General features: G+C 48.4%; 3 protein-coding genes across 3 annotated transcripts; all 3 read right to left on the reverse strand.

The window, feature by feature from the left end:
• Positions 1–32,775: 32,775 nt before the first annotated feature.
• On the reverse strand, positions 32,776–176,667 carry MKKS (MKKS centrosomal shuttling protein). Its single transcript, XM_069608322.1, has 4 exons — positions 175,577–176,667; positions 116,257–116,432; positions 62,207–62,317; positions 32,776–33,346 (listed from the first exon to the last, which is right to left on the reverse strand). Exons 1-4 carry the CDS (start codon positions 176,565–176,567, stop codon positions 32,906–32,908), a joined length of 1,719 nt encoding a protein of 572 aa, XP_069464423.1. The 5' UTR covers positions 176,568–176,667; the 3' UTR covers positions 32,776–32,905.
• Positions 176,668–176,822: 155 nt separating this feature from the next.
• On the reverse strand, positions 176,823–176,992 carry LOC138467972 (uncharacterized). Its single transcript, XM_069608324.1, has one exon. It carries the CDS (start codon positions 176,990–176,992, stop codon positions 176,837–176,839), a length of 156 nt encoding a protein of 51 aa, XP_069464425.1. The 3' UTR covers positions 176,823–176,836.
• A 15-nt stretch (positions 176,993–177,007) lies between these two features.
• LOC138467971 (uncharacterized) lies at positions 177,008–220,282 on the reverse strand. The gene is made up of 2 exons (XM_069608323.1): positions 220,070–220,282; positions 177,008–177,040 (listed from the first exon to the last, which is right to left on the reverse strand). The coding sequence occupies exon 1, from the start codon at positions 220,280–220,282 to the stop codon at positions 220,085–220,087; it is 198 nt and encodes a 65-aa protein (XP_069464424.1). The 3' UTR covers positions 177,008–177,040; positions 220,070–220,084.
• Between the last annotated feature and the right edge of the window lie 68,076 nt (positions 220,283–288,358).

The raw sequence follows: 288,358 nt of genomic DNA on the forward strand, positions 1-288,358 counted from the left end.
TTTTAAAAATGTTTTAATTCCTAAATTGCAAATTGTAAAACTTGTTATTTTAACTATTTCATTTTTACTTTTGCATTTGAAAGGTTGATTTAATCAACCAACCAAATAAAAAAAAAAAAAAACTATGGCAAGTAATATCTCTTAGAAAATGCTTTATTGCTTAAATGGAAAAAATACATTTTCATTTTGGGAGATCATAAATGGAAAGATCAATTGTAAATAACACACCCAAATTAATATTACTGAAAAGGAACTATGGGTGGCTCAGAAACATACAACCTCACAATTCAACATAACATTTTAAGACTAGAGTTGGCTAGATGGGAGGGAGTATTTTCTAGGAAAGACATCTTGAATGCAATTTGCAAAAAGAAGGGTTCAAGAGCTCCAGGTTCAAAGGCATAGCACCGATCACTATTAAATGTAATGCGTATCAGCCCATGCCTCTATATGTTTTAAGATCAATATGGCAAAGATCTTCCCAGTGCTGTCCCATAATGGGATTGGCTGGCTGGTCCCCTCCCCCCTGATAAATGAGTACAATTTCGGCATGTCACCATGATACAGGAACAGTATTCATAGTAATACATGCAGTAAAAAGCTTCCACAAGACAGGAGCTCAAATAAGCGGCAAATCCTTAAAAACATCAATGGGAAACCTGGTCCCCGACGCCCCTTCCCCATTTTGTGACTTAAAAGCTACAACTATTCCTTCCAGCCAGACCTTTAAAACATTTCCTTCCTTAACCCTTGCAGAGCGTGTGCGGGCACCACAAGCATGAAAATAATCAACATCCAAACCCCCTCCATACAATTCAGTGAAATGATTATGCCACGTATCAGATGTAATGCTGCATTGGAGGTCTATGTCCCCATTAACCTCAGCACCAGAAACTCATTTCCAGAAAGTCAGGCAATCGCCCATGTCATGGGACAGTACAAGAAGCTCCCATTATAATTTAATTCTGCTTCGATTAAAAATACTGCAGCAAAATCTTCCATCCCTTGCTGAATAGGGAAGGCTCACTCTCATATACTCTTCACACCCGGGAAAGGCAGATTGACCAATCACAATCCGCCTTACCTGAGCGCGATTGTGCCTTGACCGCCCGCTGCGGTAAACAAAAAAAAGAAAGTAAAGAAAAATGGCCCACGCCATTAAGGAAGAATAGGGACTAGGTCCCTTTTTTCGGACGACGGTGCCCATTTTGGAACCTGTTTCCCATGCCCGACGTCATCCGAAAAGGAGAATAATCCCTTTTCTATGTTTATGGCTGTGGTTTTTTTTTTCCCCATTCCGACAGGAGATGGGCACCTGCAGAGCTCATCTCCCGTCAGAAGGGAAAACAAATGAAAACTATTCGCACTATGGTAAATCCCAGGGGGCGAATAGCTTTCACGCTCCGCTGCCGGGGCGTGAAAGCTACATTCATACACACATCAGGGCTTCGACAGGGTGCATCTTGGCCGCAAAGCATTTTAATCTCTAGATCACAGATCTTAACTTGTGGGGAAATGTACATTGTCTGCCAGTTAAATTAGGCTCCACATATTTCCCTTTGCTAGCCCTTGCGGACGACTTATTACTTTTCGATCCAGCCCCTCATGGACTCCAGAGAAAATTCAATGCATTGTGATGAATCCAGTGGAGTCATTATGGATTCTCCAGCTGTGTCCTCCTCCCATGTTGCCAGGGGAGGGCAGCCGCAACCTGATCCTGACCCTGGGGGTGGATCTATGAGAGAGGATCACATGGGAGGAGACAACTACTGGGGTAACGCTTTGACATCATTGGATAAAATGCAGTATTTCCCCCATCTCATGAGGAGGATCCTCCAATACCTGTGTTCTTAATGGCTTATTGTTATTCTCGCCAGGCTCGCACGAGTAATCCAAACACCCACAACTCGTACACAACACCTTTTGTTTCTAATGTGTCTTCATGACAAAACTTTGAGAAAAACAATCTAAGAGCTAAAAGACCCATGACATTCATGGACTCCAACTCCCATAACCACCCAGGTACTGAAACGTAGAGGAGGATGAGGGAGTTTGTGCAAGATGACAGGAGCTCAATGTACAACATGCAGATGAGTTGTTATCCCAACCCCTCCGTGCACAGGACATTTAAAATGGCGACAGCACTGTCACAGGAGAGGAAGTCAAACCTCATGCTGATGCACACGAACGCGGAATGCTGGAAAGCCACCAGAACAAGGAGAGAAAAGCCACAAGGGAACAAGGAGAGCCGAAGAGCCACGGGGAGCCTAGTAAGAGCTCTGGTGGGTGAGCCATTCACAGAAGCAGCGTTCTCCAGTCCTGACCGAGCGAGACAGCTGGCGTGTGACAGCAGAGCCCCGTAGGAGGCTGGGGGAGCGCCCGTACACGCTAAGTGGAAGGCGGCTGAGGAAGCCAGACCGCTAAGGCGCAAGCAGAGTCCGAGATGCTGGACATCACCAGTGAGTCTGCCCAAAGCAGCTGGGCACCCCGGGGTATTCCAACAAGCGCACCGCCAAATACTTGAACAATATGAGATTGTTGGTGTAGAAAGTATTCAAAGCCCATTTAAATACAATCAAGACAAAGTGCAAAAACAAACCCCAAAGAAATATAGCTGCCAGCGTGGGGGAACAGTTATTCAATAATAAGAATATTTGAATTCAGACAAGGCAAATAATAATGACAAGTTCCAATAATAATAAGAACGTTTGAATGCATACAAGGCAAAGCATAAAGGCGATCTCTAATCAAATGCAAATAAATGAAATTCCAATGTGGAGAGAAGTTTGAACTGAGCAAAATGATACCAAATCCTCATAGTGGGTGCTATTGTAACATAGCCCAAGAACTGTGAAATGTAATAAGACACCTGGCAGGGGAGTATACCAGGTGATCCAGAACATCATAAAAAGTCCTGGCAGGTGAGTACACGAGCCAACCAAACTCATGAACATTGCTGGCAGGGAAGTTTACTGGGCGATCTATTAAGTTACAAGCAACATTACAGAAAGATTGTTACAGGCCTTATTGTTTCAAGAAAAACTTTGTGAATCGAACAACGGAAATGTTATTTACAAGAGACACTTTTTGCCATCTTATCAAGAATCCAGAGAAAGGGGACCGACCTCTGGGTCAGAAGATCATTACCTTGGAGAACATTTATCGGAACTATTTTGATACTTTTGGTTTTGAACACTTTTTGCTAACATCAAGTCAGGGAAGTTTTTCTGCACCTTTTGTGTTTTGTTTATAGTGCGAGGGTCAGGTTAGGATGTTTTGGACACAATGACAGTTTTAGTTATCGACTTCCTGACACAGACCAATCCTTAGTTTTAGTTCATAGGCAGGGAAACCCCTCCTTCGGATAGGGCGAAAGAGGTATTTTTTACAACCCATTTTCTTTCAATAAATCTGCTTGCTAAAACATGACCTCCTTGTGTTCTGCTCTTATTCCTAATCCTCACAGCATTCTTGATTTATGCTGATGAAAATAATCTTTTAGTTAATAGAAAATATCAAAAATGTTGATTTACTCCAATAAGAGCTTCTACAATTATGGTCAGTTGATTTTAATCTTGAAAAGATCAGTACACATACCCATCTAGGATTTTCTATCTCCAGCTCTTTATCTCACAAATCAGTGAAAGAATCATGGACCGCAAATATGAAACCTGTCTGCCCAATTGAAGCCTTTGCAAATTTTCACTAATACCGATGTTGACATTTTACACTTATAAAATAATACCGGCCTTCGTATATGGCAGTGATATTATACCTTATAATTAGGGCTCCTTTTTCAACTCTTCGGCGGGGACTTTATGGAAAGAAACATTAGGATTCACCCAATCGTGCCAAATTGCATGATAAGACATTAATTGGGCTCAATATCGTTGGAGTACATCGTCTCAATGAGAATTTTCTTTGGATAGAAAATGGCTTGTCCCACACCCAATTCACTTTTCCTTGACCTAAACAAATTTGTCAATGATAAAGTTGTTCCCTCCCTACTAGAATTTGGAATAAAAAAAACAAAATCTTTTGCTGGAAATTGGTTTGGATATTTGGGAATTAAACCATGATCCTTCCAACACTAAATGGAAACTGTGAGAGATTGCAGGCTCTTCATATAACACATATATATTCCCTTTATTCTGAATACTCTAAATACTTTAGGAAACAGGGACATTTCATCAAAATATATACATCTTTTTCCCTATATTATTTCCAGGACAATTAATATGAAATTGACCCAGGATCCAACATTAGAATGGGAAGGGCCAGGTTTGGGCCTCCCTGCATTTATTGCTCACACACTGAAAATGTGAGACTCACTTGTAAAGATTTTCTGATTTCAACTTTGTGCATACAGGCCTATGAATTACATTTATGGAAGGTGAACATATTTCTTTGCTATTAGCATTTATCCGGTTTTTAAAAAGTTGATATAAACTGATAAAGATAGAACCACCAGCAACCACGAGGAAAGGAGAGCAGCTGACAGCCTCCAGCAGATCTTCGCCACTGCTTCCACTGATGCCCTGCAGCACCCACTCCACACAAAATGGCCACCATCTTCCCCAGTGCCCTCCAACCTCCCACCACTGTCTTTTTGATGGGCTTCCTGCCCAGCCTGTCCTGCAGCATGATTGGCTGCACTCCGGAATGATGCTGCAAGCCTGGAGGCGCAGCCGGCCTTCTCCAAGGTTTTCCACACAAGGCCTCTACCTGTCTAGGCATGGAATCTCTCCTGGCCCAAGCCCGGTCTGCTGTCCTCAGCCCCATCCAAAAAGAAGGTAATCATTTGGTTGATGGTATGAGTTGTGCACTCCACCTCAGCTGCGCCACTCACATCCTCCTCCCCCATGCATACTTCTTGCCTCTCGCTCTCTCCTGCTATTCCCCCTGCGTGCTGCACTTTGTCGCTGGCCACGGCTCACTCTCACATACCAAATATTGCCTCCAACCAAACCACTTGACCAGATCCCAGCCACTATCACCATGATCTCCACCTACCACAGCTCACCCATTCACCGACCCCTTGATTGCCACGCAACCATGCAACTGGATTTGACCGTCACACTCAGCTGTCAGCCCCCACATCACAGCCTTGCACCCCTTCCTCCCTGCACACACACACAAACACACAACCACTGCATTAGCTCTCGGACAATCACACCAAGTGCTCCAGTCACCTCTCCCCTTCTACCAACACCCCTATCCTTCCCCCGCCATCTCCACCACCCACACCTTCACCCAGCATCCCATGTGCATTAACTAATGCACGCTCACTCATTGCCCACGCACCTGACATTCTAGACCTCATCTCTGTCAACAACCTTGACATCCTAGCCATCACCGAAACATGGCTCCATGACGCTGCTTGCCCTGCACTCTCCATTGCCATACCACCCAACTACGCGATCCTCCAAAAGGACTTGCAGAAAGGCAGAGGGATTCGCCATCATCTATAAAGACACCCTTGCCATCCGTGACATATCCTCCACACCCCTCCCTAATTGCCAATCACTCTCAGCCAAGCTGTCACTGGCACCCACCTCCACCATCACACTACATATCATCTACCACCCTTCTGGGCCTTCCACCACCTTCGAGGACGACCTTACGCAACTCCATTTGTGTAATCTCAAAACCAACTCCAAAATCATTTCCAAACTGTGAGCTTTGTCGGCTCACAGCAAAGTGTCACAGTTAAGGGATAGGCTCTTCCCCTGTGTGGACCTTATTCCAGTGATGGCCTAACGAGTGCTTGCAACATCACCTTGTTGCTTTTTCTATCTTGCAAGGTAAGCCACGTGCATGATCTGCAGTGGGCAAAATGGAGCACTGCTCCTTTGCAACATGGCTGCCCCGGGTCCTCTCCATTGTTGCCTGACTTTGTCGGACCTGAATCCCGTCTCCTACATGCAGATTGGACGGGATGCCTGATGACACAATCCATTCTAAGTGAGCCGGCATGGCGAAACCGGCTCACAGCAAAGGGTTGCAGCTAAGGGATATGATTTTCCCCCGTCTGGGCCTGTCCAGGGCTTACGGCAATACGCTATGCCCCTTCTTCTTGATCTGTAACCGGCTGCCACTCCTGCTCGCATCGTTGGTAAGGAAAGCTGATCCCTCTTCCCGCAAGCTTTCTTTCCTCTTGACTATTTCCTTAGGCTCAGCTCTGACCGCTCTGTATTACTGAACTTTCCCCTTTCATTTTATGACTCACTTTCTCAGAACATTGCTCATCTCCTTCGTCTCCTTGCCCGTCATCCTGTTACAACAGGCTAATGTTTTTTATTGATAACACATTTCATTGGGTTTTGAAAACAAACAAACAAACAACATAAGCACACTGTCGATACAGGTCATTGACTGTTTCCCACCCTCGTTTCTTACAACATTTTGAATCTGAGTTCACTGCCCCTTTGCAGGAGCTACATTCAATTCCCCCACTTTGAGGGCACCATGGATGTCGGGGGGCACCACATTCTCTCTTCCTGTCCACTTGTGTAAAGTCACCTTTCAATGGGCGTCTTCCCACTTTTGCCATATTTTCTGCACCTTGGCCGGACATCCTCTGGCCGTGTATACCCTGCGCTCCATTGCAACACAGATGTCTACGTCTGTCATCCATTGTCCATAACTCGGAGTCCTCTCCGACCCCCATTTTTGAGCGATGTTTCTTTTGATAAGTGCGGTAGTGGTGAACACAAACAGCTTTTCATATCTTGTCAGGTCAACTTCATCGTCTATTCCCAGCAGTAGTAACTTAGGATCTCTAGGAATCTCTTTGCCTATGACTCTAGATAATTCGTTACAACATGCGCCCCAGAATTGTTGAATGTGTGTGCATGTCCACAGTATGTGGAAGAAGGTACCTTCCTCTGTTTTGCATAGCAGACAAGTTGGGTCGTTTATCCTTCCCCATTTATAAAGGGCTACTCTAGGATAGTATACTCTGTGCAGTATCTTTAACTGAATCAGCCTACGCCTTGACGATATGGCTACCTCCCTAGGGAACATCAATGCCCTGACCCATTCTTCCGGTAGTATTGTACCCACATCAGTCTCCCATTTGGTCTGTAGTGCTAGCAATTCTGTCGTGCCAAAGGAGGTTATGGCACTATATAGGACCGACGTCACTTTTTGGGTGATTCGCTCCGGGAAAAGGTTCCTTTCTACTGGGGTAAATTCCGGCAATGCGGTCATATCAGGGAGGTAGCCCTTTAGTGCGTGTTGCAATTGAGTGTAATGGTATTGTTCGGTTTGGGGAAGTGCAAGGCGGAGAGCCGGCTCCGTGAATGGGATTATGGTGCCTTCTCTCACGACGTCACCCAATGTAAGTGTTCCATGTTGAGACCAATGCGGCCATTTGGGAAGATTGTATACACCTGGGAGGTTTCTGTTATTCCACAATGGCTGGGCTTGTGACAGCTTATTGCCCCATCCCACAAATTTGTGTGTGTCCGTCCAATTCTGGGTTATATGTGTCCGCATATTGGAAGTATTTGGTTGGGACCTTTTCTTATAGAGATATTGCATGACAGGGTTTTCAGGAGTGCCAGCTTCTAATGAACTGTTATGCGGCGCAAATTTGTCCCCGTGGAACTGGTCGTTCACTATTGTCAATTGGCTGGCCCAGTAGTATGTCTGCATTCGGGGAAGCCCTATTCTGCCCTCCCATATGGACCTTTGGAGCGTGGCAAGTGCTATGCGGGGGGAGGCATCGTTCCACAGCAACTTCCGGAGTGATTGATCTATTTTCCTGAATACGTTTGGGGGTACGTGAAGTGGGGCATTCTGTAATATATATAGGAGTCGGGCCAGGGACTTCATTTTAAAGAGCGCTGCTCTGCCTAGCAGCGTCAGGGGGAGGGATGACCAGTGTCGGGAGTCTTCTGCAAGTCTTGTCATCACTGGGTGTACATTTCTGGGGACGTAATAATTAAGGTTATTTGTGACGAGTATGCCCAAGTACTTGAAATGCTCCCTCTCCACCTGGTAGGGGCATTGTGGTGTTATTGTTTGTTCTACCTGCCCCAGCGGAAACAGAATGGACTTAGCCCAGTTAACCTGCAGGCCGCTGAAGGTGCCGTACTTTTGCAGTAATTCAGTCACTATAGCACAGGATCTTACTGGATCATACAGGTATACAAGCAAGTTATCTGCATATAAGGACACTTTGTCTTCCCAGTTTTCTGACCAGCGGAAGCCCTTCCATGTCTCATTACTTCTCAGTATTAACGCAAGTGGCTCGATTGCTATCGCAAATACCGTGGCTGACAGTGGGCATCCTTGTCTGGTCCCTTTTCCTATTTCAAAGGGGTTTGATACGTAACCGTTTACTTTTGTGACTGCTATTGGTGATTTATACAGTAGTTTGACCCAGCTCTTGAATTGGGGCCGAATCCCATTCTTTGCATTATCTCCCAGATCGCTTCCCAGTTAACCGAATCGAACGCTTTTTCAAAGTCTACCACCAACAGGGCTAATGAGCCCTGAATGGTGGGCGCATTTTCTATCGCTGTATGTAATCGATGTATGTTCATGCGCGTGGATCTTTTTGGCATAAATCCACATTGATCCGGGTGAATTAAGAAGGGTATAATTGGTTGGAGTCGGTTAGCTAGTGTTTTCGCTAGGATTTTGGTTTTGGTGTTGATGAGAGAAATAGGCCTATAAACTGCATCTATCCGGAGGCTTGTCTGCTTTGGGTAATACCACTATAGTGGCTTGTCTCAGGTCTCATGGAAGGGATCCCTCACTGTGGGAGGTTTCATACATTTTCAGTGAGTGTGGTGTAACTACTATGTTTGTACCTATTTTTTTCCACACCTCTACCGGGAAGCCATTGGGTCCCGGGGTTTTCCCGGGTTGGAGGTCCGCCATGGCTGCGGACAGCTCGTCCTCTGTGATGTTAGTGCCTAGCAGAGCACTTTGCTCGGGTGTTAAAGAGGGAAGGGTGACTCCCGATAGGATTGCGGTATCAATGGTGAAGGTCGGTGCTTTGTAGAGCTCCCTATAGTAGGAGGCGAACCCCTCCGCGATGTCCCGATCCGCCGTTAACAGTGTGTCCCCCTGTGTCCTAATCGCTCTGACATGTCTGAGCCCTTCATCTCGCTTCTCCAGCCATGCCAGCATTTTGCCCGCTTTATCCGCCGTTTCGTACACTCTGGCACGCATTGCTGTGTGTGCCTGTTTGGCGTTATCTAGGGCAACATTCTGTAGTGGTTTTTGTGCTAGTTGTAATGCCCGGTGAGATTCTGGTTGGCCTTGGGATAAATGAGATGCCTCTGCCCTCTGCACTCGCATTTACGCTTCCCGGATTGATTTAGCCTGTCTTTTCTTAAGGGCTGCGATCCAGGAGATAAGTTCCCCCCTTAATACCGGTTTATATGCTTCCCATACGGTTGTTGGGCTTCCCACAGAGTGTTTATTCACTTCAAAGCACGATTCTGTGGTTTTTTGCACATGCTCTAATAGATCTGGGAAACCCAGGTAGTAACCGTTTAGCCGCCAGATAGGTGGGGGGATCAGTCTATCAGTGTTAATTTCCATCATGAGTGGGGAGTGGTCTGATATGCCTCTGGGTAGGAACTGTGCTGCACTTACTAGGTGTAGTTCGGATGTCGGGAGACAGAAATAGTCAAGCCTTGACAATGAGGCATGTGCCCCAGACAGGAACGAGTATTCCCTCGTGCCAGGGTGTAGATGCCTCAACACATCTTTCAGTCCTACAGCGTCTGTAAACATGGCTAATTTGGTACGCGTGGAGAGGTTTCTCGGGCGAATGTGCGTGAGATCAAGCTCCAGGTTCATAACCTCAAATGATTGCCTCGCCTTTTGCACTTCTCTTGTATAGTCCGGAAAGAGAGCAATTCTGGAGCCATTGTGTGTTATTGTGCCCCTCGTGCGTGCCATTTGCAGCAATGCATCCCAGTTCCTGTAATTTAGGAACCTTGCCACCACCGTGCGCGGCGGGGACCCAGGCGGGGGACGTCCAGTGGACACTCGGTCAGCTTGTTCTATCGAGAAGAATTTGGAGAAACTCTTTATCTAACAGATCGATGAGCCATTGCTCCAGAAACAGTTCCAAGCAGTCACCTTCGGCCTTCTCGGGCAAGCCTAGAATGCGTACATTCTTCCGTCTCGATCTGCCCTCTCCTTCGTCTACTCTCGCTTCCAGTACCTTTAGGCGGGCCGTAGTTCTATGCAGCTGCTGCTCCAGGTTCCTCAGTCCGTCCTCCGTCCCAGATATGCGCTGCTCGGCCTGACCGGTGCGAGCCGTTAACTTTTGAAGGTCGTTACGTAGTAGCGAGACATCCACACTTATTCCATCTATTTTTTGTTCCATGGAGGCACGGGAATCGGCGATCGCCGCCATAATGTCTTTCAGAGAAATTGCTCCTCTTTCTTCTTCCATTGTTTCACTGTGGTCTTGCTCCACCGGCGCATTCGCTGTGGCAGTGGTGAATTGGCCAATTTTGCTCTGAGTTCCCGTTTTTCTGGATTTTTCTTTTCCCATGTCAGAGGTCTTTACACTGGAGATCCTGCGTAACATGTGCCGCCAATGTGTCCAGCGTCCGATGAGTTATAATCACCTTCACCTTTCGATTTTGGGAGACTCTTGCAGTCGGGTGTGCGCTGGGACCAGTTAGGGCTTGGCACGGGGGTAAGCGCTGGTTTGAGGCGCCTCCAGTTCTTCCTTGTGTAGGCTTCCCACTTACTTTCATGCGGCGGCGCAGCCGTGTGCCGCGTGTAGAGCGTTCGTATGAGTCAGCCTGATCGCCACCACCCGTGCCTCCTCCCCCAGCTTAGGCCGGCGCCTGAGGGAATTTCATCCGTGATCGCGGCCCCTTCCACCGGGACTGTCCTCGTGTGCATCCACTTCAGGCGCAACACCTTCTCTCCCCCGGAGTGTCTGGCGGATGAGTGGGGAGCACGCCACTCCTCTCAGCGGGACGGGTGGCGGGTCGGAGGCGAGGCAGCCATCCTTTCCCAGTCAGCCTCCGTGCAGTTCCGCTCCGCCGTATGTTACTGTCCACCTGCACCCATCCCGCGCCGGGGGACGTCCGGGATCCGCTTCCCACACCTCTTGTCCCCTTCGCCGGCGCCGGTTCACAATCTCATATCTTTGCTACCCAGGCAGGCTCACATCCGCATCCCGTAGCATGGCGCCATCTTGGGAGTGCTTCCTCGGGACGCTTCGGGGAGTTCTCTGTTCTTTGGTCACCTCGTTGTTGCACTTTTCGCTATGAGTTCCTCCTGAAAATTCGTAGCAGCGGTCCCCCTCACTGAGGGTCTGTTTAAAAAATGTAGTTCGACACGGATGGCAGGTGTTTTAAGCAGGATATATGTAGCGGGCCCGGGAGCTCGAAGGCTCACGTCCGCATCGTTCCGTAGCTGGCCCGATTTTCACAACAGGCTAATGTTGATCTTGCTATGTTTGCATGCAGTTCAATAGCATGCAGTGTTGTACTACCACCATGCACACTTCTCACTATGCCAGGCACTCTCGCCATGCCCCCTTTTCTCCCTTGTCTCATCTACCCTACTGCATATGTTGCATTGTTTGTGTTCGCTGCTTCCCTTCCTTCATGATCTCATGTATAACTGATTTTGACTTGGCAACCCTGTGCTGTTTTGAAACCTACACCATATAATTATACCTACTTTTCTTATAAGCTTATGCACGTCTGAAGCAGCCCCCTGTGCCATGAGGCGAGGTTTGCCAAAGCAGGCTCCTACCATTGACCATTACGCTGTAACCGACATGATTTCTTGCACTGTATGAGTTGTTCTAAGCACTCTCTGAAACTAGCGCACTGATGCATCTGGGTTTGGAGAACTATAACAGTTTATTCATTTTGCCCCACTGTCACGAAACCGGTATGTCTGATGTAGCCCCTTGTACCATGTGACGCGGCTTCCTAGACTATGTACCAGCCTGATTGACCCTGCATATCTTTTGTAGGCCCCTGTTGTAATTGAATTATGTGTCTAGCATGTACCTGTATGCTTAATGTAGCCGCCCGTACCATGAGGCGTGGCTTTTCTAGACTTTGCATTTACCCTTATGTTGACATCTATGTATCTGTATGCCTAATGTAGCCCCCTGCAACATGAGGTGTGGCTTTCCTAGACTATGCATTTACCCTTACTTTGAAATTGATGCGTCTGTATGCCTAATGTAGCTCTCCGTACCATGAGGCGAGGCTTGCTAAAGCATGCTCCTACCACCAACCATTATGCTGTAACCAACACAATTTCTTGCACTGTATGATTTGTTCTAAGCACTTGCTATAACTAGCGCCCCTATACATGAGGGTTTGATGCACTGCTATAAATGCTAAAATAAAATAAATACATTTCGCAAGGGATTTTCAACCTGAGCTACTCTGACCTCAACAGAGATACCATACCCCTCGCCAGCGCCACCTCTGCCCTCAACTTTTCCCAAACAATTCTCGCTCCCACACACTCCCTAGTACGCACACTTGACTGGCTACTTAACCACAATTGCAACACCACTGTTCTCACCATCACCCCCTGTGCCTGATCATACCATCATATTATTACATTAACCACCCCCTCCCAAAGCAAACCTTCTTCCCAAGCTATACGCCCCTTCTCCATTATCTCACATTGTACCCACAACCTCGCCAGTGACCAACTCCGGCCTCTTCTTGAAAACCTGTATCCCCCCCAATCCAACACTCTTGATGTGGATGTCCTAGTCAATCGTTACAACACATCTCTCACGTCAACCATCGACACACTCGCCCCTCTCAAACAACCTATGCCCAAACAATCCAAACGCACCAGTTCATGGTTCACCCCCGAACTACACACCCTTTGCTCTGAGAAACATGCCATCGAAAGTATCTGGCATAAATGCCCCTCAACAGAGAACAAACCAAGCTTTAAAGCCCTCTCCAAAATGTACAAAATGCACCTGTGCAAGTACCACAAGTACTGTTTGCTGGACGGCCATGCAGAGCGGCTCTTCCCAGCGTTTTGGACTTTGCCTGGAACTCTGTAGCGCGACTGATTGACGGCCTGGAGGATGTCTTAAGAGGCAACACTGCGGTTTGCCTGTCCTTCTAAGAAGGAAAGAAAAAAGGACAACTGTCTGCCGACCTCTCCCCGTGGTGGCCACGCCCCAACCTGCCCCTTCATCTTTCTGGGAGTCTGCGCACCGCGCCGCGCACCTGTGCAAGTACCACAAGCACTGTTTGCTGGACGGCCACACTGAGCAGCTCTTCCCAGCGTTTTGGACTTTGCCTGGAACTCTGTAGCACAACTGATCGACGGCCTGGAGGACGTCTTTAGAGGCAACACAGCAGTTTGCCTGTCCTTCTAAAAAGGAAAGAAAAAAAGGTGACTGTTTTGGCACGTTGTGCCTGAAGTGTGTATATTGTCCTCGCAAGCTCTGTGCCTCCTGCACGTTTTCTTTTTTAGGACAACTGTCTGCCAACCCCTCCCCCGTGGTGGCCACGCCCCAACCTGCCCCTTCATCTTTCTGGGACTCTGCGCACCCGCGCCGCGCATCTGTGCAAGTACCACAATTACTGTTTGCTGTTCGCGGTGCGCTGTGCGGGGTGCGCCGGGTGGGGTCTAGGCGACAGTATCATTCCTTCTGGTTTTCATATTATTGCTTGTTGGGACATCTGGAAGTCGTTTCCATTAATAATTGTATGTTTTTCTTAGGTTTCAATTGAGATGTTTCATTAACGTTCATTATTTGTACGAACACCTAATTAATCATTACTTTTTTCTTTCTGTTGTTTTCTTGTAACACGTGTCCCGTGAACGTAGACGTGACCGTGAAGCATCTGTTGACACAGGTATTAGGATTAATAAACTGCTCATTTTTGCTCTTCTAAACTGCTTCTGTGCTGCTCAACTTGTAACTAATCCAGCCTTGAGACTTTTATCTTGTGTCTGCCGGTAGGCTTGTTATAACTATGGCATATAGACTAACTACAAATATGCCGCCTAACATCCCAAGCCTATCCGAAATACTGATGAATCAATCGAATCAAATCAGTCATGGTGAGTTTGGAGTTCAACCCCAAGATTTCTACACTGCCCACTCACTAATTTCATCAGACACAGCGTTATCCATAAAACCGAAATTTATATTTGAGGATAAGATTGATGAATCTATTGTTTCTATTTCATCAATGTCAATCTCCCATCTAGGCAACAGCAATAAACCAGAAGGCTCTCATGCACAGGATATATCCATCCCACTAAGAACTCCAAGTGCAAGGGTCAACCCGCGTCCTCTATCTGACATCACAATGTTAGCCTCCACCAAAAATTACCCACGCCTCTCTTCCTCCCGCATTGCCATTTCCCCAATCACTTTTCCCTCACTAGTGCATGATCAAATTGGTTTATCCATCCATGCCAGCCAATGTGATTCTCCGATTGTTTGGAGAGCTCATCATCATTCCACTGTTGACCCTTCGCACAGTAAAGTTATCTTGTCTCAACGATACTCTCAGAACTCTAAAAACTCTATGCTTCATTCGTTTGTCTTACCCACACCCAGAATATCCAAAACAGTCCCTTCAGATCTATTTCTACAACACTCAGACATGATACAACCAGCGTTGATTGCTATTAATACTACTATCATGAGCCTGTGTAAACTATTCGAATCGTTGGACACAAAAGTGTCTCACCAATCCAAACAGTTTGATGATTTGATGAAGTGGATGTTGGCCCATTATAATTCCTCATTGTTTAAAAATGTGTCATCAACTACTGGGGAAAGGTTGATAAATGAATCACTAGAGGGGGCGGTTGGGTGTAAATCTGGCCTGACTAATGTACCCACTCCCATTGCTGTAGAAGTGTTACCTACGGAGGCATGTGCTTTGCCCTTGATCACTGGCATTATACGACCAATCAATCATATGAGTCACACTCAGTCCTCTGTTCAAGGGCATGTACCCTCAGTCCAACCACTACAAAATTTTGTGCCAGAGGTGACCCGGGTGCTTCCAGTGCCTATCCCTGAGCGCAAAACAGGACGGGGATTTAGCCACCTAGATGCCCTTAAAGTAAGAAACCCAAAAGTTGCTCCAAAAAAGCCTCTTGCATTAAAAAAAAAAAAAAAGAATATGGCTAATCTCAAGCAAACTAAAAAAACTTTGAACTCATTCTTCAAAGCCTTGGGTAAATCTACTACTCCAAAAGACAATGTGCCAGCTGTTTCTCAACAAGTTCATGTTCCTTTACCATTCTCTTTGGCTCCATCAGTGCCGGTTGGCCTGCCCCCGGTCATTCCCATACCAGCTGCGTCCCATCCAGTCTTACCCATTCCTCTTCCTTTACCATTCTCCTTGGCCCCATCAGTGCTAGTTGGCCTGCCCCCGGTCATTCCCAACAAGCTGCGTCCTTACCAGCCCTACCAATTCCTCCCCACCGTGCATTCCTTGATGCCCCCGAGAATGGTTCAACGAGCTAATATTACACGATCTGGTGCCCCCCTTTCCCCTCTCTCTCAGCTAGTTTTATCTATAGATCGTAATAATGAGGCAGACAAGCAACTTGCCTCCTTAAAAGCACAAAACGCTGCTCATATGAGGTTGTTTTCAAATGCCCACAGTCCTGCTTTGATGGGCCCCTTTCTGACCAACACCTCAAATCACTCATTAGCTGCAGCTATCCAACCTGTCCAACCTCCAATTCCACTTGCTGTGGCGTTTGCTAAAACCTCCAGCTCTCGGGGTCAGCAGAACCTGGCAGATACTTCCAATGCTCCACCTACATTGGATCAGCTGGAGAATTTAAAACAGAAAGTAGATGAATATCTGGCGATTAGCTTAGCCAAAGCGCAAAATTCCTTCTTTTCTGTTGTAACCAAGTCTAGCAAGCAGCCTTCCCATATTCCATTTGCTACACAGCAAGTTGCTCAAGTAGATGGGCACCATGATCAAGCTAGCACAAATATTGCTAACTCATATTTGCAGTGGGCTCCGGAGAAATCGAATACACATTCAGTCTCACGTCATCTAAACCCTTGCCGTGGGCAATTCTCTACTCTCATCCTAAAATGTAGAGAAGGACATTTTCCATGTTACGATCTGAACCGGCAAAGTGTTCTGAATTTATTCAGAGACGTCGCTGAGCTAAGAAACCTGTCCTCTCATGACATAGACCAAATTGAATTTATCTCCGAATTCACATGCTCAGTAGTCAGACTGTGGATCCCCTCTGGGCTGGTCTGAGATTCCATTTGGCAATACAGCATGCAACTATTTAGCATGGGGTTTCTCATAGCAGAGGAGCCTGAACAAGCCCATTCAAATCCCCAAAACATCAGTCGGAAATCACACATCTATCAGGGACTGCAGAGGCAAAACTATGAGCCCGAAAGTGAAGCCAGCTAACAGCAGTAACCATTAACAGTCCGTGCCAAAGATACCATTCAGCTTTTAAGCTGGAACACAGGTGGTCACTCCCATTTGCACTCTTCTATTGCCAAATTATAAAGCATTCATCATCTGATAGCCCAACAAGAAACCTGGCTCACTACGTGCCCCATTTGGGATGGCTTTGAGACTACCCTCCTCCCTGCAATCCCCAGTAGTGGTCGGTCATCGTCAGGTCTCTTAGTGGGTGTGCACGGTGCTAGTGGCTTTAGCATTAAACCCTGGGCCTCGGTAGGGGCTCAAATCCAGTTAGTATTAATTTTGGGCCACTCCCAAGAATTGGCCCTAGTAAATGTCTATCGCAACACTGCCACCATGTCCGATGTATTCTATGAAGGTCTGAAAGGGATCTTGGATTTAATTATTTCCAGACATACCATCACTCATACTATCATTGCAGGAGATCTCAATTTGGATTGTCGAGATAGACCTGGTATATCCTGGACAGCTAAGAAATGGACAAGCATCATGCATGATCGTAATCTCCATATGCTAAATGGCTCTGTTAAGGGAGATGTACCTTCCAATTACATGTGGCAGCGTGGGAATAGTACAAGCACACTTGATTACATCTATGTGAGCCCTAATCTGTTCCAAAATGTCCAACATCTTTCCATTAGTGATCACCCCAATAGCGATCATAGATTACTTGTTGCGCAGATCACATGGAACTTTGGAGAAGTTTCATCCAGATAGGTATTACACGCTGTGGCAACAGTAAACTCAGCCAGAAGTCATCTTCGATGGAACTCAGGCAAGATTGTGTCTCTCACAAACATCCTAGAAGGCAATGCGTTGCAATATAACGGTGCTCAGTACCCTGAGCTTTTAAAACCTTTCATGCAAACTATTACCATCTTGCGGCATAATCATGTCTGCCATCCACATATCTTCGACGCTGAAACCCAGCGTGTCAAAGCCGATTACAGAAAGTTAAGAAAAAAATTACTATCTGTGAATGACCCCTCAAGCTTGCAACTCTTAAAACTGCCAAATGCCGTTATAAAAACTGGCTCAGGAGCAAAAAAGCATCTCAGGATCAGCGTGACAGTATCTCCATGCAAGCTGCCATGTCAAATAAAAACTCGGCGATGATGTGGCAATTACTAAATGTCCAAAGCTACAATCTTCAGGGTGACGCGCAAATCAACAGCGTCCTGGAATCTGACTGGATCACCCATTTTTCCGCCTTATATGCTGATCCAGCCTTTGATGATTTGATGTATATTCCCTCAGCTGATTCACCTTGGCAGCTAGTTGTCTGAACCAGAAATTTGTTCCATCATTATGCAAGCCAGTTCATCTAGAGCGAGAGGACTTGATGGGCTCTCTAACTTTATGCTTAAGGCATATCCTGATGAATGGGCCCATATCCTTTATATCATCTTTAAGAACATCTTACTAACTCGTGCGATTCCTAGTTCCTGGAAGACATCTATCATCATTCCTATATTCAAGAAGGGTGATCGTAGTCTCCCAGCTAACTATCGGCCTATCGCCCTCCTAGATGCACCAGGGAAAGTCTTCGCCAAATTGATTATTGCAGACTTCAATGACTGGACTCTACATTTACACCTGCGTGACCCGCATCAAACGGGTTTTGTCGCAGGAATGGGAACATCAATTAATTTATTTGCTCTAAACTCGATTAAAATGCAATGTCATTTGCAGAAACAACAAGTATTCTTCGCGTTCATTGACCTCAACGCTGCTTTTGACTCAGTGAGCCGTGTACTCCTATTAGCGAAGCTGCGTAAAGACCAATGATCTGCAACTCTACTAGATGTGATACATGCATTGCATTCTGGAACCTCGATTAAAGTTTGCCTATCGTTAGATGGTGTGCTTTGGAAACAGATCATCACCTCACGAGGCCTTAAACAAGGTTGTCTTCTGGCATCAGCAATCTTTAACTATTTCATTCAAGACGTTAGATAGGAATTGTCCACTGTGATTTCGGACTCCCCTAAACTAAACAATCATCCAATTCAAACACTTCTATATGCTGATGATTTAATGCCTATCTCCAGAACACAAGTAGGTTTGCAACGATTGTTGAATGCTTTTTTTACTTACACTCAAAACAACGAATTGAAAATAAACACTTCTAAAACACAAATCATCGCATACTCCCCAAGGCGGCGTGGCCCGCTATCCCATGTGTGGAACTTCAATCATATTCCTATAAATATGGTGCCGCATTACACCTACCTTGGCATTCTTTTCGAGAGTTCAGTCCACCCAATAGGCCATATTACACAGCTAGAGACCAGGCTAACATCATTTATTTCACAAGCCAGTATTCTTATGTATAAATATGGCAAATTTTCCATCCTGCCAGCCTGGCATTTCTGGACCATGAAAACTACCCCAGCTCTATTGTACGGTCTCGAAACTTTTCAGTATAATCCTTCCTTACAATTTGCGAAATGGGAAGCAAAATATTGGCGCCGAATATTACACCTCCCAAATTGCATTCCAGTTGCCTGCATAAGTTACGAACTTGGTTTAGTTTCCTTGCAGGCTGTTTTCAACTGGCGTCAATGCTCCTTTTTCAGAAAATGCTTGCTTTCAACCACTCTGCAAGTTCTGTTAAAACATCTTTCATCGTATATTTTCTTATCAAAACAGTTGTTTATCAAATCCTGGCTGATGAGTGTCTATTGCATGCTAACCTCGGCAGATATTTCACTGGATTTACTACTGCAAAATCCAGACAAAGCTAAATCAAAATGGTATCACACAGATTGGTCTCTCACACGAACAGCATGTCTTTTGTATCAAGATGCTGAGGAGTATCGCTTCCCGCATAAATAAATACGCACCTTACCAGCTTATTTAATTTGCTGCCCTTCACATAAATTTCGCAACAAAATTTTAAGAGTGCGTTTTAATTTATGGGTCACACAAGATCTACAGGCCAAAAGGAAACTCTTGAGCCCCTCAGAGAATTTTTGCTGCTTTTGCATGTCGATGGACACTCGCGAAACCTTGGTGCATCTTATCACAGAATGTAAGGCTCTCCGGCCATTGCGGGAAACTCACTATGCCAGACATTGTAAATATTTATGCCTTGCTCCCCAAGATTTGACCTGGTCTTTAATACTAGGTTCTGGTTATTTACCCCTGCAAATTGCCACTGTTAATTTTCTATCAAATATAAATCTGGAAACTCAGTGAATTCATCAACAGTCTTGAGGTCAACCAAGTTGAAGTCTGCGATTCACACTGTTTTTACGTGTGTACCTTATTTTTTATCATATTGTGATGAATATTTACAGGGTGATATCCATGACTAGGTATAGCTGATGTATTGTTGGTTACACCTTGTACCATTTAAAATCATGTGTTTTTTCTTTACTTGTTTCATTGCATATAGGAAAATGGGGAAAAAAAAAAGTTTTGTTTGCTTTTAAATTTAAAAATATTTTATTTGAGTTATTGTATTTTGCATTTGAAAGGTTGATTCTTTTCAACTAAATCAAATAAACAAAAAAAAATGTACAAAAGAGCTATCCAAGATGCCAAGGCATCCGCTTAGAACACCCGGATCACCAATGCTAACTCCGACTCCTGCAAGCTCCTCACCATCCTGCGCGAACTTGAAACACCAGTGTCACCCCCATCCACGATTATCAAAAACTATGCCTGGTGCAACTACGTCGAGAATGCTCTCCTAGGCAAAATGGCCCTACTACAGAACTAAATCCAATTGAAACTGTCTCCCATCAGTGCTACCCCCCCCACACACCCCAGCTCACTACGCTCAACTTAAATCCAGTTTCTGTAGCCGATGTTGCAAACGTCCTTAAAGGCCTCAAACTATCTAGATGTAGAGCAGACACTTGCCCCACACCATTCATCAAAGAATGTGCAGACCTACTACCACAAACCACCGACATCATCAATGCCTCCTTTGCCTCTTGCTCTGTCCCCGCCTCACTCAAAGAACCCTGGATCTCACCTCTCCTCAAAAAACCTTCACTCGACCCAGCTATCCCCACTAACTACTGGCTCATTACCACGGTCCCCTTCCTGTTAACAATCATTGACCGAGCCGCCTGTTTGCAAATCCAGCAACACCTCAAGCAACACAACAGTCTCAGCCCTCGCCAATCCGGCTTCCACCCTGGTCACAGCAAGGAAACAGCACTTCTCGACCTCAAGAACCAGCTTGAAGACGCCAAAGACTCAGGTAACCTCTCCCTCCTCATGATTCTAGACCGGTGTGCAGCATTTGACATCGTTGACCATTCTATTCTCTGTCACCACCTTACCTCTACTGCCATCTCCTCTCCTGCGGCAACCAAGTGGGTCACGTCCTTCCTTCCTGACCACACCTCCAGAGTCTCCTCCGACAGCTAGTCCTCATCCCCCACTGCAGCTATTTGCGGATTATCCCAAGGATCCTGCATCTCACCTACCCTCTACAACATATACACCAAATCCCTCTTTGACCACCTTGGCTCACTCAACATCAGGTATATGAACTATGCTCCTCATTACACTTACCGGCAACTACCACATGCACTACCAGAAATTCAACTCCATTTATGAAACCATTCAAGCACAGATGGCCACCCACCTCTTGAGCCTCAACGACGAGAATACTAAGTGATCCTCGTTAGCAACCCAACCCACCTTGCTAACCTGAGCCCAGCATACCATTCGTTCACCATTGACAACCACACCTTCCACATCTCTCCTGTTGTCAAGACGTTTGACTGCCACCCCCAGGCTCCTACAATTCAGAAAAGAACTCAAGACCCACCTCTTCAATGAATCTCTCTGCCTCAACACCTAAGCCATCTCATCGCCCCTCGCACCATCTGACTCGCTACCCCGTTACAGCTGTACCTCTCTGTATCCCACCTGCCTGCTGTATAGCTGTTACCTCTGAAAAGTGCTCCATTATGCATCTGTACTGTTGTATACCTTTATAAAGTGCTCCGTTATGCATCTGGATTGTTCTATACCTCTGTAAAGGGCTGTGTTGCTTATTGAAGGTTGGTCCGCACTCAAATACCATAATAATAAAGCAGACCCTTCTAATCCACTGATAATTGCACCAATATCGCTATCATATAAAGTTCAAAATTATCTCCATCACTCACCGTTCCCTCCACAATCCTGCCCCGTGTTACTTGGCCCAAAGACTTTCCAGACCTTCCTCCATAAGGCCAACACACGCCACCTATGTGCACTGCTTATCCATTCCGAGGTACAATTGCGTTGAAGCTGGCGACTCCAGCTTCCCGGTCTCCGCTGCTACGCTCTGGAATTCGCTTGCCCCCTTCCTGAGGGCAGAACCGTTGTATACATTGTTCCAGAAACAACAAAAAACGTTCCTGTTTCGTTAACAGCCCACTGCTTGCTTACGGTTACCAGACATTTGGTCGAAAAAAATTGGTCGACCAGACAAATGGTTGAACCAATTTGGTCGAAAACCAAATGGTCGGATTTTTTATTTTTTTTATTTTCACCCTTTTTTTGGGGGGGGGGTCCCTCCCAATCCCCTTTTTTTGGGGGGGTCCCTCCCAACCCCCTTTTTTTTCTAAAAAACCCGAAAATAAAATATATAATTTAAAAAAAAAATCGACGAAATTGGGTCGACCAAATGTCTTTCGATCAGTTTTCGGTCGACCAAATGTCTGGACACCCTTGCTTACTGTCTGCATCATACCCCCTATACCTCTACTGTCTGTAACAAGCACCTAGACGCCACAGGGCTAGGTGCGCTCCTACAAACGTAATAAAATAACTAAAATATTGGAATTCTAAACAATTTTGATAGATGTTTTATGGATGTTAATTTACATTTTCTTATCTTTTTCTGTGAAAATGTAATTTTTTAATAATATTAATGACATTATATTTGTATAATGGTTTTGATCTAAAACCAATTCACACAAAAAACAAATCTGCTGACAAGTATGCAGAGGCCTGGATAATGCCGGCATCAAAGAAGTCAGCATAGAGCAGCCGTGAGCCTCAACACGCAGACTGAGAGGTCAGCAGCTTGTGCACTAAAACGCCACTCGGTGATCCGGGAGGAAAACTTGCACCAAGTGGGTCCGGAGTGCTACAAGCAATGTAAGTGCTGATGGCAGCAGTGAGGGCGATGTTATGAGGCAACAGCCGGCAGATTGTCGCATCAAACAATGCTTCTCTCAAAAGTTCCAATGGGCATTAGTTGGGTTCTGAATTTCAATACACCCATTACATTTTAGGATTAAAAAAAAAATGTTTCGCAGATGTCAAATGGCTAAACTAAGTTGGGCGTTATGGGTCTATTATCTTGTGCATACGTTGATTCCATGTTTTACTATAAAATGGTTTTACAAACAGTTTAAAATAATATTAAATTGACAAATACTGCGGTTTACTTAACAGGAATAGGTAATAAATGATGGCAGTGCCTTAAGTGACGAGGAAACTCATTACATATGATATTTAGTGGAACATTTAAATAGGTTCCAGATAGAGTTGAAACAAGAAAAATTACCAGAAACGCACATTATGGATTTGCAACTTAAACCAAATGTTACAGAAAGCACAGTAGAACCATTACAACTTGACTTGTAAAGGAAACAGACACTAGTGAGTTCCTCATTAGTGAAGGCAGACAGATAAAAACATCTGCCCATGTGGGTAGTATACAAAGTTGATGATTTAGGCCACGCTTGCACTGGAAGGCCTTAATCACTTTTGGGTTTTGGCTATTGGTCGTACCTAAGCGTCACCTATAAGCTGACTCTAATGCAATGGAGTACACAACTAGAAGGGAGATGACATGTGAGAATGGAGTTGGAGTTTGTGAATTTTATTTAGTTGTTTCCCCACCCATTGACTGCCCATAGCCATGCTAATCCCTCTGGCCATTCTAGCCCAATACACTGCCAAAATCACACCCTCCTTGAATCGCTTTATGCTAGCTCTATCAAGCAGTAACCTCAAACTGTTGCTGGATGTTTATTTCTAAGCAGTCTGCTGAGAGTTGATGGCTTAATTGCAACTGTAAATGCGTGACTGGTGTAATAAGGAACAAGTTACTTACCTGTAACTGTTGTTCTCCAGCATGGGTCTGGCATGGATTCACATGCTCATGAATATTCCCCGTCGTCAGGCTGGGAATCCTCAGTAAAGAAAAAAATCAGTATCAGTTTCGTTTCTGATCTGTCTTTCTTAGTAGTAACCAATCGCTGATCTCTGGGTCATACTGCCCCCAGCCAATGACTGTCCTCTCCCTAAGCCCCGCCTCTGGCAGCCATCCTCAGATTTGGTAGCACGCAAAGTGGCAGTATGACCAAGTGAAGAGCCGCAGAGGGGTAGGCGGGAGGGTTCACATGTGATTCCATGCCAGACCCATGCTGGAGAACAACAGTTACAGGTAAGTAACTTGTTCCTTCTTCAGCATGGGGTCTGGCATGGATTCACATGCTCATGAATAAAAGAATGCATAGCAGTACACACATGCACAACCACGGGAGGTGGCAAAGGCTCAACATTAAGCATTACATCCAAAACTCAACATTAAGCAATTCTTACCTCCTCGCCAGTCTCACCTTAGGCGAACAGGTTGCGCAGCACTGCTTGGCCGACCCTGGACTCCTCCCTGGAGTCCCGATCGACGGAGTAGAATCTTCTGAAGGTGTGCGTCGACCACCACGTAGCAGCCCTGCAGATGTCCAGCAGGGGCACACCAGACAGGAACGCCGTGGTAGCAGCGATCGCTCTGGTCGAATGGGCTATCGGACGGCCGGGCAGCGGTCGGTTTGCCAACCGGTGACAGTGCATGATGCAGCCGGAGAGCCATCTGGAAATGGAAGTCTTCGAGAGAGTCTTCCCTTGATTCACAGACCCAAAGTTCACAAACAGCTGTGACGTCTTCCGAAAACTTTTTGTGCGGTCCACGTAGAACTTTAACGCTCTAGCTACATCCAGCGAGTGCAAAGTCCTCTCGGCCGGCGTCGAAGGCGACGGGAAGAAAACTGGTAACACCAAGGGCTCGTTGAGGTGGAAGTCCGATGGCACCTTGGGCATGAAGGAGGGGTGCGTCCTCAGCACGACCCTCGTGTCATGAAAAGTCAAGTATGGAGGCTTGCAAGATAGGGCCTGGATCTCTCCCACTCGTCATGCGGAGGTGATGGCCACGAGGAACGCTGTCTTCCATGACAGGAACTTCAAAGGCGCCGAATGCATAGGCTCGAGTGGGGCCCCCATGAGCCTGGTCAGCCCCACATTAAGCTCCCACGCCGGGCCAGGAGCCTTCACCGGCGGCAACGATCAGAATAGTCCCTTCATAAATTCCTTCACCAGGAGATGAGACCACAAGGACGCCCGTCCCGTAGTCCTGGTATATCGGGAGATGGCAGCCAGATGTATTTTGATGGAGGCGTGAGCCAGTCCAGCTTTGGCCAGCGACAGTAGGTACGGCAGTACTTGAGGGGCCGTAATCCGCAGAGGATTAATCTTCTGTGCACGGCACCAGGCAGAGAACCTCTTCCACTTATGACCGTAACACTTGAGAGTTGAGGACGCCCTGGCTTTTGCAAGAACCTCTCTGCAGTCAGCCGGGATATCGTACCCTCCAAACTCTAGTGCTGTAGGAGCCAGGCCTGCAAGTTCAGCGACTACGGGTCGTGATGAAGAATGGCGCCTCCTTCTCTGGAGAGAAGATCTGCGTCCGCCGGCAGCTTGACTGGTGGGGACGTTGACAAATCCAGAAGGTCCGGTAACCAGATCTGCCTCGGCCACGCCGGTGCGACAAGGATCATTCTGCACCTGGACTTCTTGAGCTGGTTGATGAGGCGGAGCAGCAACGGCAACGGAGGGAACACATATAGAAACATGCCGTCCCAATGGAACGAGAAAGCATTGCCCATAATCCTCGGCTGCGGGAACCTGCTGGCGAACCGGAGTTCGTCGCCGTCGCGAAAAGGTCGATCCGGGGGTTGCCCCATCGTTGAAAGAGCCGATCCACCTGGTCCTGACGTAATTCCCACTCGTGGCAGGAGTGCAGCTCCCTGCTAAGTGAGTCGGCGATGGTGTTTTTTATTCCTGCCAAGTGGAAGGGAACCAGAAACATCCCCTGGGCGATGGCCCAGTGGCACAGATCCTGGGCCTCCTTGGATAGGGCTGGGGATCTGGTGCCTCCCTGCTTCCGTATGTAGAACATCGTGGTGGTGTTGTCGGTGAAGATCCTCACCACTTTGTCCTTGAGGGACGGGAGGAACGACTTTAGCGCCCAGAACACTGCTCGGAGCTCCAGAATGTTGATGTGGAGAGACCTCTCCTCTGGGAGCCAAAGGCCTCTTGCGTGGAGATCTCCGGTGTGAGCTCCCCAACCCTCCAGAGAGGCGCCCGTCGTCACAGTCTCCTGAAACGCCGGGGTCTGAAAGTCTGTGCCTGTAGTGAGGTGCGCACGGCTACCCGCACCATAGGATCGCCCGACGGAACTCCTCGTCGAGAGGGATCCTGTCTTTGAAGCAGCCCGTCGCCTGAAACCAGTGGGCGTCGAGGAACTCCTGTAGCGGATGCATCCGAAGTTTGCAAAGGGGTACAAGATAGATGCATGAGGACATCATCCCGAGGAGGGACTTGATAGACCTCACCCTGGCCACGTCCGTGGCTAGCAGGCGCCGCACCTTGCCCAGAATGGCCTTCATCCTCTCCTCCGACGGGGAGGCCAATTGCCCCACTGTATCGAGCTTTGCTCCCAGAAACAGTGCTACTTGCGACGGAACCAGGTGGGATTTGGGGTAGTTGATGGCGAATCCCAGTTCCGTGAGCAGCCGGACGGTCCTCGCTGTGTGTTCGACGGCGAGTTCTCTTATCCTTGCCCGGATTAGCCAGTCGTCCAGGTAGGGGTAGACCTGGATCCCCTGCAGACGCAGCCGCACCGCCACTGGTGCCAGGCACTTGGTGAACGGCAGGGCTCTGAATTGGTAGTGGCGTCCCTGAACCACGAACCTGAGAAACTTTCTGTGTCCTTTTAGAATGGGGATGTGGAAGTAAGCATCCTCCAGGTCCAACGACGATAAGAAGTCGCCCTCCCCCAGCTGTCCCAGCACGTGCTGGAGAGTGACCATCCTGAATTTCTGCGCCTTGATGTACCTGTTTAACCGACGCAGATCCAGGATGGGGCACCAACCACCTGTCTTCTTTCTGACGAGGAAGTACCTTGAGTACACTCCGGAGCCCCGGAGCCTCCTGGGGACAAGCTCGATGGCACCTTTCTTGAGCATCGCCCTTAGCTCCAACAGCAATTGAGGGACGTGATTCTCCTTCCTGGCCACGGGAGGAATGCAAGGACACTTCTTTTGGAATACCAGCAAGTGCCCGTTGGCCAGGGTGTCCAGCACCCAACGGTCGGTGGAGATGGACTCCCACACGCTGACGAACTTCGTCAGCCGGCCTCCCACCGGGGTGCTTTGGTGGGGGACCGACGATACAGCCGGTTCAGTCTTGCTTGGAGGAGGCCTTGCCGCCTTGGCCTCCTTGACGACGGCGGGATCCCCCTTGCTTGCCGCAACCTCTATAGGCCTCCTGGAACGAGGAGCGGGCCGCCTGGCGGTATGTAGAAGAGCCACCGCTGGATCCCTTGGAGGCACCCTGTCTGCCTCCGGAGGTCCGAAAGTGCTGTCGTTGTTGAAGTACCCCTAGGGCCCGGGCCATCTCCGAGTCGGTCTTGATGGCCTGGAGCGACTCGTCCACCGTCTTCCCAAAAAGGTTGTTGCCGTCGAACGGCATATCCAACACTCTGGTCTGGACGTCCTGGCAAAAATCTGTCGCCTTGAGCCGTCGGAGGCAAACCCTGTTGCCCAGTTGGTGAAATCCGGTATCGGCAATGTCCGTTGCCACCGTTATGGCGTGATCCAACGCCACCCCTCCATCCTGCAGAATTTGAAGGGCCTCCGCCCTCTTGTCGTCCGGTAGGAAGTCTAGCAGGGGAGCTATCTTGAACCAAAGCTCCCTGTCGTAGCGGGCCACGATCGCTAAGGCATTGGCCGCCTTAATCGTCGTCGCCGCCGACATGACTCGTCGTCCCATGGAGTCCAACTTCTTGCCCTCACTGTCCGGCGGGGAAGTGGAAGTTGAAGCCGCCGCACCCACTGCTTTCTTCTTGGCCGCTGCCGAGATGACAGAGTCTGGTGTGGGTTGGGCCCTGAGGCACAAGGGGGCGGCATCAGGGACTCGGTACTTCTTCTCGTACCTCTCCCTCCTGGTGGGTGTCGTGGAAGGGTTCTTGAGGATAGCCAGCCCCTCGTCCCAGATGTCGTCGAGCAACGGCACCGCGAGGACCGTCTTCCTCTTGGACTCTCGTCGTTGGTAAAGAAACACTTCCTTTTTCTGTTCTTCAGGGCAAAGCTGAAAGAGCTTGGATGCCCTGGTTATTATGGCGTGGAAGGAGCCAATTTCGTCGGGTGGAGAAGCCCGAGGGGGGGGGTGATGACGGGATGTCCGTTGTGTCATCGCCGCCGTCGTCCGTCCCTGTCACTGTATCCGTCGCCGTATCCTCTCTAGGGTCCGGCGAGGGGGATGAGGGGTCCACAGGCCTCGCGGGCTCGGGTAATGGCTGCGACGGACGGGATGGCCGCTACACTGGGCCCTCTTCGTCGCCATCGTCGCTATCTTTGATCACATCAGCGGGAACCGTCCCCTGGGATCGAACCTTCTCGAACTTCTCATTGAGGCCTATGAACCTCTCGTTGAGGCACTTCCCGGTTTCCACCAGATCCTCCTCAGAGGCTGATTCCGAGTCTGTAATGGCCATCCGCCCCCCCCCCTCTTTTTCCGCCGGGAACTTCACGGGGGTCTTAACGATGGGCTGGAAAGAGAATTCCTTCTGCCGTGGCAGGGATACTCTGGGCCCAGAGGCCGTTTCCACTGGTGCAGTCTCAGCCGGCTTCGCCAGGGTCGCAGCGACCACTTCGATAGAGGCCTTTGCCGGCTGGATCAAAGCCCTCGCCACCGTAGGTGCAGCCTGGGGGGGGGGGGTCAGCGCCTCGCTCCCCTTCGGGTCCCTTCGAGATCGACCGGGGCCGCTCCAGCAGCTTACCCGGGTTCTCGGACTTCCTCTTCCCCGAACAAGAGCGCTGGCTCGTGGTTGAACGTGCCAGGGAAGACGCGCCCTTCCTGGCAGCCGAAGAGCCCGACCTTTCAGCGCTCCCGGTGCCCGCGGACTCGCGGTGCTTGGCCTTCTGTTGGGCCCCCGTCACCGGGGCGCCCTCACAGGACTTAGAAGCCCGCTCAGACTTTTTCTTCGCCTTCTTACCTGCTGTGCCCTTCTCCAGCCAGGCAGCGAGGCGAGAACGACAATCTTGTTTGGTCCGTTCCGAAAGGTTCTTGCAGAACGCACAGTCCTTCTCCTCGTGCGTCTTGTCCTCATGAAGGCAGTAGAGACATTGCGAATGCTCGTCCTCCTTGAAAACATTTTGTAATCCGCATCCAGGGCAGCACCTAACAGCATGGATCCGGGCATCGAGCTTCCCTTGTCCTGGGCCATGTCCGTTGAGGTAGGCCGCAGATCTTCCGGAATCCTCCAATAAGTGTAAACTCGACGAAAACTTCAACCTTGAGGGGCGTAGAAGAATTCCGAAACGGGTCCCCGTTATCGGAAGTAGAAACGGTGGAGCTTGAGGCTCGATTAAACTGAAAATTTTAGAAAATCTCCTGAAAAAGTGCAAAGACGCAGCAAAAACTCGAGAGCTAAAGCACGAGGACTCCCAACACTTGAACGTGTGGTAAAAATCTGAAGATGGCTGCCAGAGGCAGGGCTTAGGGAGAGGGCAGTCATTGGCTGGGGGCAGTATGACCCAGAGATCAGTGATTGATTACTACTAAGAAAGACAGATGAGAAACGAAACTGATACTGATTTTTTCTTTACCGAGGATTCCCAGCCTGACGACGGGGAATATTCATGAGCATGTGAATCCATGCCAGACCCCATGCTGGAGAACAATGTCTTAACCAAGTGTGCCTTCAGCCTCTTGATTTAGATTTTGTGTATGACTATCATATGCCTGGGTAAAACACAATTTCCCACCTGTTACCATCTTATGGCCAGGTAGTAGAATTATTATGGCAGTGCCTGGCAAATGCCTATGCCATGACTATGAATCCAAAATAGTTGACTTGGTTGCTTGCTTTCAGAATCATGCACATGCATGTGCTGGCTGAATGTCAGCATACCGGAAACATTCCTTGTCAAATGAGGTCTAGCCATAAAAAAGCATTTTTGTCAATGGGGAAATAAGGCAAGTCAGGATGGTAAAGCATGCACACAGCTAGATCCTATAGGAAAATAATTTTTGGGGCAAAATACCTTTTTAATGTGAACCATGAATACTGTATATTTAGAATTCAGATACTGATTACAGTCCAAGGCAACCAACTAGATAATGATTGAGTTGTAGAATATTAATCATAGATAGACACCCTGGAAATAAGGATCAAGACCTACAAATACGTGTGTGTGTGTGTGTGGGGGTGTGTATGTGTGTGTTTGTGTTTTTGTGTGTTTGGGTGTGTGTGTGTGTATATATATATATATATATATATATATATATATATATATATATATATATATATACACACACACAGGGAGCTCCCAGCGAGGGATGCATGGTACCGGGCTGCGTGGCAGGAGCAGTCCGGCTGTCCACAGGGCAATGATGGCAGTCCACCCGCCCTATGGCCCAGACAAGTAAAGGGCATGGTAGTGTGTGCAACTACCTGGCCCAAAAATTAAACAGCCCAGTCCAAAACACATGAGTGGTTTGCCCGAACCAGGCTGCTAACCAAGTCCTAGTCATCGCACCTCGTGGCCAGCGGCCTGGTAGGTGAAAAGCCTGCTCTGCCCTAGAGGAGGAGGAACAGTGAAAAGGAAGGAGCGGGGTGTGGAAGGTCCTGTGCTGCTACAAGGAGAAAGCCCGGGTAAAGCTCTGGCGGCCCATCCTATGCGTCTTCATGATGCATTGCAGAGGGGGTTGGCCTGGAAGAGGCACGGGTGCAGCTGTGACCACAGCGGCATCCCCATGACAACATGGACGCCGCCTGAAGCAAAGATGGAACTCGGGGAGCAGTGTCGATGTGGGCAGCCCGGACGCCAACAGGGCAGCCCCAAAGACTTTAAAGTTGCTGCGGGGCACAACGGTGATTACAGGTGGGGGCGTGGCAGTAATTGCAGCTGGGCCCACCCCGCAAGCCAATGGGGCCACCTTGAAGATGTGGCAGAGCCGTGGATGAGGTGGTAATGGGCAGCACTCATTTGTGCAGGTGGACCCCAATCGCACAGGGGGTCACCTGAAGACAAAAAAGAGCATGGGCAATGTGGTGATCATGGGTGGCCCTGCGTGGTGGATGGGGCCACCCAGAAGAGCAGGAGCCAAGCCAGGCCCCATCCAACCATCCGAGGACTGCAAAAATACAACACCACAGGTACTGTGAAGGGGGCGACTGACTGCAGCAGTCACCCCCATTGTGACATAATATACTAAATACGTTATATGCCTGTGTGTATATTTATGTACATATTTTAGGTGCATAATGAAGGTTAAGTATGGAACATAAGTGAGTAGGGTTTTTTTCACACTCAGCCTATGTGTCCCTGAGACACCTCCAAGGAAGTGTGGGCTAACGTAGCAGATCCCCATTTAGTTGGTACCCACGTGAGGGAGGCGGGGTAGGAAATGTATTAAAGAGAATATATGTTTTTATTACTAATGTGGGGTCCCCGTTGTGATCCCTATAAAAATGAACTTTGGTGTCTGTGTCCATTAGTAAGGTAAGAACTCAGGGTGTAGCCCATCCTCTGTTAACAGCAATTTTATTTTCAGGGGCAGTGCGCCCCTCTCTATCCAGCAGGCCTGAGGGGTGGGGGTTCCTATCAAGCCTGTTCCTGCACTGGGGAAAGGAAGAGTACACCCTTGCACGGAAGAGGGCTGGAATAAATGGGCTATAGAAGTACAAAACCAATTCTACCCTTGAGGGGGATAAAATATACAGAAATGCATGTGACCTTTCTGCTTGGAACAACTGAGGTGAGTTGCTTTAGGTCTGGGAGCACTAGAATAGCATTTGGGGCTTAGCAGCACTTGCACACCATCCTCTATCTTCATGAATCACCTCCCGCCTGCTTCCTGGCTGAGCTTCCTTTTCCTGCCTCCTGCCCGCCCTCCCCAAGCTCTGTGTTTGGGCCCACAAGCCACATTTTAGAACTACCCCCAGGGCAGCCCTCGGCTAAGGGCCCCCAAGGGAAAGGGCAGCCCCTGAAGAAGCAGCCCCAGTCCGGGTTTGTCCATGTTCGCCTGTGAAGCCTGCTGTCGTCAACCAGCAGGGACTGACAAAGTAAGTGTGGCCTGGGTGGTAAGTACAGCAATTACTGCATTTCAGTAAAGCCCTGCCACTTATTACCTTATATAGCACAGCACACCCATGTTAGCCAGCTAGCAAGTAGTTTTCCAATCACTGCTGTGTGACAATCGCGGGTGGTTCACCATTTACTGATGTGTCTCAATTGTTAGATGGTTCGCCATTTACTGCTGTGTCCCAATTTTAGGTGGTTTTCCATTTGCTGCTGTGTCTCAAACATAGGCATTTTCTATTCATTGCTGTCTCTCAAATTTAGGCGTTTTCATTTCATTGCTGTCTCTCAAATTTAGGTGTTTTCATTTCATTGCTGTGTCTCAAATTTAGGTGTTTCCCCATGGGTGTAGCCCATCCATATTAGTGAGCCATATCTTTCACTTAGCTTATCTGTGTTAGGGAGCAATATCTTGCATGGACAGATTGTGGGGCACAGGGAACACATCAACCCGGAGGAACCCATGGGGGTGGTAATTGCTTCACACCAGAATGTACAACAGAGTAAGGGATCTGGGCCACAGTTAGTCAGAACAGCGGGTGTATGAAAGGGTGCTGCCACTAACCAACCCTACTAAAAACTCACCCTTCTGGATAAACATCACAAACTCTGAACTAAACACAACCATACCTCTACGGCAAAACAAACCACACTCACTTTGCTACACCACAACGAAACAAACCACACATAGCCTCGCCCAACAGCCCATGGCGGCTACCAACTGAAAAACACACCTACGCTCAGTGAATGGTGTCAACCGAACTGAAGCTGCCAACAACACATCACAGCTCTCTTGGTCTTTTCTCCCGACCAGTCCTACTGAATTACCCCCCGCCCCCCTTGCTTTACAAATCTGCCAGAGCACCAAGAAACCACGCAGGTAGCAACAATGCGCGGTAAAAGAACCTTTAACATAAAATAACCCATGTACAAAGGAGATCCACAACTTACCACACTTTAATCTTTAACGCTTTATTCTGATTCCATTAACATTACATAACAGATTATTTTAATTTGCTAATCAGAGAATGGCAAGTTTGTGTGTAATAATTAACAAACATTTTAAATAAAACATGAAGAAATAAACTAATTTTGATCTTCAATGATATAGGAAAGATCCAAAATGAGATTGGCCGTCTCCACCGCTACTTGCAGACTACTGATCTTCGCGGCAAAGCAGTCCAATACAAGATGGTCTCTCGGATTAAAATCAATCTCTTGAGAACAGTTTTGAGGATCAAAAGGGCAGCACCGACTTCCAAGAATACTCCAAGTATGACAGGGTTGTTTCTTGTACAGGCCACAGCCACACTGGAAAACAGTTTCAGAATGTTTTGAATTCAAGGGTGTACCAGGTGGAGAGGACCATAAATGCCCTTTGCACATGTCAATAAGAAGTTCACCCCCATCATGTTCCAGGCAACGAGCTACGGATTCAAGTGACTGACAAAACAGTTCGGCAACCATCTGGTATTGTGTGCGAGAGCAATTTAGTTCTTCAAGAATGGTGTTGGGCACATTTATACACTGAAAAGAAAATGGTAAATGATTAGATACAGATCATTCATTTCCACATAGAAAATCTGCATTTCATGAGGCATTTCTACAGTATTAAAGAATACCAGATTCACATATAACTTCTTCAAATACGTCACAGGTTAGTAGTTAACGCCTTTAGCGAGATAAATGCCAATTGTACACTACATTCTATTTTAATGTTAACTGGGCATTTGAAGGGATGCTTCTATAGACTCACAAACTAGCTACGTTTATCTTTAAAACAATGTGTGCACTGTTTTATAACCCATCACCCAAAGTCCACAACGCCTGGTACATCCCAAGGGCTTGGTCTACCGTCCATCCACTCTTTACAAAAAGACAGAAAAGGAATAGACAAAGTCCGAAAAAGGTTCCAATGTGAACTGTGAAACAGGATGAAAGGGGGATAGTTCAAAGTAGAATTGAGCGCACAGTTTATGAATTGGACCTGTGGATAAATGCGGACTTCAGTGTGGTAGCCGTTTGCCGATTGAAGTGATTGCCAGTGGATCACAGTGCAAGGAAGTGGCATAGAGGGATGTTGCTGCAGTCTTTGGAGATGGACTGCCAGCATTACGTAGAAGAACAGACCATTGCTTAATTTCGGTGTGTTGAGGGCAGCATTCAGCTTAGGCAAGGGCCACCTGCACCCATAGATAACCTTTTTTGGGGGGTGACGACAGGCACCCTACACAAGATGTTCATTGCATAGTGAATACATTGCAACAAAAACACATTTTCAATATCTACAAGCCATAACTGTTGGCTTTGTCAATGCTACACAGTCTAATAAATGAAACTATCACTTCTAGGGACAACCACATTTTAAAGCTAAACCACTGTGAGGTTATATAATTCTCCCATGATGTCACTCACGGGAGTAGCTTCTGATGGAAGATTTATTTTGTGATTTATGGCAGTCATTATTTGGCGAGATTTCTGTCCCAAATCGGCCAAAATGTGAATAGCTATAACTCGAGTCAGCGATTCGTTTAGATGGTGCACCGTTTGGGTTTTTTACTAATAGTCTGCATCATGACGCCAAGGGTGTTTTTACCCTGTGGCCTACAGGTGCACCAGATACGGCTTCTTCAACTGTCAGAGCTTGTCATATGAATATGGCGCTTGATGCATTGCAAAATGAGTGCATGAAATGTGTTCAATTAGTATATGTGCACATGGAATGGGGTACAACTTGTTGTTTTACTGCTCTCAGTGCAGCAAACAGCAGGGTGTGGGAGCTGCATCCGCATCCCACGTGTTTCAGGAATGTGCCATTTACATTCCTTGCATGCACACTGCAGTAGAACTCCAAATAAGCTGATTTCTGCCATTTATGGAAAGGTTAAGGCAGTTGAAAAATGCATTTGCTCTTAGCAATATGAACTGTTGACTATTGGGGGCGGGGGAGGAGGGGCTGAGTGCGATGGTCGCTGGCTCGCTCTAGTTAAAGGGAGGTCTGGCGTGGTGTGAGGGGGTAGAGCCATAATTAAGGAAGAAAAGGAGATGTGAGTTTTAAAAGGGACGATTGCAAATACGCTCAACTTTCCAACTGAAGGCCCGGCAGCCCCTCTGGCACATAAAAAGACATCCACAAAGACTGACAGTGTCCTGTAAAGTGTAAATGTTTTTAACCAGACAAACTACTTAGATTAGCTTTTTAGTGAACAGGCTGTCCTGCTGTGTCGCTCAGTGCCATATCATTCGTCACGGGTAAAGAGAATGAGGCCTGAGGAAGGGCAGAGAGGTAAAGCAAGGGAGGGAGTGAAAACAGAGACCATTTAAGAATAGCGCGTGGGAGAGATGGGAAAGAGACAAGTACTGTAATTCCAGGTTAATTTATTATACAATTTGTTCACTTTTCAAGGTCTCTATAAAGTACACACGTATGTTTGCCCTGGGAAATCAAGCATTAAACTAGATCTTCATTGTATCCGAGTACCTAAATTGCAAATGGGGCTCTAATCGTGGCTTCACCAATTCACCAGTGAGTGAGATCATGGGCGAATTATATAATCTCACAGTGGTTTAGCTTTAAAATGTGGGTGTCCCTAGAAGTGATACAGTTGTTGTATTAGACAACTGTGTAACATTTACAAAGCCAAAAGTTATGGCTTGTAGATATTGAAAATGTGTTTTTGTTACAATGTATTCACTATGCAATGAAAATCATGTGTAGCGTGCCTGCCGTCACCCACCCCCCCAACCCCAAAAGGTTTATCTATGGGTGCAGGTGGCCCTTACCTAAGCTGAATGCTACCTTTTAGGCCAAGCCTAGCAATGTTGGGCCACACCCCTTGTCAGAGCCCCCCATCGATTGTGCATCCACTTAAAGCACTGCTGTCGACCATTATCTGGGTCACCACCCTTTGAGCTGAAGTCAGAAGGTGCGATCTGTATTGAAGATGCCACTTTAAGTCTCTGCAGAGGACTAACAGAGATGCTGGGCTTCCGAGTGGTGCAATCCCTTCCTTTCCACACGGTCTTCTTAATAACCAACAAATATGTGGTCTGCATTCTAGAAGGCTTACCTGTGCATGGGACTGACACTACGGGAATAGGGAGAATTGTTAATGTACACATTTAGGGCAGCACCGATTGAAATAAGGCCGGAAGGTTGATAGTCAGATCCGAAGAATTTCTTACCTCAGTTTAACATTTCCAAAAAAAGTTAATTGAGATTTGTACAGGTAGACCTCCAAAGCTGGGAGGTCATTTGTTCTCAGCCAACCAGTTTATGAAACTGCCTCGCTATTTGTGACCTCAGTGCTAGCTTAACATCTGGCTGGTGGTTTAAATCAATTTCAGAGAGTCTCTAATCGACTTCATGCCCAATGTTATCAGTAGTTAGAGTTAGAGCTAGTACAGACTGCTCATCATTAGTATAACAATCCAACCATTGCTTGAGGTTAAAGTTGACAAGCAGAAAAATAGAAATCTGCATCACCATCGTCTGCTGGGCGTTCTCTTTTGAATGGAAGAAAATGCGGACTAGTATCTTGATGATGTCAGCAGCCCAGGAACGAGAGTAGCCGTGGGTTGCAACAGCCACACTGAGAAGGTGAGCAGCATGTGCACTGAAAAGCCACTCAGTAATCTGGGAGTAAAGATGGCGCCAAGTTGGGTTCAGAGTTCCATGAGCAATGGTGGTGCTGGCGGGAGCAGTGAGGGCAACGTTATGCGGCAAGCAGAACAATCTGCAGTTTATACTATAGCGTCAGCACCTCGTTGCAAGGGCTGGGACGGTGGGTAATGGCCCGGCAGCCCAAGCTAAGCGAGGGCATATAATGATGGCACAGGGACATTATCCCCCACCCCCGTTCCAGCCCTTGGAATGGGCTGCCTTGAAATGGGCATTAGCAGCCCTGATTAGCAAAGCGGTAACCCGGGGTGTTAAAAAAAAAAAATTAAGAATGAAAATCGTTTGCCAAGATGGCCGCCATGGTAATAGAAGGCAGGGCTCCATACGGAGCCCCTCTTCCATTACCATGGCAGCCTGGAAAAGTGAAGTCAGTGAAGCAGCAGGGGAAGGGGTGTGGGGATGGGGGGGGTATACATGGCACTGCAGGGCAGGCGAGGCAGCCTGCAGCTTCCGTGCGTTAGGGAGAATTCTCTTCAAAGGCTAATTACCCTTACCTATAGAGTCCCCCAGCAGCTTTGCTGGATTTGAAGGGTTTCTTTTTTTCACCTGCTAAGAGTGAGACCCTTTTTCCCCCACTCTTAGACAGATTGCTAGTGTGTGTTTTAGGCTATCTTGTGTGCTTATGGGGTTTTTCTCACCCTCATAGGAATCATCTTTTTAACATGTGTGTTGCACGGCACCCTCAGTGCAGTAACACCGGGATGTCATAGTGGCCCCCAAACATAGACTCCATACCCTGGGACTGACTACTGTCTCCCAGGGCATGTAAAGTCCCCATTGACTTTACTAGTCAATAGATATGAACAAAACCAGTACAACCCATCTTACTATGGAAGTACTGGAAAGGGTTAATAGTTTTTCCCTAGTGTTCATTTTCGAGAGGGTACCGTCCAGTCCCTCTCTCCAGAGTTTCTGGCTGGTGGCAGTGGTTACTACCTTTGTTCGTCCTTTTGGCGGGCTTCTGCACAGAAGCCCTCCGCTCGGCGCCACTGAGTCTGGGGTAGACAGGATGTGTGGGAGGGGGGAATAGGCACCCTGGACAGGGTTACCTAGGCAACCCAAGTCGCACTCTGCCCTGATAGGCTGGGGGGTTATCCCGCCAGGATAGCCACCCCACTGTGTGAGTGACAGCTAGGCTGTATGAATGTTTTTTTTTTGCATAAAAGCAGGGCTCTGAGGACTGGAGGACAAGACGTCGCCACTGGAAATAAGAAACCCAAAGAGGAGAGAAGCTGAAGACATCTGCAAAGACTGAACCACCGGTGAAGCCCTGCTGCATATCCTCACCACTTTTCTCCAACGACTGGAGAAGATCTTCACCTGCAAGAGTCTTATTCTCTTGAGCTGGTGGGGCCAACCAGTTCGCCAATCACCTTCCAGGACCTGCCTTGGTCGAACTGCCAGTGCCAAGCACTAGGAGACCGGATAGCCAGGCACCCGTCCACCACGACCGCAATTTAAAGGAACGTACCTTTTATTCACCTTGACATCACCGCGGCTGGTTTCATCCCAGGGCAGTGCAGTAACTCGAACCTTCCTCCACGACGAGAGCCTCTTTTCCTCTGCTTGATCTACCGAACTGCAGGACTAACCCTGTATGACTTGTCCTTTCCCTCACTCTGAAGAAATTGTTAGAGTGCCATTTCTGCTTGGTTTACACTGTGCCGTTTTGCTCAGTTTTCACTCTTTCTCAAACTTGTCTACAATTAAAATAGGGAGTTGTGTATACCTTTCTTGACTGTTTTAACTTACTTTAATAATAGTGATTTGTGTGTGAATGTTAGGGAGAATTCTCACTTATGGCTAATTTCCCTTACCTATAGAGTCCCCCAGCAGCTTTGCTGGATTTGAAGGGTTTATTTCTTCTTACGTGCTAAGAGTGAGACTTTTTTTCCCACTCTTAGGCATCTTTGCTATGTGTGTTCTAGGCTATTTTAGTGTTCAATGCCTATGGGATCTTTTCTCTCACCCATAGGAACCATCTTTATGCACATGTGTTACACAGCACCCTTCGTGCAGTGACACAGGGGTGTCGTAGCGACCCCCAAACATAGACTCCATACCTTGGGGCTGACTACTGTCTCCCAGGGCATGTAAAGTCCCCATTGACTTTACTAGTCAATCTCTATGAACTAAACCAGTACACCCCATCTTAAAATGGAAGTACTTGAAGGGGTTATTCCCCTATGTTCATTTTCGAGAGGGTACCTTAAAGTCCCCCTGTACAAAGTTTCTGTCTGGTGGCAGTGGTTACTACCTTTTATATTCGACCGCAAATATTTTCCTATGGGATTTTCCCATTGTTCGGGGCTAATACTTTTACTGATAGCCTCTAACATACCGCCGGTTTATTTTATTATTAACTTTACTCCGGTAGGTTTTATTTGCCAGAACAAAGTCTTACTCCATATTCCTAACCCAGGTCGGGGATCCTTTGTTCGCTCCTTTGGCGGGCTTCTGCCAAGAAGCCCTCCTTTCGGCGCCTCTGAGTCTGGGGTGGGTCTGTTGTTTGGGAGGGGGAGTAGAACCCCTGGACAGAGTTGCCACAACTCAGGTCGCACTCTAACCTGATAGGCTGGAGGGTCTCCCGCCAAGTAGACCACTCCACTGTGTGAGTGACAGCTAGGCTGTATGAATTGGTCTCTTTCTGCATAAAAGCAGGGTCCTGAGGACTGGAAGAGAAAGACGTCGCCACTGGAGCTACGGAACCGAAGGGGAGAGAAGCCACAGAAATCTTCAGCATCTACACCACCGGTGAAGCCCTGCCGGATCGTCTCACCACTTTTCTTCCACACGACGAGAGGAGATCTTCAGCGGAAGAGCCTCCTTCCCTTGAGCTGGTGGGGCCAACCAGTTCACCTATCGCTTCCTCGGACCTCGCTTGGTCGAATCGACAGTGCCCAGCACTTGGAGACCGGATAACCAGGTAGCTATCGACCCAGACCGTGATTAAAAGGAGCGTACCTTTTAAACTTTGTTTGGCAGCACCGTGGCTGGCTTCATCCCTGGGTAGTGCAGCGACTCGAACCTTCCTCCACGACGAGAGACTCTCTTCCTCTGTTGGATCCCTTGACCTGCAGGAACTACCAGGAAAAATTGCCACCGCAGGAGCCACTTCTTCACGTTTAAGGTACATTGTTCCGCCAGGCCGCCTTTTTTCCGTGTTAGCCCGAAAGGCGTTTTAAATCCTTTAACTACTTGTGGGGTCGGCCGCCCTCTCTCTTAACATTGTCTTTCGCCTCGCATCTACCTCTTCAATATTTTTCTACTAAAGACTTGACTGCAGCTACAAGAACATTTTTTCTCCTAAGCTCTTGGTCCTGTATCACTGACTCTGGCTCAGGCCTATTGACTCTGGCTAATTTGTTAGATCTGCTCTCACTAGATTGGTTTTCAATGAGAAATGTGTTGATGCACCTAAATCTTCTAAACCCCTCTTCCTTCCTACTGTTTTTTTTTTAACTTGTTTATTTATTAACAGTGCACAGGAGCAAGCATGATAAACGTTCATTTGTTACAGACAACATATGACATTTGGAGTGTCCCTCCCTCCCCCCAACCCCTACGCCTGCAGAAGGCATTGTTCCCGGGCCTCATTCCATCCCGCCAGGCGGCAAGCTGTCCCCCATAGAATGGAGAGCGGTCGCAATCAGGCGCGGCTTAAAAGTAAGCGCCGGATATTTCTGGTCATAGTCTAGAACCGGAGTCCAGACGTCCAAGAAACGATAGAGTCTGCCCGCCTTAGCTAACGTGACCTTTTCAGCCATTAGGATGTCCCAGAGTTTGATCCACCATAGGGCCATGAGGGGGCCTTCCGCAGTTTTCCATGTGCGGGCTACTGTGATTTTAGGCAGCCAGCAAGAGTTGAGTGATCAGCGTGGCCCTCCTCCCCGTTCTCGGGTAAGCGTCCGGGGGCGGGATCCCAAGAATGACCTGTTCGGGAGTTAGCGGAATGGTCACTTGAGTGATGTCTTTTATAGTGGCGAGGCATTGGGTCCAAAACTCCTTTACCTTAGGACAGGTCCACCACATGTGGAAGTAGGATCCCAAGTGGCCGCATAGACGCCAGCAGTGGGGGTCCAGGGCTTGTTGGAAGTGGTGAAGACGTAAAGTGGAGTAGTACCATCGCAAAAGCAGTTTGTGGGCGCATTCCCGGTTGGTGATGCAGCGGGATGCCGTGCGCGTCCTGGTCCAGATATCCACCCAGGATTGGTCCTCTATAGCGTGATCCAGGTCCGTCTCCCACAGGGACATGTAGGAGGGTTTAGAGAGGAGGGGGTCGTCTAGCAGTAGCTTGTAGAGAGCGGAAATTTTCCCTCGGGCAGGCAGGTCAGACGCTGTGAGTTCCAAGGGAGTAAGAGGCCGAGTTGCTGCCATCCGGGTCTGGGGGTTGGAGCACCAGTGTCGTAGTTAGGCATAGGAGAATCTGTCCGTCTCCGCTAGCTGAAAAAAGGATTTACATTGTTTGAAGTTAAGGAGGGAGTCTCCTGCGAAGAGCTGTCCCAGCGTTTCAAGGCCTCCTGCGACCCAGTTCCTGAAGTTTGCTGGATGAGCTCCCGGAGAGAAGGCCGGGTTGAGGAAGATTGGGGAGAGCGCGCTCAGGTCGCCTGGGATCCCTCTGTATCTGCAGGCCCACTCCCATGCCTTTAACGAGTTTTTCGTGGCGATCAGCACATCTGGCCAACTCCGACACAAGGCGTTGGGGAGGAACGGGAGGAAGCGAAGAGGCAGGGGTAGGCGGGATTGTTCGATGTCCACCCACTTTGGGAGACCTGAGGCCAGTCCCCATGCCTGGAGATGGGCCAGATGCGCTGCTATATAGTACTCGCGGAGGTCCGGGACCCCCAGCCCTCGCAGTCTAGCGCTGGCCATCATCGTTTTCCGGGGGAATCCTCGCTTTCTTGCCCTTCCATATAAAGTCAATCAATTTCCGTTGAAGCTTCATGAGAGGGGTAAGGGGGATTGAGACGGGAAGGGAAGCACAGGCATATAGGAATCGGGGAAGGAGGTTCATTTTGCAAGTCGTTATACGGCCCAGCAGGGAGATTTCCTGCGCCCGCCAGCGCGTGAGGTCCTTCTCCAATTCCTCGAAGAGCGGGGGGAAGTTGGCCTGGTAGACATTTGTTGGCTGTGCTGGGATCTGGACCACCAGGTATGGGATTGCTTGGGTGCTCCATTGGAACGGGCTTTGCTTCTCCAGGGCGACCCTTTCGTCCGGGCTCGGGCCCACACCGAGGGCTATTGATTTTGAGAAGTTGATGGTGAATCCCGCTACCTCGTCGAAGCTACGGAGCTCCCCCAGAGCTGCCCTCAGGGAGGATTGGATGTTTGTGACAGTTAGCAAGACGTCATCCGCGTAGAGGGCGATCTTGTGCTGGGTGGCGCCTATCTTCGGGCCGCTTATCAGATGGTTTGTCCGCACCCGTTGGGCCAACGGTTCCATGATATGATATGATATGGTATTTGTAACGCGCCTATACACAAGTGTTTCAAGGCCAGGGCGAAAAGCAGGGGGGACAGGGGGCATCCCTGCCTCGTTCCGCAGGTAGGAAGGATAGGGTCCGACAGGCGGCCGTAAAGCTGAGCCTGGTTTTGGGAGCTTGATAATTTGCCAGGACCATTTTCCTGAAGATTGAACCAAAGCTGCAGGCTTCGAGGGTAAGAGTAAGAAATGACCAGTCCACCTTATCGAAGGCATTGGTCGCGTCCAGGGCAAGTAAGGCCAGCTGCTGGGAATTTCTTGTGGTGACCTCTATGAGGTTTAGAGCTCTGCGAATGTTATCTTTCGTGGACCGGTAGTTGATAAAGCCGGTTTGGTCCGGGTCTATGATGTTCGGTAGGACCGGAGCCAGGCGGTTAGCCAAGATCTTTGAATAAATATTGGCGTCCAAATTGAGCAAGGAAATCGGTCTGTACGAGCTGTTCTCAAGGGGGTCCTTTCCGGGCTTTAAAGCGAGAACCGTGATGGATTCCTGCATGGACGGAGTGATCGTTCCGGTAGTCGCAAATGAATTGAAAAGGCGGGCCAAGGGAGCCACCAATTGGGGACGAAAGAGTTTATAAAACCAGGTGGTGAAGCCGTCCGGGCCGGTGGCCCTAGGCTTCAAACTCTTTATAGCCTCTTCCACCTCCTCCTCCGTGATAGGCGTTTCCAGCTCCTGGCTAACCTCCGGGGCGCAGGCATGGAAGGGCCGCCTTATGGAAGTATGCGCGCTGCGCTTCCAAGTCCCTCGGGACCGCTGTCATAATCTCGGATTGATGGGCCGCGGCTAGCCGAATTTTCTCTTGGTCTGCATAGTGAACGACCCGTGGGTCGCGAAGCCCCAGGATGGATTTATGAGTCTTCACCCTAGATTGCTTGCTGACCAGAAGCTTGTTGGCTTTGTTATTGTGGACATAGTACCATTGTTTGGTTCTAGCGAGCAGGTTCGCAGTTGTGTCGGCGTGGAGAGCCTCCAGCCTCTTCCTCGCCATTTGCAAGGCTTTGTAGGATTTCGGGGACCAACCCTTCCGCATGTGGACCGCTTCGGCTGCACAAACCTCGGCCTCCAGGGCATCCTGGGTCGCCTTCTTCTGTTTGTGAAACGCGGCGCCTTGGGCGATCAGTTCCCCCCTGAGCACCGCCTTCATGGAGTCCCAGGTGTTGGCGGGGGATGTGTCTTTTGATTGTCCTGGCGATCGCATCTCTCACCGTCATGTCCCCCAGGATAGGGTCATACAAGGTCCATTGGCGACGTGGAGGGGGATCCGGGTCGAGGACTCAGAGGGAGAGCGAGACCGGGGCATGGTCCGAGAGGATCTGAGGGCCGATCGTGATGTCATCCGTGAAGGCCAGGATCCGGGGTGAGGCCAACAGCAAGTCGATTCTGGAGAAAGTGCGATGTACATATGAGTAAAAGGTGAAGTCCTTCTCCGGGTATAACACTCTCCATGTGTCGACGACATCAAGCGTGCGGAACAAGTGGAGCAGGGCCAGGGCTAGCTTCTGGTCCCTGGAGGTTGGGGGGTGAGACCTGTCTTTAAGGGGGTCCGGGGCCCCATTGAAATCACCCCCGATTACAAGTTGACCCTCAGGGAACGGGAGGAGGATCTCTTCCAGGTCCTGGTAAAATCCTTCTTGGAACTCATTCGGGGCATATGCTGAGACGAGAGTGTAGAGTTGGCCCATAATGATGCATTTGACAGCCACAAAGCGACCCTCTCGGCAGCGCAGGACGTCGAGGACCTGGGGGTTCAAGCCCGCAGCCAGAAGGATAGCGGTGCCACCCTTTTTGGTGCCATTGGACGCTAAGAATTGCACGGGGAAGAGCCTGCTTCGGAGGCGGGAAAAGTCTGCTGGAATTAGGTGTGTTTCGTGAAGGAAAGCGATTGAGGTTCCGTCGGATTGCAGCCTGTGTAGGATGGATTTTCTCTTCGGGGGGGGAGTTCAGGCCCCTAACATTCAAAGTGGTGAGTTTCAATTTCTGGTGCGGGGGCTGTCTGTCCGAGGACCTTTGCCGCGGGGGGGGGATTGGGAGGGGTCTAGGTTAGCCATAGCTGCGATGTGTCAGCAGAGTTAGAGCTCCTGTGGCTGATGGTTTTTAACAATAGTCTCCAACGGGAGTCCGGACTTCCAACTTCGGCCTCCAACGGGAGGATCCAACTGTGGCCGGGGGGCCGATTGGTAACTGTCTGCGGGTCCCCCGGGCGTCCCAGGCCGGCAACGGGTGACCTGGGCAACATGATCGAAGTTTTCTCCAAAGGTAATACGATGACATCCACCTTGGACGAGGGTGTAGGCCGCATTCGCGGTCTGCGGCGGGCTTAAGAGAATATCGCTAGTCTCTGTGCCGTTTGATCCTTAGGGGAAGCGTGGGCCATCATCTGGGTTTGTGGGATCTCTGCACTCGTGACCAGGGGGTCCGTTTCGGCTTGGGGGAGCCAGGCTCCAAGGCCGGGTCTGACCGAGGTGGCAGAGATGGCCCCGAGCCCTCGGGAGAGCCTGGTCGTAGAATGGAGGCCGCGTCCTCGAGGTGACTGATGGTGCAAGGAGTGCTTTTATATGAAAATTGTAGCGCCGTAGGAAACAGCCATCTGTAACGCACCTGCTGGTCTCAGAGAAAATGGGTGAGAGGACGGAGCATCCTGCGTTTTTGAAGGGTTAGGGGCCATAGATCCTGGAAGATTTGAAGTGGGGATCCCTGGAAGGAGAGCTCGTCCTTTGAGCGGCCTATCGCAGCAATGGCCTCCTTAGTGGTGAAGAAGTGGACTCTCGTGATGACATCTGGGGGAGAGTCTGTCAGATCCCCGCCGAGGGCGCATTCGGTGGGTACGGTCAAGTAGGAGTTGCGTTTCATCTAAATCCGGCAGTAGAGATTGAAAGAGGGTGCTGACATATTCGGGAAGTTCCTTGTCCGGGATTGATGAGGGGACCCCTCGGATCCGTAAGTTATTGCGCCGGGAGCAGTTTTCCATATCCTCTTGCTTGAATTCGAGGATTTCGGTTCTGTCCATTAGTGCTTGGATGTTACATTGCATCTCCTTCATCGAGTTAGAATGGTCCACTGCCAGTTCCTCAACCTCCACTATTCGGTGTTCAACGTTGTCAATCCGTTGTTCGGTTTGTTCCAACTTGGCTGTGAGTTCCATCATGCAGTTCCGGAATTTCGCTTTAATGTCTGACATAAAGACCTGGAGGTCTTCCTTGGTGGCCAGAGTGCCCTTCGCATCGGAGGCCCTCTGGGGAGTTAGATTCGGGGAGTCGAATTTCTTCCCCTTCTCCGGGGCCTGCAGCATGGTGGCAATGTCAGTGCCCCTCGATGATTTCACCACCTTGGTCATGGCTTTGGGGGAGAAGCAATGGGTCCCGAGAGTTGGCCCCAGGGGGGGCGGGGGAATATGCTCACTGCCAGGGGCCACAGGAGCCTAAGGTGGCGATAGGAATGGAGTGGGCCGGGGCGCCCCAGGAGATTTCTCAAGGAGGAGGGGCAGGAGTGCCTTCGCAGGATAGTAATAGTGTCGTGATGAGAAGCCACACAAGGTGAGAGGCCCGGATCCAGGGCAATGGGGTGGAGGTGGAGGTGGATCCGCTCCGCCGGTGCATGGTGATGGTGGGCAGGGGCGCCCCAGGAAGCTGCAGGAGCACCAGGACCACCGCTGTGGAAGCAGACCACGATCAATAGGAGGTGGGGGGAGCGCAATCCGGTAGGCCTCAGGGATGGCAGCGGGCCTCCAGGCAAGCCTCTGAGAGAAGCCAATCGTGGGTGCAAGTGGGGAGGCTCAGGGGCCGGAGGGACAAAGCCCACCTCACTCAATGGGGACAGAGGCGCTCACCTGGAGAGTTGCGCGCCGATCACACTGGAGATAGTGGCAGGGGAGCCCTCCTCCAGAAGGGCTCCCTGTGGCTGTAGGCACGTCGGTTCCACCGGCTCAAGGCACCAGCTGCTGGGCGGCGGGTCCGCCGGAGCTTGAAATGCTCGATGGGGCCAGCAGTGCCAGCCTGGAGAGTAGAGCGCTGACCGCGCTGGATATGATGGCTGGGAGGCCCTCCTCCAGAAGGGCCCCCTGCGGCTGCAGGCACCACTGGCTTAGGGGGGCGGATGCTAAGCGGCGGGTCCGCCGGAGCTCGTTTTACAGGGGGAGACCCCTGGATGAAGCGGCAATGGGCCGCTGGGAACCCCTGCGTCAACAGGCCCAGGCGAGGGGGAAGGATGCAGTGCTGTAGCTCTCAGCGTTGGAATGGCGGGAGTCCAAACGGTCACTGGACCCGGCATTCTCAATCGAGGACCCCGTGCAGATGAGGGGGAGGGATGGGGGAGACGGCAGGTACTACAAGGGTAGTGCTGTTGCATGTTGGAGCCAAGCCGCCACCCCCGCATCGGGCAGGAGAGCACCAGCGGGCCGCGGCGGCTAAGAGCCCCGGTCGCGGCTGCCATCTTGAATTGCGGCGGGGAACACCGTGGAGAAGTTCCTACGCCGCGTTTTCAGCCGCTCTGCCGCGTTAAGGGCCAGGGATGTAGCCACGGGCGCAGGAGACGTTCCGCTGCAGATCCCTGTCAGGAGGCCGTTACAGCATAGCGGGAACCGGCAAAAGATCAGTCAGCGCCGCGGACCCCAACGGAGGCTATTAATGGAGCAGCCTCATCCGCAGCGCTCCAGGCCACGCCCCCCTTCCTACTGTTTTAACTTGTGGAGTGCGGTTTTGCTCAGTTTTTGGCTAAAGTGTTACTGTGCATTACTTGTTCACAAAACTTCAGGGAAGTGTTGCTAGGGGGTGTCTGAAGATATTTCGGTTTTACTTGTGCTTTCCCTCCCTTTCGTTGAATTGCTAGAGTGCCATTTGTAGTTGGTTTTCACTGTGCCGTTTTGCTCTGTTTTCACTCTACCGCAAACTTGTCTACAATTGAAAAGTGAGTTGCATTTACTTTTCCTTGACTGAATCTTAACTTACTTTACCGATTGTGATTATGTGTTGACTTAGAAATGTATAAAATAAATATATATTCTCTTTTTATTACAAAGCTTTGGTCAGTGTTTCCTTGCTCCATAGTACTGTACTACCTATTGTGTAAACCCTGAATACTGCTCATCTCCCTCTTGAGATAAGTCTGACTGCTCAGCCACAGCTACCAACTAAATCTTTGTGGTGCGGAATGATACCAAAGGGGATTTATTGCTCTCACCTGTAGTCCTAATCTGGTGTAGTGCTCCCTAAGGGAACTGCACTGGATTCTGCCTAACAGTGAACATCAGAGTGTGTAAAATAAATATATATATTCTTTTTGATACAAAGCTTTGGTCAGTGTTTCCTTGTTCCATAGTATTTTAGTCTTATTGTGTAAACCCCGAATACTGCTCATCTCGCTCTTGAGATAAGTCTGACTGCTCAGCCACAGCTACCAACTAAATCTTTGTGGTACGGACTGATACCAAAGGGGATTTATTGCATATACCTATAGTCTTAATCTTCTGTAGTGCTCCCTAAGGGAACTGCATAGGATTCTGCCTAACACCGTGGAATATGGGCTGAGAACAGAGGTGGCAGCCCGCGATCCGCAGAACCCGATTGGCTGCGCCTCCGCTCCTGGGTGCTAAAGGTTCAAATAGCCCCCAGACGGTTGTGTCGGACAATGTGCCGTCCACAGGAGTTCTAGTGAGCATTAGTTGAGTCCACTATTGCATTTTAGGATGTCATATTTTTTCTTTGCAGATGTGAACTGTGCAAAGCTTAAACCAAGTTCGCCATTATGGGTCCATTATCTTGTGCATACAGCGGTTCCATATTTTACAAAAAAAATGGTTTGAAAAAATAGTTTAAATATTGATATTAAATTATCAAATGCTGCTGTTTGCTTAAAAGGAATAGTCAATAAAATATGACATTAAATATGTGTCTTAAGTGACACGAAACAGATTACATGTGGAACATTTCAATAGGGCTTCAATAGAGTTGCAACAAGAAAAATGACTAGAAACACACATATAGATCTACAACTTAAACCAAATGTTACTCTAAGTAGCACTGTAGTATCATTACATGACGTGTAGCTGGCTGCGCCAAGGGACCCAGCTAGAGGGAACTACATCCTTGTCCCCTAAGGGATCCTAGAAGTAAAGACACAGGACACCAGGGTTGGTAAAAGCATTTTATTTTGTGTTTGTGTGCGAGTGCGGTTAATGCGTTTGTGTTGGATTAAACCATCCAGCCCCCCATGGGGCTGGATGGAATGTTAAGAAAGAAGGAAAAGAAAATAACGATGAAACAGAACACCCCCGCCCAAGAATGGGCTTGGCAGGAGAGAAAGGAATACTAAAGGATTTTGAAAAAAGGGAGACAGTTGAACAAAGGAGAAAGGGGGCGTGGACAACCAGGAAGGGCATGCAGACCAACTCCCTGCAGGCTCCGTGAGACCGAAGCCTACGGGAGCACCATACCCCGACAAGGGAGGAGATAATGGTACACATATAAGGATAAGACCCCAGGACTCCGTAGGATGCTTACTGGAAGATTTGGAATGAGTGGATCGGATGGTCTGGAAGAAGGTTGGCTGCTGCGGGGAGACGCAATGAAATCGAAAATTGCGCCCAGGTCTGTTCTCTGTGTGTGGGAATAACAGAGGTGAACGGAACCGAGGCAGGAGTGATAACCCCGCCGGGGAGGGAGCGTGAAGAAGACTTGGAGCCCGATTGACTCCATCTGTGTGTGGGGAACATTTGAACGCAAACACTGCTAATGAGATGGGAAACACCAGAGCGGCATCAGTGCGTCAAGGGAAGAGGAGGCGGTTCCTGGGAACTCTGAGGCCTAAGCAACCACGTGACAGGTAGCATCAGGAACGGTGATGAAGTTGACCATCATTATGGAAGAATGATCCCAGTTCTGAATGTGCCGGAGTGTTTTTTTATTTTATTCTGCTGGGCATAAAGTAGACCACGCAGGGTGACAAATATGCAGCCCATCGTACTGGCAGGAGCGAAATGATAGAGCGCCACATAAGCTGAAGGATACAGGTTAGAGACAGGAGAATGATCATCCACTTTCGACTGTTAACCGAACAGTGAACCCATTCTGATTTTCCTGAGAATTACCATGAATTAATCTGTCCTTATATACTGGTGGGAATTGAGGAGGGTATTGAGTATCCTGCACAAGGGGTGAGAGGGGTCTACTGAGAGTGCCCGGCACATGGTGAGGGGGAGAGCCTAAATAAGAAGTTAAATGGCGAAATCATCAGCCAAACAAAAAGGGATGCAGTCAAGCAACATTAAAAGTCTAATGCAAGCGCAGGATAGCACAAAGAGACACCTACAAGGTGCGTTGGTGCAGGTACACTCCCCGCACTCTCAGGCACTTATTGAGGATGATCTGCAGACCATGCTAGCAGACATTAAAAGGAAAGTGAAAGATAATGCAACCACATCGGCCAAGTCAATGGCTGGATAAGCATGTGTGAGTGGCTGAGAGCAGGCTGGAAGAAGTGGAATCAACCTTTTGTGAACAGGCACACAAGCATGCATACTTACCGAGAGAGTAAAGGGGCTTGAATGCCAGATGGAATTTGTGCTAACCAGGAAGGAGGGTGCAGAAAATAGGATGAAGAGCAGTAACATACGAATATGGGGTGTTCCGAATCAGATTTCAGATAAGGAGCCAAAGGAGTATGTTACAGCTCTGTTCCGCCATGTCCTAGAGGGGGCTGAAGAAGTGAACATTGTCTTAGATCGGACGCATCAAGTCTTCTCTAGATGGCAGCAAAAGAACTGCCTTCTCCCTGATGTTCTAACACGCGTTCACTCTTGCCAGCTAAAAGAACATATTATGAGAAAAGCCAGGAACAATGAGAAGATTCAATTTCGTGAGACCTCCATTTTCAATTTCCAGGACCTAGCCCAGGCGACACTCCAGAAAAGGAAAAGTCTTTGACTGGTCACAGGCTGGCTATGGGAGAAAGGCGTGAGATATAGATGAGTGAACCCGTGTAGGTTGATATTTGAATTAAGGAAAATCGGATAATGTTGTGAAGGAAGAAAAGATTTTGGACTTAATTGACTTTTCAAGCCCTAACCCGGATGCAGAGGCATTGTCCAGAAGAAAAGAGGTATCGAGGTGGAGACGAGTGCTGGGATGGGGTCGTGTCAAGAGAGGACAAGCGGAACGAGGAGTGCATAATGATGAGCAGCCGCAAGTTGGGACTTGATGTCTGGGAAGGGCATTTTTGATAGAATGGGTGGCTGTGGGGTCTCTATGGAAGAGGGGAGAAGTATGATGGGTTGGTTTGGAGCTCTCTTGCTGGTTTGTGGGTTATGAAGCGCAGGGTTCGAAACTGAGGGGAGCTGGGAGCTATTTAGCTCCTGCTTCAAGCATAGTAGAGCCTAGTTTGCTTGAAACCTACAGCTACCAGGAACTACCTTTGGCTCCGAGGGCCAACTGGTGCCTTCCAAACATGTAAATGTGACATTAACTGAGTATTTGAGAATGTTAATAAAGAAGAATTAGAACACATCTAGTACACATGTAAACACAATGGTTCATAGAAAATGGAAAAAAAAGTTAAAGGAGCATATCTGATGGCTCCTGGTTTCCCTGCGGTAGCTCCTGCCTACACAGTGATGGCCGACACTCATGAGCTGGTTTTAGCTCCTACTCATCGAATCTCAATTTTGCGTTAAAGAAAATGTTCATAGTAAGGACTATTGAGGGGAGAGGATACTGCTTGGTTGTTTAGGTGGGGTCTTGACCAAGAAGTGGGGGGAACGAAGGGCCTAGGGTGCACGGATACTACCCCAAATTGTGTATACAAAGTTTGATGGTGAATAGATTTTTTGTTTGTTTCAGGTCGACATAAGGGTTTGAATATTCATAGCGAGTCGGTTGACTTTAAGCATAAGGCATAGAAAGAATGCAAGTTAACATTTTTAGTCCATCATTTTGTGTCCCTGTAGGTTCGGGATCTTCATTCCCCCGCCAAAAAAGGCAGTTGATTATATGCAGATTGAGGAAAATGAATAGGACTATAGCGTTCCTGCAGGAAACGCACCTGCTGGAACAAGATGAGACTAGACTGAGAAATAAGGAATTCCCAGTACAATATTTTGCTTTTGGGGAGGGGCAGAAATGGGGCGGGGGGGATCTGGATAGGTAAGGGGATATACTTTGCACGTAAAAATGTATATAGGGATCCGGAAGGCAGAGTGTTAATTGTTAAAGGGTGGTTGGAAGGGCAAATGTTTTCACTGGTAGCAGTTTATGCCCCAAACGAACAACAAGATCAATTTGTGTTTACATTGTTGGAGAGGCTGGGTTGGCTCTATGAGGGCCAGGTGGAGATGGAGAAGTTTTAACTGTGTAATGGACCCCAGAGCTGACAAAACGCTGCCCCCTATGGCGGCAGACTAACGGAATAGAAATGCTTTGGTGAGATTGTTTAGGGAATTGCGACTGATCGAGTCCTGGCATTTCTCGAGTCCTGGCATTTCTTCCAGGAGGAAGAAATGGCAAACACTTTTTTTTCTGCAGTCCATAGGGGGTTTCACAAAAGAATGTACAATAGATAAGAAATCAGACTTGACAGGAAGCAGTAAGCTTCTTACAATGAGGTGAGTTTGAGGGACATTCTGACCAGGTTGTGGAGGGGAATAAATGGAACAGTCACCAGGGACAATACATAAGTGGACATACATCGATTAAGGACATCCAACATTGGAAATGTTTAAGTGCAGGTAGGCGGTATGGTCAGCTGTGCTCGGGACTTGACCATGATGGGTCAAGTTCTAGAATGGAGGCAGAGGAAGGGAGCGACAGAGGCAGGTTAGAGGCGAGGGAAAGTGTTAGCTAGCAGGCAGATGAGAGGTAGGTTAAGAGGGTAACTCAGACGCGAGGAGGGAGTCTTTTGGTTTGGTTTTGAACAAATCCGTGTGGACTGTTTCTCTGATGTCCAGGAGAAGAGAATTCCATGCAAGTTGAGCAAGAGGAGAGAAAGAGCGGAAGCGAGAGGAAGACAAGGAGAGCGAGGAGCCACAAGGGTAGTTTAGGAGGTTAAGCAGAGATTATGAGAAGGGTTATAGACTTGGATAAATACAGTTGTGCCTTACCGTGGATAGGTTTGTGAACCAGGAGAAGAAATTGAAATCTGTCTCTGTTTTGCATCATCAGCCATCCAGCCTGGTAAAGGTACGAGGAAGTAGGTGTGAAGTGAGTGAGAGTCCTAGTAGCAAATGTAATGAGCTTGTCGAGAGGACAGTAAGCATAGTTGGGGAGACCAAACAGGATGCTGGCACAGTAGTCCAGTTTAGAGAAGACGAGAGTGGTTAAGAGATGCTTGGCGGTGTTGAAAGGAAGGAAGTGCCTGATTTTCCTAATATTTAGGAGGTTGAGGCGAGCTGCTGTTCCAGTTTTGGAGATGAAAGTAGAGAAGGTGTGAGAAGGGTCATAGATGACTGAGGTTTCCGGCTGAAGAAGAGAAGTGGAGAGTGTCAGGTGGTAACTGGATAGGCAGAGCAAGAGATGAGAGAGCACTTTTGGCAGGAAAGAGGAGTACCTCTATTGTTTTGGTAGAGTTTAACATCAGAGAGGGTGAAGCCATCCAATATTTAAAGGCAGCGAAACAGTTGGACATTTTGATAGAGAGATCAGAAGAGAGTTCAGGAAAAGAGAAGATGATTTAGGTGTCGTCCGTGAAGAGTTGGTACGAGAACCCAAAGGAAGAGATTAGTGCCCCAAGAGCAGAAGTGTAGAGTGTAAAGAGGAGCGGACCCAAGGCAGAGCCTTGTGGAACTCCAAAAGTTAGAGGAGGAGGTGGTATTGGAGACAGAATTGGTGAGGTGCAAGGTAGGATTCAATCCAGGCAAGGGCTTGATCACAAATCCCAAGACAAAAGAGTATTAAAGTGATCAGAGTGATCAACAGTATCAAAGGCAGCAGAAAGGGCAAGGATAATTAGTATAGAGGATAGGTTTGAGTGCTTAGCAGGGGCAATGAAGTTTGACACATTCACAAGAGCAGTTTCAGTGGAGTGACGGGAGCGGAAACCTGCTTGTAGGGCGTCTCAAAGATTGTGGATGTCTAAGAAATTGTTAAGACGGTTGAACACAACATTTTTACACACTTTCGAGTAGTGCGGGAGGAGAGAAACAGGGCAAATGTTAGCCGGTAGGTTTGGGTCACCCCCTTGCTTTTTTAGCAGAGGGATGACCGTGGCTGTTTTGAAAACAGGGGGAAAGCAAGCGTAGTCGAAGGACAGGTTGAAGAGTTCAACGAGATGAGAGGCCACTCTAAGAGCAATAGGCTTGACTAGCTGAGGACAAAGAGGGTCTGATGAGGCACAAGAGGGGTTAGTCTTCATCAAAAGAGATAGCACTTTGTCAGTATTAGTGTGACTAAAGTGCGCGATAGAGGCAGAAGATGATGGTAGAGTAGGCAGAGTGCAAAATATAGGAGGAGGGAGTGTGAGGAAGGTCAGACGAGATTCTCTAATTTTGGAAATGTTTGCAGTGAAGTATTCAGCCAAGACATTAGCTGTGATAGTGGAGTTGATTGCCATAACCTAATGCATCTGAGTGAACAGATTGTGAGTGGAATTACCAACAGGTGACTTATACTAACTGCAGAATTGTAGATATCTATTCAAATGCAAGAGGAGATTCCTGCAAATATTCATCATGCCTAATATGACATTATCATTGTGAAACAACACAATATATCATGGGTACCTTTGATCTCGTTACCATGGGTGAATAGAAATATAGTAATACATGAGATATATAACCTGTAACATACGACCCGGGTGCACTGGCGGAACACAGAGACATCACTCTGTGTTCCACCCTTAATGCACTTGTGGTCGCGTAACCTTTATTTAAACAAGGGCCAACTTCTTGTTGGGAGTGATACAATTCCCCTTAACCATAGTCTGCCCCCTTACGGAGAGAATCCTATCTAGAATCATGGCGCGACCTATGGTTGCCCATTAACAGACAGTGACCCCTTGGAGCCACTGGACAAACTAATTACAGTGCAGCGATCACCATACCCAATAGTAACAGAGATTTGAACTATACAGTTACCATGGTTACGTATGTACAATCTACTTGCTCACACCAAGATGGCGGGTGCCATAAAAAGACACGCGCATCCGCGAGGTCGCCTTAGCAACGAGGATACATTCTCGATGGCGGCTGCTACAGACTCCCCGTGAGACGAGCAAAACTGACTATAAAGGTCAACGAAGCAGCGAAAATATATTTTTGAAAGACAACTTCATGGTACTAGAGTTTCACACAGGTGACCCACAGAAATATAAGACATATAGACGTCACTGTATTGTACGAGCGGCATTTACTTGATAATTCCCACAGTAAACACAGTCACAGAAGTGACGGCGTATAGCGCCCTCGAGACTTTGACTTCACCTTGATTTCCGAAAGAGCATATACTTAAGGCATTTCCACACGTTGGTCTGAATTTCGCGTGCTGCATCCGCAGATCAGCTACATTTTATTTTATATTCACAGAACCTTGAATGCCTACTGTGGGTGATTGACAGGACATCCTCCCAAACAAAACTCTTCTTGGGGAGAAAACTCTCGCCCTGGTGGTGAGTATTTTTTGACCCAATTGTCTTTACTAAGTGAGACTAAAGGATTACACTTAACTGATGATATTTGAGTAGTGATACTGGTGTTGGGTGTAATTTGACATCCATCAGTATAAAAACCATTAACTAAGATTACAGTAGATTTAATAAATCAAATGGCGTTATACTAACATAATAAAGCCCATTTCTGTTTTACCTACAGAATGGACACCATTTTTGGAACAGATAACTTGAAGGCCCTGAAGATGAACTTTTGAAGTTCGAAACGTGTTGGCACTAGCTACAGGACATCGTTCCAAGTGTCTTCTGGATTTTTAAAATTAAATTTAAGGACAACTATGCAGTATATACAAATTAGGCACAATTCTACCAAGAACCTTATGGCGATAGTGGGGAATCTATAGAATGTGAACTGTTAGATACAATCCTGTGATTTGCCTAATGCTAGTCTTCGAATTGACTGCTACACACATATAAGAAAAGTTGTACCTGAATTCTATGCTTATTTTGAATTATTGTCATTATTGTTTTGAATCAATGAGTTTCTGTATCACTTAATGAAAAGATTGTTTGATTGAACTATCAAGGACATGCAATTAATGCCCAAATCTCTTGTTTTAATTAAACTTGTACACTATCCAATTTGTAAAATGTATGTTTGTGACTATTGAGATATACAATGTAGGCATTGATAGACATGCTTTAAGTAAGATGAATATGTTTTTTAAAAAAGTGTTAGTATTTAAATATCTCAAACTTCTCTTCATATAACAACAAATGATTATTGGAACTGGTCAAAATACGACCGTACGACGACATATGAGGGTTTAGACCCTACAGGAGTGCAGGAAAGTTTCCCCTTTTTGCAACAAAGGGTTTATCCTTCTAATATTGTTGGTTTTGACCTTCTTATGGCCTAGAGGCTTTATACTTTCCTGCACCTGAAATATACAGGTTCACATGAACCCTAGGAGGTAATATTGAACAAAAGATCAGTTATTATACACACAGATGAACAAGTAGTGCCCCTCAAACCTCCCCTTTCTTGTTCCATAGTGGAGTTGATAGTCATAGACCTAGGAGTGAGTTTATGGTGCCCTGTAGCCTGCAAGGATGGTTGGCGTGAGAGTCAATGAGGGTTAGGTAGAATTCCCTTTTAGCTCTATCAAGAGTGGACTTGAAAGAGTTCAGGGCAGAGAGGTAGAGTTGCAGGTCTTCATGTAAGTGGGTACGCCTCCATTTGCACAGCAGCCGACGCATTTCTGTGCGGAGAGAACGTATGAATGGAGTGACCTATGGTATGGTTGAGGATGCTGAGACTTCGGGGTGAAAGTAAGCAGTGGCAAGTGAGGAGAATGAGTCATTTAGTAGGGATTGGAAGCTGGAGAAGAAAGTGTTGGTGGAAGAGGTATCGGTGTGAAGGAGGAGAGTGAGAACTGTAGGTCGGAGAGAAAGTGGGGAAATGGCAGAAGGTTTCTATTTCCTTTTAGTAATAGCAAGTGGTGAGAAAAGGTCAGAGAGTGGAAAGGAGATGGTGATGGAAACAATTGAGTGATCAGATATGGATGGAGAGACGATAGTATTAGTGGCTGAGAGAGAGGTGAAGATGAATAAGAGATCCAAAGAGTTACCCCCTGTGTGGGTAGGTAGGTTATGGATAGAGTGGAGAGCATGGTCAGTAAGAAAAGACTGAAGTTCAGATTCCTGAGAAGTGGTTGAAGAGGGAAGGTGAAAATTACTTATGAGAATGAGGTGATGTTTAGGTGACAGAGAATCAAAGAGTTCAGTGGGACCAGGAGGGTGATAGATGGAGATTATGTGAACACAGTGTGGCAGAGCCATAATAGAGCTGGTGAATTCAAAAGAGGTAGACGAGGACGTGGCATTGGAGATTTGCGAGGCATTGAGGTGAGAAGAGAGTGGGTGTTGATGCCTCCACCTTTGACAGTCAGTCGTGAATGAAGGATAGTTTGGAGTTGTGTAGGGCTGCCAGAGTAGCAGTGTCAGATTGAGAAGAACAAGTTACTTATCCTGGTAACGTTCTTTCGAATGGATGGTCTTCAACGTATTCCTCATCTTTGACATGTATGTCCAGCTTCGGATGCTTCGGAAAACGTTTTTGGCAGAGGGTGCCTTGCGTCGAGTCGATGTCCCTCAAAGGCCTCCTTTGAGGGTGACATCATCAAATTTTATAAGTAGCACGCATGGCGCCCGTTGGCCTCAGTTGTTTTTCCCCTCCTCGTGTAGCAGAAGTGCCCATAAACATGAGCAGGACAGTACTCAGCCTTGTTGCAACGAAAGCTGTAATAGCATGGGAAATTCAAAGGAGGGGTAGGTTGGGAGGCCGATCAGGAATACTTTGGAGGAACATCCAGTCGAAAGAACACTACCAGGGCGAATTAACTTGTTCTTCGAATGGATTGTGTCCTCCAACGTATTACTCATCTTTGACAGACTCCCAGAGCAGTATCCATGATAGGAGTAGGGTGAAGAATTTAGACATGCAGAATTTTTAAAGGGCAGAGTAAAGAACTGCCTTTCCAAAAGCAACATCCTGAGCATGGGAAGTATTCAGAGAGTAATGCTTAGTAAACGTGTGTATTGATGACCATGTTGCAGCATCACAGATGTTTTTAATAGGGACACCCCTCTGCAGGGCTGTCGAAGTGGCCATGCCTCTGGTGGAATGAGCATGCAAGCCATCAGGAGGGTACTTGCCTGCCAGTCTGTAGCATTCAGAAATAGTGAGGATTATCCACGTAGACAAGGTCTGTTTAGAAACAGCCTGGCCTAGTCTCTGTCCTGTATACCCTACAAAGAGTTGGTTGTCCACTCTCAATTTGGACATTCTGGAACATAAAAGCTTAGTGCTCTCCTAGGGTCCAATCGATGTAGCCTTTCCTCTTCCTTACTAGGATGTGGAGGAGGATAGAAGGCCGGCAGCACAATTTTCTGATTTAAGGGAAAGTCCGAAACAACCTTAGGTAAGAAGGAGGGCGTCCGCCTCAACACAACCCTGTCCTTGTGGAACATAGTAAAGGGTGGCTTGGAAGAAAGTGCTTGCAACTCGCTCACTCTATGTGCAGATGCAAGAGCAACCAATAGTATAGTCTTAAAGGTTAACAACCTCAATGGAAATTAGTGCAAGGGTTCATTCCTCTGATGAGCGCTTAAAAATTTCAAGCGCTGCCAGGTAACCCTTAATGGTTCCAACCTGAAGACCTCTGTGTGCTAATGTAAGCAGAAAGGATAGAACATCCGGCGTTGTACACTGAAAAGGATCAACATTCTTGTCTCTGCACCAGTCGCCAAACTTATTCCGATGGCAACGGTACAGAGACTTTGTTGCTAGCCTTCTGGCCAAAAGCAACACCTCCATCACGTCATCCGGGAGGTCCCAATCCTTGTACCTCAACCTTTCAGAATCCAAGCATGAAGTTTGAGTGTGTTGACCTCTGGATGGAGAACCCCAACCCTCCTCTCGCGAGAGAAGATCCTCTCTTTGCGGAAGACGTATCGGAGGACAAATAGACATGTCCAGAAGGTCCGGGTACCACGTTCTCCTGGCCTCATATCCAGGCCAATGAGGATCATGGGGCTCCCGAACCTCCAAAACCTCTGGATTACTTGAGGAATGATGGGGAATGGAGGAAACTCATACAGTAGTGGGAACTCCCAATCCACCATGAACGTGTCTCCTAGAGTTCCTCTCTGAGGAAATTCTCTTGAACAGTACAGTTCGTACTTCCGGCTGACCCCGGTCGCAAACAGGTCCACTTGAGGGGTTCCCCAAAGGGAAAAGATCTCTTGAAGGACTTCCTGAGCTAGTTCCCACTCATGGGAGACCCTGCCCTGCCTGCTCAGAGCGTCCGCTGCCGTGTTCTCCTCCCCGGCTAGGTGAACTGCTGATAGGGAGATTCCTTCTTGAATAGCCCAATACCAGAGCTGCAGTGCCACTCTGCACAGTGGCAGTGACCCTATGCCTCCTCTCTCTTTGAGGTAGTGCATGGCCACCGTATTGTCCGTCATTATCAGGACATTCTTACCCCGTACATATGGCAGAAAAGCCTTCAGCGCTAGACTGACTGCTCTCAGCTCCAAAAGATTGATGTGTAGTTTGGACTCAGATGGAGACCAACGACCACTGACAGTCAAATCTTTGGCTTGAGCCCCCCCACCCTGCGAGTGAGCCGTCCTTCACTACAGTTATCTCCGGCCATGGTTGCCAAAAGTGTTCTCCCTTCAGAACATTTCCTCGCAGGCCCACCACAGAAGATCGTGTGAGACTCTGATCGGAATCTGAAGGCGGTCCGACATCTGTCCTGAGAACTGGACCATTGCGATCAGAGAGCCCATTGAAGGGATCTCATTCTCATGCGGGCCTCCGGCACCAGGAAATGCAGGATGCCATGAGGCCGAGCAACCTCAAGAATTCGAAGGCCGGAATACTCGGGGCATTCTGGAATTTTGTTACAATCTGTAGAATGTCTTGAGCCCTCACCTTGGGTGGCGAGCACTTTCCCAAGGATGTGTCTAATACAGCCCTGATGTACTGGAGCTGTTGGGAAGGTGTCATATGTGACTTCCTGAAATTAAGCGAGAAGCCCAGTTTGTGAAGAGAGTGGCAGGTAACATTGAGATGATCCAAGGCTTCTTTGGGAGAACGTGCCCTGATCTGCCAATCATCCATGTAGCGGTAGATGTGAATCCCCCCCCCCCCCGAGATGCACTGCCACCACCACCATCAGTTTGGTGAATTCCCTCAGGCGGAGGTCAACCCGAATGGCAGGACTTTAAACTGATAGTGCGAGCCGCCAACGGCGAACCTCAGGTATTTCCTGTGCTTGAGATGGATTGGCACATGAAAATAAGCATCCTGAAGGTCCAATGACACCAACCAATCCTGAAGTTGGAGGGCCTGAAGGATCTGAGAAGAAGTGACCATCTTCAATTTGTCTTTCCTGAGGAACTTGTTCAAGTATCGCATGTCCAAGATGGGTCTCAGTCCCCTGTCCTTTTTGGGAATCAAACAACATGGGGAATACCTACCCTTGTTCCTCTCTGCTACAGGCACTGGTCCTAAAGCGACTTTCTCTAACAGGGTCAAGATTTCCTGCACAAGGAGAGGATCCGGAATCCTCAAAGAGTGTTTCCCCGGTGGATTGGTCTGAGGCTTCTTTATAAAGGGAAGGCAGTAGCCGTGGGCTATTGTTTCCAGAGCCCAAGCATCTGTAGTCTGCCCCCCACTGGACAACTGTGACTCAAGCCCTCAGAGCGGTTTTGAAGCAACTGTTGCAGAGGCCGATATTAAAGAGGCTGCTGCTTGAGCTGACTTGGCATCTCTACCTTGTACACCACGAGGAAACTTTTGTTGGCCTCTGACTGGCCATTCCTCTCGCCCTTCCAAATGAGGAGTAGTAGCAAAAAGATCTACCCCTCCAAGGTTGTCCGCTAGGACGAAAAAGCTGATGTTGCCCAACAGCAACGCCTAAAGACTTGGCGGCTGCCTTAGAGGTCTGCAACCTCTCAAGGCTCTCATCAGCCTTGCTGCCAAAAAGATGAGACCAGTCAAATGGCATGTTGAGAAGTCTAGCCTGCACATCAGGGGAAAAAAACTACTTTCACAACCACGCAAACCTGCATATCACGGTGCTCGTAGCCATGGATCTGCTGATGCTATCTGCAGAATCCAACCCAGACTGGAGGGACTCCCACATGGCTTCCTTGCCGTCCTTAAAAATAGCCAGGAAGCCGTCCCTCTCATCCGCTTCGGGAATATGCTCTGCCGCCATAGAGATGCACTCCCACAGAGTGTACGAAAATTTTACAATCGCACAAGTGGTGTTGGCTGATTTCAACGCCATACTCCCCGCCGAAAATACCTTCCGGGGTCGCTACTGGAGGGGCAGTATTTTCTTTAAGAGACTTGTCAACCACCGGATTCGTTTCCAGGGTCTCTGTTATGCCTTGGAGTCCACGAAGATTATAGTGCCTCCGTCCCCAAGCACCAATCAGAGATGAGTAATACCACTCGCTGATCGGTTATTGGGGCCGCAGGGTAAGGTAGGAACAGGATGCACCGGGTCCCGGATGGCTGAAAGAAAAGGCAGGGGTTACATATACAGATATGGTGGTATCACAATGAACAAAAGGAAATAGAACGTAAATTACACCTACCCCAGGGATGACCGGTGCTAACGTGGGACCTAAGAGTTCCAACGTCGGGAAGAGAGCAGCGGTGCAGGTAGGCAGTCAGCAGATAGTGCCAAGACAAAATCAAAGTCACAATCCTGGGCAAACAAATCCAAAGGGTAATCCAGGTAGAAGTCCAGCAGAGTTCCAAGGGTCAAAACCAGTTCCAGAAGGTTGTAAGCAAGGGGTGGTCCAATTGCAGTCCAGGTACACAAGGCAAAGTCCAAAAATCTGTGAATTCCAACGAAGTTCCAAGAAATGCCGCTAGCCACCACAAAAACAGCTGAGAAGTGCTGGATGTGCGGACTGACGCTGTTTTTATGCGTGTTTCCGGGTCACGTGACTGCTCACCTGGTCACGCGACCACCTTTTCATTTCATTCCGGGTCACGTGACCGCTAATCGGTTCACGTGACCCATGGTTGCGGTGTGTCGGTGTCCCGGGGTGCCCGCGAAGCCTGACGGTGCCCCTACGTTCCAGCAGGCGCCATGGCAGGCCCCAGGACCCGCAAAGATGGAAGCGCCAGGAACGCCAGCATGGGTAGGGCTTCGTCGCGGGCCGAGCAGAGAGGAGCCGTGAAGGCCCGCACCCGGACCGTAGGACAGGTAAGGAGGCAAGGGCTTGGGAGGAGGTGGGGGCTTGGGCGTGCGAGGTGAAGGTTAAACATGGGGTAATGGTGTTACAGGGAAGAGAGGGATATCGTGTCCCACTCCCAAAAGACCCCTCACCCATGTGATCCTCCCGCACTGGTCCACCTGCTGGATGGCCCTTGTCCTGGCCACCTGGATAACAGATCCCCAGGGACTAGTGGGTGAGACACCTTCTGGTTTCTCACACATATGAAGCACAAGGGAGGCATATTGATCCCTCTGCTATTAGCAGCATGTCCAGCAGCATTCTCCTCCTGGAGTGCCGCTGGTCCCATTGGTCTCATTTGTTACAACGAGACAGGAATAGTCTAGCTCATGAAATAAAGAATAACAGACTTCATGGAAGTAAAACATTTTTAATTTTTTTTTTTTTCTAATGTTATGAAATACATATAGTCGTGTAGTTGTGTGTACACATATCCGAGTAGGCTCCAAACATTCGGTATGTCAAACATCTGAAGATACGAGGGGGAAAAGTAAGAATGGCATAAGCTAGAGTGTTAGAAGGCAGAAAAACCCATCTTTATATAGGTTGTGGGGAAGAAAGATGAGGATTAAAACGTAAAGTGGGTTTTGAAATACAGGATTGTCACAGAGGCCCGTTACATATGATAATTGGTTATTTTAATACAATGTAAATAAAATTACACTAGTCAAGGAAAACAAACTCTGAAAAGAAAACTGCAAAAGATGAATCTGAGGCAATTTAGAAGGCAAACAGTAAAAGCTCCTTGCCTAATGAAATGGAGAAACCTGAATGATTTGTCAGGGATTCAAGAAGCTGTTCACATACCTTAAATCGTAGATAAGAAGCCAAGTGAGTTTCAGTGCAACCACCTCCAAACAGGGCTACAGGATGCCGAATTGTTAGCTGAAGAACATGCTGGGCAGTATAACAAGCACGCTGAAAAGAAGAAAAAAAAAAGAGAGTCTAAGCCATTGTACTTAAATGAAGAGAACATGAGGGCATTAAAATGGCAATTGTTACAGATAATTGTAAAACCAGAAACCTATTTTAGTAGTAAAATTAAAATAATGCCAGGAACCAAATAGACAATGTGATGTTACTTATTAACAAGTATTCTTTTTAAAAATTGACATGGGTAACATTTGTCTTACCTGTTAAAGTAACAACAGTCAAAAAGGAAAAGATGCAGCCCTTTCTTATTTTGGCTTCATACACCAACGGAGGTACATACCAAGTACTGGTTTCGGTAAAATATGATGTTTTGATATGATATTTCTAACGCGCCTGTACACAACTGTTTCTAGGCGACACAAGAGAAGGAGGGGGAAACGACGTCGGACAAAACAATTATCTTACTAGGCCTTGTGTCATTCAGATCGCGCAAGAGCAGGGAAGGGGGTAGGGAAGAATAATGAGGGTAGGGGAGGATGGAGAAGTGCAGGACAAAGGAGAAAAACAAGAGTGCAGCCAACGGGTGGCAAGTGCGGGTACTCATAACGGCAGCGAGTGGGTGGCAAATAAGTGCAAGTGAGGGGACTGTAGAGTTATAGATCCAGACCACAAGAGCAGAGAAGCCAAGAGACAGTGCAGGATTGCAGCTGGACAGGCAGGGACCTGGGCCCGAATTCAGAGGGTGACCAGGTAATCAGTGCATGGAACAGGCAGGTGATCAGTAATGGAGAGGAAGAGAGAAGGCAGAAGCAAAGAGAAATGTTTTGAGTTGCTTCCGGAACCAGGGATGGTTCTGATCAAGTTTCAGAGAGGCTGTTCCAGGGGGAAGCCCCAGCCGAAGAAAGATCTGCCCCCAACTCTTTGCTTGGAAAAGCAACTGACCCTCAGAGAGTTCGAGGTGGAAGAGAGGAGAGCTCGAGAAGGAAGATATTTAGGTAGAAAGAGTTGGAGGTAGTGTGGTCCGAGGCCCCAGAAAGCCTTGTGGACAATGCAAAGGGTCTTGAATTTGATCCTTGCCGCCACTGGTAGCCAGTGAAGGGATTTCAGAGCTGGAGAGATACGATCTGTGGACTTTGGGCCAGGGACAGGTTTCGCAGTCGTGTTCTGGATGAGTTGTAGAGGACGGAGCCTGGATGCAGGACGATTTAGAAAGAGGCTGTTGCAGTAGTCCAGCCTACAGAACCACAGCTATGGAGACAGTGAGCTTCTGGAGGAAAGTGAGGAAGGGAAGAATACCTATGAGGTGCTGACTTCTTCGAGACAGAGATGTGAGGAGAAAAGGAGAGTGTGGAGTCGAAGATGACCCAAGGTTCATAGCCTCACAGGTAAGAGAAGGAAGAATGCCCAGTGTGGGTGGCCAGATTGAGAGGAAAGGAGGGAGCTGGTGTTCCGATGAGGAGGATATCAGTCTTACTGGCATTAAGGCAGAGATCATTGGAGGCAGACCACTCCTGAATTGGATGGATAAGCAGTGTACGACAGAAATAATGACTTCCAAAGAGGATGGAGTGGGGGCGTGGGGTGCAGTCAATATGTGGGCAACAGAAGCAGAAGAGCATTCATGAATTGCCAAGAAGGTAGAGTATAAACAGCTAGGATTTATTTTCTGAGCTTTTGGAATCTTAGGTTGTATCTAATTTGAACGGGAGCATGTTTCAGAGACAGCAAGCAATATTTGAGAAGGCCTGCTTCCTTATTTTCTAGATTCTAGCTTTCAGGGTGTGCCACAGCAGAGTTTTGGGTGATGCAGGGGTGACCAGAGGTGGAAAGTGTGCCTCTGAGAATGAAAGGTTTGATTTGTTTGCTTCAATCAGTCTTACATCTAAAGAAAGGGTAAAATCTCCTGTACTGTAGGAAAGAAAATACTAGTGTAAAATAAAAAACATATAGTTTGCTAGTCACTACTGTACTAGAAGTGCATGCCCTCCTTCCTACAGACTACAAGTATTTCCAAACCCAAGATACAGATAATGGAACATTTCTTGAAAGGCATAAGCAAATGGAAGCACTTGCACAGGTGCATGCCTTTATGCAGACTTGCCGAAGTCATGTATTCCTACATGCTTCCTTACCTCAATCCAACTATTTCCATGTATGTCTCAACAACTAAGAGAATGGCTGGCTGACTGGTATGCTTCATCCCACTTTCTCCAGGCTGTTAGCGTACATTTCCCAGCAACTAGATGCTATTTTGGGAGGGATTGTAGCACTCTATTTAATGAAGCCAACATTTTCTTGAGCAATGTCTGGCCAAAAGGAGTATCAGACCTGGATCTGTACTCTTAGGAGTAATGCTTACATACAGCATGCAGCACAGCCCAAGCAGCAACTCTGCAGAGGTATGTACCGTTGGAATGCCACCGACTATGCCTCTGCCCTTACAGAATGTATATAAAAGTCTGCAATGGATCTTCTGAAACAAGCATGCTTCCAGGTTACATGAGACCATACAGCAACAGTTGTGCTCGGTCACCAGAAAACCGAGTCCTTCAAAACACTTGAATTCCTTAGTTTCATAAATGATCCCATCAGACGTCTAATTTATAATGAGTATCTGCCAACTGAGTGGACAGGTTTGAGGAAACAAACATGGCAAAAAGATTTTTCGATTGATGTGAAAATCAGAATTAGTGTTCAGTATAAAGGAATGGTGGGTGCGGATTACATCATTGGTCTTGGGGTGCTGTAAGGAAAGCATGTTATCAAACAGTGAAGACAGACACAAGTGATCACAGTTCAAGGGTGTTTATTGACCTTTAAATCGGTTGGTTGAACGCTTATCTAAATCTATGGATGAGAGCAAGCTATGACCATCAAACAATAATAACGCAGTCCTAGTGGAGTCTGTCAAAATAAAAGGGCATATACTAATAATTCTATTACCAATCTTTACTTCTAAATACAGAATAGTGTGGGATAACAATGTATGCAAAAGAACAGTGTTCAAGAAATAATATATGTTAGGATAGTTGAGCAGTTGGCTTCGCTTCCCCATGTTTTCAGCACGGGGCAAGGCGGCACGTGCAGGCTTCCCACACACTCGCTTCTTGGCCACGAGTTAACAGTTCAACACATAGGCATCAGGGCCTTACGCCAAAGTCTCTCTCGCAATGAGTCTCTTATTACAGGGGGCCTGATAAAACAAACAAAACACAAAAGTTGCTTTCCTTTGTCAGAGTTTTGATATTCACAAGTTCAAGACTGGTCTCTGACCTTTGGGTTCGGACCACGGGTCACCCTCATCCAGGCTCAGACCGCTGTTCTACAATGTTCACAATTCACAATTTGGTCTCCCTCATCTGGGCTTGGACCATGGATCCTCCTCCTCCGGGCTCAGATCCCTTCTCTACAATGTTCACAACTTGGGCTCCCTCATCCGGGCTCGGACAATGGATCTCCTCGTTCGGGCTAAAATCCTCTCTATATTCTAATTGAAGACTTTCAAATGTGCAATTGTTTTTGCTTAAACCGTCGCAGGACCACTTAGATTCCTTTACACAATTCTACTTCCAATCAATCTTCTACTTTCGTTTCTCTCGTTCTGTACCGTACAGAGACCTTCAATTGAACACATTCACGATGCCGGACCACTCCGTCAACGGTATCGTGTCCATCCTTTTAAGTTCAAACTTTCAACAGCAATTTAGCTTTACTTGCATCTTTCATCACACGCGATTAACAATGTTCGTTCATTTTACAAAGTTGCTGCTTGCAACCTTGAGTTCAACACAGACCGGTCTGGCCTCGATCTCCCGAACTCACCGGCTGTGTTGATCTCTGTTGTTTCAATACCCAGAGTCTGCAGCTCCTCCCCGCCTTGGTCAGTTCTGCAGGAGGGCCCTCGATATCTCTGACACACAATGCAGGATTCTTCCGCCTGGTTTCCTGGTTTTACGCTTTCTGCCTTGAAGGTTTCTTGAAAGTAATGGCTTCCTGCCGCAATGGTCAAGGGGGTTTGCTTTCTCACGAACCTCTCGTGCTTTGCCGTCTTTCTCCTCTTGTTTAGCTGCAGACTCGAAACTGCTGTACCTTCGTGTGCTTTGCCTCGCTCAGAGTGTGCTCTCGTGTGACCTTGCCTGACCGGTATCAGGTAATATTATCCCCACCAATAATATTGCCATATATATGGTCGTGGGGTAAGGCCATAGGCGATATGATTAGTGGGGATAATGTATGAGATAAATGGAACGGGGTAGCAGGGGTGTCCCCCGCTCCCTTTAAAAAAATATGGGGGTTGCAGGGGTGTCCCCTGCAGGTTCCATGGGTTAATATCGCCGCATAAATATGGCAAAATTCCTGTATGGTGATATTTTTGTGGGGATATTATCACATGGAACCAACTGACCATGGTATTGGGACATGGTCAGGTACACGGCTTGGGTGCGAGTCTGTTTTCTCCCAGAGCAGGCTGTCAGTGTAAGAGTGTTTGTGCAGTAAAGGGGGGAATTGGTTTCTAAATATCCCATTGGGTAAGATGGGATAAAGGTGTTACAGGGAAGAGAGGGATTCCGCGTCTCGCCATCCGGTGTCCCACTCCCACAAGACTCTTCACCCAGGTGATCCTCCTGCACTGGTCCACCGCCAGGAGCTGGATACAAAAGCAATGGACGTGTCCTGGCCACCTGGATGACAGATCCTGGGAGCTAGTGGGGGAGACACCTTCTGGTTTCTCACAGTGCCCAGCCAAAAGTGCATGGAACTCGCTTACCCACCTTGCCCATTTGATTCCAACCAAAAACAGCCTTCCAAGTGTGAAGTTGAAATTTTAAGTGCTATAAATTCAAAGGGGTTGTGTGCCTCAGCCACCACAAGAACATTCACATAATAAGAAGGGTAAAGTCTTTTTCCAAGAGGGGGTAGTGTCAGTAATACAATTGTTAATGGCAACAGGATTCTGTTAGGAGACACATTCCTTTTACATTTCTTGCACCTGTATTTGATATGTAGGAAACAAATGATAGGACCTATTTCAAGAAGCCTTGCAGTAAGATACTCTTATGTGATGAGCCAACAGACTGCGTATTTGCTAGTGTAGGTGCAAAATGGTACACAAGACTCAAGCCTTCTTCTCCACTGCAAAGAAGTGGTACAAGAATACGAGGCGACTTTAGGTTTGAGGGATTTCTTGAATGGCTCCCACATTCAGGATCATCTGGATCAACACACTCAGCTCCGACGAGAACGCATGGTGGAGAGGAGGGCAGAAGAGGAAAAAAGGGAAGCAGGGGTTACTGTACAACCTGGGGGTACTACCAAAAAGACCAACATGTCTTGTCTTATAGTCTGTTTGTAGAACATTCTAAAAAGCTGTGTGTTCAGCAATAGTTATGGGTTCAAGATAGTGTAGCAATAGATGCTTGTAGCCAGGGAGGAAATATCCCAAGAGGGTGACCAAAATTGTGTGCATAATTTGGTAAAGGGTCTTGAGTGGTGGGGAGTTTCTGTTACGCTCACCTGGTATCCACGGGGATGCCACTCAGCCCTGTTTGGTTGCCGGAACCTTCTCCCAATTTCCGGATGGTGTCTTCGGAGGAGGTCTAGCCTTGTTGCTGTATTAGGCTTGCTCTCTGTCCTGCCTTCTTAGCAGGGGTGTGTAGTCTTCAGTGGGTGTGGGCGACCGAGTTACTTCACTGGCGCGTGCCCTTTCAAGTGTCTTTAAGGTAGGTCTTATTACAGCAGTTTCTGTATAGCGCTGATTGTTCTTGCCTGCCTTTCTTTTGTGATTAATAATGTCCTTTCTTTCTCCCTAGGCGTGCGGGAGATTCGGTGTGGCGTACTTGATGGTTTGAGCACTGCCGGTAAATGATGGCGCGAGATGTGCGCTGTAATGCGGTAAGTAATGCGCTATGCGCTGCGCTGCTTTGTCTTGCCATTGCTAACCTGTTTTTCCTCTCTTCCTTAGAGGTTGTGGTCCTGCTCCAGTGGGTGTGGAACTCCGGAGCGATGCCGGCCGTTAGGTGAAAAGCCAGGTAAGCTTCCTATAATGTTCGTGGCTTAAGCAATGCCAGAGTATGCCTTTTCTAATGTTGTCTTTCTCCTTTTCAGGTCGCTTCGTTCCGGTAGGTGTGCAGTGCCCAGAAGAAGCTGTTCACTGGAGAGCGGATGACAGGATGGAGATCGCAGGTAAGATTCTATTAAAGATGTTCCTTTTGTCTCCTCTGCAGGTTTGTTGCTCTGAAGCTCGCGGGTATCACAGGACACGTTGAGCATCACATTGCAGTCTAAAAGTAACGCAAAGCTTGCTCTGTTGCTTGGGTGTGGTTTAAATAGCCTCCCAACAAAGTAGTCCAGGTAAAGTAGTCCCAGGCCACCACACCCAAAACACTATACCGCATAGCTTAGTTCTTAGGAACCAAGCTATGCGAATGCCTCCATGTTGACTGTAGGCTTAATGAAAAGTAGTCCCCCTTTAAAAATGTTCTCCATAATGAATATGAGGCTGGCACACTGACTCCAAAAGAGCCTCCAAGGCCTTAATGGAGCCCCGAACCCTGACCTTACCTGGCAAGTGGGCTTGCCAGTGGGGGTCTGTGGTAAGGGTCATGACAGTTAACAGACTACTGAAAGGCAAGCTATCTCAGTTGAAAAGCTAAATCTTCAGGTTTTTAAAATGTTCTTTTATGTACAGATTTGTAGACGTTTTGAGGAGAGGCCAATTTGAAAGGGCATATTGTTCCAGATCCCTGGGACGTAACTTGAGAAGGCTTGTGTTTTGGTCTTTTCTATTTCTGCAGATGTGAATTTGAAGTATAGCTATGGCATTTATTGTGCTGTGATTTCTTCCTGAATTGGATGTCCCAGCTTTATATATGATGAAGCATGTCTTGAATGCTATGTGGGCTTAGAGGTGAAACCAACATAGATCTACTACAGTTAGTGCAATTTGATTATATAGTCTTAGCACTTTGATTGACTATTGAATTTTAAGAAAGACTATCAATGGGTGCCAAGGTTGTGTTCTGGATACCAGTCAGGAGTGCTTTGCTGCAGTCTTCGTCCAAGAGGACTAGCACGTTTGGATTGTTTTTCTCAAGTCTGCATTTTATTTTTTGTATCATGGATAATTGGCACCAGGCTCTGCGTGCATTACAAATTGAAGGATAGCTTTTGAAGGATAGGTCTCCATCAATAATTAACCAAAGTCATTCTGAGGTTGTGACTAATGGGGTCCAAAGTCATCTAGTATAGAAAGAAAGGACACGTAGCACCTCCGGCCCCCCTCCACCTGACATGGAGATAGTGTTTTCACAGATCTGACAAGTTGTGTGGAGAAGGTGAAGTTGGTCCCTTGCTTTTTTAAAGAGAATAAGAACCCAGAGGGAAGGGTGAGACACCCAAAGGTGTCTCACCCGCTAGTCCCTGGAGATCTGTCGTCCAGGCGGCCAGGACACGGCCATCGCCATTGGATCCAGTTCCTGGGGGTGGACAAGTGGGGAAGGATCACCTGGGCGAGGGGTCTTCAAGGAGTGGAAGTGAGACACGGAGGGTTGAGACGCGGTATCCCCTTCCTTGTAACACCTTTCCCCATTCCTACTCTATAGGATATTTAGAAGCCCCCGCCCATTTTCCCACACAAACACTTTCTTACAAGATAGCAGACAACGGACTAACACCAGAGCTGTTTCCCTGACATGCCCCAACACACGGGTCAGGCAATTAACTTAAACCAAGCACACCTAACGGCTCTTTATCCTCCCCACAGGGATAAAAGGCGGAGCACAAAAGCACACTTCGAGCAAGGCCGAACGCACAAGGAGACAGCTCCATCAAACCGACAGTTCAAACGGTGGAGAAAGGTGGTAAGACCTGGAAGCACGATGAATGGGGAATTGCCCTCGCTCTTTTCAACTCAAGACCCGAAAAGCCTCTGAAAGGGAAATCATAAGACCAAGATTTACAGCTGGCATGCGGAGCAGCAGATGTCAATGGTACACAGGGCCTCCCGCATAGATAACGCAGGCGGAAAGGCAAGCTGGCTACCGTGGAACTATCCTTGACCCCGGGGATCAAAGTAGCCAACGGGTTCAGCACAGCCGGTGAGTTGGAGGAAGCGGATAGGAAAACTGAACTGTGTTGAGCCCAAGGTTGCAAGTGGCAACATTTTCAACGCAAGAGAAGGAACTTGTGGGTGTGTGTTTGAACTTTAAAGAAAGCCCAGTTGAGGTCCAGGTGCCAAGGTGTCCGGCGCCCATGGGCTCTCATTCAAAAAACTCTGACCTGGACCTGTTTTGTAACTACATTAACCAGAAGGCCCTAGGAAAGGGTGGCATGAGGCATCACGAGTAAGGGTCAAGTCAAATCCCTTGTACAATCGAAAGTCTCTGGCCCTTTGCCAGGAGGAAAGCTAGGGGAAGAAAACCCTGCTTTCCGGTAAGATTGCGAACTGTGGAATAAGGCAATTGTGAACCCGACAGAGATGCCGAAAGAAAGTTAGGAGAAGGAAAACCCTGCTTTATGACGAAAATGAACAAAACATGAACTGTGTTAAAATTACATTAACTGTGTTAAAGAAGGCCGTAGTGAACCCGGCGGAGGGAATCCCATTTTTAGCAAGGAGGATCCGAGTCCGGCGGAGGGAGATCCTAGGGGTGTAGAGAAATTGCCCATGTTACAAGATCACCGAGAGAACTTCTGTTTGTTTGTCATTTTGAATCAGCAGGCCTTCTAAGGTAAGAGACTTTTGAAGGAAAGAGACTTGACCTCTGAAGGTTTTAGATATTGTTCCATTGGAACTGTAAACCTTGTGCTGACAAGGCCCAGGAGTATGCTGTGCTCAGAAGTCCCGCCTTGGCCGTGCTTCAAACGTGGGGAAGGGAGGCCCAGTCAAACCATCCTGACTTTTCATTTCGTGAACACTTCTTTCTTTTCTGATGAACATTACTCCACACTCTTTTTGTAATTTAGCGGTAAGGATTGGCAAGGAACAAGTTACTTACCTGTAACTGTTGTTCTCCAGCATGGGTCTGGCATGGATTCACATGGTCATGAATATTCCCCGTCGTCAGGCTGGGAATCCTCGGTAAAGAAAAACTCAGTATCAGTTTCGTTTCTGATCTGTCTTTCGTAGTAGTAACCAATCACTGATCTCTGCGTCATACTGACCACAGCCAATGACTGCCCTCTACCTAAGCCCCGCCTCTGGCAGCCATCTTCAGATTTGGTAGCACGTGAAGTGGCAGTATGACCAAGTGAAGAGCCGCAGAGGGGTAGGCGGGAGGGTTTGCATGTGAATCCATGCCAGACCCATGCTGCAGAACAACAGTTACAGGTAAGTAACTTGTTCCTTCTCCAGCATGGGGTCTGGCATGGATTCACATGCTCATGAATAAAGAATACATAGCAGTACACACATGCACAACCACGGGAGGTGGCAAAGGCTCAACATTAAGCATTACATCAAACTCAACATTAAGCAATTCTTACCTCCTCACCAGGCTCACCTTAGGCGAACAGATTGCGCAGCACTGCTTGGCCGACCCTGGACTCCTCCCTGGAATCCCGATCGACGCAGTAGAATTTCGTGAAGGTGTGTGTCGACCTCCACGTAGCAGCCCTGCAGATGTCCAGCAAGGGCACACCAGATAGGAACGCCGTGGTAGCTGCGATCGCTTTGGTGGAATGGGCTCTCGGACGGCCAGGCAGCGGTCGGTTTGCCAACAGATGACAGTACATGATACAGCCGGAGAGCCACCTGGAAATGGAAGTCTTCGAGAGAGCCTTCCCCTGATTGACAGGTCCAAAGTTCACAAAGAGTTGTGACGTCTTCCGAAAGCACTTCGTGCGGTCCACGTAGAACTTCAGCGCTCTAGCCACATCCAGCGAGTGCAAAGTCCTTTCAGCCGGCGACAAAGGCGACGGGAAGAAAACAGGCAACACCAAGGGTTCGTTGAGGTGGAATTCCGACGGCACCTTGGGCATGAAGGAGGGGTGCGTCCTGAGCACTACCCTCGTGTCGTGAAAAGTCAAGTACGGGGCCTTGCAGGAAAGGGCCTGGATCTCTCCCACCCGTCGTGCGGAGGTGATGGCCACAAGAAACGCTGTTTTCCACGACAAGAACTTCAGCGGAGCCGAGTGCAGAGGCTCGAACGGAGGTCCCATGAGCTTGGTCAGCACCACGTTGAGCTCCCACGCCGGGGCCGGAGCCTTCACCGGCGGGAACGATCTGAACAGTCCCTTCATGAACTCTTTCACCGGACGATGAGACCACAAAGACGTCCGCCCCGTGGTTCTGGTGTATCGGGAGATCGCAGCAAGATGAATCTTGATGGACGCGTGCGCCAGTCCAGCTTTGGCCAGCGTCAGTAGGTACGGCAGTACTTGGGGAGCCGTAATCCGTAGAGGGTTAATCTTCTGTGCGTGGCACCAGACAGAGAACCTCTTCCATTTGTGTCCGTAGCATTTAAGAGTAGAGGACGCCCTGGCCTTTGCAAGAACCTCTCTGCAGTCGGCCGGTATGTCGTATCCTCCAAACTCTAACGCTGCAGGAGCCAGGCCTGCAAGCTCAGAGACTTCGGGTCGTGATGGAGGATGGTGCCTCCTTCCCTGGAGAGAAGATCCGCGTCCACTGGCAGCTTGATTGACGGGGACGCTGACAAGTCCAGAAGGTCCGGGAACCATATCTGCCTCGGCCACGCAGGTGCGACGAGTATCATCCTGCCCCGTGACCTCTTGAGCTGGTTGATGAGCCGGATCAGCAATGGCAATGGAGGGAACGTGTATAGAAACAGGCCCTCCCAGGGGAACGAGAAAGCATCGCCCATGCTCCTGGGCTGGGGAAACCTGCTGGCGAACCTCCGGCACTTGGAGTTCGTCGCCGTCGCGAACAGATCGATCTGGGGTGTGCCCCACCGTCGGAAGAGGCGGTCCACTAGATCCTGTCGTAGTTCCCACTCGTGGCACGAGCGCAGCTCCCTGCTGAGTGAGTCGGCGATGGTGTTTTTTATCCCTGTCAGATGAAACGGCACCAGAAACATCCCTTGGGCGACGGCCCAATGCCACAGATCCTGCGCCTCCCTGGACAGGGCTGGGGACCTGGTTCCGCCCTGTTTCCTGATGTAGAACATGGTGGTGGTGTTGTCGGTGAAGATCCTCACCACCTTGCCCTTGAGGGACGGAAGAAAGGACCTGAGGGCCCAAAACACTGCACGGAGCTCCAGGACGGTGATATGGAGGGACTTCTCCGTCGGGAGCCAAAGGCCTCTTGCATGCAGATTTTCGGTGTGCGCTCCCCACCCTTCCAGGGAGGCATCCGTGGTCACTGTCTCCTGGTGGCCGGGGGTCTGGAAGTCCATGCCCGCCGCCAGATGCGCGCGGGTGCCCCACCACCGGATCGCTCGTCGGAAACTCTCTTCGAGTGTGATCCTCTCCTCGAAGCTGCCCGTCGTCTGGATCCAGCGCGCGTCCAGGAACTCCTGCAACGGGCGCATCCGGAGCCTGCACAGGCGGATAAGGTAAATGCAAGAAGACATCATTCCGAGGAGGGACTTGATGGACCTCACTCTGGCCGCGTCCGCAACCAGCATCCGCTGCACCCTGCCCAAGATGGCCCTCGTCCTTTCCTCCGACGGAGAGGCCAGAAGCGACACTGTGTCGAGCTTCGCTCCCAGAAACAGTGCGTCTTGCGCGGGCACCAGGTGGGACTTGGTGTAGTTTATGGAGAATCCCGGGTCCGTGAGAAGTTGGACGGTCCTTGCCGTGTGCTCCACGGCAAGCTCCTTCGTCTTCGCTCGGATGAGCCAGTCGTCCAGGTAGGGGTAGACGTGGATCCCCTCTCGGCGCAGCTGCGCCGCCACCGGTGCGAGGCACTTGGTGAACACCCTGGGTGCCGACCCCAGTCCGAAGGGAAGGGCTCTGAACTGGTAGTGACGCCCTTGTACCACGAACCTGAGAAACTTTCGGTGTCCCTTTAGGATGGGAATATGGAAGTAGGCATCCTCCAAATCCAACGACGACAGGAAATCGCCCTCCTCCACTGACCCCGGACGTGTTGGAGGGTGACCATCCGGAACTTCTGTGCCTTGATGAATTTGTTCAGTCGGCGTAGGTCCAGGATGGGACGCCATCCTCCCGTCTTCTTCTTCACGAGGAAGTATCTTGAGTAAACTCCGGAGCCCCGAAGCCTCTTTGGGACGAGCTCGATGGCGCCCTTCTTGAGCATCGCCTTTACCTCCAAGAGAAGTTGAGGGACGTGATGTTCTTTCCTGGCCACAGGGGGGACGCGCGGGCACCTCTTTAGAAACTCGAGCGCGTGACCCTGAGCTAGGGCGTCCAGCACCCAACGGTCAGTGGAGATGGACTCCCACACGCTGACGGAGCTCGCCAGCCGGCCTCCCACCGGGGTGCTTCGGTGGGGGCCCGACCCCACGGCCGGTTCAGTCCTGCTTCGACGAGGCTTTGCCACCTTGTCCTCCTTGGCGACGACGGCGGGGTCCGGCTGACTTGCCTCGTCCCCCGTGTCTGCCTTGATGGCTTGAAGGGAATCGTCCACTGTTTTCCCAAACAGGTTGTTTCCGTCGAACGGCATGTCCAAGACTCTGGTCTGCACGTCCTGATGGAAGTCCGTAGCCTTGAGCCATCCACGCCGCCTAAGGTACACGCCGTTGCCCAACTGGCGAAATCCAGTGTCAGCGATGTCTGTCGCAATCGTGATGGCGTAGTCCGACGCCACCTCTCCTTCCTGCAAGATCTCTAGGGCTTCAGCCCTCTTGTCGTCCGGTAGGAAGTCCAGCAGGGGGGCCAGTTTGAACCACAGCTCCCTGTCGTAGCAGGCTACGATAGCCAAGGCGTTAGCCGCCTTAATCGTCGTCGCTGCAGACGAGATGACTCTGCGTCCCATCGTATCTAACTTCTTTCCCTCGCCGTCCGGCGGGGAGGTCGACGTAGAGGCCGCGCCCCCCCCGCTTTCTTCCTGGCCGCCGCGGAGACGACTGAGTCCGGGGTCGGCTGTGCCCGAAGGCACAAGGGGGCCGCGTCCGGGACCCGGTACTTCTTCTCGTACCGATCCCTTCTAGCCGGCGTCGTGGATGGGTTCTTGAGGAGGGCGAGGCCCTCATCCCAAATATCGTCCAGTAGAGGTACAGAGAGGACTGTCTTCCTCTTGGCCTCGCGCCGTTGATAAAGGAAACCTTCCTTCTTCTCTTCCGGGCAGAGCTGGAAAAGCTCGGATGCCCTGGCGATCATGGAGTGAAACGATCCAATCTCGTCGGGCGGGGAAGCCCGGGTGGGAGGTGACGACGGCATATCCTCGTCGTAAACCTCGTCGTCCGTACCCGTCGCGGCCGTGTCAGTCCCCGTATCATCCCCACGAGTCGTGGACGGGGAGGAGGGCTGAACAGGGCGCGATGGCTGAAAAGGAGGTGGAGGATGAATCCTTCTTCTCTTAGGGGGAGGGCTCCCAGAAGGGCCTGGCTCCGGGTCCCCCGTCGGGAGCGGTTCCTCCGCTGGTGGTAACGGCAGTCTCGTCCTTATCTCCGAACATAAGGACTGTATAGCCAACAAAATGGCCGCCGAGTTGTCTTGCGGCACTGGTTGAGGGGAGTCCGACGGGCGGTCAGGGGCCCCGTCGGCACCCTCGACGTTATCGTCGTCTTCTACGTCGGGATCCCTCCCGACGGGCTGGTCTTCTTCCACGCCAACGCCGTGGCTTAAGACTTCGATCAGCTCTTCCTCAGAGGTCGAGGCCGAATCCACGACGACCTCCTGCCCCCCCTTTTTCTTCTCCGTCGGAGGTTTCACGGGGGTCCTGTCGACGGGCATAAAAGAAGACTCCCTCCGCGGTGGCAGGGAGACTCTGAGCACCGAGGTCGCCACCACTGGTGTAGCCTCCACAGGCTGAGCCAGGGCCGCCGCGACTGTCTCGATAGAGGCCTTGGCCGGATGGATTAAGGCTTTCACCACCCTAGGTGCGCTCACCGCCTTCTCCTTGGGGGGAGGGTCACTGCCTCGCTCCCCCTCCGATGGGGCCTTCGAGCTCGACCGGGGTCTCTCCAGGAGCTTCGCCGGGTGCTCGGCCTTCCTCTTACCCGAACCAGAGCGTTGGCTCGTGGTTGATGGTGCCGGGGAGGGTGCGCCCTGCCTGGCGCCCGTAGAGCCCGACCGTTCAGCGCTCCCGGTGCCAGCGGACTCGCGGTGCTTGGCCTTATGTTGGACCCCCGTCGCCGGGGCGTCCTCAAAGGTCTTAGAAGACCGCTCGGACTTCTTCTTCTTCTTCTCGCCTGACGGGCTCTTCCCTTCCAGCCAGTTGGCGAGACGTTGATGGTGGTCCTTCATGGTCCGCTCCGACATATTGCCGCAAAACGCACAGTCCTTCTCCACGTGCGTCTTGTCCTCATGTAGGCAGTAAAGACAAAGGGAGTGTTCGTCCTCCTTAAAGACATTCTGAAGCTGGCATCCAGGGCAGACCCTGAACAGCTTTCCGGGCGTCGAGCTTCCCTTCTCCTGGGCCATGTCCAAGATGGGCCTGAGAAACTTCTGGAGTCCTCCAAAAGCGTGGCTCGACGAAATCTTCACCCATGAGGGGCGTAGACGAATCCGACACGGGTCCCCGTTGGTCGGATGAAGAAACGGTGGAGCTTGAGGCTCTTTTGACTGAAAAAATAGAAGCTTTTTGAGAAAAAACGTGACAAAATAGCACTAACGCTCGAGAGCAATAGCACGAGGATCCCAACACTTGAACGTGCGGTAAAAATCTGCAGATGGCTGCCAGAGGCGGGGCTTAGGTAGAGGGCAGTCATTGGCTGTGGTCAGTATGACGCAGAGATCAGTGATTGGTTACTACTACGAAAGACAGATCAGAAACGAAACTGATACTGATTTTTTCTTTACCGAGGATTCCCAGCCTGACGACAGGGAATATTCATGAGCATGTGAATCCATGCCAGACCCCATGCTGGAGAATAGGTTTTTCTTAGTATAGGCCCTTTTTATTTGAAAAGATGCCACTAGGACTGCCTTAGTATTGTTTGATGGTTGCAGCTTGCTCCCATCTCAGGTTTAGGTTAGGCGGTTATCTCACCCATTATAAAAGTTCAATAAACACCCTTGAACTGTGATCACTTGTATTTGTCTTTACTGTTGCCACCATGAGTTCCTTATAGAAGCAATATCTTGCCTAGCTGGTGTTTGTTCCTCTCACTGCTGGAGGACCAATCCTGTGCCTGGCATCGGGGCCGGAAGGAGCAAAAGACTGCTATTTGCCTGGACCTGTTCCTGGACTGACTGAAGGAGTATTTAGTAGGCTGCAGTGGCACCGGTCCAACACTTGCCCAACTGCTCATCCATCTACACTCCAAATAGCTATTTGCCATACAGCAGAGTCAGACCTCCATGAGCCTCAGCAGTAGGGGTTTGCAAGCCTAGCAAAGTACCCAAACATTAAGATGTATGCCTCTGTAAGTGGTTTCCACAGGATTGACAGTACACTCCAAAAGGACAGTGAAAATCCCTTCATTGATCATCCTTGTGAACTGAGGATTCCATTTGCTGCTCCTTGAGGGGACCTGGCTCTTGTCAAGCAGTTGTTGCAACCTGCTACTACTATGTCAGTGTTTGCCTCTAATAAGTGGCGAGAAGTGTTCTGATAAAGCCACTTCTCAGTGTTATATATGTATAAAGATGCAGCAATAGAGGCAATACGACTACAGCCATTACAAAAGCCTTAGCTAGCAAATTAACGAGGAGACTGGGGCATTCCATGGGTGCAACCTTGTTCTAGGACTCCAGCTGCTTATTTGCTATTAGGGCAGACAATATATTTTTCCAAATCTCAGTGACCACAATGAGCACATTCCACTGAGCTGGTATGTAGACTTTCTTTCTGAGATGGCATGATAAGAGCCAATACCCCTGCTTCTGTTATAATCGGGTACTCTGATCTGATGGCATCCAATGATTTATGGAAGAACTTTGCTTCAGATACTCCTCTGTGACATCCTTTCAATCTACACCAGGTTTGCTTTCCGGCTGATGCAGCTGTGAGAGGAACAGCAATGCATGATCATGCAAACACTGCTCTCTCACTGGAACAGATGACAAATTAACTGGGGTCTTAGGGCAAGAGACTAGTACTTTGTTCCATCAGCGACTCAAAAACAACCTCTGAAGGAGTGCCTTAAAATCACAACTATTTTTAATTGATGTCATCTGTATCAATGGATTATCTTCTAGCATGGCACCTGGAGATGTGCTTGATGCAGACATAACTAAGAGAGCCCAGAGCTCAAGGGGCATATCAGCCCTTGCAAATTATTAAAAATCCCACTAGACTTGCAGGGTGAGTTCCTTAGTTTACATACTTGACCTAAGACAAATGCACTCGCCCCAAGGTGACTGGTGACAACATATTTATCAGTGCTTTTTGTAAAATGGTGCATGTCACCATCTGCACACTTCATAATATTTGGTGCAATGCTGGCCAGCATGCGCAGTGAAACGTGCATATGCCAGTTTCGCAAACAAAGTGTGTTTGCAGTAAATGCAAAATAAGTCTCTAAAATCACCATACTCGCCACCAAGGTTGAGTATCCTGAAAATGGTGTTCACCCTTCATAAAAATGACTCACCAATGCAAGTTGGCTAGTAGATTTTGAAAGCCCTGCATCTACACTCATGTGTAAACTTGAAGGCTGGGTAACCACTAGCGTCAGGTTTCACGGCCGCTCCCACCACGCATCGCCTCTGCGGCAGGGACAGTATGGTCGAGAGTAGAGGATGCTGTGGTGTTGTACCGTTTGCCTGGCTGGACTGAAACTTACCTTTGACCACGTCTGCCTTCAGACCTGCATTGACTGCCTAGCACGCTGTTTCCCAGTGTGCATCTCTTAGAAACAGAACCAAACTGTATTGGATTACCTAGTGTCTTCCTCTGTTGTATAGCTGCGTCTTCGTGCGGACTGGGAGGCCCCTGCACTCTTTTTTCTTATCCTTGTACCATTCGGGGTGGTCACCTCTTTCTCCAGTCTGGAAGTAGAGACACCTTGTCATGGTAAGTCCATTCTGACACCCTTGCTATGTTGTTTTCCGCACGGTTCTTCCAGTTGTCTGCTTGTATGGCCCGGTGAATACATTTCCATACTCCATCTGACAACAAGCTGCATATAGGGCGTTGGAAGGACTTCTGGGCTGCTACCAGCATCTAGACAGCCCTCAGCACATGCCAGCATGTGAACACTCCACTCCACTTGTCCGGTGGAGAAAGGCGACTCACTGAAATCATATGAGGTGCACGTTAGATCAGAGTATGTGTGTGGTACTGTAGATGTTGGGTAGCATTCCAACTGTCATGGGACGATTTGTCCCCCTAGGGCAGTTCTGTAGAGCCGGCGAAGAATGCAAATGGCAGTTGGAAGATTGCTGCACCTCTGTCCCTGATTGACTAGACATTTCTAAAATATAAATCATACAAATGAGCAAAAATGATTTACATTATTTTAAAACTATTTCATGGCAGGTTTACAAGTGTACTGCAAATAAACTTTCGTAGCTAAAGAATAAAGGGATGTACAAACAACAGATAATAGTCAAAGTATTAAAGCAATGCAATCGAAGTCTGAGTGGGTTAGGACCAATCCCTATTGTTGCGCGTGCCTCCAAAAACATTATACACTATAGAGGAGCTTGGGCCGCATACCTGGATAAATCCATGATGCCACTGTTCTGCGCAACTAAAGCCATTGTAGGGTTATGGAGACAGACACAGGCAGAATGATATAGTTCCTATGTAAGCCCGTCTCCAGCACATCATGTTTTCTCCAACCATAAACCCCTTGTGACATAACATTCTCATCTCCACTCACTCCCCCTCAACATATGAAGCCCCCCATGGGTGAACCACTAGAACGGCCATACTGCATCCATGTCACACAGGATATCATAGAATGACCTTACATTTGCCTTCATGGAGTTTGAGTATGGTATGACTTCAAAACAATGAAATGGATTGAACTGAAACTTACCTGCCATGATGCAACATTTTCACTCGCCACTAGCCTTTGGCTAGTGATAATTGACTCTTGTCAAGCACAAAACGGTGTGCTGTCTGTATGTATAGAATGGAGGTGGGAGTGACGTTTTTTAGCTGGCTAGTAGCTTGCAACTTGAATTGTTTACCCTGCACCTACAGTCGAAGGCCACAACTGTATTTGGGTGTTCCTGATGATATAAAGCATCTACAAACTACAACATACACCACAATGACTCTTGCAAAGGTTACAATGTCATTCGTGTAATAAAAAGATATAGGGGAGCAGGGCTCACACTGTAAACTATGATTAACATGGATTCTCACTTGCTCAGTAGCGCTCTCTCATGTACCATGCAGGTGACTCAGAATACCCGCTGCAGTCCTGGTGAATCACTACCACCAAGGACCCCCAGTGGCAACAGGAACACCAGCATAACGAAACCCATGCCCGGCCAGGTGAACCCACTAGAGGCGCATTGACCTCCTGAAGGCTACATCCATGAGCCCTCAACAGACAGTTTGGGGGTGAGCGGCACATGTGTGCTGTCCTGCAAAGGTCTGAAAGACATCCCAGTCAACTGTATGTTTAACATCTGTTTTAATCCTGCTGAATTGCTAGCAAAAGAGAACATGCAGGACTGGGACAAGCTCGAGCGCCTCTAGAGACAGAGGCTGAGCGCGTTCGAGCTCGAAGAGTCGGGTGACGGTGGAAAAAGCTCGAGCGCCTCTAGAAAGTAGGACTGAGCGCGCTCAAGCTAAAAAGGACTCTCATGACCCACGCTTGATCTCTTACACACCTACCAAAGAGACACAAACCTTTAACCACTACTTACTGTAGCACACTCATCACCACTGAGTGAGCCACATATTTTTATAAGAGCCTTTCTAGCCCCCCAGCCCCCCGGCTGGCCATTTTTTAGTAACCCACCAGTGGCTACTCCACCAGTACTCCTATATTCCTCAACCACAGTGACCTACGGGTATTATTAAATTTGCACACTCTGGATGGAATACAAGCAGTTGACCTGATTTACAGGTTGGATCCACGTTTAAGATCAAGCAGCCTCAAGACCCAATTCATTGTCTTGTTGTACGCTACTTAACCCTCTGGAGTCTACCACTGTTTTAAATGCCCCCCTTTGCTTTGGACGACCCATGTCTGTTTCCAGACATTGCCATTAGTATAGAAGGTTGAGGGACAGTACTCTCCTCTATATCTTTTTAGTAGGCGATACACCACACGCCACCCAGGGACAGGCACCCTCGCTAGGATCAGGGTGTTCTTCCTTAGAGTCAGGTACGCCGAGTCGGGTGGTCCTCCCCCTTTTTTCATGGATGTTGAGTGTGAGCACTCTAATTGATTCAGTTATTTTGCAATCTTTTGATGCACTTCGAATACCTACCTTCCTAAAAAACCGCTTTTGTTGTGTTACCAGATGTTACCTTGTTAATGGTTTAAGGATGAATACTGTGCACCAAGCACCTTAGCTGAATAAGCTTCCCTGTTGTTTTCTAGACATTCAACATGATAAACCAATATATTTTAACCGAAAGACTAACTAAAGACAGGAATGAACACATACCATAGTTAAAGTATACCAAAGCCAGAGTTCGAAATTGCAGGCAGCAGGGAGCTCTTTAGCTCCTGCCTGAAGCTTAGAGGAGCCTAGATAGCTTGACAACAACAGCTACCAGGAGCTGCTTTTGGCTTCCCAAGCCAATGGATGCCGGTCATACATACCCCTGTCAATTTAACTGTGCGCATTTGGAATATTCGCTAAATAAACATTAGGATGCATCTATACGACATTTAAAACAGGGGCCATATAAAATGGACAAAATTATATGTTTGCAACTTATGTGGAAGTTAGATTTATAGAGCACTATGTACTAGCTCCTCGTTGCCAAATGGTAGCACCTTGTCACTGGTTAATGCTGGATATGTAGGAGCTGATTTTAGCTCCTGCTTATCCAATGTTAATTTCGGGCCCTGCAACCAGTTTATTCCCTTATTCACAATTTAACAGTCAGTGTCCCTCACTAGCCCAACTTCCAATGTCGGACAACCATATTGAATAGCAGATCCTACCCCCTCTAAACCCTTTATAAGTTCCCTCACCGCCTCCCTTCCTCCACTCCCCTGGCTATCAGTGCGGAAGGGTCCCATGTACTGCTGACATCAGTCACACCATTTGCCAGCTGCGATTCCCGGTCTTCTGTTTCTTTCATCTGAAGCTTTGAAGGTCTGGGTTAAAAAGGGCAAGGGCACTGCAACTCCTTCCTTGACGTCCTTTCAAGACTCGCTGCCTTTCTTCTCCGTTTGAACTGCCGTCCTGGAATGGCTGCTTCCTTGTGCGTTCTGCCTTGCTCGTAGTGTGCTCTTTGCTCCACCTTTTATCCCTGTGGGGAAGGGAAAGGTTAGTACGGTGTGTGGAGTTGTCGGCATTTGCTGACTCTGCCTGACCCTTGTGTTGGGACATGTCAGGTAAACGGCTCGTGTATAAGTCTGTTGTCGTTCACACTGTAAAAAAGTGTTTGTGTTGTAAAAGGAGTGCGGGGGTAGTGTTTCCACGTATCCTATGGGGAAGCAAGGGGATACCGCGTCTCACCCTTCGGTGTCCCACTTCCAATCCACAATGACCCCACAATCCAGGTGATCCTCCCGCACTGGTCCACCCCCAGGAACTGGATCCAATAGCGATGGCCGTGTCCTGGCCACCTGAATGACACATCCCTGGGGACTTGCGGGTGAGACACCTTCAAGTTTCTCATATTCCTTAATGAGGCCGAATCGTAGACACTGTTGCAGTGGAGGGGTGTGCCTCCCAGGAGTGTCCGTAGTAGTAGCAGAAGCAGTAAAGTCAGGAAGCCACCGCAGTCCGCAACCTTTATAACATGGTGTCAGAAGATCCTTGCCGGTAACTGTAGCCAGTTTACAATTGTACTTGCTTTGAGTTATGAGCGAGTGAGAATCTACCGTAGAAGTGGGAAGTCTTTTAATAATGGGAAAGTATCGCACGCGTACCTGAAAGGCTTGCGTGTGAAGAAAAACCTTTCTTTCCCGCGAAGCTGAAACCCTTTGTTGCTGAGCGTTCGCGTGTCTCTGCTTAGCACGGAGACGCTGCCGGTAACTGAAGTAAAGTGAAACTGACTGCACTGAAGAGTCGCAGGTATTGTTAAAGGGACTGTACCCATGAGACAATGGGCCTCATTACAAGTGTGGCGGTCTGAAAACAAGGGTGCCGGTAAGCTTACCGGTACCCTTGTTTCCGGACCGCCATACTGCAAGTCGACCACCATAGTACAAGAATAATAGATGAACAAGTTACTTACCAACTGTAACGTTCTTTCGATTGGATGTTTCTCCCACGTATTCCTCATCTTAGATATATCCTTACCTTCCGCTTTGCTGCTTCGGAAAAAAGAAATCTCTCTCCACTAGAGGGCGCTCCACTCGAGGCCGCGGCGTCGATGTCCCTCGGCGGCATCCGTCGAGCACCAACGTCATCCGCTGTATAAATGCCTCGAGCGCGCCCGCTGGCCTCCGTTCTGTTTTTTCATGTATTATAGCCCATGGATTATAGTTAAAGGGCGTGCCTCTTTTGACCCAAGCCTTAAAAGAATTTAGAGTGTAAATCACGTAAACTGCACTGTGGGGTTGGCTGGGAGGGTCGATGAGGAATAAGTGGGAGGAACATCCAATCGAAAGAACGTTACAGTTGGTAAGTAACTTGTTCTTCAAATGGATTGTGTCCTCCCACGTATTCCTCATTTTAGATAGACTCCCAAAGCAGTTTTGTATTGGAGGTGGGAGTACAGAAATGTTCTAGTCATGTACAGAATGAAGTACAGATTTAGCAAAGAGACCTCCTTGAGAAGAGGTTGAATCTAGAGCATAATGTTTTATAAACTTATGCATGGATGACCATGTGGCTGCTGCCCAAATATCTTGTACAGGGACACCACTTTTTAGAGCTGTTGAAGTTGCCATGGCCCTGGTAGAATGAACCCTCAGCCCATCTGGTGGTTCTTTCCCAGCCAATCTATAACATTCTGTTATAGCCAAAACTATCCATCTAGATAATGTTTGTTTAGTTACAGCAAGTCCTAATTTGCGGCCAGTGTATCCCACAAAAAGTTGATCACACCGACGTATTTTTGCCAATCTTGAAATATAGAAGCTAAGAGCTCTTCTGGGATCTAGTCTATGCAGCCGTTCCTCTTCCTTACTTGCGTGAGGAGGGGGGTAGAAAGTAGGCAGTGTTATTTTTTGTGACAGGTGAAAATCTGAAACACTTTTTGGCAAAAAAGATGGTTTTACTCTAAGGACTACTTTGTCTTTATAAAAGATGGTGTGAGGAGGACCGATAGAAAGCGCCTGTAACTCACTTACCCTGCGGGCTGATGTCAATGCTACAAGAAGTATTGTTTTTAAAGTAAGAAGCCTTAGTGGACAAGACTGTAAAGGCTCAAATGGAATGCATGTGAGGAATTTCAGATCTAAGTTTAAATCCCACACAGGAACTTGAAAAGGTATTGGAGGAAACACATTATTTAGACCTTTTAAAAATGGAACTATTAAAGGTATCTTAAAATAAGATTCTTCCTCTGAGGAGCTCTTAAAAATGGAAAGCGCTGCTAAGTATCCTTTTATTGTACCAACCTGGAGCCCCAGATTAGCCAAGTGTAATAGAAAAGACAATATTGTGGGAATATTACATTGAAACGGGTCCAGATTCTTTTCTCTGCACCAGTTACTGAACTTGTTCTAACGTACACCGATACAGAGATTTGGTTGCTGGCCTTCTGGCCGGAAGCAAAATCTCCATCACGTCATCCGAAAGGTCCCAATCCTTATATCTCAACCTCTCAGAAGCCATGCGTGAAGGTTGAGTGTGTTGACCTCTGGATGGAGAACATGACCTTCCTCTTGTGAGAGAAGATCCTCTCTTTTTGGAAGACGTATTGGAGGGCAGATGGACATGTCCAGAAGGTCCAGGTACCACGTTCTCCTGGCTCAATCCGGGGCCATTAGGATCATGGGTTTCCTGAACTTTCTCAACCTCCCGATTACTTGAGGGATCACACGGACTGGAGGGAATGCATACAGAAGTGGAAACTCCCAATCCACCACAAACGCGTCCCCTAGAGCTCCTCTCGGGGGAAATTCCCTTGACCAGTACAGTTTGCACTTCCGGTTGGCACTGGTCGCAAACAGATCCACTTGGGGGGTTCCCCAAAGGGCGAAGATCTCTTGAATTACTTCCTGAGCTAGCTCCTACTCGTGGGAGACTGTGCTCTGCCTGCTCAGAGCGTCCGTCGCTGTGTTTTGCTCTCCGGCTAGATGAACTGCCGATAGAGAGTCCCCTTCTTTTATTGCCCAGAACCAGAGCTGCATTGCCTCTCTACACAGTGGCAGTGACCCTACTCCTCCTCTCTTGTTGAGGTAGTACATGGCCACCGTGTTGTCCGTCATTATCAGGACATTCTTTCCCCGTACAGAGGGCAGGAAGGCATTCAGCGCTAGTCTGATCGCCCTTAGCTCCAAAAGGTTGATGTGTTATTTGGACTGCGATGGAGACCAAGACCGCGGATTGTCAACTCATTGGTATGAGCTCCCCAACCCGTGAGTGAGGCGTCCGTTACTACTGTTATCTCCGGCCATGGTTGCCAAAGAGATTCTCCTCTCAGGATATGTTGTCTGCAAACCCACCATTGTAGATCCGGTTCCACTTTGGCTGGAACTTGCAATAGACCTGACATTTCCCCTGAGAATTGGGACCATTGAGTCCTGAGAGCCCATTGAAGGGATCTCATTCTCAATCTGGCTTCTGGCACCAGAAAAATGCAGGATGCCATAAGGCCGAGCAACCTGAAAAAATCGAAGGCCGGTAGAAGCTGGGCATTCTGGAATTTTATTACCATCTGCAGAATGTGGTGAGCTCTCTCTTCAGGAGGCGGGGCTTTGCCCTAGCAAGTATCCAGGACTGCTCTGATAAACTGGAGTTTCTGTGCTGGTATCATGTTTGACTTTTTTAAATTCAGAGAAAACCCTAGTTTGTGAAGGAAGTGACAAGTCTTGAACAGATGATCCTGGGCTTCTTTCCCTAGAGACTTGTGTTCATTCTGGCATGTGCATATCAGGGACTTGCCTTCATTTGGGGACCCTGGCGACGTGATCCCATCGCCCCGTACCTGCGGAGGTATCCAGGCGGTCTCACCGCAAGGGCCGTGCCCACCTACAGTGACCAGTCCCAAAACGCGTACGCTGAGTGGCCTTGTGGGAGCTGTGTTTGCAGAATACTGCCTGCTCTATGGAGCGGCCCTAAGGAGAGGTGCAGGCCGGTTGTGGAACCCCATGAACTGCGGTCTTCGGGAGAACGCAAGCATGCGAGTATAGCCTGCAGGAGATATCAAAGTAGGGTTGGGTGTATGGAGCAGTGGGAATAGTATTAACACGCAGTGATTGAAAGAGTGTGACATGTTTATGGATTGTGTCGATTTTTTGGCTTTTTTATTAACTTTTTAAGGGTATTAAGAAAACTGAGTAGAACGAAAGGGAACCTCCCGAGAAAGGGGAGAAGGTGGCGCCACTTACACTGTCTCAACCAGTGTGGAGAAATATGAGGATTAATATAGAAGCTCTGCATAATTAGAGAGCTCGGCAAGAGTAGTGGTTGTTGTTTTAGCTTGTTATTTAATTTGTTTTGTTGGTGTATTTTAAAGTGTAGGGAGGAGGCCCAGAAGAGACGTGGGTAGTGTGTGTGGGCATATTAGGAAAAGTGTGAGCTGAGTGTATGAAAAAGCTCTATTGGGGGATAGCAGATGTGGGGAAAGTGAACTGATTTTTCTGTGAGTTTATTGACATGCACTAGAGACAAGGCTGAACTGTACATGATTTGAACGTATTTTGGTTTTAACTGTAGCGCAGTAGCATAGGCCATACTACAAGACACACGCACAACACAACTAGAAACACCCTTGGACCACATATGCAAGGCCATGTCCTTATATTGTGAAAAAATTAAGAAATATCATAATCAATGGGTAACTGAAACTAAAGGGGGTGATGCCCCACTCCTGGCCAGAGCAACGATCTTTTGACCGAGGCGCACAGGATCACATGTCCACTTTCCTGACAGCAGAATATAAGGGAAGACCGCTGCAAAACAGGAGGGGAGTATTGAACCTCTGCAAAATGTTTGAAGAAACAGAGGACTTGAAGGGAGAAGGGCTGACGCAGGACAGCAGCAAGGAGACAATCCAGAGGAGACTGTGGAGAAGAAAAAAGGCATATATCCGCTAGCAACTCGCCCAGCGGAAGGGTACACGAATCCAACGTATGTGACGGGGCGTGATGGCAGCAGCATCAGCCACGGTCCTACTGCCCCCCGTATGTCTCACCTCCGGAGGTAACTGCCCACACTGGATGAGCGTGAGAGACCTAGAGGTGGCCCTGGCATCAACATGGACTGAACTAGCTTGACTGAGGGCTGCATGCAATGTGACCAAAGTAGACATGCCTGTGCCACCCATAGAGACACCGGCACAACCAGCAGGAGATGAGTGGAAATTGAGCGATTTCTTATTCAGAATAGACAGCACATCCATAAAAACCGTTCATGTAGAGCGTGACGGAGAGACGGCCAGCTGGGTTTATGAAAATGTGGGGTCCCGAAGAGGGTGCGAGGACAATTGGAGTGATTTTGATGAAACTGAAGACGATGGAGAAGGGGACGCAGAGCAGGCACCCCAACCCACCCAGAGGTTAGAAAGTATTTTGGATGGAAGATTGAGGGGGAGGTTTGGCAGGAGAGCTTTAGCACAAAAAAAGGGAAGTGCAACGAAGGGTGGAAAATGAAAGATGAAAATGCAAATGTAATTGATACATAAAGGTGCAGGGCAGCCCAACTATGTACCCTGGGCACAAATGGAAAAGAACAACCTTCTTAAAGCGCTCCCCCAACTCACGGCGGGGAGGGGCATATAGATCTATGCATTTGAAAAAAACACAGCAAGGGTGCCCTTAGCAATAGGGGATATTAAAAGCCTGTTGGTAGCCGCTGTTGGGGACCAAGCAGAGACTGTGGATCAAAGCAGGGTACCCAGGAGTAACGTTGAGTAATGATGCCAATGATGGAGCATCCATTAACAAGATTAGAGCATGGGTATGGGATGCGTTGCAGCGGACATTCAGATTTACAATTGATCATGCAGTGCACAATGGAGGATGAGAAAGACACCGCGCAGTACATTCTCAGGGTTCAAGAGATGTGGAAAGCAGAAACGGGCAGCGCCTGGAACCAATCAACATCACTCTTCTATTTTATAGTAAAGAGGGGCCTATCTAAAGAAGTACAGAAGGATAGCTGGGGTAGAAGCTAAAGGGTGGCCCGAAATTCAAAGTATTATAGTTCACCACTGCAGAAGAATCAAAGAACGAGAGAAGGAAACTGTTCAAAAGACAGGCAGAGGAAGCTAAACTGGTTCAAAATAAACTAGTGAAAGTAGCTGCAGTATCGACAGGGCCAACGTAGGGAAGAAGGAGGAGGATACACTTCTAACGCAGCACATTCAAGAATAGCAGCAGTATGGGCTGAAGGAGGACAATGTCAATGGGGAGGAATGGGGAGGAAACCTGCAGTTTTCAGGACCACAGTGGCAAGGAGGACAGCAACTAGGACGAGGTGGGTTCCGAGGGCCTAGGGAGCAGTGGTCCGCCTAGAGGAAGGGGAATATGAAACACTTGTAATGAAAAGGTTGCCCAAACACTATTCGGCCGAGGCAGCTGAACTTGTAGCATTCATTGAAGCTCTTCGCACATCCAAAGGGTGTGTCACCATCTATTCAGATTCTGCTTATGTCACCACCCCAGTACACGCATGTCTGTTGCGCTGGAGGAGGGGCTTTAGGAGAGCAGACGGCTCACCAGTACAACATGCCGCCCTGCTCAACACACTAATTTCCACCCGCGCAGAGCCATCTGTAGTGGTGGTCGCCAAATGCACAGCACATACCAACAACACTGACGACATCTCATTAGGGAACGCAGCAGCCGATGCGGCAGCAAAAGCTGCGGAATACCTCCCCGTGCCCACCTTTGCAGAATATGTTGTCGCAGCAATCACCACCAGGCCAGAAGCAGATGCATACACAGCCCTCCCAATAACACAAATAATTGAACTGCAGCGTAGGGCTCCCCCTGAAGAGCAAGACCTATGGCTCAAACGTGGGTGCACACAATCGCCCACTGATCTCTTATGGAGACAGCAAAGCACAGGAAAAGTAATGATGCCCGTAGAATTGTTACACACAGCTTTTGAACAACTGCATTACCCTTCTCATAGCTCCAAGCAACACATTGCAGCAGACATCCAGGAAGACTGGTTCATCCCCAATCTACAAGAACACCTCTCAAAGATGGTTGTTCGATTCACAACCTGCCAAGTGTTTAGTACAGAGACGACACTCAGAACATTGCGAGGCACCCTACCCCGCCCCATCGGCCCATTCCGTGAGCTGCATATTAACTATGCAGACATGGAGGAGCGATGCAATGGTAGCATGTCCGTTCTCGAGGTAGGTTGAGGCAGGTCCATGTCCCCACCCAGATGCCAAATGTGCTGCAAAATTCCTCGTATGTGAGGTATTCCCCAGATGGGAAGTGTGTGATGTTTTAAGATCAGATAACTGCACCCATTTCTTCAATTACCTCTTCAAAGCAATAACAGCACTTTTAGGTATCAAGCACTGGATGTGTTCAATTTACCACCCACAAGCAAATGGGGTGGTGAAACAGATCAACTGCCTACTCAAGAGCAGAGACTCCAAATTATGCAACACCCTGAAAAAGAACTAGGTTTATTGCCTGCCCCGGCCCTGTTCCATTTGCGCACATAGCCCAGTAAGGATCACCACCTTTCCCCCATGAAATTGTAACCAGCAGACGCATGCAGACACCCCTCTCCCCTGTGAAAAGGGCATCAGATGCCCATAGGGCAGCGACAGTTCTGGGGGAGGAATTCAAGCAGTATCTGGCTCAATTAACACAAGCAATCAGATGCATGGCAAGGCAAATGCACAAACACCAACGGCCCCACACACGAACACTGCACCCGCCCAACCACTGTTGCTAGGGGAGCTGGTCTATGTCAGGAGTTTTGTGAGGAAATGGAACAATCAGAGATTCCATGGGCCCTCATGTTTACCAACCCTCTCGCAGTAAAGGTGAAAGAGCTGTGACATTGGATACACCTCTCAGACATTTGCAGGGCCCCACCCGAGTTGACACCAGCTGCACAAGACTAATGCAACAAATCTACCACAATTTATGTAGCCTCATGCTAACCATATGAGTGCATTTGAAAGAGTTAAATATACATGCATTGCTGCTAGAGCATGAGGTACTCAAATACAAAAAATTAACTTTCTCTCTCTCTCCCCCCCCCACTCCTTAGCTCATTTTTTCCCCTAAACTTCCATACCTTCCAATCCTTTTATTTTCCCTGTTTTTTCCAACTACGGGTACTGCTACAATGGAAAACTCAACGTCCAGCTCTTTGCCTAGAAATAGAAATATTAGTAGCACTAGGATGTATTCATACAACTGTGGCCTCCACTTCGCGGCCATTTTGTTTACAGTGTTAAAGTTTTCATTAGGGATATACTGGGGTGCATCTTATCTGGGCTGGCCATCTAAAATAGAAACAAAAGTACTCTTAATTTAACTGCACTGTCCCCAAGCCCAAACTCAAAGGAAAGAATGAAAGCACACCAGTCAATGCAAGAGTCAGAAAACAAATATAACCATGTATAATGTGACCGCTGCAAATGATAGCAACGCCCACACTACTGTGTGTACGAGCAAAATGTTTGAAATAATACTTCCAAATGTAAAAAAACCTTTTGTGTAATGTAACCAATACTGTAAATATCACAAACCGTAGAACATTAGCAAAAAGACAAATACCACGTCATAATAGAATGAGAAGACAAACGCGCAAACCCAAGTATGGCGCATACCATGGTCTGGGCCTGGATGCAGTAGAATATATCCATCATCGCGAGCACTCCTTGGTATTCCGACATGAGTGCAGTGGAAGGCGAACAACTAATAGCAGTTGCTATGTGTGCTCCTTAATACTGTACGCATCTGTGGCCTCCAAGGTTCTAGTACCACAAGAAGTACTAATTATAGAGGCACAATGCCTAATACATCTTGCACTGTGTAGGCACAGAGGCACTTTCCAGGCACGCAATGTCCATCTGGAACTCGTTAATTCCGATGCCCAAAAATGTAAAACAAGCCAGAGTAATATACACTGTCCGAAACAGCCCTACCAGGTGATTGTAGGACCAAAATATGTGAACAATAAATGGCAAGAGACAACTCTCACTTGTAAGGCCGAAGGACTTTTAGGGTTCCCAGAAGAAAGAGTGGCCCTACTGAGAGACGCATGTGCACAAATCTGGACCGAGCATGTCACAAAACTGACATGGATCACAGCAATCAAGAAGCCGGTAAAAGTGCATCAAGAAAAGACTTATGAACTGTGCTTTTATAGTGAAGGAACTATCTGTCGGCTCCAAAGGACGTTGCAACAGAACCCTGCTGATTCCAGACCTCAAAAAGGGGACCGATGGACTACTACTGGGTGTACGGCCAACAAGCTTACTTGCACCTCCCAACATCATGGAGGGGCTATTGTTCGCTAGCCACGCTGCACTCTGCCCTGTAAGTAGTCCCAGAAAAACACCTGAAAGGGGGGCCCTTTTCCGATGAAGCACCCACAATACCCCCAACAATAGAACTTTCGCATCCTTCCTGAGAAAGAGCCATATGATCAACTATGAAGAAGGAAAAGATCATCCAATTACATATCGACAGACTAATCTGAACAGCTCGCACAAATACCTGATGAGTACAAGCTCTAGAACTCCACTGAACAGCTATCTGCTGGATCTGCTGACAGCCATGGAAGGAGGTGTTTGCAAAAAGATTGGGAGTTCATGTTGCACATTCATACCTTTCGAAGATGCCGAGAATGGGACATTATCACAAGTTATCGCTGCAGTGCATGAACTGGGGGTGAAGATGAAAAAAGAAGCTGGCGTCCAAGGAGAGGACTGGTTCATGGCTTGGAACATTGGTGAAAATGCTGATGCCCATCATAGTGTTCATCTTGGTAGTCTTCTGTACGTGCCATCTGGGTCTCCGGTGTTGTGCGCAAAGCAGTGCCCAACAGCGCAACGATGATGGTCTCTATTGGTGGTCCAAGTGTACCTCGCAATACAAGGGAGATAGAAGTGCAAACTACCCACCCCATTCATCACCTGGTCCCAATCCCTGTCGAAGACATAGTTGACCACTTATGTTACACAACCATTGTTCCTCCCCCTCACCCCAAAAACTACAAAGTATGGGTTGACCTGGCTGAGGGTGCATTTATATGACATGTACACCCGAGGAGTATGTGCAAGCAGGAGAAAGCTTGAGACATGTGTGTAGGACATGGATGCCAATAAAGGGGACACCCGCCTATGAGGCAGCAGTGAGACAAGAAATGAGCAGGAATGGGTAACAATGATTTACTGTAAAAGTAACGAAATGGGGGGATGTTGGAATGGAAATGAGTCTATCCCACTCCCCTAGGCGCTTTAAGGTAAGGCGAATTCCATACAGAGGTTGTGTAGTGTATAAGGGGGGAGAAGGCCCGTGCTAAGAAACTCAACACGACCACCATAGTACAAGAATAATAGATGTATAGAATTAGTGCACATATAACACAAACGTTATTTTGTAGTCATGGCAGTAACAAAGGTTGCATGGCAGCGCGGTACAACTGTTAGCTCAATGGAAAATCTCTTACAGGCCCAAAGCAGTAAGACAGGACGAGCCTGCCTGGCCCGTTCTCACAAAAGCTTGCTCTTGTCCCTCCACTGTTGCAGTCACATAGTATCATAAAGAGGAATGTGTCCGGTGAAGACCGTGGGACAACACCAGGCTCATCGCAGTGCTCATTCAGCACAGCCAAGCTGTCAGCAGGCCTCTAACTCCCACCCAGCCTACCCATGGCCAGAGCCCACACTACTGACCCGATACCCAACCCCTGCATTCAAAGATAGTGAACGTCCCCAGTCCAAACCATAAACCAACTGGCTATTAAAGATCTAAGCATACACAACTGTTTCTCCTCTTCACATAAATGCATCCTTTGTACTGCGAGGTACAGTTAGGGATGAATTATAGATCAAAACTAGGGTTGAAAACATTGGGTGTGAGAGGAACGGCATCAACAAAGCCCAGAATGTGTGGGTCAGTACAACTATTTCTTCCTCCCTTCTTCCTGGCACCAGTCCCCAAGCCTCTCAAGTGCATGCCACAGTGATGTAGTAGAAGGCTTAGAGTAGCATAATAATTTAGACATGTTGCTTATGAGAGACCGGACTGTCACTCCTCGGCGAGATGAGCCCAGCTAACCCACGTGGAGCCTGACAGGCGGTGGAGAAGCCAACCAATTGTAGCCTGGCATCCCCTATGGAGCAGTGTCATGTATACTGTCTTAAAAATGAACTGTGCAGGTTTTGGACCCTATATGTGATGTCACTAGTGACGATGTGGACTCTAAAAAAGCACCAACATTAATTCTTGAGTCAGAACGTTCTCGAGCAGCAGAGTCCTTGGCTGATATTTTGTATTCTGTACAATTAAACCTTGTGATCCTTACAAGCCATCTCTTGGCTTCTTTCCCTAGAAGGTTGTATTAATTCTGGCGTGTGCCCATCAGGGACTTGCCTTCATGGCCCGGTAGCACCGGTAAGTCAGGCGCCTGATTCAGTGTTACAGGTTTGGCAGCAACCCGCCGGTCGCACTGGTGGGATACGGCCAACCTCGTAATGAGGCCCAATGTTTCGCTGTGCCTTGGAGGCTGAGTGCTGACCGAAAGGTGGGAATGAGTCTTAAAGTGGCAGTTCAATATTAAAACACGATCGTGTGCACCTAATTTTGATTTCCCTTGTGAACAATTACCTTGCAACACAACAACGGTTGAAGCAGAAAGACAAAGTGGAAGTTGAAAACAGAACAAGCAATGTCCAAGCCCATGGAGGGATCTCTATCAAAAACAAATCCCATACACATAAGAACATTACACTGGTGGTTTTGAAGTTGCTGAAAGTTTTGATACCCATAAGTCTACATTCAAAGTTGGGAGAGTGGCACAACCACTTTGGGGTAATCACTTAAGACCACGTGTACATAAAGTTGGGGAAGGGAGTTTGGTACTTGTTCACCACAGTGAAGCAGAATCTATGGTAGCTGAAAGACAGGAAAGAAGAGTGCCTTGCCGGCCTGTGGAGGTAGAGGAGGTCTTGTTGTAATGCCTATTTTTAAAAGTTGTCATGAAGCATCATATTGGGAAGAATTATAAGCTGTAGTAGTAATAAGAAGACTGTGGCTGTCAGCATTGGAATTTAAGTGTGGGGTCAAGAGAGCTGTCCTCAGTTATATTATAGAAGGAAATGGTTGGGAGAAGAGTGAATCTAAAGCAAGAATATCCTGACAATTGTATAAAAGTCACTGCAGATTTCAGAAGTGAAGTAGTTGTTGGCAGAGTGGGAGAAGAAACTTTTGCCAAATTCATCTGTACTTTCTTGGAAGGAGCAGTTGATTCTTTGTGGAACTGTAAAGAGGGAGGTCTTTCAGCCAACAAAGAAGATACTTTGACCAGTGGATTTTATTTGTGTTGCGAAACACATGTCTGGGGTTGCTATGGTACTCTTGTTCAGAAGATAATTGCCTGGCATTTTGGTGCTGGACTGCCCCTGGGCAGGACAAAGACTGTTTATGTAGTGGAGATTTCTCTTCTGTGAAAGGGATGGTGAGCTAAAGAATATGGTTGAGACGCAAACCCGGGATATAGGCCGGTAAACAGACACTCCCAGAACTGCCCTTACTTATGCCTCTCTTTAATACCACCAGATCCATAGGTGGGATGCCTGCCTGTTCAGAGTTCATGTGGGAGATTTGTATCCACAAAGTCCTCAGTTTAGTTACTCTAAGATGGAGGAAGGCCCAGTAATCAAGCAAATTAGGTGGCAGCGTCCTGGACTTCCCCACGCCCCCACGTTACCACGCAGTGATGTCATTATGTCCTGTGGAGGGTATATCAGTGGCGACGGCCATTTTGTTATGGTGCTTGCATGTAAAGGAAAAGACGGCAATTGAGGTGCCTGTGCTGGGTGATTACCAAGTAGGAAGATGTGCTAACACCCCCGAACACATTAGGAGTGGGGGACATGGTGATAAGGGATTATGACATCCTGTTTTCTTTTCAACCCCCCTTTTTAGATTATCCTTGAAAGTGTTTAGTACAGGAGGGATTAATCCCTCTATCAGTCCAACAGGCCCAGGTCATAACAATCTAGCTTCAGGACTGTGTTGTTGAGGTAAGCCCTAATGACATTTTGTCACATAGATTGTTTTAGGCGAAAGTAGATACTGTACATGGTGGACAGAGTAGTTAGGATTGTGTTTCTCCGTTTTGCTGAAAAGCAAGAGGGTGTGTTAAATGTACACACCATAATTGAAGTGGGAGTGTGATCAACAATTGAAGTTGAAGGTGGTTTTACAGAGAGGTTCAAGACTCACCGGTAGGATTTGAAGTAATCAATTCCCATACCATGATGCTAGGGGAATCTAAAGGGTGGAAGAATAAAGTAATTTAAAGACTTTGTAATGAAATATATTTTTTTATGTATTGAAGGGACTATGAAAAGAGTAGGATGCACTGAACAGCCCAGTATAACACACGTACTAATAACGTCCCATAATTGCTGCCATGAAAAGGTTAGTGGAACCCTTAGCCAAATACATTGATCTCGTTATTCAACCATTGGTTCAGAAAACCAAATCTCATCTCAAAGATACAAACTATTTTTTGTTGAGAATTAACAAACGTCAATTTGAAGCAGAGAAAGATATTCTATTAACAATTAACGTCATCAGTTTATATACGAACATTACTCACCAAGATGGAATTGACGCAGTAGAATGGTTACTTTTGTTGTCACCAGAATGTCCTGTAGATAAGATCTTTCTCCTTCCGCTATTAACTATTGTTTTGAATAACAACTTTTTCATTAACTATTGTTTTGATTAAAATCTTTTTCAGTTTTGAAGATTGCTATTTTATTCAAATAGCAGGAACACCTACATGGCATATTTAGAGCATTAATACATTTACACTAATGACAATTGGTTGAAATATCTGAAATGCTACTATTGCTATATTGACGATATTTTGGGAATTTGGTCATGGACTGTACAAGAACTGGAGGAATTTTTTGAATATGTTAATCGAATATCTCCCACGACCAAATTTACCAAAAAACAAAGTCTCCCAAGACAAAACATTTCTGGATGTTGAAATCTACGTCCATGACAGTAGCTTAATGACCACCATTTACTTTAAACCAGCTGACAAAACAGCATTCTATTGGCTTCAAGCTTTCACCCAAAAACCACCCTAGAAACTATTCAATTTAGCTAATTCTTAAAATACTGACGGATAATCTCTGACACCAACAATTTGTTCAAAAATCTATAGATTTGTCTAATACTTTCCAGAAGAGGTGTTACTCAGTCAAGACTATTCAGAAAGCAGTTAAGAAAGTCAATGAAATTCCAAGAACTCAGACCAAAAAAGATACCTCTGCAAAACTTGTATATGTGACTACCTACTCACATCAAAGTCTACAAATAAAACGCATCCTCAAATCGAATTGGAACATATTACACCTCGATCTCACACTAGTGGAAGTATTCCCTACTCTACCCACCTTTGCATATAAGAAAAGGAAATCGCTCAGGGATTTAGTGATCAGAGCAAACATCAGTGTTACAAAAACCAAACCACCACCCTATAGAGGTACACCACCATGCATAAACTGCCAACACTGTAATAATTTCATAACAGGCCAGTCTTTGAATCATCCATACACAGGAAAACCAATAGCACTAGAACATACCTCAATGTGTGATTCCACTAATGTGGTATATGAAATCAGATGTCCCTGCAGCATCTACTATGTTGGAATTACTACAAGGAGAGCTAAAACGAGATGGACAGAACATAAGTCCAACATTCGCACTGATTCAGAGAGATCAAGGAATTCCACCATACAATAACGCAAATGCAATGTATTATTCTGGAACAATTAAAACAACCGCAGGAGGCGATTTAGCCAAACTGTTACTTCAAAAAGAATTCAGCTGGATTGACCATCTAGATGCGCTGTCACCTAGAGAAAGAACACAAATTACAACCAATCATGTTTTCTTTAGTGTTTTGACAACTGAAACAACACCACATTGAAATGCTTCTTATGTAGTACGAACAGACCGGACAGCCATCACGTTAGTATCTACATGCAGTATTCTTTTACATTTTACATCAGCCATGCGATGTCGACAAATAAACAATGTTCTGTTACAGTAATTCATTGGTATTTTTGCTACACCCCTATGACAACTAATACTACACTATTATTTAACATTGCCAAAATGAGGTGCAGTTTCAAGTGGGAGTTAATTCTGAACATGTTTAAATATATGTCAGGCATTACTTACCGTAATAGCATTTCTGATGATTGTATCTGCTTAGATACACATGCTGTGCATATAGTCCGACATCCAGTGGTAACCACGAAGTATTGCATCTTGTCTTTCAAGGGACCGAAAGGGGACGTCGGCATAGGCCTGTTTTAACACTATCCCTATCGTGACGTGTAGTGTACCAAACATCCCTCACGCGCCGAGGTCCCTCCGATTATATTTTTTCTGCCATGAGGGAGCCCAAGGCTATAGTGAGTGAGTACACGAAGAGCGAGAAGTAGTAAGACGTCTATGTTCCTTCCACCCAGAGCAGGGAGGCAGGGCAGGCGCATGTGAATCTAAGCAGATACAATCATCAGAAAAGCTATTACGGTAAGTAATACATGTCTTCTGATGCTTGTTAATCTGCTTAGAATCACATGCTGTGCATAGACTAGCAAGCAGTAGCCGGAGTTGGGTTGTGAGAAGGAACAGTAGAGAAAAGATGTCTTAATACTGCTTGTTCCACCTGAGAATCAGATCTAGAATGAGTGTCTAGGCAATAGTGGTTTGTAAAGGTGTGTACAGAACTCGACTCAAGGGGAACATTTGCAATGAATGCTATGGAAGCCCCAGTGCCTCGAGTAGAGTGTGCTCTGGGCTTCAAGGGCAGTTCTCTCTTAGCAAGAGTGTAACATAGTGTGATGCATTTGACAATCCACCTTGAGATAGCTGATTTAGAGACAGAATCCCCTTCTCTACCAGCTGCCACTGAAATGGAAAATTGGTTTGTTTTCGTCAGTGGTTTAGTTCTTTCCTGGTAGAACATGACTGCCTGCGCACATCCAGTGTGTGTAGGCTTTTTTCGACCATGCTAGTGGGATTCTGGAAAAAGGTAGGTAGGTCAATCGATTGGTTCACATGGAACTTCGAGATGAATTTGGGCGCAAATCTGGGATGCGTGCGCAGAACTACCTTATGCCTGTGGACTGTAACAAAGGGGTCTAGAACAGAAAGTGCCTGTAGTTCACTAACCCTTCTGATAGAAGTGATAGCCACTTGGAAGGCCGTTTTATAAGTCAGGTCTTTTAGACTTGCTTTATGCATAGGCTCAAAGGGAGCTCCCATGAGCCTGGTCAAAACCACATTTAGGTCCCACCCAGAAGCTGGGTGAGAAATGGGAGGATAAATCCTCTTAACCCCTTCCATAAAGGCCTTCATCACCGGTATCTTCCACCACAACACCTTTTGTTGTGATGTGGTGTAGGCTGACCGTGCAGCCAGATGAACCTTTAGGGAACTGAAGACCAACCCAGTGTCTAACAGATGGGTTAGGTATAGCACAATGTGTGTGGGTGAGCAATCGATGGGATTGACACCCTTGGAATTACACCAGATGACAAAACGTTTCCATTTGCTGGCATAGCAATAACGTTTGTTCGGTTTCCTAGCTTCCCTGAGTATGTCCATGCACCTCTGAGGGAGCTTTAGGTATCCAAACGCTATGACCTCAGGAGCCAAGCTGCTAAATTCAGAGTTTGTGGGCATGGGTTGGCGGGCCCACATGGGGGCCACCAGTATCATGGTAACTGGTTCCTGGTGCATCTTGTGCACTATCTTGTTAAGAAGGAGAGTTGGGGGGAAAAGCATAGACAAATTTCCCTGACCATGTTATCCAGAGACCGTTCCCCTTGGAGCGGTTCTACGGGTACCTGGAGGCGTAATCTGGGCATTGTGTGTTCTCCAGAGTTGCGAACAGGTCGATCTCTGGGAAGCCCCAGTCTGCGAAGAGGTTGGAAACAATGTCTTCGTGCAGACGCCATTCGTAGTCTGCCAGAAGATTGAGTTCCCCTGGAACATGTTGGGACAACAAGAAACATCTTGTGTTGGAGAGCACATATCCAAATGTTTTGGGACAGCTTGGATAGCCCTGGAGAGTGAGTGCCCCCCGTTTGTTCAGGTAATACATTGCTGTAGTGCCATCCGTTAGAATCAGCACTGCCTTCCCTTGCAGTTGCATCTGAAAGGCCTTCAATGCCTTGAACACCGCGAATAGCTCCAGTAAATTTATATGGTTGGACGCTACTTGAGGGGACTACACTCCATGTGCTGTCTGCTGAAGCAGGTGAGGCCCCCACCCCGTGAGAGATGCGTCTGTCGTGAGAGTGGCTTGCACTGCAGGGGTGGTGAATGTCTTCCCCTTCAAGAGGTTTTCTCTTGACCACCACCGCAGAGAGAGAGAACGAGGGCTGGTGAGACAACTACCAGATCTTCCCATTGTCCGCTGGCCTGACACCACTGGCTGTTGAGCCACTCTTACATGGGTCACATGCGCAGCCGCGCATGGGGATCCAAGTATATGCACGACGGCATCATTCCTAGCAAGCGCATGGCTTTGCGCACCGTCACTTCCCGACTGGCTTGAGGGATCTGGAAAAGCATGTTCTGAACCCTCTCGTTGGAGGGGAAGACAAGGCCGTCTTCTGTCCGAATTAGAGCTCCCAGAGATGGTTTTGTTTGACTGGGGACTAGACTGGATTTCTTCTCGTTGATCGAGAAACCCTGACTGAAGAGAATACCTACTGTCTTTTGGGTGTTCAAAAAACATGTGTTGTACGAATCCCCTGTGATGAGCCAGTCGTCGAGCTAAGGGTAAACTGGGACGGATAGTCTGCGCAGGTGTGCTGCAGCCACCGCCAGGACCTTGGTAAACACCCTTGGCGCCGAAGCGATGTCGAAGGGGAGTACCTGGAAATGGTAATGCCTGTCCTCTATCATGAACCTTAGATATTTCCTGTGTGCTGGCAACATTGAAATATGAAAGTATGCATCTTTCATGTCCAATGTTGCCATGTAGTCCCCTTGTTTCAACGGTGGGATTACCTCCTGTAGTGTACCATGCAAAACCTCTGAGGTTTTATGAACTTGTTCGCTGGGCGCAGGTCTAGAACAGGGCACATGGTGAGGTCCTTTTTGGGTACAAGGAAGAACACTGAATAAATACCCTTGTTTACCTGAAGAATAGGGACGGCTTCTATGGTGTCCTTTCTCAGCAACGCTTCCACTTCTCGATTCACGATTTCCAGATGGTCCTGTGAAAGGCACCTTGAGCGTGGTGGTCTGAACTGTGGAGGTCGGGTGAATTCCACGCAGTACCCATGGGCAACCGTCCTTATGACCCACTGGTCTGAAGTTATCCCCTCCCATGCCATGAGGAAAGATGTTAATCGCCACCCGACCGGGAAAACATGGGAGGGGACCTGGATCTGATGGTCATTTCTGACCGGAGGCTGCGGCTTCTCTCGGACTAGGGCCTCTACCTCTGCCTTTGCCGTGTCGCTGCCCTCTTGAAGGGTAGTATGCAGGGCTTCCTCAAGTTTGTACTGTATTGAAACTCCCCGTGCCATAGTTACTTTGATTTGCACGGGAGTGCCCTTGAAAGGACCGTCGGGAGTTATTACCTCTCTGGGGGGAAGTTCTTTGAGTGATCTGTTGAGGAGACTTAAGAGTGTCATGCTCTTTTTTGGCTGTTTCCAATGCCTCATCAACCGCTTTCCTAAGAGGTTACTTTCTTCAATAGGCTTATTGATGAGTGAGGCCCGAGTTTCGGGTTTAAACCCTGAGGTACGCAATCAAGCGTGTCTTTTGAGTAGGATCCCTTGGGCCAGAGACCTACCTGCTGTCTCGGCCGTGTCCAGAAAAGTTTGGACCTGGCGGATTCTGGGACCTCCTGGAAGTCCTCTTGGAGTAGGTTCCATTGAGCGTCCGCATAACTTGCCAACAGCGTGGTGTTATTTTCTATACGCGTAGTGTATGCGGCAGCCAAGGTGTCTCGTTTGCCCAAGGCATACAGCCTCTTGGATTCCTCGTCCGGGGGTGCCTCCGCAGTGGCAAGGGGTACCCCTGCACTTTTTTGGGTGGTAGTCACTACCAGAGAATTGGGGATGGCATGCCCTTTAATGGATTGAGGGTGGCAAGGAGACAGCCGAAACAATTTTTCCACTCTTGGGTTCACTGCCCGAGTTTGAGCCAGTGATACCAAGGAGTGAGACAACCTTCTCTTGATGGAGTTAAGGTGGGGAATGGCTTGGCTAGATGGAGGCTTATCCTTAAGAATATCCTCTACAAAGTCCTGCTCAGGCACAGCCACTTGAGTAGAGAGCTGAAAAGTTCAGCTGCCTTCTTCAACATAGAGTTGAAGGCCATCTGGTCATCTACAGGCAAAGCCTGATGAGCCGGAGTGGACGGAGGGGAATCCAAACACAATACATCAGTGTCCTGATCTTGATGGGGAAGTGTCCATGGGTCTGTTCCCTCGTGCTGGGTTTCTTCCCAATTGTCTGTGGCATCCGTCTGTTCCTCCTCATAATCCTGTAGAAAGGAAGTTTCTTCCTCTTCATTGTAAATGTCCCTATAGGTGTCCATGTGGACAATGTTTTCCTGCTGGACGGGGACAGAAGGCTGATCTTCCTGATAACGAGTAGATTGAAGGTTAGGCTCTCTGCAAGACATTTTCGGGGGAGGATGGTCAGAAAAACTGATCATTCTCTTCAGACCGTCCATACACCCCTCAAATTTCTCCCTTGTCCATTTGGAGGACCCAGGAGGGCCTACGGTTGGTAAACGTCGACTTCGTCCCTACGGCGCCGAAAAGTGTCTCTTAGGGTGTTGGAAAGAGGCTCCTGACTGTCCCCATAAGTATCATGAGAATAGGCGCCCCATGGAGTATCAAAAGTTTTGTCCGGACTGGACACCAGGGGGCGCACAAATGAGTCCAGCCTTCGTGTGAGCTCCTACGCCTCTGGTCCTCGAGACGTGTTGAGCCCCCGTCTCATGACCCCCCCATGGATGTGAAACGAGGAGCTGATCAATAAAGACCCCCCCCCCCCCCCCCCCGACACCCAGGAGAAATCCCGGATGAAATCGGACACGGGAAAGCGGAGAAAACATCATCCGAAGAAACCCGCCTCCCAGTGCACGGGAACCGAAAGCAAAACTTGGGCCGACCGACGCAGCTGCCCCGCGGTGGTCTCCACGAAAGTCTGAGGGCCGGACAGCCAACCTATGCAGTGTCCCCCCGGCCTCCGACTCTTTGCCCATCTGATAGCGCAGGCTCCGCTGGGAGTGCGCGGAGCCTGCGGAGAGGAACCGCGGAGCGCCTTGCAGCACGCCGTGACAGCAGTGACCAATGGCAACCCGCGGGCGGTCCCAGGTAAGGAGCTTATCCGCGTACCCACGGAGCTGCGAGCGGTGTCAAACTGCGCTCCTCAACGGACGCCTGCAACCCATCTGCTCGCGGCCCCCGCGGCTGGAAATCCCTCGCCGGAGGGCTGCTGCTCCCTTTGGGCCCCGAGCCAAAGTGCCCGGAGACGGGCTGATACCACCCGAGGCCCCCACCCGCTATCATACGCTGGGCCTCTAGGCCCCAAAGCCCACCAGCGGCTTCACTGGCGACGCGCCCTGGGCGCTCCCACATAGGAAGTGAGCCCCCCCTCTTGTGGAGGGCTGCTCACGGCACCATATCGCATTCCGCATCGTCCCCAAGCAGCGGAGGCTAACGACACCCGAACGTGGGGTTCAGGTTCCTCCACCTAACACGCAGCCTGATCCCTCACGCTGATCAACGAGGGGGATAGAGATTCCCCATGCTGAAGATTTTCACAACCTCCATACTGAGTGGTACCAGGCATGATGTTCCCCTGATATGCTGACCATAAGTGCTCTTTACTAGACGTCTACACGCCAGCACACCAAGGGACCTCGTCGGCCCGTCTCCGGACCTCCCTGTCCACCACACTCCACTGTTACTCTGAGGACACGTGCCCCCCCCCCCTTGTGGGAGGTACTTTGAGGTTCCTGACGCTGCTAACTAACGGCGATTTCTCCACGAATTCTGTACTAGAACGGGACACCGTCGATTCCCCCCACCCTCCACAGAGCAAAATTTTGGGCGTACTCTCCAAAGGACTAGCCTCATGGCCTCACAGAATGCTCATCGCAGATCCCAATGACCACACGTCGACTTGCATGTGGTGCTAAATATAGGAGACAGCCCTGATCCTACTGTCCTGCGCAACTCTGAAGAGGGTAGGGCCCCCGATTCAGGGGCATGTGCCTCCTCTGACCCGGGTCTCATCGTATGGACCTACAACACAAACTGGCTAGGTTTGCCTACGACCCATCCCCTTCGCTCATCAGAAACACAGCAACCATGGCCACAGACACCTCAGAAGCGGGTGCTGCCGCTACCAAAGGGGACATCGCCGCCTTATTAAGCGAGATAAAAAACATGGGGGCCAACCTTTGTGGTAAGATTGATAAAATCACCCAGAGAATGAACAGCTTTGAAGAACGGCTGGAAAGCATCGAGAACAACCAGGCCTCGATTGACACCCTCGAGACTCAAATGGACATGAGGATTCGAAATATTGAAAAAAGGGAGGTGGCGGTGCGGCTCAAGATGGATGATTTAGAAAACAGAGAAAGGAGGAATAACCTCTGCTTTTTTGATATTCCAGAGCGCGAAGGCGAAACTGAGAAAGACCTCATAGACACCATTCATGATATCATAAAAATATTAACAGCGGATGAAGAAATTGATGAACCTAAAACTGAACGAATACATAGGGCGGGTGGACTGCCTGGCGGTCCGCGTTCAGTCTTGGCCAAATTCCACCGATACCAAGGCAAGACCAGAATTCTCAAGAAGGCCAGGTCCGGAGGCCCACTCACAATGGGAGGCACCCAAATCACAATTTTTCAGGACTTATCCTCCCTTACATTAGCGCTTAGACGCCTCTGCAGCCCCTTGACGAAAGGGCTCAAAGACCAGGGCACGCGGTATAGATGGGGATATCCTTTCTCGCTCACCTTTGAGCACGGAAGCAGGAAAATCGTCCTCCGGTCAGAGGAAGAAATCAAAGACTGCATTGTTGACCCCCTCGGTACGGGCCCGAGGGACAACGAAGGTGGTGAAAATGAGCGGCCTGGATCACAATGGGAACTCCAGGGCCCCAGGCGAAACAGAGTGAAGGGATCAAGGAAATACAGACGTCCCAACAACATGCCCGACAGTGGAAAATGAAGATATGTCCTGTGGTTCCTGCGAATCGGCATAGTTACAGCTACGGCTGAAACATGGGACACCGACCCCCACAGAGACAGAGTCAGCAAGATACGCGACATGGGTGTCACCGGAGGCGGTGCACCCCTCTGGACCGAGAGGGGATACGAAATATCGCGGGAGGACCCTGAGAATGCACGTAACGTTATACTTCTGTATGTCTGTTGTTGCTATTGTTGAATTACACAATGTTGGGGGGGGGGAGAATGGGATAGGGGCTCACCCTTAAGTTGAGATGGTATGTTTGATTGGGACCGTGAGGCAACGGTCCCCACCGATGGTCCGCCAACAGACTGCACACTGTCATCCAGTCCGTTCCGGACGCCGTCAAAAGCTGCCAATGCAGCACCCTCAGTTCCTGAGCTCACACAAGCACCACCAACTATGGCGGAACAGGAGGATAAAGGGGAAGGGTAATAGACACTTGGGAAACGTACTAGCATTATTTGGTTTATTTCAACACACCACAGTCAATGAGACACTAAGAGATCGCATATCTCTCTGGCCGCTGAAAGTGAGTGATCCCCCAACACAAGCCGCTGATGGCGTCACCCGACAAGTCTAAAGGCAAGGGCATCATCAGAATTGGGACCATTAATGTGAAAGGATGCATAGAGAATTCCGCAGATCTGACAGACATTCTCCTTCTCCAGGAGACGAAATTTGCAAGGGGAGAAGAGCAGAGCGTTCTGGGGAAGCGGGGAGGCATGGAATTCTGGGGCTCTGGTCCACACTAAGGAAAGGAGGGGTCGCAATCTTGATCAAGAAGGGAATTAGATTTGAGCTGGAAAAGACTTGGTCAGATGTGAGTGGACGGGCCCTCCTGATAGTGGGAAAAGTTGTGAAAGTCCAGGTCACAATTGCCACAATATACTCACCCAACAGCGGACAGGCCGCATTCCTTAGGAAAACGATCCCCAAAATAATGGTAGAAGCTGCAGGCCACATCATTCTGGGAGGTGACTTTAACCAATGGGTCGACCCATCCATAGACTGGAGACCAGGCAAACCGGAAACGAGAATTCAACACAGAGGGGACCGTACAGAACTAGCCACCATCATGGGGCTATACGAACTATGGGACGCGTGGAGAACTCTGCACCCCAGAGAGAGTGGATTCACCTTCTATTCGAACCCTCACAGCACATACACACGTACAGATTACATATTTCTATCAACCGACCTCACAGGCTCCACAGGTTACTCTGGAATCATTCCGATAACGTGGTCAGATCATGACATGGTACTAGCAGACATCAACTGGGCCGACCTACCTGTTGCTGGGGGAGCTTGGCGTTGCAACGAGTCCCTCTGGAAGGATGTGGTATTTAAAAATGAAATGGAGACCGAGATTAAAGAATACTTTAAGGCAAACAATAATGGCGAGGTCTCCAAACAAGTGATCTGGGAAGCTGGGAAGGCCACTTGGAGAGGCATACTGATACGCGAGGGCTCCTCTAAAAAGAGGGAACATACAATTGTAGAAAATAGGCTATGTAATGAAATACATCAACTAGAGGAGGAAGTAAGAGGAAACACAGAGGTGGACCCTGACAAAATAGACGCTGCTCAACGCAAAAGAGAGGAACTACGGCTGTTAGAGCATGGCCAAGTAGTGCGCAAATTGCAATTTCTTAGGCAGACACTCTACGAAAAAGGGAACAAAGCTGATGCACTATTAGCAGCCAGACTTGGGGAACAGAGGGCAGAACACAAGGTGAAGGAGATAATAGAGACCACCACTCCCACGGTGCACCCTCCCCGCACGATACCTGAGTGCTTCGCCAGCTTTTATGAAAACCTATACACCTCCGAACTGACATCTGCCCAATCTGACATAACCTCCTACTTGTCCTCAATCACCATGCCCACAATAACACACACAGAGGCCGAGCTCCTTGATACTCCAATAGCGGAACACGAGATCCGGGATGCAATCAAAAGGCTACCACTGGGGAAATCTCCAGGTGAGGACGGTTATACGGCCGGCTTCTATAAGACCTTTAGTGGACAACTGACACCCTTCCTAACAGAGCTCTTTAACGAGATAGTGGACACTGGAGTTGCGCCAGACTCTTTCAAGAGAGAGCTCATAACAGTAATTCCTAAAGAGGGGAGAGACCCCAAAATCTTCGGGTCGTACCGCCCCATCTCCCTCATCAACCTCGACGCCAAGATCTATGCTAGGGTACTGGCAGCGAGACTGGAAACCTTAATGCCCAATTTGATCCACCCTGACCAGGTCGGGTTTATTCTCGGGAGGCAGGGAGCCGACACCATGCGTAAAACATTACACCTCATCCACACAGCCCACAACCTACCAGACGATCCGGTCCACCTGTCAATCGACGCAGAAAAAGCCTTTGATAGGGTGGAATGGGAGTTCCTGGGAGCAGTTCTACAGAAAGTAGGGATAGGCCCAAAAATCCGAGATGGGATACGAGCAATATACACCTCCTCCAAGGCATCGATATTTGTAAATGGGGAATACTACAGGTGGTTCGAACTGCAACGAGGGACCAGACAGGGATGCCCCCTCTCTGCGATCCTGTTCGCACTCTCCCTCGAACCACTGGCACAAAAAATGAGAGATGACCCCAACATAGAGGGAATACGATTAGGAGAGGTGAAATGTAAGGCAGCGTTGTATGCAGATGACATCTTTCTACACATAACAAACCCTACAGACTCCATCCCACATGCGCTCAACCTAATAGATGAATATGGCCGGTTCTCCGGCTTCAAGGTAAACAAATCTAAGTCCATACTCTTCCCCCTGCAGGGATCCCCTGAAGAGAACGATGCCAAGTTCCTCTAATTAGGCCTCAAAGTGGAACACAATATTGCAATACCTGGGTATACAGATCACTAGAACCCTGAGTGATCTTTATGAGGCTAATTTCCCCCCGCTTCTCCAGCGATTTGAGACAGATCTCAAGAAATGGAGCAAATTCACGATTTCCTGGCTGGGCCGTATTAACACCGTCAAGATGGTATGCCTCCCCCGATTCCTCTACCCCTTTCAGATGTTACCAATTGAGATACCCAAAAGATTCTTCATAGATGTCCAAAAGATCATGATGCGGTTCATCTGGCAGGGGAAAAAAACGAGAATTTCATACAACACACTGATACTCCCCCAAAGACAAGGGGGGAGTACGGCTTCCCGATCTGAAAACCTACTATAAAGCCGCCCAGTTACGCGTCCTAATTCCACACCTTAGGGACCATAAGAACCTTCAGTGGGTACAGATGGGCAATCACTACCTGTCCCCCGCTACAGTTTCGGAATGGCTATGGTCACCATACCAACGGGTACAAAGGAAAATCAAATGCCACCCCATATTGAGCACTATATGGAACATATGGCGAACTGGGAAAGAAATGCGCAAAATCACTACCTGGCCATCTCCGCTCAGTCACCTGTGGTCACCCGGCATAAACGACCATATCCCTAATGTGGAGCGGTTCCAATCATGGTACGAGGCGGGTCTGGAAAGGGTTGGGCAACTGCAAAGAAAGGACTCGTTCATTACATTACCAGACCTGACGGCGGCATTGGGGATAGGCAATCTATCAACATTCCAATTTATCCAATTAAAAGGGGTACTAACGAAACCTGAATGGAGAGAAAAGCTTAAAAGAGACCTTACCCCCTTTGAGAAACACTTAAGACTCCAGATCAGAAATAAAAAGCCTCATATCTGTGATGTATCAGGCGCTATTAGCGGCAAGAGATGGAACCACAGATCCCCTCAGGGCCAGATGGGAAAAAGACCTTGGCAAAGAGATACTCCCCGACCACTGGGACTTAATGTGTAGAGCTGCACCTAAATCCTCCATATCTAACAATACAAACTCCATGCAATAAAGCTTCTGCACAGGTGGCAATACGACCCTCTTAGACTTTCTAAAATGTCCCAGTACACGAGCCCGAGATGCTGGAGGAATTGTGGTGAAACTGCTAACTATTGGCATATGTGGTGGAGCTGCCCACATATCAAAGTGTTCTGGACCGAGGTCCTGGGATGGATCAAGGAGGTAGACGAGATCCAAAGGGAGCTTGACCCCTATCTTATACTGTTTGGCCTCGAAAAGGACGCGGAAGATTGGTTCCGGGTGAAAGGCCTGGCCCCCCCAATTATTGTTGGCAGCGAGAGCCCTGATAGCGATCAAATGGAAATCTCCATCAGTCCCACGGAAGAGCGAATGGATCAACCTGGCCTCTAACATCTACTATCTACTTGATGGAAACAATCACTGCCTCCTTACACAATAAAGCGGCCAAATGCGAAGCCTTATGGATGGACTTCAAGAATAAATATATTAGACCTACCTCTGATTCCCAGTCGGAGGAACCCTCAAAGTCTTGACCTGACGATGCAAAAACCTAAAGAGCACCGCAAGGGGAGAAAAACTCATGTTCAGTGGCAATAGTGTTGCAACTTTGTTTACTGTGCCTTTCTAGTACTCACATTAAACGGTCATGCATAAAATGTATACTAACCCAAGTAGGGGTGGGGGGTGGGAGTGGGTTGAAGCGAGCAGTGGAGGTGATACACCCAGAAACATGGAACTATTACCAAATTATGTGATTCTCAATGGCATATTATGTTCCGTCTTAATTGGACTGACATGTGCTACTGGAGATGTATATTCTTTTGTTTTCCGTTTGCTTCTTGGTTTTGTTTTTTCTCTTTTGTTCTTGTAAAACCAATAAAGCTGAATTTAAAAAATAAAAAGATTTGTCCGCGGCTTGCCCCGCGATTTTTGGCAGAACCGGGATAAGTCCCACCGCCACAGTAATTCTCTCGATGCTGCCCTTGATAACTGCCGAATCTGCGTGAGATAAAGGTTCCGATGGTCTATCGGTAGGTGTATTGCCTTCAGCGGCGTTAGGGGGCCTAGCGGTCGGTTTTTCGACTAGAGGCTTAGTCGTGATTTTTGGGCCTACCGCAGCCTTCGGGACCGTTGTAGCGTCGGATTTCTGTGCTTCGACGTGTAAAGCTTTTGGAGTAGCGCCCTTACTTGTTTTTGATTGCCCAGTCGCAAGACGCTGCTGCAGGGAAGGCTTTTGATCTGCACGATCTAAGGAAACCGCCGACATTTTCGACGGCCCTGCTGGCGCTTTCGCCTTTTTCGACGAGGACGCCGAAATAGGCGTAGGGGTTGTGTGATTAGTGAGTTGCGTTTGTATGCCCCTGTCGCCGGGTGTTGTCCCTGAAGCGTGACCAGAGTCAGGCCTTAAAGGGTCGGGGACAGGCATGGCGGACCTAGAAGTGTCCGCTTCAAGGTCTATTACATCCGCAACGGATGTTTGGTCATCCTAAGTGCCCCCCGTCACTCTCAGCGGGTGTGGCGGTGGGGGAAGGGGGTTCCACCGGCAACATACCGTACGCGGCCCACCGCTTTACACGGCGCTCCTTAAGGGTCTTAGGCCGGAGGAGTTTGCAGGCCGCACACCGCCTTTCGTCGTGATCTAAGGAGAGACAGGCGTTACACGTCCTGTGTTCGTCCTTCCAAGGATATCTGACCCTACACTTAGGGCAGAACTTAAAAGGAGTCCTTTCCGTAGCAAAAGGGGAAGATGACTAGACCAAAAGGGTAAAGAGGGGGAAAGAGGAAAGACATACCGAAAATATGACCACCCCGACCCCACTCTCCCTACTGTAAAGGTTGGCCAGAAGGTCCGACCACATGGAAAATCTGGCCGCCAGATCTTAGGTGCCGAAATCCACCGCCGTAGACGAATCCCCCGCAGTTTGCGTCGAAGATGTTCTTGTGACCGAAGTGACTTAACGGGGGAATAACCGACAAGTCGGTATAAGATAAACAATGTCTCTTATGTAAGAGCTCTGCTATAGGGCGACCAGTTATCTGGGCGGAAAAAAACAATCTGAGGGATCTCAGCGCGCGAGGGATTTTGGGTACACTACACATCACGATAGGGATAGTGTTACAGACACGCCTATGGTGACGTCCCCTTTCGGTCCCTGAAAGACAAGATGCAATACTCCGCGGTTACCACTGGATGTCGGACTATATGCACAGCATGTGATTCTAAGCAGATTAACAAGCATCAGAATTTGCATTATCTGAATTCTGATGTACTTGCTAAATTGTCTAGTGGTTAGTCTAAATCACCTCCCAATGTACGCAAAAAGAGGTTTTATTTTGTGAAGTAATCTGCGAAACATGCATCATTTTTGATCATGGGTTGGTCTGGTGTTCAGTATTTATTCCTGCGTTGTATAAACCAAATTGGAATAACATTATTCAATGCTTTCTGGCGAGTAATCAACATGAGTAGCAAATTGTTTAGCCTTCAATGATGCCTCCACGTTGGTTGATGAAAAGTTGAAACTTATTGGTTGATGAATTCTATGTTTACCTTAACAACAACACCTGATCATGTGACTGCAAGGTTTTCCTAAAGCAACACCACATGATCATGTGACCGCTAGGGCCTGCGTGAGGGCGCGTGCTAGAGTCCTGTGACAAACGTAATACAAGGCAATCGCTGGATGGGAGGCTGCTTGTTTGCTGCCTCTTCGGTCCCGCTCCTCTGCTTTTCAGCATTTGGAATTAACACGAACCAGGTTCGTGAACCGACCATACTTTAGGGGAAATTTGGCATGACATTTTAGATACTTTAACTGTACAGAAATAGTGAATTCTTTCAGTCACTTTGCAGAAAACGGGTCAAGGCATTCTAACTACACCAGTGTATGATACTCCATCAATACACAAGTAAGTGCATTTAGTCTAGCTGCTATCTTAATACATAGTATGTACCACCGACCCCATCAATAGGGACAAGTGGAATGACATTTCTACACATTAAGTTTCTGTCCTTTGGCAGGTATACCAGACTCCTATCCAGATCACACATCCTGGATTGAGTTATCTTACAGCCAGCGACATTAGCTAAAAAGAAATGGCATACAACTACCTACAGATAGTTAAGGTTAGTGGTTCCCCTTCACAGCAATTTAGCTGAAATGCACTAGTACACGACACCTATGGTTGTTAAGGTTTCTTTTAAACACATAATTAAATTTGAGAACTGTGTTCTTTCACTTTGAGTTCATAGCACCTGAAAAAAGAGTTAAATAATCAAAACGCGAAGAGCCATTACATCTTTTAACCGCACCATTTACCACACATGGTTCAGGACCAGTTTGGAAAGATATTGTTATATTAGACGGGATTCATTGACAGACAACTGTCTATGCTTGTTTGACAAATTATGTGAATACAACTTACCTTGTACTGATGAAGTATGTGAACTTTGATGATATTGTGTTGCATCATGTGAAATGTGAACAAAGATTTAGATTTACATGAGTTATCACACTTGATGGAATTGTGAATTTTAATATCTTTTGATTAAATTGGGTATTTGACACTTTTCTTACTTTATGAATTGTTCTCTAATTTTGTCCTGAATATTTCATTGAGGGATTCTCTTTCCCCTTTTTTGAGTGCACTGCGATTCGTCTGATTAACTTCAGGAAGACACACCTTTAGTTCTTGTTTGGTTCTCCATCTCTTTAGCCAGGGTTAGCCTTAACAGTTTCACCTTAAACCTGATCGGAAAACCTGTTCTTGAACTGAGTTAAATTTAGAATTTCCTTATCCAGCACGTCCTGCAAATCCATTTGTGCTACATGTACTAAGTTCATCAGCCCCTGATGAATGTCCAGCGCAATAGAGCTTGAAGGACAGAAACCTAGACAAGTTGAGATAGTGAAGGAGCAAGAATTTGACCATTGCATGTATTTCGTTCGAAATACCCGAGAACATGACAGTGCAAAGGGACACTTTTTTCTGGTTTTAATATGGGTACGAAGTTTAGAGATGAAAAATTTTTCCATTGTATGTTTTTACCTGTATATTTATGATCCGTTCTCTATGATTGAGTGCATATATGTTTAATAAAATTCATTTTATGATATTGAATATGTGGTTTTATAATTCTATGATGAAATAATAGCATTGAGCTCCCTTGATATACATTAACTGTGTAGCTTTCCTTTATTTTGATACTTAACTGTGTACCCTACAAGGTAGGAATGCTATATTCCCCTAGGTGGGGTAGCCGGTTTTTACTGTTGTGTTAAAAATGTCACTAAATAACAGAAGAACTGTCTCTTTGTTTTTCCTTTCATGATTTTATATCCAGACCCGCAAAGTAGTGGCTTCTGGTGTTGCGAATGCCGACTGAAAATGCACATTTTACTATTAGGTAAAATGGGTTTCGAGTTGGCACACCTGTGTATGTGAAGATTATTCTAGCTAGTATTGATAAGCAGTGAATCTCTCGCAGAGTGGGGGAAGATGTGCTTGTATTTTTTATGCTGGTGATATATCTGGCTGTGGCATGATGTACTGCTTTTAGCATTGCGTGTGTTGAGTTGGGGACACCAGAAACACGCGAGGTTCCTCTTTTGAAGGTAAAACAGAATCGGGCAGCGTACAGCTGACCAGAAATCAAAAATGACAAAAAGGTTTCATTGTATGCAGTAGTGTTAGCTGGTACCAAGCCTTTTGGCAACCTGTTTAAAGAGAATTTGCAGTCGATAGGGAGACTAATGACTTCGTGCTTGAGGCCCTACTTCCGCATGAGCCCTTCAAGGATCAAATTGGTAAGCAATTGATTGGATGAATGACTGGTTAAATCTCCAGGGAGCATAAACTCTGTTTTGCGGGGAGTTTAAGGTTTGTAATTCGGGACTGACTGAGTCCAAGGTAGCATTTCAGCCTTGTAAGGAATTTGATACAGTGGAGTGTCAAATACAGCTGAGTGTCGTGTTCATATTGGTGCAAGGAGATGTTGCTGTAATTTCATTGAGGTGCAAGAAGCTACATGAAGAGATTTAAAAAGACTAGCAATAGGATGGATCCTTGAGCGGGTCCAAAGATGACTGGACAGCGCGTTGAACTTTGGTTTCCTATCTGGACTACATGTTGCCTGGTCAGCGGGAATGAGGTGAACCAGGCCAATACAGACTCTGAAGTACATCTATGTAGTGAGAATTGTAAGAAGTGCTGTATCATGAACCTTGTCAAATGCTGTTGAGAAATGAAGCAGTACTTGGAGTTCCATTTCTCCATGATATGTTGGGCATCGTTGGAGGCCTGTATGGTTGCCGCCTAAACCGAGGTCTAAACCGAGACTTGCAACCCTGTAGTGGACCCTTTTGAGCTATTTGGTCATGTAGGTGTAGAGCAACAGTTTTTTCGATCAACCTTCCCAGTAAGGGAATTTTCTACAGTTCAGGAAATAGAACAAAACTGTCCTCTTTAAGGAATCAGAAAAACACGCAAAAGAGCTCAATTACGCCACTTTTAGTCCACCTTGCACTTGGGTCAGGGACAAAGGGAGAGAATATCGTGATAGATTATCTAGTTTATCTATCTAGGAATCACATAGAACAAACATTATTTTCCATAGAGTGGGCAAAGTAAAAACACATTTTTTAATCACAGAAATTTAGTAACACAAAGAAATATATGTGATGGGTGCTTTCTGCAAGACACCTCAAAAACTTAGAACAAATTGAAAAACACAAATGTTAAAAAGTCCAGCAAAAACACATTTTCTACTACTGGTGTCTAGAGTTAGTATAGTGACATTTGTAACAGATCACCTTGGCAAACTATTTCAAACAATTTTGGTTATTTTTGCAATTTTTGGGGGGGAAACATACTCTACGTGTACAGCATAAAAGTTCTGATGCTGCAGAGAAAAGACACATTAGTTGTAGTGTCTGTGGGATGTCTACATATGTTTCGGCACACAGATTACATCAACACCATCCCTGGTGTTCTGCTGTTTTAGTTATGGCCCTCTTCAGGACAGTATATTGTTTTTCCAGTTGACAAAAAGTTCAAAAAACAAATCCCCAGGTGTTTCACACTTTTTTTCGGTGCTTTATATGCTCTTGTGGTTGGACTGAAGGTTGGTTTCTATAGCGGGAGAAGTGGAAGATCACTTCCTTTTCATAAATTCCATTGTGCAGCGAAATTATTTCTATTCTGCTTTCGCAGTCAATGCGCGATTTCGTCAGCCATCAGGCATTTGTTAATATTTTCTTTCATAAAATGATTTCTTCTCCGGACCTTGTGTTTCTTTGGTGGTTTATTGTTAACATTGACGCTAGGTCTCAGAAGCCTTCAGACTTGATTCGGACACGGTCTTTCAGTTTAATGCCGTTTTGTTTCTGTCTCGCCCACCGGCCTTATAAGTGATTGCGGTGGGTTCAGAAGTCTCTCGATTCGCAACAGCTCCTCTCAGTCTGTGCGCAATCACTTATAAGGCCGGTGGGCCTTATAAGTATGAGAAAAAACAACTCCAAAAACGTTTGCTTTTAAACTGTATTTACTGATAAAGGATCTTGAGTAAAGGTAAAAGGAAAAGAAAAAAAAAGAAATTGGACCCATTGTGGCTTTTGAAGATAAATAAAGCTGAAAAGCTTGGGTAAGTTCCCAGAGATTCTGACATCACTGGTGAACATGCTGGAGTAGACTGAATATGTGTAAGTGGCAGAGCCCTACTTGTAGTGCAATACTACAGCCTGTCACGCCGTTTTCTCTTTTTTTGTGTCAATGTCGTGGGAAAGGAAGGATGTTCAAAGAGCTGAATGAGGTTATTTTATGTGAAAAGGTACAATGAGGCCAGTTAGGCTTTCGAAATTATAGTTGGTTAAAAATTACAGATTTGCCACTCTTGAATAGTTCAGAGATCCTGCAAAAAAAATTGGGATATTCTCTTCAGTATTTAGATATTAATGAAGATCCTGCTATAGATATAATGAGATCTATACAAATAGTGTCCAGTTGGGAGAAGCTGAAAAAGAAAAAAAGGACTGCATGAAGGAAGCATGGGCAAGCACATGTGGTATAGCATGCACATAGGTGCTCCATTTTCCATTTCTGTGTTTGACGTGCAAAAACCTTTCTGGTACAGCGGGATTGGAAGGTATTGGACATACGAGTAACAACAGTAAATGGAAAAATCATCACATTCCCTTATTCCTTTAACATCGTGATCTTGTTATTTAAGCAAGGTTAGCATTGGTCGATAAATAATACGCAAAGCTGGTCTACATCCATTACTCTGACAAAGTAAAGCAAGTGTCTAACACTCGTAGTCCTACTTGCTTCCTTATTGATAATGGAACTATAATGTTGCAACTGTACTTAGAAACAAACTGGTTTTATTATGCTTAAATCATTTGCCCTACCTTGAGTTCATCCAGTGTTGTCCCATTCCGGTTACAGAGTAAAAGGCTGCAAATTGTTGCGTCTTCAGAAATTAGATGCAGAAATTGTTTTGATGCAAGTCTTTCAACAGAAATCCTCTTTAGACGGCCAAAACATGTCGAGGGAACAGCATACAGAGAACCAATTGGCTGTGCACCTATTAATTATTGGGGAAAGATACACTTCAGGCAACACAAACTGCTGTAATGACTAACTGGGTCCAGAGTGAATACAGTAATATATTTCAGAGAAATTAATGCATTTTCCATAAAGTGTTAATCAGGGTTCGTTTTGCCAACACCCACATCATGCTCTTATGGACAGTGACACCTATGGATTGAAAGGATTACCGATAGGGGCTACAGATACAAGAAAATAATAGTGCATTTCAAACAGCAATTACCACTTCAATTGGAGTAGCTTATATTCCACTGGGTGTGAACATTTAATTTCAGCCTTGAGTCTTTCCCAGAAACTGTTTACTCCAAAATCCTCCAGAAAAACCAGTACATCTAGACAAGTCTGTGTGGGGATTCATTATTACAACCATCTAGCAGAACACTTCAGCTTGGTGGTGGTGACGAGAACCAGATCGCACCATGAAAAAGAAAATCTTGATGCTACAGAACCACGCAGGGACAGATCTGTCACTCTGCATGTACACCTCCTGTGTGCTTTTACATTTATAAACCAAAAACGGGATGGGGAGAGAGTGATAAAGCTATGCGTACGGCCGAATTATTAATAAAGAAAGTGCAGAGCAGTGATGAGGCCTTCAAAAAGGAGTGGACAATTCGCCGTTGTTCGTTTCTGAGAAATAAATCATGGAGGTGCACCCTTTAAATTGCCCATATACGCCCGATTTTCATATTTAATGTATCAATACCCATTTCGGTGGTCAACTATTCGCCATTGTTAACTGGCGAATCCACTTTATTAGGCCCAGCTATCTTTCGCAGCATTTATATCGACACTTTCGTATTCATATTACAATACTAGCAGACACACGTTTCATGCCACAGACTGTTTTCCAAGGTTTATGCATTCTCTGAACTATAATGAATCCGCCGGCTAGTTAGTCATTAACTAATTTTTGATTGACATGTAATAGATATCCTCAAAGGAAAGAATATATAAAAACAGTATAAAAAAGATAGAAGGAAAGAGGAGGGATGCAATCAGTAATGTGCACACATCAAGCTTGCTAACAGTTAACAGCATTTACTCTCACAAATACAGATTATTAATCTGTGCTTTGCAAGCTATCATTTATGATTTTCAGACTGAGTTTACGTGTTAACAACTCCTACAACGTCTAAAAGGTTTTATATTACTCCAACGCCATGAGCGAAACTGCGCAGCAAGGAAGACGCAAACGGCTTGCTACCAACCTTGCCTGTGGAAAATAAAGCCCTTTATCCCAGCAAACAACTTCATATCTGCTGCACAAGCTTTTGTCCTCTCCTACATAGATAGTGGGAATGCCCATCAGAAAAGGACTTCTGGCAACCACCCTAGCACCCTTGATATCTGTCCTAAATACTGCAGGACAATTCATCTAAGGACTCTGCAAATTCGACCTCAACACCTTGACCTACAATAAACTGCACTGGCGCCCACTGCAAACACGAATCACCGTCTAATCCTGCTGCATCATTTGCAAGGCTGTCGTTTGCAAGGCTGTCGCCCTCAAGTCCCTGTTATGGGTGTGGTTGGGAATAGACCACTCAGAGTCTGATCTGTTTTACAACCGGAACTTTATTGATACCAACTAACTTCTTAAACGAAAATAACTAGTTTCCTTGAGCATGAGGGAAAGGACACGGTTTCTCTGGTTATCTCTTCTTGCTGAGTCTTTTCCTTTAACACTTATTTCCCAAACAACTCTTCTAGTTTGAGAAGTTGGGCTAATTTCTCTATTGCACTTTCTGTCTTGTTTTTATCTGGTTCTATTATTATTATTTATTCAGATTTGTAGAGCGCACATCAGCCCGGGGGCATCGTGGCGCTTGTTACAGACAATATCTTAGTTACATAGGATACAGTAATACATACAAGTACAGTATTTACAGTGGACATGAATACATTAGCAATGCAGTATATTTACATGGATTCCTGAGAGTTTCTTATTTATTATACTAGGAAGGAGGTTTTCAGTTTCCTGCGAAAAATAGGGAGTGAGTTTTCCGCTCTGATGTCAGCAGGAAGAGCGTTCCAGGTCTTGGCTGCAATGTAGGGGAAGCTTAGGCCTCCGGCTTTGGCTTTTTTGATGCGTGGGATGCAGATTAGATTGGAGTAATGCGATCTGGTGGGACGGGAGGAGGATGGTTTGAAGATGGTTTCTGATAGATAGGACGGGGCAGAGAGAGACAGGCATTTGTGAGTGAGGGTGAGGATTTTGAGAGTGATCCGCTCTTTGACCGGGAGCCATTGGGCTGAGACCCTGGCCTGGGTGATAGTATCCCAAGAAGAGAGCATAAGAGCGGCCCGGAGAGCATTGTTCTGAGTGACTTGAAGTCTGTTTAGGTTTTTGGCTGATGTGCCTGCTAGGAGTGCGTTGCAATAGTCCAGTTTGGCTCCAATGGTTGCCCTCGCTATAGAGAGGCAATTGGGTTTAGAGAGGTAGGGCTCGATGGCGTTTATGAGTTTGGTGGTGTGTGCAGATGCGGAAGTGATTGCGCTGACTTGTCTGGTCATCGATAGTGACGAGTCAAGGTATACTCCCAGGGTCTTTACAGCTGTGGATACGGGGATGATGGAGTTGTCAATGGAGAAGTTAGCGTACAGTTTGTCAAGTTTGTCTAGGATGTTCTGTTGACCTAATATCATGATTTTCATCTTGTCTCCATTGAGGCAGAGGCCATTAACTGCCATCCATGCCTTGATGCCGGAGTAGATTGTGTGGAGTGCCTTGGCGTCTTCGTTGTATGATCCTGAAAGGGGTAGAAGTACTTGTGTCTCGTCCGCGTAGTTCGTGTATGTGATACCGTATGAGTCAAGCTTGTCAAAGAGGGGCTTGGTGAACAGGTTATAGAGTGTGGGTGCAGTGCATGATCCTTGAGGGACCCCGCAGTGGATTGTCGTGGGAGTGGCGTTGGCGATGTCCGAGAAGACTTTCATGGCTCTTCCCTCTAGGAAGGAGGTGATCCAGAGGGCTGCTTCTTTAGAGAAGTTGGCTGAGTGTGTGAGGTGAGAGTCTTGTGTTCAACCAGATCAAAAGCTGCTGAGAGATCTAAAAGGAGCAAAAGAGCGGGCTTGCCTTTGTCCATGATTTGAGTGATCTGATTCTTGAGATCTACCAGAGCTGTTTCAGTGCCATGTCCTTTCCGGAAGCCTGATTGCCTAGTCCCGAGGATGGAGTATGTTTCCAGAAAGTGTTGGATTTGGCAGTGTGCAGCTTTGTCCAGTAATTTCAGCAGGAATGGCACTGTGGTTATAGGTCTGTAGTTGTTTGGTTGTAAGGGGTCGAGAGTAGGTTTTTTTAGGAGAGGCCGGACCCAGGCCTCTTTGAGGTTAGCTGGGATGATGCCCGTTTTAAAGGACGCATTGATGAAAGCTGTGAAGAGCGGCGCAAAGCAGTCTGCGCAGTCTTTGACTAGTTTTGGTGGGCAAATATCGCCTTTACAGGGGGAGGGTTTGAGATTTTTTAGTAGGTTGATAACTTCTGATTCAGTGACGTTTCTGAAAGAGAAGTCAGGTATGGTGGGCTTGGACGAGGTGGGTGGGGTGTTGGTAGGTTTAGTTCCTGTCTGATGAGGAAGGGTTTTGCAGTGGTCTTTGATTTTCTTTTGGAGAAGGTCAATTTTGTGTAGCGTGGCAGCTTGAATGCTGGTACACCAAGCTTCATCTTTGATAATTTCATCCGGTGTATTGGGGGGGTGGGGGGGATGAGCTCATTAAAAATGGCAAAGATCTCTTTGGAGTGTGATTTGGCATTGGAGATTCGAGTGTTGAAAGCGTTGGCTTAGGCATCGTTGATAGCTGTCTTGTATTGGTGGGAGATTAAACTGAATTTGTTTTTGGTACTGGTGCAGGGGTCAGATTGCCAGTTTTTTAGTGCTGCTCTTTTGTGGGATCGCATGGAGTGCAGTTCCTCAGTAAACCATGAGTTGGTGTGTAGGGATTTCTTCTCTTTTTTCCATTTGAGTGGTGCTATTTCATTGATAGCTTTGGTGATGACGTCTTTGTAGATGTCTGCTAGGATATTTGGGTCATTAGCGAATGGGGGAGCTAACTCGGGGTATTGAGGTATGGGCGCAGGTTCTCCTCTTTGAGTTTTTTAGAGCTTCTGACTTGTGCAGTGCTAGCAGGGGTCAGAGTTTTGTGGTGTTTGGTTGTAGGAATGAAGAACTCGATGCAGTTGTGGTTAGTCCAGGGCAGTGAGAAGTTGGAGGTGATAGTGGAGAGGCAATTATGGTCTGCAATCCAGTAAAGAATGCGGCCTTTGGTGTGAGTAGGGCTTACAACTTTTTGGGTGAAGCCCAAGTCATTGAGTTCCTTGGTGAGGGTGGCTGCATGTTTGTCCTTAGTCCTATTCACACACGGGGCTAAGCCCCAGTGGAAAGCTGTCTCTCTAGCACTTTCAGTTTTTCCGTTCTATGCAGACTTATTTTGTGGGTAGGTGGCGTTCAATGAGCAAACAAATCAAAGTTCCCAAAAAGTACTTGTACACCCTGTCTGCTAGCACAGGATATCGTGGCTCACCCTTCTGTGACACCTCCTCCTCTTAATTCACGGCGATTACCTTCTTTCCTAGTCCCTTTAGCATATTTTCTTTACTTTCGGGGCCTAGACTCCGCCCCGACTCTCTTCGGTAGTGCACAGCCGTCTTGCGGACTCTTTATACGTTCCCCTCCTCCTCCAATCCTTTTTGAAACAGCTGATGACTTCTATAGCTGGCTTGTTGGGGATTGGTTATCCCGTGCGGGCCCCTTTTCCTCGTACCGTTGTGTACGAAGCAGGCTTACGCCGCGGCTCCTCCTCCACAAGGGTGGGGGCTAGGAGTGGAGTCGCGGACCCGATGACAGCCTCCTCGTACGGGCCCTCTCTCCTTACACTGGCTCGCATAAGGAAGGCTTATGCCGCAGCTCCTCCTACGCAAGGGTGGGGGTAGGAGTGGAGCCGCGGACCCGTTGGAGGTCTCCTTATTCGCAGCCGGGGCCTCCTGACCTCTAGGTCTGGAACAAAAGTCTTTTCCTGCAAATCTCTCTCTCGGTCACAGCTCCGCTATCAAAACTAACAGGGTTTAACTTTTAACCCACTGCACAACGGGTGCTTTTATAAAAACGTTTTCCTTTGTGGGCAAAGTCAATATGCCCATTCACACACGGCCTCCTCTTCGGGGCTCCAACCTTCTTGTTGCTTCTTTTCAAAAGTCCCAAAAACACCAACCGAACAAAACAAAACAGAGAGAGACCAGTATTAGAGTAAAGTACTTCTCATGAAGGGAGTACCATCGTTTCTCATTGGTTCATGTAGGTGTCATTCACAGTACAGCTGGCCACCCTTTATGACATCACATTCTAACTTTGATGTAGGAGTACAGATAAGGGGAAGGGGCTTTAAGTGGCTATGATCTTCATTTACTTCTTCTGCCTTAGCACAGTCCCCAAGCTCCCTCGTCGACAAGCTCTGCATCTCCGGAAACCTACAAACCGACAGAAGGACATGTGCGGACTTGAACTCCACTGGTGCAGGAAAGGAACAGAAGACAGGCCTTCTTGGTCTATGCCCCCAGAATCTGGAACCTCATCCCAGTCAATACAAGACTTGCCTCTTCGCTTCTATATTTCAGGAATGAGCCCAAGACCCTCCACTTCAATGAATGGCTCTTCCCCAACAACTTGGTCCACACACATTTTTCCCCTAGTTGCTTGTTGATTTCCTGCTGCCAAATTGCCCGTACGCCCTTCCCCCTGTCTTCTTAGCTCCCTCAACCGTGTATCTCTGCTTCGCACACTGTGTACCCCTTACCCCCATGACTTGTAAAACGAGCTGTTGCATCCCAAAGTTAGAGCTGCACTCAATAAATACCCTAATAAAAATAACACAGTAGTCACTTTGTGTTAATAAACCGTGAGTAACTTGCTGTCACAGAATGGTGTGTTAGCAGTTATTTGGCTTTCAGTACATATATCCAAACAAATGGATCAATCTACATTGCATTATAATTTTTTTTAAACAACTTTTTTTTTTTAATCGAAGGCATATAGGTTCAACAAGATGTTGCACTCATTGCATTATTGTAACGTGACTTCAGACTCTGTGCAAGAAGATCCAGCTCAAATGCCCATGGGGCTTCTGGTCTGTATACCAGCTTAGATGCTGGGAATGATAGAAATTACAAGGATCCAGGGGATGGAGAAACACAATGTTTCTGGGTTTACTTTTAAGTTTGTATTTAAGATAGTATTTGAATGGTCTCATAGCTGTTATGCCCTGGTTAAAAAAAATTCAAGACATACAGAAATGGCCCATGGGCATGACAGAAATAGAATCGACTATTCAGTGTCTTAAATGGTTCTATCTTTATCCAGTGAGAGGAATTGGCAAGGGTGTGGAAGCCCTTGCTGCTTTGATTTTCATTAATTAATAAAAGGATGCAGGTAGTTCGATCTCAAAGTGTTGCCTGCTAACCAGCCCTCCTTTCACATGCTCCATGCCAAAAGCATAACATACACCTGTACCTTGCTGAATAAGTCTGACACACAGCTCCTGCTCTCCAGTGGCATAGAGCAGATTCAGGGGCCATATCTGATTTATATCATAGATGTGTCAGCACTATGAGACTATCTCAGCTGTGGAAGGGCTATGTATATTCTGGTCATACAGCTGGTCCCTGCCAGTCCTGCCGGACCAGAGACTGGGTATGCCTCTCTGATCCTTTGTGGGGTCAGTTAACATGTTAGTCCAACCCAGGAAGCCCTCCACAGAGGTTGTCCTGGGAAAGAAGAATCAAATGGCACAACCACCCCCAAACGGACTAGCCTCACACAAGTGTATTGCATACAAAAGGGCCTGTGATGCTATGGTTCCAAGAAGGAGGCAGGGTTAGTATAGGCATAGGAAGTTCAGCACAAGTGGGGGAAAGGTTCCACCATCTTGTTTCTCTGTCTCGCTTTCCTTCCTGACCCCTCCACTTCCTTTAGCACAAAGCACTTTGGGTATGATGTCAGAAGGCAAAGACCAATTGTCTCAAGGAGAGAAATTGGGGTCTTTCTTCTGCCTAGAAAAGAGGGGGTATGCCACTCCTTATTTGATTCATCTCTGGATGTCATCACTTCCCAGAATAATTCATTTTGACCCTGTTGGAGAGCAGTCCTTTCCAAAGTCCTCCAGTTGTGAGGTGAAGACAGGTAGTCCAAAGCAGGGGGCACGGTCTGCACGTGTAGGTGTATACATGGATCCCTCTGACCCAAAGAAAGCTGGTCACATCGCTCATCAGCTTGATGCATACTCTCGGGCCGCATTGAATCCTAATGGCAAAGCCAGATATTGGTATTGGTGCTTGCCAACCGAAAACCAGAGGAATGTCTGGTGTGGTTCCCATAACGGTACGTGCAGGTAGGTGTCCTTTAGGTCCACTGTACTACACCAATCTTTCATCTGAACTGAGCCAAGAATCTGAACTGGTGTTATCATCTTAAACCTCCAGTTGGGGAGATGGAGGTTGAAGCTGGAGGGGTCCATGATCGCACCCAGGCCAGCTTGGTTCTTCTTGGGGGATCAACAAGATTCTAGAATTGAACCCTAGACCTCTATTGCTGGAGGGGGTGGGTAGAAGAGGTTCTATGGCCTGCACGTCACGCAGATCTCCTGCAATAGGAGAGCTGAACCCATTTGAATCATAAGTGTAGATGCAGGGGGGACAGATTAGGCAAGTAAGGACTTCGAGGATACAGGTGTGGTGTGCAACTTGAGAGTGCATGTTGATTGATTTATTTTATTAATAGACAGGAGGAACAATTCTCTTTTGATCACAAAAGAACGCCCAATAGATAAGAAATTAGATTTGACGGGAAGCAGCAAGCTTCTTACAATGGTGCGAGTTTGAGGGCTATTCTGACCAGGTTGTGGAGGGGAGTAAATGGAACAGTCACCGGGGACAATACACAAGTGGACATGCATATATTAAGGACAACCAACATTTTTAAGTGCAGGTGGGTGCATTTTTAAGTGCAGCTGTGCTCAGGACATGGCCATGATGGGTGAAGTGCTAGAGTGAAGGCAGAGGAAGTGAGAGACAGAGGCAGATTAAAGGCGAGGGAAAAATGTTAGCTAGCAGGCAGATGTTAAGTGGGTAACTCGGAGACAAGGAGTTAGGCTTTTAATTTGGTTTTGAACAAATCAGTGTGGACTGTTTCTCGGATGTCCATGGGAAGAGAATTTCATGCAAGTGGAGCAAGAAGAGAGAAAGAGTGCAAGCAAGAGGAAGTACGGGGGGGGCAAGGAGTCACAAGGGTAGTTGAGGAGGCAAAGCGGAGATCACGAGAAGTCTTATAGAGTTGTATAGAGGAGTATAGATACAGTGGTGCCTTACCGTGGATAGATTTATGAACCAGGAGAAGAAATTTAAATCTGGCCCTGTTTTGCATCATCAGCCATCCAGCCTGTTGACGGTACAAGGAAGTAGGTGTGAAGTGAGAGAGTTCAAAGAGAGTCCTGGTAGCAAACGTAATGATCTAGTCAAGAGGACAGAAAGCATAGTTGGGGAGACCAAAGAGGATACTGGCACAGCAGTCCAGTTTAGAGAAGACAAGAGTGGTCAAGAGATGGTTGGCAGTTTTGAAAGGGAGGAGGTGCCTGATTCTCCCAATATTTAAGAAGGTTGAGGTGAGCTACTGTTCCACTTTTGGCGATGAAAGTAGTGAAGGTGTGAGAAGGGTTATAGAGAACGCTGATGTTTCTAGCTGAAGAGGAGTAGGAAGAGATGAGAGAGAGCTTTTGGCAAGGAAGAAGAGTACTTCTGTTTTGGTAGAGTTTAACATCAGAGAGTGCAAAGCCATCCGATATTTAATGGCAGAGAGACAGTTCAGGAAAATAAAAGATTTGGGTGTTGTCTGTGAAGAGTTGGTACGAGAACCAAAAGGAGGAGATTAGTGCCCCAAGGGCAGAAGTGTAGAGTATAAAAAGGAGTGGGCCCAAGACAGAGCCTTTTGGAACACCAACAGTTAGAGGAATGAGTTGAGAGGTGTTGTTGTACCAGGAGACGGAATTGGTGAGGTGTAAGGTAAGATTTAATCCAGGCAAGGGCGTGATTGTGAATCCCAAGAAGAAAGAGTATTAAGGAGAGGAGAGTAATCGACAGTCTCAAATGCAGCAGACAAGTCATGGAGAATTAGGATAGAGGATAGGTTTGAGTGCTTAGCAGAGGCGATGAAGCAGAGGAGGAAGACTACAGGGGTCCTGATAAATGGCCAACCAGCTACTCAAATGTAACGACAGCATGCAGCCAAGCAGCATGTGGTGGGTCATATCCTGCAAGTCATTGTTTTTTTTAATCGGTGGTGGCAGCCGCAGAACGGCCAGAAAAGAATCCCTTGGAGGAGGGTCTTGTCCGTTTCCTCCTATGGCTACTTGGGGAGCGATACAGATTTCTTGCCTTCCTGTCTTGGTAGCCACAAAATCCTCCAAAGGACTTTTGTCTTGAGTCCCTAGCGAAGGAGGACTAAGGAAATGGATACTGGCTTGCCTTGGAAAGGACCGACAGCGATTTAGGCAGCTGAGTGAAGGTCTTATGCTGGTTTAACTCCTCGTCCATGGACCACTGGCGTAACGGGGCCACCGTAGTCCCCGCGGTGCGGGTGGCAACTGGGAGGGGGCCCCACTTGGAGAAAAGAAATGAAAACTTTATTTCCCCGCAAAAAAAAGGTTCGTTTTTTGAAATCACTATGCATTCATAAAGAAATTATTTCTGTAACAGAACTCATTTCTTGATTAAGGCAGAGTGACTACAAAACAAAACTTTCTTTTTGAAGTCCGGGTGCCGCTCCCCCACTCCATGACATGGTAGACCCTAGGCTCGAGGCCTCCATGTCATGGGGTTGGGGAACCCTATGACTTCAAATAGAAATAGGGCTCATTACAACTTTGCCGGTCCGGAAACAAAGGTGCCAGAAAGCTTACCGGCACCGTTGTTTCTGGACCGGCATATTACAGGTCTGCCTGCCATAGCCACCATGCCTGGCAAGTCTGACCCTGCCTGGCACAGCGCCCACGGAAAGCAGACCACTATGGAAGCACCAGCACCATTAAGAATGGTGCTGGTGGGGGCGTGGCTTGGAGCCATGGCGGTCGGATCGGCTCTGTGAGAGCTCCAGGCTGGTGCCACGCTACCATCTATCATGCACCGGTGAAGACTGAGTTTCAACAGCTAAAGCCAGCTCAGACGAAAGATGAAGAGTGGCGGCACGCTTTGGCCAACCATCAACTCCCCATGGGCGCTAACATCGTGTATTCGGCGGTCTTGAAGTGGCGGGGAAGACGGAGCGAGTGTGGGGGACAAAATGGCAGACTCCTCTGCAGCTTGACATCGGTCTCGAGGTGGGCGGTCTGAACGAATCTAACCGTGGGATGACAAGCAGCAATGGACCCCCGCTACTCCACCCCTCTATGAGGCTGACCGACATCCCTTCTGATCAGCGGGACGAAACGACGGTGTGCACCCGACACAGAGTCCGTCCTCCATCAGCACTTTGCCTTCTCTCTTGCCCCTAAACCCAGGGCGCCAACGGCAGAACCACCAAAGCTACAGAGCCTCTCCAAGCCGCACAGCGCGGTGCACTTCAACCAAGCAGCCCTGGCTGCAGCACCCCAGCGTAGCGTGGCAGAGGTCTCCCTCATCTCCCCCCCCTCCCTGGAGCGGACCTAGTTTCTCGTACCCCAGCGTGGGGGATCCGCTGGGGCTTCCGGGTCGACCCTCTGCGGCCCGGGCTAGCGCCCCCCGCGGAGTCTCACTCTCTCTCCGCTTCCTCACCCCCACAGCAGCGGCATCCGCTGCAGATAAACTGCCGCCTGCTATCCGAGCCTTCCTTCCCGAACGGTACGTCAACCTGCAACCTGTGATTTCTGGAGGTCCGGTGGGCTGCGGGGGCCGGTGGGCAAGCTACAACGAGGGGAAGGCCCCCTCGCCCATACGTTAGCGGCGCCTGCTGTTCTCCCCAAACACAATACTCCAGACAACATCCAACAGGGCCGGGGCTCCGACTCCAGTCTCCCAGGCGGGCCTCCCTGCATCACCCATCACCCCTGAAGCAGTCTGGGACCCTCTCCATGAGCCTCCTCCCCCCGCCAAGTCGCAGCTGCCATCATGTGCTCGGCGCCTGGAATCACCCGTGTCGGAGCGGACTGGGCCTGATCGCCTCAGGGCCCCCGGCAGCCTCGCCGTCAAGCGCGACACCCAAGGGGGGCGCCCATCTCCCGCGGCGGGCCGACTGAAGGCCCAAAGGAGCTAGTTGCCGCTCCTGCAGTAAGGTGGTCCTCTTGGGCTGCGACCCTCCTTTTCACGCTGCTTCCAACGGCGGTGCACCAAAGACACTTCCTCCCGGACCGCCTGCCTCTGCCTACGCTTATGCCTCGGGGCCCCTCAATCGCCTCCGCACTCCTCCTGCCATCCTGAACTGCTCCGCAATCTCACCGCATCAGATCCGCCTTCAGCAGGAGCCGCAGAGTCTCTTTCTGAAGTCTGCCTGTCCCGGGGCCCTCTGAGGGCTCCTCCACGCTTCCAACTCTGCAATTGGCCCCGCACCCGGGCTCCCATCAGCTTTCGCCCCGGGCCTCCCGGCTCCCAGACTATTTCTAACCACATAGCTCTAGCTCTTTACCAAGGGGGGGGGAAATCGGCCCCGGTGCACCCCCTCCGGGGTCAACAACGACCCGAACCTGCGCCAGTTTATTGTACCCTTCCCCGGGGCGGATCGACCTCTCTACGCCTCTATCACAAGGTAAGGCGGCACCTGCTGCATCACGCTCAACGGGCCCGGGTGTCGCTGAGGAGCCTACTGATCTCCCCCCCCCCGAAGCAAAATTCCCGGTGGCTGATCACTTTGTCTGGGCCTCGGCCCTGCCTGGACGCTCTGTTGCTTCCTGGGACTGGTTGGGGACCGGGTGCCCGCAGTGGTCTGGCGCTGGTTGTCCCCCCTTCTATCCTAGTGGCACGGGCCGCACTGAGTCGCCATGTCCAAATCCAGTAAATCCGCCAAGCAAACGGACATCTCCACGCTATTAATCATACCTGCTGGGGGGGAAAAAAGCAAGAAGGGTGAGCACAATGAAGGTGGGACGGGGATGGCCTCCCCGATGACCAGGCGGCCGGGGCATCTCAAACGGTCACGAAAGCAGACCTTCATGACCTCCTATCAGCCCTCACCAGCGAATTCCAGAAGGGTACTGAAGAAGTAAAGAGTCAAATTGCCCGGCTGGACAAGAGAGTAGGGGAGATTGAATCAAGAACCGAGGAGATTGAGACCATGCTATGTGATCAGAACTTTGAGATTGGAGAGGGGGCTGACAGGATTAGGGCCCTGGAGTGCAGGTGCGAGGCTCTTGAAGCCAGACAAGAAGATGCTGAAAACCGCTCGAGGCGGAACAATATCAGAATCCGGGGAATTCCATCTGCAATCTCGGAGAAAGACCTCCCATCATATGTTTCCGATCTCCTCCGCCACATCATCACCCTCCCAGATAACTCACCCCTGGAGCTGGACAGAGTGCACAGGGCTAGACCCAGGCAGAGGCCCAATGGGGCGGCTGACGTCTTGGTCAGGGTCCATTTCTGTAAGCTCAAGGAGGGGATAATACTGGAGGCCAGGGCCATGGGACAAATCCACTTCCGGGACTCAGAGATAGCCCTGTTGCAAGATTTAGCAGCATCAACCCTGGCCAAACGAAGAGCTCTTAAACCCATGGCTGACTGGCTACGCGAACGCAAGATTCCCTACCGTTGGAGCTTTCCTTCAGGCCTTGCCTTCACCTGGGAGGGAAAGACTCAGCAAATCCCATCACCTCGGGAAGCTGAAGCCTTCATGAACCCGGACACGGAGAAGGAGGTCCCGGAGGGCTCGGACTGCTCCTTGGAAGGGGCTGGCGGGGAGTCTCTCCGTCCCTGGTCCCGGGTAGCTGGTCGACATAGGATGCGCGGCCCTCCCGCAAGGGGGAAGAACATTAATAACCGCTGAGAGCCCCATCTGCCCTGATCCTGGTACCTCCTCCTCAGAGACCAGCGGCCACCCCTCTCTCCCCCAGGGGGCCCAATCTTTAAACCCAGAGCCTCACAAATAATTGGGCCTCCTGGGCCGCTGCGGAAAGAATCCCAATTCAACAATCTTGTTGGCCGGTGTGGCCTGCGGCGATCTCTCTCAAACTTCAAGATTTTCACCACTACAGCACAAGACCCCTTGGTCTCTGACACAGCTGGTAGCCATGGCCCAGCCGACAGCCCTGTTGGTAGAAGGCTGGTCTGGATACCTTCATTTGTTTCTTGTTTTAGGTTTTGTTCTAGTTCATTTTGTTGGTTTAACTTGGTCAGAGGGAGAGGGGGAGCTGGAGCTGGGGAGTGGGCTGGAGACTAGGGGGATTCGAGAGTCAAAACACAAGTTGACAGAGGGCTCACCTCTCTGTTCGGAATCGCCACGGCAATGTTGGATTGGCCCACCGGAGTGGGGGGGTTTCAAGCTTCGTAATACGAAACATGCAGGGTAAACCAGCCATCAAACCTACCCACCAATGTCTCTGCCGAATAAGGAGCTCTCGATCCTGAACTGGAACGTCCAGGGTTTGAACTCCCCCCGGAAATGGAAGTCCGTGGAGCACAGGCTCGCCCAATTGGCACCCGACATTATTTGCTTGCAGGAGACTCATCTCCTCAGGAGTGACGAGCGCTGCATAGCCTTTCAACGTTACACAAAAAGGTACTTCGCCTCTGCTGATCTCAAGAAAAGAGGGGTTGCCATTCTGTTAGGCCGAGACTTACCCTTAACTAACATAACCATCAAGAGGGACCCGGTAGAGCTTCCCATCACCATTGCTGCCATGTACTGCCCAAATACAGCGTAGAGCATATTCCTCCGAAACCTTCTACCCATTCTTGTCACCTTCACTGAAGGTCGCTTACTCATAGGGGGTGATTTTAACTGGGGCACTCAAGAATCGACCTTCTGCTACTCTCCAACGCTCTCATTCTCTGCGTCGAATCCATCCAAATTGGGCACAGAGCCCTTTCGGATCATGCACCAGTCATAATGAAACTGAGGGTGGGGAGCTTCCCCGAGCCGCCTCAGCCGCAATGGAAGCTTCAAGACCAGATCTTAACGGACATTGCAATCAGAACAGAAATGGCAGAAGCCCTCAAGAACTACTTCAGGGAAAACACTACCAAAGACACATCAGTGATCACGATCTGGGACGCTATTAAGCCCGTCATTAGGGGCACGGCAAACGACTGCACAGCCCGACTCAGACGACTGCGCAAGCTGCAACAAGACGCACTTGAGGCAGAAGTCACAGAAGCGGAACGCATCCTTAAACGAGGCCAAAATAGGAAAGCGAGTCGCGTGCTCCAAAGGACGAAGCGATCCCTAGAAATACATCTAGCTGACAAAGCGGCCAGAGCACTAACATACACCAAGCAGTTTTACTATGTGCAGAGTAACAAAGCAAAGCTGCAATCGAGAAATTCCATCCATAGCCTCCTGAACGCACAAGGGACTCTTCGTTACACCATCACGGAGAAATTGGAAATCATGACAGCACATCAAAGGGGTATCATGTCGGGTGCCCCCACGTCCGCATTAGCACAAGTCATATCTAGCAGGACGACAGCCGGTAGATCCACATCCTCAACTCACGGCCCTAGAAGTCCCTATCTCGGCAGAAGAAGTGAGCAAGGTCATAGCAAAAATGAAAAACTCAACTCCTGACCCGGATGGGCTTACAGCGCAATTCTATAAGAAGTTTTCATAGATTCTCTCGCCCCATCTGGCATCCCTCTTCAACTCGTTCCTATCAACAGGAACAACCACCCCCTCAATGGAAGAGTCACTAACTGTGTTGCTACTGAAACCTGGAAGGGACCGGAGCCATTGCGCCTCCTACAGACCCATCACCCTCCTGAACTACGACGCAAAGATCTTCACCAAAACCCTGGCGAACAGGCTGGCTCCCTTGCTTCCAGCGATCATCCATCCGGACCAGACCGGATTCATCCCTGGCCGCAGCACTCATGATAATATAAGGAGAACTATAAACGTCATCGAATCTGCCAACAGGAAGGGGCGGGCACTGATGGTACTATCCCTCGACGCGCATAAAGCGTTTGACATGCTCGATTGGGGCTACATCCAAAAAACACTTCGGCTTTGGCCCAAATTTCATAAAATGGACATTAGCGAACTATCAGCAGCCTTCCACCAGATTAAGGATCAATGGGGCCAGGTCCACAATAATCAAAATTTCAAGAGGCACCAGGCAGGGTAGTCCCCTGTCCCCCCTGGTATTCGCCCTCTCCATGGAGCCATTCGCGAACAGGGTACGTCAAAATGCAGGAGGTCCAAGGCCTGACAATCAAGGCCCAAACATATAAAGCCGCCCTGTACGCCGACGACATCCTCCTTACACTGATCAAACCAAGGGAATCCATGAATGCCCTATGGAGGGAGCAGCTCAAATTTGGGGAAGCATCAGGATTTAAGGTCAACCTATCCAAATCAACAGTGCTGAGCATTAACCTGCCTCGTCCTCTAATGTTGGATCTGGAAAAAGAATATCACATACCCTGGGCAAAAAAGAATCTCCCATACTTAGGGGTCCAGCTTCCACAGCCAACTTCCCGGCGCTTCTTAAAGAATTCAAGAATGACCTGATACGCTGGCAAAAACAGGAGATCTCCTGGTTTGGGAGAATCACAGCCCTGAAGATGAACCTCATTCCTAGACTACTTTACCAGTGCGCAGCCTTACCAACCACAATTCCGAAGCAGGCTATCCAGAAGCTGCAAAAGAACATCATGATTTGTATTTTGGGGAGGAAAACAGCCGCGAATCCCAAGGAAACTCATGCTCCGAGGACGGGCGCTTGGTGGACTGGGAGCGCCCGATGTGGCCAGATATATCCTGGCTGCCCAGCTCTCATTCGCTTGGCTTCCCTCCACCCCAAAGCCCCGCTGGCTGGAGCTGGAAGAGGACTGGAGCCCAAACCCAATAAACTCTCTACCACATTTGAAACGACCCAGCGTATGTGAGGGCATGGCACCCCCGACGGCAACCGAAAACACGGTGGTGAGCTGGAGGAACGCGGCGCGTCTGTGGAAACTCTGCAGCACTACGGGTCCACTCACCCCGGTCTGGAGGAATCCGGAATTCACCCCAGGCTATAACCCCATGAACTTCACAAGGTGGAAAAATGGAGGGTTGGAAAGGGTGCAAGACTTTTATGAAGAGGGAAACCCCCTTGATTTCGAGGCCTGCAAGGCGAAATTCAATGTGCCGAAGAGCGAGAGATTCAGATATACCCAGCTTCGTCATTGGCTCTCGAGTAGGGATATGAAGCACCTCGGAAGCAGAGACCTTACAGCCCTGGAACTCACTCTCGCAGCAGCCCCACCAAAGGGCAGAATATCAACCCTCTACAGGCTCCTGGATAGAACAGACCCAACCCGCAAAGAGCCGTACATACTTAAATGGGAGAAACACATTGGGAGACGCATCGAACTGGAGGAGTGGGATCACATCTGGGCGAGGGCAAACAGAAGTTCGAAATGTGTTTCCAGCAAGGAGGGGGCATTCAAGGTATGCTTCAGGTGGTACCGGACCCCAGAAACACTCAAATGCATCACGACAATTCCACCGGTGTGCTGGAGAGGATGCCCAGATAAAGGCACACTCTACCATTTGTTCTGGACATGCCCCAAAGCCACCCAATTCTGGAAATCCGTGCTGGATCACATCAACAGGATCACATGCCTGACTATCCCATGGGATCCGGGCATTGTCTTACTGGGAGCAGGCGGGGAGGGTCAATTCCCCCTCTTAGGGCATAGAGCAGAGCTATGCTCTCACCTGCTGACTGCCGCTAAGATCTCTGTGGCTAGGCTGTGGAAAAATCCAGAGGGCCCGGCAGTACAAATGTGGTGGACGAAATGCTGGGATATAATTGCAGCGGAACAAATAACTGCCATCCGGTTTGGGAATAGAGAAATTCCTCCAGACGTAGGCCCCCTTCCTGGACTATACCCAGAAATACCCGGGCCTGGCCCGACAACCACCCTCTTTACGATGGATGGATAAATCGGACTGAAAAATAAGGGGGGGGGGGGCAGTGCACAGCAGAGGATCCGATCGGGGGAGCTCCCCTCCTGCTTGCAAGTCCAGGAACGAAACATTGAAGTCCCAGGATACCGGTGATCCCCTTTTTCCGCCTATTGCCCTGATCCCGAAGCATGTACAATTCCCCTTGTCCGCCTTCACTCAACTAATAGCGACTATCTTGGCACCCCTCTCCTCTTGGCTCCCCCACGAACATTTCTCTGACCTGTTGTTGACGTTTATGTTCTTTTTGTTTATTACATGCACCTCTAAGTACGATTACGCTGCTTGCAGCGCTCTTCAAGTATATGCCACATGTGATACAGTGTATGTATAAAATCAATAAAAATATATTTCGGAAAAAAAAAAGAATGGTGCCGGTGGTTCTGTGTTCCCCTTCTTTGTTCCACATTCCCATAGAGTCCTATGGGAATGGGGAGCAACATTTTACCGGCACGTGACTTTCTGGGCTGCCGGGGTTGTAATATCTCGGTGGCACTGGTAAGGATGTCAGGCAACCGGAACGGTTATAACCGGAATCGGAATGAGGCCCATATTTTATTTTTGAAGTCACTCTGCCTTCATAAAGAAATTATTTACGTTATGGTTCGGTCCTTAACGGAAATAATTTCTTAATGAAGTCAGAGTGACTTCAAAAAGAAGCAATTTCTTTTTGAAGTAATGGGGCTCCCCTCAACCCCATGACGTGTGCGTTTGAGAGTGTATGCTGAAAGGGTACACACTTAAATATACATAGGTGGCTGCCTGTGTGTGTGTATGGTGAAAGGGTGCACACAAATGTATGGGTGGCTGGCTGTGCGTGTGTGCATGTACAGTGAAAGGGTGCACACTTAAATGTATAGGTGGCAGCTTTTGGGAGTGTATGGTGAAAGGGTGCACACTTAAATGTATGGGTGGCTGCCTGAGTGTGCCTGTATGGTGAAAGGATGCACACTTAAATGTATAGGTGGCAGCCTGTGTGAGTGTATGGTGAAAGGGTGCACACAAATGTATGGATGGCTGGGTGTGCGTGTGTGTGTATGGTGAATGGTGTCTGTGCTTATGTTCAGGGGCGCAACAAAACCTACATTTCGGGTGTGCTAATCCTTCAAATGTTGTTAGGTTAGAGGAGCTAACTTCACGAGCGGTGGGGAGGGGAAAACTTATTTGTGTGGGGGCATCTAACTTCTTTACGCATTTTAATGAGACTATTCTAGTGCAGCTTCAATGTTACAAGCAGTTAACTCTCTCCTTTAAGTCTAAAAGCACCCAGTTATGGACTACTGTGAGAATGAGCGATCTCCTGTTCCCTCTCCACCCTACCAATCACCCCCCTGGCATACAAGTACTACACCCACATCACAATTTCAATTGCCTAAAAAATGTGGCATTTGAATGCAGGTACTAACAGTGAAATGCTTTACGTTGGTCATTTCTGGGTCCTTGTTAACAGCGAAACCCAGGTGCCATTTAACATCTGAGTCCTATTCTGTCCAGCAGCTGCTCTAAAGGTCAGCCAGGTCGAGTCAACATAGCACAACATTTCAAGGGGGTGGGGGCTGAAGCACAGTCAACTCAATGGTGTTGCACCACTACTTGTGTTTAATTCATTGATTACTTATTGGTAATCTGCATTACTCCTAGCCCTTTTCTTCCTCGTCCCAGTACTTATGCATGAGGCAGTACTTGTGTATGAGGCACTGTGCCTCATACACAAGTACTGGGATGAGGTAGAGGTACATGGCAGTAATGTCTGACTTAGCTACCTGTAATGTTCACTACTCCTAGTCCCACTCTTCCTCACCCAGTACTAACCTATGAGGCAAAGAGCCTCATACGTAAGCTCTGGGACAAGAAAGAGGGACGTGGAGGTAATTCTGGGCCAAGGAGCTGTATTTGGAGGTGGGGTGGGAGAGGGGAGTTGTGGGGGGGCAGGATTGTGTGATAAATCATAATGGTTGTCCATGTCCATGCTAAGCAGGCCTGATATGTGGCATTAGTGGCTAGAGAGGCATTTTGGTGCAGCCAGTCTAGTCAATTCCTCAGTTTGGTATGACTTTCTTTTAACTGGGCATTTCTGCTAAAGCAGTCCTGCTAAGTGTAATTCCTGGGATAGATTGACATTTCAGTGCTGCCAGTCTAGCAATTTCACATTGCAGCATTGTATATTTTTCTGGGCATCTGTGTTAAAAAGATATGATATAAGTCATTTATAACGCACCCGTACACAAGGCGTGACAAGACAAGGCAGGGAAGATAGAGGGAGGACAAGACAAATGATCTTACTAGGCCATGTGTCATTCAGATCGTCCAAGTGCGAGAACGAGAAGTGCAAGGGGAAAGGGAGGAGGGGAGTGCAAGGGAGAGGGGAAGGGAAAACAGAGCAATGCTCTGAGTAGGTGCAGCCACGGCAGCGCGGCTCTGGGTAGTGCAAGGAGAACAAGGGATTTCAGGGTTACAGTTACAGCCCCTAAGTGCATGGTAGGCCCGGAGGCAGAGAAAGGGTGACCGATCTAGAATGTGACTGGACTCAGAGAGACTCTGAGGGTAGCCAAGCAACCAGTCGGTACAGCAGACAGGTAGGTCAGCAGGGGAGGGAGAGAGAGAGAAAGCAGAGGAGAAAAGGAAAGTTTTGAGCTGCTTCCGAAACATCAGGTGGTCTGCTTCAAGTTTGAGAGGGGCAGAGAGGTCATTCCAGAGGGAGGCACCTGCAGAGGTGAGAGATATACCCCCCACTGTCTGCCCCTTAGAGAGTTGGAGTTAGCTAGCGAAGGGCTCGAGAAGGAAGGTATTTTGGAAGAGAGCGTTGGATGTAGTGCGTGCTCTGGCCCCAGAAAACCTTGTGGACAATGCAAAGGGTCTTGAACTTGATCCTTGCAGCCACCGGGAGCCAGTGGAGAGATTTTAGGACTGAAGAGATATGATTCCTGGGCTTGAGATCAAGGATAAGACTTGCAGTCCTGTTCTGGATTAGTTGCAGATGGCGGAGAGTAGAGGAAGGCAGATTGAGAAAGAGGCTGCTGCATTAGTCCAGCCTAGAGAGATCAGGGCTCTGGATACAGTGGACTTCTGGTGGAAAGTGAGAAAGGGAAGAGTCCCTTTGAGGAGGAGCAGCTGCTAGCGGGACATCTTGGAGACGTCGGAGAGAAAGAGAGAGTGGAGTCGAAGATAACACCAAGGTTTTTTGCCTCTCAGGAAGGTGAAGGAAGGGGGCCCCAGGTGGGAGGCCAGAGTGAGAGGGAAAGCAGGGGCTGAGGTCCCAATGGGACAGATCTCATGGCATTAAGGTAGAGATCGTTGGAGGCGCACCAATCTTGAATCGCAGAGAGGCAGTCAGGAATGACCGAGGCTGAGGGGAGCCGGAAGAAAGATGAGTCATCCGCATGACACTGAAAGTTAGAGGAGAAGGTAGAGATCAGGTGAGACAAAGGGGCCCAGTAGAGGTTGAAAAACCAGGGTAAGATGATAAAGCCCTGGGGAACGCCAGAGGTAGAGAGAGGTGGCAGAGAGAAATGAACCAAGTTGGACCTGGGAGGGCAGGGGTGTTCCAAGAGGAAGGCAGTCAGTCATTACATGGCCTGATCCGTGATGCCCAGGTTCTCACGGAGTCGATTGATCAGGATGGCGGGGTTGACCATGTCGAAAGCTGAGGAAAGGAGGAGGATGAGAACAGAAGGAATGCTTGAATCACGGTTAGTGAGCAGATCTACACAGGTTTTCAGGAGAGCATTTTCCGTAGCTTTGGCAGCTCTCAAGCCAGAGTGATGGTTATGGAATGACAACCAACAGATTCAGTGTGGAGAGTAAGCTGGGAGATGGCAAGCTTTTCCAAGAGTTTGCCCAGGAAAGGGGTGATGGAGAATGGGCGATAGGTTGCCGGGCAGGTAGGATCAGCAGACGGCTTCTTTGAGGTGTGGGTGCACAAGGGAGTGCTTAAGGGGAGAGGGGAATGTTCCAGTGGTGAAAGAGTGATTACAGAAATCGGCCAAGGCTGGAGAGAGGGTGTCAATATGGTCCTTGATGGTCCTGGAGGAGCAGGGGAGCACCTATTTGGATGAAACTTTCATAGATCAGACTTGTCTAGAAACCTTGTCAGTTGTTGTCAGAGAGAAAGAGGAAAAAGTAGGATAAGAGGTAGAGATGGCCAAAGGGGGCAGAGAGAGGAAGAGGGAGAGGAACAGAAGATAGCGGACAGGATGACCTGAGATTTAGGGCCTCATTACACGGACGGCGGTAAGGGTTAACGGTCACCGTTAATGGCAACGGTGACCGTTAACCCTTACCGCCGTACTACGAGGTCCCTTTGCGGGTTGGTGCTTTAACGCCTGCTTTTTGCAGGCGTTAAAAACCAACCCGCTAAGGGACCTCGGAGCTAATTACGGCACCGCAAAATTGCGGTGCCGTAATTAGCGCCTTCCCCATTCCCATAGAGCCCTATGGGGCAGAAATGGGAATGGGGAAGGGCAATGGCGGAAGGGGGATTTACCGCCCCACCAACCTTGGAATGGGGCGGTAAATCCCCTTTCTGCCAAGGCGGTGCCGGTATTTTACCGGCATGAGCCATGGCGCTAATAGCGCCATGGCTCACCGCCTTCCGTGTAATGAGGCCCTTAGTGTGAGGCCAGAGCTGTACAGAGGGCCTGGGAGGGAACAGGAGAGGTAGAGACCGCAACAGTATTGATCAGTTCCTTCCAGATTGTAAAGAGTTTGGCCGTGTTCTTAGAAGTCGCAGAGACGCAGGCTTTAATGTGTGCTCTCTTCTTGATGAGTATTATTGCTTCGACTGGCATTTTGGTGCAACAAGTCTAGGTATGTCTAAATGTGGCCTGAAATGCTTTACTGTAATGTTATTTCGTGTCTACACTGGTCTACATTGTGCAGCCAGTTGGACATGTTTTGATTGTGGCATGGCATTTTTAATAGCAAAGGGTTAAAATTCCTGTGCACTGCTGGTGACTTGCATGTATTGGATTGTTGGATTGGTGTTACGCTACAAAACAATTGCAAACACTATGGCTTCATAGCCAAATGTTCTCATAAAACTGTGTTGTATATTGCATTAAAACACATTTATATCTTTCTCCTAGTGCAGTGCGCGGCATACCCCTTCAGCAGCACGTTCGTGCGTATTGTGCAAGCGTGATAATCTAGGCCGGCCTAGAGTGTGGTGCGACCCTTGATTTGTTGCTGAGTAGGGGGGCCCCCCTCATCATGGGTCGCAGGGGGGCCCCCACATTTTGTGTTACACCACTGCCATGGAGGAGTGGAAAAGGTCCTGGCCGTCAAAAAGAAAACTGAAGGTGCGTTCCTGTACCTCCTGAGTAAATTTGGTAGTGTGCATCCAGGTGAAACTCTGCATGTCTGCACCCCTCCATTCCTTTACTGGCTGTGTCAATATAATGGAGGGAGGACTCCAGCAGATCATGAGCTAATAATCTTAACCTCTGCCAGCCCTGACTTGAAGGCCTGCTGCATATCCCGCAGGCAGGTATGGAAAAGAAGTCTGCCAATTCCTTCCTGATTTCCCGCTGCTAGCAGGGCATCAGCAATGGCTTGTCTTAAATGCAGTGAGGCTTTAGAGTAGATCATCTTCCTTTACGTGTCGAGAGGTTTGTCCTCTTTGCCTAGGAGGACCCCCTTGTTAATTTGCATATTTAAGTAACTTTGGGTCTCACCCTATGTTACTAGGGAAATCCGGACGTGGACCCCTTGCTCACTATTTTTAGAGAGGCACAGATCCACCGTACTGATATGAGGTCCAACCAGACTGAAACACGTGTCTGGGGTTTCTGTTGGTACTCTTGTTCAGAGGAGAATTGCCTAGCATTTCGGTGCTGGACTGCCCCAGGGCAGGACAAAGACTGATATGTTTGGGATATTTCTTCTCTGTGAAAGATAGTGAGCTAAAGACTCTGGGTAAGTCTCTCGTAACCAGGACTAATGTCTGGCAGAGGGACTCCCAGGACCCCCCTTGTTAATTTGCATAGGAGGGCAGGAGACAATGCTGTGGTGTCTATGCTCGAAGGCTTTGTGAACAATGATGGTGACGTTGCCACTGATGAGTGGGGCTGCGGCTGAGAGGCGATGCATTGGTTTTCCGAAGGAAGGAGCCGGCCCTGCATCTGGCATCAAACTTCTTGTTGTCAGCTGCAGGGAATGAGGCTTTCCCACAGTTTCAGGCCCTCAGTATGGACAACCTTTTGAATTGGTAACTCCCGACTTATTTGAGGAACGGAGGGCCAATATCTCTGATAGTATACCTGCCTCATGTTGTGGCTCCCATGGACGGGGTATGCCCAGAAAGTCTGCCAAACACAGCATTCTCTCGTGGAACGCCTTGACGAAGCGAGGGATATCCTCGTCTGTATCAGTATCGGACCCAGTGTCTTGGGGTACTGTCTCCTTAGGAGCAGGGGCCCCCTCCTTGACCATCACAGTAGGGTGGGCTGCAGGTGGAACCTCCTGTGGGGAAATGTATCGAAGAATGGGTCCTCTTGTGATAGCTTTGCAGAAGATGAGGTTGGGGCCATCTCCGTATGGGTCGCCGTAGGAGGAACAGACATTCTATCGACCAGTGCTGCAGGAACCCAGTACGGCTGCCATGGCTAATAGTCCCACAAGGACGATGGGGCAGCGGGGCATGTGGGTAAGCGTCGCTCTGCTGTGCAGAGTTCCATGAGGTCCACAGCATGGAGGCGTCACGTGACAGTTGGTGGCAACAAAACTACTATAGACTCTTGCCCCTTGGAGGCGGACCTGACCTGAGTAACAGGTCACCTAGGGAAGAATACGCAGAGGACCAGCTTTCCTCCTACCCTGGTTGGTGGTCTGTCCTGGGAGTCAATGAAGAGCGTTGCTTGGCCCCAGATTTCTCTCACTAAGAGGGTGCCGTCGCCAAAGCAGTCCTTCCAGTGACTTAAGCGGTGTTGCAATGTCTGGGAACCGAGCACGGTGCAAGCCGAATTGGAATACCACTGGTGCTAGGACCCCAATCACCTCAGTCAGATGCTATGGGTATGCGAGGAAGGCAAGTTTCAGCCGTAACAAGTGCGGGAACGAAAACCTATTATCACTGTCATACATGAGGGTACAGCAGTGAGGTAGGTTGGCGTACAGCAAAGAAATGGTACAATGCTTTTTTGCCAAATATTTTCGGCCGGAAAAACTTGTCGAAAAATATGTGGGGGTGGGGAATAGGGCTAGATAATAGGGAAGGAAGGGCTTTGCGGGGAAACCCCCCAAAGGTAAAAATAAAAATGGCGGCAGAAAATATTCATCAAAAAACTCCACCAAAAAAAAAAACCTAGCGATCTAAGAATATATTTATTTCAAATTTTAGAGCGCACCAAACCCTTAGGCATCAGGGTGCTGGTTGCAAGAAGGCGGAACATCATGAAATCAACAACAGACCAGAAAAAAACAGGATCAAGTGACTGGGGTGAGTGTCTTAGAACCAACAAAAACAAAGGAAGGAAACCATAGGAATGTAGCAAAAATAAAAAAAAAATTCATTGCAGCAGGTGCTCCAGATCCGTTGAGCGGTAAAAAGGACTACCAAGTGGGTGGAGTCCGCACAGGCGGGCATGCCCTGCGTGCATTAAATTAAAGGGAAACCTTTTAATGCGGTGCAAAAAAGGCTCCGGTCCCATGAGACGGATATCCCATCAGTATGGAGGAAACGGGACGGGAAGTAGGAGTAAAAATAATCTAAAATGTCGATGAAACGCAGAGTTTGCATCCACCTGTGCTATATCAATTTCTGTTTGTTGTTTTTACACTATATTATTTGGATCTTGTAATTTAAAGCGGTCACATTAATTTTCAGCTTTTTTTCAGACAAAGTTTGCACACCAGTCCAAAAGCAACTGTAAAGCAAATTGTGTCGGTATCAAAAGTACAACATCATCGGCATAGGAGGGGCAAAGGGGCAATCGCAGTTTACAGGACATCTTGGAGTTCATTGCTATAAATATTGAATAAAATTGGAGCTAGCACACACCCCCGGTAATCCTCTATGTGTCCTGAAGGGGACAGTACATTTGTCACCTGTAGCGCACTGCAAATTCAGTACACAACAATATTAATAGTTTTAATAGTCCTTGCGCGGACCCCCATATTCAATAAAATTCTCCAATGTAGTTCTCTATCCACCACTTCGAAAGCTGTGGAGCGATACATAAAGGCTAAGTATATTGTACCCTTGTTACTGTGACTTATCCTTCAAAAAGCGCCACTTCTCCCCAGAAGGGAGCCCCTTTCCATGAGGATAGGGAGGCGAGGCTGCTAACCAATAGTCCGTCTAGGGGTGTGAACGTCCTCATGGAGAGGAATTCCCTTCCTGGCGATAAGGACGCGACTGGGAGACACGGCCGCTTTAAACGCTTACCCCGCAGGCTGATGTTAATGCCCAAATCCTCTACGCATGAGATCATGTCCGGTATGTGTTATTGCAAAACATCAAACCACCCTAACGTAATAGGTACAGGGACAAAGAAGAACTTGCGAACGCTACAATTGAACGGGAGAAATGCCCGATCAGCGGCTACCAATTTGACTGACATTACACAGGGGCCATCTCCGCTATTTAAACTGCACAGTCATCGTCTTCTGACTTGCCCGGCAATGGCCCTTGTGTTTTTGGTATGCTGGGAACTGTTAGATGTCCAGAAGGAGAACCCGGTGAGCAAGAAGACCGCAGTGAAGCTCAACAGCTCAAAGTTGGGCTTCGGGAGAATGCTGCCAAGCATGTCTCCAAAGTTAAAGAGACGAACAGCGGGACGCCTGAGAAGCGTCTTGTGAGTCAGTTGGGAACCAGCGCAGTAGACCTGGAGAGATGGAAAGGTGGTGGCGCAACCTGTAGTGGGTGGACCATCCGGTCAGACAACGGTGCCGAGACCACCTACCGTAGTCTATAGCAGAGGGTCAACAGAGCGGTTCAACAACTGCGCCGAGACCACAAGCAGTAAGCGGCCACAGAGAGAAGCAGGTCGCAGAAGTAGTGTGAAAGAAGAAGCAGCCGCCGAGAAAGAGGATCCTTGACCCCTGACAGAACCGGTGAAGAGTTCCCCGGGAGAAGGTAACTGGAACAAATTCAAGTCCGGGGAGGGAGCCGGGAAGATTCATGAATGTAAATTGTAAAGAAGCAGAGAAGGTAGTAAATCACTTTGTACCACAATTCCCTAGTCAGTGCCACAAGGGTGTGGCGCTGGAGAGTCGAGAGGAACTTGGGGAGCATATTCGTCATCCCATTGGGGCAAGTTAAAAAGTATAAAGAAAGCAGAATGTGTTAAACTCTCATTGAAAGAAGGAACAAGTTACTTACCTGTAACTGTTGTTCTCCAGCATGGGTCTGGCATGGATTCACATGCTCATGAATATTCCCCGTCGTTAGGCTGGGAATCCTCGGTAAAGAAAAAACCAGTATCAGTTTCGTTTCTGATCTGTCTTTCGTAGTAATAACCAATCACTGGTCTCTGCGTCATACTGACCACAGCCAATGACTGCCCTCTACCTAAGCACCGCCTCTGGCAGCCATCTTCAGATTTGGAAGCACGTGAAGTGGCAGTATGACCAAGTGAAGAGCCGCAGAGGGGTAGGCGGGAGGGTTCGCATGTGAATCCATGCCAGACCCATGCTGGAGAACAACAGTTACAGGTAAGTAACTTGTTCCTTCTCCAGCATGGGGTCTGGCATGGATTCACATGCTCATGAATAAAGAATACATAGCAGTACACACATGCACAACCACGGGAGGTGGCAAAGGCTCAACATTAAGCATTACATCAAACTCAACATTAAGCACCTTACCTCCTCACCAGGCTCACCTCAGGCGAACAGGTTGCGCAGCACTGCTTGGCCGACCCTGGACTCCTCCCTGGAATCCCGATCGACGCAGTAGAATTTCGTGAAGGTGTGCGTCGACCTCCACGTAGCAGCCCTGCATATGTCCAGCAGGGGCACACCAGAAAGGAACGCCGTGGTAGCTGCGATCGCTCTGGTGGAATGGGCTCTCGGACGGCCAGGCAGCGGTCGGTTTGCCAACCGATGACAGTACATGATACAGCCGGAGAGCCATCTGGAAATGGAAGCCTTCGAGAGAGCCTTCCCCTGATTGACAGGTCCAAAGTTCACAAAGAGTTGTGACGTCTTCCGAAAACACTTCGTGCGGTCCACGTAGAACTTCAGCGCTCTAGCCACATCCAGCGAGTGCAAAGTCCTCTCAGCCGGCGACGAAGGCGACGGGAAGAACACAGGCAACACCAAGGGTTCGTTGAGATGGAAGTCCGACGGTACCTTGGGCATGAAGGAGGGGTGCGTCCTGAGCACTACCCTCGTGTCGTGAAAAGTCAAGTACGGGGCCTTGCAGGAAAGGGCCTGGATCTCTCCCACCCGTCGTGCGGAGGTGATGGCCACAAGAAACGCTGTTTTCCACGACAGAAACTTCAACGGGGCCGAGTGCAGAGGCTCGAACGGAGGTCCCATGAGCTTGGTCAGCACCACGTTGAGCTCCCACGCCGGGGCCGGAGCCTTCACCGGCGGGAACGATCTGAACAGCCCCTTCATGAACTCTTTCACCAGACGATGAGACCACAAGGACGTCCGGCCGTGGTTCTGGTGTATCGGGAGATCGCAGCAAGATGAATCTTGATGGACGTGTGTGCCAGTCCAGCTTTGGCCAGCGTCAGCAGGTACGGCAGTACCTGGGGAGCCGTAATCCGTAGAGGGTTAATCTTCTGTGCGTGGCACCAGACAGAGAACCTCTTCCATTTGTGTCCGTAGCATTTAAGAGTCGAGGACGCCCTGGCCTTTGCAAGAACCTCTCTGCAGTCGGCCGGTATGTCGTATCCTCCAAACTCTAGCGCTGCAGGAGCCAGGCCTGCAAGTTCAGCGATTTCGGGTCGTGGTGGAGGATGGCGCCTCCTTCCCTGGAGAGTAGATCCGCGTCCACCGGCAGCTTGATTGGCGGGGACGCTGACAAGTCCAGAAGGTCCCGGAACCATATCTGCCTCGGCCACGCAGGTGCGACGAGGATCATCCTGCACCGTGACCTCTTGAGCTGGTTGACGAGCCGGATTAGCAGTGGCAAAGGAGGGAACGCGTAGAGGAACAGGCCCTCCCAGGGGAACGAGAAAGCATCGCCCATGCTCCTCGCCTGGGGAAACCTGCTGGCGAACCTCCGGCACTTGGAGTTCGTCGCCGTCGCGAACAGGTCGATCTGGGGTGTGCCCCACCGTCGGAAGAGGCGATCCACTAGATCCTGCCGTAGTTCCCACTCGTGGCACGAGCGCAGCTCCCTGCTGAGTGAGTCGGCGATGGTGTTTTTTATCCCTGCCAGATGAAACGGCACCAGAAACATCCTTTGGGCGACAGCCCAATGCCACAGGTCCTGCGCCTCCTTGGACAGTGCTGGGGACCTGGTTCCGCCCTGTTTCCTGATGTAAAACATGGTGGTGGTGTTGTCGGTGAAGATCCTCACCACCTTGCCCTTGAGGGACGGAAGGAAGGACCTGAGGGCCCAGAACACTGCACGGAGTTCCAGGACGTTGATATGGAGGGACTTCTCCGTCGGGAGCCAAAGGCCTCTCGCGTGCAGATTTTCGGTGTGCGCTCCCCACCCTTCCAGGGAGGCATCCGTGGTCACTGTCTCCTGGTGGTCTGGGGTCTGGAAGTCCATGCCCGCCGTCAGATGCGCGCGGATGCCCCACCACTGGACCTCTCGGCGGAAACTCTCGTCGAGTGTGATCCTCTCCTCGAAGCCGCCCGTCGTTTGGATCCAGCGCGCGTCCAGGAACTCCTGCAACGGGCGCATCCGGAGCCTGCACATGGGAATGAGGTAGATGCAAGAAGACATCATTCCGAGGAGGGACTTGATGGACCTCACCTTGGCCGCGTCGGAAACCAACATCCACTGTACCTTGCCCAGGATGGACCTGGTCCTTTCCTCCGACGGGGAGGCCAGAAGGGACACTGTGTCGAGCTTCGCTCCCAGAAACAGTGCGTTTTGCGCGGGTACCAGGTGGGACTTGGCGTAGTTCACGGAGAATCCCAGGTCCGTGAGAAGTTGGACGGTCCTTGCCGTGTGATCCACGGCGAGCTCCCTCGTCTTGGCTCGGATGAGCCAGTCGTCCAGGTAGGGGTAGACGTGGATCCCCTCGCGGCGTAGCTGCGCCGCCACCGGTGCAAGGCACTTGGTGAATACCCTGGGTGCCGACCGTAGTCCGAAGGGGAGGGCTTTGAACTGGTAGTGACGCCCTTGGACCACAAACCTGAGGAATTTTCGGTGCCCCTTTAGGATGGGAATATGGAAGTAGGCATCCTCCAAATCCAACGACGACAGGAAGTCTCCTTCCTCCAGCTGACCCAGGACGTGCTGGAGGGTGACCATCCGGAACTTTTGCGCCTTGATGAACTTGTTCAGACATCGCAGGTCCAGGATGGGGCGCCATCCCCCCGTCTTCTTCTTCACGAGGAAGTATCTCGAGTAAACTCCGGAGCCCCGAAGCCTCTTTGGGACGAGTTCGATGGCGCCCTTCCTGAGCATCGCCTTTACCTCCAGGAGAAGTTGAGGGACGTGAAGTTCTTTCCTGGCCACGGGGGGGACGCGCGGACACCTTCTTTGAAACTCGAGCGCGTGGCCCCGGGCCAAGGCGTCCAGCACCCAACGGTCGGTGGAGATGGACTCCCACACGCTGACGAAGCTCGCCAGCCGGCCTCCCACCGGGGTGCTTCGGTGGGGGCCCGACCCCACGGCCGGTTCAATCCTGCTTCGACGAGGCTTTGCCGCCTTGACCTCCTTGGCGACGACGGCGGGGTCCGCCAGACTTGCCTCGTTCTCTGTAGGCCTCCTGAGCCGACGAGCGGGCCGCTTGACGGTAGGTGGAGAAACCGCCGCCGGAACTTTTGGAGGCGCCCTTGCCTCCGCTGCTCCGAAAGGGCGTCCGTCGTTGTTGCAGAACTCCAAGGGCGCGGGCCGTCTCGGTGTCCGCTTTAATGGCCTGAAGGGAATCGTCCACTGTTTTCCCAAACAGGTTGTTCCCATCGAAGGGCATGTCCAGGACTCTGGTCTGAACGTCTTGACGGAAGTCCGTAGCCTTGAGCCATCCACGCCGCCTAAGGCAAACGCCGTTGCCCAACTGGCGGAACCCAGTGTCGGCGATGTCCGTCGCAACGGTAATGGCGTGGTCCGAAGCCACCTCACCTTCCTGCAGGATCTCCAGGGCCTCTGCTCTCTTGTCGTCCGGCAAGAAGTCCAGCAGGGGAGCCAGTTTGTACCAGAGCTCCCTGTCGTAGCGGGCCACGATAGCCAAGGCGTTGGCCGCTTTAATCGTCGTCGCCGCAGACGAGATGACTCTGCGTCCCATAGCGTCCAATTTCCTTTTCCCTTCCAGCCAGTTGGCGAGACGTTGATGGCGGTCCTTCATGGTCCGCTCCGACATGTTGCCGCAAAACGCACAGTCCTTCTCCACGTGCGTCTTGTCCTCAAGTAGGCAGTAAAGACAAAAAGAGCGTTCGTCCTCCTTGAAGACGTTCTGCAGCTGGCATCCAGGGCAGACCCTGAACAGCTTTCCGGGCGTCGAGCTCCCCTTCTCCTGGGCCATGACCGGGCCTGAGAAACTTCTGGAGTCCTCCAAAAGCGTAGCTCGACGAAATCTTCACCCTTGAGGGGCGCAGACGAATCCGACACGGGTCCCCGTTGATCGGATGGAGAATCGGTGGAGCTTGAGGCTCTTTTGACCGAAAAAACGAAGTTTTTGAGAAAAAACGTGAAAAAAATAGCACTAACGCTCGAGAGCAATAGCACGAGGATCCCAACACATGAACGTGCGGTAAAAATCTGAAGATGGCTGCCAGAGACGGTGCTTAGGTAGAGGGCAGTCATTGGCTGTGGTCAGTATGACGCAGAGACCAGTGATTGGTTATTACTACGAAAGACAGATCAGAAACGAAACTGATACTGGTTTTTTCTTTACCGAGGATTCCCAGCCTGACGACGGGGAATATTCATGAGCATGTGAATCCATGCCAGACCCCATGCTGGAGAACTGCACGTTTTGTCGAAAGGCATACGGAAAATTGGGGGAACAAGCTAGGAGAAGGCAGTCATTTTCCTAGTCCAGTGAGAAACATGTAGAACTGTCTTGGTCTTGAAAACCTGGGAACTTTCAATTGGAAAGACTACTATCCAGTATAAGGGAGCCATTCTCCTGGGTCAGAACAATAATCCGAACTTTAGTTATTGTTTGTAGTAGGGACAGGGATAGTATAGGAGCTTTTGGACTGAGACAGTGCCTTTTTGATTTGGACTTTCACAGACTTCATGATGAGCACCCAAGTTTCTTTAGTTTAGGTAGAGTCACCTCATTACAGTTAAGGACAGATAGGTTGATCGTTTACTTTAAATGTAAGTCTATACTAATCACAATTGCACCACTTGGTCAGTCTCTTTTTTCCTTGTTGCCAGATTACATATTGTATACTTGGATGTTATCAACATAAAGATTAATATTTGATCAGCCATCCCCAGTCTTTCCCTGAACTTAAGATGTGTGTCACCCAAAATACTAAATTTCATCCATTCCAAGAGATGCCCTCATAGTACTGAACCCAGGATCTTGGACGTGCCGTTAAAAGGGTGATTGGGCAATATGATTTGGGATTCGATTTTATATATTGGAACTACTATAATACAAAGCCATGTTGTCAGAGGTTCTATAACCCAGCTGTGATGAATCCAATGGAGTCATCATGGATCCCCCGGCGGTAACCTCCTCCCATGTGGCTAGGGAACAGCTGCTGCTATCTGATCCTGGGGGCGGCTATATGAAGGAGGATCACATGGGAGGAGAAAGCCTCCAGGGAGATGTCATTGCTTCATTGGATAAGACATGGGATCCCCCATTTGCCCATGAAGAAACCCCCTTGATACCAAATACCTTAAATGGCCTACTGCCATGCATTTATACCCCACGTTTAGGAAAAATAGAGAAACGTTTTCCCCAAAACCCATTTGGACAAACTTCCATCCCTGGTCTAAGTAAAAGCTCCAAGAAAACCTTTTCAGTTCTAATGCACCTACATATAGAATTGGTTCATCATATGGAAACATTGAAAGTGATTTCCCAAGTAATTTGCATCAGTTAACATCAATTGACTCCCATTTCCCACAAACACCCAAGTACTGGGACAAGGAGGAAGAAGGGAACGATGCAGAGCAGAAGGAGCCTCAAGCTCAATGAGCGTGCTAGATATTTTCAGAATGCCCCTGTGAGTGAGACATTTAAATATCGAAAACAAAATCTAGTAGGCTGCTGTTTGGGAGAAGTCGTTACACCCCTCTGCGAGGCGTGTGAAAGTTAGAAGTACAAACCGGTGTAGCAGAGCCAAGGGGCACACCAGCAAGAGGGCAGAGGAACGTTGCGCGAGCAAGACATGCTGCAGATATGCCAGCAACCAAGGGCGTTCGGCAACAGGAGAAACCAATGTTTCACCTACCGGGACCTGAAGGAAGTCAGGCGTGCAGAAGCGGAGCCTCGAGAGAAACCGGAAGACATGGAAGCATTCTAGAGTGGAAAGCAGGTGGCAAAGCTTTGCTGCTTAAGCGCGAACGGGACGGAAGAAGTCACAGAGAGCTGGTGAGTCAACTCAAGCCAAGTGGGGACGCCAGGGCATTTGGCGACCGAGCCAAACACAATTTGTTGAATTTTAAAAACACAGAAACAGAGACATTAAGGGGATTGCTTGCAAACCAAGAAGGCATATTGCAAATACGAACCCCAGCCATATATGAGTGTATGGAATGCAGATATGGGGGGTGGGACACAGAGCGAATGTTGAAATAAGCAGGTATACACAGCCAAAGAAGACATATGCAATTGTTGAAGTAAAAGAGGAACTGTTGCCTATGGAAATAAGAAGTCCTGGCAGGTGAGTAAACCAGGCAGATACAAGTGCATGAGAAATCCTGGCAGGGGAATATACCAAGCAGTTGCAAATCTACAGGAGGTCTCAAGAAAGGACTTTGTTGAACAAAGAAGGAACCTTTTGAAAGAAGGAACTACAAGGCTAAGTAGCTTTGTAACTAACAGGATTGCTATAGGCCAAGAAAGACACAAAACTGTTACACTAAGAACCATTGTCGTAGTGTTGAAGAATACAGGGGAAAGGAATTACCCTCTGGAACTAAGCTTCTGTTACCTTGGAGAACTTTTTTGTTGGAGCTGTTCTATTTTTCATTTATGAACTCGTCTTGCAATCACCAGGTAAAAGACGTTTCCCTTTTCACCTTATAATTTTGTTAGAAGTGTGAGGGTCAGGCTAGAACATTTGGACACAAGAACAGTTTCGATGTTGACATCTTGACACGGACAGATCCTTCGTTTTTGGTTTTAAGGTACGGAAATTTCTCTTAGAGCAAGGTCGGAGAAGCCTTTTCCCAACCCGTTTTATGTTAATAAAGGTCTTTAACCAAAAACATGGCAACTTTGCGTTCGACTTTCATTTCTGACACTGTACAACGGCACGAAAGAAATTGTAGAACATCGGTGCCCAAATGTTCACGTTGGCCCTAAAGAGGTTTGATAAATCTGGGCCCAGGGACCTATTTAATCAGAGTTGAGATGGCTTTTACTACAACAGTGTAAGAAAACAGAAATCCATGCTCTGGTGGTACCTCCATAATATCAGGAGGGGAGTGTTCACCTGTCGCAGTTCATGGGTGCACTTTTCCATGCTTTCCGGCCTATGCTCGCTCCTGGCGGTTGCCATGGCGTCTCCACTGATGCCGTGACCTCACGTCGAGCAACGCGTGTCGGAAGCCGACCACTGTTGTCAGGACTACTCGGCGCACAGCGGTACGTCAGAACATACTGCTAACATCACGGAAGTATAAAGAAAAAACTCGCGCTGTGGCGCTGGTGCTTCTGGTTAAAGTGAGTCTTCCTTGTGTTCCGATCCCGTTTGTTTTAGTTTTCTGATCACCGTTGCTGATCCCAGATTCTGCTTACCTGACGGACTGCGTTCTTTGGTACTTCAATTCTGGCTTGGTTGAACGAACATTTCTTCTGTTTAAAGGATTGCCTTTCGATTCCTCTGAAAACATTTTGGCTATTGATTACTTGGTGTGGGCTACGTGGGATTCAGAAGGATTGCCATTATCCTTGCTAACGCTGTGCTCAGAACTTTGTGCACTATGCAGCATTACTAGTGTGCACTCTGTTTGCCGTTAGTGCGTCCTAGTTCTGTCCCTACTTACATTACTAATTTCCCTTCCTGCCACATCTAGTCCTTCCCTGCTCCTTCCACTTGCTACTTTGAGTCTACTTGGTTTGGAATTACTGGTCCCAAGCTCCAAGTTTTTTTTTTTGCCACCAGCCGAATTGCTTTTTTTTTTTCCTCTTTGAATCAACATCGAGAACTTTTCAGGTGTCATCTCGAAGCTAGCTGAATCGAACTCGTCTGTACTCTGATACTACAAACGTTCCTATTTCCTTACATCCTGGCATATACCTGGTGGTATTCTTTGTGCTCTTTCGTCTGAACCATAGCCCTGTCTGTATAGTTAAACAGAGAGGGCAGTGCTTCATAAGAAAGGTCGCCCTCTCTGAGGAGGCCCTTATTGGGTTAGCCGGAAGAAACATGGACAGCTTCTACTCCTCTAGTGGCCAAGTCACTGTTATTCGGATCACCTATGCATTCTGCATGAGAGTACTGACAGCACTGCCTCCCGATCTTTTGCAAAAATGACGCAGCAGTGAGTTACCCAATCAGTGGCATTAACATTGTGCGCTTTCAGGGCAGACCTATGTGGTCCTATGTGAATAGAGACCCAAGCTACCCCTCACGTATGAGGCCCAACAAGGCCGAAACATGTTTGGGAAGGTTTGTGGTCTTGTGCAGAAGGGATGTGAACCAAGCAATTCGGGCTGGACTGCCCATTTTGGGGTGGGCTCAAGCCTGATTTGCATATGGCGAACAACGTTGGTGTGGAGGGCTGCCCAGAGCAATGCCAGAGGTTAAGATTAATTCTAAACCTTCCAGCCATCACCCCTTTTGTTTTGCTATGTGGATTTGCCACCTTAGCCACCACTTTCCAGAATCCCCTGACACCCTTATTAACCACCTCTTCAAATTGCTCCCACGCCAATTGGGCCAGCTCATTTTGAAATCAAACTCTTCTGTATTTCTTCCTTTTCCTTACAATGTCATCATCTCTACATTTCTCCAGAAAAGTCTCCCATAACTTATTTCTAGCTTCCCTAAATGTGGCATATAATCACCCATTGCCTACTTCCTTTCTCTGACTCCAGCTTCTTTTGCCCATTTTAGGAAAATGAGGCCGATTAATTCCTCATATGCTAGCAATTCCTCATGTGACTGCATAGTGTCCAAACATGCACGCACATATGTCATACAGATGCTTAACGTCCACCTATCACAGTAGATCTGTTATCGAATATTGGATAGATTCTCTTCCGAGTGGGATACTTCTCGGTCTACTTTGGTATCCAAACGGCATGTCAATTCGCCCCTGATGGCCCACCCAGACTGCACAAGCCGCATCCTTTATCCTGTACCCAATCCATACCCTCTGCCCCAGGTTTACCGGTTACCAGTCAAGCCACTGGCGAACCTGGAACCTATTCTGTGGATTACTGACTGACTGACTGACCATGTGTGCCCCTACTTGCCTATTTTAAGTTGTGCCCTGTAACAGAGATGTACTCAGAAATGCTGTGTTGGTCATGGCTATGGAATTTTGGCTTATAAAAGTAGCTCCAGGGAAGCGCCCATACACCTGTGGTCGGTAGACAGTCAGTTGTTCTGGTATCCCCTAAGGAACGCATGATGACAGCCATATTTCAGGGTTAATATATGTCACAGCAACACAATCCCCCTCAATATCTTTGGCTCCCCTTCCCACCCAGTTCACCATACTTGCCATAAGGATACGACAACAGGGTTCCCAAGATGAGCCATTCTTGACAAAGTGTCTCACCGTAGCTATCAGAGAAGTAGCCGATTCCTTACCCACCAATTTAAGTGTAGTCACTCCTCCCACGACTAAAACAAGAGTGGGTGCCTGGGGCGGGAGATCCAGATTAGGCAGTACATCAGCATAGGAATTAGCCTTGTTACCCGGATTTATAATGGATTCAGAGGCCCATTTGCGTCCTGGCTTGTCACAGAGATGACCCAACTCTTTGGAACCACCCTCACATTCTGCCTAATATTCCCATATTAGATACAGGTGGATAGGATCACAATGGAATAGACTTGGAGGAACTTTGATCTATAGAGCCTTTTACTGGGTGGGAGAAGACCACCTCAACAACAAACGGGGCGAGCCAGCAAGTTCGACCATGTAGGCACTGGGGGCTTAATACATCCTATTGGAGGGCCCTCCTCTGTTACTTCCCAATTTTAGTTGCTACGCACAGCAGGGGTTATCAGGGGTAGCAGACAGTCATATTTCCTCATACCCCCTTGTTCAAGGTCAAAGTATCGAGCTTGAACCTCAGATTGCAGTTTTGATATGGAACAATTTGCCTTATCTAATGCCTCCTTAAATAGATCAATAGCAGTCCTCATTGGGGTAAGTTGGGAGGCACATAAGCACCAACTTTCCATGCACCCTACATGGTCCGAGCATCCCAGGCTGCAGGTTGTCCAATTGTCCATCAATGTATGCTGCATCCACGGCTCTTTCAGCTCACATGGGAGCGGTCAACATTATGTCGTTGGGTCCATTCTGCGTCTGTATTTGTACACCCTTGGCCTAATTCTTATATATGAGCTTCAGTCTTTTTGACGTTTTCACAGATGTTTCTCCTCTCAGACCCTTAAATTTACACTTAGCTTTCCATTTGCCATTGGTTAAACTCTCTCCTTCTCTTGGCCCGGATATTGGAGCGGTAATTGTTGCTTTTTTAGGCTTCTGTGCTGGCACTAGAGATGGGTCTGTGCCTGTAAATTAAGATCGCCAAAGGTGGTACCTTTACAGAAAAGGGGAATGAGGCATTGGAAAAATCTGGTATCTGCAATTCCGGGAGCGAACGGTGGGGTGCATGCACTACTGGTTCTGCCAATAGCTTCCTCTCTGCTATTTGATGTGGGTTTCTGGAGAGCTCTATCGAATTGGATTCAAGAGCTGGGTGTAATCTAGGAAGATGCAAACCTTCATAATTGATAGCAACCTTGTCTGGCACGACGATCTAGGCTTCGAAGGTTGACATAGCAAGTTCTTCCCTGTTACTAACGGCAGCAAGTCATTGGTTTCCAGCGGGACAACCCCCCTTGAGACCCAGTAAGTGCTGTTTCAAGTTAGGGTTTGACAGTCTTGATTGTTTCAATGTCAGCTTCGAGTTTTGAGCTGATCCGCACACCCTCCTGTTTTTGGTCTCGTTGATGGACGACGGTAGCCTCACTTTACATTTCATAGCCCCTATCAGAGCACCTACTACGTCTGTATCTGCTCTATAACTACTCTTCAGTACTTTGGTCCTTAAAAGCTTAGGTAAGTGCACAACTAAGGTGCCTGTAATGAGCCTTTATGGTATGTTCGTACTGTGCAAAGAGGTGTCTCCCTATTACCGCTGTTGCAACAGCAAAGTCTCTGCAGCAATTATCTTAAAAGGGGGATGAGGAAATCAGAGAAATAAGGGAGGGAGGGTAACAGACACTCGGCCCCCACTTTGATGCTGCACCCAAACTTAGAAATGAGTTTGGGTTTGTCAAACAACAGTGGAAAATAACCACCCCTCTTATCCGATCGAAGGCAAAGCTCAAACAAAAATAAGCAAAGGAATCAGACCCTCAGTCAAGCTGGAGGTCAACGGTAGGTAGGAATACTGGTGGAAGAGGAGCATTTGGCTGCCTCAAAGCCTCACCTAGTATGCGGCTCAACTAACAGGTCCAAGACCGGGAGCAAAAAAGCAGAAAACAGAAAGCTAACTTGGCAGCTTAGAGGAAAGGACCTCTAAACATTCGAGACGTCAGGCCGAAAGAACGCTGTGGCCGCCTACAACATTTCCATCAAGACATCAGTAGCATACTACATTCAACGACGGGTCTATAAATGGGAGAGAAATTATGAGCAACCCTTACAAAAATTCTTCACAACTGTAATAACAAGGTGATGCAGAAAGAACTCTTATGAGTGATTCTGAATGCCAGACTTGGCTAACATCACCAAATACAAAGCCATTTCAACAGACAGACTGAACCAGTATAGGAAGTAATACACCAACAGCAAATCATCCTCCATAACTTTACACAAGATTCTGGTCAAAAAGGTTCTAACTTAAAGAAACCAGACTGAGTGATGCAGAATCCTGTCCTTTTCTCAGGAAAGAGGTTTCGGAATATAAGTAAACAAGATATACAGCACCAGAAACCACTGGAGAAGAGATCTTCAGAAGGTCTGCTTTATCAGTTAACGGTTAGTGTGGAAAGCAGGAGTAGCAGTGAGGCAGAGGAGAAGACACAGTAGGGTAGCCATGTCCCAAGGAATAAGGAATGGAAAAAGTAATAATAAATGCTGCAAATGTCAGCAAACCAAGGCGAAAACACCCCAGCTTGACAAAAAGGAAAAAAACCCATAGGGCACTATGGAACCTCCGTAAACTTGTTGCAAGGAATGTGTGAAGCAGGGTACGATGTAACCAATCTCTTCCTATACCTGCCCCTTGCAATGTCCGTTCATTTCCTGATATTGTGCATAGTGGATGTTGCCATCTATCCACCCTGCATCCTATAGGCACCCTGGGCACATTTATTTTGAAAAATGTTTGGAAGGAAGGTGTGATAAGCTGTTGCATGAAGGGGCTACTTCAAAGGAAACGCCAAGTGTGCAGCAGGTCTAGCCTTGAGGTGTCTTGAGGCCAGATGTAGATAGGGGTGCTGCAGAGAGGGATGTCTTGTATCTGGAGCCGATAGGGCTGCTGCAAGGTCGGTGGCTGAGCACAACCCGGACAGTATCTTGCATATTACTCATGGAATTCAATGAAATTTGCAGAAGTGTGTAAAGAAATTGACGTGACCAGTTCATCCAACGAGTTTCCTTTGGACAAAAACTGCCACTTTGTCATTGTCACTGGACGCAAAGAGGTCTATTTCTGGACAATCCCACCTGTGAACAACAGAGCATTAAGACCATCCACACCAATTACTCAAATCTTTACTTGGAGATAGGTCACATTTTGCAATTCTAGAAGATGACATCACTGAAACCTGAATCTCATGTCTGTGTATCAATACCCTTAATGCACAAGCCTCCTTACGATAACCAAGGGGATTTTGTTCCAGCCATCCACATATATGCTATTTTGCTGATTCTGACCTGTTGAGCACAACTGCCGCCCAAACAAACTCATTAAACGCCAGAATATTGAGTTGTACCATCGATGTCTGATCTGTACACAAAAGCAATCCAGGTAAATGCCCCAATCAAACAGGTGTGATGTAATGAGGTTTCTGATTCCATCCAATAGCCCGAATGGGTCCTTGCAGACCTTGAATGTCAGTCTACCAGGCACATAACGCGGAGCCATTGGCTTCCTGTACAAGGTACAAGGTTGAAACTGCAGAGCACCCCTCCAAGCCCAGGGTCATGGCCTGAACAAAGTGATCAGACTTTGGAGATGAGAGATAAGAGTGAAGAGCTAATACCTGTTGCTTTGCAGTAAACACCCTAACTAGGTTAATATCCAATATAAGCGAGGGCATTGGGCTTCAGCAATTCCTAAGTCACAGGAACACTAATGTTTAGTTTATGTTTAGCCCCAGGAATTGGCTAGATCTGGAGGAAAGTTGGCACGGTGTAATAAAAGGTGCAGTAACTAGGGAACCAAAACCCAGAGACCCCATATGTTAAAAGGAATCCGGAAGCAGACAGATTCTGGCACTAAGAACCCAACAGAAGAGTGCAGTCTTGAGGTCCTGCTTGTAAGCAGGGATCTCTGCAACTACTTGCAGAGGCCACACCACCATTGGAGATTGCCCTCTGCAGCCCATTGAAAAAAGCAGGGAGGGTTCCAAAGTAGTAGACCATAGTCGGGTACCATGTGGTTCAAGGTGCAGTAGGAAGGCGAGACTTCGACTAGACAGTAAGATGACAGCCAAGCCTTTAAACATCTTGAAAGGCTGTCCATGTGCAGCTGGAGCGGCAAAAGACCCAATTACAGAAATTAGCCATGTATAAGCCCCTGACAATAGAACGTCAACGCCAGGCCGATCAGAAATCTTGGGAGAAGGGCAGCCAAGTAGTGGGGTCCATATAAGACCAAATAAAACCTCAGAGTGGGAGAGCAGGCATGAACAGAACCAGAGATGATAGCAGAACCAGAAGAAACCAGTAGGAGGGGATGTAGTCCTGGTTGCGGCGAAAGTGCAGGAGAGTCTGAGAGTAGGCCAAAGGATGTTCCCAAGGCTATTGCACTGTCTTTCTTGCCAAAGCTAAAGAAAGGTACAGGTATTGGTCTCCTTGGAAATCCTGAGAAGGGATGTCTGGCTGCCTGTGCGAAGTGCACGATATCCCTTAATGAGAGTGAAAAGGCCACAATATGACTTAGGAATGAAAAGGGATGAGACCCCTTTGTAGTGTGACAGGGACTAAAAACATTAACAGTTACTTGAGTCATTAAATCCCCATATTTGGAAGATCCGGTTTGTGAGGATTTTCATGTGCTAAACCTCAACTTCTGTCAGAAACTTCATAAGTCTTGTATTAATTATTTTTGTAGGATGTGCACGCCTTCATTGCTGCTCCCTTGCTGGTTGCATCATAGGTGGGCATCCCGGTTTTCTGTTCTGCTGCTGCCCTTTGTCACCAGACCGAGGTAGTTTGCTAGAGCAAGCCTATTCGTCCCCAAGTGCTTCCTGAAGGCCATTTTTGGGTCCCGTCGAGACTGCTCAGTTTCAGTTACATCTTCTGTCTTTCTCCACTTGTGTGGCAGGTCAAGAAAAGGAGACGAACCAAGCAGTGACATTGTCTCTCTGTCCCTCTTTTAAGGGTGTGCCTGACCTAAGACAAAACTCACTGGGTTGCTTGTCGTCAATAGTCTAGTACAAAACAATAGTCTTCTGTCCGAAAACTAATATACACTAACCCTACCACTAAGCAAAACACCACAAAATTCCAGGAGAATGAGGCGCTTCTCCTGGACAAGCCTTCTCAACTTCGATAAGATATTCTTAAATAGTTCTTAGGGATTTCCTAAACCAGTTCTTTCAATTCTACAAGGGGACTCTTCCACCTTCCAGGTACCCCCTTTTCGTCCTGGATAAAAGTCACTTGGTTTATCAATTTTGGGTTTTGACCCTTATCCTTAATACCAACTTGCAGTGTCTCTGCTATTTTCTTCAGTTAAGTTTGGAGGCTGTGATCCTCTATATTTCTTATTCAGATGGCTTTTTCCCCATTCACTTCCCTTGGTTCTTGTCTGTTCACAGGAAGGATTAGGCTTCGTCCATTATGCATTCAGACTCTCAGGAATTGTTACGGTTTCACTTGAATGAGTAGGCTGTGTCCCACACTAGTTTATACTCTTCTGAATAGTGATGGCTTCACTGGGACAAGTAGGCTCTGTCCCGTATTTATTCACATATTTCGGAATAGTTACTGCTTGACTGGGACGCGTAGGCTGTGCCCCGTAGTCATTGACCTACTTAGGAATAGTTACTGCTTCACTGGGACAAGTAGGTTGTCTCTGTCCCTTCCTCCTGTGAGCTCTGTTAGGTCTCGCTTAATGCCACCCTTAGGGGGAATATTGCATAGCAGGCTCACCTCCCTAGCCTCATAAGGAAGGGCTTCCCTCTGGAGAGAAGTGACGAGATCCCATGATTTGTCACAGGGGCCACCAAAAATGGGTCTCACTGGCCTCTCTCTGTACTAGATGGGGGTCAGGAAGTGCGATAAATGTAGAGTTGATCGGGCATTGGGAGCCTGGCAAGTATGAGTGTGGTGGACTGACAAACTACTTGGAGGAGGGATTAGCCACGGAAACTAGCTCAGCAACAACATGTGGGGTTCGGACGAGAGGCGCAGGGAAGGGGTCGGATGCAAATTGAGATTGTTGAAACCATCAAGGACACGAGAGATTCCAGCGGAAAAAAACAGTGGCGGGCAGAGTAGCCGAGATCATCCGATTACTGATAAATATGCCATGAAAGCAGGTGGAGTATGGGAGAAAATGAAGAGCATTGCTGGAGGATCTGAACCAGACACCAGTCCCTGCATCAGGTTCTGACGCGGGATCCATGCAGAGTACCGGTACTCCCCCTGCCAAGACTGAATATGGGGGGGGGGCGGTTTGGGTAGGTCTTTGAATCAGGGCGAGGGTTCTGGAGTAGCTACAAACTTGTTTAACTCTTACAACAAAAGAGGTAACAGATGGAACGTTTTGAAATTATCTAAACCTCTGGTATTTCTCTGGGCAACCCTCCAGACCAACTTTCTTCGCCTGCCGAGCCATTACAGAAAGAGGAAAGACCATGTTCAAATCAAGCTTGGTGCCACCCTAAAAGGGGCATCCAGCCCAAACTACCAGGTCACATCCCTATAAGAGACCACAAGCGACCCCAGATATGTTTCGGCCATGCCAAGCAGGCACAGGAGCCACGTCGGGGCACACCCATCACACTTGTGGTGACTAAAGCAAAACAAAAGAAATTATGGCTGAAGGTTTTGAATGAATCTAAACGTCTAGCATTGCTCTTCCTACCAACCTATTTATTCACCAATTGCTGGTCACTTTCTAACTTGAGGGCTGTGGTGTTGGTACCTTTTGTTCTAGTAACCATTAGGCTCTGGCCTCATCCATCATGGGGAGTGTTCAGCTCTAGTTCTCACCCAGGTCATTTTCAGGAGGGGACAACAGGGAGCTTGCATTAACAAGAACCATATGCAAGCGCCTCAACCAGGCCTGGCACTGCAAGACACTTTTCAGCATGTGTGGACAGCAAGTTTTAGGCAGAAGTTGTGCAAAAGGGAGTGTCTGCTGCTATAATAGGTTTGATTATGAGGGTCATTACAGAAAGGGCAGGTCTGGAACACTATAAAGGAACTAGGACATGGTCAGGGTACACCAAGGTTGATGAGGTGGGATGGTAGTTTAAGGGCATGAACTGGTGGGTTCCTACTAATATGAAGGAGGCGAAAATCGGGAGAAGTGAGGGCACTGCTGGAGGGGTGTTTAAAGGAGATGGGATTGAATCAGAGGGCACATGGGGTTGTTGCAGATGGGAGCAAATTTAGGGCCCCTATGGCATAAAGGGGCCTACTGGAGTGGTCTGCCTCCACAAGACAGGAAGCTGATGTTTTCAAGATGAGGGGATCCAACGAATCTGGGACAAGCTCATGTTGGGCTAGCCTTCTACCGCCAACATCTCATCTCACCTCGCTGACCTTTTTTCACCTTCTTCCTAGAGGAGTCTGTCCATCTATTAGACCCCTCCATATATCGGATATTGCCATTGCTCTTTAATTAAACAGAGCCTTACCCAGCCCCTTCTATCTCACAATGTGCTATTACTGGCTCCTATTGCTGACAATCATAGTACACAAGGCATTTTTTGACTACACGCCACGTCTGGTTTGATCTCTTCCCATAGCTCGAACCTTGCTAAACCTACGCTAGGCCTCCTTGCTCCCAGCTACTCACACCCAGCTTCGTTCACTTTTAATGCATTTCTCTTGTTTATCCTCTTTTCGGTTGGGATGATCTTTCCAAAGAGCTAAGGAGTCTGTCCCAAGGTCATGCAGCAGTTTAAGTTCTTTCATGTAATTTGTGCAATAGATAATCAACTTGAATGTGGCTGCACTTACTCCAGATTCAAATAATGCTTCCCCTTCTCAATCCTGCCCCTCACTTCCTGTTCACAGGTCACTGAACAATTGCTCACTTCCCTTCAGCTAGGACATCCCTACCTTTTTGTTCTTATGCTAATATGCATATCTTTACCTCTTTGCCCTCACTCCATGTCTTTCCAATTACTCTTCTTCATCCCACTCAACTAGTACCTCGAACTTTTAACTTGAGGAAACGCCCAACCACTTTACAATGTCACACATTCATGCTATCCAACTCCAGTATTCATTCTTACTAAGGGGAACAGATGTTCACTTTTAATTCCTTTGCGCCAGGTTTTCCTCTCAGGTGATGTCTGCTCCTCCGACCTTATTTGATCATGGTTATCTGACCTGGGTTCTGTACTTGCCCAGCAATTTTGCACTCACTCTGGATTTCACTTCTCACACAGGCAGTGCTTAGAGGCCATTTGCCCTTTATTTCATTGGGGGGGGGTGGGCGGGGCACTCTGTGTGTCACCTTCTACACCCAGCACTCGCGCTCCCCCACTCCCTGTTGGGATATTTATCATATTAGTGTATTTACTAGGTCTGGGATTGAAGATCCAGGCTTTTGAGCCTTAGGATACGGAAAGAATAAAAGGATTTACATTTTCATGATTCAGCGATTTAGTATATTACTCAACATGGCTAGAGCTCCACAAGCATGATAGTTATTGTAAGCCACAATGGTAACTATTCAATTATTAGGCATTATAGTGGTTCACTTAAAGCCGGTCTCACTAGTGAATTACATAATCAACATGCTTGACACCGACCTCACATTTCTGCTCCAACTGACCTTGGTGCAATGCTTTAAGGGAAGAAAGCCTTGCCTTCCATACATAAATAAGCAATAGTCATGCATCACCTGCCTATACATTTAGGTTGCCAGGCTGCAACTATTTACTCTCCCCGTTGTTACCCACATGACTATCCCTTAGTCTACACCATCTCTGGCGCTGGTTTGATAGCCCAGAAATACCATTCTGGAATGTATGTTTTTTTTTACATTAAGAGAGACACCAGTAACTAAGCCCGAGAATATTCTTTTTTAATCACATCTTTTTATTGACTTTACCATAACAAAAAAAGAGAACCAACTAACACAGCTACCTAGAAACATGATACAGTAGTCTCCACAGGGTGATATAAATGCAGTGATATAATAAAACAGAAGATGCCAGCGGACGATCGTACACCAACTTAGAAGTGCGGTATTGAAACAAAACAGACTATGATAATCCCTCAACCCTCCCCTACCCATTTGCCCAATATTTTCAAAGCTTTCTGGGGGCAGCCCCTCGCTGTGCACACTCTCTTCTCTAGGGACAAGCAGTGGTCCAGCTCTGCAATCCATTGGCTCAGTCTTGGGCACTCAGCCGAACCTCAGGATGCTGCGATCAACCTTTTGACAAGCCCCATCGTCGCTCCCAGAAATGCTTTTTTGTGTTTCATGAATCTGGTGTCCTCCCAGCTCCCCAGCAGAGCTCATTTCGGTTCTAAAGGCACCGAGTACCCACTGTAGCAGACAATTTACGCAAACATTTCCCCCAGAAGACCGGGACCTGTGCACAATCCTAGTGTGTGATAAAAGGTGCTACCCCCGCCCCTGTCCACATCTAAGACAAGCATCGATCCCCACAACGCCCCACTTGGCAAATGTGGTGCAGGAGTAGTACACCCGATGGGTATCTTGAATTGTATTAGCCGCAGTATGGCCGCGATTCCCAACTCTCTTGGAAACATTAAGTCCTCCACCCACTCCTCTGGCTCCAGCGGCCCCACATCCTCTGGTCACCTCTCCTTTAGACGGGTCAGTTCCTTGGCTGCAAAAGCCATAATAGCATGGATGGTACAGACCAGTAGTCTGTGATATTGCAAGTTGCACCCGTCTGCCTCCACTATACAGGGACCACTCACTGCCCCCCATGCCTCTGTGAAGCCTCTGTGAAGCACCCAGCGTCTTGCTCTTCACCCTAGCCCACCGGCTGTGTCCGTAGTGCTAGCCAACCTTCTCTGCCTTCCTGCTCACCTGGTATAACACCTGGTTGTCTTAATGTGGGGCCGCATTCCCATTCAGAGGCCTCGCACCTCCACCTCCGGACACCACCCGGCAGGACAGAGCACTACAACCCAGGGGGGTCACTGCTCACCGCCACCTGCTTCCCATTCAGTGCATGGCCAGTAATGTCTATCCTGGCTCTGGGTGATGTTCTGATGTGTGTGCGCCTTCCTGGTTACTCCCACAGCCCAGCTTGGCCCAGCTTCTTTTGTTTTGTTTCAGCTCACTGGGGCACCCCATTGTATCCACATACAGTGCCGCCTCTCCCTGATGGCCCCCGGGCCGTGGCCTTGATCAGTGTTGCGTAGTGCATACGCAGTTATTACGCATGCGCGAGTGGCAACGAGGCTCGCGCATGCGCTGTTGAAATAAAGACGGTCACCCGGCAGTTGGAGCCGGGGACCCGAGCAGTCCACATGCGCCCCGTGTGGTTCCTCGTGTGTGTATGTGTGGCTGCGTGCGAGTGCAGGTGGGGGCCCTGGCCAGCCCCCCACCATACAACACTGGCAACAAGGACAGCTCCGGAGCAATTCATCTCCACTCCGAAGGCATCGGAGACAGAGGCTCCATGTCGGCACGAACTCACGCACACGGCCGGCGGCCATCTTTGTTCATACGCAGATCGCAGCGGTTGCGGCCCAGGAGGGTGCTCGTGCGCCGGCTGCGATCCCCTGTGCCTACACTTCCATTTCTGGAACTTTCCACAGCCCTAGTTTGTGGCAGGGCTGTGGCATCAAAACAACAAAAAAAAAAGAAAGGAAGAACTGCTGAGGGTGCCTAAGACTTTTCCATACCTGGACCCACTAGGTTGAGTTCCATAATTTTCATCAGTGCTGAACCTCCACCATTTCATCCGGTGACTGGATCATCTCTCCACCCTCGTAGAACAACAGCCTGTGAGTACTTTACCCTGCCACCACCATGGGTGAGGAAGGAGAAGAAGAGGGTGCCCCTGCGCCAGTCCCACGCAGGATGCACAGCACCTTGGCCCCCATGCCCGAATTTGACACCACTGGCCCACCATCCAAATTGGGGCCGAAATGGCTGCTGTGGGTCAAGAAACTAGAAATATTTTTCAGGGCCTCTGGGGAGGTGGATGACGAAGCGAAAATTGCCATCATGGTGTACTCTGCAGGGACGAAGGTCCACAGAATCTATGACTCTCTCAACATCCCGGTGGTCACATACGACGCCGTGAAACAGGCTCTTCGAGACCTTTTTCCTCCCGTGGCAAACGTGGACTTTGACAGATTTGTCATGTGTGCTGAGAAGCAGCTAGAAGAGGAATCGCTGGACCAGTTTGGTGCACGGCTGAGGCACCTGGCAAGCTCCTGCAGGTGGGTGAATGAGGAGGAGATGGTCCGGAACCAACTGCTGCAAGGGTGCAGTTTGGGGAAGCTATGGAGGCAGGTGCTGAGAGAGCCTGGTCTGACCCTACAACAGATCCTGGACACAGGGAGAGCTTCTGAACTGGCGGAGGCCAGGGGGGCAAAGATGGATGCGGCCACACACCCGGGTAAGGGCGAAGAGGCATTTGCAATTGGGCGCTCCACTCCAGGGAGGGCGAGATGGACACCAAGGCAGGAGGATGGTCCCCCGGTGCCGAGCTACGCTCAGTCGTGTCCTTATTGTGGCTATGACCTACCGCACGTGGGGGAGTGCCCAGCAAAGTCGTGTGTCTGTGGCCGGTGTGGTACACAGGGACATTACGCAAGGGTGTGCAGAGCATCCACCCCGGTAGCGGCCTCGAGAGGGCCAGCAAGAATTGTCGGCGAGCTACAGGGGGCGAGAGTTTTCTCTAAACCGGATCTGAGGTCCGGCTACCATCAACTGGTGCTCCACCCGGAGTCGAGATACATTACCACCTTTACGACTCACGAGGGGCTGTACCAGTTTAAGAGGCTCAGCTTCGGGGTCTCGTCGGCAGCAGAGGTTTTCCAGAACGCCATCAGGGGAGCCCCGTCGGGGCTAAAAGGAGTGATCAACATGTCGGACGACATCCTGGTGTTCGCAAGGTCGGAAGCGGAACACCTAAAGCGCCTGGAGAATACCCTGGTGAGACTCCGTAGCCTGGGACTGACCCTACACGGGCAATAGTGTGAATTTTTGAAAGACTGGTTAGAATTTTTTGGCTTTGTATTCCATGCCGGGGGCATCTCCCCGGACCCGGATAAGGTGAAGGACATTCAAGAAGCGGTTCCGCCAGAGTCGCCCGCAGAAATAAGGAGCTTCCTGGGCATGGTCAATTACTGTGGACGATTTATTCGCGATTTGGCCTCGCTGTCGGAACCCCTGCGGGCTCTGACCAGAAATGACGTGGCCTGGACCTGGACGGGGAAGGAACAAAGAGCATTTACCGCCATCAAGAACGCCCTGTCGGAGCATGAGACAATGGCGTATTTCAATCCGGACTGGGAGTCGGAGCTCGTAGTAGACGCCAGCCCGGTGGGACTTGAGGCGGTCCTTATGCAGGCGGACCCAGAAGGGTCCATGCGACCCATCGCCTATGCCAGCAAGGAGCTCACCGAGACTGAGAGGCGGTATTCGCAAATTGAGCGCGAAGCCCTGGCCAATCCTGTGGGGCTGCACGCATTTTTGGATCTACATTCTAGGCAAGCCTGTGGTGGTTGTGATGGACCACAAGCCCCTGATTCCGATAATGTCCGGAGCATCATCCAAGCCACCACCACGCATCGAAAGGTGGATGCTCTCGCTCATGGAGTACAGCGTCAAGCTGCTTTATCGTCCCGGCAGGCACAACCAGCGGACTATCGGTCCCGCCACCTGGGAGCGGGGCAGCCCCGAGACTCGGCGGAGGTGGCAGACTGTGTGGAGGCGGTGCACCTGGTAGTGGAATTGGCGCTGCCTGTCGCCCTGGCGCGCCAAGAGATTGCGGAGGAGTCAAATGCGGACAAAGTGTTCCTTATAATCAAGGAAGCTGTGGCCAGTGGGGAGTGGCGGGAAGTGCTCATGAACAGTGCCAGGAGGGACGATGGTGCAGGGAAGGATCTACAGGCTCTTTGGAGGGCCCGCCACAAGCCATCGGTGGCTGAGGAGGGTCTTCTACTGAGATGGCACCAAATTGTTATCCCACGAGCACTGGTGGGCAAGGTCCTGCAGCTTGCACACAAAGGGCACCAGGGGATAGCGAAGACGAAGGCACGCCTCAGGTTGAAAGTGTGGTTGCTGGACCTGGAGAGCAGGGTGGATGAGTTTGTGAAAGCATGTATCCCTTTCCAAGCAGCAAGTCCAGTGGAGAGAGGGCCGCCCATCCAGGCCATGGAAAGGAGTGAACGCCCGTGGAGGACAGTGCATGCAGACTTCAGGTCCACAGGCCGGGGAATGTACTTTTTGGCAGTGGTAGACCAGTGGTTGCGCTATCCTGAGGTGGAGCTGGTTGAGTCCACGGCCAGTGACCACACCATCCTGGCACTGGAGAAAATGTTTGCCACCCATGGATTCCCCATGGAGATATGCTCGGATAACGGAGCGCTGTTTCAGGGGCAGCGGTTTGCGCAGTATTGTGAGGAACGAGGGATCAAACATAGGAAGGTCTCCCCACTGTGGCCCAGGGCAAATGGGGAGGTGGAATGCTTCATGCGGACGCTGAATAAAGTGTTCCGAATATCGCTAAATGGAGGGGAAGAACTCTGACGCAATCTGTTTGACTTTCTGCGCGAGTACCGCACGACCCTGCATCAGTCTATTGGGGTCGCGCCAGCTGAAGCCCTCTTCAAGCGAGCTCCCCAGGGGCTATTGCCCGAAATCAAAGGCCGCAGCCCGGCAGAGATTGACAACAACCGGGTACGAGAGGAAAGGGCCGCCCAGAATGAGCGGGAGAGTGTCCGGCGGAAATTATCAGAGAAGGAAATTGCAGTGGGGGACACAGTGTTGGTTCGGAACCGGAGGCCGGAAGGAAAGCTATCTTTACCTTACGAAGCGCAGCCGTTGGGAGTGACCCACGTCAAGGGGTCCATGGTCACAGCAGCCAATGCCCGAGGAACGGTCACGAGGAATGCATCGTTCTTCAAGCGGATAGAGGCGGCGCCAAACCCGGACGTGAGCGACATGCAGGGGCCAGCGTCTGACGCAGGATATTCACCGAGGGACGATGGACCGCCAGTGGCTCCAGGGACACCAGCAGCACCCCCAGAAGAGGCACGCAGGTACCCGAGCTGGGCAGAGTGCAAGCCGCCGCAGAGGTTCCAAGACTTTATTATGGACCCTGCCTCGTAACAGGTGGAAGACTGTTACTTTAAGTTTGAACTGTTAATGTTGATTGCACTGGTTATAATTGCTTCTTGTTTGGGGGCAAAAGGAGGGATGTTACGTAGTGCATACGCAGTTATTACGCATGCGCGAGTGGCAACGAGGCTCGCGCATGCGCTGTTGAAATAAAGACGGTTACCCGGCAGTTGGAGCTGGGGACCCGAGCAGTCCATACGCGTCCCGGGTGGTTCCTCGTGTGTGTATGCGTGGCTGCGTGCGAGTGCGGGTGGGGTCCCTGGCCAGCCCCCCACCATACAATAGCCCAGGTGGTCGATTGGGGCAGCACTCCTTCTCTGGGCTCAGTATTTATGTGCCGGACGGAACAGGCAGGATCAGCCTACTGATTGTCTCACCGCTGCTGCCTGAGGTGCGATCTTGTAGGGGGCCTGGCTAGTGCAGCGCTCCAGTACCTCCTGCACCGCGCCACTCAAGAAGTCCAAAACTGTCAAGCCGCCTGAGCTGCAGACAGGTTTCACTACCGCAGCCCGAGTAGTCCGATATAGAGGCACTGGTTCTGAACGTGGGGCCTCCTGGGGCCGGCACTCCCAGGGGGAGGCTCCCACACCCCCCTGCCTGGCCCCGCTCACCAGGCCTCTCGCCCGGCCCCAAACACTGGGCCACCTGCACTCCAAGTTAGCTCCCGGATTGGGAGCGCCACCTCGGGTCCGCTCTAGCCACCGTTGTCCGGCAACTTCACCATGCCCCCTGCAGATCGATTCGGCTGGGCTCTGCCTCGCTGCTACTCACGGGCATGCAGCTGGGCACTGGTCTCGTCCACCGCTGCTCCCCCCCCTCCCACCCCTCAGTCATAGCGCTTGCTTCAGGCACCTCCCAGCGGGTCCCGCTACGGCTTCAGTCAAGCGTCCAAAATGTTGCTGGGCCCCTCACGCTATTTACAGGGCTTCCCGGCTTTGCAGAAGGCCCAGGCTGGCACAGAACGTGACCACCAGTATGCACCAACACCAGTGCCGATTTCCCTCCCAGGCGACTCGGTAATCAGGATTTTAAAGCCAGGATGTTGGCAGTTTCGGCCGAGGCTCACGTCTGCATTAGTTCACCGCTGAACAGCGCCCCGCCCGAGAATGTTCTTAAAACCCTTCCACACCCAATATTAAACATTTTTATTATCTTGCACAGGTCAATTCTGCCTGCAAAACACAACCCTTAATATACCACAACACATGCTATCTCAGTAGACCGTAATCCATTTTCTTGGTTCAACATACATTCATGCTAGCAAAACACTCTAGCCCTCCGACTCTCCCATCCATTTTTTTCTAAATCAACCACTATTCTCTCACCTCTTACCTTTAGCGTTTTCACACTCCTCCATGCAGTAGACTAAAGTATGGTTTTCACCCGACTGGGCCACAACATATACCCCTTATGGCCGAAGACAGGGACTTAGAAACGGTCCTGTTGGGGAGCTGGCACTTTACAATAAGCCCATTAACAGAACAAATTCCAAAATTCTCAAAGAAATAAGTGCTATGTGATCTTTCCAATAAAGGAGAAAAGAAATATGGTAACCGCCGACTGCATGAGACGCTCGCTCAGCAGCCAGAAGTTGATGGAACCTTTCTATTCATATATTGTACCTGCTGAGCTATGAGAGCCAGGGTCTACAATATTTTCCAGTCATAGTTCGACATGTTTGTAACATATCTCCCTTAAGACACAGAGAATTATGCCCGAATCGGTAGGCAGTAACCTCACAACTTCCCTCATTCTCTCCAGAAACGTTTCAGTTTCAAACATGATATTCAGACACTTGCATTCTAACGAGTGTAGGGTGCCAATTATACACAACATTCAACAACACTTCCTTGCACAGGATGCATTTGTTAAATTAATGTACATCTTTGAACAGGTGATCCTGGTTGGAGTCTGGGATAGCGCTACACAAACGCTCTACCACATTTCAATATAAAGATCGACACCAACAAGTCGTCTGCAGATTTTATAGGTTTGCATAGAGCCTTAATCAGGTGTTTAGGACCTGCACGAGACTAAAGTAGATTCTCAAAATTGGTTACCTCTCTACTACCCATAGATCTGATGGAGGGGTGCCGTAACCAGGGTCGTAATTGAACATTCGAAATCTGTCTTGTTTGTTCATACCAAAATCCATTTTAAATTGCTGAAAGGTTTTATAAAAAGCCCTTAAAACACATCACCTTAAATCCACCCTCTAGCAAAGCAGCAAAGATATTTCCAGGCAAGGCTGGGGTAAAGCTAGGATTGCAGTTGATCTGGGTAAAAGGAAAATATGTTTGTATTTTCCAGACGTTATAATGGTGGTGTTGGTGGCCGTACTAATGCTAATATTTTTCGGGCCTGTTGATCTTATGCAACCAGACAACGCCCTAGAAAGGGGTACCCCCCACTGCATGGATAATGAAGATCAAGTTCACCTCTAACTCCCCATTGTACCACTCGAAAATCGTCTTTAGCTGTGCAACATCACAATGTCCCTGAAATAGGTGAAGGCAAGGCCCCCTCTAGACTGGAGAGCCTCCAGGAATTTATTGGAAATGCAGCGCTCATCCCACTCTAAATATATTTCACAAGTGTTCTGTCAAAACATGAAAAAAAGACTTGAGAATGAGAATCAGGAGAACCTAAGAGAAATATAAAAGACGTAATAAAACATTCATTTTGTTGGCCGTAATACTGCCTAGTCGTAACATCTCAACATGGAGCCCATTTTGATAGGTCCTTTTCATTCGAAAAAGTAAAGGGGGGCAATTGGTAGACTAAAGCGGATCCAAGAAGATAACTATACTAGCCCCCCAAGTATTTTATTTGTTCGGAAGCAGAAGGAAAAGAGACCACCTGCTTTACCTTCTGGGTTGGTCAGATGTATAATTCCCAATTTCTCTATTTTTATTTTAAAGCTAGTACCTAGCTGATATGATCTCAATTCCTCCAAACGAAAAGGAAGAGATAGTGAAAGACAGGAGAATGTCATCAGAATATATATTCATCTTGTAATTGACATTTCCAAAAGGGATTCCTTATACACCTTGATATTTTCTGATCTAAGACACAAACGTTTCTAGACAAGGGGCAAATAAAATGGGGATAGTGGGCAGTCCTGTTTAGATAAAAATGTGAGGTTTGACAACTAAAACCAATGTTTAAAATCGGGTGGGGCGGGGGATATCGGTTGGCGTAAAAATCCTTAGTCATATTTATAAACTAGGCACAAAACCCATGGATAGCCTTTTCAGCATTGAGAGAGTTCAATAAAGCAGGGATATTTTTCCCGGAAAAGCGTTCACTCAGATGGCCAACACTTGTAATGTGTAATGTTATCCAACATTTGTCTGCTTCAAATAAATCCTGACTGATGTGCTTCTATTATTTGAGGAATAAAATCATGCAGTCTAGAAGTAAAAACAAAAAAAGGTGCACATCTTAGAATCAACATTAAGGTGAGAGGCCTCTGTGAAGAGCACAAGTTAGAATTCTTGTATAGTTTTGCCAGCTATCAGCTCTTCAATTCCACCATGGAGAGGGCCACAGAGCTAAAAACGGTAAAACAATTGGGACGGCTGGGGTAGGAAGGGTTTTTAAAAAAATGTTTAAAGCACCCAGTCTGGCCCTATGGTCTCCTTGACCTTTAATGATTTCACTGCCAAAGTCATTAGGGTGTCTAAGGTTTCCTTTTAGGCAGGTTTAAGCATGGGTAAAGTGTCCAAGGCAAGGTAGGTTAATTGGACTTCCTTTGAGAGGTGGTCAGCTGTGTTAAGAGCGGAATCATATTTCAACAGAAGAAATTAAGAATCCTGGATGTTCACTGTGCCCAGCTCTTTGTTAATGGCTTTAATGTGTTGTGAAGCCCACATCCCTCTAAGCATAGTGGCCAATATTCTGACTGCTTCATTAGTACTCAAGTAATATTTCTGGCAGGGACACAGAAGTGCTCTCAGCTTTTTGTGGCTAACAGATCTAATTGGCCACTGCCTCCCCTTCACTGTTTTAGTGGTTTATGACCAGGGTTAGTTTTATATGCAGATTATAGTGCCTCTCTTACAAAACCTTTTGCTCCACCAGGCAAGAGCCCTGCATTTGCTCAGCAACCATGGCAACTCATTCTCCCCACATACCCACCCTAAAGGCCTCCCATTAACGTGTCCCCTTTGGGATATTGATAGGAAAAAAAGTCACATGCTTTCGGGGAAATCTCCCCCAGGATAGGATTTCTAATTCAACTTGGGAAAGACAATCCATCACTACTAGACATATGAACAAAATTAAAGGATAGACGCACTGGAGCATGGTTGAGACATAACTGCGAATCCAAAGCCATACCCAGTGGGCGGGTGCTGGAGAAATGAAATCAGCCCAAGATTGGGAATGGTGAACAAACATTAGTATAAAAAGTGTAGTTCAAAACATTAGAAGGTAGATCCGCCCATAAATCCAGCAAGCCCTCCCTCTGCTAGTTTACATTTGAGAGATTAAGGTGCTGATGCAAGATGTACTGTCAAGTTCTAGGCTGATGGCCACATGCAAATCTTCCATTAAGATGACCTATCCCACAGCACAAAAACACCTATTTTGTCTGAGAGAAGAAATAAAAACATTGTGGTGTGAATTGGGGCATATAAAACTGCAATCTAACAAGAACACCTCCCCTGCTGCCCATAATTAAAGTAGATCTCCCATCATTAACCAGTTAGGGACCTTCAATGCCATAAGGGCTGTCCGCCTGAAAGCCAGGGCTACTTGGTGTAAACCTCAATAGTTTTAGCATTCTTCTTGTGCTTAAGCTGAGCTGGGTCAGTCTTTAATAAAAGACTTGTGGGTATGAAATCTAGGGAGGGCACTGAGTGGGTAGCTAGAGATAAAAGTGCATTAATGTAGAGAGGCTGGGGTGGAAGTTGGCTTGTTCTACGAGATTGGACAATGGTCTTTAGATGGATTGTCGGAGTTAAAGCAAATCAGTGTTGCAGCTGACCCTCCATTCCTCCACAGCCTCTGCTAGCTTCATGCACTGAAACACTAGGTCTTCATCCAGCCCTCCCCATAGACCAACTTGCCAATGCTGGCACACACACACCAAAATATTTCGATTGCCCAACACTCAAATTAACATTTCTTTTGCACACATTCATATAGATTTTGCCACACCAGAATATTTATTTTGCACATCATTCAAATTCTGGCACACTACCAGAATAATCCTTTGCTCTCAAACAGGCCTTCATCATGGATACAATCACACAATTTCCAGAGATTCCTTGACTTGCGCCACACTCAAATCCTGCATTCTCGCTCGAGCAGCTCTACACACAAGCATGAATTCTCTCACAGTTTTTGTTATGGCTTAATCCAAGAGCTTAATTGGTAGAGGTGTTTGCCAGGGCTGTGCCCCAGCACATATTTCTGAGTACCAGCACCTTTTGTCTCAGCAACATTTGAATTATGAGGTTATGTTTTGGCAACTTTATTGTTTCAACTGTCAGTCTTAGTCACACAACAAGCAACAACAGTGTCCGCCACGCTGCTGCTGCTGTACCAATTTTCTAGTTTTATGAATCACTGGTTAGGTTATGCCAGCAAACCGCTCTTGACAGCCTAGCTGACTTGCAGCACTGCAGCAGCAGGGTGGGTGGCGCGGATGGCAGCCATGTTACCAAGTGCAACTCACTACTTTTGCAGGTAGGCATGCACGCACCTGCATACCTGTCAGTGTTAGTATGATGCCAGCTCTGCTGTGCATCTACAGTCTGTGGCATTCAGCAAACACATGCAGACCATAGAAAATATTTGGACCCTGGACCTTATTTATTAACCTTCAAACATCAACAGGAAGCATGGTTCTTACATGTTTGCGCCGATCCTTTGGTTCGCTCACTACTGTGCATGGTTCTCATCTCAACTCTCAATTTCCATGCACTTTTATCACGCACATTGCAGGTCTCACATTGACACATTAGTAACACACATAATAATGCTGTTCACACTCTCTAGAGACAATTGTGAAAAAGTATACCATATTATATTCTGCTTGTAATTTATGTTTCTCTGAATGATATCTGATCACCTTGTTATTGTAAGATGAGTGTACGTCATCCCATGTTCTCTCTCTTTGGAGCATCGTCATTTCTGTGCAATTGTTTTCTGTGTAGGGGGAATCAGGTTCTCCATAGTTCAATACAACAAAGTGATTACCCTTTTTCTACAGTGTTTTGTGCCAGATCACTACTGCCTCTGAGCACTGCAGCAATAGGTGTTATTATCCAATGAAATAATACTCAATGCATCAACCTAACAAGGATGGATGGCTGTGTTGGCCACACCAGGATTCCAATTTGTGTTCTGCAGGCTGAAAACAGAAATTTGGTGAGAGGGCACAACTTGCTCAGCTATCTTGTTGAGACAAGAAGCATATCAATGAAGATATGGGACGTCCACACAAGGTAGAAGGAATTGAAGAATAAAAGGGCAAGTGACACCAAACCAGAGCCGCAGTACACAGCCAGACAAAAACTAAAAAAATCTATGTGGCTTTAAGAAAAAAAAAGAACAAATCTTGAATTTTCTGTCAGATAACATTGACAAATGAAATGGTAAAACAGAATCTCTCTCCAGTCAAGGCTTCACCAACCGGCAGAAAAACAATATAAAGTTAAACCTGCCACCTATGAGTTGTTAGAGACAGGATGCCACATGCAATGCATGGAAATAGAACTGCTTAAAGTTGAAGGATTTGGCCATCCACATCCTGTGCAACCTTTTTCTACTGCACATGACATGGACAATCATATCCTCACTGCACCAGCTAGGATTGTGGGAGCCACAGGCAAACACTGTTTTATATCATGAACATGTATTCTATTTTACTTGGGATTTCTAGCATGAGAAGAATATTCATAAAACACCAACACTGAATAATTACAAATAGAAAAAGAGGGCTATGATGCACTCAAGTCCAGTGAGTGCATCCATTGAAATTAAAGCAAATATACCAATGTTAATTTCCAAGTTTAACACATGGGAATTTTCCAAAAAGGTAAATATTTTTTAATATTAAAATCTGAATTCATATTTTCTCAGTTCTCTTCAAGGAATTGAGCGTTTTAACTTTCATATGAAACAATATGCTATGGCTGTATTTTGTTATATATGAAGAGGCATTACATTATTTTATCGATATGCAAAAATGTCACTCCAATGCGCCAACTCCTTAAGTGATTAAATGAAAAATTGCTGTTCGGTGAGTCAAATTAAATTTATTGACTTTGTGTTATTTTGACACTAATCAAATTATAACTTTAAACACATTTTCCCAAAGTCAAATTGTTCTTATTTTCTCAAGTTTCTCAGTCTGTAACCAATTTATCATTTACAAGTTTCCTTTCTCATAGCTTGTAACCATTTTACCAAAAGCAAGTTTCTTTTCTCAACATGTGTTTCCCCATTGCCAGTTGCAATGGTTCATCAGGAGAAAAAATTATAATATTGGTCGGCAGAAAAAAGGAAGGGAAAAAGAAAAAGAAAAATAGCTATAAATACAGCATTTCGGCTATACTACGATGCAAAAGCAGCCGAGGATATAGGAGCAGCTTATCAAGGTCAACCTATTCCATCATTTAAAAGAGAGGATATATTTTTACAAAGGTAAGGTTAAATTTGACAATATTTTTTTTAAAAAACCTCCACTTTCAGTAAACTTAATTATTTTTTTTCTCCAAACCAATGAAGGGGTTTTCCCCTAGCATCACAACTGAAACTAATTAGGGAAAATGTCTTTTTCCATCTTTTGTTTTTTCCTCTTTCCTGCAGTCAGAAGAAATTGATTATTCATTCAAGCTTTGGTTAACAGAAGTGGCCTAATATAAATATAACTTTACTGAATAAGGATACTGGTTCAAGAAAATCAAATGAAAACAGTTACATAAATAGGGTGAGTCAATAAACTTTAAAATTATATGGCAATTTTTATATGAATCATAATAATTAAGTATTGTGTTCTTACCAACCTTAACAAAAATACAAGGCAAAACTAAACCTTATATCTGATTTTATTATTTTTCCCTTCCTTTTTTCTGCAGGCCAATATTATCTTTTCTTCTCCTGATGAACCATTGCAACTGGCAATGGGGAAACACGTGTTGAGAAAAGAAACTTGCTTTTGGTAAAATGGTTACAAGCTAGGAGAAAGGAAACTTGTAAATGATAAATTGGTTACAGACTGAGAAACTTGAGAAAATAAGAACAATTTGACTTTGGGAAAATGTGTTTAAAGTTATAATTTGATTAGTGTGAAAATAACACAAAGTCAATAAATTTAATTTGACTCACCAAACAGCAATTTTCCATTTAATCACTTAAGGTGTTGGCGCATAGGAGTGATATTTTCGCATATCGATAAATTAATGCAATTAGCTTGTGTAGTAGCCACACACATTTATGGGAAACACTCATGCTGACAACTTCGCATCTTTTGTAACAGGAAATACTTACTATAATTAAAGATAACAAATAGAGCTGTCGCCAAGGTTGAGCTTAGTTTGGCTACACATTAAATTTTCTTACAAACAGGCATTAGCTGACCCAATACACAAACAGAGAGATAAAAAGGCAGAAAAAGCTAGACCACTTTACATTTGACCCTCCTAAAGAAAGCTTATAACAACTTGTTTTCTTGGCAAAACCTTACATGCATTTTCAGACTTATTGTAGGCTCTAGCTGACACACAGTAGGGTGATATACCAAACCAGGCTCCTTGAAGATGAAAATATACTTTTTACGCCAATGCACAATGTCAAAGACAATTAACATTTTCAGAGACTGATTAACTTCAAATAATTACCTGTCATTTGTGTCAGTGGTTCCATTAGTGCAGCGCCGAGTCTCTCTACAGCCATCACATGGTTTGCTTTGAGATATTGCTTCAAAGAAGGGTGGATGACTTTCTGGCACAAAACTAGGTCTACTTGCTCATGAATGATATGCTTTCCCAGACTGATCAATTGACCTAATAATGCTGCTTCTGGAGATACACCAGACTGAACCAAGAGAGTTTCACCTCCAATATCAGAAAGATCTCCTGACAGCGAGATACAAAAGAGGGCAGTTTTAACACAGTTTCCAGAAAAGTTGTTCATAGGAAGCATTCCATCCAACTGAAATTCTGTCATTTCTATCAGTAGGCCTGGAAACACACCAGACTCCATAACTCTTTGACCCTCAACTGGTACAATTACTACCCTTCCCAAAACAGCACTAGGTCCCAGCTCGTTTGGAACCGTGAGCAAAAACGCCTTTAGTACCAGTGTGCTGACATAGTCGGCTTCTTTTATGGTAAGCATGTTAGTAGGTTTACTGGTTATTGCAGTCCGTGCTAAACACAGCAGTGTCTTGCTGCTATCGTAATCAACTTTTAATCTGCAGCTGCATTCCTCGGCATTGAGATAGTCTGTGCACCATCTTAAAAGATGCGTGTTTATGCTGATGACAGTACCGGAGGGAAGATTTGTTTTCTGGACGTGTTTAACTAAGCTGCAGCACAGAATGGCTGCAAACAAGCCACAATCACTGAAGCGTGATGTATGATTGAGAACCGATGCTATCAGAACCTTCAGCCCTGGATGGGAGGCAGGCAAGACATTAAGTAGGGTGGAAGACTGGGACGTTGTGAGAACAGACCCACCCATACTGTTATGGAGCTGCTTGAGTCTACCACTAGGGCCGTAGCACGACATCACAATTTCACTTAGCAAACATAGGGACGTGTTAAATATTTCAGTGTTTAAACGCCCACTTCTGCATATTGAAGGTTTTTTTACATCTGCACGTGACATTCTTGCCGCTTTTCCAAGCTCTACCAATTAAACTTGTGAAGCAGTGTCTTATGCTTTATAAATGACATTCTGTTCAAATGGCAACTCTACCACTGGGGTTTGTTAGTGCACCTGCACTTCGTGCAAATAACTGTAAAGGCTACGCAGTGAATTATTTCAACAGGTGCAGGCTAAAGCTGAACAATGCCTCCCATACACGTGAAACCAACAAAAGCACAACAAAGCGTTGAGAAAACACAAATGGACTACTGAAAAGTCATTTGAGAGCTTTATTCATCATAATCCTTTTGCTGCTTTAATTCTGAGCCAGACCTGGCAGACGTCTTCGCCACCTTCTGTATTATGTAGGTACCAATATGGAGTCCGACAAATGATATACCAGCTACAAGGAGCCAATTCTTCCTTAACCAGCTTTTACTTTTCATGTTTGTGGATTTCTAGTTTGTTGCTTCTAATTGAAACGTCTGTGAGATCTGTCAATACACAAAAAAGCAGAAAGTGAATTAATAAGTGGGCACCAAACTCTTAGTGAATTCAACCACTTTGATTGCGTAATAAGGATTACAATGAATGTGTTCTAGAACACTTATCAGCACACCGCAGTTTATGTAAAGACCATATGATGCAACAAAAGAATGACAAGGAGATTGCAACAGCAATTGCCACCGATTTAAATTTCTCACATGCAAAGCACCTAGAACAGTTTTTTAGTGGCGATCAGTCAAGTCTCTAAGAAAAACTATTCTTTGTGAAAAATCACCCATTTGGATAGCAAGAGTTTTTACGAATATTGTTGGCAAACCAACGACAACACCTATATTCAAAAAGCCTGCTTAGCAACGGATACAGACCTTGTAGATAAAATAATTCAATTCTGTGGAATAACACACACCGCTTTTCAAATTTGGCTTTATTAGCAGTTTTATTACAGATATCAACATAACTTTGAGAGGCATATAATCACAACAACTTTAATCTGTCAGAAAGTGCACATGCCCCTTGCCTCCCACTCGGATAAAAATAATGAACAACTCCCCTTCCCACCCCCCCCCCCCTCTCCTCCTTGACCCCCTCCTGCCCGGTACCGTCTCTCCCTCCCGCATCCCCTACTCCCAAACTCTTCCTTCACCGTGACCACTTATGACACCCCTCCCGAGCTAGGGGCCACTCCTCTGGCCATCTTGGTCACCACCACCCTGAGAGCCTGCTGGCCTCTCTCTCCCCTTCGTCCCATACCAAAAGCACAAGCCCCCCACTCATTCCGTCACGTCTCTAACCCCTTCCCCATGACCCTCCTCACCTCTCAGGTATTTATCAGCAAAGCCCTACCATTCCATCTCCATCATACCCCCACCCTGCCTTGCAGACCCACAGTTATTATCCGCTCCATTACGTGTAGGTTGCTTGCAACATTGACCCATTCGTCTTTGTCTGGCATGTGGGCACATTTCCATTGCTTGGCGAGGCATGCTCTCACTGCTAACAGTAGGCCCGATGCCCTCTTAGGCAACCTACAGATGTCCCCCTCCTGCTGCTCAATCCCAAACAAAACTAGTAGGGGAGATGTAGCCCTGGTAATCCCTGCCACCTCCTTAATCCATGCCAGTACCTCACCCCCCCAAAAACTGCACCCTCGCGCACCCCCACCACATATGCCAATAATCAGCCTTCTCTCCACACAGCACAGAGGGCTGACGTCCTGATACATTTTAGAGAGTCTGACAGGGTCTTATTGCCCTTCATTTATGCACCTTTTCTCACCTTTTTTCCAAATCTCCCAGATGGTCCCCAAAACTGGATGTTCCCTAATTCTACGGGGGATTCTACCTCTCGGCACCCATAACCATTCTCCGTGCGTAGCTGGTCGAAGGTGTCGGTTGTCCAGTGCAATCCATTGGAGATCCCCTTGGGCCCTTAGGTGTCGTACCAAAACCCGAAGTTGGGCAGCCTGATAATATCGTTGCACGTCCGGGAGACCAACTCCCCCGCTTTCCTTGGGCAGAACCAGAACCTCTCATGCTATCCGGGTATTTTTCCTCTGCCAAAGAAATCTCAATAAGGAACACTTTTCACATCCTGAAAGACGACGTTTGGGACGCGGATCGGGAGCCTTGGGAGGACAACCATTTTCAATGCATTGAGTCACCCCAACCATGATACTGTAAGCTTACTCCACTTCACTAAGTCCAACTTGATCGTTGACACCAGGGGGTGTGGGGGGAAGTTCGCGTCGAAAAGTCCCCCCCACCTCCCTAGTGAGGGTTATGCCCAAATATCTCACCATCCGAGAACTAACCTGCATCCCCAGGGGGGCGAACCTTTCGATTTCACTGTCTCTCCTCCCTATCCAATGGGAAAAGGATTGATTTCGACTTATTGATCTTTAGTCCAACCTGCCTTTGGATCTCAGATGTCAGAGCACCATAGACTTCTTTAAGAAGAAGCTGAAAACACTGAGGTTTGCCCAATTCCATTCATGGGCTTTCCTGGTTTAGTAATGCTGTTTTAATTCAGGGTTTTGCCTTGTTTTCTAAATGTTTTTGTCCGCACCCTAATGCTTACAAGTCCATGGACTGCGCATTATAAATGTAGTAAAGTAAAAGTCCGGCTGAGGTGCCGTATTGCTCTGTTGAACCACCGGTGGTACAGACATCAGGGGGTTTACTACGTGCAGCAGTGCATATGTACGAGTGCATATTTGTGCACTCGTACATATACGGTTTGTCGGGCACGTCAGCGCTAATGTTGCAATTACGAGCAACACATAATAGGTGTGTGTTATGTCTGGTCCCCTGGCTGTACACCTTGTTGTGCTTCTCATGAAATGCAGACAGCAGTCAAGATAGGAGGCCACTCTGTTCCGGTGTAGGTTGTGGTTCTTTATTCTTCTACTCAGGTACAGACTAGGACATGACCCATATAATGAAAGTACTGGTGCCCACCACCCAGGCTGCTCTCAGCTCATCTTCTCCAGTAACTGTCACGGCATAACTCTCACTCAGATGATGCACCCTAGCATTCTAACAGTGACATCAGGCATTCCCAATTCACAACTTATACACACAATGGCAAAATCAACGCCCCCATGGCTGATTGATATAAAAGCATGTCATATGAAATATTGCCCAATAATGTATGTTCACAAGGCAGAGATGACAGTCATCATTTTCCCTTACAGCACACAAACAATAAAACCGCTTCGATGACACAGTTACATCAAACAAACAGCTGCATCGAATCCATCCGGTTTGCATGCAACTTTAACAGTGGCATTGCACACCAATATTTAAAACGCCTCAACCATCAATAGCTGACTGCATGGCGTCCACTGCCTGTTAAGAAAACATAACAGTAAAAGATCTACTCTGGATGAATGTAACCTTTGGTGCAACTGCAGCCGACACACATGACAGCTCTGGTGTGCATGCTGCCTGTCCAATTTCGGAAAACTTCACGATGAACAGTTCTCACCACACACAACACTTCCAGCTCCAAACACCTTTCCAGCGCTGTCGTCACTCCAACTGACAAGGAGCGTTCAAGAACAACCACGTTCTCAGTTCTCTCCTTGGGATGCACCGCCTGCAATCCTCCTGACATCATTTGCAGCAAGGGACGGCTGTGGGAGAAGCTCCTGGATCACGCAGAACACTGCTGAAAGACACTTTAGGCTCAATACGTAAAGACATCTGTGATGGATGGCGCACCGTCCCGCCACTCTCCTGACCGGACAGCTTGCTCATTATTTTTAATAGCAGATCACTCCCTCCTCTCCTCTCACCTGGGTCCTATCGGCCCTCTGTCCGCCCCTCCCCCATCTCTGGTAAACTCGTTCACGGAGGGTGACTTCAACATCCACCATGACTCCTCAATCACAGCATCCACTCTCTTCTGTGATCTCTGTACCTCGCTCTCCCTCTCCATTCTCCCCTCTGGTCCTACCCACTCGGCTGGACACACTCTCAATGCCTTCATCCACACTGATCTTTTGCTCGCCACCCCGCTTTCCCGGTCAGATCACTCCCTCCCTTCCTCTCCTCTCACCTCACCTCATCTGGGTCCTATCAGCACTCTGACCACACCTCCCCCTGCTCTGCCAACCTCGTTCACGGACACAAACGAGTGTCAGTTGCTCACATCCACCTTCATCTCCCCTCTCCTCTTACTGCAGACACTACCTCTGACTCTGCTCTCAGCAACCTCCATTTCACCATTACCAACACTCTCAATAGTCTTGCCCCAGTCATGAGGATCCGCCTGAACATGGCACCAAGCTTGGTACGATTCTGATTTAGCAGCTCTGAGACGCAAGTGCAGAGCTGCAGAATCGAAGTGAAAGACCTTGAGCTCATCTTCTGACAAACTAGCCTGTCTCATTCACCAAAGGCAATATTGTCTCTCGATTCGCTCCAAGAAGAGGATCCACAACCAGGTTTGCGTCACCTGAGCATCCAACAACACAGCTGAACTCTTTAAAATCTGTAAGGAACTAGGAACACCTTCTGCAGTCTCAACCTCGCCCCTCGCTCCCACCCCCCCCAGACCCTCTGCACTGCACTGGCCTCCCACTTCACTACAAAAACTCAGGACATCTTGAGCACCCTTTCTTCCTCCCCTTACCCCTCCCATCCTCCCAACCCCCTGCTACCCCTGGCCTCTCATCCATCCTCAGCCATTCTCCCCTATCACATCAGATGAGGTCACTAGGGTTGTCCGAACAAGTCTCTCCCTGTTCTTCCAGAACTATTAAGGACAACATTGTCTCCCTTGCCCCTGCACTTGCTGATTTCTGCAATCGCTCTCTTGCTACAGGGTCTTTCCCCTCTTCGCTCAAGCACTACCTTGTGCGCCCCCTCCCAAAAGTGCCTACCTCCGACCCCTCATGTCCAGCAAACTACTACCCCATCTCCATCACTCCCTTCCTTGGGAAACTTCTGGAGAAGCTGGTCCTCCCCCAACTGACACAGCATACTGAGCTTGTTGGTTGCCCACAGGACCATCAATCTGAATTCCGAGCATCCAGAGGCACAGAAACTCCTCTCCTGATCACCTGTGAAGAGCTGCTTGTATCTCTTGACTTTCACTCACCAGCTGTTCTCATTCTACTTGATCTCTCCTCGGCATATCATACGGTCAACCACTCCATCCTCATAAAATGGCTCCATGATACCCTTGGTATCTCGGAGCGGGCGCTGGACTGGCTGACCTTCCTCACTGACAATCCCTCCGGGGTTAACCTGGGCTCTATCTCCAACCGTGGCGTTCCTCGGGGCTCCAACCTTTCACCCTGGCTTTTAACGTGGATCTCGTCCCACTTGCTCACCTTATTTCCACTTTCTCCCCTCACTTCCAGTGTTATGCAGACGACACCCAACTCTTCTTCAAACTTCCCTCTGATCCCCACCCTACTCCCTCTACCATTCCAGACTGCCTATATGCTATCCAGTCCTGGTGTGCCTCTAATGATCTCTGTCCCAATGCCAGCAAGACTGAGATCCTTCCTATCGGGACCCCAGCTCCCTCTTTCCTCCCTTCACTCTGTTCACCATCTATGGGCTCTCCCCGTTCTTCATCTGAAGCCAGAAACCTTGAAGTCATCTTCGATTCCCCTCTACCTTGCCTCCCTCACATCCAGGACCTTGCCAAGAAGACCATTTTCAACTGCACCTCCTCATAGGTATCCTTCCTTTTCTCACTTTTCACCAGAAGCTCAATGTCTACTGAGCTTTGGTACTCTGTAGGCTGGACTATTGCAACAGCCTCTTCCTTAATCTACCCTCTTCGTCTTTCCACCCCCTTCAACTTAACCAGAATAGGGCTGCAAGACTTATCCTTGGCCTTAGGCCCAGGGACCATATGTCTCCAGCCCTAAAAACTCTCCACTGGCTTCCAGTTGCTGCAAAGATCAAATTCAAATCTCTCTGCATCATCCATAAGGCCGTCTGGGGCCAGGGACCATGCTATCTACAACTTGCTTTCACCAAGTACTTTCCCTCCAGATCTTTACGTTCTTCCAGCTCCAACTCTCTGCGCGTCAAGGACTTCTCAAAGCAGCGAGCTGGTGGCCGATCTCTTTCCTAGGCTGGCTCCCTCCTCTGGAACAGCCTCCCCCTTCCACTCTGTCTTGAGCTGGATCTCCACAAATTCCGGACACTCCTCAAGACTTTTCTCTTCACCTCCTCCTTCCCCATCCAGTGCTAAACCCCACAGTCACTGAGATTGGTGGCCTGGGCCCTTATGTGTAATTCTGTAATTGTTTATAATTGTTTATTTATACAGCGCTTATACACAGGTGCAGTGCTTCAAAGCGCTTCAAGATGACAAGGGAACAAGGGAATACAGTAATCATTCTTAGGCCTTGAAGTTTCCGTCAAATCGCCTTCAGCCTCCACCCCGCCACCCCCAACACTTGCCTTTGGGCACTCACTGGCCTGTGTTATCCCACAGGCCTGCACTTATTGTATTGGCAGATGACCACGCTTTACCAAGTGATCTCTGCCAGGCGCTCATCCGTTGCCTGCAACTGGCCCTCTGGCACTTGCCCCTCTGTGGAACTACAAGCACTTACCCCCTTCCCTTGTCCCTTCTCTCTCTTTGCACTTGCACATTACAAATGCTCACAGTGTCCTAGTAGGACCGCCTCTGTCTTTGCTCATCAGTGTTATTTTATTTGCCTTCTGTTCCCTCCCCTTTTCCCTGTGGGCGCTTTGAAACACAATTTCTTGATGTATAAGCGCCTTACAAATGCACAATAAATAAATAAATAAATAAGGTCGCTCTTCACCCCTTGGTGCTCCGTCCTTCGCCCCAGCCAACCTGTACACAGGGCAGGGGCTCTGATCACAGCTGCAACAGCAGTTCAAACTTCGCCACCTTGACCCCGCGGCAGGAATCTCAACAATGCGGGCAGCTCTTAAGGGCAGCCACTTTAAAGACAGCGCGAACAGCCCCTCCTACAGCGGTCAACGCTGGAGGGAGCACACACTTCACTGCCTCTCCAGCGTTTAAGCAGGTGGGGCAAAGGGCCGTTCACTTTGCTCTGGGTAGTGGGTCTCTTCTCTGGGGGGCGGTATCCTGGTGCTGCTACCCCCATCCCCCTCACAGTAGTTTAGGTTTTTTGCCGACTCATCACCATATGTTAAATCTGGTCCTTGGGCTGTAACTTTGTGTGCTTCTCATGAAATGCAGACAGGAGTCAAGAAAGGAGGCCACTCTGTTCCGCTGTAGGTTGTGGTTCTTTATTCTCCTACTCCTCAGGTACAGACTAGGACATGACCCATATCAGGAATGTACTGGTGCCCACCACCGAGGCTGCTCTCGGCTCAGCTTCTCCAGTAACTGTCACTGCACAACTCTCATTCAGAAGAGGCACTGTAGCATTTCATCAGTGACATCAGGCACTACATCACTGCTCATTCACTCGCCTCCACAGTGTGCCCCTCTGCATTGTTTAACTCTTATGTTTAACTCATAATGTAAATGCATGAGGTAATAAATAACATGATCAGAAGCGTGAACAATTTCCATTAAATAAATGCACAGGAGGCGGGGGGGCGTGGCCAGGCGGCATCGCATGAAGACGTGCCTGCTGTAGGCTTTGTCTTGAGGTGCCCAGAAATCCCTTCATAATGCCTTCTAAAATATGATTCTGACCGTTTACCCCTTCCATGCTGCACCGGAATGGCTGGACCCTGCTCTGCTCTGCTGGCCTTTGAAGCCCAAAGACCTGAGTTGTGTGGAGACCCGCTGCACCGTGGGGGTGGCAGCCCAGCGGTTTTAACAAGTTGGCGGGCAGGCCCTGACTCCTGAAAAGCCTCCGAGCTCAAAGTGGCCTGCGCTATCGCCCTCTCCCCTCCCTACCGAATTTGAAGGGGGCCGATCGTCCGGGGACAGTGCAGATTGGAGCCCGCTACAGCTGGCGCCCTGTGACGGGCTGTCCCTCAATAAAAGTCAAGACGGCTCCTGCGCACCCCAACCAGCCTACGAGGGATACCACGGTGACATGATGCAGCGAAGACCACCTGTCGGCCCATGTGAACCTGCGCTGGAGTGAGCCTGTGGAGGTCTCCTGCTCCCCAATACAGCTGACGTACAATGCGCAGAGTGCGGGCCTACTGCCTTCCTGCTATCGGAGCTCGGTGGCAGCTCCATGCTCTCTCGCCCTGCCACCGGATGCGGCTTGCTTGAAGGCCGCCATCAGGATGGTAGGTGATCCTGTGGAGCCGATTGCGGAGCTCGCTGGGTGCACTCTTGTGCTTCATTGATGACGGGAAGGGGCATCCGTGGTCTGCCTCACATGCTATGCAGGGTGGTTGCACCTGGACCCCCAGAGGCTTTCCGCTGATCCGTGGGACTTTCTTCTGAAGCTTCTGTAGTGGTGCCCAGTTGGTCACCAAGCCTGGAAGGCCTACTTCCTCGAGTGCTCCCAAATACGCCACTGGCCCAGTTCCGCTTCCACTCCATATCTCTGACCCGTCCAGGGAGTTTAGCCCATCGCTCTCGGATCGCCTGGAAAAGTCAGGCCAGCCTGATAAATTCCTCTCCCCGCCCTTACACGACTGTTGTGTGGGCAGTGGCGGCAAAGAACTGGGCAGACGCCCCTGAAACGGAGACTGCGCTGAAGGGAGGTGGGGGTCTCGTTGCCCAACGCTGGTGGAGTCCTAAACTACAGGCTGGTCGCTGAACTTCTACCGATCCAGCTCCCCTTCCTTGTCTGGAGCTTCGACGACGCAAGGAGAATGCAGGAGCGCAGCCTTTTCGGGATGTCCAAAGCTGGGGTAAGGGCAAAGGCGGGGGACATTAAGACATTAAGGCTCTCCTGACCATGCAGGATGGCAAAGGGAGGCAGGCGGTCAGTGCAAAGGTCCACTCTCCTACCCCAGCGTCGGCACATAGAGATTCGCCCTTCAAGAAACAGGACCTCATGGACTTGTTCTCCATCCTGAGGAAACATGTTATCTCTGAAATTAAATCCACTAAGGAAGCAGTGACAAAATGGATTGCTGAGCTTGACTTCCACCTATCTGGACTAGATTCCCCGATCAGGGAGGTAGAAGCTAAAGTGTGTGACCAAGTCCATGGGTCCCGTGCCACATACCTAATCAATAACTGTCCGAGTATGCCCGGGATTTGTACCGCATTTGCTAGACCTTCCAGAATCTGCAGAGATCACCCTTGATAGAACACGCCGGTTCTTCTCCTCAGCTCAGCAGCGTCGCAATCCGATCCCGGATGTTTTCTCGAGGGGCCACCATTCAGCAGAAGGAGGCGATCATGGCGGCGGCCCAGAAAAAGGAGTCGGGGAAATTCCGAGGATCTAGACTCTCACTGTTCCAAGATCTCTCACCACGCACTCTGGCCAACAGGAGGAGATTGCAGGTGGTGTCTTTGTGGCTGCAATCGAAACGGATTGGATACAGATGGGGGTTCCCATGTAGGCTGTTATTTGAGTACCAAAACCATCACTACACAATCAGCTCAGAGGAGGAGGTGTCAGAGCTAATGGAAACCACGTAGGGGCATCGGGAGAAGGGTGGCGGAGCTGAAGCAGCGGTTGACATGGACTCTGTCCCTCGTGATAAGTCCAGGAGGCCCCGGGGGAAATGGGATCCACTGAAGAAATCTTCGGGGTCAGGCACTGAACCCTTGCCGGATGACCCACTGTGAATGCCCTACTGTTGGCCGGCTGTGCACCTAATTAGCTCTAGAGGGGAGGGAGCCTTTGGTTGTTGGGAGTATGAAAGCTTGGCTCGAAGGGTTATTGTTATGAGCTCATCTGTTTTGGTGCAGTTTCGTAGGGGAGCAAGGGGATTTGATGCTGGGCGCTCTGAGGGATTGGCACCCATTCATTTATTATTAGACCGTTTCAAATGTGCTTATTGGGGTATGGTTTTTTTATTTTATGTTTTGTTCTTTTGGGGATTAGGTTTTTCTTTTAACCACTCAACTAAGTTAGCTAGCTTCTCGAAGAGGCAATCCTGCCAATGTCTCTTCTATTCTTACCGCTGTTGTGTTTGGTTCTCCAGCCGTGCCCAAAGCATCGCGTGATAGCGACTAACGATTTATCCTGTGTGACCCTAAATGTACAGGGGGCGAACTCCGCGATCAAGCACAGGGCTCTGCTTCATAGACTAGCTGCCCTCGCCGCAACCCTGGTCTACATCAAGGAAACTCTCCTTGCCAATAAACGAAGCATGCCTCGTTAGCAAAACATACCCCAATATTTAATGGCCGTAAAAAGCATGGAGTCGCCATCATGATTCGTAAGGGCACACCCCTGAAGGTGTTACGAGTGATGAGAGAAGGAAATGGAAGATTACTGCTAATCACTGGAATATTGGGTGGGTGGGGGTGTAGATTCACATTGGCCTCTCTATATGGCCCTAACGACAAACAAGATGTGTTCCTGTCCTCGTTTTCAAGGGATCTTGGTAGTTTTTTGGAAGGAGAACTAATTCTCGGAGGGGATTTTAACTGTGTGGTGGATCCAACAATAGACAAGTCATTGGCTCCCACCACTAATGAAGAAAGGAATTTATTGTCCATGACCACTCTCCTAAGGGAACACTCACTAATAGAAGCGTGGAGGTTGTGCCACCCAGGGGACAGGGAATACACTTTTTTACTCAGGAGGTGCACAAAGGGTTTTCAAGGTTGGATATGTTCCTTATCACTTACACACTGGACCCTGCGATGGGTGGGATAGATGTACACCCTAAGGCATGGTCAGATCACGCGCCACTTAAACTCACTCTTGACCTGGCCCTACCACCTCCTCAGGTCAAACCACCTTGGAGTATCAATTACCTCCTCTTGATGGATGCTGCGGCTAAAGATCACATATCAGAAGTAATAACTATTTCAAGGAAAATGACACTGGGGGTCTTTGATTTTAGGACGGTTTGGGATGCTCGTAAGGCAGTGATCCGAGGAGCCATCATTGGGCAATCTGTGGCTTTGGGGTGGGCAAGGAAACTAATTCAATTGCACTTCGAACCGGAAGTTCTTCTGAGGGAGCAGGAGCATGCCCAAATCTGCTCTCGACGTTCCCTCCGGGACCCGTGGGTAGCCAAGCAAGCCTTGAAATATCAAAATATCACCTCATGGGGAAGGCGGCTTAATCTATCCTGCTGACTAAGCAATGCTATTACTCGAAACGGAACAAGGCCAATAGGCTACTGGCAGCTAAGCTGAAAAAGGCAGCTACACGCATTTACATTGGGGCCCTAAGGGAGGACCTTGGGAGACGGGAGGTTTCGGAGTCCTGGAAAATGAGTATAATGGAGGAGTCCTTCCGCTCTGTTTCGACAGCACACCAAGGGGACCATACCCTCACAGGGATTTTATTCCCTGTTCCCAGTTACCCCGAATCCCATCAGAGCTACAAGACCTGCTTGAGGTGGACATAACGGCACAGGAAATAGCTCAGGTAATTAAGGTTCTCCCAGAAGGTAAAGCCCCGGACAGATTTTCTAATACATTTTATAAAGTGTTTGACAGGCTTGATCCCACAATTAACTAAACTATTTAACTTGTTCCTGACCTCTGGCAAAGTGACTGACTCAATGGCAGAGTCGGCAAACACTCTCCTACTTAAGCCAGGGAAAGACCCCGAGAGAAGCTCCTCCTACCGGCCCATTGCGCTCTTAAACACGGGTGCCAAACTCTATAGTAAGATACTTGATTCCCATCTGGGGGTAGTTCTCCCGCACATAATAGAGGGCGATCAGACTGGGTTAACTAAAGGAAGGGGAACCTACGATAACGTTAGGAGGGTTGTGGATCTGATCGCCTTAGCTCCTCATAACCCAGGGGGTCTTTCCCTGCTCTCGTTGGAGGCAAATCGTGCGTTCGACAGCATGTCCTGGGACTATTTAAAATCATTATTACCGGTTTATGGCTTAGGTCCAGAATTCATGGCGAATTTCCAAGAACCATCAACGCGAATCAGGTTTAACGCTCAATGGTCTCTACTGCTTCCACTAGACAAAGGCACTAGACGGGTGTAACGCTCACCTGGTATCCACAGGGACGTCACTCAGCCTGTTCTGACCTCTTACGACCTTGAACCCTTCCCTGGAGGCTGGGCCTGAAACACAGGATTGGTAGAGTTTAACTCCCTATTGTATTTGTGTGCTTGAACCCCTTCTTCCCCGGGGTCCAACCCTTCCCTTTGATCCACAGCTCACCTTGTTTTCTTGGATAGTGTGCTCTCCGTCCTGCTTTCAGCGCAGGGGCATGTTGATTGATGCAGGCTCGTTGCTGCCTAGTTATTTCACTGGCAAGAGTCCGACAGGTAAGTATAATGAGTCTTTTGACCAGTTCTCCAACTTCGTTCCTTTCCTTCCTTAGATGATGGCCGGCGTCCGGGGATGGCGGCGTGCTGCTGAGATGAGTAGCGCTGAAAATGAGTGAGAGCGCGATGCGCGATGCACCCCTTTCGTATTTGCATTGAACCGAGTTCTTTTTCTGTGTCTTTTAGGTGCCGTGACATTTTCAGCGTGGATGCCGGTTATGAAGAACAAATGCGGTGGGTAAGTGCGGTATGCAGCGCCTCTAGATGTTTCCACGCTAACCTGGAGTGTCCCATGTAGGCTGTTATTTGAGTACCAAAACCATCACTACACAATCAGCTCAGAGGAGGAGGTGTCAGAGCTAATGGAAACCACGTAGGGGCATCGGGAGAAGGGTGGCGGAGCTGAAGCAGCGGTTGACATGGACTCTGTCCCTCGTGATAAGTCCAGGAGGCCCCGGGGGAAATGGGATCCACTGAAGAAATCTTCGGGGTCAGGCACTGAACCCTTGCCGGATGACCCACTGTGAATGCCCTACTGTTGGCCGGCTGTGCACCTAATTAGCTCTAGAGGGGAGGGAGCCTTTGGTTGTTGGGAGTATGAAAGCTTGGCTCGAAGGGTTATTGTTATGAGCTCATCTGTTTTGGTGCAGTTTCGTAGGGGAGCAAGGGGATTTGATGCTGGGCGCTCTGAGGGATTGGCACCCATTCATTTATTATTAGACCGTTTCAAATGTGCTTATTGGGGTATGGTTTTTTTATTTTATGTTTTGTTCTTTTGGGGATTAGGTTTTTCTTTTAACCACTCAACTAAGTTAGCTAGCTTCTCGAAGAGGCAATCCTGCCAATGTCTCTTCTATTCTTACCGCTGTTGTGTTTGGTTCTCCAGCCGTGCCCAAAGCATCGCGTGATAGCGACTAACGATTTATCCTGTGTGACCCTAAATGTACAGGGGGCGAACTCCGCGATCAAGCACAGGGCTCTGCTTCATAGACTAGCTGCCCTCGCCGCAACCCTGGTCTACATCAAGGAAACTCTCCTTGCCAATAAACGAAGCATGCCTCGTTAGCAAAACATACCCCAATATTTAATGGCCGTAAAAAGCATGGAGTCGCCATCATGATTCGTAAGGGCACACCCCTGAAGGTGTTACGAGTGATGAGAGAAGGAAATGGAAGATTACTGCTAATCACTGGAATATTGGGTGGGTGGGGGTGTAGATTCACATTGGCCTCTCTATATGGCCCTAACGACAAACAAGATGTGTTCCTGTCCTCGTTTTCAAGGGATCTTGGTAGTTTTTTGGAAGGAGAACTAATTCTCGGAGGGGATTTTAACTGTGTGGTGGATCCAACAATAGACAAGTCATTGGCTCCCACCACTAATGAAGAAAGGAATTTATTGTCCATGACCACTCTCCTAAGGGAACACTCACTAATAGAAGCGTGGAGGTTGTGCCACCCAGGGGACAGGGAATACACTTTTTTACTCAGGAGGTGCACAAAGGGTTTTCAAGGTTGGATATGTTCCTTATCACTTACACACTGGACCCTGCGATGGGTGGGATAGATGTACACCCTAAGGCATGGTCAGATCACGCGCCACTTAAACTCACTCTTGACCTGGCCCTACCACCTCCTCAGGTCAAACCACCTTGGAGTATCAATTACCTCCTCTTGATGGATGCTGCGGCTAAAGATCACATATCAGAAGTAATAACTATTTCAAGGAAAATGACACTGGGGGTCTTTGATTTTAGGACGGTTTGGGATGCTCGTAAGGCAGTGATCCGAGGAGCCATCATTGGGCAATCTGTGGCTTTGGGGTGGGCAAGGAAACTAATTCAATTGCACTTCGAACCGGAAGTTCTTCTGAGGGAGCAGGAGCATGCCCAAATCTGCTCTCGACGTTCCCTCCGGGACCCGTGGGTAGCCAAGCAAGCCTTGAAATATCAAAATATCACCTCATGGGGAAGGCGGCTTAATCTATCCTGCTGACTAAGCAATGCTATTACTCGAAACGGAACAAGGCCAATAGGCTACTGGCAGCTAAGCTGAAAAAGGCAGCTACACGCATTTACATTGGGGCCCTAAGGGAGGACCTTGGGAGACGGGAGGTTTCGGAGTCCTGGAAAATGAGTATAATGGAGGAGTCCTTCCGCTCTGTTTCGACAGCACACCAAGGGGACCATACCCTCACAGGGATTTTATTCCCTGTTCCCAGTTACCCCGAATCCCATCAGAGCTACAAGACCTGCTTGAGGTGGACATAACGGCACAGGAAATAGCTCAGGTAATTAAGGTTCTCCCAGAAGGTAAAGCCCCGGACAGATTTTCTAATACATTTTATAAAGTGTTTGACAGGCTTGATCCCACAATTAACTAAACTATTTAACTTGTTCCTGACCTCTGGCAAAGTGACTGACTCAATGGCAGAGTCGGCAAACACTCTCCTACTTAAGCCAGGGAAAGACCCCGAGAGAAGCTCCTCCTACCGGCCCATTGCGCTCTTAAACACGGGTGCCAAACTCTATAGTAAGATACTTGATTCCCATCTGGGGGTAGTTCTCCCGCACATAATAGAGGGCGATCAGACTGGGTTAACTAAAGGAAGGGGAACCTACGATAACGTTAGGAGGGTTGTGGATCTGATCGCCTTAGCTCCTCATAACCCAGGGGGTCTTTCCCTGCTCTCGTTGGAGGCAAATCGTGCGTTCGACAGCATGTCCTGGGACTATTTAAAATCATTATTACCGGTTTATGGCTTAGGTCCAGAATTCAGGGCGAATTTCCAAGAACCATCAACGCGAATCAGGTTTAACGCTCAATGGTCTCTACTGCTTCCACTAGACAAAGGCACTAGACGGGTGTAACGCTCACCTGGTATCCACAGGGACGTCACTCAGCCTGTTCTGACCTCTTACGACCTTGAACCCTTCCCTGGAGGCTGGGCCTGAAACACAGGATTGGTAGAGTTTAACTCCCTATTGTATTTGTGTGCTTGAACCCCTTCTTCCCCGGGGTCCAACCCTTCCCTTTGATCCACAGCTCACCTTGTTTTCTTGGATAGTGTGCTCTCCGTCCTGCTTTCAGCGCAGGGGCATGTTGATTGATGCAGGCTCGTTGCTGCCTAGTTATTTCACTGGCAAGAGTCCGACAGGTAAGTATAATGAGTCTTTTGACCAGTTCTCCAACTTCGTTCCTTTCCTTCCTTAGATGATGGCCGGCGTCCGGGGATGGCGGCGTGCTGCTGAGATGAGTAGCGCTGAAAATGAGTGAGAGCGCGATGCGCGATGCACCCCTTTCGTATTTGCATTGAACCGAGTTCTTTTTCTGTGTCTTTTAGGTGCCGTGACATTTTCAGCGTGGATGCCGGTTATGAAGAACAAATGCGGTGGGTAAGTGCGGTATGCAGCGCCTCTAGATGTTTCCACGCTAACCTGGAGTGTCCCATGTAGGCTGTTATTTGAGTACCAAAACCATCACTACACAATCAGCTCAGAGGAGGAGGTGTCAGAGCTAATGGAAACCACGTAGGGGCATCGGGAGAAGGGTGGCGGAGCTGAAGCAGCGGTTGACATGGACTCTGTCCCTCGTGATAAGTCCAGGAGGCCCCGGGGGAAATGGGATCCACTGAAGAAATCTTCGGGGTCAGGCACTGAACCCTTGCCGGATGACCCACTGTGAATGCCCTACTGTTGGCCGGCTGTGCACCTAATTAGCTCTAGAGGGGAGGGAGCCTTTGGTTGTTGGGAGTATGAAAGCTTGGCTCGAAGGGTTATTGTTATGAGCTCATCTGTTTTGGTGCAGTTTCGTAGGGGAGCAAGGGGATTTGATGCTGGGCGCTCTGAGGGATTGGCACCCATTCATTTATTATTAGACCGTTTCAAATGTGCTTATTGGGGTATGGTTTTTTTATTTTATGTTTTGTTCTTTTGGGGATTAGGTTTTTCTTTTAACCACTCAACTAAGTTAGCTAGCTTCTCGAAGAGGCAATCCTGCCAATGTCTCTTCTATTCTTACCGCTGTTGTGTTTGGTTCTCCAGCCGTGCCCAAAGCATCGCGTGATAGCGACTAACGATTTATCCTGTGTGACCCTAAATGTACAGGGGGCGAACTCCGCGATCAAGCACAGGGCTCTGCTTCATAGACTAGCTGCCCTCGCCGCAACCCTGGTCTACATCAAGGAAACTCTCCTTGCCAATAAACGAAGCATGCCTCGTTAGCAAAACATACCCCAATATTTAATGGCCGTAAAAAGCATGGAGTCGCCATCATGATTCGTAAGGGCACACCCCTGAAGGTGTTACGAGTGATGAGAGAAGGAAATGGAAGATTACTGCTAATCACTGGAATATTGGGTGGGTGGGGGTGTAGATTCACATTGGCCTCTCTATATGGCCCTAACGACAAACAAGATGTGTTCCTGTCCTCGTTTTCAAGGGATCTTGGTAGTTTTTTGGAAGGAGAACTAATTCTCGGAGGGGATTTTAACTGTGTGGTGGATCCAACAATAGACAAGTCATTGGCTCCCACCACTAATGAAGAAAGGAATTTATTGTCCATGACCACTCTCCTAAGGGAACACTCACTAATAGAAGCGTGGAGGTTGTGCCACCCAGGGGACAGGGAATACACTTTTTTACTCAGGAGGTGCACAAAGGGTTTTCAAGGTTGGATATGTTCCTTATCACTTACACACTGGACCCTGCGATGGGTGGGATAGATGTACACCCTAAGGCATGGTCAGATCACGCGCCACTTAAACTCACTCTTGACCTGGCCCTACCACCTCCTCAGGTCAAACCACCTTGGAGTATCAATTACCTCCTCTTGATGGATGCTGCGGCTAAAGATCACATATCAGAAGTAATAACTATTTCAAGGAAAATGACACTGGGGGTCTTTGATTTTAGGACGGTTTGGGATGCTCGTAAGGCAGTGATCCGAGGAGCCATCATTGGGCAATCTGTGGCTTTGGGGTGGGCAAGGAAACTAATTCAATTGCACTTCGAACCGGAAGTTCTTCTGAGGGAGCAGGAGCATGCCCAAATCTGCTCTCGACGTTCCCTCCGGGACCCGTGGGTAGCCAAGCAAGCCTTGAAATATCAAAATATCACCTCATGGGGAAGGCGGCTTAATCTATCCTGCTGACTAAGCAATGCTATTACTCGAAACGGAACAAGGCCAATAGGCTACTGGCAGCTAAGCTGAAAAAGGCAGCTACACGCATTTACATTGGGGCCCTAAGGGAGGACCTTGGGAGACGGGAGGTTTCGGAGTCCTGGAAAATGAGTATAATGGAGGAGTCCTTCCGCTCTGTTTCGACAGCACACCAAGGGGACCATACCCTCACAGGGATTTTATTCCCTGTTCCCAGTTACCCCGAATCCCATCAGAGCTACAAGACCTGCTTGAGGTGGACATAACGGCACAGGAAATAGCTCTGGTAATTAAGGTTCTCCCAGAAGGTAAAGCCCCGGACAGATTTTCTAATACATTTTATAAAGTGTTTGACAGGCTTGATCCCACAATTAACTAAACTATTTAACTTGTTCCTGACCTCTGGCAAAGTGACTGACTCAATGGCAGAGTCGGCAAACACTCTCCTACTTAAGCCAGGGAAAGACCCCGAGAGAAGCTCCTCCTACCGGCCCATTGCGCTCTTAAACACGGGTGCCAAACTCTATAGTAAGATACTTGATTCCCATCTGGGGGTAGTTCTCCCGCACATAATAGAGGGCGATCAGACTGGGTTAACTAAAGGAAGGGGAACCTACGATAACGTTAGGAGGGTTGTGGATCTGATCGCCTTAGCTCCTCATAACCCAGGGGGTCTTTCCCTGCTCTCGTTGGAGGCAAATCGTGCGTTCGACAGCATGTCCTGGGACTATTTAAAATCATTATTACCGGTTTATGGCTTAGGTCCAGAATTCATGGCGAATTTCCAAGAACCATCAACGCGAATCAGGTTTAACGCTCAATGGTCTCTACTGCTTCCACTAGACAAAGGCACTAGACGGGTGTAACGCTCACCTGGTATCCACAGGGACGTCACTCAGCCTGTTCTGACCTCTTACGACCTTGAACCCTTCCCTGGAGGCTGGGCCTGAAACACAGGATTGGTAGAGTTTAACTCCCTATTGTATTTGTGTGCTTGAACCCCTTCTTCCCCGGGGTCCAACCCTTCCCTTTGATCCACAGCTCACCTTGTTTTCTTGGATAGTGTGCTCTCCGTCCTGCTTTCAGCGCAGGGGCATGTTGATTGATGCAGGCTCGTTGCTGCCTAGTTATTTCACTGGCAAGAGTCCGACAGGTAAGTATAATGAGTCTTTTGACCAGTTCTCCAACTTCGTTCCTTTCCTTCCTTAGATGATGGCCGGCGTCCGGGGATGGCGGCGTGCTGCTGAGATGAGTAGCGCTGAAAATGAGTGAGAGCGCGATGCGCGATGCACCCCTTTCGTATTTGCATTGAACCGAGTTCTTTTTCTGTGTCTTTTAGGTGCCGTGACATTTTCAGCGTGGATGCCGGTTATGAAGAACAAATGCGGTGGGTAAGTGCGGTATGCAGCGCCTCTAGATGTTTCCACGCTAACCTGGAGTGTCCCATGTAGGCTGTTATTTGAGTACCAAAACCATCACTACACAATCAGCTCAGAGGAGGAGGTGTCAGAGCTAATGGAAACCACGTAGGGGCATCGGGAGAAGGGTGGCGGAGCTGAAGCAGCGGTTGACATGGACTCTGTCCCTCGTGATAAGTCCAGGAGGCCCCGGGGGAAATGGGATCCACTGAAGAAATCTTCGGGGTCAGGCACTGAACCCTTGCCGGATGACCCACTGTGAATGCCCTACTGTTGGCCGGCTGTGCACCTAATTAGCTCTAGAGGGGAGGGAGCCTTTGGTTGTTGGGAGTATGAAAGCTTGGCTCGAAGGGTTATTGTTATGAGCTCATCTGTTTTGGTGCAGTTTCGTAGGGGAGCAAGGGGATTTGATGCTGGGCGCTCTGAGGGATTGGCACCCATTCATTTATTATTAGACCGTTTCAAATGTGCTTATTGGGGTATGGTTTTTTTATTTTATGTTTTGTTCTTTTGGGGATTAGGTTTTTCTTTTAACCACTCAACTAAGTTAGCTAGCTTCTCGAAGAGGCAATCCTGCCAATGTCTCTTCTATTCTTACCGCTGTTGTGTTTGGTTCTCCAGCCGTGCCCAAAGCATCGCGTGATAGCGACTAACGATTTATCCTGTGTGACCCTAAATGTACAGGGGGCGAACTCCGCGATCAAGCACAGGGCTCTGCTTCATAGACTAGCTGCCCTCGCCGCAACCCTGGTCTACATCAAGGAAACTCTCCTTGCCAATAAACGAAGCATGCCTCGTTAGCAAAACATACCCCAATATTTAATGGCCGTAAAAAGCATGGAGTCGCCATCATGATTCGTAAGGGCACACCCCTGAAGGTGTTACGAGTGATGAGAGAAGGAAATGGAAGATTACTGCTAATCACTGGAATATTGGGTGGGTGGGGGTGTAGATTCACATTGGCCTCTCTATATGGCCCTAACGACAAACAAGATGTGTTCCTGTCCTCGTTTTCAAGGGATCTTGGTAGTTTTTTGGAAGGAGAACTAATTCTCGGAGGGGATTTTAACTGTGTGGTGGATCCAACAATAGACAAGTCATTGGCTCCCACCACTAATGAAGAAAGGAATTTATTGTCCATGACCACTCTCCTAAGGGAACACTCACTAATAGAAGCGTGGAGGTTGTGCCACCCAGGGGACAGGGAATACACTTTTTTACTCAGGAGGTGCACAAAGGGTTTTCAAGGTTGGATATGTTCCTTATCACTTACACACTGGACCCTGCGATGGGTGGGATAGATGTACACCCTAAGGCATGGTCAGATCACGCGCCACTTAAACTCACTCTTGACCTGGCCCTACCACCTCCTCAGGTCAAACCACCTTGGAGTATCAATTACCTCCTCTTGATGGATGCTGCGGCTAAAGATCACATATCAGAAGTAATAACTATTTCAAGGAAAATGACACTGGGGGTCTTTGATTTTAGGACGGTTTGGGATGCTCGTAAGGCAGTGATCCGAGGAGCCATCATTGGGCAATCTGTGGCTTTGGGGTGGGCAAGGAAACTAATTCAATTGCACTTCGAACCGGAAGTTCTTCTGAGGGAGCAGGAGCATGCCCAAATCTGCTCTCGACGTTCCCTCCGGGACCCGTGGGTAGCCAAGCAAGCCTTGAAATATCAAAATATCACCTCATGGGGAAGGCGGCTTAATCTATCCTGCTGACTAAGCAATGCTATTACTCGAAACGGAACAAGGCCAATAGGCTACTGGCAGCTAAGCTGAAAAAGGCAGCTACACGCATTTACATTGGGGCCCTAAGGGAGGACCTTGGGAGACGGGAGGTTTCGGAGTCCTGGAAAATGAGTATAATGGAGGAGTCCTTCCGCTCTGTTTCGACAGCACACCAAGGGGACCATACCCTCACAGGGATTTTATTCCCTGTTCCCAGTTACCCCGAATCCCATCAGAGCTACAAGACCTGCTTGAGGTGGACATAACGGCACAGGAAATAGCTCAGGTAATTAAGGTTCTCCCAGAAGGTAAAGCCCCGGACAGATTTTCTAATACATTTTATAAAGTGTTTGACAGGCTTGATCCCACAATTAACTAAACTATTTAACTTGTTCCTGACCTCTGGCAAAGTGACTGACTCAATGGCAGAGTCGGCAAACACTCTCCTACTTAAGCCAGGGAAAGACCCCGAGAGAAGCTCCTCCTACCGGCCCATTGCGCTCTTAAACACGGGTGCCAAACTCTATAGTAAGATACTTGATTCCCATCTGGGGGTAGTTCTCCCGCACATAATAGAGGGCGATCAGACTGGGTTAACTAAAGGAAGGGGAACCTACGATAACGTTAGGAGGGTTGTGGATCTGATCGCCTTAGCTCCTCATAACCCAGGGGGTCTTTCCCTGCTCTCGTTGGAGGCAAATCGTGCGTTCGACAGCATGTCCTGGGACTATTTAAAATCATTATTACCGGTTTATGGCTTAGGTCCAGAATTCATGGCGAATTTCCAAGAACCATCAACGCGAATCAGGTTTAACGCTCAATGGTCTCTACTGCTTCCACTAGACAAAGGCACTAGACGGGTGTAACGCTCACCTGGTATCCACAGGGACGTCACTCAGCCTGTTCTGACCTCTTACGACCTTGAACCCTTCCCTGGAGGCTGGGCCTGAAACACAGGATTGGTAGAGTTTAACTCCCTATTGTATTTGTGTGCTTGAACCCCTTCTTCCCCGGGGTCCAACCCTTCCCTTTGATCCACAGCTCACCTTGTTTTCTTGGATAGTGTGCTCTCCGTCCTGCTTTCAGCGCAGGGGCATGTTGATTGATGCAGGCTCGTTGCTGCCTAGTTATTTCACTGGCAAGAGTCCGACAGGTAAGTATAATGAGTCTTTTGACCAGTTCTCCAACTTCGTTCCTTTCCTTCCTTAGATGATGGCCGGCGTCCGGGGATGGCGGCGTGCTGCTGAGATGAGTAGCGCTGAAAATGAGTGAGAGCGCGATGCGCGATGCACCCCTTTCGTATTTGCATTGAACCGAGTTCTTTTTCTGTGTCTTTTAGGTGCCGTGACATTTTCAGCGTGGATGCCGGTTATGAAGAACAAATGCGGTGGGTAAGTGCGGTATGCAGCGCCTCTAGATGTTTCCACGCTAACCTGGAGTGTCTTTTCCCTCTTGCAGATGGATGAGAAGTTCCGGAGACAGAGTTCCCCCAGAGCGGCTGGGATTCAGGTAAGCGTTTGAAGCTCGTACAGTATTTAAAAATAAGCGAAGATTTGCAGAATGCTTATTAATGCCTTTTTTCTGTTTTTCTCCCTTTTCCTTAGGAAGCGGTGTGCCGGGATGGGAATGACACCGCCGAAGATGCCCGCATGAACATAAGGAGCGATGAATGATGGGCAAAAGCCCTGCAAGGTAAGGCCGTTCCTAACAGTGTTCTTGTTCTTGCAGGAGCTGAGCGCAGAAGAAAGGTGCAGGCCTACTGGAGACCGATCCGAACACGGTGAGTGTCACGCTGCAGGTGCAGAAAACACAAAGCATTTTTCTCAGCCTGGGTGTGGCTTAAATAGTCTCTGGGTATCCCAGGTGTCTCTGGGCTGAACCACACCCAAAAGACTAGACCGCACATGCAGTTCTGGGAACCGAAATATGTGGGGGCATCCATCTTGTCCCCATCAATGCACTACAAGTCCAATCCCCAATGTTATCCTATGGGAGTGAGTGAGCCTGGATTGGGTCCACTCTCCCATTTCCTTGATAATCCGGTTTTTGCCCCGGGCATGAATAGCAGGGTGTTTGCACAGTGGGAGTCACAGGGTACCTGGGGACTGAGGGATTTATATAAGGATAACAAACCACTCACATTCACTGAATGTAAAGCAAAATTCCAACTGGCTGAATCTGAACGGTTTTGCTATGCCCAAATATGGCACTGGGTCTCACATAAAGCGGTTAGGCACACGAGTTGTCGACCACCTCAACATGCTGGAGTGGCAGGAATCTTGCAAAGTCTCGATCTGCTACAGTTTACTAGAGAATGCCCTTCCGGGAGAAAAGTTCCCAAAGATGATGCGGTGGGAAAGGGAGTTGAAAGTGGATATTTCAGAGGAATCGTGGTCGAGAATTTGGGCTAGGGCTCAGAAAAGCTCCCGATGTACGGTAATTAAAGGGAATGCCCTCAAGATCTGTTGCATGACCCGGCAGAGATTGCATGCAATTCACTCAGATCGATGTTGGCATGGTTGCAGGCAATTAGGAGACTTAACACACATGTGGTGGCATTGCCCGATCATGCAAACCTATTGGCAGGAAATCCGCTCACGAATCAAAGACATTATGGGATGCTTGCTTCCCATATACCCACTGACATTATGAGGAGCCTCCTCAGAGTATGGCATTCCCAACTTCGGACCCCAGGGCTGAGCTCATATCTCACCTTCTGATGGCTGTGCGGATAAACCTGGCCTGGGCATGGAAAACCCTGGAAGGTCCATGTATCTCACTTTGGTGGGCAAAGGTTTGGGAACTATTAGCTATGGAGAAGCTGACTGCACTCGCGCTAAACCTGCTGCCGAAGTTTTCTAGGACCTGAGCTCCCCTTCCTGGATTTTATCAGAGAAAATATGTTTTTTCGACCACAGCTCACGAGATACCTTACCGTGATCTGACCTCAGGGTGGTGAGATCAACAATGGCTGACCCCATTGGATTTAACCTCCGTACATTGCCCGGGTTGTTATAGCCCCATGAACTGACATTCAAGGGCTCTTGTCGCTGATATTGGAACATTGAACTGTTGATGTGGTTCTTTTTCCTTTTTTTTCTCTTTATGGAGGTGGGTGGGAGGGGTCGATTGATGTCTGAAAATGGGATTGTGATGTTATACTGCGTTTGCTTTACTCATATGTTTCTTATGCCGCATATGGTGCATTGAGATTCAATAAAAATATAATTTGTAAAAAAAATAAAAATATAATTACTAAGGAATAAAGAAAAGTGATGTTAGACGTGAAACAAAAAAATATGCACAGGCAAAACCAAGAGGTTTGGCCTTTAATAGGTAAAAGTGTTTGTTTATGGATGGATACATAAGTACGGATGTAGGAGAGTGATTGTACTGTTGTGTGGGTATGTGTGGGAATTGTACGAAATATATCTGGGTACAATTTTGTAGATTGACAGGTCCGAATGGATAGGTGTAAATATGAGTGTAATGGATGCGTGGGTGAACGAACGAATGGATGGGCGTGATTAACTGGATGAAGTAAGGTAGCAAATGGATGAATGAGTTTGAAAGTATAGAACTGTGTATGGATGCGACTTTGGATTGTTGTATGGGTAAAACAGAGGATAGATGGGTGGGTCTATAAAATGGATAGGTTTTATTGGATTTTTTTGTATTTTTTATTTGGTTGTTTAAAGAGAGGCACTTCTACCAGAAGTGTCGTACAGACAGCAACCATGCAACAGAAGCAGTTGCTATTCAGGGTGCATTTATGTAGTACAATAAATATATGGGGTGTACAGAGCCAGGTCTGTCACATAGCCATGAGAGGTCTCTGTGACCCAGGATACCAGGCATAGCGTAACAATCTAATCTCTCCAGTTATCTGACCATGGGCAGGGGCAAATCCGAGTGTAGAGATGCCCCCGCCTCTTTGCTCTTCAGTAAACAACCTTTCCTTTGCTGTCTTATGCATACAAGATAAAGAGAACATATTAACTACAGCAAGCAAAGCCATTTGTTTGGGCAATTGGAGAGTCCTAAGAATTCAAGCAATCTGGAGGAAAGTTGGCAGGAAGTAACAAAGGAGCTGCAACCAGCGAACCAACAGTGCAGGGATGCCCGAGGCACACGTGGAGGAAAACGCAAGAGAAAATAATCAGCAGAGTCCAGTTGCAGTGTCCCGCTCAAAAGCAGGGATCCCCGCAAGCACTTGCAGAGACCTTACAATCACTGCAGATTACGCCATGCAAACTATAGTGAAAAGCAGTCCAAGTTCTGCAAAAGTGCACAGGACCCGGGGGCTGCAGATGATTGGGTGGAAGACCTACAGTAATTAAAAAATTTAAGAACCTCAAACAGCGGAACAATGAGCCCAGACAATCGGAAGAGATGAGAGATGGGCAGCTCATTAGTAGGGTCAATACAAGGCTAAGAAAACCCCCAAATAGACCCAGAGCAGAGAAACCATGAAGAAACAGAGAAAAGGTAGACCCAGACAGAAGAAGGTAGCAGGAGATGCAGTGGTTCTGGAGGCAGCTGCTATGTAGGCGAACATGAGTGTAAAAACACAGACCATTGGCTGGAAATAATGTTTTCTCCCAGAGGGAAAGGGCTAGAAATTTGACTCCTTTGGAAATCCTGAGAAGGGCTACCCTGCCTTCCGCTGTGAAGGACACCATACATTGTATGGAGAGCGAAAGCAGGAAGGGCACTATGGTCCTCACCAAGAGTTCCTGTCAAACCTGTTTACTTGTACCGCTAGTTGGTTCTGTGAATTTACTGCAGGATTATAAGTGGTGTTAAGGCAGTGTCAATACACATTTTTTAAACCCATAGGACTCCACAGGGATTTCACCAAAATTAGCATGAGTGGTGATTCCAACACAGTAAATCTGATGATTTTTTAAAATAAGGAACAAGTTACTTACCTGTAACTGTTGTTCTCCAGCATGGGTCTGGCATGGATTCACATGCTCATGAATATTCCCCGTCGTCAGGCTGGGAATCCTCGGTAAAGAAAAAACCAGTATCAGTTTCGTTTCTGATCTGTCTTTCGTTTCTGATCTGTCTTTCGTAGTAATAACCAATCACTGGTCTCTGCGTCATACTGACCACAGCCAATGACTGCCCTCTACCTAAGCACCGCCTCTGGCAGCCATCTTCAGATTTGGAAGCACGTGAAGTGGCAGTATGACCAAGTGAAGAGCCGCAGAGGGGTAGGCGGGAGGGTTCGCATGTGAATCCATGCCAGACCCATGCTGGAGAACAACAGTTACAGGTAAGTAACTTGTTCCTTCTCCAGCATGGGGTCTGGCATGGATTCACATGCTCATGAATAAAGAATACATAGTAGTACACACATGCACAACCACGGGAGGTGGCAAAGGCTCAACATTAAGTATTACATCAAACTCAACATTAAGCATCTTACCTCCTCACCAGGCTCACCTCAGGCGAACAGGTTGCGCAGCACTGCTTGGCCGACCCTGGACTCCTCCCTGGAATCCCGATCGACGCAGTAGAATTTCGTGAAGGTGTGCGTCGACCTCCACGTAGCAGCCCTGCATATGTCCAGCAGGGGCACACCAGAAAGGAACGCCGTGGTAGCTGCGATCGCTCTGGTGGAATGGGCTCTCGGACGGCCAGGCAGCGGTCGGTTTGCCAACCGATGACAGAACATGATACAGCCGGAGAGCCATCTGGAAATGGAAGCCTTCGAGAGAGCCTTCCCCTGATTGACAGGTCCAAAGTTCACAAAGAGTTGTGACGTCTTCCGAAAACACTTCGTGCGGTCCACGTAGAACTTCAGCGCTCTAGCCACATCCAGCGAGTGCAAAGTCCTCTCAGCCGGCGACGAAGGCGACAGGAAGAACACAGGCAACACCAAGGGTTCGTTGAGATGGAAGTCCGACGGTACCTTGGGCATGAAGGAGGGGTGCGTCCTGAGCACTACCCTCGTGTCGTGAAAAGTCAAGTACGGGGCCTTGCAGGAAAGGGCCTGGATCTCTCCCACCCGTCGTGCGGAGGTGATGGCCACAAGAAACGCTGTTTTCCACGACAGAAACTTCAACGGGGCCGAGTGCAGAGGCTCGAACGGAGGTCCCATGAGCTTGGTCAGCACCACGTTGAGCTCCCACGCCGGGGCCGGAGCCTTCACCGGCGGGAACGATCTGAACAGCCCCTTCATGAACTCTTTCACCAGACGATGAGACCACAAGGACGTCCGGCCCGTGGTTCTGGTGTATCGGGAGATCGCAGCAAGATGAATCTTGATGGACGCGTGTGCCAGTCCAGCTTTGGCCAGCGTCAGCAGGTACGGCAGTACCTGGGGAGCCGTAATCCGTAGAGGGTTAATCTTCTGTGCGTGGCACCAGACAGAGAACCTCTTCCATTTGTGTCCGTAGCATTTAAGAGTCGAGGACGCCCTGGCCTTTGCAAGAACCTCTCTGCAGTCGGCCGGTATGTCGTATCCTCCAAACTCTAGCGCTGCAGGAGCCAGGCCTGCAAGTTCAGCGATTTCGGGTCGTGGTGGAGGATGGCGCCTCCTTCCCTGGAGAGTAGATCCGCGTCCACCGGCAGCTTGATTGGCGGGGACGCTGACAAGTCCAGAAGGTCCGGGAACCATATCTGCCTCGGCCACGCAGGTGCGACGAGGATCATCCTGCACCGTGACCTCTTGAGCTGGTTGCCGACCCGGATTAGCAGTGGCAAAGGAGGGAACGCGTAGAGGAACAGGCCCTCCCAGGGGAACGAGAAAGCATCGCCCATGCTCCTCGCCTGGGGAAACCTGCTGGCGAACCTCCGGCACTTGGAGTTCGTCGCCGTCGCGAACAGGTCGATCTGGGGTGTGCCCCACCGTCGGAAGAGGCGATCCACTAGATCCTGCCGTAGTTCCCACTCGTGGCACGAGCGCAGCTCCCTGCTGAGTGAGTCGGCGATGGTGTTTTTTATCCCTGCCAGATGAAACGGCACCAGAAACATCCTTTGGGCGACGGCCCAATGCCACAGGTCCTGCGCCTCCTTGGACAGTGCTGGGGACCTGGTTCCGCCCTGTTTACTGATGTAAAACATGGTGGTGGTGTTGTCGGTGAAGATCCTCACCACCTTGCCCTTGAGGGACGGAAGGAAGGACCTGAGGGCCCAGAACACTGCACGTAGCTCCAGGACGTTGATATGGAGGGACTTCTCCGTCGGGAGCCAAAGGCCTCTCGCGTGCAGATTTTCGGTGTGCGCTCCCCATCCTTCCAGGGAGGCATCCGTGGTCACTGTCTCCTGGTGGTCTGGGGTCTGGAAGTCCATGCCCGCCGTCAGATGCGCGCGGATTCCCCACCACCGGACCGCTCGGCGGAAACTCTCGTCGAGTGTGATCCTCTCCTCGAAGCCGCCCGTCGTTTGGATCCAGCGCGCGTCCAGGAACTCCTGCAACGGGCGCATCCGGAGCCTGCACATGGGAAAGAGGTAGATGCAAGAAGACATCATTCCGAGGAGGGACTTGATGGACCTCACCTTGGCCGCGTCGGAAACCAACATCCGCTGTACCTTGCCCAGGATGGACCTGGTCCTTTCCTCCGACGGGGAGGCCAGAAGGGACACTGTGTCGAGCTTCGCTCCCAGAAACAGTGCGTTTTGCGAGGGTACCAGGTGGGACTTGGCGTAGTTCACGGAGAATCCCAGGTCCGTGAGAAGTTGGACGGTCCTTGCCGTGTGCTCCACGGCGAGCTCCCTCGTCTTGGCTCGGATGAGCCAGTCGTCGAGGTAGACGTGGATCAACTCGCGGCGCAGCTGCGCCGCCACCGGAGCAAGGCACTTGGTGAATACCCTGGGTGCCGACTGTAGTCCGAAGGGGAGGGCTTTGAACTGGTAGTGACGCCCTTGGACCACAAACCTGAGGAATTTTCGGTGCCCCTTTAGGATGGGAATATGGAAGTAGGCATCCTCCAAATCCAACGACGACAGGAAGTCTCCTTCCTCCAGCTGACCCAGGACGTGCTGGAGGGTGACCATCCGGAACTTTTGCGCCTTGATGAACTTGTTCAGACGTCGCAGATCCAGGATGGGGCGCCATCCCCCCGTCTTCTTCTTCACGAGGAAGTATCTCGAGTAAACTCCGGAGCCCCGAAGCCTCTTTGGGACGAGTTCGATGGCGCCCTTCCTGAGCATCGCCTTTACCTCCAGGAGAAGTTGAGGGGCGTGAAGTTCTTTCCTGGCCACGGGGGGGGGAACGCGCGGACACCTTCTTTGAAACTCGAGCGCGTGGCCCCGGGCCAAGGCGTCCAGCACCCAACGGTCGGTGGAGATGGACTCCCACACACTGACGAAGCTCGCCAGCCGGCCTCCCACCGGGGTGCTTCGGTGGGGGCCCGACCCCACGGCCGGTTCAATCCTGCTTCGACGAGGCTTTGCCGCCTTGACCTCCTTGGCGACGACGGCGGGGTCCGCCAGACTTGCCTCGTCCTCTGTAGGCCTCCTGAGCCGACGAGCGGGCCGCTTGACGGTAGGTGGAGAAACCGCCGCCGGAACTTTTGGAGGCGCCCTTGCCTCCGCTGCTCCGAAAGGGCGTCCGTCGTTGTTGCAGAACTCCAAGGGCCCGGGCCGTCTCGGTGTCCGCTTTAATGGCCTGAAGGGAATCGTCCACTGTTTTCCCAAACAGGTTGTTCCCATCGAAGGGCATGTCCAGGACTCTGGTCTGAACGTCTTGACGGAAGTCCGTAGCCTTGAGCCATCCACGCCGCCTAAGGCAAACGCTGCCCAACTGGCGGAACCCAGTGTCGGCGATGTCCGTCGCAACGGTAATGGCGTGGTCCGAAGCCACCTCACCTTCCTGCAGGATCTCCAGGGCCTCTGCCCTCTTGTCGTCCGGCAAGAAGTCCAGCAGGGGAGCCAATTTGTACCAGAGCTCCCTGTCGTAGCGGGCCACGATAGCCAAGGCGTTGGCCGCCTTAATCGTCGTCGCCGCAGACGAGATGACTCTGCGTCCCATAGCGTCCAATTTCTTTCCCTCGCCGTCCGGTGGGGAAGTCGATGTGGAGGCCGCACCCCCCCCCGCTTTTTTCCTGGCCGCCGCAGAGACGACGGAGTCCGGGGTAGGCTGCGCCCGGAGGCACAGGGGGGCCGTGTCCGGGACCCGGTACTTCTTCTCGTACCGGTCTCTTCTAGCTGGCGTCGTGGAAGGGTTCTTGAGGAGGGTGAGGCCCTCATCCCAAATGTCGTCCAATAGAGGCACTGAGAGGACTGTCTTCCTCTTGGCCTCGCGCCGCTGATAAAGGAAACCTTCCTTCTTCTTCTCCTCAGGGCAGAGTTGGAAAAGCTCGGATGCCCTGGAGATCATGGAGTGGAACGATCCAATCTCGTCGGGCGGAGAAGCCCTGGTGGGAGGCGACGACGGTACATCCTCATGGTATACCTCGTCGACCGTACCCGTCGCTGCCGTGTCAGTCCCCGTATCATCCCCTCGGGTGGACGGGGAGGAGGGCTGGAAGGGGCGCGACGGCTGAAAAGGAGGCGGAGGGTGGATCCTTCTTTTCTTGGTAGGGGGAACACCAGAAGGTCCCGGTTCTGGGTCCCCCGACGGGAGAGGTTCCGTCGGCAACGGTAGTCTCGTCCTTATCTCTGAGCATAAGGACTGTATAGCCAACAAAATGGCCGCCGAGTTGTCTCGCGGCGCTGGCAGAGGGGAATCCGACGGGCGATCAGGGGCCCCGTCGGTACCCTCGACGATGTCGTCGTCACCTGCGTCGGGATCCATCCCGACGGGCCGGTCTTCTTCCACGCCGAGGCCGTGGCTTAAGACTTCGACCAGCTCCTCCTCCGAGGTTGAGGCCGAATCTACGACGACGCCCTGCCCCCCCTTTTTCTTCCCCACGGGGGATTTCACGGGGGTCCTATCGATGGGCACAAAAGAGGACTCCCTCCGAGGTGGCAGGGAGACTCTGAGCCCCGAGGTCGCCACCACTGGTGTAGCCTCCACAGGCTGAGCCAGGGCCGCCGCGACAGTTTCGATAGAGGGCTTGGCCGGATGGATTAAGGCCTTCACCACCTTAGGTGCGCTCACCGCCTTATCCTTGAGGGGGGGGACACTGCCTCGCTCCCCCTCCGCCTTCGAGCTCGACCGGGGCATCTCCAGGAGCTTCGCCGGGTGCTCGGCCTTCCTCTTACCCGACCCAGAGCATTGGCTCGTGGTTGATGGTGCCGGGGAGGGTGCGCCCTGCCTGGCGCCCGTAGAGCCCGACCGTTCGGCGCTCCCGGTGCCAGCGGACTCGCGGTGCTTGGCCTTATGTTGGACCCCCGTCGCCGGGGCGTCCTCAAAGGACTTAGAAGACCGCGCGGCTTTCTTCCTCTTCTTCTCGCCGGACGGGCTCTTCCCTTCCAGCCAGTTGGCGAGACGTTGATGGCGGTCCTTCATGGTCCGCTCCGACATGTTGCCGCAAAACGCACAGTCCTTCTCCACGTGCGTCTTGTCCTCATGTAGGCAGTAAAGACAAAAGGAGTGTTCGTCCTCCTTGAAGACGTTCTGCAGCTGGCATCCAGGGCAGACCCTGAACAGCTTTCCGGGCGTTGAGCTTCCCTTCTCCTGGGCCATGGCCGGGCCTGAGAAACTTCTGGAGTCCTCCAAAAGCGTAGCTCGACGAAATCTTCACCCTTGAGGGGCGCAGACGAATCCGACACGGGTCCCCGTTGATCGGATGGAGAATCGGTGGAGCTTGAGGCTCTTTTGACCGAAAAAACGAAGTTTTTGAGAAAAAACGTGAAAAAAATAGCACTAACGCTCGAGAGCAATAGCACGAGGATCCCAACACATGAACGTGCGGTAAAAATCTGAAGATGGCTGCCAGAGGCGGTGCTTAGGTAGAGGGAAGTCATTGGCTGTGGTCAGTATGACGCAGAGACCAGTGATTGGTTATTACTACGAAAGACAGATCAGAAACGAAACTGATACTGGTTTTTTCTTTACCGAGGATTCCCAGCCTGACGACGGGGAATATTCATGAGCATGTGAATCCATGCCAGACCCCATGCTGGAGAAAAGAGTATCTACCTTGTGAGGAACTCATGGTGGCAACAGTAAAGACAGACACAAGAGATCACAGTTCAAGGGTGTTTATTGAACAATGTTTGCAAGGTGGAAAAACACCTAAACTAAAAGTAAACCTAAAATGGGAGCAAGCGTCGACCATCAAATGAAAATGAAGTCATAGTGGCGTTATGTCAAATAAAAAGGGCCTAAACTAAGAAACCTATTGCCAAACCTTACTCCTAATACCAAACAAAGGGTGTGGGATAGCTTTCAAGAAAAGAAAGAAGTGTTCTCAAATAATAGGTCAGCATGCGGTAGCCTGGGTTTTCCTTCCCCACGTTTTGAGCACGGGGCAAGGTGGGATCTGGGAGCACAGCACAGTCTCGAGCTTCTCTCAGCACAAGACGACAGATCCCGGTTTCAACTTCTCAGAAGCCTCGAAAGCCAAGTCCTTTTTCAACAAAAGTACCTTGCCTTCGAGGGTCAGTAAAATAACAAACAAACAAAAAGTTCCTTTTCTCTGTATCCTCGTTAGGGGAAAGATGCACCTCTGGGTCCTCCTCTTGTGGGTGCTGACCCTTGTTCCTCTTGTTTTTGGGTGATAATTCGTTCAGCCTCTGGATCTCCCCCTTCAGGGTTTGGATCCCCAAAACAGTTCCTATCAGTAGCAGGGCCTTCAGTGGCTGCTCCTTTTGATTCTGAGGGCCTGATAAGTTTACAAAACAACAAACAAAATGTCCTTCAACGAAATGACAGTTTGTTTCCTGGTTTCACTTAGGGTGAAGATTCTTCACCGATTCTTCACACCTGGCTCCCCCCTCTTCTAGGCGTTGACCCTCAATGTCTTTTCAAACAGTTCATAGTGGACATCCCTCGGTCGGGTTCACGTCTGTCAACACACTTTCTTGGGATTTTATACTTCACCCCCCTTTCATTGGCATCCCTCAGTCGGGTTCACTCTTGCCACTTCATTAGCATCCCTCTGGGCAGGATTCAGTTCCCTTGTACTGTCACCAACCTTTGGGGTGATTACTTTTCCACCCTTGGATCCCCCCTCTGCCGGGCTCCAATCCTTCTAGACTGTTAAACTCCCCCCACCGGGTTCACTGTGGCTCTCGATACGGGTGATAGTGGTTCACCCCTGGGTCCCCCTCTTCTGGGCACTGACCGCTCTTTACTTTCAATTGTGGCGGGATTCACGTCCCTCACTTTCACAGTTTGTGGGTCACTTCCCTTACTTTCTTTCTTTCCTGTTCGTTGATCAAAGTTTTTCGATTCTAGAGGGATTTAACTAGACCTCCTGTATGATCACTTTGACCTCTTTTGGCGGCTCTCCTACAGCCTTCTGGTACCCGTAGTCGGTCGGATGGGGATCAACCAGTGTCTCTTGAGTTAGCACCCACATGGTTCTGGTTCCCCTCGGCAGCTGGTCTCCCCCTTTTACACTTTTACAGTTCAGTCTCAGTTCCTTGAACTGGATTCAAACTGGCCACTTTGCGATTCTCAATTAACACAGCCCGGTTTTGATCGGTTCTCCCCTCGACTCACCGGCTGTGACGAACCGCTTGGCCTTCCGCTTCACTGGAGTCAAGGCCGGTACCACGCTCCCAGGAGCTTCCCTCAACTCCAGCTCATCGGCATAGGCTTGCCCGTGTACTGTTGACATCTGCTGCATGACACTTGAGCTATTGTTCACTGTCTTATGCTCTCTCTCTCGGAGGGTCCGCGGCCCTGGGGTGAAAAGGGCAAGGTAATTTATCTCCTTGCCACACTCTCGATTCCCACCACCTTGCTCCTTCTCTTGAACTGCCGTGCCTGGTTAGCCATCTCGTTGTGCTGTCTGCCTTGCTCATACTGTTCTCTCTTACTCCACCTTTTATCCCTGTGGGGAAGGGAAAGGGCCGTCCTGTGTGCGTGATTCTGATCATTTGCCTGACCCTTGCATTGGAACATGTCAGGTAAACAGCTCTGGTGTTAGTCCGTTCTCTGGTGTGTCGTAAGTGTTCGTGTCGGAAAAGGAATGTGGGAGACAGTGGTTTTTAATGTCCTACCTGATAAGATGGGGAAAAGGTGCTGAAGGAAGGGGGATACTGCGTCTCATCCGTCGGTGTCCCGCTCCCTGAGGACCCCCCATCCAGGCGATCCTCCCTCACCGGTCCACCCCCAGGAATTGGATCCAATTGTGATGGCCGTGTCCTGGCCACCTGGATGACAGAACCTCAAGGTTTAGCACGGGAGACACCTTCAGGTTTCTCACAACCTCCTGCAACACCTGGAGGTTAATCCTTCAGATCATCTCCAATGAAGTGTGGTACAATTAGCAGTATTCCTGTTACCGGTGTTGGGAAAGGGACAGCCCTGCCAACCCCACCCCACTAAGCGCTTAGTGACGCCAGATGCATTCGAAAAATTAGGATGGGTCGGGAGGGCGGGGACAGAGGAGCGGTGGAAAGAGTCGGTGAAAAGACCACCCCCTAATATAAAGGATCCCACCTCAATATAAAAAAATATAATCAACCCACATAGTGTAGTGCAGGGCGCGAGCAACATTGCTTTTTTTGCATAGATGTTAGTAATTGTAGTTAAGAGACAAGGCCTGCACGGCAAATGCAGCAGTGCATGCATTAGACCCAAATTGCGAGACGAGGGAAATCACCAGCCATGCCCCAGGAAGACAGTACCCACCCCCAACCGCCACAACGCCTATTCATTGTTCTAACAGTGTTGCAAAGAGGTGCTTTTTACCCAAGAGGAATGTTCCCTACAAGGGCGCCATCAGAGACTGCCGCCTGGTGTGCATGTTATCTCACACTGGCAAAAGCATGACCCGGCCCATCAACAGGCGACCACGAGTTATAGCCCATATGACTGACTGAGCCCTGAGACCACAGAATTCCATGGCACCAGGTGACCTCTGACCAACAACCCTAAAAGTAACACGTCCTGGATGTTCAAAGAGCACGGACATGGTATGTCTTTGAAATACAACCATGTGATGTGTATTGCGAGGTGCAGGAGGGATACATTATAGTTCAAAACAAGGGTGGAAACCTTGGAGCCGGATGGCGCAGAAGGGAGTGAGTGAGATGTGTGTGTGTGTAGGTCAGAGTGCCCCAGAACATCCTTTGAGCCAGCCCTAAAGTCTGTCAGGTGCACAGTATAATGACAAAGTAGCAATGTGATAGGAGTATAGTTAATTTGTTCCTTGACCTTCAATGTGAGAAGAAGAGGATCACCGCAGCACCCACGTGATGGAAGACGGACGGACTGGGCTGGAATCAATGAACTGGCATCTCTTATGGAGCAGGCGGATCATGTATAGGCGCACACCAACCAGTCCCGAGGGTTTCCACTGTATATTTTGCATCATAAGTGACCGTGTTTTTTCTTTAGAAGATTTGGCTTGTACTACTTTTCGGCAGAAAATTGTTGGCAGCAGAGTTCTTTGCTGTTGCGCTCATCTTTGTATGTGTAAACTTGTTATCCATACAAGATAGACGGGCCTTTCTTCTCTAGCATGTTGCATTCTCGCTGGTGTGAGCGTTCAGGGACTTGCCTTCAGTTGGTGCCCCTGACATGATCCCAGCACCCCCCCATACTTGCAGAGGCTTCCAGGCCACTTCTCCAGAAGGAGCCGCGCCGACCAACAGCGACCGGTCCCCAAAAACTACATGTTCCGAGTGGTTTAGCAGGAGCCATTTTAAGAGAAGTCCTCACTGCTCTTTGAAGCGGGTGAGACTCTGAGGAGAGTGCAGGCCAGTGTGGGAACTGTGAGAAACCTGAAGGTGTCTCACCCGCTAGTCCCCAGGAATCTGTCATCCAGGTGGCCAGGACACGGCCATCACTATTGGATCCAGTTCCGAGGGGAGGACAAGTGTGGGAGAATCACCTGGATGAGGGGTCTTCGGGGAGTGGAAGCGGGACACCGAAGGGTGAGACGCGGTATCCCCTTCCCTGTAACACCTTTTCCCCATCCTACCAGGTAGGATACCTAGAAGCTCAACCCCCCCTGTACCCCTTTCCCGACACAACCACTCTCATGGACAGTCTATCGTACGCGACAACTGACTAACACCAGAGCTGTATACCTGACATGTCCAAACACAAGAGTCAGGCAATTACTGATAATTACACACACCTGGCACGCACCTGACACACACCTGACAGAAGCTTCAGATAATTTGAAAGCAGGTCAGGCTCTGGTGAAGCATTGGCATAACCAGAAGGCCAACATGGTTGATTTTACTCAGGACTAGTTAGTTCTAGTTATGGTACCTACAAGGCAGATGGGCTTACAGGACAAATGGATTGGATTATTTGGTGCACTTGGGCAATCTTAAGGAGGCTCCCGGGTCTTTCACACCAGCCGCCTAAAGGCCTATGTCTCTAGACCAGAACTGGGAGCTTTGCTTCCAGCCTCTGCTCAAAAGGAGGAGGAGAGTGAACCTCTACCTGACCTCCTCAGGGGACAACCTCTAGATGGGAAGATAGAAGGAGTTAATCTCTCCTCTGATCTGACACTAGAACAACAAGAGAAGTTCAACATTCTGTTAAATCAGTTTGCCCCTCTGTTTTCACTAGCACCAGGCTTGACCCCTTGGGGCCAACATGAGATTATCACTGGTGACTGTTTACCTGTCAAAAGCAGGGGTTACAGAACGTCAGACCATGTAAGAACCCACATAAAGGAAGAGGTCAACAAGATGCTTGATCTTGGGGTAATAGATCCCACTACAAGTCCATGGCCTAGCTTAGTTGTGCTAGTACCAAAGGCAGGATACAAGGAGTTGAGATTTTGTGTGGACTATAGAGCTCTTAATGCAATCACCACGACTGATACCCATCCTTTACCTAGAACAGATGAGCTGGTGGACAAACTTGATTCAGCCAAGTACCTCAGTACATTTGATCTAACCTCAGGCTATTGACAAATAGCTCAGACAGACCATGCCAAGGAAAAAACTGCATTTTCAACCCCAGGAGGCCTCTACCAGTTTAAGGTTATGCCTTTTGGACAAAAAAATTGCAAAGGATAGTGAAGCATGTTCTGAATGGGATGGGATGGGAATGGGATGGAGGACTTCTGCATGGCATACTTGGATGACATTGCAGTGTTCAGCGCTACTTGGAAGGAACATATTGACTACCTAGGATATGTATTGCAGGCTCTTGAGCAGCCCAATCTGACCATAAAGGCAAGTACATGTCAAATTGGTCAGAGTAAAGTGGTCTACCTTGGACATGAGGTAGGAGGAGGTGAAATAAGGCCATTGCTTTGCAAAGTACAAGCTGTACAAGACTGGGCCACCCCTACAACTCAAACCCAGGTGAGAGCCTTTCTATGTCTCACAGGTTACTATAGGAACTTCATTGAGAACTATGGAACCATAGCTTCTCGCTTGAATGTGATCTCCTCACCCAAATTCCCCAAGAAGGTCAGGTGGAATGAAGAGTGCACTAAGGCATTTGAAGGACTTAAGAAAGCCCTTTGTCAAGCTCCAGTCTTAAGAGCTCCTGACTACAACCAATCCTTTATTGTACAGACAGATGCTTCTGGAATAGGTGCAGTTCTGAGTCAGCTGGATGAGAAAGGCAGGGAACACCCAATCTGCTTCATCAGTATAAAACTGAAGGAACCCGAAACAAGGTGGGCAACCATAGAACGTGAATGTTTTGCCATTGTGTGGTCTTTGAAGAAGTTTAGACCATACTTTTATGGATCTACTTTTGTGATTCAAACAGACCACCAACCCTTGAGATGGTTAATGCAGATGAAGGGGGAGAATCAAGATGGTCAATCAGCCTACAGGGGTTTGGATTTTACCATTGTACACCGGTCAGGGTGTAATCACCAAAATGCTGATGGTCTCTCCAGAAAGTATGACTGACTAGAGTAAGGAGATTTATCCAGGGGTGGATTAAATCCTCCTGTCCCTTAGTCTGAGGTTTGGGGGCGAGTGTTAGCGAGAATTCTCCGAAATACGCGAATTCCCTCCATCATAGAGACCCGCAGCAACTTTGTTGGATTTTGAAGACTTGATTTTTTTAACCTGGAGAGAGTGAGACCCTTTTTTCCCCCACTCTCACATGTATTTTAATGTGATTTTGAACGCTGTTTCTTTTTGGTTATGGAGTCTGACAAACTCCATAGGCATCATCTTTTACATTGGGTCACACAGCACCTTCAGTGCAGTGGCACAGGGAAGTCTTTCAGATTTCCCAAAGGTTTAAATACCTTCTCTTCGATAAACTGTTTCCAAGAGCAGTAAAGTGAAATGGACTTTACTTACCTTTGTAACTTTCTAGACCCAGCACACACTATCTTACAATAGGGTGCTGGAGGGGTTACTTAGTATCCCCTTGTCTACTTTCTCATGGAACATTTTTATGTTACCCTTTCTACAATTAATGGCTGGTGGCAGTGGTTGACTTTTTCCTACCATTGCATGTTTTTATCACTGGCTGCGTTCGCAGCTGCAGTATAGCACCCATGGGTGACCATTTTGTCAAAATGGCACCGGTCTTCTTTTTTTCACCATTTCTTGTTGGAAAGGTCCTTCTTGAGATTTACTGTGGGCACCAAACCCAGGTTTGGACCAGGTTTGGTCACTTCGTTCGTTTTGTCTTTGGAGGGGTTCACTGGTGAAGCCCGCCTCTGGCTCCAGCGTGTCTGGCAGTGCAGGAAGCGAGGGAGGTTCCCGAAACTCTGTGTTTAGTCTCCTTGGTTACAGGAATGCACCCAAAGGTGATTGGTGATTGGCCGGCTGGCTGTCCTTGGAGGGCAGCCACCCTGCTGGGCCAGTGATAGCTAGGCTGAGAATGTGGGGGAGACTTGCATAAAAGGCAAGGTCTTTTGCAAGGAAGGCACACTGGACGAAGGAATCCGAAGAAGAGCTTGGAAGAGAAGCTTGCTGCAACTCCTGGAACGTTGGTTTGCCCGGTGAAGCCCTGTAGCAGTGCTGAAGCTCCAAATTCGCCTCGTCTAGAGAAGCCCTACAAAGGATGACTCTCGCCTAGGATTGGTGGGACCAATCGACCCCAAGACGAACTCGACTGAAAACCCTCTCTCTACTGGCTGTACTTCCATTGCTGTTGTAGGAACCAAGTGCCAGGCCCTGAACACCAGAATCGAGTTAATCGTTTTTAAGCCGGACCCGAGCTCCAGGAAGACTCTCTGGACTCCCTCGAAGCAGGGCTGACCAGGCCTGTGCCACCTCACAGTGCTGGACCCCAGAAGCAAGGAAAGCCCACAAGGTGTCCAAGAACCGCAGTGGTGCTATTCGCGAGAAGCTGAAACCGCAAAGTGCTGCTGATCTAAACTTTGCCATTGCTGGCGCTGACATTCGAAACGTAGTGCAGGAGTCCACAGACGTCCCACCTCTTGTCCCCACGACTGAGGCCCAGGCCCAGGAACAACAGGATCTGCCAGACTACAACAGGATCAAAAGCTAGCTGGAAATTTCTTCAGACCTAAGGTACTGTGAACTAAGGGGTACTTAACTCATGTTGTGTAGCTTGCTTGCTCTCAGTAGGACCTGCATTTGCTGCCTGTTGCAGAGTTGCTTGCAGCTTTGCCCTTCACAAGCCTCCCAGCTTGTGGCCCAACAGGGATTTCTTTTTCAACAAAACTCTCTACAACATTGTGCCAGACTTTTTACTTACCTTCAAGAAGTGCCTCAGCTCCCCTAGACTTTGCTCAATTGACATTGGCTGCCCTTGCTCCCAGAAGACTCTTCTAACCTCCAACTTTGTGGTTTAACTATCTCTCCAAAAAGTCATACATATCTTACTTGTATAGCTGGGAAAGGGTTAATCTACATTGCATTGGGGGGGTTCAAAAGTGCTTACCTGTTTGAGAAACTTGTTAACCATGGTTTCCTTCCCTAACCTTTTCTTTTTTGCCACAACTTCAGTATTAAGTGTGAAAAGTGATATATTAATGTCCACAGTGTGTTAGCTATTGAAGTTACCTCAGGGTGTAGGACATTTGTGTGCCATCCCAAAAGGGTATCTACTTACTTTATTGAACTGAAGGGGTGTATTTTGAAGTGCATTTTTATTGTTGCCGATTGCTCCCTTCTAAAGAAGGCTTATTTTCAAACTGACTGTTAAATTAATAAATAATTATTTCATCACTTGTCACTGTGAAACTATGTTGCAACCCTGCAGCTCACATTGACCCCTCTTGAGACAAGCCTGGCTGCTCAGTCACACTACCAACTTGTGTAGTACAGGCCTATACCAAAGGTTGGGTTACCTATTGCCAAGAGGACAAGGCTGGTGTAGTCTCCCACAGGATTACAACATACAATCTTGCCTAACAGCAGTTTTGCCTCATCTTTGTCTCCCTTGCTTTATTTTCTACCCCAAAAAATGTATGTTGGTCTCAAAATCACCATCTGTGAAGAAGGTCGACTGGGCTCTGGGCAATTACCTGTTTAGAATGCTTTTCAGGACTTACAGCAGAGCCCCAACATAGGGCAGGCAGCACTCTATACCGAGAGGTTGCACTCCAAACAGTCACAGCTCAAACCCTGCCTTGTTAGATTGCTCTGTTCTACTCGCTTCCACAGGAGTCAACATTGGTTGGAGTTATACATCTACTGTTTTAAGCCTAGAATAACCTGGTTAGCATGACACAAATAGCTCTATGAACTACTGTTGACTCTCTAAGCCTAAACATACCTTTATGGTATTACCACTGGGCCCTTGGGAATGTGCAGCTCATCCTGCTGGGTCCTCATATTACCCAGAGGCAGTTCCTGTTTGCTGGGTGATGCCAATACCGTAGGGACACTTGTAGTTCTTGCTCATCAAATCTTTATTTCATCCCAGTCAAACTCAATTTCATTGGACCCCAGATTTCAGGAATATGTCAAGTTTCAGATATTTATCTGCTCCTTGGGTCGTTACTAACTTTTCTGTTAGTGGCATTTTAAGCAAATTCGAAATTCACCAACTCTTTAATACATAACTCTGCCTTTCATTGGGAAAAGCGGTCTACAGACACTTCTGAGACCGAGACCCAGGCATTGCTCCTAACCAGATGTTATGTGCTAAACCGATAAAGTCTGGTTGTCGCTGAAACCCTTCCAAGTAGTGCTGGAGTCAACCTTCGCTCTTGTACGATATCTCCTACTTTTATCAAATCATACCTTTGGCTGCACACAAACCTCTAGTTTTGCATGGGGGGTGGAGGGGTTTAAAGTATTCCTTCACTCAGTAGATTGAGAACAAATGATCACAAGATGGCTCATCCTCCTGAAAAGCAACCAACAGCATGCTGTGCTCCCTCAGATTATCAATGCAACAAGATGCTCCAGAGCATGTCATTGAGAGGGCTGGACTTTCAGATATCTTTAAGAGTGCAGAACCTCTATGAATGCTTCCAAAGCTCGACACCTTACAGGGGACATGAATACCTGGCTACATTTCCTCCTTTGAGGGACAAATTGTGCAATTCAATCCCTGAGAAGGGATACCTAGACATGCCCCACTGCCATCAGTGTGCCTAGAGGTTTTCTAGGTTGCGGCCTTTCTGGGGACAGCTGTACATTTTCACTGGTACGATTACCTCAAGAATGTTTAACTGACAAGGGGTAATAGTAAAACACACTTGGGTGATACCCAGAAATCCGTAAAAGCAGGTAAAGGGCTTCTCTTGGTCCCCCTGTATAGCTAGGAGCACAACTGGGCCCAGAAGCATACACCCACCCCAAGGTTAATTTCCCTAGTGCTTGCATTTATGGGACCCAAGGCTGACCTAGGAGAAGTATGCCTGCTAAATGAGGATAGCCTTAACTCTGCCTGATTGAGACATCCTGCATAAAATCATTAAAGAGCAGCCATATTTTGAAACTGCAGCTGGTCACAATGATATTGGAATTTGATTGTTGCAAATGGAGGAAAAAGGTTCAATATAGTTTCTTTTCAATTCTGCTTGCCTTGTTAGGACAGCCACTGGGACTCAGACAACCAGGCTTGAATAGAAGGCGCAACAAAGGTTGATTATGGCAGTGTGCACATTTTGCAGCCAAAACAACAAATGGGGGGATAGAGACAATTAAGTAGTTTCTTAAGGCTAAGAATTTGACACCTTCCTGGGAGTCACTTCCTAATTCAGTGTCTCTCCCCAGCGTCAGGATTTCATCTATGGTAGACTCTTTTTTGATTTTCACAATGCAGGATTAAAGGGGTTACAAATCCTGTTTAAGTAAAGTCCAAATGATTGTTTCTGGGCCACTGGAAGGGAGCATTGCAGTTCCTCATGGAGAGGAGGTTGGGTTGATGGGATCCTGGTCTCTCTACCAGGGTTTCCCAGCATCCCAGGTTCTGGTCCCCTCAATCTCAGTCACATCTCTACGATGGGTTCCCCTCTCCACTGCTCAGACACCTCCTCGAATGCCTGCTTAGGGCCACTCTGACCCTCTCATACCTTCCCACTCTGTGTGGGTACATGGCTTTCCCTAAAGCAGTCTACTGCACAGCTCTTCCAGTCTCCAAACTCTCCGCCATCTCCCTCTGATACCTTTTAATGTGCTCAGGTTCTAGCTTCCTCAACCTTTCCCGTCCCCTCTTTCCCAGGCTCCTTCCACCTCCTAATCTACGCCCCCTCTTCAATAATCTAACACATCCCCATATTTGCTCCAATAGAGCTCTTCATCAACCTTCTCCTCTGAAATAACCCTTGACTCACCTTTGAGGCTTGGCCTGAGTATTGTGCCATTTGCCACCATTTGTAGAATGTTCATTTATCTCTCCAAAAAGATTTTGCAGTTTGACAAGCGTAATGTTTTGGTACAGTCTGCCATTGTATATCCTTTAAATAAGCAAAATAAAAACAAAAAAAAACATTTTCCAAGGTAATCGCACACGGTAAAGTTATGTTATGTGGAGTAGTCTTGTATAGCACACAGATGCCCTTGCTGAGAGTGTGCATGGCAGGTGGGTAAACAAAGAGAATTAACTTGCATATAGAACAAAAAAGCTAAGGCTGCCAGTGCAGCATTACAACCAATTGGGATGGTTATCACCATGCACCTTAGTTATCGCCTGCGGCTAAGACAAGGGTGCATAAGGAGGGTAAGACCTGTTCCAGCCCTCCACGCTGGCTGAAATCCTATTATAATATGGCAAACATCACATATTAAAAACAAAAGAAAACAGTTGGTGAAGGTGCTTGCAACCAAGAAGTGGGCTTTGAATTTTGGCTGATAGGCAATTATCATTAATGTTGAACTTTGGCAGAGAGACAAACCAACATTGGCAACAGTGGTTAAGTTCCTTTTCTGAACCATTATTTACAATAGCCAGTCAACAATCTAATGTTATAATTAATCCTTATAATCCAAAGGAGGTATCCAGGGTTCCAAATTGAGGGGAGCTGGGAGAAATTTAGCTCCTGCTTGTAGCCTAGAAGAGCCTGGTCAGCTTGACAGCAACTGCTACCAGGAGCTACCTTTGGCTCCCCAGGCCAACAGATACTTATGTGAATTTAACTGTGTGCATTTGGGACAATCTAAAAATAAACATTAACCACATCTATACACCATTTAAAGCATAAAGGGTCATACATTACAATGAATGGTATGTTTGCATTTTATGCGTAAGTTACATTTGAGGAACGTTATGTACTAGCTCCTCGTTCCACAGTGGTAGCTCCTGGTCACTGGTTAATGCTGGATACCCAGAAGCTGCTTTTAACTCCTGCTTATCCAGTCTTAATTTCGAGCACTGGATGTCATTATCTCGGGATAACAACCTGTCCAAAAGTTATGGCTCAGCCAATCTTTTTAAAAGAGTGCTGCTAATGGTGATGCATCTTTTTCTGTGTTCCACATCATAATATTTGGACGCAATAGGGAAGGACACTTACCTGCTATGTGGTGCACTACTGTGGTTTTGTTTTTCTTTGTTCTTTTTCTTGTAAAACATAAGACACAATAGCAGGCTCCTGGACGAAAGTCTCCCTTTGGGGGTGAAAAAGCGGATTTGTTTTGATGTGATACCAACCCCAATGTACTAGTCCAAGGCCAGTTCCCATAACAATTAAAACCTTGTAGTTCTTCCAAATGTTTTGGAGGCCCATATTCCTGATTCAACCTGCATAAAAATAAATAAATGTTTTTAAATTAGATAAAAATATTCCAACCTTAAAGCTTGCATATGCACTTTAATAACACAAAGCTAAAATGAATGAAAAGAAATGTTCTAGTTTAAAAATAATTTATGAGCTAATCCTGTGACAGTAAGTTTATGAGCAAGTCGAAAAAGTACTTATCTGTGAAAATGTTCTCTCGGATGTATCCGATAACTCCCTTGCACATATTCCTCATCTTTAAACTTTGCTTCAGATGCAATCAGGACTAGAAACCCTTCCCAATAGACATCTTGAGCCTTACGGCTCAGAGGTCGGTTCCATCACAGCTCATTGGCGCCCTTGTGCATCGGACCCGATGTCAACTGTATATACATAGAGACACCAATACCCTTATTCCTTGGTTCCGCCCAGACCCCTCTCTCCATAGCCTCCTCTCCCCCACCAACCAAATCCACCCCAATGCATTTGCAAGGAATGGCATGCATGTCATGTAACGAAGAGAAAGTGCAAACATTCCAATTAAGACATGAGAACTGAATTTAGAGGGGACATTCGGGAGGGTGATGAAAAATGTGTTTCTTTAATGTAAACATTCCTTCCACAGATTTCTCATCTTTGAAAGTCTCCCAAAGCCATGCCACGAGGAGGTGGAAGAAGGATGAGAATACACCTCTAACAAAAGCCATTTTGTCAAGTGAACTTTCCAACTCTCTCATGTTCACTAGCCAGGGAATCCAAGTGGTAGTGCATTGCACAAGTGTGTAAGGCAGCCCATGTGGAAACCTGACAAATCTCCAATAAGAGTACACCCCCGAGGCAAGAAGAAATTGTCTGCTCTGTAGTGGACTAGGTTGTAGCCCTTCTGGGATCTCCTCGCAAGCCATTATTTGGTAGGTTTTGATTCACAGAATCAGCCCTCCAGATAAGGTGCGTATGAGGCCTTTTTACGAATCTTGTCAATACGGCCCTTTTAATTATTCTTTGCGTACCGCTTACACAGGCCACTTATGGCAACACCCCCATACATCATGGAGCTCACTGGCGACAGCCTTGCTAGCAGCAGTTTGCAAAGCCACTCTTTAATTCTGAAATCCAAAGAAGCAACTGGGATGAGTCCTGGTCTGTTTACTTATTTTAACACTCTCCTCTGCTAATGATTCTATCAAGATAATACTATCTGAGTAATGCAAAAAGGAATTTGTATTTTCTTCACTTTGTTCAACTGCTTGCATTTTGTAGGTTACAGTGTTATTAAAGCATCTTGAACCATGAATATGCTCACTTTGATTTAGGATACGTAGTATTATGGAAAATGAAAATGGTCTTAACCAAGGGCTGCATTTCTGCTTCATTTTATTAAAAAAATTCTGATTCTCCCATGTCCAATTACAGAGTCTCACTGCCAGAAATCTAGCACATTTCAAAGCCTTATTATGAATCTCCTGACTCATGTAGGATAGTCCAAACAGATTTAGAGCTTTTGATAAGCCATGTATGTCAAGCAAGCCTCACATGGAACTGCCAGTGCCCTAACCCTATGTGCCTTTCGGTGTCAGCAGCCTGTTGGGAAAGACAGCTCAGTGGGTCAATAACCCTGGTGCAGATATTATTGTGTAACCTGTTAGTTCAAATCATGTTGCTATAGCGAGTTATTGAGTCTGCATCAGAGGTGTGTGTTTAAGATGCAGGTAACATTCAATTGTAACAGATTTGACTTAACGTTTGACTTATCAAAAGTACTACCAAATGTTCAGTGATTCAGTAGACACAAATGTCATCGGGGATGCTCTACGTGTAATGGCTCAGAACACAAATCATCAGGGCTGCTATACTTGTAACGGCTTGGAACACACAGCTCCTGTGGGCTCTTATACTTGTAATGGCATACAGTGTTGGTAAAGCATCTGCATTAAAGCAAGTGCTACATCTGGTCAGACAAACCTCTAACTCTATCATTCCCAGCCTAATGGCCAAAAGAAGGGTTGCACACATCTACAGAGGAGCACCCAATGGTAAAGCTGCACTAGATGTTCCAATAGAAAAGGCATTTTCAGCTTGTTGGATATTTATTGGTGCCATGTAAAAAGACAAACAGAAAAACAGGAGAGGAAGAGCAACTCTGAACCTAAGCAATACAGGAGATCAAAGGTGTGGGGGGATGTGTGAAGGGACTGAGAACATACTAGACAATCCAAAACAGGAATTTGAGCAACAAGAAGAGAGAGCAATGAGCTACGTGGTAGGGCAACTAGAAAGTGAGAAGGGAAACAGAGTTAATAATAGGACAAAGACACAATAGGAGGGAGGGATAGAAGCCGAGCAAAAGAGACATTTAGAGATAGTAAAATAAAACCCAGATCAACAGCAGGTGGGGAGAGATGGAAATAGACAAGACTAGAGAAAGGCAGGACAATAATGTAAGACAGTGCAAGAAAGATAATCAAAAGGAGTAGCAACCTCAATAAGAACATGAAAAAACAGATATAGCCAGAGTAATGACATGAGAGAGGAAGAGGAGTTATATCAACCGATACAGCGAGATGTAGGAGGGGAACAGCAACAATAGAATGCAGAAATGGGAGCGGAAGAGTAACAGAGAAACAGACCACAAAATGTGGCATCGCAACACTTAAGGGTGAGAGGCAGAGCATCAGAAAGTGAGAGACAGGGGAAACAGAGTAGCAAAGAGATGGAGAAAAATCATGGAGTGGTTGTCAAGCAGGTAGTGCCAAATCCTAAATATGTATATATATATATATATATATATATATATATAATATAGAAAGAGTGTGGGATAGGGTTCACAAGAAAGAATGAAGTGTTCACAAATAATAAATCAGCATGTGGTGGCCGGGGTGGCCGGGGTCTCCCTTCCCCACGTTTTAAGCATGGGACAAGGTAGGACTCCTGAGCACAACACTCTCAAGCTTTCCCAGCACGAGACGACAGTTCAGCTTTCACTTATCAGGAGCTTCGATGGTTAAGTCTCTTTTCAGGAGAAAAGTCTCTTGCCTCCGAGGGCCTGATGCCTTAACAAATATAAACAAAAAAGTTCCTTCTGTTCCGACTGCACTTGGGTGATGTTTCTTCAACCCTTGGTACCGCTCTGCCGAGGACAGACCCCTCTCGAAGATCAGCCTCCCCCCGCCGGGTTCACTCTGGCTTTTCACAAACGAAACAGTTTACCTGTTGACTTTCACAAGTCTTAATGTCTTTTAAACAACGCTCGGTGGACACCCCTCCGTCAGGTCCTTATAAAGGTTCTTAGCAATATCAAGACCTTCGGTAGTTAGATCTCTCAGAGGCTCTGATATGTGCGGAATAACAAAGGGACAGTTCCTTTCTATGGCACTTAGGGTGTTGATTCTTCACCCCTGCTGTCATGATCTCTGCTTCCAAAAGGTCAGGGTTTTCCCAACTCCCTTGGAAGCAGATCCATAACCCAGGTTCCGAGTGCCAACCAGTCCCAATTGGGACCTTTTGGACCCAGTCCTGGCGCCAGTGGCACCAGGCTCATAAATATGCCCAGTCCCAGCGCTGGAAGCGCCGGGCTCATAATGCTTGGGTGGACTTACCTTCAGCAGACCATGCTGCTTACTTGCCTGCCAGTTGAGCCTCTGATCCTCTTCTGTTTGGAACTACTTTTCCTGTTGGGTGGGGCTGGAGCCACTCCCTAGATTCAGAACACTGGAACTCTTCTGGAAGGCAGGAACTCTTTTCTTACCAGGAACTCTTTTCTTACTTAGGCGTGGCTGTGGAAGGAGACACCTAAGCACTACAGGAGGCTATTTAAACCACACCCGGTGGATGAATCTTGCTTTGCGTTATTCTGCAACCTCTGCAGCAGAACGCTCATCGTGTCTTCTGCATCCGGTCCTGGGCCTAAGGAAAAAGGCTTACCATCCTGAATCCAGTCTTCAGCAACACCTATAAAGACAAGAAAGAACAGGTTAGCTTTCCGGCATCTGAAAGGCAAAGGCTTACCATCCTGAATCCAGTCTTCAGCAACACCTATAAAGACAAGAAAGAACAGGTTAGCATTCCGGCATCTGAAAGGCAAAGGCTTACCTACTCTTCGTGCGCTCCGGAGGTCTTCACACTGCATTCCGGCATCTGAAAGACAAAAGTTTACCAACTCTTTGCACGCTCCGGAGGCCTTCGGCGCTGCATCCCGCATCTGAAAGACAAAACAAGGTGCGTTTAAAGACATTGGGGAACTTTAATACTCACGTGCCATTACTCCTTTCCACATCTAATCCAGTGGGTATTCCGGCACCCTGCAGCCGCTCCGAACTCGTACCTGCAAAATAAAAAGACAGTTAGAGCGCATAGTGAAGCAGGCAACAAGCGCTTACTTACGTGCTTCCAGGCGCTTCTATTCATCACACGGGTTCCATCTTCAACTCACTTCAGCCCGTCATCCGCCATCGCCGGAACCCTGCAAAACAAGAGACATCATTACTAAAGACTTTAAAGACATTTGAATGACTCGAAACTTACCGTTCGTGCAGTAAACGACGGACAGCAGTCCTCTGAAGTCAAGAGGCCTGCGCTACCTATCCAGTGAAGAAACTGGTTACAGCACCCTGCCCCAAGGCAGATGGAGAGCTCGGCATTCACTTACCTAAGGTGAGAGCGTTAACCTTTGGGGGTCTACAGGAGAGGAGAAGAGGAAAGAGATAGGGACACCCCAATAACCCCAGTTCATTAACCCCATATTTTCTATCTGCAGACATCTTACTCTACACGTCAGGCATACAGTGCACAGAGGTCCAGCCCAAAGAGCCAACCGGGTGCTACACATCACCTTTGAAGATACGGTAGTCGCCCAGTCAAGACCCGCGCCTCTGCGAGAATCAGGTGAGCGTTACACCTGCGTCCCCCTCTTCTGGGCGTAGACCCCTCTCAGATTTCAGTCTCCCTCTGTCAGGTTCATTATGACCGATTCATGCAACTTGGTTTTTCCCCTCGACATGTCGGTGGGTGTTAGATTTTCACCCCTAGACTCCCCCCTCTGCCAGGCTCAGACCCTTCTCGACAGTTTGCCTCCCTATGTCGAGTTCACTTCAGCCTTTCAGAAAACACTTTCTCCTGTTGCATTCACAATATTTTTTAGGGCATCATGCTTCGCCCCCTCTTGTCGGCATCCATCTGTCGGGTTCACTCTTGACAACCACACAAAGTTCTTTTAACTTTTCCACCAAGCACGATTCGTTCCCCTTTGCTTTTCAATGGTTTGTCGGTCAAAGACTTTCGACTGTACAGAGGATTTTGCTAGACCCCTGTGTGACTACTTTGACATTCTGTATTCGGCTTTCCTAAAGCTTTCTGGTATCAGTAGTTTCAACAAACGCGGGATCAACCAGAGTCTCTTGAGTGAGCACCCACGTGGTGTCGGACCCTTCTGCAGCTGGTTTTCTCTTAATATTCACAGTTCTTTGAACTTCACCCAAGTTGCTACTTTGCGGCTTTCGTTCAACACAGTTCGGTTTCTTATCGTCTCTCCCCTCGATTCACCGGCTGTAATGAACTGCTTGGCCTTTCTTGTATCTGTAGTCAAGGATGGCACCACGGTAGCAGGCGTCTCTCTCTGTCCTGCTTATCAGCGTAGGCATGCTCCGTGTACCGTTGACATCTGCTACAACACATGCTGTCTATTCTTCGCAGTCTTACGATTCCTTGCAGGGAGGTTTCGCCGCTTTTCTTCTCCTCTCGAATTGCTGTGCTTGAATAGCTGTGTCATCGTGCGGTCTGCCTTGCTCGTATTGTGCTCTCGTGTGCCACCTTTTAACCATGTGGGGAAAGGAAAGAGCCGTCAGGTGTATGTGATTCTGGCCAATTGCCTAACTTTTACTGACCCTTGTATTGGGACATGTTGCGGTAAACAGCTTTGGTGTTAGTCCGTTGTCTTTCGTGGTGTGTGAAAGTGTTTGTGTCGGTAAGGAGGGTGGGGGGCAGGGTGCTGTTGCGCGGCTGGAAGATGGCCACCGCCTGAGAGAGCTCGCTCTCATCACCAACAATTATCCCGCAACATCCTGCTCTAATACGCTCCTCAAGTGACAGGGATGACAGCGCTGTGCTCACGAGACTGGGAGCTTCACCTCAGTCATTTTTCTGACTTCCCGGTTGATTGCCTCCGTACCCTAACCATCGCAGCCTGGGATCGGGCAGGAGCCACGGCATGGATTTCGGTAGCTCCTTGGCACGTGCTCTAATGAGCGCTACCCCTCACCTTCTCATCTGATCCGAATGCCTCTGCCCGGGACTTGGACAAGGCGTGACCCTGTGACTGGCCTCCTGACGGGGACGCCAGGGGCTACCTTCCTGACATAAGCACAGTGAGTTATTGGATCTCCCCCCATAGGGGCTCTTCCTCCTCTGCCACTTAGCGAGACTCCAACCTGTGGCGCAGTGCTGGATCCATTGTCTGGACCGGCCACCTCCCAGACCTCTACCACTGCCGCATATTGAGACATCCCACTGGTGGAGCGAAGTGCGGACAAATCCTTTTTTCCTCCGCTCCTTGGCACTTTGTTTCCAATGCGGGTGGACCACGGGGCGGGGGGGGGGGGGACAGCAGCCTCACACGACCTACTGTGGATTAACCCATAGCCCTGCTAGAGACCGGGGTTCCCTCACTCAATCTCCTGCTTTAATATCAGGAGCGCAGGGGGGCACTGATTGATCTACTTGCTGGTCCTGAATTGCCCAAACACAGAACTCCTACACTTGCTGAGAGACGGTTGGTGGGGTGCAACACACTGTGAAGGGGCTACTCCCTGCACACATCCTGACTGGTGATCTCTTCCAGCTCCCTACTGTCCCATGGGGGTTGCACCTCCCTGGCTATCTCCTCCACATCTAACTGTGTCGGAAGGAGCGACAAGTACCCAGTCGCCGAGTGGGTGGCCGCCTACATCTTCATGCTCTGGTGGCCTTCATCTGGGTGCCTGGGGGAAGCAACGTCGCTCCTGAGTTCTGCTAGACAGCTCCCTGAGGCCACGGTGACATGGGGGATAGCTGCGATTCCCCCGCCTGCTGATCTCCGCAAATCCATGTTACGTCCCAATAAGATGGGGAACAATAAAAAGCAGGCCAAGATGGATCAGTTTGCTATCCAGGACCACCCCCGTGCTGCTCCTGCTTCAGCCCCCACCTATGCCAGCGTGGATGTGGCCACCTTGAACCAGACCCTCCTTGACTTGAAGAGTAGCACGGACTCCCTTGGGTCAAAAATAGACACGTTAACTTGCAAGGTCGAGACATCTGCTATTCAGATTGACAAATGATGCTGTCATGACCGAAGTGGAACAACGAATGGGTGAGAATGAGGACAGAGTCGCAACATTACAGAGGGAAGTGGTTGCTCTGTAGCAGTCAGTCCGACGGGTGGAAGCCAAGAATAATGATCTTGAGGCGAGATCTCGCTGCAACAACATCCGCATTGTGGGGGTCCCGGAGTCCACTCAAATTGACAATATGGAACTATTAGTTGAAAAGCCTCCTGTTGACATCCTCCTCTGTCCTCGATGTTACTTGTCTAGCGGGCGCACCGCTCTCTTGTTACCAAGCCCTCCCTGCCCCCCGGGGGCCGCAGAAAGAACAATCATAGCTACGATTGTCTTGGGAGGATAGCTCTGGGGCAACGTGCTGGCCTTGGATGCAAGGTGATGCGAGGCAGCCCATGTTCGATCCCCGGGTCTGCGCTTAGAAACCTCTGGGTATTAAGCTCGTTATAAATAACCAATCATAAGTACAAGGATCCTTCATTACAGACACAGGGATATCCTCCTCAGAGCCAACAGGGTTAAGGGCGACCTACGTTATGGCTCCTCCGTTATCAAACTTTTCCCCGATTTCAGCCCACAAGTCCAGAAGCAATGGACTTTTCAAGCAGTTAAAAGGGAGTCGTTACTTACCTGTAACTGCATTTCTCCAGCGTTGGTATGCATGCATGCTGTGAATATTTCTCAGTCGTCAGGCTGGGAAACCTTGGTAACTTTAATATAGACGTCTTTTTGGGTGATTTTAGGCTGCAACAATGGGACGCCTAGTATATAGCCTGCCCCTGCGGCTTCCCTTCAGATTTGAACCTCTCCAAACAAGGAAAATAGCCGAAGAGGGCTGGGTACCTGAAGGGGGCGGCCCGGAGGGCGCATGTGAATCCATGAAAGATACAAACGCTGTAGAAATGGAGTTGCAGGTAAGAAACTACTCCCTCCTCCAGCATTGGATCTTCCATGGATTCACATGCTGTGAATAGACTACATAGCAGTAAGCAGACCTGGAGGTGCACAACAGGCAAACAGGACCTCCATCACCGGTAATACAACACAAACAGCAATACATTACTGTCGGCCATTAAAACAACAAAAGCATAAGTAGATGCCAAAAACAATAAATCCTGGAGGCTGCAGGGCTTACCTCACTGGAACAGGCGTTGAAGCACAGTTCTCCCCACTTGCACATCCTCAGCATGCTGTTGATTCAGACAGTAGTGTCTCGTAAACGTGTGAGGATCTGCCCACGTCGCTGCCTGGCAAATGTCATTAAACGGTATGCCTGCCCAAAGAGTCGCTGAAGACGCTGTGGAATTTGTAGAATGAGCCCTGGGCGTTGATTGCAAAGGCTTGTTGGCTTTTTTGTGGCAGAACGAAATCGTAGACGAGACCCAAAGTGAGATACCTTGCTTAGAGATGGCCTTCCCCTTGTTGGAGGGGCCGAAGGCCACAAAGAGTTGCTTAGATGCCCTGAACGATTTAGTTCTGTCCAGATAGAACTTCAAAGCCCTCTGGACGTCCAATGAATGCAATGCCTTCTCAACTGGAGTGGAAGCCTTGGGAAAAAAGGCTGGCAAGGCTATCGTAGAGTGTTTGTGAAACTCTGACAGGATTTTAGGAATAAAGTGGGGATTTGTAGAAAGGAGAACCTTGTCCCTCATGAAACGTAGGTATGGAGGGTCAATGACCAAAGCTTGCACCGAAACCATCCTGGCCGAAGTAATGGCCACGAGAAACACAACCTTCCACGTGAGAAACTTCAAAGCCGCCGTTGACAATGGCTCAAACTGAGGTTTCATGAGGACTGCAAGCACCAAGTTGAGACTCCAGACCGGAGAAAACATTTTCTTCAGGGGGAAAATCCTGAACAGACCTTGAGGAAATGTTTCATCAATCAGTCACTGAACAGAGGAGTAGCATTGCGCAGCCGCCTGGTTAGTCCAGAAACGACCCTATAGTATGTATAGTATGTATATTATGTTGCCCGAAAACCAATCGCATCCAATCGCATCATGTGACAAACATCGCAAACACAGAATTGTCAATGTAACCAGAGGGCGTCCATTTTGTGAAAATATCTGCCATTTGCTTTTTTCTTTTCTGTCAAAACGCTTTGCAAATGTATTCTGTGTTTCAATCTCATGCACTATGCGAGGCCACGGCCTGCATTTTGAAAGACCAAACCAGACAGGAATGCCAAACGTTACAGAAATACATTGTTTTCCTCCCTTATGAAGTCCTTGGTGGCGAGCAGAAACTGCATCTAATCAGGGGCCCAGGTGCCGGCCTTTCTTACAAACACTGCAGCAATAGGCAGTTAAACATGAATTATATTCTTTCCGCGGTACTTCTTCGCGGAGACTGGTATTTTCTGCCTCGGGACTGTCCGACCCTTGGTTCATGAATAGAGACAGATATATAACGTGCTAAGGAATGTTTCTCTCTTACGAACATGATATCCTTGCTGAACTAAGAGCTTTATGTTCTAAATAACAAAAAAACTGTCTCTGCAACTGTTGCTAGAATAAGTATATTTAGACTGAATAGAAACCTGTCATAATGTGTCATAAGTGTCATGATTGTCAATCACCGAACCCTATCCTAAAAGATACACTAGAGGCGGTTTGAATTGCCTTGAAAGATTACATGTTATGTATATATATTGTTGCTTGAGCGTTGTTCGCTCTCTTGTGTCTCACGAGGTCTGGGTACACACGTTGCGAGACGTTAGACCCCAGTCGGCCGACTGAGCATACTTTGAAATAAACCACATTTCTTGGCAAATCGAACCTTGTGTCTGTCGTGTCACTAGTATATGGTTATTGTGCAGAGTTTTCATATGCGGGTCTTTATGGCCCAGCAAATATGGTGCCTGAATAGGGACCCTCCCCCTTTTGCTCCATCGTATACATTAACTTTGAAGAAGGCAAAAACGACTCGAGGACGAAGCTGTCGAGCCAGGACAGAAAGGTGTTCAGGGCGCCCCTGTAGAAGTAATGAGACTCCTTTGCAGATCTGTACACAGCCGGTCCTTGATCGACGAGCAGCACCCAGAGAGCATCGAGGCGAGGGTCCTGAAACGAGGCAGATTGAGCCAGACATGCAGTCACGACGATTCTTTGTTGCATCTGTATATGGACGAATTGCGTCCTGAGTGACAAATTGATTGATCAGGTGAGTCGTGCCCCGATTCTTAAACGTCCTGATATTGATTGAGTGTTGCTCTTGCAAGATCAAACGCCCAGGGTAAGAGAAGGGTAAGGATTAATGAGGCCTTGGAAATTGTCTTCCTGCCTAGTGGGATTTTTCCACTGCGGTAGACAATCTTTGGAAACTGGCCAGGTCGCGCCTCCCGCAGGCTCGCCGGCATTTGAAATGTATGTGAAATATGGTATAGGGGCAATAATGTTTAATGCGATTTGGGATAAGCAGACCAGACATGTATCAGACTAACAGTGGCCTAATGATGGGAGCTTTGAATGAACACGTATAGAACACTTAGAGTCAGTATTGCTACGCAAGAAAGCCAGACCAGCGGCGTTCGACATCGTGAGACTGGAGGAAGGAAGCTAATCTCTGTCCGAGAAGTAGAGAGAAACATGCGTGCAAACATAAATCAAACACAGAGAAAGCGTTAGAACTTTATGAGCATCAACAGACAGAGGACCTTAGGAGAATGGACAGGGCTTTCCAATTAGGTGTACAGAAAATATATCCACAACAAGATTTGCATACATTAGATGAGCTAATAAAATCTTGAATGAGCGAAGAAACGCACGTCCTCAAAGTAGTACTGACCCAATTGCTCCTCCACCTTATGTACCTCCGCCCATTCCCGTTGTTCCATCTGCACAAGTAGCAAGTTCTCCTCCCCCTGTGCGCGTGACACCATTTCGTCAACAACCGCCGTCAGAGCGTGAATTAGCCGCTATGATAGGGAGTTCTACAGAGATGGGGCCTGTGCAAGGAAACAGTAGAGTGACTCATAGTACGGTTAGCAAAGACAGGAACGAGGAGCTGAGAACTTGGGCAGAAACGTATATTGAAGGTGGCGATGAGAGAGCCGTGTAGTGTTCCATGTCTGACCATAGAGGCCTTGGTGAACAGCAGGTATTGTTAGAATGCATGGGGAATTATCTTGTGAAAAAATTGAGTGATTTGACTGACACATTGGCACTGCAAGAGTTGCGTGATTTAATTGTTCTTTCTCATCGGCGGGATAATGCGTCGAAAGTATGAGAACATGTAGGCCGAATATTTATGTTTAAGCACGAGCTTGATCAATTGCATAGAGAAATAATGAAAAAAGAATAAACCGCATGTGTCATATGTCCAGCAACGATTTTTGCCGCTGTTGAAACCTGTTAGTGAAGAAATGAGAATTTGTACGCGAGATGCGCTTAGATGGATTACGGATGTCTCCATTTCCCCAATAGAAGTGCACGATACGTTTAGTCAGTATACACTAGAAATGCAGAGAAAGGTATTACAGGTCATGGTTGCGTATTTGCAATAGGAATGTATGAAATATAAGACATGCTGTTCCGCTGATTTAATGACAATTTACAAAAGTGCATTTTCGCCTGAAACTGGAATGACTGCTTTATTGCTTAGTAAACAAACGAATGTAGAAACACCCAGTTTGCAGTGACCTATGAGGGAAGTGCCTCCAACGTTTGTCCCGAAAGTAGAAGTTGCTGCCACTGCAACAGTTGTAGCTCACACGATAGAAGCCCATTATACTGCACAGTTTGTACATGTCCCTTTTTCTAGACAAGAGGTAAATAATATCAGGCAGACGATCCCCGATATTAGGAAAAACTCGTCAGGATTCTATAATGAAACAGTCCTCTGTTTTTACATTGAGTGACTGATTTATTGTTTCCCGTGATTCTTCCTGTAGACATATGGAAACAGATTAGAAATATGAATAATGCGGCGATATTTGGTGATACATGGGAGAATTTGATTAGAATAGATGGTGAGAGAAAGGCTGGAGAAAAACCACTGCAAGACATGTTGGCTTTACCAGCGCAAATAGTAGAGAAATTGAAAACGTTGGTACCCGAAAAGAGAATAGTTTGGGATAAATTGACTGCTTGTTTACAGGGCAAAGATGAAGGAGCGACGGATTATTTTAATCGATTTGAAGAAGTATTTGCAGATTTTAGTGGTCAAGATCTAAGCACTGAACCCGGGAAGAGATTGATTGTTGATAAGTTTGTGCAAGGGTTGTTACCGAAAATTCAAAGTTTAATAATGACATCTGAAAGTGCATGGCAAGCAAAAACACAAAGGGAAGTATTACATATGGCCCAGTATTATGAGAACAGAGTAAATGCAGAGAAGGAGAAAGAAATAAGGGACAAAGGGAATTTAAAAACAAGGAGTATTAATGCAGCAAGTAGCAAACAATAATATAGGTGGCGGGAACGCACAATCCAGACCCCAATTTTACAACATGCAAGGTGGTCCAATAGGGATTAATCAATGTGCCTATTGTAGACAAGAAGGCCATTGGCGAGCACAGTGCCCGCAGATACAGAATCGCAATGGGAATTTCCCAAGAAGACAGAATAGAGGTCGCCCGGGAACACAAGGACAGAATAGGAACCAAAGAGCGCCACAATTTCAGAATAACCAGGGGAATCAGAACCAGAACCAACAACAGCGAAACAGCACAAGTGATGGAAATGTTTTTGACAATCAGTCCAATGCATATTACACTGGCGACTTTACATCTGATGATGTATTGTTTTACTAGGGCAGCCTAAGACAGTGGTTGGAACCAGTATCTATTCCCGTAGACCAGAAAGGGCCCTACGTAGAAAGGAAGGTTGGGAATAGGGAACACTTTTTTCTAGTGGACACAGGTGCACAAAAATGTTCGATTGACCATCAGTAGGTACCAGATATACCACTGCAGGGCAGAACAATGTTGCAGTAGGGTCCTCAGGTACACCAGTAATTAGTCCAGTGTCACAATCGGTACCTATTCACTAGGTCCATTCACAGATTCTTGCCCATTCTTTTTGATGAAAAATTGCAGTGAAAATTTGTTGGGATTAAATTTGCTGAAGAAATTGAATGCAGGCATTTATTGTTCTCCTGATAAAGTGTATTTGACAATATTGCCACAAAAGACTCCTGCGTCACAATTTTTATCTAAACCATTACCGACTGATTTGAGTAAAGTACCGACTTGTATATGGGCAGTGAACTGCAATGATGTTGGTTGTTTAAAAGTAGAGCCAGTGAAAATTGTTTTGAAAGAAGGAATTACATCGCCGCGTATTCCGCAATATAAAATTTTGGCCGAAGGGGAGAAAGCATTGAAATGCATTGTGTCGGATTTGATTAAAAGAAACGTAATTGAAGAAATTCCTGGTAGCACTTGCAATAGTCCGATTCTTCCGGTTTACAAGAAAGGAGGTAATGGTTTACCGTACCGTTTCATAATTGATCTGTGCGAATTGAATAAAGTTGTTGATCCACAATTTCCATTAGTCCCGGATGTGACTACAATTTGGACTATGATTCCAGCATCTGCATCATACTTTAGTGTTGTAGATCTGAAGAATGCGTTTTTCAGCATTCCAGTACATCCAGACAGCAGATATTTATTTGCTTTTACTCTAGGAGGACGTTCATTTACATTCACACGAATTCTGCAGGGTTACACTGAAAGTCTGAGTATTTACAGTAGAGCATTAAAAGAACAACTAGACATGTTAGAATTACCAGCAGGTTGTGTTTTGTTACAGTACATAGACAATTTATTGATAGCAGCAGACACAGAAGAAATTTGTAAAGAAAGTACAGTTGCACTATTGACACATTTAGCAGCGCATTGACACAAAGCTTCACTAAAGAAATTCCAGTATTGTCGAAAGGAAGTAACCTACTTGGGCTACCTCCTTTCGTAGGAGGGAAGAAGATTGACACCAGAAAGGATAGAAAGCATCTCCGATATGCCTATTCCAAATACGCAGTAAGAAGTCAGGGCTTTAATTGGCATGGCTTCATATTGTAGGCAGTGGATCGCCAATTTTGTGAAACCAATAGTGGCATTGACAAGGAAAGATGTTACCTTACCTTTGCCATGGAGCATGGAATGTCAAGAAGCATTTGACCTGCTCAAAGCTGCATTATGTTCAGCTCCAATTTTGGGTACACCAAATTACGGCAAGAGTTTCAAGTTATTTGTGCATGAAAATGATGGATGTGCTTTGGCTGTTTTGACACAGGAACAAGGAGGGAGAAATAGACCATGTGGCTACTTCTTTTCCACATTGGATCCTGTCGCATGTGCTTTTCCGCGTTGTTTGTGAGCTGTTGCTGCAGCTGCCTAGTCAGTAAAACAAACCGAGGGTATGGTTTAAGGTTACGCTTTAACCGTAATGGTACCTCATTCAGTGGACGTTCTTTTAAACAGAACGCAGACGCAACATTTCACATCAGCCAGATTAACAAGGTATGAAATTGTCCTTTTTGCACCACATATTCAAATTTTGAGGTGTTGCGCTTTAAATCCGGCTGAGTTAATGCCTCCTCCCAATGAAAAAGGGGGTGAAAAAGAATTCCCCCATGATTGTTTAATGGTTACTGAACAAGAGACGAAAGGAAGAATTGATCTAACAGAAACCCCATAAAAAGAGCCAGATGGAGAACTGTTTTGTGACGGTTCTTGTTTTAAATTACCCGATGGTACATCAACTGCTGCATATGCCATTACTACACTGAAAAGTATTGTAGAAAGCAAAAGAATCGCATACAACTCAGCACAAGCTGCAGAGATAATACTGTTAACAAGAGCATGTTAAATGTCTGTAAACCTTAGTGTAAATATATACACTGACAGCCAGTATACATTTGGGGTGGTACATCATTTTGGACGATTATGGGCTGAAAGGGGTTTCCTGACATCAAACAGAACAAATATCCAACATGGCACTTTGATAGTGAGACTGTTGTCTACACTTGCGCTTCCCAAACGATTAGCAATAATGAAATGCGAAGCACATAAAAAGGTAACATGTAACATTGGAAAGGGAAATGCATTTGCAGACAGAATTGCGAAACAAAATGCCACTGATTTACACACAAAAATGTACGTTTAAAAACTGAAAGAGGTACCCTGCATGGTAGAACATGGGATTGCTACAGTTAAGGAAATGCAAACAGAAGCCACTGCAGATTAAATAAAAGCATGGTCTGAGGGTCCGGCAGAATTAGACGTTGAAGGTTGTTGGGTGGACAAAAAGAATAAAAGATGGATGTTGCCAAATGCCTATGTAACGGTGATGGTCACTATGGCCCACAGTCCAACACACACATGTGCTAAGAAAATGATTCAACATCTAGACACAGTATGGCAGAATCTACATATTAGAAAAACTGCTGACAGTATGGTCCAAAATTGCATGACTTGTTTACAACATAACATTGGAAAAGGAACAGTGACTCCAGTAGGAAGTTTTGGCCCCCCCTCTATGCCATTTGAAGTCATCCATTTTGACTTCATAGAAATGGAAAGATGCCAAAATGATAAGTATGTCCTTGTAGTGGTTTGCGCATTCAGCGAATGGGTAGAGGCCTATCCCCTAAAAGATTGTACAGCTATGTCCACAACTAAAGTTATGCTAAAAGAGTACTTTTCCCGTTTTGGCCTGCCCCGTGTCATATGGTCAGAGAACCGTCCGCATTTCATTGCAGCCGTGATACTACACATTTGTGCAGGTCTCCAAATAGACAAGCAATTCCATTCGCCTAGACAACGATGAGTACCGGTTTGGTAGAACGCCAGAACAATATTTTGAAAAATAAGAGTAGCAAAATTTGTGAAGGGAGTAATTTGAAATGGCCCGACGCATTGCCGCTAGTTTTGTTGTGCATGCGAACCTCTGTACAGGCAAGGACTGGACTCTCTCCCTATGAAATAATCATGGGGAGACCAGCAAATGTTTGGAATGCTCCACAGCCAAAATGTTTAAGAGACATTGAACACCCATTGCCTATTAATTACTGTAAACAGTTCACTCAAAACTTGCGTTTGATTCATCAGCAGGTGCAGGAGGCTCTTCCTGTCAGATATACCGGCCCAGGACATTGTCTGCAGCCTGGCGACTGGACACTAATTAAAGATTTTGAGAGAAAATCTTTGCTCGCACCGCGATGGAAGGGGCCCTATCAGGTGCTCCTGCCTCCACAGACTGCAGTCCGAGTGGATGGTCGCAAGTCATGGATCCACCCAACACACACGAAAAGAATTCCGTTTCCTTTGAAAGAGCTGCCTGATCCTGACGTCAAAAGAAATACAGCTGCACTTGATCACAAAGATACCATCACCAGTTCTTTGCCAGAGGTGCTTCCTAAACCCGAGAAAGGGCCTGGGGAGATTGCAACAAAGATCGAAAGGCCAAAGGTGCCTCAACCTTGTTCGACTGCTGTCGCATCATCACTCATTGCATCGCAAGCTGTTACTGATCCTGCATCTGGAAATGAGAGTGCATTGTTCATCAGTCATACTGTACCTGGAGCCATAAGGTACAATCTACGTTCTCAAAGTCGGAAGTGATCTGCGTGTTTATGTTGCCTCTTTTCCCAACATGGATGAAGTGGGAAACGGAGGCCTAGGGAAATGGAGCGTATGAGCGGTATCAAGCTGCATCAAATTGAAAGCTCTGAAACACAGTTTCCCGGTGCTACCTTTGAAAAGTGAAAGACCAGTGCGAACCCGTGCGACCAAAGCGGGGGGCATATGGTACCGACACAATTGATGCTTGCTCCTGCCTTTTTGGAGCTCTGTGCAAAATGACATCGGCTTGCTGTCATTTATTAAGCAGGCTAGCCTGAACTGGCCTGAACGCTTTGCTGCTACTTGGACGCTTTGCTGTTTACGTGTATTGCTCTGGAGAACATTTCCGTGACGAACATTGAAACCTTTTCCTGAGATAAGCATTACAGACAATGCATACACTCACTCCTGCTCCCTCCTGCACCAAAGCTGTTGATATTGTAGAAATAGAGACCAAGCCTGTTCCTAGAAAAACTTGGTTTGGAAAGAGTATCCGCATGTTATGCATCATTGAGACCGTTATTTTATAGAAAATGGGACGACAGTGATACTTTTCAGTTTGATGGAACAAACAGACGAGTTTGAAAGGGTGGTATTGAGACCGGTGGGTTGTTCCATATTTGAAAGTGCAAGTGTAAGTAAAATAAACAGGGTAACAACGCATCCAGTAGATAGGCTCTCTATGCCTTCCAAATCCCTAATCACTTTTAACATGGCTCCAGTAGGAAACAAAGATGCTGTGCCTCCCTCCTATACTATTAATCACAGTCCACGTTATGTCCCATTTTGCTTACTGAAGAAGGGCTCTTATCCAGTAGGAACATTTACTAGATGTATGAATACTACCGTACTTGGGCAAGAAGAGAAACTATATCTAGGAGGTCCTGTTTATTTTGGGAAGGGACCTGTTATTTAGGTATACTTTTTCCTAGTGTATTTCTTTCCAAAACTTCGGAAATATCAAATCTATCCAGATAGTCCAGGCGATGGCAAGATGATACTGCAGGACTGATTGCAGGGGATATAGCAAAGTCATTTATATCATTTTGGGGACAAGCAGTAAATTCATGGAATATAAGGAAACTGTCCAGGGTGTTACAAAAAACGATAAATGGAACTACAGATATACTCTATAATATGACACTAGAAGAGAAAGCAGTTAGGAGCCGCCAGGGGGCGCCGAGATGTTCTAACGTTTCTCGGCTGGTCTCCGTCCCGGGGTGCTAAATCTGTGGGAATTGAGCCCCCACCCCAGTTGAAATCCGTCCGGGACCCCCCTGAAGGAGGACCGAACCTGGAGTGAGTCTGTGGAGAACGGTTCCGGAGCCCGGCAGCCCTGATAGACCGGTGCTTGGATGGTGGTGTCAGTGGCCTGCTGTCATCCCTGGCGGGTGCGCCACACAGGAGAAGTCTGCCCTGCGGTGGGAGAGGTGCTTTCACGGATGTGATCTCCTGGCCCGGACTGCGGGCCGGAGTAGTGCTGTCGGAGGTGGTGGTGGTGTCCTTTCTGCCCCCTCCGGAGGTGTCCTGCGGCGGCCGGTGAAACGAAGCGTTGAGCGCTTCTGAGCGGAGAGCGCTCGGTGCGCTGTGGGAGCTGGGACTGCCGCAGGGAGATCAGCGGCGGCGGTTACCTGCTGGAGCGGATCGCCAGGCCTGGGAGAGAGCCTGTGTGCGGAGAGCCCCCTCACCCCCCGGAGTGAGCGTTTGGTGTGGTGCAGGGGCCTCCTTGGTGGTGTCCAGGGGGGCTCCCACTACTTTCCCCGCAGTCTTCTGTTGGGGTGGCGGGGGGCCGCCCAGCGGTTCGACCAGGGTTGTGGCAGTGAATGGAGCTGGGGGGCGCCAGATGCGGGTGTCCCGTAGGGGGTTGAAGGCGGTGGGTTGTCCCCCCTCCCCCTTGGAGTCCTGTAAGAGCTGGGCAATTGCCGGACACGGGGTCACGTTAGGCTCCGTGAGTATATCCCTGCATTAGGTTGCCCCTGTGTTACCAGCTCTTAGAAGAGCGTTTACGCTGACCATGTCATCTACAGCAGACCTCGCAAGGGGAGCTTCAGTGTCTTCCAGGTGCTTACTACGGGACAAGGGACATTAAGATATGGAGCTTCTCCCGGTTTGACAGCCGAAAAACGTGTGTTCTCCCTGTGCACTGCAATGCCCACCCTCCTTTGTATGATGTGCTACCTGGGCTGTGACTATAGGTTGGAGGGTATGTATTTGTGCGCCTAGTCTGTCAGAAAGAGGGTGGAGGATACGACAGGCTTCTTTCCCCTTTTCTGGGGGTAAAATAGGTTTGTTGACAGTTGAGCGGAGTGGAAGTCTGTTTGCGGGTTGTCAGTTGATACACGCCCGGCCCGAGGCAGAGGACATCTGTTATTTTGCTTGGAGTGCCTTAGCGACCCCCTTTGAATGGACTGGGCGCAAACCCTGCAAAAATATCGGAGAGTGGGTGGCAGAGAAGGGGGAGGACGCTGCCATGCAGGTTGGGACCCAGTCGGAGGCGACGGAGGCTCAGTCAGTGAGCCGTAGCATGGCGGCCCTGCTGGATGAGATACGAGGCTTTAGGGCTGATGTCATCAAATGCCTGGATTCTCTAGACAAGAAGGTTGACGCAGTGGAAGATCATGTTCAGGCCCTTGAGGCCAACCAAACCTTGGCAGACCTTTTTGAGACGCAGTTTGATATGAGGCTGGCTGAGCTTGAGAGGTGGGAGGAGAAAGTCACCCTCAAACTGGACGATTTAGAAAATAGGGAACGGCGCTCTAACCTGAGGTTTTTTGGTATGCCTGAATCAGAGGGGGAGTCTCAGGCGGACATTGTGAGAGAGGTCAAGGCGATTGTAAATACCCTTTTTCAAGGTGAAAATACTAGCGAGCCTACTATTGACAGGGCCCATACGGAGGGGGGCGCGCAGGTGAGCCCTGCACGGTCCTTTTGAAATTTCACTACTTTGCTGAAAAGGCCAAGATCCTGGACTTAGCATGTAAGAAGGGGCCTATTGACTGGAAAGGTGCGCAAGTCAAGATTTATCAGGATCTGTCGGCGCTCACCCTTGCTCGGCGGCGCCTCTGCGGTCCCTTGACGAGGTGGTTGCAATCCAAGGGAGTACGTTATAGATGGGGCCACCCGTTCTCCCTTGCCTTTGAGCTAGATGGCTATAAATCCTCTCTCTCTCCCTGGAAGCTGACATTCAGCAAGTCTCACGTGAAATTTTGGGAGACCCCCCCTTCGAAGGACGGGACAGGGAGGGGATGGGGGGGAGTCAGACAGGGACTGCCATGGCCCGTCGGAATTTGTGGATCGACAGCATGTGAGGGGGCACAGGAAATTTAGGAGAGTGGCGCCCCCGTCCCCGGGGCAGCCGGCAGCCTGACTTTGATGGTGAAGAGTCTTGCGCTGGTTGTTTTGGGGAAGATCATGGGGCCAACTGGGTGGTTTTGTTTTGGCCTTGTTCGTCTCCTGGTTCTTTGACTTGTTTTAAGCCTTCGACGAGGTCTCGAGGCCGGGGGAGTGACATATACATGGGGTGATGTTTGGGGATTGCTTCTTGATTAGAGATGGGGGGCTCAATATGTTATTTCTATATATGATGTGTGTAGCGCCTGGTTGGGGGTGATCTCTGGCGTCCTGGTAGTGCGGCGGTGAGATGTCGCAGTCTATCCAGGCACTCAGGGAGGGGGGGTGGGAGGGAGATGGGGTTGGGGGAATAGGGGGGTTTGGTTGTTTTCTTGGCTGTGGGGGTGTATTTTGGGTTTTTGGGGCCTCTGTGGAGAAGTGGAGTCATAAGTTCTTTGTTGATCTCTCTTGGTGCGTGTGAGCTGGAGGTGCAGGCAGTCAGGTGTGTCCCTCAAGAGGGGGGGGGAGCTTTTTATGGCCCTTCTAATGGATGATTCTATGCAGAGATTATTGGTGGGGTCCCTGAATGTGCGGGGCTTAAACTCTCCTACGAAAAGATCCCTGGTGGTGAGGGAACTTACTAGGCTTAAGCTGTACTTTGTTTTGTGCAAGAAACTCACTGGGTCAGGGGTAAGGAACCCTCGATTCGAGCTAAAGCCATTCAACACGTGTTCCATTCCTCGTATGTGGCAAAGAAGTGGGGAGTTGCCTTGTTGATCTCCCCCAAGGCTCTTTTTCTTCCAAAGGCCACAGGTCTGATTCAAGGGGTCTGTGAAAGGCAGGTCGATTACTCTGGTAGGGGTCTATGCCCCGAATGAGGTGCAGGATCCCTTTTGGGAAAAAGTGGGGGAGTCGATTCAAGGGTTTGCGGAGGGTGCCTGGATAGTGGGTGGGGATTTTAACATGGTTCTCTGGCCAGATAAGGATAGGAATTACTTCTCTTCCTGCCCAGACCAGCGGGCTCAGTGGAAACTAGCGGACTCATTCCGGCGGACTAATGAGGGGTTGGGCTTGGTAGATGTGCACGCCGTTGAGGGGAAGCGCAACCCTCTTTTCACTTTCTACTCTACGGTACACGGGGCGTTCTCTAGGATAGATCTCCTCTTAGTGGATTCAACGCTTCGGGAAGGTGTCTCGAACTTCGGTGTGGAGGTTGTCCGTGGTCCGATCAGGACTTAGTTTGGGTCGCATTAGGGGTTCCCCCGCGGACGCCGACCAGGGCTCGGTGGATATGCAATGACACGTTGTTGTTAGATAAGGTGCTCAAGGAGTCCCTCGTGAGCACAATTACTGACCATTTCTTCTTAACGACACAGGGGAGGTTGATGTCCTGGGAGTATGGGATGCATTTAAGGCCACAGTGAGGGGCGTACTCCTAGAGATGGGCGCAATAAGAAAGAGGGAGCGGGGCAAGGAGGAACTTAAGTTGAGGGAGCAAATTTCTCCCATCCAGCCAGGAGAAAAGCTGAAGTCTCAGATGGCCCTGGGAAAGTGGGAAGAGCTTCAGAATCTCAAGGCTAAATTGTCGGCCTTACTAGTGGGACAAACGGAATGAAAGCAGGCATTTTTGAAACAGCGGTATATGGAGCGGGGGGGAAAAGGCGGATAAGATCCTGGCGTGGCGCCTACAGGAGCTGCGAAACAGTAGGAGGGTGAATCGTATTACAGGACAGTCGGGAGAAGGGGTTATGCAGGATGATAAGATTGCAGCGGAGTTTGGGCATTACTACGAGGGTCTATACTCATTGGAATATTTGGGGGACGGGGCTGACGTTGACCAATTTTTGGAATCGTTGCATATTCCTCGTCTCTCTGCTGAGGGCGTGGGTGCGTTGGAACTTCCAGTCTCTCCCCAGAAGGTGATTGACTATTTCCTCCTTGAAGAGTGGCACAGCTCCGGGAGACGATGGCTTCACTGTCCGGTTTTATAAGACATTCCGTGCTGTGGTAGCCCCCTTTCTGGCTAAGGTGTTTAACTCTGCCTTGGAATCTGGCTCCTTGTCCCCCTCTATGATGCCAGCTCTTATTGTAGTGCTGCCGAAGGAGGGGAAGGATCCCGTGCGATGTCAGTCATATAGACCCATTTCCCTTCTCAATGTTTGTTTATTTATTTGGTAATGCGCTCCGAGCCCGTGGGCATCTGGGCGCAGCAGTGCAAGAGGACTCGAAACTTAGTTACAATGCCTGACACAGGCTAACACAGCAAAACAGTGGTCACTTACAGTGGGTGATACAATGCATATAAAATAACAGGGTTAAGCGCATAAGAGTAACATTTTAACAGGTTGTACCGTTTCCGCTAGGGTGAGGGTCGTAGCATGTCGTTGTTGTGCAGCCATTTGAGAGCGTAGGATCTGAATCTTGTGTAGGGTAAAGGGCATCTAAGGTCAGATGGGAGTGTGTTCCATGATTGTGCAGCTCTAACTGGGAAGCTAGCACCGCCCGCTGTGGTAAGTTTGAATCTGGGGACTTCCAGTAGGAAGGTGTTGGCAGATCTCGTCAGTCGGTTAGAGGGTCTCCAGTTGATTCTTTCCGCTAGGTAGGGGGGTGCTTGATTGTTGAGGCATTTAGAAGTGAGGGAAATAGTTTTAAGTAGGATTCTGTCCTTTATTTTTAGCCAATGGGCTTCTGTCCGGTGTTTGGAGATATGTTCTCTGCGTGGGATGTTCAGAGCTGCTCTAAGAGCGTTATTTTGTAATCTCTGGAGTTTGTCAGTGACCCACTTGTTGGCACCTGAGTATAAGGCGTTGCAATAGTCCAGTCTGGACATGACAAGGGCATTGGCCAAGGTGAGGCAGCTGGCACTGGACAGGAAGGGTCTGGCGGCACGGATGAGTTTACACGTGTAGGTGGTTGAGGAGGCAAGGGAGTTCACTTGTTTTTTGAGGGTGAGAGCTGAGTCGAGGTAAAAACCCAACGTTTTGACCTCGCGCATAACCTTGATAGTATTGTTATCAATGTTAAATGAGGTATAATCCGGGGTGAGTTTGGATAATTTGAGGTCTGAACCGAGGAGCAGGATTTCAGTTTTATCGTCGTTCAGGCAGAGGCCATGTGTGGCCATCCATGCTTGAATGAGGAAGTAAATTTTATTCACCAGAGCCAAGTCCACTTCATAGTTGCCCGAAAGGGGTATGAGGATCTGGGTGTCATCTGCGTAATTAGTGTAGGTGACGCCCAGTCTGTCCAACTTGTCGAACAATGGCTTGGTGAAGATATTGTACATTGTGGGTGAGACACAGGAACCCTGTGGGACTCTACATGTGATTTGGATAGGGTCAGCACAAGGGGAGGAGGAGAACACTCTCATAGTCCGGTTGACTAGAAAGGATTGGACCCATGCTATAGCGTCTCCTGTGAAGTTGGCAGCCAGCTTGAGGTGGTTGCATAAGACTGCATGGTCCACCAGATCAAAAGCTGCTGACAAGTCCAGTAAAAGTAGCAGCGCTGTTTTCCCATTATCCTTAAATTCCTCCATTTTGGTTTTGAGATCTAGCAGGGCTGTTTCCGTGCCATGGAGGGGGCGGAAGCCCGATTGGCGCGGTCCTAGAAGATGATTAGCTTCTAGGTACTCTTGAATTTGGAGATAGGCTACTCTGTCGATAATTTTTAGTAGGAAGGGTACCGTGGTCATAGGCCTATAGTTAGTCGGGATAGATGGATCAAGGGTTTGTTTTTTTAGAAGGGGGAGGACCCAGGATTCTTTTAAGTTGGCTGGCACTGTGTTGGATTTGAAGGATGAGTTGATAAGCTTCGAGATGAAAGGGGCTAAGTCTCTGGCAGCGTCCTTTATTATTTGAGCTGGGCAGCTGTCGCCCTTACAGTTAGAGGGCTTCAGTGAGAGGATAGCCTTTTCAGTGTCAATGATGGAGATGGGTTTAAAGCTAAAAGGGGGGATAGTGATAGGTTCAGTTACTGGAGGCACTTGTTGATCAGTAAGAGAGAGGGTGTCTTTTTTATTCATTATTTTAAGTTGGAGGGTGGAGATTTTGTTTGATAGGGCATTCTGTATATTAGTGCACCATATCTTGTCCTTTGGGACCGTGTCAGATGGTTGGATAGGGGATTCCATTTCCCGGAGGATGGCAAATAGTTCCTTGGTATTCGATTTGGCATTGGTAATTCTGTCATTGAATACGTATTTTTTAGTGTTGATAATTTCAGACTTGTAATGTTTTGTAGCTTGGGTTAGCTTGGCTTTGTTGTCGTTGGTGGGCGAATTACGCCAGATGGTTTGGAGTTTTCGTTTCTGCTTTCTAAGGTCCTTAAGCTGGGGGGTGAACCAGGCATTGAGGTGGGCTTCTTGCTTAGCTTTGCGTAGTTTTGCAGGTGCAATGGTGTCTAGTGCGTGAGACATAGCTTTGTTAAAGGTGTCGACTAGTGTGTCTGGGTCGGTGTTGTCCTTCAGACCGATAATAGTGGGCAGGAGGAGGGGGATAAGTTTTTCTGTAGTGATATCTTTTTTACTTCTGGTAGGGAGTGGTGGTATCATTTTGATAGTTTTGGGGCTGGGGAGGTCAAGTGTGGCAGTGAAATTTATTAGAAAGTGGTCAGTCCATAGTTGAGGGGTGATGGCAGTGATGACTATGTTACAGTTGAGTTCTGAGACCCAATCAAGGGTTCTGCCTTTAGCATGTGTATGTCAAGATTTTGGCTAAACTCTTAGCGAATAGGCTCTCTAAATTTCTTCCCTCCCTGGTTCATGGAGACCAGGTTGGATTTATTTCTGGTCGCCAGGGGACGGATAATGTGAGGAAGACCTTGGGGCTAATGCATTAGGTGTCAAAGCGCAACATGGAGGCCTATCTCTTGTCCTTGGACTCGGAGAAGGCCTTCGACCGTGTGGAATGGCTTTATATGGGGAGGGTGTTGCGGAAAATGGGCTTTGGGGACAATTTTTGTAAGTGGGTTGCTGCTTTATACAATGGTCCCTCAGGGGTGTTGGTGAATGGCTGCATGTCCATGGAGTTCTCGCTCTCTCGGGGCACGCGTCAAGGGTGTCCCCTTTCTCCTTTATTATATGCGTTGGCAATGGAGCCTTTTGCCATTGCGGTCAGGACTGATGTGGGCCTTACGGGGGTAAAGTGTGGGGACCATGAATTTAAACTATCCTTGTTTGCGGACAATATTTTAGTGTACTTGACAGGTCTCCATGTGTCACTCCCGCGGTTGTTGGGTATGATTCGTAGTTTCGGGGCTAAAGATCAATTTGACAAAGTCCTGCATTATGCCCATGGGGGGGTGGACCTTGAAATTGAGGGAAAGAAAGAAATGTATGGGGTGCATGTGGAGCGTATGTGTACCAGGTATCTGGGTCTTGATATTCCTAGGCATCTAGATAAAGTGTTTGAGCTAAACTTCCCTCCCCTTCTGGAAAAAATTCAAAGTGATCTCTTAAAATGGGCCCGCTTGACCCCTTCATGGTTTGGGTGCATGGTGGTGGTTAAAATGAATATTCTTCCACGGCTCCTCTATATTTTTATGTCTCTTCCATGTCTGGTGCCAGACTCTTTTTTTGTTGCATTGCAATCGAGTATCCTCCGCTTCATCTGGAATGGGAAGAGACCTAGAGTTAGCTTGGTTACCTTGACCCTTCCCAGGTCCTTTGGTGGTTTTGGGTTCCCGGATTTTAGGGGGTATTTCAAGGCGGCTCAATTGCGAGTCATGCTGGAGCATTTGAGGGATGATCTGCAGACTTACTGGACATATGTGGAAGATGTTAAAGTCCATCCGAGAAAGGTTAGGGACCTATTGTGGGCTCCCCCGAACTCCATCTCGAAGCCCATTAAATCACATCCTATTCTCGCTGTCTTGTGGTCGGTTTGGAAGCCTTCTAGAGATAATAGGCTTCTTTCCTCTTGGCCGTCCCCTCTGTCTTCATTGTGGGGTCCCCCGATTGATTTGGGCGCGAAGAGGTTCCGGGACACGCAGGCCTGGTCTGATCAGGGTTTGGAAAGGGCTGCTCAGCTGTTTTCTGAAGGGTCTTTCATGGAGTACGCCCAAGTGGCGGAGGCGTTTGGTGCCAAGTCACTCTCGGTCTTTGAGTATTTGCGACTTAAGGGAATCCTTACCCAAGCGCGGTGGGTGGATGATTTATCGTGCCCCTTTACTCCTTTTGAGAGGATTTTTGCAGAAGCTAAGTCTAGGAAGGGATCCCTTTCCAAGATTTATAACGTGCTAATTTCTTCTAACCTTGTGGGTGGGCAGGCATTTAAGCGTATCTGGGAGGAACGATTAGGCCTATCCTTAGATGACCGATCTTGGCAGCTGGTGTTTAAGTCAGTGCTTCCTGAAGGGATGTACAGGGCGGCATTGGAGCATAATTTTAAGATTTTGCACTCCTGGCACCGCCCTCTGGCTGGCCTGTCTAAGATGTTTGTAGAAGTTTCCCTGTGGTGTCCCAGACTGTGTCCTAATAAAGGTACATGGTTTCACATGTGGTAGGAGTGTCCAGTTATCCGGTTGTATTGGGCGGAGGTACTCAGCTGGATTAAAGACATCCTGGGAACATGTCCCTTCTCCTTGCATCCGCTCGAGGTTCTTCTGGGCACTCCCCTGCCAGATAAAGAGGTGGGTTCCTTCTCAAGGGTAATGGTGGCCATGTTGAGAGCGTGAACGCTGGCTTTGGCTCAGAAATGGAAGAGCTCGCTAGCGCCTTCCAAGACAGAATGGTTTACTAAGTTAATTGCCATTTTTGAATACGAGAAACTCTATGCTATTGCTCTCTGCTATTGCCAACGATACTATGTCTTCTTTTTTGCAGGAATGGATTGTGGTTATACTTACTGCAGACTGTGAAGCCTTGAAACTATGAACTGTTTTGTGGTTTTCTGTATCATGTCACCGGGGTGGGGCTGCTGAAGCTTTTCCTGGCGGAAGCAGGTTTGGATGGTTACGGGGACTCTACCATTAGATTGGCCTAAATGTACTGCTATGCATGTGCGATTGTCCCTACTTTCAGTCTCTGGCACCGAGGACTTTCGGAGGCCTAGTTTATCTGGGGTTAAGGGGGGGAGGTATTGGAAGGGTTGGGAGGGGGAAGGGTGGGAGGGTTTAGTTGATGGTTAGATTCTTTTGTTACTCTTTGTTTTATGACTTCTGGAGGACTTGTTTTTCTTCTGCTGAAAATTCAATAAAAATAAAGTGGAAAAAAAAAGAGAAAGCAGTTAGGTTAATGACACTTCAGAATAGAATGGTCCTTGATATAATTTTGGCTGATCGTGGGGGGTATGCAAAATCGTGGGGTCAGCGTGCTGTGTATTCGTAAGTGACTCCTCCCCCACGATATTTGAATCAATCAAGAAATTGCATGTTCTAAATTCTGATATTCGTGTCCCCACAGGTGGTTGGAATTTGAATATAAGTTCATGGTTTTGGGAACTACTACGATCATGGAGATGGAAATTAATTGCAATTTTGGTCACGATATTAGGAATCCTCATGTTCTGTTGTTGCTGTATACAATGCTTGCCAATCCTTTGCTCCCAAATTACAAATTAATGTGTACAAGCCCTTAAAACAAAACCCCCTCAAATATTAACAAAAATGAAACAAAGAATTCATGGCAATTAATATTTCTGATGACGATTATAATAGTATGCATAGCTCAGAATTAGACACGTGGTCAGATGAAGATGCGAGGTATGGATGATGCTCTTGGCTTACAGCCATAAGGAGGGTTTGTTAGTCCAGAAACGACCCTATAGTATGTATATTATGTTGACGAGAAACCAATCGCATCATGTGACAAACATCGCAAACACAGAATTGTCAATGTAACCAGAGGGCGTCCATTTTGTGAAAATATCCGCCGTCCACAGGAATGAGAACGTGTCCCCCTTGGATTCCGGATGAGACACTCTGCTTGCGAAGAAACAACACTGCCTGTTCTCTGAGCTGGCGAATAAGTCCAGAGGGGGAGTCCCCCATTCCCTGAATTTCCTTGAGACCACATCTTCCTTCAGCCGCGATTCATGCATCTGAGCGGAGTCCCTGCTGGGGGCATCCGCCTGAACATTTTGAGGCCCCGGTAAGTAGAACACTGAGATCTGAACCCTGTGTGCTATGGCCCAGTGCCAGATCTCCCGAGCCTCCTGGGACAGGGGCCGTGAATGCGTGCCTCCGTTTTCTCAGATGGAACATCGTTGTGGTGTTGTCCGAGTATCTGCACCACCGTCTCCCGAACGAGGAGAAAAGATTTGAGTGCCCAGTGAACTGCCCTCAATTCCAGAACGTTGATATGCAACAACGCCTCTGCGAGGGACCATAGGCATTTCACCTGAACTGGTCCAGGTGCACTCCCCGCTTCGCCTAGGAGGCATCGGTCAGGATTGTGTGTTGAAAATCTGGTTCCACTAGGGGCATGCCCTTCACGATGTTGCTGTAGAGGGTCCACCACTGCAGGGCGGTTGCCAGCGACCGGGAGATCACCCGGTCGGACCAGGAACCCTGGGTCTACGACCACTTTGACGCGAGAAACTCCAGCACAGGCCGCATGAACAGTCGACATTTCGGGATGAGAGGGATGCAGGACGCCAGGGTACGGAGACAAGACATGTACCCTCGGACAGTGACTGATTTTCCCGTCACAAACGAACCCACAAGGGACAAAAACTTCTCTATCCTCTCCTTGGACAGTCGAACCTGACTGAGCTCCATTTGGAAATGAGCCCCCAAAAAAACCAAAATCCCTTGAGGGCGTCAGATAAGATTTTGCAAAGTTAACTGCAAATAGCAGACACTGTAGCAGCCCCATAGCTGCGCTGAGAGATTCTGACGTCTGCCGACGAGAAGCCCCCCTGACCAACCAATCGTCCAGATAAGGATAAACATGATGTCCTTGCCTGCGGAGGAACGCCGCCACCAGAGCCAGGTACTTTGTGAACGTCCTGGGCACCAACTTCAGGCCAAAGGGAAGGACACGAAACTGGTAATGCACGTCTCCTACCATGAATCGTAGACATTCTCAATGCTTGGTTGCATGGGGATGTAAAAATATGCATCCTCTAGATCTAAGGCCGCCAGTAATTCCCCTGGTTGAACAGCCCGGATAACGTCTTGCAACGTTAGCATCCTGAACTTTTACTTGATATTTTTGTTGAGCGGCCTTAGGTCCAAAATGGGGCGCCATTTCCTGTTCGGCTTCTTGATGACAAAGAACCTGGAGTAGATCCCTTTTCCTCTTTCCGCAGACAGAACATTCTCGATAGCGTCCTACTGCAGCATCAAACGTACCAGAAGACCTGTAGATATGGTTGAGATCTTTTCACCAGTAGAATAGGGGATTGCGGGCGCCGAAACTCTGGGTGGCCTTATTGGATGGCATCCAGCACCCATCTGTCTGTCGTGATCCCTTGCCACTCGTCGACGTGGTGCGCAACTCTCCCCCCTAACTAAGCGCCCTTGTGGCAGTCATTGTTAGGGCTGATGGCCTCTTTGAAAGGAGGAACCACCTCTCTTTCGCTGTCGTTGATAATCTTTGTTCCGCTGTGCGGACTGGAATGAGCTTTGGAAACCCTGGGAGAAATAGGTAGATTTGCCATACCTTTTGTCCCGCAAACCTGCAAACCTTACATTTCCAGAGACCCTGCGAAAGGAGCGAAAGGGGCAACAGGAACATCTACCTTGCAAGGCTGCCAGGGACCTTGCTGTCTCCAAATCTTCCTTCATGTTCTTCAGTGAATCATCAATCTACTCACCGAAAAGATGTTCCCCCTTGCAAGGCATGTCCACCACTTTGTGCTGAACCTCAGGCCGAAAGTCAGTACAGCAGAGCCATGCCTAACGCTGTAGAAAAACTCCATTATTGACTTGCTTAAACCCAGTCTCAGCCAAGTCGAGGGCAATGTTAATACTATGGTTTGATGCTTCTTCGCCTTCACGAACCAAAAGCATTGCCGCCTTCAGCTGCTGCTCCGACAATCGTGCCACATTTCGCGGTCATAGCGCACCATTATCGCCAATGAGTTGGCAGCCTTGACTGTAGTAGCCCCCACAGTGAAGAACTTTTTCCCCAAATGCCTCCAGTTTACGGCCTACACTCTCGGGGGGAGTCGCACACTTGTGCTGGGTCTGTGCCTTTCTTCCAGCTGCCGCCGAAAATACTGATTCAAAAGGGTGCTGCAACATTAGGCAGTTAGGAGTAGACTGCGGCACCTGGAACTTTTTCTCCAGGTGGCCCTTAATCGCAGGCTCCGTTAACGGGTGGTGCATGGTACACAGCCCCTCCTGCCACACATGGGCCAGGATGGGGATCGAGAAGACTGCCTTTTGTCTCTTCACCATATGATCAAACATCTCCTCCTCTGGGATGAGGCCAAACTCCTGGCAGGCATTCCCTATCATAGCGTGAAACACCCCAATATCATCCGTCAGAGATGGCTGTGCCGGGCTACTTGGCGCATCCATTTCCGGATCCGTGTCCCAGATATCCAGCCGATGAGGAGACCGTTGAGAGAGAGTGTCGTGTGGAGCGTACTCCGGCTAAGATATCCACCAGTTCCCCTTCCTCTTCATCCCTTCGAGGCAGGCCGATCCCTCTGGGAGAGGGCGGCTAGGCTGAGCCGGGGAAGACCTTCGACGATGAGACCCTCCACTGCGAGGGGCATCCAAAACATTATTCTGAGGAGGAACCGCAGGCAAGACCTGCAGCACTGGAACCGCCAGAGCCTGAGGTATCCAAATGTCCCAACAGCACCTGCAACGTCGTCAGCCCCTGCATTGAGAGCAACAAGTGCAGATTCAGTAAAGGATACTGTTTCCAGGCCCCCAGACCTGGATGCAAGAGAAGGCTGCAGGCTCAACATCGAAGGATCCAGAAATGATTGCTCACCCTCTTCCTGATCAGAGCCAAACCCATAGAACTCTGGTGGGTCATCCTGAAGAATATCCATGGGGAGGATGGAAGTAAAGCCAGGCCCGGACTGCCATGTTGTGCTGGAAGACGATGGCTCCACCGACATCCCTTGCATCGGCACCACCGTCGCCAGGACTGTTGTCGACGGGGCTGTCGTCGTCGGAGTAGCTGTCGTCGCCAGAGTAGCGGTCGTCAATGCCTTTGGGGAAGACACCAACGTGGTCATCGACGGGGTCGTCTCCTGCCGGCTCGGAGACGCCATAATAGAGGGGACGGCAGTCGTTGAGGGAAGGTCCCTCGTCGATGAGGCCGCCGTCGGTGGACCAGACGACTACCGCACAACCAATGGAGCGGTTTTCAGCACCGCCATCTCACTACCCGGAGAAGAGGGTTGTTTGGACGAGGAATTTCAGCGATGCTTTGTGTACTCATCGCCCGGAGAGAAGTGGCACCCCTCCTTAGAAGATGACTTCTTCGTTGTCAAGGAGGAGGAATGAGACCAGGACTTCTCCCTGTCTGATGTAGAGGCCTTACTCAACAGCACCACAGTCTATTTTGGCCCGAAAGCCAAGTCCTTCGGGCCGAGCCTTCGGTGCAGACTTGTCCTGAGAGGGGCCCACTCCTGTAGCCTCACTGGCTGGCTCTCTGCTTCTTAGCTGCCGGTTCTTCCGACCTCGCCCTGGTGCGATGGAGACCTCTTAACTGCAGAAGTAGAGGCCCTGTCCCCGCGGGATGAGCCCACCTCCGACACGGGGTAAGACCCTTCATTCAACCACCAAATCAGTCGCCGGTTCTAGTCCCTGAGAGTCTTCTGCGAGAACCCCTGACAAACGGCACAGTCATCGGGAGAGTGATTGGGGTAAAGGCAATACAAACAGTCTGCATGGCTGTACCCCTTATAGACATTCTTGAGGCTGCAGATCTTGCACGGCCGAAATAACGATTTCTTCGGGCCCACAGATGACATGGCGGGCCTGGAAGTAGAAAAGTATCCAAGTAATGGAGTATAACAAAAAACAAGCAAATTCTCAGAAGAGAACACTAGGTGACCCCAACAGTTTGGAGGACGGTTGAAATCTGAAGGGAAGTCAAGGGGGAAGGGCTATATACTAGACAAACAAGTTACTCTCTTACCTGTTAATGTTCTTTCGATGGGATGGTCCAACGAAGTATTCCATATCTATGACAGGTAATGTCCACAGCTCTGCTGCTTCGGAAAATTTTCGGCGCCTGCGTCCTGCGTTGATGAGGTCGATGCGCCGTCCCCGAGGACCTCCTCCGACAGCCGACGTCACCCGATGTGATAAGTAGGACGCACGACGCCCGTAGCCTCAGTTAGTAGTTTTTTCCCCCAGAACGTGTGACACCAGTTTTCTGCCAGTCGGACACACAAGGCCTTGCGGAACGCAAGCTGAAATCGCATAAGAAATTCTGCAGCTGGGAAGGTAGGGAGGGAGCGATATGGAATACGTCGTCGGACCATCCCATCGAAAGAACGTTACCAGGTAGGAGAGTAACTTGTTCTTCGAGGGGATTGGGTCCTCCGATATATTCCATATCTATGACAGACTCCCAAAGCAGTACCAAGCAATTTAGAACACAAATTTAGCATGCCCAATCAAATTGCAGAATAAAGGACTGCCTTGCCAAAGGCCAGATCCTGCCCTCGGATGGAATCGAGGGAGTAGTGACGTACAAAAGTATGTACCAAAGCCCAGGTGGCTGCATCACAGATGTAAAGAATAGGAATACCCCTCTGCAGGGCAGTAGACGCAGCCACTCCCCTGGTAGAATGGGCCCGCAAGCCAGCCGGAGGGTCCTTACCCGCTATGCGGTAACACTCGGAGATAGCTAAAATAATCCAACGAGACAAAGTCTGTTTCGTCACAGCTTGTCCCAAACGCTTTCCAGCGTAACCAATGAAAAGTTGATCGTCCACTCTGACCCGGGACATGCGCGAAATATAAAAGCTCAACGCTCTCCTAGGATCAAGCCTATGGAGCCTCTCCTCTTCCTTACCAGGATGTGGGGGAGGATAGAATGCCGAAGAACCACCTTCTGGCGCAAATGAAATTCCGAAACCACCTTCGGAAGAAAGGAAGGACGAACTCGAACAACAAAACTGTCCTTATTAAACAGTGAAGGGTGGCTTAACTGAAAGTGCCTGTAACTCACTCACTATGCGAGCGGAAGTAACCGCACCCAAAAACACAGTTTTCAGAGTTAACAGTCTCAAAGGGCAAGAATGCAAAGGCTCAAACGGAGCACCCATAAAAAACTTAACAAGGTTCAAATCCCAACCGGGCACCAGAAAAGGTGACGGAGGGAACACATTAGTGAGCCCTTTCAAAAACTGAGAAATTAAAGGAATCTTAAAATAGGAACATTCTTCAGAGGAGCGCTTAAATATGGACAGCATCGCCAGGTAACCTTTAATGGTACCCACTTGCAAGCCCCTGTGGGCCAAGGAAAGCAAAAAAGACAGAACCATGGGAATGTCACACTCAAAAGTATCCACATTCTTAACTCTGCACCAGTCGCAGAACTTATGCCAACGGAAACGGTACAGAGACTGTGTTGCCGGCCGCCTGGCCGAGAGCAACACCTTTAACACGTCTTCAGGGAGGTCCCAATCCTTATACCTCAACCTTTCAGAAGCCAAGCGTGAAGGTTGAGGGATCTGACCTCTGGATGGAGAACCTGACCTCCCTCCCGTGAGAGCAGATTGTCTCGGTAGGGAACACGACACAGAGGGCAGATGGACAAGTCGAGAAGGTCCGGGTACCACGTCCTCCGAGCCCACGCCGGAGCAATGAGGATCATCCGGCAACCGAACAGTACTTGCGGGATGACGGGGACTGGAGGAACCCGTACAGCAGTGGGAACGACCACTCCACGATGAACGCGTCTCCTAAAGCTCCTTTTGGAGGAAATTCCCGCAAGCAAAACCTTTCGCACTTCCAGTTGACACTGGAGGCGAAGAGATCCACTTGAGGGGTCCCCCAAAGGGCGAAGATCTCCAGGAGAATCTCCTGAGCCAGCTCCCACTCGTGAGAGATCGTGCTCTGCCTGCTCAGAGCGTCCGCCATCTCGTTGTCGTCCCCGGCCAGATGAACAGCCGAGATCGAAACTTCCTGCTGGATGGCTCAGAACTCGAGCTGCATCGCCTCCCTGCACAGAGGAAGTGACCCTGCCCCCCCCCTTTTTGTTGAGGTAGTGCATGGCCACCGTGTTGCCCGTTAGGATCAGGACACTCTTTCCTCGCACAGTCGGCAGAAAAGCCTTCAGGGCTAGCCTGACGGCCCTCAGCTCCAACAGATTGATATGGAGTCTGGACTCCAACGGAGACCAACGACCGCTGACTGTCAACTCGTTGGCATGAGCTCCCCATCCCGTGAGGGATGCGTCCGTCATGATCGTTACCTCCGGCCAGAGAATCCAAAACGGGGCCCCCTTCATCAGATTGCCTTCGACGGCCCACCACAGAAGGTCCTGGGCGACCGAGGGCGGCACCTGAACCGGGTCTGACATCCTGCCGGAAGATTGCGACCACTGCATCTTGAGCGCCCACTGCAAAGATCTCATCCGCAGACGAGCCTCTGGCACCAGAAGAATGCGGGATGCCATGAGGCCGAGCAACCTCAAGAACTCGTACGCCGGGAGCGTCTGGGCAAGTTGAAACTTGTGCACCATCAGCTGAATGTGAAGAGCCCTCACCTGGGGAGGAAAACACAGCCCCAGGGATGTGTCGAGCACTGCTCCGATGTACTGGAGCCGCTGTGTTGGCGTCAAATGGGACTTCTTTAAATTGAGGGACAAGCCCAGCCTGTGAAGGGAGTGGCAGGTGACGGACGGATGATCCAGGACTTGCTCAGGAGAGCTCCCCCTGATCAACCAATCGTCCAGGTAGGGGTAGACGTGAATCCCCCCCTTTCCTGAGATGCGCTGCCACCATCACCATGAGCTTGGTGAAAACCCTCGGGCGGAGGTCAATCCGAACGGCAGGACCCGAAACTGAAAGTGCGAGTCGCCAACCGCGAACCTCAGGTACTTCTTGTGCTTGGGATGGATCGGCACATGGAAGTAAGCGTCCTTGAGGTCGAGAGACACCAACCAGTCCTGAAGTTGAAGGGCCTGGAGGACTTGAAAGAGAGTAACCATCTTGAACTTGTCCTTCCTGAGGAGTTTGTTCAAACCGCGCAAGTCCATGATGGGTCTCAATCCCTCGTCTTTCTTCAAAATCAAAAAATAAGGGGAATACCATCCCTTGTTCCTCTCCGCTACAGGCACCAGTTCTATGGTGCCTTTCTCCAGCAGGGCTTGAATTTCCTGCGCAAGCAGCGGATCCGGACTCTTCAAAGAGAGGTTCCCAGGTGGATTGTCGCGAGGCCTCTGCCGAAAGGGAAGACAGTAGCCGTGGGTTATGATCTCCAGAACCCACACATCTGAAGTAATGGCACGCCACTCTACAAGATGCTGCGCCAGCCTTCCCCCAACCGGCGAACCATGGGACCTGGCCTCATGACTGAGTGGTAGCGGCTGCGGCGTTGCCTGAGGGCAAAGAGGCAACTGCACGGGCGGCCTTGGCACCTTGAGTACCCTGTTTTCCACCTCTGGCACTCTTACGGTGGCCTCTTTGACGGACAGCTCCTCTCGCTTTACTGAAGGACGAGTAATAGCGAAAGGAACCACCACTCCATTGTTGTCCTCTAGGACGAAAAGGCGGAGGTTGTCAAACTGCAGCACCCAACGACTTCGACATAAGGCGCCGGTACGAAGAATCGGCATGAGTGCCAGGCTCCGGCCTACAAAACTCCACCTCCGGAGAGGTGTCCAGTCCACTGGCATCATGCAGTGACTGCCTCAGGTCATCAAATTGGCTATTGCCCGAGAGAAGCTCATCAGGCACCGTAACCGGAACCAAGCCCTCATCAGAGCCCTCATCACCCTCTGAAATGTACTCCAGGCGGTGAGAGGAAGACACCTGGGGACCAAAGCTATGCCTGACCTTAGCCAGAACCTTTCTAGGGGCTACCCCCGTGCCACGGGGCCCCTCCGACACCACTGCCTCGAAAGGCGTGGAGGACGCCGAACGAGTCGGCGTCGAGCGAATCGGCGTCGACGTCAGCCGCTGCGCCGCCAGCACCGGCGGCGTCGACACAGACCTCGAAGCCAGGGCTCCGAGCAAGTCCTTCGACGACCTAGGTGCCAACAGCATCGACGACCCCCTCGAAAGCGGAGCCTCGAGAGAGGTCGTCGACGACCTTGGCGTCAACGTCTTCCTCGAAGACGGCACAGAATCACGCGGTCTTGAGCGCATCGAGGACCGGGACCTGGAACGGGCATGGCGAGAACGGTTACCCTTGTCCAAGCGGGACCTCTCCCGCGAACCGTGCCGACCACCCGAGCCCGAAGGCGTGCGAGCGGTGTCTCTCGACCGATCACGACCGACCCCACTCAGAGGCACGGACGGACCGGTGCCCTGCGATTCAAGAATCGCCAAAATCTTCTTCCCGAAGGAAGCCCATTCCTCTGGTGTCGCTTGCATGGTGGGAAAAGCGACCCGCCGACGGGCGGAGTCCTCGTAAGAGGACGGGAAGGCGACCAATGCCGGCGCTTCCAGGAATGCCTCGAAGAGGCAGAGGAGTGGCGAGACCGACTCCTGGAAGGAGACCCACTGGACCTCCGACGATGACGCGGAGAGTCACCTCTCGAATCATCCGTCGAAAGCCCTGCAGACCTCGACTTCCTGGGCTTAGACACCCTACCTACTGACAACTTCTTCTTGCGCTTCCGTAAGGCCTTGGCCGTGAGCGACTGGCAGTCGACACAGTCGTCCGTGTCGTGGGCCTCCCCGAGGCACCAGAGGCAGGCGTCGTGCGAGTCCGTTACCGACATCTTGGACTCACAGTCCCCGCATTTCTTGAAGTCCGGACGCGGGGTTGAAGACGAGGTAGACATCGTCACGAACAGGTTTTCACAAAAACCGAACAGGTTCAAAGAACCGAGAAGAATACAACAAACTCCAAAGAGTCGAGGCGTACCGAGATTCACGAAGCGAACACGTTCGCGGAAAAAACAGAACTGAGGCTACGGGCGTCGTGCGTCCTACTTATCACATCGGGTGACGTCGGCCGTCGGAGGAGGTCCTCGGGGACGATGCATCGACGCAGGACGCAGACGCCAAAAATTTTCCAAAGCAGCACAGTTGTGGACATTACCCGTCATAGATATGGAATACGTCGGAGGACCCAATCCCCTCGAAGTCCCATTGGTGCAGCCTAAAAGCACCCAAAAAAGACATTGATAGGACACTCAAGGTGTCGAAGTTTTCCATAGGAAAACCACTATATTAAAGTTACAGAGGTTTCCCAGCCTGTCGACAGGGAAATATTCACAGCATGTGAATCCATGAAAGATCCAATGCTGGAGAAATAAGCTTAGGAAGAAGAACATTAAATAACGCTATGCTTTTCCCTGCCAAGCTCTGTAGTCCACGATAGGAAAACTTGGTTCTTCACCACCCCAGCTTCAGCTGACAGATTTGTGTCGGAACTCCCCGATACCGATGGAGGGCCCAGGCCCCCGAGTAATAACACTGCTGTGGCTTTCCCATGATGTTATGTGCCCTCCGGGTGAGGTCCCAAAGTTGCTGTCGCTCCTGGTTAACACACCACTAGAGCACTGGCCACTCGAGCGCTACAGTCGCATCGGCTCCCCGTACACGCATGTGATGTTTTGTTTGGGGGGGGTGGGTGTTTCTGGTGTTGGGGGGGAAATCGGGGTTTTCATAAGGTACACATACGTTCGTAACCCTGGATCACTAACTACTCTTCCTAAAGTATACACAGTCAATTTGGGAATGCACCAATATAGCATATTACTCACGAAAAACTCATCACCACGGCACCGCCGATACAAATACTGTGGAGCGACCATCTCATCATCCCAATCGTTATCACCCTGCATACTCAAATCTGCATTCAACCCCCTAAACTCACAACCACCTCAAAAAGAAACTGGAAACACGTCAAACAAAGCAACCTATTCGGACAACTGGAGTTAACCAAACCCTCAACTAAAGAACTCGAGATAGTTGACAGACGGGAAAGCGGAGCTACTACACAAATGGGTTGCAAGCGCAATTGACAAGATCGCCCCAGAAAAAACCATTCACCCCATCAAAAAAAAGAGCAATGGCAAAATGGTTCACCCCACTATTAAGCACCATGAAAAAGGAAAACAAAAAGATGGAACTGGAATGGAGGAAAGAATACAACCCAGACAAAAAAACAATATTCCAGAGACAAATCCGCGCATACAAGAAGGAAATTCCAAAAGCGAAGAGAAGGCATTATGATGACAGAATCACCAATGCCACCAACACACAAAAATAAATGTTTAATATCATTAGAGAGATGAGAAACCCACCAGGCTGTGACAACACCCCAACCCCCTCAGAGAAACTATGCAACGACCTGGCAAACCACTTCTAGAAAAAAATCAATGACATCCGACAAACCATACAAAACATACCAACCAACCACAACATAATACCAAGCAAATCTATCACAGAACCTCAGCACAAACTCAAAAACTTTCCTGAAATATCAGCAGAGGCATTCGCAATGCTGGTAAAACATAGCAAGAAAGCTGGATCACCCATGGACCCCTATCCTCCGGACATCTACAAATCAATCCTTGCACAAGGAACGCCCGCAGTATACTACAGAAACCTTCTGAACCTTTCACTAAAAACAGGAACAGTACCAAAGACCTTCAAATCAGCATACATCAAACCACTCCTAAAAAACTCAAGTGGCAACCTAGAAGACCTCTACAGGCCGATTTCAAACATTCCCTACCCGGCGAAACTCCTGGAAACGTACGTATACAAACCAACCCAATAATACGTAGAAACTAGACCAAGCTCAAGTCAGCTTTCAGACCCGCAAGAGGAACGGAAACAGCACTACTATCCATCTGGGACGACCTAAAAACTAACGTAGACTCAAACACAACCTCCGCCCTCAATCTACTCAACCTCTCGGCAGCCTTCGACACAGTTAGCCATGACACCCTAACCAAAAGACTAGAAGACATAGGCATACCAGACACAGCAGTACTCTGGACTAAATAATTCCTATAACAGACAGAACAGAAACCGTATGGATTAAACCCTTCAAATCCACTAGTTAACGACTGTGGAGTGCCACAAGGCTCCTCACTATCACCACTGTATTTCAACATCAACATCTACCAGACTCCGGTTATCAGAATCTTCCAAAAATACATTACATGCTACAACTACGCAGATGATACCCAAATCATCTACAAAATCAAAGACACCCAAACTGATCATTCAACCCTAATCGAGTGTCTAAAAGAAGTGTTCAACTGGATGACTGCCAACAACCAGGAAAGACAGAAATCATGATCATATCCAAAGACCAAGAGAACGAAACCGCCATCCCATGGCCAACGGAAATGGGAACCGCACCATCACCATCTAAGGTAGTAAGAAATCTGGGAGTCCTGATGGACAACACCCTCACCTTAGAAATACAAGTTAATGCAACAGTCAAGAAATGTTTTTTCCTCCTCCACACAGCAAGACGAATCCTACCTTTCCTATCCTTCACACACAAAACACTCACTATCGTCGCCCTCATCATGTCAAGAATTGACTATGCAAACAGCCTCTACCTCGGAATACCAGAATACCTCCTGAAGAAACTACAACGGATCCAAAATGCAGCAGCCAGACTACTTGTCAAACTATCAAGAAGACAACACATCACTCCTGCCCTAAAAACACTACACTGGCTCCCAGTAAAACACTGCATCACCTTCAAAACATTGTGCATAACACACAGGGCAATCAGTGGACACAGAGCTGAATTCTTACAAAAGAAAATAATCTTCAAGCCAACGAGACTCCTCAGGTCGAGCAACGAAATCCGCCTGGAACCAAAACCATACCTCAAGAAGAAACTTGGAGGCACCTCCTTCTACTACTTAGCCGCAAAAACCTGGAACAACATCCCAAAAGAAATAAACACCAAAAATCACCTAAAATTTGGGAAATTACTAAAAACCTGGCGCTTCAACACCACAGACTCAAACTGAAAACCGAAACAGAAACGGAAACAAAAAAGGGATGACCAAACTGGAGTTACACCAATTACACTAACAACTCCCCCTCTGCATACACCTCTCAAAGTCCAAACCAAACACAACCACAAACCTACAGTACAACAAACCGCATAACATTGCAACAACATAACAAAAAACACACATAGACTCACACAACAGTACACAATGACTACCGGCCGCAAACACCCCAGGCCCAGCCAACGGTCCCACCGGGCTGAGGCCGCCAACAGCACATCACTGCTCCCTTGAACTTTTCCAGCTTCTTCCCACTAACCCAGCCTCCCTTCCTCTTTCAGAGCCGCCAGAGCGCCAGGGGACCACTCCGGTGGCGATAGTGCGCGGTACAAATGTCCTTTAACATTAACATGCTTGTACTGGACACCATGGCCACGCTCTCTGGTTTAAATCACGATGACCTGTAGTACTCGAACGGTAATGTCCTGGAATATTAAAGGGGTCACTAACAACAAGAAATTTAGAATGGTGCCTAATCACGCAAAACTGCATGGAGACAATGTGCTATGTCTACAGAAGACACACTTTCCTGTGGATGGCCCCCTCCCCATGGCCAAGGTCTGGGGGGTACATCGATATGGAGCCTCCTACTCATCCCAATCTAGGGGCGTTGTGATTTACTTACACCAGTCCCTACAGTTCTGCTTACATGAGAAGCTGTCTGATGCAGAGGGGCATTATTGGTATGCTGTGGGGGAGTGTTTGGGTGTGAAAGTTCTGTTGGTTAACGTTTATTCCCTCAATACCGACTCGCCTGAATTTTTCCAGAATTGCACTGCGATAATTCACAAATTCCATACATACGAAATAATATGGGCTGGGGACTTTCACATGGCATTAACGGTGGCTATGGATCGATCTGCCACTACTCAAACTATTCCCCCTAGAGCGGTCTTTGCTTAGAGGGACATAGCCGAGTCTTTGGGTCTGGTGGACATATGGAGGCACACACCCTGTTGCAAGGGAATTTTCATTCTTCTCTGGAGTGCACAGCACTGCCTCCAGGATCGACTACATAACGCTCGCTCTCCCCCTTGCCCACTCCACACAAAGCACCAAAATGCTGCCAAGGACACAATCTGACCATTCGCCGGTCTTAGCTGTCATACCCATACTGACTGCGGTACCCCAACTCGATGGCGCTTCCGAAGATACTGTTTTCCGAGATGGGCTACGTGATATTATTGAATACTTTCGCACCAATGTCGGCTCCGTCCTGGACAATCTGAATATTTGGGAGGCATTTAAGGTGGTTATTAGGGGTAGTTGTGAGGGTGGGGTCCTTAAATCCCTGAGGTAGTCTCTTCGCCGTCTGGAGGGGGAGATAAGGGAACTGGAGCGAGAAAAGGCTCTGGGTGCGGACTCACGGGTCACTGAGAAGCTGCGGGACAAGCGCAGCGAGTACTCTGAGATGGCACAGTTAGAGGATAAATTGTTAGGGGACCCTGCCCTTGCGACCGGCTACGCAGAGGGTGGCAGTCCCAGAGGACACTCGACTGGGTGATTCGAAGGGAGAAGGGCCTAGGTGACATACTTGAAATAGCAGACCCCAATGGGTCACTGGTTTGCGGCACTTCTGAAATTGACATGGTATTTCAAGACTACTACAGTCTACTGTATTCGGTTATACCTGGACCGCATGGCCCTGGGTTGGCTGGACCCCGTCCAAGCAGACCTACTGAATGTTTCATTCACCACAGAGGAAATATGTAGGGTTATATGGGATCTACCCAGTGGGAAGACCCCAGGGAAGGATGGTATCTCGGAAGAGTTTTATAAGGAATATGCTGAAATACTCACCCCTCACTTGTGTAGTACGTTTGAGTCTTCTCTATCCGCCGGTCTCCTTCCGTAGTCCACCAGGACAGCTGTAGTCACCCTGTTGCTCAAACCTAATAAAGATCCCCACAACTGCGCCTCATATAGGCCCATTTCGCTGATCATCACGGACAATAAGATCCTTGCCAAATTCGCAGATCTAGACTTTTTCCCCCCCATATGGGGCCCTGGTACTCCCGGAACAAGCTGGCTTTATTCCGGGCAGGTCCATGCAGAAAAACCTTTGACGCCTCTTCTTCATGATGCACAACATCAACGAGGAGGTCCCTATAGTGGTAGCAGCTCTCCATGCAGAGAAGACCTTCGACTCTGTCGAGTGGCCGTTCCTGTTCGAGGTCCTGCGCAGATCTGGATTGGGTCTCAACTATATACGTTGGATCTGTCTACTGCCTTAATCCTTACCAATCAGCGGACTTCGGATTCCATTTTCCGTAGTAAGGGTACGCGGCAGGGCTTCCCCTTTTCCACCAAACTTTTCGCCGTGGCGGTGGAACCTCTCGCTTGTGCCATCAGGGAATTCCACTCACATAGAGGGGTGCAGATACACTCTCACGTCTCCATCATCTACCTTTATGCTGACGATCTGTTGCTGTATGTTAAACATTCCAAACAGAAACTACAGGCACTGATTCAAGAAATCTCAGTGTTCAGGGGATTCTCTGGACTGTGCATTAACTGTACTAAGTCTCAGATTTTACCGCTAATCCCCTCGTGTCCTCCCAGCTGATATCGGCTCTGACTTTTGCTGGTGCCCCCAGGGCATGAGGTACCTGGGAATAATTGTCTCTACTTCACCTGCCCGTCTCTACGAGGATAACTATGTTGCAGCCCTTCTGCAGCTGGAGCACATGGTGGAAGTTTGGATCTGTGTTCCCCTGTCCCAGGCCGCGTATCTTGCCCTGGCCAAAATGGTGGTGATGCCTAAAATGCTCTATACATTTAACAATGTTTCACTGGTCCCCCCCCCCCCGGCTTGGTTCTGGAGGCGTGTGCAATCTATGATGATCAAGTTGGTGTGGGCGGGTAAACACGCGCAGATAGCCCTTGATACACCATCCCTTCCCTAGGCATCCAGAGGCCTGCACTATTATGTAGGTCTTGCCGCCCAGCTTCAATATGCAGTTTGGTGGTGGCACCCCTCATAAGAACTCCACCACATCAGACTGAAAAAGGTGATTGCCTACCCATATGAATTGAAAGGCTTGCTTTGGGGGACACCCAAACATATTCCTAAGGGCGAGATACAGCCCATGGCAGTGACCTGCTGGGCGTGGGACTGAGTGAATGACGAAGCCGGCGTTCCCGGCAATTATCACACAGATTTTGCTGTGTTCTCAGTTCATGGCTACCCTCTCACATCGGAAAATCCTTTAAAATACAACTCCATAAACTGGAGGTTCATACCCTGGGAGACATCATACATAATTGGCAGTTCATACAGTGGAATCTCCTAAAGAGTTGGAGTCCTTGGAACGCAGTTTCCCTACTCCTTTACTACAGACTAAGGGAAACATTAGGGAGATGGTGGAAGGATTTTCCAGCTACCCGGGACCTTTCCTCCTTGATGCACTTTGTGACCAACCCTCCCACTCCCACTCTCACTCATATGGTTGCAGCCGTATTCAAATTGATAAAATCTTTTCGCCCAGCTCCCCAGGTGGTGTTTAAGGGTAGGCGGGATGGCATTCTGGGCTCCCCTCTGCGGGAGGACCAGTGGCAGTCAATCTGTAGAATGACCAGGGAAATTTCTCTGAATACCAGGTGTTGCTTGATACAGTTCAAGTTCCTTCATCAATCCTACCTTTCCCCCGCACGACTACACACATTTTACCCGGAGAAAAGCACAGCCTGCCCAATATTTACATTTATTGGTGCAGACTTCATACACATGGTTTGGAATTTCCACCACATGCAATCCTACTGGGAGGGGGTGTCTGGCACAATGAACACAATCGTCCAAGGATGCCCACGGGACTCTCCAGCGGCCTGGCTGCTGACGTTGTTTGTCGCTCCGACAAGATCTGAAAAGAAATTGCTTGCCATGGCATCAGTGGTTGCTAGAGCGGTAATCGCTAAATCCTGGACCCTCGAAGAAGGAGTGGTTGAGTTCGATGAGAACGTATAAAATGTGTGAAACTGCCTATTCATATACCCTCCCTCCGGGTAGCAGACCTCTGAACTATTGGGCACCCTTCCGATCTCACGTCTCAGAGATTGTAGAGTCCACTGATTCTTAAAATTCAGAGATGGCATTGTGATGCTTTGGTTTTCCATGACTCATAAAGTACTTCATACTCTGTGCCCTCATTTTTTTATACTTTATCGTCTGGAGACTTGATATGTGTATCATATGTGCTTGCAGGTGCAACCCTCCTGTACTACGTTTGAGCGTCCTCTTTTTAGGTGTACCCCTCCAGGGATTTAAGTATGCAAACACTCTGTGTATTTCACAAATGTTAAAGCTGCAAAGTGTTTTATTTTGAACAATACCCATACAGTATGCACCAGATGTCGAAGGTTTAGGTAAGGGGTTGGGGATGGGAAAAAGGAATGTATTGTTAATTATGTTGCAAAACTGAATAAAAAGAGTTTTAAAAAAAAAAGAAAAGGGGGGCCGCGTTTCTGAATATCCTACGTGGTAGGATGGGGAAAAGGTGTTGAAAGAAGGAGGGGGATACCATGTCTCACCCATCAGTGTACCACTTCCATTCCCGGAGGACCCTCACACCCCCATCCAGGTGATCCTCCCTCTCTGGTCCACCCCCAGGAACTGGATCCAATAGTGATGGCCGTGTCCTGGCCACCTGGATGACAAACCCCCAGGGACTAGTCAGGGAGACACTTTCAGATATCTCACACCACCCTCATCGACCCTGATCAATCACGCTTTATCTGGGGAAGAAGTACAGTGGACAAAATAAGGAGGGTTCTAGAAAAATCTGGCAGAAACAAGTCACACTCCCTACTCCTGGCATTAGATGCCAAAAAGATTGTTGACAGGGTGGAGTGGGGGTTCTTGAGGGAGGTATTAGTCAAGTTCAATATTGGCCCTAGAATGTGCCACAGGATACTCTCCAACTATGCAGATCCAATGCCACAACAATTAAAGGGGTGTCAACATCCCCCATTAACCTAGGCAGGGGGCACGGCAGGGTGTCCCCCGTCGCGTTTGCTTTTCGCAATGGTTATCCAGCCCATTACAGCCCACATAAGAACGAACAATACAATTAGGAGCATACCATTTGGAGGAACCCAGCATAATATTAATCTCTTTGCTGATGACGTCATTCTCTCCGTCCTGGACCCCAACACACCCTTCAAGAGACAGAATCTGAAATAATGCGGTAGGGATCAGTGAGTTTCTCATTAAAGATGGCTGAGATGTTTTTGTCCAGGCGGCAGCGAATGTTCGCCAGCCTCAGTGACTATGCTCCCCACCTACTGAAATCAAAGAGGGCCATGTACCAACTGAGGTCAAGTGATGTGGTCCTGACCAACCCATCATGGCCGCCGTGATTTTTTTCAGCGTTTTTTTCAGTAACTCTCGGTTGTTTCCGGGGTTTGGATTGGATCCAGTTTAAAAACATCAGGTATTTAAACAAGTTTGTTTAAGCGTTTGCGTGAGTTGGATTTTTGCCGGCCTTACGAGTTCTCTTGGGCGTAGTTACAGACCGCCAGAGATCGTGATTGATACACATGAAGGTAAGACAAAGGTCTCAATGTTTATTGTAACAACAGCGTTCTTGGGAGCTAAGCTAGCTAGTCTCACATAGTCATTTAGTCTGACAGCTCTGAATACGCGCGGGTAATATGAGCAACCCAGGGTCTTTTGTTATAACTGTGCTACCTTGAAGTATGGCAGCAAGTTGGTTTAGTCTGCCAGTTCCTGATGGATAATGAAAGGTAGGAACACTCTACACACACATTTAGAGGACAGAAGCCAGTAATGGGTATTTAATCAATTCTTTACTGACGTGAGCTAAATGGAACTGTCTCTGGTTATTACCCTAGATAACTGCCACAACACAGGACGTTTTATCCAGAGGAGATTCTACCTTTGACCTCTGGGGAAAAAAGAAAAAGTGACAGAATTTTTCTCTAATTGTACAACTAGGGAGAGGTAAGCGGATGGGGAGTGCATGCACTCATGATGCCTACCCAGGGATACCGAGAGCAATTCACTGCGGGGATCCATGTTGTTGTTCCACTCATCAGCGTGGATCTTTCAATTTCTTTTGATACTACAATCACTTGAAGTTTGAAGATATATTATAAAGTTTCACCACTGAAGACACTATCGCATTTTTAGAGGGCGTGATTCAATACAGACGGGTTTGCGGACAGGTAAGCACCAGTCAACTGATTATAAAAATGATGTCCAAGTATGAGCGAGGTATTTGTCGGATTCCACACTGAAACCATAGTCTTATTATTGTGTCAATTTCTGGACTTCTGCACTACTGAAGGATCATTAGTGATGACCGCAGTTACTGTGTAGACTACAGCCATCCGGAAGGCATGGTAATTCTTCTTTTTCTTTACCCTAGCCTTCTGCAGAGATAACTGCTGTTAGGTAATTAAGCACTCATAGCTAAAACCTATGTTTTATCTTTTGCTTGCAGCCATCCACTTTTTACGAATTAAATATTGCGAATAGGAATGATCATCAGAGATTGACCTTAAAGTCAGAGTGACCTTACAATACCCTCCTGAAGAAGGTTCTATACCAAATGAATGAACCGAAACATGTTGAGAGAGAAAGATCTATTAAAATCGTTTGTACTAGATGAGCATCTGTATCTTTATGAACTAAGCCACAGTTGAATAATACATTGAGATTCTATCCCCTATCTCTGTATAAATACAGAATTGCTGGAATCTATTTACAAGAAATGTTTGTTACTAGTCCTTTATTTTAAGTATTTTTATGTTTTGGATGAATTTATGTTGAAAGTTTGTAACCTGTTTAAACGATTTTTTAAGTGTGTTCTTTGAATAAATTGATTTTCTTTAAACTAATGACCTGATCGGGTTGTGCTGCTGCAAATTTATCTACCTTTTCTAGATATATGCTGGACCGGAGAACGCCAGTTACTGACACAACCGCACCTCCAGGAGCTCCTCTGTGCCTCCCAGTGCTCTTGCGCCCCCTCAGTTATGCCTGTTGCGCCTCTCCTTCCTTCACACCACACAGGAGTCTGTAACTCGCGTTTGCGAGCTGCCGGATGAATGTGCCAGTCTTCTCTCACACGGTTCTCTCCCATACTGCTCTACTGAATCCAGCAGTTGCCATTTTTAAATGTTCCGGGCACTTTAGTTTGAATAAAACTAGTCTGCACTTTACTAGACCAATTGTAACTAGTTTGCACTTTAGCCTTTGTACTTTGCTTAATCTGCATCTGCTCTTCCATCCTCTTCTTCGTCTCAGTACTTGAGGCTTTATGGGAGCTGACATCCATAGATGTAATAGGATTTCTATTATGATGTGGTTCAAAAACTTCACAAACAAATGTCAGAAACAGAAGATTTATGTGTGTTATGAATGCTTGCGGTAGACGCAGAGTTTGGTCTAGAATGACAGTATGTCATTAGAAGTTTGAGTATCTTGGAGTTTTCTGCAGGGGAAAAGGGAGAACACCACATCTCCTCCAATTGAATGATCCCTTCTCCCCGGTGGCTGCCCCCTCCCATGTGATTCACCTTCATATAACCACCCCCAGGGTCGGTCAGGATCAGGTAGCGGCTGCCGTCCCCTGGCCACATGGGTGGACGGCCGAGCCGGGGAATTGGTGATGACTCCACTGGATTCGTCACAGCCTATACAGTAGGCTTCCACGACAACGGAGCAGAAGCTACTGGCTCATCTTTTGCTGGCTGCAAAGCTGCCCTCCAGCTATGGCGGAAAAATTAACCTCCATCAGTAAATGTATTGTTAGACAAAGCCTGGACCATACTGGGAATGGCAAAGCTTGCTGCTAACTTGAGGAACTCTCTGCTACCTTTCATGTCCACATAGTTGCCATTCCTGAACTATATGCAAAAGGATTGCAATGCACTTTAATGCCCTATCCGACAGAGCACTGAACTTAGTGAGTATGCCCTGAGTGACATACTGGATTGCAAATTCTGTAATAAAACTAGCTAGCAATGCTGTGCAGGGATCGAATGTATGCTTTGTTGACCAAGAGCAAAAAGCAGCTCCAGGGTATCAGGCGTGACCAGTTAGGTCTGAGGAACCAGGAGCTAGTACAAAGTCCTCAGCAAATCTAGCGTGCCTAAGATGTCAACTCTAATTTTGTGTCCATTATATTCTATCCAACATTTAAATGTCTCTTGGGTGTGTCCTTTTTTTTCTTCTTTTTTTTTTAAACAATTTTTATTATTTTAAACAAACAACACTCCAAACATTACAACCATTTCGGACGTACATTTTCAATATGAAGTCATTACATTATTCACTGCTCTCTTCCGTCCTCCCCCCTCCCTCCCCAAAACCTTGAGCCGTTGTTTCCGTGCCATCTACCTGAGCATCTTCAGGTATCTCAATTATCATTATCTCATACTGGTCTTCCATATCCTGATTAACCTGGTGGGGGTTCGCCATCGAGGTCACCAGTTGCCTCCAGGCTATCAGGGGGCCTACCTCCTCCTCCCCTCCTCTAGTGACTGCTTCGTACCAGACCGCTGTTTCTGCTTCTGCCCATTTTATGCGGTCTGCCCACCACATCTCCACTCTAGGCCTGTGGGCCGCTTTCCAACACATTGCTATTCTGCGCTTGGCCAAAATATAGGCCAAGTCTTTCATTTTGCTAATATGTTTTAGGGTACGTGGCCTAGGGAAGCTCCCCAGCATGCATGCCCAAGCTGACTCCACGTCAAGCACCACCCCCCAGCTGGCCATTTTCGTCTTCAGTTCTACCCAGAATCTCTTCACCTCTGGGCAAGCCCAGAACATATGCAACAGCCCCGCCTCCTCCTCTCCGCACCTGGGGCATTTCTGTATAGCTGAACCACCAAACCTGGCTATTCTACCGGGGGTCAAGTACGCTCTGTGGGTGATATATAACTGGATCTGCTGGAGTCTCGTATTTTGGGACACCTTCTTATGGTACCTTTGGGCTCTATCCCATTGCCCCTCTGTCATGGTTCCCCCACCTCCCCCTCCCAGTCAAGCCTCAATTGGAATAACTCCTTCCCCGCCTTCTTACTCAAGAGTTTGTATATCCGAGATATTTCATGCCCGCCCTCCGAGACATCGTGCATCGTTTTTAAGGTGGCATCGGGTTCTTCTGCAAGTACTGTTTCAGGCCACCTTTCCCTCACCCGTTTCATGATCCTGGTGTAAGTGATATATTGGCCCCTATTCACTCCAGTCTCCTCCAGCAACCTTTGGAATTCCACTGCCTCCCCCTCCTGCCATATGTCTCCAAGGGTGGCCAGGCCCACCGGTTCCCAGTATCTGCGGACCTCTGATCAGTTGGGAGTCTTCCCCACATAGCACCACCAGCGGGACCTGCTGAAAGAGCGGGTCCCCAACAGTTCTCCATGCTCTACGCCAGACCTCCCAGTCCAGCCTCAACAGTCGCCCCATTTCCACCACTTTTGTTTTATGCAGCCATACTATCTCCTTTAGAAAGTATGGGTAAGAGTTGCCCCGCAAGAGCCTGGCTTCCGCAGAATCCTCTGCGGACAACCATCTGGATACATATAATAGCTTTCCCGCCAGGTAATATAATTCAAAATTCGGTAGGTTTATGCCTCCTTTGTCACACGAGTTTTGTAGTTTCCACAGGGCCACTCTGTTCCTAGAATTATGCCAAATGAAGCCCCTGCACTGGCTATGAAGTTTAGCAAAGAAGCGTCTGGGGAGCAAGAATGGGACATTTACAAACAAATGCAGCAGTCTGGGTAAAACCACCATTTTGAGCAGCGCTGCTCTTCCCATCATGGCCAGGGGTAGTTTGGACCAGAACACCATGCAATTTTTTATGCTTTCAACAGCTTTCTCTGTGCTGTGCTTGTGCTCTGCCTCTATCTTATGGTATATGTTCATGCCTTGCCTAAATATCTAAACGTCTCGGTCTGCCAGGGTATCTGTAAGACGGGCAGTTTTTCCAGTGGAACACCTTTGTACCTCCCTAAGGGGAATACGCTGGACTTCGCAGGGTTTACCGAAATGCCGGAGAGGACTGCATAACGGTCCATCACTTCCAGCACATATTGCACGTTCTCCTATGGGAAGCGCAGATAGAGGAGCATGTCATCTGCATAGAGTGATATCAAATGCGTATTTCCTGTCGTTTGCATCCCCACCTCCCTGTATTGCTGCCTTAGGCAAACTGCCAATGGCTCCAGCGCAAGAATATACAACATGGGCGACCAGGGGCATCCCTACCTAGTCCCTCTACTGAGTTGCCACTTATCAGAAATTATAGTACCCGTTTTAACCCTTGCAATCGGGGAGCTGTATAACAATCTGACCCATCTAATATACCACGGTCCTATCCCGTACCCTTTCAGGGTCGCCATCAGCCACGGCCACCTCACCGAGTCAAAGGCTTTTACCGTGCCCAACGGCACAATGGCCAGTTCGCCCGGGTCTTTTTCAGTGTGATCGATAATGTGGTGAAGCCTGCTATGGTTATCCGTAATATTTCTGCCTGGGACGTATCCCGTCTGGTCCGGGTGTATCAATTTGCCTATTACTCGCTTAAGCCTATTGGCAAGCAGCGCCGTGAGTATTTTGCTAGCTTGATTAAGCATCGATAAGGGCCTATAGGACCCACAGTCCACGTTCGGCTTGTCCGGTTTCAGGAGCGGGATGATCACTGCTTCACAGAGAGATTCCGGCAGCTTCCCTTGTTCGTAGGCCTCATTAAACATAGCCAGCAGTGGCTGGAGTAGCTCCTGCTTATATGCTTTATAAAATTCACTGGGCAACGCATCCGACCCAGGCGCTTTACACGTGGGCAGGTGTTGGATCACCGCGTCTAGTTCGTCTGGGGTGATTGGGGCCTCCAGCTCCGCTCGCTCTGAGTCATCTAAGGTGGGAAGCTCTATATCTTCTATCGTGTCCTGAATTTCTGGACCCACTTCTCTGCCTGCGTCATCATACAAGCATTTATAATATTTAAGGAACTCCTCATTTACTCCTTCCTGGGTGTTACGGATCTGCCCTTCCGCATTCTTGACTTCTCTGATCACCGGTCAAGGTGTCGCATTTTTGTATAACCAAGCCAGTAGTCTGCCCCGCTTGTCTCCCCCCGCATGTTGCCTCTGTGTATTTCTTATAATTTAGCTTACATAGTCTGTCCCAAAGTTCGCTGCTAGCTCTTTGTAAATCTTAGAGATATTCTCCCAGGAGGCCTCCCCCCTTCGCATCAAGTCCTCTAGCTCTCTCTAAGTTTCCTGCAAATCCCGCTCTATGCCACCCTGGAGCCCCTTAGATTTTGAAATGGCCACCCTGCGCACTACCACCTTAAATGCTTCCCACACTGTTCCCATAGATCGTACACTGCCAGTATCAATATCAAAATATTCCTCAATAGCCTCCCTCAGGTCCTCTCGGAATCCCGGGTCCTGTAGGGCCTCAGCTCTGAGCCTCCATGTCGGGATTCGTGCCCTGTGGGGGCGGTATCGCCACTCCACGACCAAGGGCGAGTGATCCGAAAGCACTCTAGCTTTGTATTCTGCGCTCACCATTTCTCCCGCTATCTCAACCGCAGCAAACACGTAATCTAGCCTGGTTTGCAGGTCATGTGGAGCTGCGTAATGCGAGCATTGCCTGTCCGTTGGGTGCAACCGTCTCCACACGTCCTCCAGTTTGAGGTCTGTCAACAGTGTCCCCAACACTCTAGCTGCTGGCGCGGGCTTTGTTAACTTGCCATCCGACCTGTCTATTTCGGGGTTCAGGGTGCAATTGAAATCTCCTCCCCACAATAACGCACCCCCCAGCAGGGGGCCAATTTTACCATACAATGACCTAAAATAGGTTGCGGTGTCGTGGTTCGGGGCATGTACGTTTTACCAGGTTACTCACTGTAGTGACCACCTTACTCCTAGTCCATAGTCCCCTTTCCTCCATACTTGTGGGACATCTCTCCGTCCTGTGGGACGGGACCGGAGCCCTTTATAAAAAGCATCCACATTTTTTCAAAAATGTGTCCCTCCTCTCTTTCCTGCATGGGCCCGGCACCCGGCCGTAACCCCGCCCACTTTGGCTCCGCCCCGCGCATCGCCCATCAGCCCTTTTCTATCGCCGGGTCAAAGACCCATTAGCAATAACAGAGGAACCTTATTAGAGGGGACGGCGGGCGGGCGTATGGAGGAAAGGGGACTATGGACTAGGAGTAAGGTGGTCACTACGGTGAGTAACCTGGTAATACTCCTACGTCCCGTCCCCTTTCCTCCATACTTGTGGGAGATTCCCAAGCACTCCTTACAGGAACTACGGGTGGATGGAAATACCCCCTACTGAAACAGGTTCTTCAGCACAGCCTGACCAAACTGAGCGTCAGCTCTAGAGCTCATGTCGAGACAGTAATGCTTACAGAAAGCAGATGGGGAGGCCCAAGTAGCTGGCCTAGTGATGGACTCCCAGGAAACATATTTCTGAAAAGCAACCGTGGCTGCCTTGCCCCGTACCAGGTGTGCATGGATACCTTTAGGAGGTTTCAGCCTTTGGACGGTGAAAGACTCCATGATGCAGGCGGCAATCCATCTGGAAATAGATGCCTTAGACGCCGGCTTGCCCTGAGGGTTACCGAAGGTCACAAAAAGTTGAGAAGAACTCCTAAGCTCGGAAGTCCTATCCAGGTAGAACTTAAGAGCTCTGACATCAAGACAGTGTAGAACACTTTCAACCTCTGATGCAGGGTTCGGAAAAAAGACCGGAAGGGAGATCGACTGATTCAGATGGAATTCGGTCACTACCTTCGGTAGGAAAACCGGGTTTGTCCGAAGGACTACCTTGTCCTTGTGAAAGACCAAGAAAGGATGCTCCAACGACAATGCCTGGAGCTCACTCACTCTCCTTGCTGACGTAACGGCGACCAGAAAGGACACTTTCCAAGACAAGTACTTGAGGTCTACCGTAGCCATTGGTTCAAAGGGTTTATGGTACAGCACCGTCAGGACTACATTTAGGTCCCATGGCGGGTGCGGATTACTAACCGGAGGGTAGAGGCGTGTCAAGCCAGCAAAATGCCTCTTCACCACTGGGTTATTCAGAGAATAAGAGCATTGGTCTGTAGCAAGATAAGCGGAAACCGCTGAAAGGTAAGTTCTGCATGACAGAACGTGAACACCCGACTCTGCTAAAGAGGACATGAAGGACAGCACCGTGTCAATCGTAGCCACCCTTGGATCCAACTGCTTTTCCAAACATCAACGACAGAACTTGAACCATTTACTCCTGTATTGGGATCTGGTCGAGGGTTTCCTGGCTGCCTGGATTATACGCATGTTATCCGTAGACAAGTTAAGATGCTCTAAAGACTTGAACTCAGGCACCATGCCGCCAAGCTTAGCGATTGTTGGGAGGGGTGCCACATCTGCTGTTCCCCTTGATGAAGAAGATCTGGGTTTACTGTTAACCTGATCAGCGGAAACACCGACAGGTGTTGAAGTTCTGAGAACCAAAACCTGGCCGGCCACCACAGGGCCATGAGCAGAAGGGAACAGTTCACAGAGTTCTTCAACTTCCAAATTGCCCGATGAACTAGAAGCAGAGGCAGGAAGGCGTAAGCTCTCATGTTGTGCCATGGAATCTCGAGAGCATCCCCCAGACAGGAGGCTCTCAGCCCCCCTCTGGAGGCATACTGAGGAAGCTTCTTGTTTACCGCCCTAGCGAAGAGGTCCACCTCCGGTGTGCCCCAACGCGAGAAAATCCATGAGAGGACCTTCGCCTTCAACTCCCACACTTAGCTGACCACTGTCCGCCGGCTGAGGGCATCCGCTGTAACATTCAGCTGGCCCGGGATGTGCAGCGCAAGCAGCCAGACACCATGAAGCATGGCCCACTCCCATATCTGGATGGACAGATCAACCAAAGGTGCCCACACCGCAGGCAACGAAACGTTGTGCGGAAGGGGCATCCGGGCGTTCCGGTCATAAACTGACCGATAAGGATGCGCACAAGGCCCAGAACCCAGCCCTACACCTGAGGCCGATGGTGCAGTTCTAGGGGTAGCATTCAAAATGGCCACCGCGGTCATGGCGGGAACGGGCGCCATTTGGTCATCACCTGAGGGGAACTGCAGCACGTGAGGAAGTGAGGCAGGGGTCCCCGTCGATGGATCAGGGGTCTTAACTTTAGCCTTAACATAAGGAACCTCGGCAGAGCCGGTACTATGAGGCCTGGAATGTTTCTGCACAATACCAACTGCCAAATTAGCCTTCTCAGGAAGGACCTCGGCGCTGCCGGTAAAAGAAGAATTTTCCTTCTTTGCCCCCTCAACAGATCGGGTGTCGCCGCAAGAGCAGGAACGGTGAGAAACAACCTTCACCGATAAGGCCTTGCCATACCCTCAGAAATGTTGGTAGCTTTTTAGCATCTGTACGAGGGACCTCGGACCCAGGTCCGGCAACAGCCTTATTCGCTCGGGCCTCGAACATCTGTTCGGTAACACCAAGCCCCACCAAGGCCTCGGGGCGCACCCCAGCGTAAGAGCCAGTCGTCCAATTACGGATACCCATGGATACCCTGGAGACGAAGATAGGCCGCAATCACCGACATCATCTTCGTGAAGACACGCAGCGCCGAGCTGAGGCCAAAAGGAAGCACCCGAAACTGGAAGTGCTCCTCTCCCAAAGAGAAGCGGAGGTATCGCCTGTGTGGATTCCAAATCAGGATATGCATGTACGCATCCTGAAGATCAACAACGGTGAGCAAATCGCCCATCTGCAAAGAGGAGCGTATCTGGCCGGGCGTGATCATCTTGACTTTCTCTTGGGGTAGGAAAAGATTGAACTGGGAAAGGTCTAGGATGGTGCGCAGGCCAGCCTGGTTGGGTTTGGGCACCGTAAACAGCCGGGAGTAGAAGCCCTCCCCTCGCTCCTCAAGGGGAACGGGTTCCACAGCTCTGAGGTCCAGAAGTTTCTGAACCTCAGCATTGAGGGAGGGTGAGCCGACAGCTGAAAAGGAGGGTTGAGGGGTGGGGTAGGGGGGTAAAAGCAAGCGGAAGCCCGCTCGAGCGACTGACAAGACCCATCTGTCTTCTGTGATGGTCTGCCATGCCTCCCAATGAGACACAATGCGTCCTCCCACCGGGGTCTCGTGCGAGCGCGGAAAACTCATTTGGCAGGCTTATCGGTGGCGGTGCCACCTGAACCTGATGAGGAGCGGGAGAAAAACAGCGTACGCTGTTGTCTACGGCGGTTATTCCCCGCAGGAGTATCCACTCTGCAAGATTTGCGGTCGAGGAAGCCCCTAAAACCAGAGGAAGGTCGACTTTGCGACAACAGTCTCTGGGATTTGAAAGGAGCTTTAACCAGAACAGACAATGATTTAGCCGTCTGAGTGCTAGCTCTGGTTTTGGTGAGCTCTACATCAGTAGAAGAATGAAAAAGCTCCTTACCATCGAATGGAAGGTCCAACACCTTGTCTTGCACTTCCTTAGAAAATTTAGTGGCATACAGCCACGCCTGCCGTGAGGTATCAACCCCAACCATCAGGCCCCGAGCCGAGGTGTCTACGTGATGAGCCGCATACTCCAGGAGATCCTGGGCCAAGACCCTGGCATCGGAAAGGCCTCCTTTGAAGTCTACCAGCTTCTCGACCGGGATGTGCTCCTCAAACTCCGACAGACCTTTCCGCATCCGCATGTTAGCTCCCGCCAATATCAATTCGGCGTTGGCCTGCCTGAGCTGCAAGGTCAAGTTGGCGAAGATTTTCCTCCCGAGGGAGTCGAGGAGCTTGTCCTCCTTTCCCAGAACCTGAGTAGCCATCGTGGAAGAGGATGCTGCAGGCCTGGACTGCAAAGTGGCCGCAGCCACCACTGTGGAGGAGGGAGGCGGACAAGACGACAGGGCCACCTCTTCCGAAGAATGCATCCTGTACCTCGCGTCAATCTTTTTATTGACCAAAAGTCCCGAGTGTGGCTTTTCCCAGACTCTTTGGACCTCGGCCAGAACGTCCTTCTGCAGGAACAGGCCGGTACGCTCCAAGGGAGACAGGGTGAATGCCCCAGAAAGCACGCCCTCCTGCGGAGCGGGTGCCTCGGGCACCGGAACATCTAAGAAACTCATCATGTCCAGTACCCGGTCATGAAAGGCTCCGATAGAGCGGGGAAGGTCCTCGTTGTCCTGATCACCTTGAGGGTCATCTGACAGGTCAGGATCCTGCTGAGCCGTGTCAGGCACTGCCTTGTCCACTGCGGACAATGGAGGCAAAGGCGGGAGAGCAGGGGGGGGGCACCACGGGCAAGGGAGGCACCGGCAGAACCACCGTCTCCTTGAAAAGCCCTTTGAAATATTCCCTCATGGGGTCGGTGCGCATAAGCGCTTGAAATTTACCCAAAAGGCATCCTCAGGAGATTTTTTCGGAACCTGAGGAGGCCTCTCATGAGGTGGACAAATCCAGGGACGTAACGGGGAAGGGTGCCACACCGGCCGCTCCACCGACGTATCCACATGAATCAAAGGAGCCGCCCCCGCGGGCAACGAAACATTGTGCGGAAGAGGCATCTGGGTGTTCCAATCATAAACCGGCCGGTAAGGATGCGCACAAGGGACCTTAGGTTCACCCAAGAGACTGAGCCCTACACCAGAAGCCGATGGCGTAGTTGTAGGGGTAGCACCTAAAATGGCCACCGTGGTCATGGCGGGAATGGGCGCCATTTTGTCCTCATCTGAGGGGAACTTCGGCACGCGAGGAAGTGAGGCAGGGGTCCCCGTCGATGGATCAGGGGTCTTAATCTTAGCCTTAACATAAGGAACCTCGGCCGAGCTGGTACTATGAGGCCTGAAATGTTTTTGTGACATACCAACCGCCAACTGAGCCTTCGGAGGAAGGACCTCGGCACTGCCGGTAAAAGGAGAATTTTGCTTCTTTGCCCCCTCAAAAGATCTGGTGTCACCACAAGAGCGGGAACGGTGCGCTTTCACCGACAAAGCCTTGACCGGCTTCTCAGAACTGTTGGTAGCTTAAGCCTCTGTACGAGGGATCTCGGACCCAGGCCCGGTAACAGCCTTTTCTGTGCGGGCCTCGAACATCCGTTCGGTAACACAAGCCCAGCCAAGGCCTCGGGGCACACCCCGGTTTTGTTTTTGAGGGAAGCCGACAAAGAGGCCTTACTCCGGTACCCCACGACTCAGTAGAACTGGGTCTACAAACAGCCCCCACAAGAGGGGCCTCGGAGCGTACTCCCGTGTTCACAGGCCCCTTACGGAGACCCTCGGAGAAAACTCTGGTAGAATGATTAGGCCCAACGGACACCTCAGGGTGAACCCCGGTAACAGAGCAATCAACGCCCCTCCCGGACTGAGAGTAACCCGGGAAGGTATCCCCCAGTCGGGGTGCTCTGAAAAGTAAAGAATTTACCGGGCGTTTTTTCTTCTCGTCGATGAATGCCTGAAAATGCAAAGGAGGAGTTCGTCGGAACAACTCCTCCCACTGCTCCAACCGACGTTGAAGTGCCCGGACCGAAAGGGAGTTCAGTAAAAACAGGAGTCCCAACGGTGTTCCGGACCCAAACACTCTAAACAAAGAGGATGGGGATCCGCCCTCGCGAAGGGACGGTGACACAATGAACAATCTGGAAAGTCTAATTTGAAAGACATAGACAGACTAGTAAACGAACGCCAGCGAGAGCCAGAGAGGAAAAAAGGGAAGAAAATCTTCCGAGAATGCAAGTGCGTCCGGCCCCGATCGAGCGGAGAAAAGGACTGATGGGTGATGCGCGGGGCACAGCCAAGGTGGGCGGGGTTACAGCCGCGTGCCGGGCCCCACGCAGGAAAGAAAGGAGGGACACATTTTTGAAAAAAATGTGGATGCTTTTTACAAAGTGCTCCGGTCCCGTCCCACAGGACGGAGAGATGTCCCACAAGTATGGAGGAAAGGGGACGGGACGTAAGAGTAAATGATGTTCACTTCTCTGTTTTCCAGGAGTCCCCCCACCACCACCATTCTACCTTCCGGTTCTATCGTCGATCTGAGCAATTGGAACGGCACATGCGGTGCCACCCATGTGACCACCCCTCTTGCATATGCCGAGTATGTGGCTCCCGTGACGCTCCCCTTCCATTTTCTCCTTATCACCTCTAATTTCTCCTTGGTGAGGTGGGTTTCCTGTATCAGAGCTATATCAATCCTCATCCTCTTTAGGTCTCTTGGGTGTGTCCTTTATTCTCTTTTATACATATTCCCAAACCTACACAGTTAATATTACACAGCTAGGTTTGTATGGCACCACTTGTGGGTGGAGTCACAAGTAGCTCCTAGTAGTGCTCGTTTTAAAGCTAAGCAGACTCCTCTTGGCTGCAACCAGGAGTTAAATAGCTCCCAGTTCCTGGCAATTTCGAACCCTGTTGTGTATACCTAAACGGTACTGAAGGAACTCCTGGGGAGAAGGGGGACAAGTATACCTTGTGAAGATTTAGGTTTCATTATGTTTGACTATGCCAGTGGATAGCCAGAGTGTGTAACTATGTTTAAAATCCAATAAAAGATACCATAAAAAATAAAATAAGAATGTTCATAAAAATAGAGGAGAAACAATTCTTCTGCCCAATTTGCAGGCTACCAGAAATGCAAACCTGAAAGACAATAGTCTGAGGGAAAGAATGAAGAGGCTTGAAGGGAGCTGCCGTTTGTAAGGTGATAACCAGATTTAAACAGCAAGAGGAACCACCAAAGATTTACCTCGATAAGTGTTAGTTATCCCTTTTGGGCACTGCAAAAATACAAATTTTGCTTGAGCATGCTCTCAAAAATAGAAAGAACCAACAGGTAACGTTATTGGAGTACCAATGTTCACTGCCAGTGAGGAATAACAGGTCAAACCCATCAAAGGGCACAGACTTCTGAAGTAACGCTGGTAAAAATCTGATGGACTTGTTGGCGAGGCGCCTCAAAAGGGAGAGTAGGAGTAGTAGTATGGAGAGGGGATAGAATTAGTAGCAGTATTGCGCACATGGGAGTGTAGTTGTGTGGAGAGGGAAAGGTGGTAGAAAAGACACTAGCAACAGAGGGTGGAGGTAGGTGGTAGGAAAGAGACATTGGAGGGACAGAGTAAAGTAGCAAGAGGAGGACAATGAAAGAACATCTGGGCATAGGAGTAAGTAGACAGTGGGGCGTGAGTGTCTGATGGCACCTCAATCAACATTCTATGGAGCCAACCTTGTGGTAGAATCGGGACAGTCTAGGAATTTGATGACAGATAAGATAGTGAAGGCATTTGTCCTTACCAGCAGGAAAGTTAGACCTTAGACAGAGAAACCTTCTGTCTAGACTAACCTTGGGAGTAGGGATGCCTGGGTTAGAGATTGGTATGTTAAGACAAGAGAGAGGGACCGCCCTTAGCGTGCCCCTTTGCCCCATTTCATCGATTCATCTGCCTGTCCTACACCCGAACAAGCTCATTGTATTATTAGCAACCAGTCCATTCCTATTTGCTCACATACAGTCTGAACAACCCACATACCTCAACTGCTTTCAGCAAAAATAAATCATTGTACTGTCTCCCAGCTTCAGTGAATTATTAAGTCCATCTGTGACAGTCACAGAGAAAAGCAAGATGGCGGAAACCTTTCTCAGGACCACTTTATCCTTTCTGGCTACTCTTAACTTGCCAAGCCTGCACGTCAAAGTCAACTGGGAGTTCAACCGCCTGTTGTGAGGCTGTTATGCGAGTGCACATTTGAAAGCAGAGTCCCTAGGAGATATAATGGTGGGAGCTCATGTGGCCTGCGGGGGGTAGGGTGGAGGGTTGCTACCCGTTGTCCTGGTGAATCAAAGGAGAATCAAAGGAGGTCTGCATCCTGCCTATTGTCTCACTTGGAGCAGTGCCGACGATCACACTGCCATGAATACGCATTGCCCTCACATAGTTGGACTGGACTCACAGAGCCGACACTTGCATGATACCAGATTGGTGTGCCTTTAATAATTGTGTGCTCTTATCAGTCGCTATATCATATTCAGATAGGACTTATTCTTATAGATTAACCTGCCACCAGACATATAAGGCAACAATTATTACATTTTTGATCAGTGGTGCAGCTCGTCTCAATTATTGCTCGAACCTGCTGCAGGGGCAAAGGGGAAATAAACCACTTACAGGTTGTGCAAAATAACAGTTTGTGTGGTTAAGGGGCTTTGAAAAACAGATCACGCGTCGGCAGCCAGGAGGAGCCTTACATTGGCTCGCAATTGAAAAACAGATTACGTTCCAGACTTTCATCATTACCCATGCTGGTCTGTACGGGAAGAGCCCCTCCCATCTTTCTAACCAGCTCATCTGGCTCCCGATTAGGCGAACACTGAGATCTAATAACACAGGCCTCCTGCAGACTCCTACGGCCAAACTATACCTCGTGTGAGTGGATGTTTTACTTAAGCAGCCCTGTGCCTCTGGAACGCTCTGCCTCTTGTCCTCCTTAGCGACCTTTAAACAGAGACTGAAGACCACCCTATTTGGATGATTACTGTCCTCTTGACTTGCTCTGTTCTAGCAATCCTGTTTCATCTCCTAGCCATTTTATTTTGTTTTCTGTGTGTCTGTCAGTTGTCTAGGGCTTCCATGCCTATGAGCTTGGTTTTCAGCACTTTAGAAATACAATTTACAAAATATTTAAAAAACATTTTTTACCTCTGGCTGCAATCACAGCAGCTACCAGGAATGCACATATGACCTTTACATCTGCAGTGTGCCACTAAAGAGACAGTGATGCAGTTAACAGGAGATTGTTGTAGCAAAGGCACATGGTCGCACTATGCTTTGGGCATGGATCTGCCTGAAAAGAGGTGTCTGCTTAGCAGACTTCCTTTTTCAGAAACAAAATTACCAGCTTCATTTTATTATTTAATAAAACTCAACAAAGCTCGGGATTTCACACCCTCACCAGATGGCATTTTGTCACACTAAAGAGCCAGGGTCCCAGGAAAAATGGCAATGTCCCCAGGTATGTATCTGTAAAAGTCATTTCAGGAGAGTTTCAGCTAAGTAATAACACAAAACAAAGTCAGAAGACAGATCTGCAGTTGTAGTAAAAAGACAGGTAAGTCCTAAATGTACCCTCCCACCACTAGTCAAGAAATGACAAGTAACCCCAAGGGATACCAGAGAAGATCCTCTTAAAGAGATCCAGTGCCAGATTCGGGACCCAGCAGACCCAGGAAAAAAAAGATAAGGGCTGGATTTTAGAAAATATAAGTTAATAGCAAAACACGGTTGAAGGGTATCTGCTAGAACCCACGAACCAAGAGGACGTGGTGCGGTAAGTATCTTGTATAACCCACCAACCCAAGAGCCAGAGATAGGTAGTGGCAATTTTCAAATACTGGCACATGACAGATAAGTCAACCTGGTAAGTGAGATTTCCTCTGAAGGCGAAAAACAGAATCCAGTCACCCAGGGACCTGAACACCAAAATGAACAAGGATTGCAATAGACAAAAAGAAGCATAATCAGCCCCCCTAATAGTGGAACCCACCATCCTCTGAAATGTAGCAGGTGCATGTTTTAGTCCAAAAGGCATACCCTTAAACTTGTAGAGGCCTCCTGGGGTAGAAAATGCAGTTTTCACCTTGGCATGGTCTGTCAGAGCTATTTGCCAAGAGCCTGAGGTCAGGTCAAATATACAGAGGGACTTGGCTGAACCAAGTTTGTCCACCAGTTCATCTGTCCAGGGTAAAGTATGGGCATCAGTCGTGGTGACTGCATTAAGATCTAGCATCTTATTGACCTCTTCCTTTATGTGGGATCTTACATGATCGGACATTCTGTAACCCCTACTTTTGACAGGGAGACTCACCAGTAAGAATATCATGCTGGCCCCAAGGGGTCCAGCCTGGTGTCAGTGAGAACAGGAAGGCAAACTGATTCAACAGAGCCTTACACTCTGCCTGTTGTTGTTGCAGTGTCGAATCTGAAGAGAGTTTTACTCCTTCAATTGTCCCATCTAAGGGTTGTCCCCTGAGGAGATCAGGGAGAAGCTCAATTTCCTCCTCCTCCTCCTCCTCCTCCTCTTGATCAGAGGCTAAAAGCAAAGCTCCTAGTTCTGGCCGCCTGGAAACATAAGCCTTCAGAGGATTAGTGTGATAGACCCTAGGGGCAACCTTGGGATTGCCACTCTTCCTGAGGCCCAGCACAGTCAGTGGCTGTCACTGGCTGTAGGGAAGGAGCACTCTCCAACCCTTCCTTGATCTGGGCCAAAGGGCCTCTCACCGGATGACCATAGAGAAGTTCAAAGGGGCTATACCCAACCCCTGCTTGAGGGACATCCCTATAAGCAAAGAGAAATGATGGCAGTAGAAGGTCCCACTTTCTTCTAAGGGGTTCCTCTAAAGCACCCATCATGCTCTTCATAGTTACGTTAAACCTCTCCACCAACCCATTGGTTTGGAGATGGTGGGCTGTTGAGACGTTGTAGGTCACTCCACAGTTTTTCCACATGGTCTGCATGTAGTGGGACATACATTTTGACCCCCTGACAGAGATGACCTCCTTAGGAAAACCTACTCTCGTAAAGATACCAAGGAGGGCCTTAGCCACTGCCTGAGCAGTAACAGGTATGGCTTTAGGGTATACCTGGTAGCATGGTCTACCACAACCAATATAAATCGGTTGCCTGAAGAAGTTGGAACTTCTAGGGGACCAACAATGTCAATCCCCACCCTCTCAAAAGGGACTACCACCACAGGGAGTGGCACTAAAGGTGCCACATTCCTGGCTCCACTCTTGCCAGAATTCTGACAATTGTGGCAGCTCTTACAGAATTTCTCTACATCAGCCCCCGTCTTGGGCCAGTAGAAGTACAGAGATAGCCTCCCTTTGTCCTCTTGAAACTACTCAAGTGGCGAGCCAAAGGAATCTCATGTGCTAACTGTAAGAACATCTGTCTCACCTCCTGGGTCACTCCAGTCTCCTGTAGTCCCCTGGGATAAACTCAGTAGGTTCACTGCAGAGGTAGCCATCCTCCCAGTAAAGCCTATGCATCCCTGGCTCTTGCCCTTCCAGCTGGGAAGCTGTCTGCTGGTGCAGACCTACTAAAGGGACACTCTCTTTGACCTCTGCTGAAGTCTGCCCTAGAGGGTCCATCTTCTGCAAGTAAAGTCTTCCACTCAGGATGGTCTCTAGGATACAGATCTCAAATGCAGGGAAGGTTTTCTTCCAGCTCTGTGTCACCAGTAGCTGTCTGTTGAGTTTGGCTTCTCCTCCAGCTCAGCCTCAGCTGGGGAAGGGGACACTGGGGTGACCTGGGACTGTCCTCTCAGGGTTGTCCTTGTCCTGTGAACAGGTTTAGGTTTTAGACCTTTCTTTCTCCCAGAGACATTGGGTTTCCCCTTTATCTCTTTCTTTTGCTTAGAACTAGAAGGTTGGTCTTTCTGTAGACTGGGGGGTATTGGAAATCTCAACCACCCACTGAGAGTCTCTCAAGGTTGCCTCTCTGGCCAATCTTGTTTGCTCCTGCTTCCTTTCCTTGGAGGCCTGGGGGTACTAGATACAACTCCAAGAGTGTTCAAATCATTTGCCAACAGGACTCTCCCTGGCACTTCATTCTGTACACTGACAGGTATTCTAACAGTCATATTATTGCACTGGATGAGAGCTGGCAGAATAGGAACCGTTTAGATAGGGCCCCCTGCAAGTTTAGTGGGACCTTTGGGTGCCTTAGCTAGATCCTCAGGTTTTAAAAAAAAAACATTCATCAACCATTGTAATGCTTGCCCCAGTGTCTCTAATGGCAGGGGTCTCCTGACCATTTACAAGTACACTGTCCTTATGATATTCTTTGGTGTTATCTGGTATGGAGTTGTACACATCCACATTCTGTTGTTCCCACATACCCATGCACACTAAAGAAACACTGGCTTGAACTCCAATGGGGTCTTCAGCCAGTAATTGAAAGTGTACACTTGCCATTTGGGCTTCTCTCTCAGGGATGAAGCCTAAGGAGGCAGTGTGGACCCCTGATGGTTTACCCTTACATCTGGGACCCCCCTTCACATGATCACCAGACCCGCAAACAAATAATTTACCAAATGTTCTCTGGAGTGGGGGTTTCTGTTGACCTCCCTCTGGTTTGGCACCAGAGGTTTCACTAGACTTACCAGGTTTCCCATGGAATTTACCCTTGCTCGGTTTGTGGCCCTCTTTTGGATGGCTGGAATTAGAATTCTCTTTTCCCTCTTTCTTGTGCTGCTCCCCTCTTCCTTTTTGTGAGTTGCCGCACGGTCCTTGTAGGTGGCCCTGTTGGCTACCCACAAGTCAGCAGCTTGTGCTAGCCTTTTGGGATCAATCTCTACTGAATCAGCCAAATCCTGTCTCAGCTCAGGAGAGTAGGCATCAAAAATAGATTCTAACAAAAAAAGATTCCTCATCCCTTAAGCCTTAACCGAACCATCTAAGCTCTTCAAACATTCACATACCCACGATGCCCAAGGGGTACCATCAGTCTTTTTGAGGGTCCTAAACCAAGGTACTGGGAAGGAGTCTTCCCAAATCTGGCTATTAATTTTAGCTTCACTGATTCCTATCCCTTTCTCTCAATGGCACCCAACTCCATTACAGCATCACAGCCATTCAGGGGAAGCCTAGACATGAGCCATGGAATTAAATCATTCCCACCGATTCCTTGAAGACCATAGGTGTATTCAAACGTACCCAGCCAATCCAGCACATCAAGTTTAGGTTCATACATAGTCACTGTTTCTTTAAGCAGGCGAGGCCTCTTGGGACTAGCAGACCTAGAGGACCCTGAAAGGGAAGCATAATCAAGGGACAGCCTTTTCATATCCATTTCCTGTTGCATCTCTCTTTCTCTAATATTCACCTCTTTACGTTTGGCTTCAGCTTGGGCTTGTAATTTCTTGAATTCCAACTCCAATCTCAGTCTTTCAAGAGAAACATATTCTGGGTTTAACTGGGGACCTTGTGGGGTCCCCATGGAAACAGGCTGAAGCATAAGGGTAGGCTGTAGCAAAGGGGGTCTCTCTTCCTGAGACTCTTCCACCTCCTCTGACTCCTCTTGCAGATTGGAGCTTGACTCTAAGCTGATATCCTCATCATTGTCTTCCACATTACTTGGGTTAGTTGGTGTTACAGGCCTGCTACCCAAACGTTGATGATTCAACAACCTAACCTTGTAATCAATTCACATTTTTTTCCTCTCAGAGTCAGACCCCTGGTTTTGCACATATCCTTCAGTTGATCTACAGTCAGAAGAAACAGGGCTGCCTCATTAAAGTTATCCATATTTGGACTGTTACAATTGCTTCCCTTTTTTGATGGAGCTTAGCCTTGTGGCTGGTTTAGTTTGGCACAGGTACAGCAAACAATCAATGTAACCACTCTACGGCCATCCCACCACATGCCACCAGTGTTATGCAAGAATTGATGTAGTAACCCTGGGGGAGAATACACGACCCTTGTCCTCTTGGTATTAGGTAACCCACCTATTGGTATAGGTCTGTATTACACAGGTTGGTAGTGTGACTGAGCAGCCAGACTTCTCTCAAGAGGGGTAAATGTGAGCTGTAGAGCTGTAACAACGAAATCCACAAATACAAGTATCCAAGGAACACTTACACTCAAGGTTTTTAGTTAAAAATAATTATTTATTTAACTGTCATTTTTAAATGAGCATTCTTTAAAAAGGGCAGTATATGTAGCAATCAAATACACTTTAAAATACTTGTTCAGAATTCGCACAAAGTTAGTAGATACTCTTTAGAGATGCTTCTTACACACTCCCTACACCCTGAGGTGGCTTCACTAACTAGGACAGTAATTGCATTTTATATCACTAGTACACTTTGCAAATTCTGGGTTCGCAGAAAGAAAAGGTTAAAGGAAGCAAAAGAAAAGGTTAAAACAGGTTCCCAGAGCATGTGAGCACTTTCAAATCTTCCAATGAAGTCTAGATAAAAACCTTTCCCAGCAATATTAGTTTTAAACCAATGTATCACTTATGAGGGACAGTAAGAATCAAAGTCAAACGGAATAGAAAAGTCTGCAGGGAGACAGGAGAGCCAAAGTCAATTGGAGCAAAGTCTATGAAGCCGAGGCCCGTTCTTAGATAGTAAAGGTCTTGCACAAAGTTAGAGTTTGTTGAAGAAAAATCACTTTAGGGTCACAAGCTGTTACACTTGTGAAAGTTAGAGCTGAAATCAACTCTAGAAAATCACTACTGCAAGCCTCAACTGAGAAGAGCAAGCTACAATGAGGCAAGTACCCCAAGTCAGGACAGTACCTTTGGTTAGAAGAAGAGGGTCCAGCTGGCTTCTGTCTGGTTGCAGCGATGCAGATCCTGTACTCCTGGGCCGGTATCCGGTCATTGCATCGAATCCAAAGCATCGGCAGACCAGACCATTGAAAAAAATGCATCGGAAAAAAAAAAACACCAAATGCATTTTTTAAATGGTAAAGTGTTTAGTTTAGTCAAAATGTGTTTTAATGTTTTTAAAAAGGGGCTTGCCGGGGGGAACACCACCAATTAAACAAAAATTGCATTCAATGTTTTTTTTTTAATAGATGCTTTTTTTGTCAATGATATGGTTGTCGATGGTTTGGCTGTCGATGGAATCACTAGGAACCCCTGGGCCTCAGTCTTTCGGACAAGATGGAGGATGTCTGGGGACTCCTGCGGCAGCATTTCAGAGGTCGGCGGCAGCTACAGACTCTTTTCGATCAGCAGCACTTCGCGGTTTCAGCGCTCAGTAAACAGCACCACTGCGCATCTTGGACACCCCATTAGGCTTCCTTCACTCCTCGAGTCCTGCACTCTGGTGAAGGGACTCAAGCGCTGGTCGTCCTGCTTCTGGAGGGTCCTGGGGAGACTCCTGGAGCTTTTGGCCGACTTACAGACGTTGCACTCGACTACAGATTTCTCGACCCCTGGTACTCGGTTCCTGCAGCAGCAAAGAAGTACATCCAGATGGGGAAGGTGTTCCAGTGGAGTTCATCTCAGGGTTAGTTAGTCCCACTATCCCAAGGGAAGAAGTCGTCCCTTCCAGAGCTTCTCTTGTCAATCAGAATAAGGAGTTTTAGCACAGCAGCAGGGCGGTCCAGGAGGATGCAGCAAGCTTCGTTCACGGTTTCTTCATCAGGAATTTCTTCCCAGTGGTCGACTCGGTCTTCAGTCCCAAAACCATAGCCTTTGAAGCAGGTTTCTCCCATTCATGCACAGCCTAGCTGTCACTCAAACAGCAGGGTGGCTGTCCTGCAAGGTCAGAAAGCCAGCCAATCAGGACTGGATGCATTCAGGCATTCCTAAAGACAAAGGACAGGGGAGTTTCGGGAACCTCCCTCACTTCCAGACACACTCGAGCCAGAGGCGGGTTTCAGTACTGAAGCTCGCCAAAGGCAAAATTAACAAAAGGCTCATACCTGGTTTGGCATGCAGTGTAAAACCCAAGAAAGACCTCTCAAACAGAAAATGGCGAAAAAAGAAGACCAGGGCCATTTTGAAAAAATGGTCACCCATGGGTGCTATACTGCAGTTGAGGATCCAGCCTGTGGTAGAAAAGCACAATGGTAGGAAAATTAAACCACTGCCACCAGCCATTTAAAGTAGTCAGGGTAACAAAATGTTACATGAGTAAACAGGAAAAGGGGCTACTAAGTAAACCCCAGGAAACCCACATAAGATGGGGTGTGCTGGACCTACAAAGAGAAAAGGTAAGTAAAGTCAATTTCACTTTACTATTCTTGGGAACAGTAGCTCTCACAAGAAAAAGGTATTTAAATCTTATGAGACATATAAAGGATTTCTCAGTGACGCTGCACTGA

The sequence above is a fragment of the Ambystoma mexicanum genome, chromosome 4q, assembly GCF_040938575.1.
Source record: "Ambystoma mexicanum isolate Mex_15411 chromosome 4q, UKY_AmexF1_1, whole genome shotgun sequence".
Classification (NCBI taxonomy): Eukaryota; Metazoa; Chordata; class Amphibia; order Caudata; family Ambystomatidae; genus Ambystoma; species Ambystoma mexicanum.

Coding starts and splice junctions, on each gene's coding strand:
- MKKS (XM_069608322.1), bottom strand. CDS start 176,567: ATGTCACGTGCAGATGTAAAAAAACCTTCAATATGCAGAAGTGGGCGT. Junction 62,318..116,256: donor CAACACTGGATGAACTCAAG/GTAGGGCAAATG, acceptor TCTTCTTTTCAG/CGTGCTTGTTATACTGCCCA. Junction 33,347..62,206: donor CTTCTTATCTACGATTTAAG/GTATGTGAACAG, acceptor TTTTCTTTTCAG/TGTATAAATGTGCCCAACAC.
- LOC138467972 (XM_069608324.1), bottom strand. CDS start 176,992: ATGAAAAGTAAAAGCTGGTTAAGGAAGAATTGGCTCCTTGTAGCTGGT.
- LOC138467971 (XM_069608323.1), bottom strand. CDS start 220,282: ATGGGCCTCCAAAACATTTGGAAGAACTACAAGGTTTTAATTGTTATG.